This window comes from Eretmochelys imbricata, chromosome 7 (genome assembly GCF_965152235.1).
Source record: "Eretmochelys imbricata isolate rEreImb1 chromosome 7, rEreImb1.hap1, whole genome shotgun sequence".
Classification (NCBI taxonomy): domain Eukaryota; kingdom Metazoa; phylum Chordata; order Testudines; family Cheloniidae; genus Eretmochelys; species Eretmochelys imbricata.
This window is the reverse complement of record NC_135578.1, coordinates 72,285,460-72,573,817: the sequence shown is the minus strand read 5'-3', so window position 1 is coordinate 72,573,817 and position 288,358 is coordinate 72,285,460. Positions and strand designations below refer to the sequence as shown.

Genomic DNA, 288,358 nt, shown 5'->3' with positions numbered 1-288,358 from the left:
GGGGAGAGAGAGAAGGGTATGTGATAAAAATCTGATTTAAAATGCATTTTGAAAAATGATTTGGAAATAGGTTTTACTCCACAAATGTATTTCAGGGCAATGTTCTGAAGCACATCAGCAAGCAACTTGATAACTAGAACATGTGGAATCTTTAGGTGAGTTTCAGGACTATTTTTCAGGGGTTCCTGGTACCTCTCAGATGAGCCTCTCCACCATGGTTTTACTGCAATGGCATCTCCATTTCAGGAATTGACTTTCAGTTGGTGATCAATGTTTGCTCTTCCCTGTTTGGTCCTGATCATTAGCAACAATTCCTGTGCTCTTACCACCTAAAATGCTTCAATCAATATAGAATTTCAGGTTAGGAGCAACTATCACATAGAGCTACACCAGATTTAACTATACAACCATTCATTCTGCACATAGCTTTCATAATTTTTCTTAGCATGCTTGTTAGTTACTACATCTATTTGTGTTTATCCAAGATCTTCCTTCCTCCCAGACTACCTTGCACCTGTAGTGAGGACATAATGTTCCATAATCATAATCAGAAGTACTTGATTAGTTCTTCAGCATTGGGTGTAACCTAGAACAGTGATTTGGAATCCCCTTGGAACTGGGTAAGATCTATGATGAAACATCTCACTTTGGCCACTTTTTTTACTCCTCGGACTGGGAAACCATCACTACAGGCCAATATGAGGTGTGTGTCTCACCACCCACAGAGGCAAACCTCTGCCTAAGAGGTTGTCTGCATGGGAAAATTGATCAGAGTAGCTATTGTGGAATAAGCTGTTCCATATTACCTCCCTCAATTCTGTGGATAAAAAGTCACTTTATTCCAGAATAATGAGTGTGCTTACGAAGTGCACTTATTATTCCACAATAAAGTATCTACATGGGGCACTATTCTGGGCTTTGTAACTATTTTGGGCTTTTCCCTGTGTAGAAAAGTTCTTAAATTAATTTTTCTTACTACACTTTCCCCTTCTTTGCCTTGTGCAAGGAAACAAGAAAACGGATTTTCAAAATACTTGTGTTAATTAATCCATTTAAGTCTCAAACTCAGTATATAATTGTGGTTATAAACATGAATGGTTTAAACATTAAAAAAAGGGAGAGCCTTTAAAAAAACTCAGAAACCGGGAATGGTCTTAAAGAGCATTTGTTGCTACAGAAACCTATGTTCTGGCTTTAGATGTCTGCACGTAGACTGAATAATTGAAGAGAATTTTATGTTCATCAGGAGGGATGGAGCATTAACAGAATAAATATTCATTAGATATTGATTTCCAAGCCTGGAAAACACTGCCTTGTTCTTTCTGTCTTATGATCAAGCAGCATGCGTGCACACACTCCGGATGCAATGACTGCTAGAAATGGGTAAACTGTTAACCTGTGCAGGTGGGCACCTACAGAGAACAACATGAGGAGTGCAACTTCTTTACTGCTCAGAGTGGGGACATAATCTTCCAGCAAGTCTTGCAGCACAGGAAACCATGAAATTGCAAATTCCTTAAGCTGCATTCTCACTTTGGTTTTATTGCTGAATTTCTCGTACAAATTTTGGAGGAAAGGTAGCATGAAGATCAATGAATGTTGCACTAACAATATTTTACTACTTGCAGGTATGCCCTATATACTGCATAGTAGCTGGACCATTTATTATTTATTGCATGGGGAAAAAGAACTGATTTATTAATTAACTATGCAAAAAGCACATCAAATTTTAAACTGATTGTTAAGAGGTCCAATAGGATTCTTTCCCATGTAGATATGACCATTATGCAGCTCTGTCCCACTTTTTCTCTAAGGTCTCTAGAATTGACTGCATCAGAGACAGGATCTCAGCTTATGCAGATCAATGGTATGATCCACTATGACAAAACCTATACTCTATTTATAAAAAGCCGCCTGGCCAAATGACATTTGTCAGCCACAAATGCCTGTGATTCTTTTTCCATGCCCATTCTTCAAACAAAATGTCACACACCATTGAACTATTTAGACACATCGTGACAAAAGAGATTTCACAGTAAAATACCACCCCATTGTTGGGTCTCTGTCACTCAATGCACCTTTGAACTGCAGAAGAGCCAGCCAGAAATGAAGATTATTTACAGTAACTGGAGGTTCTTTGAGATGTGTGGTCCCTATCAGTATTCCACAAGTGGGTAGGCATGCGTACCATGTGCATGAGTCTGGAAATTCTTCCAAGCAGTGTCCGTTGACCGATACATGTACAGTATCTTCCCTCATACTTCAGTCCAGGGGTATAAGGGGCGGAGTGGGTCGGTGCCTCTCCAGTTCCTCATCTTACTGAGATGCAATAGGGTCCAAAGCAGAAGGGAAGGTGGGCAGGTAGTGGAATACAGATGGGGACCTCCAAGAGCTTCCAGTTACAGTAAGTAATCGTCATTTCTTCTTTAAGTGCTGGTCCCCATGTGTATTCCACATGTGGGTGACTCTCAAGCAGTGTTCAGTCTGGAGAAGCGTGTGAGGAAGTTGGCAGCAGTGATGCTTTTTATTGCTGTTCCCACTGCTGCATCTGCAACAGCTGCTTGAGTCAGGGTGTAGTGTGTTGTAAATGTGCAGACAGAGGTCAAGTTGCCGCTTTGCAAATGTCCTGCAATGGGACGTCCAATCAGGATGCCGTGGAGACTGCTTGTGCTCATAAGGAGTGGGCTGTAACACCTCCAGGAGAGGGAAGCTTTGCTCTTTTGTAGCATTCTAATATGCATCCCAAGACCCACTTAAAAATTCTCTCTGTGGCTTGTCTCCGTGACCCAGCTGTTGTGGCGACAAAGAGTCTCGGAGATTTGCTACTGGGTTTTCTTCTGTGCAGATAGAACACCAGGGCATGTCTGATATCGACGGAGTACAGAATCTTGTCTTCAGGGGAAGTGTGAGGCTTCAGAAAAAATACAGGTAAGTGAATTGAATGGTTGATATGGAATTCTGAAACAAGCTTGGGGAGGAATGTGGGGGGTAACCGAAGGCCTTCTCCAGTGGAATACTGTGTAAAAATCATCTGCCATCATGGCAGCTAGCTCACTGACTCTTCTGGCTGACATGATGGCCACTAAGAAAGGCACTTTCATGGAGAGGTAGGTCATGGCACATGTTGCCATAGGTTCAAAAGACGGGCAGGTGTTTGTGATTATGGTTCCATTGAGATGCAGGTTTGATGATTGTTGGGAAGGTCTTGATCGAGCCTTCATAAGTTGCACCACAGCATAAAGGTAGAACACTGCTCCACTGGAGGAAGGAATGTGCCAATCGCTGGTGTGATCGGGGTCCCATGGGGGTGTGGGCACACTGAGGTTACTCAGTTAGGGCAAACTGCAAAGAATAGGGTAGTCAATCCCAAAAGCTGATGGATATTCCAACACTTAGATTTACCAAGCCAGCACAAAACACTTCTATAATACCTTGCTGGTTTGCACAGAAGCCAAAACACAGTTCCCTTATAGCAACCCAGTCTTGGGTTTCTACCCGGACATGCAAGTCAAATATAATGAGGATTACTGAAAATCTTATTCATCGTATAAGAAAGATGGACAAATTACCTCCCAAGTTAATGGATATTTCAGATCTTACCCAAATACACGCTTACAGCCAATTCTTATTAACTTATTCTTATTAAGCTAAAATTTATTAAGAAAGAAAAGAGAGTATTGGTTAAAAGATAGGTATACACCAGGCATGAGAACAGTTCTGAGATCAGTTTCATAGTAGAGATAGTGAGCTTTGGAATTGCAGAGTTCTTAGAATTAGTCCATAGGTTATAGTCTAGTGTTAATATCCAGGGTGATCCAGGTGGAACTGGAGATCTGAGTCGTACAACTTAAGCTTCCCCTGCATAAAGCATCAAGCAGATCTGAGATAAAGGGATCAGGTCCCAAGAGTCTTTTATATAGTTTTCTAACAGCCTCTTGACCATACAGTCCTAGGTGAACAATAGGCTTTTGAGGTAACCTTCTGTTTCCCAGACATCACAGGTAATTGACTACATGGATTAACATAAGGTCATTTATCCATTAAGCAGTTTATCACAAACTTTAAAAAGACATGTAGACAATGACAGTATTTCACCCAAGGTTCATCTAAATGTTAATAATCTCTTTTGATCTCTGAATCAATAGCTATAGTAATAGACAGGAACTGTCTGTTTATATGGCTAACATCTAACAAGATATAAGTAAACACATACAATTAGTATCACCTCTAGTTCTCTAACAATACAGGTTTGCATTTCAAAGTTCTAGCCTATCTAACATGGAATGACTCTAATTACCATTTAAGTACTTTTCTAACATGTCTCTTAAGACTGAGTCTGGGTCAATTAGCCTGAGAGCTGCTTAACCCTTTTTGGCCATGTGTCACAGCTGGTATGTGTACTCGCAGTGAATTAAGATCTAGACCTGATGTCTTCAAGGCGCAGAGGTAGTCGAAGTTAACCCGAATGCCCACTGCATTGAGGCAATGTTGGTGGTGTTGCACCCAAGCTGAAAAGCAGCACCATTTAGCCTGGTAGCAGGCTCTCATAGAATCTTTCCTACTTTGAGAATTCCTGGACAGGGGCAGAGCATGAGCATTCTATCTTCAATACCCATCCAAATACCAGGCCATGAGGTAGAGCAGAGGTGGGCAAACTACAGGCCACACCCAGCCTGCGGGACTGTCCTGCCTGGCCCTTGAGCTCCTAGCTGGGGAGGCTAGCCCCCAACCCATCCCCTGCTGTCCTCCCTCCCCCACAGCCTCAGCTCGCCATGCTGCCAGCGCTCTGGGCAGCAGGGCTGCGAGCTGGCTCCGGCTGGGCAGCGCAGCTGGCAGTCCTGCTGTTCTGAGCAGCATGGTAAGGGGGCAGAAAGCGGGGGGGTTGGATAAGGGGCAGGAGGTTCAGGGGCGCAGTCAGGGGACAGGGAGCAGGGAGTGGTTGGATAGGCGTGGGAGTCACAGGGGGCCTGTCGGTGTGTGGATAGGGGTCAGGGAACAGGGAGCAGGGGGCAGTTGGATAGTCATCAGAGTCCCGGGGAGCCTGTCAGGGGGTGTGGATAGGGGTTGGGACAGTCAGGGGACAGGGAGCAGGGGCTGTTTGATGTGTCGGGCATTCTGAGGGGGGCATTTAGGGGGCAGGAAGTGGGAGGGGGTGGATAGGGGGTGGGGGCCAGGCTGTTTGGGGAGGAACCTCCATACAGTTTTGGAACCCCGATGTGGCCCTCAGGCCAAAAACTTTGCCCACCCCTGAGGTAGAGTGAGTCCAGGTTTGGGTTCTTGAGTTTCCCACTGTCTCAGGTTAAGAGATCTGGAAATGGGCAGCTCCTGGTGGGCAGGCATGCGGACATCCTTTGGAGGTCCGTGAACCAAAACTTTCTGGACCAGGAGGGTGCTAGGAGGATGATGGTGGCTCTGTCCATGTAACCTGTGGTATGAGGGGAATAGGGGAAATACATAGCTGAGGCTGTCTGTCCAGGGGAGTAGGAGAGCATCGCCTGGGTAGTCTCTGTCTGTCTATGGGTCCCCTGGAGCAATACATGGGAAGCTATCTGTTTGTCTGGGATGAAAAGAGGTCCCATCGGGGAGTATCCCACTGAGCAAAGATGTTGGGTCGAACTGTGTCGTGTGTTTCGTGGTCTATGGAGAAGCTTCTGCTCAGTCTGTCTGCCAGGGAGTTCCGAATGCCTAGAAGGTATATGGCCTGTATGGTGGTCTGATTCCTGATATACCAATTCCACAGTCTGACTAGATATTTATAGACTCTGATCATGTCATTCCTTAACTTTCTCTTTGTTAAACTAAATAGATGTAGCTCCTTGAATGTATCATTATGAGGCATGTTTTCCAACTCTTTAATCACTGCTATGGCTCTTTTCTGAACCCTCTCCAATTTGTCAACATCCTTCTTGAATTGTGGACACTAGGAATGGACATAGTGTTCCAGGGGCAGTTGTACCAGTGCCAAATACAGAAGTAATATAACCTCTCTACTCCTACTTGAGGTGATCCATAATCTGGGCAAAGGATCACATTAGCCCATTTGGCCACAGGATCACACTGGGACTCCACATTCAGCTGATTATCCAACATGGCCACCACATCTTTTTCAGAGTCATTGCTTCCCACAATACAGTAAGCAAATTGTTTTGTTGCTTGTGCCCAGATTACCAAGCAATCCAGTTCACTTTGTGTCGGTGACCTGTCCTTTTCATTATTTACCACTGACCCAATTTTTGTCATCTGAAAATTTATCAGTGATTAATTTGTTTTCTTCCAAGTCATTGATAAAATGTTAAATAGCATAGGGCTAAGAACCAGTCTCTGCGGGGTCCCCATTGGAGAAACACCCGCTCAAAGATGATTCCCCATTTGCAGTTACATTTTGGGACCTGTCAGTTTTCAATACATTTAATGTGTGCCATGATGACTGTGTATCATGCAAGTTTTTTAATCAGATGTTGTGCAGTCCAAAATCAAATGCCTTGCAGAAACCTAAGTATATCGCATCAACATTATTAGGTTGAGGAGTTTTTAGGTGTACAGGTCACCTATTAGATGCTGTCTTGAGGCCAGAACTTCTCTGAAAGGATTTTTGAGTAAAACACCACCAAAGTGAGCTGTTTACAATCTATAGATGTAAATATCAGTTGGAAAAAATTAACCAGTTAAACGATTAAAATTATATAGTTAACCAAGGTAGCTCCGGTGGGCCTGGCATGGCAGGAGCTGGGGCCTGCTCCAGGTCAGCCGGGGATGCTCCGGCGCAGCCGAGGCCCAGGTACTGCCGGTCGGTGCGGTGCAGCTGGGGCTGGGGCCGCTTCGGCGTGGCTGGGGCTGTGGTCCCTCTGACCAGCGAGCCCAATGCGGCCAGGGCTGCTCTGGCAGGTGTGGCTGGAGTCCCTCACCCGTGCAGGGCTGCTAGGGTTAAAGGTTAAGGTTGGTTAACTGGTAAACCTAATGCTTACTGGTTAACCTTTTACAACCCTATTACAATTTTGGGGATGATCCAACAGAATTTAAATGTCTCTGCTGAGTTCCCTCTGAAGGTCATCTGGAGAGCAGAGTGCAGGAAAAGAAATACCCCCTTAAAGCAAGGGCCAGCTGAAAACTGGTGACTACTGAGTTTCATTATCAATTCCAGTGTGGGTCGATAGTTCATTTATTTATTTTGATTTTTAACAATATGAAATTAATACAGGGCCTGCCAATTATTTAAAATTACAAAATCAAAACACACTTCTCATCAGGGTTACCATATTTTAGGTTCCCAAAAAGAGGACGCTGGGGAGGTGGGGCACTGAGGCAGAAGTGGAAGGGGTACAGTTTGGGGTACTAGAGGGGGGTATTTGGGGGTGCTGGAGGGGTGTGTGTGTGTGTGTGTGTACTGGGGAGGTACAGGAGGGGTGTGTGTGTGTGCTGGGAGGAGTACCTGGGGGTGCAGAAGGAGATACGTGTGTTTGTGTGTGTACCTACACGTACTGGGAGGTGTACCCGGGGGGGGTGCTGGAGGTGTTTGTGTACTGGGAGGGGTACTTGGGGGGTGCTGGAGGGCATACCTGGTGTGTGTCTGCAGGAGGGGGTTGTGTGTACTGGGAGGGGTTACCTGGGGGTGTGCACTGGGAGTGTGTACTGGGAGGGGCTGGGGGTGTGCCAAAGGGGTGTGTGTGTACTGGGGGGGCAGAACCTGGAGGTGCTGGAGGGGATATCTGGGGGGACATGAGAGGGGGGTGTACTGGGAAGGAAGGGTACCTGGGGAGAGCTGGAGGGGATAACTGCACTGGGGGTACTCACTGGAGGGGGGGGTAGTGTCACTCCCTGTGATGCTGGCAGGGCGGCTTGCACAAGCCCAGGACCCAGCATCAGCCATCAGTTAGTGCAAGATCCCCTCTCAGGGCTGCAGGGGAATGGCCCAATCAGCTAAGGATGCAAGGGAGGGACCAATCAGGAAGTGGATCCCTGGGGGTTCTTTCTGAGCTGCTGAATCTGCCCTGCAAAAACCCCAGACTGACTTTTTTTCAAAAATCCTCTTGGGTGGAGAGCAGACTACCAAAAAAAGAGGTCATGTCAAGGAAAACCTGGATGTATAGTAACTCTATTCTCATTCAGCCTCCCCAGTCTACAAAGCAGCAGCTCTTCATGAAAAACATTAGCACCCCAACACACCCTCCACTAAGACTCCTCAAAGGCCTGCTGGAAAAATGGTCCCTGCAACATTCCCTAGAGATTGGCAAATGAGGCTATTTGAGACTGGAGTAACAGCAATCCACAGGGCTGCTCTGCTTCTCCCTCCCCTCCCCACAAAGCACTCGGCCATCAGCCTCCTCTCTACTTACTATACCTAGCAAGAAGAAAAGGAGTACTTGTGGCACCTTAGAGACTAACAAATTTATTTGAGCATAAGCTTTTGTGAGCCACAGCTCACTTCATCAGATGCATTCAGTGGAAAATACAATGGGGAGATTTATATACACAGAGAACATGAAACAATGGGTGTTACCATACACACTGTAACAAGAGTGATCAAGTAAGGTGAGCTATTACCAGCAGGAGCGGGTGGGGGGGAACCTTTTGTAGTGATAATCAAGGTGGGCCATTTCCAGCAGTTGACAAGAACGTCTGAGAAACAGTGGGGGGTGGGAGGGAATAAACATGGGGAAATAGTTTTACTTTGTGTAATGACCCATCCACTCCCAGTCTTTATTCAAGCCTCAATTAATTGTATCCAGTTTGCAAATTAATTCCAATTCAGCAGTCTCTCATTGGAGTCTGTTTTTGAAGTTTTTTTTGTTGAAGAATTGCTACTTTTAGGTCTGTAATCGAGTGACCAAAGAGATTGAAGTGTTCTCCGACTGGTTTTTGAATGTTCTAATTCTTGACGTCTGATTTGTGTCCATTTATTCTTTTACGAAGAGACTGTCCAGTTTGGCCAATATACATGGCAGAGGGGCATTGCTGGCACATGATGGCATATATCACATTGGTAGATGTGCAGGTGAACGAGCCTCTGATAGTGTGGCTGATGTGATTATGCCCTATGATGGTGTTTCCTGAATAGATATGTGGACACACTTGGCAACGGGCTTTGTTGCAAGGATAGGTTCCTGCGTTAGTGGTTCTGTTGTGTGGTGTGTGGTTGCTGGTGAGTATTTGCTTCAGGTTGCAAACTGGACACAATTAACTTAGGCTTGAATAAGACTGGGAGTGGATGGGTTATTACACAAAGTAAAACTATTTCCCCATTTTTATTCCTCCCCACCCCCATCCCCGGTTCCTTAGATGTTCTTGTCAACTGCTGGAAATGGCCCACCTTGATTATCACTACAAAAGGTTTCTTCCCCTCCCACCCCCTCTCCGCTCTCCTGTTAAAGTGGGACAATTCTCTCTAATGACATACATACAACACTCATGTTAATACACCCCAGAACAATACTAGCCTTTTTTTGAAACTGCATCATGCTGTTGGTTCATGCTCAGTTTGTGATCCACTATAACCCCAGATCCTTTTCTGCAGTATTTCTGGATAGCCAGTTATTCCCCATTTGTAGTTGTGCATTTGATTTTTTTTCTTTGTAAGTCAAGTACTTTGCACTTGTCTATTGAATTTAATCTGTTTGAATTCAGACCAATTCTTCAATTTGTTAAGGCCATTCTGAATTCTAACCCCATCCTCCAAAGAGCCAGCAACCCCTCCCAGCTTGGTATCATCTGCAAATTGTATAAGCATACTCTCCACTTGACATATATTACTTTATGAAGTACAGTGATTCCCTTGACCTCCCATCCTTTGCTTTCCTAACAACTGCAGGCCTTACTGGACTGAAGTGATTTTTTCCAGAAGTGCAGACTCTGCATGTTGAGGGGATTGGACACATGCAAATAACTTTGGGCTATGATCAGTCAAAGGAGATTCTGAAAGTTTGAAGAAGAGTCTATATTCACTTTGATCTCTGGCATTGGTGTCCACATCAATCAAAGCTTCAATAAGATCTGTGTCATTAATATATACATTTCCACCCTTACTATATCTCTGCAAGCTGGAGTCCGTGGTTTTGGACAGTCTTCCTTTGAGTCTCTTGGTTATTTTTTCTCTTTTTTTATTGAACAATAGTTTGACTATTCATAAATTCACAATCTGTCAGAGGTTTGAATCCTATGAATGCATATGGAAATTGTATTTCATATATCATAGGGAAAGATTAAAAGTGCCTGTGTATTGTTTTTCAGATCAATATTCTTTTCAACCTCTTCCCTGTGAAAAGGGAAAAAACAATGCAGCAGTCTAGCTGTAAGAGAGAATTATCTGTGTTGTTTGTCTGTGATTTTGTGTCTGTCAAGATTTAGCTGTAGAGTCCCTCTACAGTCATTCTATATCTAAACCTTCCACATTGAGACTATGGTATGAGTGACTTATAGACCATTACAACTCATAAGATTGCAGTGTATTCTTTCCTTAACATAGCTAGGTCTCTCAATTTAGCATTCACTCTGTCTGATTTTAAAGAGCCGATGTAGCCAGCAGCACTAAATATTCAGGGAATAATATTTTATAACATTTTATTTCCCGTGTAACATAATAGCAGAATAATAAATATGATTTGGCACTCAGCTTCCATGAGAGCAGCTACTCAACACTTTTGATTGGGCTAGAAAATGGTATAAGAGTTGCTGTCAAAACTAGTTTCTTTGAATTATGATTTGTCAGTGAGACAATAGCTAACGTGGGTCACTCAGCACATACAGCCCGATTCAGCAAAGCACTTAAACGTGTACCTAGCTTTAAGCACATGAGTAGCCCCATTTCAACTCAGTGGGATTACTCACACACTTAAAATTAAGCACATGCTTTAGGGTTTTGCTGAACTGAGCCTTAATTTTGGAGGGGCTTCCTATGTAGCCTAAAAGTTTTCCACGATCCAATGTCAGATCAAAGGTTTGATTTCCCCAACAGTCCTCACTACGCACACATTTGATATAGGTAATGATGCCTGTGTAAAAATGTTGTATCATTCTGCAGCAGCTGAGCAGAGCTGTGTATACAGCAACAAGAAGAGGTGAGTAGAAAACGTGTACGTCCACCCGCTACCCAACAAGGGTGTCTGTGAGTTTTCAGAAGTGAATAATTGTAAGCTGATGTGCAGCCAAACATAAATCACATAGCATGCCTTGTGGGGCTAACTTCAAACTCCACAAATACAACCAGTGGACATTCATCTGCTTTTTAACTGGGAATTAAGCTTTTGTAAATGGATTTTGTTTTCTCTTTCCACTGGTGATGGCTACATAGGGATGTTTGTGGTACCCCTTTATTAGGGATGAGTTCTGGTAACTGCTAGCAAAAGACACCTGACCTTGTTTGTTTTGTTAGGAATACCAGCTATATCTATTTTTCAGCTTTGAGGAGCCTGCACTAGTTCCCATTTGCTCTCTCCACCATATCCTCAGAGATTTATGCTTTTAAAACACCAATTCCCTGACGCTTGGTTGCTAAAAACCTCCCTCTCCAAATGAGAGCATCTGCAGAGTGTCCTTGAGTGAGAGCACTGCAGCGGATCTTAAAAGCTTTAATAATCTGGACATATTCCAAAAAGTCCCTCAACCTACCACCTCCTTTTCCCTCCCATCTTTCTTCTTATCCAAAACCTTGCCATGAAGATCTGTGTCATTAATATTTCAGCATCAGCTATTCACAGGCATTGGCTACACTGCAGTGCATCTCATCAATAAGAGCTGGCAAAGGCTGTGTAGTTTACCACACTGCCTTCATCCAGCAGAGGAATAAGAGCAAAAGATAGCGAGAGATTAAGACACAGAGAGACACTGAACAGCCACAGAAGGGTAAGATTGCGTAGTGAGGTCAGTGTGCACTGAGGTGCTTTTCACCATCATCTTTGAATCAGATCCTGCAGCTAGTACCAAAGCAAGCAATCAAAAATGGATGTCTTTAAGAAAGGTTTCTCCATTGCTAAAGAAGGTGTGGTGGCTGCAGCAGAAAAGACCAAACAGGGAGTGACTGAGGCTGCAGAGAAGACCAAAGAGGGTGTGATGTATGTAGGTAAGAGACAACTATTTTTAATATACAATTGAGCCTGAAATGTAACATAAATTATCTTCCAGAAAGCAAGAAGTACTGGATAGTGATTAAAACATGGGACTGAAAGGCAGGAGATCTGCATCCCATCTCCACCTCTGCCACAGTCTCACTGTGTAATCTTGGGGTGTCCAAACCTTCCATGCCTCAGTTTCCCCATCTGTAAAACAGAGATACTTACCTACTTCCCAGGGTGGGGGGAGGGAGGCAGGCAGGATTGCTACATATGAATTAATGCAATGTTCAGAAAGCACTTTGAGATCCTCTGATGGAAGGTGCATATTACAATTATTATTCCCTCTTTGCTTTCAGGGTAGGTCACTTACTCTCCAAACATTTGGCTACTGGCAATCTCTCTTTCACCTCCAAAGGTGCAGTGACTGAGGTTATTAAGGGCATACAGAGTGATTCTGTTTATTAAGTTAGGCTAGTACAAATCACCTGTTTCCCCACTCTCATGTCATTTTATTCTGAGATCCTCCTCCTTATGCTCTATAACCCTTTACATTCTCCATGCAAAAATCCTTTACTTGGTTTGCAAAGAGACAGTTATCAGTGTTGATTTGGGCATAACCTTTCATGGGTAAAAACCCCACTTCTTCAGATGCCTGGAGTGAAAATTACAGATGCAGGCATAAGTATATATTGGCACATGAAGAGAAGGGACTTACCTTACCTTACCTCACTTGTAAGGTAACTCCCTTCTCTTCAAGTGCCAATATATACTTATGCCTGCATCTGTAATTTTCACTCCAGGCATCTGAAGAAGTGGGATTTTTACCCACGAAATCTTATGCCTAAATAAATCTGTTAGTCTTTAAGGTGCCACCGGACTCCTCATTATTTTTGTGGATACAGACTAACACGGATATCCCTCTGATACTAGTTATCAGTGTTGTCCAATGGCTAGGTGCTGGATCATGACACAAGTTGTGCCCTTCCTGGAAACATCCATTGTATAATGAATTCTCTCCATTTCCATAAACCCTACAGTAATCATTTCAAAGCTGCCTTTGAAACCTGGTATCTGCACTGTCTGATGGAGGTGCATGTATGATACTGGTGGACAAAACCAGTGGGTTGGTATAACACTCTGTGTGTAGTCTTACATTCTTACATTATCCCATTGTCCTCAGAAGGGAGGATTGCTATTGTATGTGCTGGCTGTGGGTAAGCTGTAATTTTTAAATAGAAAAGGCTCTTGATTCCATTATCACTGCCTTATACATAGAGTATCACCACTTTAAAAACCTTACTGTAGTTACAGAGCTGCATTTTCAAAATTCAGTGGAATCAGAAACCACATTTGTAGCAAATCTTCATCCCCAGATTTAGACAATTACTGATGTAGTACAGAAAGAAAAGGAGTACTTGTGGCACCTTAGAGGCTAACCAATTTATTTGAGCATAAGCTTTCGTGAGCTACAGCCCTGCCATTATCTAGCAATATATAACCAATTCACATTTTAATCTGAAGCTGAACCACAAGCAAAAGTTTAACATTACAGGATCTCTAAAAATAAGTAAGTAAAAATGACAAATACAACATGACACCCAGCTGTCAAATGTGGGGATTGCTATTGTACCCAATTCCTTCTTTCTAGGTGATCAGAGCAAGGTCAGACCAGAATACTTAGCATTTTTATAAATATTTTCCCAAATATCATACCAGGCCTTGGATTTGCTTTGCATTTTTTGCACAGTCATGAGACAAAGTGCGGAATGTTCTGCCATCATCTTATGTATTTAACCATTTCAAAAACTTTTTGAAAGCCTTCTTTTAAACCTAAAAAGCTGAATGAAGAGTCCATTAGAGCCTGACTTTGAGGAGCATGGATAATTTTTTAACTATATCAGGCAAATAAACATTTTTGTCAGTAGAGCATCACACAATGCATTATAAAATGCTCTCCATCTTTTTTATGATGCATTGTGTGATGCTTTGCTCATTAAGGGCCTGATCCTCCATGGTGGTGAGTGCATACTGCATGCCAGAGCATGATTAGCCCTTTTCAGGGTACCCAGGATTTCACAGAATGGGGATGCTAAAATCCAGATAATTAAGATCTCTCAGAATTTGGTTTAAATGAGCAAAAGAGGTGGATGCCAGTTATGTGCATGTGTACCACCCATTATCATTGCAGTGGCCAGAACCTGTTTGCTGCCCTACGCTCCCTAGCTATATGCCCATGAAAGGCTAATCAAAATGCCCAATTACATTAAAATGCTCGATCAGTACTTTTCCCTCTTTCCATAACCTACTACAGTTAGGTTGCTGTTAAGACACTGCATGAAGGAATTTGAACTCTGACTCTGAATCTGCTGTGTAGTTGGAACCACTCAGAGATGTGAAAGTCTTTTCTGGATGTCAGAAAAAGGATAGTAGTGGGTGGGGTGGATGTCTTGTTTTGAGTCAACTTCTTACATAACTCTGCTAATGAATCAAAAGCCAGCATTTCATTGCACTGATGGGATCTCTGAGTCCTCCTGAGGATTACAGTTGACCAGACATCAGTACCAGTATTGATGAGTCACTGCAGCTTGAGATAAAATGGCTAGTTCTGTGACATCTACTGCAGCATACGGCTTCCTGAAGCCTATAGGGTCATAATAGTTCTGCTGGTATCTTCACTCTGATCTCTGGGCCAGAAAGTTTCAATTCACAACCCATATCAATGCCTGGGGGTGGGGGTTCCACTACCCTGTGCTAACACTGCAATGCAGTTTGAGGTTGTGGGGTCTGCATTGGTAAGAGATGCTGCCATTACAGTCAGTCATTCAAATGGGGTCCTCTCTGCCTATGGATGTGGTTACCCAGGTGGGAAAGAAAGATCTCATGGCACTTTGTTCATGGCACTGGGTTTCTTTTCAAATTCCCTCACTCAATAAAAACAAGATCTCCTGTCCATGCTACTGCTGTCACTGAGACCATAATAGTTGCAGTGGATTCCTGCAGTTGCTGCATTATCAGCAGCAACACTGGGACAAATTCTTAGTTGGTGTAAATAGGTATAAACTCCAGTGAAGTCAATGGAACTATATCAATTTACACTAGCAGAGAATCTGATGCAATATTGGGTTGTAAGGCACACAGGACAACAAGCAATAGAGAAAGATCACAATCATAAACACAAAATTATATTCAGTATTACGTAAATACTAGAAATACTAGATAATCCAATCCAGTAGCTCTCAATAAAGAATGCAGTTCTGGCATGCCCAAAATATCTGGTCTCATGCATCAGTCACAAGATACCCAACGCATTGACCTTTACAGATGAAAAGACCAGATCTAATACCTCGTACAGGAGCTGTACACCCCCTGTCATGTGTTATTCCTGTCTGAATACATGCCTGTCCTTAGTGCACAGTGCTTCACTATCACTACAGTGTACCTATTTAAAATACAAAACTTCTTATTGGGGTCTCATTTCCCAATGGTAGATTTTCTATACAGTATTCATTTCTTATTCCTTTTTGGCAGGGAAGGTATGAACGTGTGACTGTATGCAAACAAGCTGCAAGCAAAGGTTCAAAAGTAACTGCAACTTGACAGCTTCAATGGAATGCTTTTCAGTTCAACAGATACCCTTGCCAGCAAGTGACATGTGCTGGAAGATTAGATTTCATAGAGTGCGTTATGAGAGCTGAAGTCTGAGTCATTGGGTGTGGTCTTGAGTGCATTGAAAAAAAAATGAAAAGAACCTAACAAGCTGTGTACGAGCTGCAGTGCCGAGGGGCTTTTTTGCTGCTGTTGCTTCTGCTTCGGTCTTTAATTGCATTCAGATATTTTTGTTTTCCCAGGTTCCCTCTTCTTAGGAATTATTTTCTATTAGAAAAAAGAAGAAAAACCATAGCTATTTGTGAAGAGTCCTGGCAAAAAACAAATGTAATGATTGAGATAAGAGTAACTCATTACAATTCTTGGTTTTGTTTGTTTGTTCATTGAAGTAATGCAAAGATAACGAATACATGAATTCAGCTAATTAAACCAGCTGATTTCCGGATATTTAAGAACTTACATTTTTATAAGCATTAAAGCAGAGCTATGTTTGAATGGCTGTCACTGGTGCATTGTAGGACAAATAAGCATTAAGCAGTGCTCTTTTGGAATGGTACAGCTTGATGCATTGGGTATTTGTAGGAATAATGAACATTAAAGCAAGACTATATTAGAATAGAATTTGGTGCACTGGGCACATACCAGCGCCTCATTAATTATTGTGAGCGTTTATGCAATGCAGACCTGTTCTGCTCACTGTTGTTTGATGTTACATGATTATAGAGAGTATTACAACCACAGTGCCATATTCTCTGGCTTTCGGATACTGGCATATCATGCATAGTCCTGTTAATCCATTCTGCTACATTAATCAAAAATTTATTCTCCTCTACATGACTGTACAGTCATTTAAGGGTGAAGTAGAATGTTAGGTTGTTAAGTAGTAAGGCATCTTCCTTATATTCGAGTCTAGATGACCTTAACAAACATTACAAAAATGATCTGTTGTTTGTATGTAGTGCTATAACCGTGTCAGTCCCAGGATATTAGAGAGACAAGGTAGGAGAGGTAATATCTTATATTAGACCAACTTCTGTTGGTGAGACGAGCTTTTGAGCTACACAGAGCTCTGTTATGTTTAACAGTACATTACAAATGTCAATCAGACAGGAGAGAACTGGGCTGGGTTAGTTGTTATCACAGCAGTACACTTGTTCTGCCTTCCTTCTAGGCTTGTCATGAGTGCTGGGCATCGTCTGCAATTCATTTTCCCCACCTCACCCACCCACAATTATTGAATCAGTGCTGCTGTAGCTAATGATCTGGGTGCTTCTGCATCACTATTTACAGTGTTTTGTAATTTGGCCATAAAAACTGTCCATTTTTATGACATGAGTGTGAAAAAGTAAAGAGAAGATTTGTGGATTTAAATGATTTTTAATAAGATGAAAAACGGTTTTTAGGGAAAATTCATTATTAAAGTCAATGGAGTTACAATAGGGATGGTTTTTAACATGAAACCGAATCTAGCTATTGCAGAGGCTTCCAGCCACTAGGGCAGTGGGTTTCAACCTGTGGTCTGCGGACCCCTGAGGGTCTGCAGGCTACGTCTAAGATTTCCAAAGGGGTCTGCACCTTCATTTGAAATTTTGAAAAAAGGTTGAAAATCTCAGCACTAGGGGATGTCTACACTGCAGCTGGGAGCATGCTGCCCAGCCCAGGCAGGCAGACACATGCCAGCTCTGCTCAAGCTAGTGCACTAAAAATAGCAGTGTGGACATTGCTGCATAGACGGCAGATGGGGTTCGCACCCCAAACTCATAACTAGGGGCTGGGCAGGCTTGTACACAGCCCTGCCATGTTGCAACGGCCACACTACTATTTTTAGTGCACTAGGTTGAGCAGAGGTAGCGCGTTTGCTTACCCAGGCTAAGAGGCACGCTCCAAGCTGCAGTGTAAACATACTGTAAGTGATCATAGAATATCAGGGTTGACAGGGACCTCAGGAGGTCATCTAGTCCAACCCCCTGCTCAAAGCAGGACCAATCCCCAACTAAATCATCCCAGCCAGGGCTTTGTCAAGCCTGACCTTAAAAATATCTAAGGAAGGAGATTCCACCACCTCCCTAGGTAATGCATTCCAGTGCTTCACCACCCTCCTAGTGAAAAAGTTTTTCCTAATACCCAACCTAAACCTCCCCCACTGCAATTTGAGACCATTACTCCTTGTTCTGTCATCAGCTACCACTGAGAACAGTCTAGATCCATCCTCTTTGGAACCACCTCTCAGGTAGTTGAAAGCAGCTATCAAATCCCCCTTCATTCTTCCCTTCTGCAGAATAAACAATCCCAGTTCCCTCAGCCTCTCCTCATAAGTCATGTGTTCCAGTCTCCTAGTGATCTGAGGTACTGAGCATGCTGCAGTACACCAATACAATGAGGTCTGTTGAGCAAGTAGTTTCAGGCTTAAAGGAAAACCGCAATTATTTGTTGTTGTTCCTTAGGAGCCAGTCCCCTCAACTCCCATTGACTTCAATACCTCACAGCATTGGGCTGCTAAATACATTATATATTCTTTACTGTGAAAATAAATAAATATTTTTTAGAAATACCTGCGCTGTCATCATCACCATGACAGTGACTGGCAACCTGTATCTCTCTGAGCCCAATCCTGTACTCCTTACATATTAAAAACTTCCACTGACTGTATGAAATCAGGGCCTTAACAAGTGCTGAGCCTGGATCTCCTGCTGGGAAGTAGGGGAAGAGACAGGAAATGTAGCTCAGTGTTTGAAAGCATGAAAAAAGTAAACTTCTGGCATTTCTTTATGGTAAGTTCTTTTTTGGTTTCTTTTGCATAATTAGTTAATCTAACATGGGTTTAACTGCACTGTTAAATCAACCAGTTTTTCATTGTAAAGATATTACTGAAATGTGTAAAAAGTGCAGGTTAATTGTCCAGGCACCTCCAGATAATACATATGCCAGTAAAACTAATTGGAGCTATCCAACTTCCAACGGAAAAGCTCCCATGGACTTCAGTGAGAGTAGGATTTGGCCCTTATTGAGAACTACTCAAGGACCCTGCAGTTTAGGACCACGCTCTATCAGAACTCAAGTGGTCTGCATGCAGAAACCAGAGAGGTCTTCCCATAGGGGATGATGTTGATGGAGCCTATGTTTCCTTTTCCAGGTACGAAAACCAAGGAGGGGGTTGTGCACGGCGTGAGTTCAGGTGAGAGTACAGTCCCTACAGATTTGTGTAAATCGATAGCTCACTGTTGTAAAAATGGATAAGAATATAATTCCGACTGACATGAAGCAAGAGGAGTTTTCTTTTACACTTTAGAAGCCCAAGTACCATGGTTCACAGAATGATTCTTTGGTGATGGAAATGCTCTGCATGCTGGGACTCCTAAAGCAAGTAACACAGGAAAGGCCTCACAGAGGCTTCAATATTCTGCTCAGCATGTCTGAGAGTAAGAGTGTTCTGCTGCTGGATGGGTCAAGGAGGCTTGTCATTGGGCAGTGTTGTAGGCTGGGGCAATTTTCAGTGCTGGAAGCAGACCGGAAGGGTTTCATCAGTAGATCTAGTCAGAAAAATTCCGACAAAACATTTTTCAACAGACTTTGCAGAATCACTGAAATCAAAATATTCTGTGAAGACAGTTTGATTTTGATAACATTAATTTGGAAACCTGCTTGGTTTTCTCCCAGCTCACCCACCCAACTCCTTGGCAGCCTGCCTGGCAGGCTGTCTTAGAGTTTATGACCCCACCACATCCAGGGTCCCTGGCTCCATGGCTGCTGACCAGATGGACTGCACTCTTGCTTTCAGTGCAAATTTTGAAATTTTTGGTTTTCATTCTAATTTGGAACAGAACCAAATTTTGAGAAATCTTCTGTGAAACAGAATCACCTTTCTTCAGCCAGCTCTGTTAATCCTCTAGAAGGGGCTTATAGGGAGGATTTAGCTAGATGGAAAGGGGTTACAGAAGGGCAGTCCAGTTTGACAGTCTACAATGGGCAAGATGACGTTTTTTTCTATTTTTGTGCTACTGCTTCTTGGAGTAGGTTTGTTTTGTGATCTGCCCCTTCTCTAAAGGTTGCCAGGTTGCAATACCCACCTATTCTTGAGGTAAGCAGCATGTGTGAGAATTAGCCCCAATGCACTTTAAAATTAAACGGTTTGGATGTATTCTACGTACAGAAAGTCCAAATAACAGATAGCACGGGGCAAAATATTGCTGTGTTACCCTGCTATGCTGTTATCCAGTTAAACAAAGACTGATTTTGAACTTAATTCACGGACTCTACTTTTTCTTGAACCTTTAGTTGCGGAGAAAACCAAAGAGCAGGCCAATGTGGTGGGTGAAGCTGTTGTGGCCAGCGTGAACACAGTGGCAAAACAGACTGTAGAAGGAGCAGAGAACATTGTAACCACTACTGGGATTGTAAAAAAGGTATGTTCGTTTTTTCAGAGACCTACAGGAAATAAGAGGCTTGTTTTGCATTATACTTCCTCGAACACCTGGGTAGGTTTCTGAGGCTCAGTTTATTATTTACAGTTGAGATCACCTATGTATTTACTCGGACAACCCTGCTGTGATATCAGATATAATGCTATATTTAATGTGATGATTTAATAGAGGTATAGTGAGTTAATACCACCTCATATTTTGCTATGTAATATAGGTTAGTACAGGCACAGTGTTCATCTGCGCATTGCTTAGAGACCTTATATTCTAGGCACCATGACCAAGATTTTCAAAACTGACTAGTGACGTTGGCTGCCTCAACTTTTGGATACTCAACTTGGGATACTTTAAAGGGGCCTGATTGTCACAAAGTGCTAAGCACCTACCCTCTAAAAATTGGGCCCCTTTAAAGCGTCCTCAGTTGGAGCTCCAAAAATTGAGGCAGCCAAAGTCATCAGTCACTTCTGAAAATCTTCATCTATATGCTTAGAGACTCAGGTGATCAATACTTAGCCATATCATTCTCCAGCATAGCGTATCTATTTTCTCATAAAACTATCTATATTTCTTTAGAGAGAAAGCTGAGGACTAAAGTTCTGATCATAGGATTGGGAGCCAGGAACTTCTGAGTTCTAACCCCAGGTTGTGATATCTGTTCCTGTTACAGCTTAATGCAAATCAGACAAGCTCTCTGCATTAATTTCCCCCCTTTTTTTAAAGTAGACGTAATAATAATATTTTCCAGTGTCACAAGGGTGTTTTGAGAATGAGTCAGTTCATATTTGTAAAAAATACAGGCCTTGGAACCAAATGTTCACTATACTCCAAACTGCTACAGGTTTTAGAATCATGAAAGGCCCTAAAGTTTGTTGTGTGTTGATTAAAGATTCCATAAAGTCAGAGTTCAGATTAAAATCTGAACCACCCCAAAGGGTGTTGGTATTCAGATCTAGAGATTATTTTAGCCAGCTAGAGATAAGAATTAGCTACAATATTTATACCCAGATCTGGACCCAGATATCAAGCTTCTACAGAATTTGGAGGAGGCATCCTTGGATCTAAGGCTTTGGTTCAGACCCTTTCCTGGTATTGAAGTTTATGTTTTAAAACTTTATTTTCATTGTTTTTTTAAAAAAATATAAAGACACCATGAAGCAAAACGTATGTAAATACATGCACAAGATAGAAATACCACATAAATAACAAAATTCAACATTCATTATTTGTAAAACTTGGAAAAAAACAAAAACAACGAAAGAAAAAACCTGAACCTCTAGCGGTGATGTAGGGCATCAGTTATTAAAGCAACTAAATAAGTGAGAACATAACTTATGAGGATTGGGGAATAATATATAATGCAAAAATGTCTGCAGTAGTTTCATGTGTGAGTAGACATCCTCATATTTTTTCCAAGCATTTCTATTAGACAGAGATTTTTTTTCCATGAATGCAGTAGTGTTTGAGGAAGGAACTGCAGATTTCCATTTTCTCAGAATAACTCTTTCAGCCACTAAAATAGTTATTTCAATCTATTTCTTAATGTTAACTGTTAATACCAACTCAACCCTAAAATACACAAGCTTGGAGAAGGAAAAATAGCAACACTTACAAGTTGTTGAGAGCACTGAATCGTCGGCGATCCCTTAAGGTCGAGGATGATCTTTCACAGGTTTTATTTTTCATGGGTCCTTCGGTGACTGAGAAATCCGATTCTTGAGCCACAGGCTCGTTGGCAGACATTACAGGTGGTGTTGGAAGACAGGGTTAGACCACAATTGCTGTGTGACAGTTGTCTTTCCTTTCTTTTCTGGCGTTTTCTGCGACCAGGGCAAGCCGATTTTCCTTAAAAGTAGACATTCCCTCTCTGACAAGTCTTCACCAATTGTCCCTATCCTGGGCTGCTGTCTCCCAGTGTGTGGTGTTGATGCTACATCTCCTGATGTTTATCTTGAGGGGGTCTTTAAAGCATTTCTTTTGGCCTCCCCATTTCCTTTCTCCTTTGGTGAGTTGGGCATATAGTTGTTGTTTTGGTAAGCGTACATTAGGCGTGCGCACACACTGCCCGCTCCACCTCAGCTGGTGCTGGATAATCAGGGCCTTGATACTGAAGATGTTGGCCTCTGTGAGGACACCGACGTTAGCGCGATGATCCTCCCACTTTATGTTGAGGATCTTCTGAAGAAAGTGCTGGTGCTGGCGTTCCAGGTTTTTCAGGTGTTTTCTGTAGGTAACCCAAGTCTCTCAGCTGTAGAGGAGAGTTGGGGTTACCACCACTTTATAAACTAACAGTCTAGTGTGTGTTCTGATGTTGTGGTTGTTGAACACCCGGCGAGACAGTCTGCCAAAGGCAAGGCTGGCACAGCAAATTCTGTGCTGAATCTCAACATCTGTGACTGCCCTCTGTGAGAGATGGCTGCCAAGACAGGCGAAGTATTATACATTTTCCAGTTCTTCTTTGTCGATATAGATCTTCCTTCCTCTGATGATTGACCAGGGACTGGTTGGTGGAGAACTTTTGTTTTGCCAATGTTCAGAACTAGCCCTAGGCTTTTATAAGCTTCAAAGAAGCAATTAAGGGCTGTTTGAAGATCCTCCTTTTGAGTGTGCAACAACAGCAAAATCATCTGCGTACTGAAGTTTGGTTATTGTGGTTGATATTACTTTAGTTCTGGCATGGAGATGAGAAATGTTGAAGAAGTTGCTGTTAATCCGATATTGGATGCCAATGCCCTGTGGTAGACAGTCTTGGGTTAATGTTTTCATAGCTACTAAGAAAATGGGGAAAAGAGTGGGGCCCAGTACTCAACCTTGTTTTATGCCAGTTTGGATGACAAAGGTCTCAGAGATAGAACCACTGCACAGGATGGAGGCAGTCATCTGGTCATGGAAGAGTCTTACAATGGTGACAAATTTGCTTGGGCAGCCAAACTTTGACATAATTTTCCACAGAGCCTCATGGTTGACAGAGTCAAAGGCTTTGGTCAGATCGATAAAGGACATATACAGCTCCTGGTGTTGTTCTTGACATTTTTCCTGGATCTGCCTGGCTGCGAAAATCATGTCGGTTGCGTCTCATGATGGTCTGAAGCCACACTGGGACTCTGGAAGTACTTCCTCTGCAAGAGGGAGCAGGCGATTCAATAAGATTCTAGCAAGAATCTTCCCAGCACTGGAGAGGAGGGCAATGCCTCGATAGTTGCCAGAGATGGCCCTGTCTCCCTTTTTGAAAATGGTGATGATCTTAGCATTAGGTAAATCAGCAGGAATTTCTTCAGTGTGCCAGATTTTTGAAGAGCAGCGAGTGAAGCTTGTTAGTCAGTGTTCCCCCCCACACACACACACACTTTCAGTACTTCAGCTGGTATGCCATCAGGACCTGGTGCTTTATTGTTCTTCATTGGTCTCATTGCTTTGCAGACCTCCTCAGGTGTTGATGAGTTGGCAAGAGTTTCCTAGATTAGGTGCTGAGGGATGGAGTCGATGGTATCGACAGTTACAGTTGATTCTCAATTTAGAAGCTTTTGGTAGTGTTCCTTCCAGTGCTCTTGGATGGATTCAATATCTTTAAAAAGGGTACTACCATCTTTGGATCTCAGAGGTGTAAGGCCACATGAGCTTGGTCCATACAGGGTCTTTGTCTCACACAAAAAGCTTTGCATATCATGTCTGTCAGCGAATGTTTGGATTTCTTTTGCTTTGTCCTTCCACCATTTATTTTTGATTTCTCGGATCCTCCTTTGAACTTCAGCTTTGAGCTGATGGCAAGAGCTCTGCTTCTGACTGGATAGTGGTTGGTTTTGCCAGTCGCAGAAAGCTTTTCTCTTCTGGTCCAAAAGGACTGTAATCTCAGTGTTGTTGCTGTCAAACTAGTCCTGATGGCAGCAGGTAGCAAGGCCAACGGATTCCTTGCAAACCTCATGAATGATCTGTTTTAGGACTTCCCAGTCTTCTGCGACACTTGTGCTGTCATTTTCAGATGTGCAGATAGCCAGTTTTTCACTGAGGAGATTGGAAGTTCTCTTGGTGCACTGAGTATTGAAGTCTTTGGATGTTGTATTGCCATCTGTATGATTTGGATTGCTTTCTATGTTTTGGTGCAATCCTGATGGATGTGACTGACCTCACCAGGTGGTGGTCAGTCCAGCAATTGTCGGCTCCTCTCATGATACAGGTGACTTGGACATCTCTTAGATCCTGTGTTCTTACAATGACATAGTCTAGGAGGTGCCACTGTTTTGAGAGGGAGTGTTGCCAAATTGTTTTGTACTTGTTGCTTTGTCTGAAGATTGTGTTTGTGATCACAAGGTCGTGCTCTGCACATTTCTGAGTAGAAAGATTCCACTGGAATTGGTCTTGTCCAAATTCATTGATATCGCTGAGTCAGTCTTTTTCATCTCTCTGCTCTCCTTTACTTAGTCTCCGCTAAGTAACGGTCAATAAATCTGTTACTTCTTTGTATTATTCAGGAGCTTTTCTAAATACAAAGTAAAAAAAAAAGGCATTATTTTTGGTGTGCAGGTCATGTTTAATGCAAAGCTTTTGTGAATGAGGCCTATCGATATTGTACATTACTCATCACTCCATTGGGTGGATTTCAGTGGTTTTTTTAGAAAGTTGACCTCCTCTAAGTAACCTTGTCTGAGAGCAGGGATGAACTTTTCATCTGCATGACTCTGCACAAAGCTTGCTGCATTGCAGACTCTCAGCATGTGATCAAAAGCAAGCAAGAATACACACACACATACATACTTGTTAAATGTCCCTCAGGGGTTGGAAGAATTTCCCAGTAGCTAATATTTTACTGTTGTTCTCCCCTCCCCATTTCATCCATTTTTCTTGTCAGGTGTGATATGGTCTAGTTGTCAGTTCGAGGCTCTGTGATTTTAAAGTGGTCTTGTTCTTCTTTTATGTCACTTCACAAATTATTCTGGTAATTTTCAATTCTTTGCAACCACTCTGCATTTAACTTACTGTTGGATCCCATAATTATTTTATCTGTTTGAGCTAACACATCCGTATTCTACTGATTCATTAGACATTTCCTTTCTTAAAGCTTGCACATTTTGAAAAAGGAATAGGGAGGAGAATCAGAAATACTTCACATAAATGGGCCAAAATCTGCTCCCCAAAACAACTCTCATTGTCATTAATGGGGTTCCACTGGGAGAATTAAGAGCAGAATATCTGTTTGCTAAGTGTATTCAGTTAGGGTGAAATTCAACCATCATAAAAGCATATAAGAATCTATAGAAGGCCTCTGATGTGGTGGAACTACTGTCTGCATCAGGGGCATGTTATGGGGAAGGACATGGAACTTAAAGATATCACAATTAGATTGAATGCACAACTGGAACCGGTTCCCCTTTGTATATGTGCTTTATGATAGACTAAGGATTTATCTCATGCTATTTCTCAATATGGCATGGAAAATTAAGATTGTACTAAAATTAAAATAAGCTTTAACTGGGAGAGATTGCACATATATAGTATTTTCTTTGTCTCATTCTTATTAAATGTCTGGTTTAATAAATTATAGATTCATAGATACTAAGGTCAGAAAGGACTACCATGATCATCTAGTCTGACCTCCTGCACAACGCAGGCCACAGAATTTCACCTACCCACTCTTGCGAAAAACCTCTCACCTATGTCTGAGCTACTGAAGTCCTCAAATCGTGGTTTAAAGACTTCAAGGAGCAGAGAATCCTCCAGGAAGTGACCCGTGCCCCATGCTACAGAGGAAGGTGAAAAACCTCCAGGGCCCCTTCCAATCTGCCCTGGAGGAAAATTCCTTCCTGACCCCAAATATGGCGATCAGCTTAAACCCTGAGCATATGAGCATGATTCACCAGCCAGATACTACAGAAAATTCTTCCCTGGGTAACTCAGATCCCACCCCATCTAACATCCCATCACAGGCCATTAGGCCTATTTACCATGAATATTTAATTACCAAAATCATGTTATCCCATCATACCATCTCCTCCATAAACTTATCAAATTTAATCTTAAAGCCAGATAGATCTTTTGCCCCCACTGCTTCCCTTGGAAGGCTATTCCAAAACTTCACTCCTTTGATGGTTAGAAACCTTCGTCTAATTTCAAGTCTAAACTTCCTGGTGGCCAATTTATATCCATTTGTTCTTGTGTCCACACTGGTACTGAGCTTAAATAATTCCTCTCCCTCTCCGGTATTTATCCCTCTGATATATTTATAGAGAGCAATCATATCTCCCCTCAACCTTCTTTTAGTTAGGCTAAACAAGCCATGAGTCTCCTTTCATAAGACAAGTTTTCCATTCCTCGGATCATCCTAGTAGCCCTTCTCTGTACCTGTTCCAGTTTGAATTCATCCTTCTAAAACATGGGACACCAGAACTGCACACAGTATTCCAGGTGAGGTCTCACCAGTTATACTTGTATAACGGTATTAAAACCTCCTTATCTCTACTGGAAATACCTCTCCTGATGCATCCCAAGACCACATTAGCTTTTTTCACGGCCATATCACATTGGCGGCTCATAGTCATCCTATGATCGACCAATACTCCGAGGCCTTCTCCTCCTCTGTTACTTCTAAATGATGCGTCCCCAGCTTATAACTAAAATTCTTGTTATTAATCCCTAAATGCATAACCTTACACCAGTTTACAAGGTCATCCAGATCCTCCTGTATGATATCCCGGTCCTTCTCTAAGTTGGCAATACCTCCCAGCTTTGTATCATCCGCAAACTTTATTAGAACACTCCCACACCCAAAAAATGGGAGTGGGCAAATTAATGTCTTATCATCCCATAAACCGCATAAGATGTACACGATGTGCAACGTGGCTGAGTGAAACTGGTGAAACTTTAATTTTGCACGTTAAATGGTAATACTCTGAGAAATCACATGAGAAAAGATTGCATCATAGGAACCCATTTGGCAGTCCTTATTCATAAGAGCAGTCCCACTGAAGCCAATGGGAGTTTGTCTGGCTGCAGAGTGAATGAAAACTGAGTAAGCACATCAAGAGTTGATCCTATAAAAGTAAACTGCATATTAAAAGGTAGAAAAGCCATGCACTGTAATCTGTGCACGGTATGCAGGTGTTTTCTGCTAATGTCTGGCTCTGATTGCTCTTTCCGTCAGAAATGTTGGCATCATTTAGGGCGCATTCAGCCTGAACCATTCCAACTGAATAAGTCTGCAGAATTTATCAACATATCTAACCTCTAAAATCATGAGCGGAGGAGTTCTCTCCAAGAAGTATCACCTGTGCTTCAGAATCTGAAGACATTAACTCCATAGTGTGCTGAGTCTCTGCCTACCCCCTGGCAAGCTGGTGTACCCTTATCATTTATTAACCTTGTAGCAGACCAGGTCACCAATGTACCTCTTCAGGTTCACAGCTTTAAACAAAAATAAAACAAAACAATCCTGCTTTCCACTGAATTTGCTGCCTTTCCAGCTACAGAAAGCAATGCATCATCAATTATCATTCGATGAAGTGAGCTGTAGCTCACGAAAGTTTATGCTCAAATAAATTGGTTAGTCTCTAAGGTGCCACAAGTCCTCCTTTTCTTTTTGCGAATACAGACTAACACGGCTGCTACTCTGAAACCTATCAATTATTATTAAGGCTCAGGAAGGTGTCTGGTATTATGGAGGGGATAGTGTCACCATTTAAAATTTTTAAACTAGTATGGCATTAAAAACCCAATTTTTCTCCAATTCCAACAAATGCCATTTTGTATGAGTGATCTCTAGCCAGAGGAGAATTTAGGGAAAATGTTGATGTCTGAAAAGAGGTGTTTAAAATGGTAATTTAAAATAAAGGTATCAATTTTAAGACTTAGTCACTTTCTCAGGCAGAGTTCCATTTCAGAGGGATTTCAAATGGTCAGCACCTCTCAGGATTGGGCCCATAGTGGAATGAACCATAAAGACAGCAGGAAATTCTTATTGTATCTGAATCATACTACAGAGACTTTAGCCCCTTTGCTGTCTAAAGGACATTTGACATACAAATATCAAAATGACCTGGGTATGCCCCTAATGCTTGAATGTACATTCTGAGATTTTAAGAATATTCAGTAGGTACCTGAAAATCCATGTCCCCTGAATTACACCTGCTATGGTCCCTGGGGAGTTAAAAACCAGGTCTTCTCCCTAGCTGAAGTGAATTGACCAAAGAGATTTGATTCAAAAGCCAGGAAGTGTTCCACCTACCAATCAAAGCCATTATAAGGTAGCATAAACCTTTTGTGCCTTTATTACTTTACTTATAACCTGTAGTCCACCACAGATCCCACCACTCTATGGCACAAGCATTACTATAAAGAACTTTGATGTAGCAAAGTCTAAACACAAAATAAATAACATTAAACTCACCTGTAAAATAAATGCCATGTATAAAAATGTCAAATTTTAAAATGTAACAGATGACCTCCATTAAAATGAATGTAAGCATTTTTTTTTACTTCTCTGGAGAAATAGGGAAACACAAAGAGAAAATCTTTGGACTTTATTATTTGCCAGTTGAGCCAAACTGATGATTCAATTAATGGAAAAACCTTCTGGTAATGCATGAGAAAATCTGTCACTTTACCAGTCACAATGAAATGTAAATGATATGGACAAGAGTAAATTAATCATTTTCAACATTTTCTGTACGCCCTTAAGCAAGGTCTGCAAGAGATGTATATTCTCCCTTTAAACATCCCCTGGTGAATATGCCTAAAAGATAGAGAGGTTTCATTAACTTTTCTGTGGCGTCTCCTCAATGTTGTGGAATCCCTCTTTTTGGAGGCCCGAGAGCCTCTCTGCATCTTGACTCCATTGGAGCTGCATTGCCAGGGAGCCAGAGATGTAGACATGAAAGGCCTATTGAGGGTATTGGAGCCAATCTAGAGCTGCAACGCCTTCATTCAATTAGCCCTGTTCTCTGGGAGATCCTCTCTCTCACTCTCTTGAGAGAAAAGGAATACTTGTGGCACCTTAGAGACTAACAAATTTAAGTCTCTAAAGTGCCACAAGTACTCCTTTTCTTTTTGCCAATACAGACTAACACGGCTGCTACTCTGAAATCTCTCTTGAGAGAGAATATAACAGTAAAACATATATACAAAGCCCATATTGTATGGGGGAAAGGACAGTCTTATGGCCAAAAAGCAGAGGACTAAGAGTTGGGAGATTTTGGTTCTTTTCCCAGGTCAGCCACAGACTTGCTCTATGATCTTGTACAAGTCTGTGTGCCTCAATTTTCCCATTTCTTATGTCACAGGAGTGAGATTTACTTTGTTAATATTTATAAAGGGCTCTGAAATCCTGAGAGGAAAGTTCCATATTAGTACAAAGTATATGACAATTTAAAATACATTAAAACCCCCCTGTGCTTAACATTTAAGATACAGTGTGCCGTACAAATATTAGTTAATTAATCACTGTAACACTATTGTGCAGTAGGGATATATTATTATCCTGATTTTAACACAGCGTGAAATCCTGGCTGCATTGAAATCAATGGCAAAATTCTCATTGACTTTAATAGAGGCAGGATTTTACCCTATACATCTTCCCCAATGTCACACAGCAAATGTGTGGTACAGCTGGGATTGGTACCCACCAGTTGCTAGCTCTTTGTTCTGTATGCAGACCTCTGTAGATCATATTGCCTACTTTTAAAAAAGCCTTAAATTAGGTTTATCAGCTAGCAGCCTTAACTCCCAGCCAACAAATGCCAGATTGCAGACTGCAGCCCTGTCTCATCCAATATTCTCTATCCTGGACAGGCAAACTGGAGGGAAGTAAGTGGGGAAAAAGACGGTGAGGTGAAAACCTTAACACAACCTGTCACTTCTTTATCTTGTAATTGTGTTGGTTCCTGCCATGTTGGTTTAGAAAAATTCTCAAGACACTTGTTTCCTGTCCCTTCTAGAAACAGATTGATGAGGCAGTTACATTATTCTTTAATGGAGTCTTAGCTAAAAGCACATTTTAGAGGACCAGTAACTAGTAAAATGGATGAATATGGATTCTTACATCCACTGTCACGCTCAGACACTGTTTCCTGTGAATGACCCCAAAGCAGGAATTCCTTTTTAAAAAAAAAAAAAACATTATCTGTAGAGTCAAAAAAGCTGCAACCCTCTTCATGAGAAGAGCAGAGCAGTCCTCTACAAGAGAGGTTTCTGACTGCAGTAAGTTGCCCTTTCTGCTTGTTCACACACTCACACAAATGGCCTCTGTTTGTTTCTCTGACAGTAGGCGCTAGGTTTAACTCCCAGGCTGTCTCCAGAGCCATTATTTCACCTCCACAAATCAGCATGGATTCTGTAAACCCATTGAAGGCCACACATGGGGAGACTGGACTACTGCTGAACCAATTGCAACTGATTTTGTGTAATAAAAAGAAAAGTAACAATCTGTATGAATTAAGTAAGGCACATGAGGCAACTAAAAAATAGGCAAGAAAGAAAGAAAATACTGGTCCTAAACAAGTTTAAAATAATATGAAACACTTTGAAAATACAGTTTCAGGCTATTTATACTTTTTGTACATTGTTCAGTTATAAAATGTACTGCTGTTTATTTTTTATATGGCGCCAAAGGCATGCCAATTACTTTACAAACACAGATCCCAATCCTGCAATCAGATCTGCCTGTGTGCATCCAATTGTAGGGTTGGCGTCATAAGTTTGGCCTCTATCTGACACTTTACAAATACTGAGGGTCAGATCCTCAGCTGATGCTCATGCTTTTTACGTTGCAAAATGTTATAGTAAGTTATGGACATATCCCTGGCAGGTGTCAGAGGACTTAATGACTTCAATACTTAGCACTTTACATATAAGCTCTAATTAAGTTTCAGAACAAGAATGCCCCTGTGTGTGACACAGTTTAGTACTATAATCCTCATTTTTACAGATGAGCAGAGAGATTAAATGAATAGCCCAAGGCTATAGTGGGAATCATTATTGGAGCTGAGACTAGTGGTTAGGAGTTCCTAATTTTTAGTCCTGTACGTGGACCACACTTCTTTCATAATGGGCTGATTATTTATGGCAACTCTGATTTTACTGTGAGATTTCCATCTGAACTCACCAGGATAGCAGCATAACCAATGGAGGAGAAACAGGCTGAAGGGCTGCTATTTCTCAATTCTATTCTATACTGGTTTTTATACTGTGCTCATCACCACGGTATCTGAGCGCTTTCCAGTAGTGCATTAAGCAATGTGACTCCTCGACTGTCACAGGTTGTTTGTTCCTTATCCTCTCCCCAGAGGGCATGGTCATAAATATAAAGGGAAGAGTAACCACCTTTCTATATACCGTGCTATAAAATCCCTCCTGGCCAGAGGCAAAACCCTTTCACCTCTAAAGGGTTAAGAAGCTAAGATAACCTCACTGGCACCTGACCCAAAATGACCAATGAGGGGACAAGATACTTTCAAATCTGGAGGGGGGGGGACAAAGGGTTCTGTCTGTCTGTGTGATGCTTTTGCCGGGAACAGATCAGAAATGCAAGCCTTCCAACTCCTATTAAGTTAGTAAGTAATCTAGCTAGAAAATGCATTAGGTTTTCTTTTGTTTAATGGCTGGTAAAATAAGCTGTGCTGGATGGAATGTACATTCCTGTTTTTGTGTCTTTTTGCAACTTAAGGTTTTTCCTAGAGGGATTCTCTATGTTTTGAATCTGATTACTCTGTAAGGTATTTACCATCCTGATTTTACAGAGGTGATTCTTTTACCTTTTCTTTAATTAAAATTCTTCTTTTAAGAACCTGAGTCATTAGAGCACTCACCTGGGACATAGGAGACCTGGGATCCAATCCCCCTGCTCCTCTGACTTTAATGATTTATCCAGAGTGCAAGTACAAGCTTCACCAGGAAAGACTGAGGGGAGCCCCACATCAGACTATCCTATAGCCCAATGATTAGAACGCTCACTTGAGAGGTGGGAGAGCCCTGTTCAAACCCCTCCTCCTGCTCAGGAGAAGGGAGAACTTGAACTGGGGGTCTCACACATCTCATGTGAGAACCTAGATGCTGAGCTAAAAGTTACAAGGGAGTTGCTGCTTCCTCCCTGCACCTGGCTGTTTTATATGAACTTGCTTGAGGGGCCTGATCCAATCACGCCTACTGAATTGAGCCCCACATGTAACTTAGGCAGAGGAATGCTATCTTCCCCTGGTTTGTGAACTGCTCTGGGTGTAGTGTCCAGCTGCCTAGAGTGAAGGAGAAGTGTGTGTGCTCAGAGGCAGAAACATAGGTGCCAAATGAGTTGAGGAACCTGCAGGGTTCAGTGTTTGACATATTCCTTTACCTCTCACCTCCATAAATAGGTGCTACTCGCACACTGCAGGGACAATGCTACCCACTAAAAGAATGAGCATAAAGGAGGAGTGAGCCTCATAACAAATATATAGCTTGATTTTCCATTTCCTCACTGAAGTCTTGCACCAACTTTGAAATGGATTCTGGCAGTAAAATGAGAATTGATAATATTTAATCCTTTGTCAAATAGATACATAGATGTGAATTTCTTCATATGAAGCCACTTGAGCATTTTGGGAGCTATCAGATGAACATTATCCTCCTTATGGAATGAGTGGCTAGTGTGAGGTAGATAATCTGGGGAAAATCAGTGTAGAATCTCCCTTCCTGCAAGTGAAAATGAAATTCATCTGTACCTGCTATGTTTCCCACGTTCAAAGAGCCAATGTTCCATTTTAGATTAAAGAAAACTACTTAACAAAAAAAGACAGTCTCCAAGAAGGAGAAAGTAGGGTGTCTCTCATTCTGTAAGAACTTCTAGTTCAAATCCTTTCACAGCCCTGCTCCCGAACAGACAGACAGACTTAAAACACTTCAAGGTGCTGTGACAGACCCAGACCAGTGGGGTACAGGAGTCTGGTAAAAGGCAAATATACTGGCCACTGGATGAATAGTTTTCTGTTCCCTGAGTGACCAGAGCAGGGGCCGCAGTAGAGCAATCAGGAACCTGCTAGAACCAATTAAGACAGGCAAGCTAATTAAGACACCTGTAGCCAATTAAGAACATACTAGAATCGGTTATGGCAGGCAGACTAATCAGGACACCTGGTTTAAAAAGGAAATCCCATTAGTTAGTAGGGGGATGGGGGAGGGCATGCAAGGAACAGGGAGTGAGAAGGCGTGCTGCTGGAGGACTGAGGAGTACAAGTGTGATCAGACTTCAGGAGGAAGATCCTGCAGTGAGGATAAAGAAGGTGCTTGGGGGAGGCCATAGGGAAGTAGCCCAGGGAGTTGTAGCTGTCATGCAGCTGATACAGGGGATACTGTAGACAGCTGCTATCCACAGGGCCCTGGACTGGAAGCCAGTGTAGAGGGTGGGCCTGGGTTCCCCCATCCCCTGATTGGACACGGGAGGAGCTGACCTGGTCTGTAAGCAACACGAGAAGGGAAGGTCTTATTTGGAAAGGGATCTGGCCTGTCCCCGACCCACTAGGTGGGACAATAGACACTGCAGATTGTTCTCCGTTTCCCCCATGCTGGCCAGTGATGAGGTTAGCTGAGTGAATGGCAGGTTTGAGCCTCTAGTAGAAGAGGCCAAACTGAGGGTTGCCGTGAACCTCTGAGGTGAGCAAATCCGCCAAAAAGTGCAAGACCCACCAAGGCAGAGGAGGAACTTTGTCACAGTGCAAATACAGAAAACTGAATCAGAGCTGTATATGCCATAGGGCAAACCTGTTGTTTTCTCCACATATGAAATATTTGACTCCATTTTGCAAAGTCTGTTTGAATAGCCTCTTTAAAATTAACTGGCCAATACACCATGCTGCAATAAGGGTAATTGTATTGTGTATATCCTGCAGGATGAGTTATCTCACCCAGAGCACCCTACAGAACCAGCTGATGCAGAAGAGCCCCCAGCAGAAGCCATAAAAGCCAGTGGAGAGGTAAAGTCCAGACACAAACCAACTAACCCTAGAATCCTTAGCTGGTCCAGGGTTTTTCTCACCATCTATCATATGTATATTTTATGTACCTTTTTGTTCTCATGAAAATGAAAGACGAACATAGTCTTTAGCTAAGCATAGGTAAGCAAGTCATGTGCAAGGCTCTTTAAAAAAGTCTCCTGATGCACTTTTAAGCTTTACCTGCACCACCGTCGGAGTTATATTTCTGGATCTTCCCCACACCCACCATTCTATCAGTGCACCTCCATGCTGCTGCACAAAGGACCCTATACTCTAGTCCTGGGTCTCTCTGGCTCAATGCTGCATGATTCAGTGGTTTTATGACAAACTTAAATGGAGATTAGGCTAAGAATCACCAAACTAAATTTCACTAGGAAGTTGAGCTAGAATAGGAATGTGTATGATTCTTAAAGGGGAAAGGATAACTCACTAACCTTCTGTATCACCTATAGTCCCTATCGTCTTATGTCCTATTTTTAATGTGAGGATCAACTTTGGTAATCTGTGTTTTCCTGTTATATACAATCTGTTTGAAATTAGTCCATTTTCTTGTCTTGTTTCTCTTATAGGGTGAAAATGAAGCCAATTAATCAATTTCAGGACTACTAGTGTGAACGTGAGAATTCCAGGAGTACACACTGAAACGTTAGTAGACACCATAGTAGGGAAATCCTCCTTCCCATAGGCTAACTACTTTCAGCACTATATCCTTTCACTTGCCTCGCTAACATATCATACAATATATGTATGTCAGACTCTTGATTCTATGTATATGGCAACTGTTCACTGTGGTCTGTCTCTCTCTAAGCATCTCTGTATCCTTTGTGGCTTTTTACCTTCCCATCTTTGAGTCTTCTGACTGTCTGGTTTGTTAGCAAATAACATGTTGTGGTTAAAATCACTGGCCAATGTCTTATCTCCTTTTGCATCAGCACTTGGAATCCCTAGCTATGATAATGATTTTTTTTAAACTACAAAATAAAAGTGTTTGAACTACTTTTTTCTTTGTCTTGTCAGTCTCTTTTATATGTAAAAGTTCTTCTAAGCGTTAATGTCTTGAGTTGAGTTTCAAAGCTGAAAACCTTTCCAGAAGTGCGCACGTGGTGCTCTAAGAATTAACTGTCAAAAGGAGAAATAATCCAGTACTCTGCTCCACATGTCACCAATGAAATGAGGGGGGAGGGTCTGAAATCCTTAGAAGTACCTCTGACATGGGCAAGGGTGCAAGGACTGAAATCATTAAGGGGAAAATCCCTTCAAATGGGAAAGGAGAAGAGCCCTTGAGATCCTCAGCAGGAATCACAGCTTGAAATGTGGACCAGTGTGGTCTGAAATGTTCAGGGAGAAATTCTTCTGGGAATGGAGGATGGGGAGTGTTGAAAATTTCAGAGGCGTTTCGTTCCAGAATAATACACAAATAATTAATAATACTGGTCTCTTAGATAGAGCTTTTCATCTGTAGATCTCAAAGCACTTTACAAAGGTGGTCAGTAACAGAGGGTCTGAAATCCTCAGAGAGGGTAAATGTTTCTGAAACTCACTCTAATAAGCACAAAATACAACATAAAAGTAACAACAGATAAGCACAGCACATGGATGCAGTAGGCATTCTTTTATAGGTATGAAACCTCCATGCATCCAGTCAAATAATATTTGGATACTTCATTTCTACTGGAATGATGCTGGAATACATGCTAACTCTGGAAATGTGAGCTATTTACTCTACATAGCCCACAGGCTCTTTTTGAGCTGTTACTATTTAACAGTACAGCGCTGCATTTGTCTTATTTTTTGAACCAATAACTGAGCCTTTGGAGTCATTCTGGTCTCGCCCTTCTTTGTGGCTGAACTATGGTTGTCATTATCACCACCTTCACTAGCCCCAAAGACTGTAATGGCCTAATATTACACCAGAGCACTTGCTACATTAATGAAGAATGGCACAACCTCTTCCTTATGGGTAATGATGCAGATAGGTGGGGATTTTCCCTTGTGAATATACCCTTGCTATAGCTCAATGTAAGACCAACTTGGAGGAGAGAGGGTTCAGACAGAAATAGCAAAAAGCATGTTGAACCTACTTCTGTATTCAAACCCTTTGTTGTTTATTCCACCACCAACATAACCTGAACATTTTAGCTTGATCTAATAGGTTTGTCTGTATATAATGGACAGATAGAATAAAATTAAGTAACTGATATCCACCAACCCACTGGATTAAAAACTGCTCTGCTGTTGTCATAAATAGGCAGGATTATTGTAAACTGAGTCGTCTGATGATAAATGTCCAAGGAGCGTCATAAACACATTAAGGAGAACTACTAGTGAAATGAGAACACATAGGCAAGTATGTGTTACAACAGAAAGTCAGTCATTGGATAGCAAATGCTATTGAATGAAAATGGTAAAAGGAGGAGAGAGTCCTTTTGTCTTCATACGCACAGGATGACTGCAAATTGTTGATCGTCAAAGTAGATTCCCAGGTGGGATTATGTTAGAAAACCAATATTGTAAACAAGGGAGAATCAAAAGTCTTATTATGTGCCTCACCCTAGTATATATTATGTGTCATCTGAAATGGTGTTTTCCATTCAATTACATCCTGAGCACTCTCAAACCCCAATGAAGTCAGTGGGCGCTGTAGGTACTCAAACCATTTGAAAAATCAGGCTATTAATCTCTGCCAAAACTCGTACAGATGATGACTGCTGAAAGTATTAAAGAATAACTAAAAAAGCATAGGTACTGCCTCCATGGGTGCTCGGGGCTCAAGCACTCACAGAGGAAAATAGGGGGTGCTCAGCACCCATGGGGCTGGCCTGGGCTGCTGCTCTGATGGCCCTGGGGCTGGCTGCTAATCAGCTTTTCAGCCACCGGCCCTGCGCCCACATCAGCTCTTCAGCAGATCAGCTGTTGAATGGGGCTGCCCCGCCACTCACTCTTCTCTGCCCCTGTCAAGGTTCCTCCCCCACTCTGAACTCTAGGGTACAGATGTGGGGACCTGCATGAAAAACCTCCTAAGCTTATCTTTACCAGCTTAGGTCAAAACTTCCCCAAGGTACAAAATATTCCACCCTTTGTCCTTGGATTGGCCGCTACCACCACCAAACTAATACTGGTTACTGGGGAAGAGCTGTTTGGACACGTCTTTCCCCCCAAAATACTTCCCAAAACCTTGCACCCCACTTCCTGGACAAGGTTTGGTAAAAAGCCTCACCAATTTGCCTAGGTGACTACAGACCCAGACCCTTGGATCTTAAGAACAATGAACAATCCTCCCAACACTTGCACCCCCCCTTTCCTGGGAAATGTTGGATAAAAAGCCTCACCAATTTGCATAGGTGACCACAGACCCAAACCCTTGGATCTGAGAACAATGAAAAAGCATTCAGTTTTCTTACAAGAAGACTTTTAATAAAAATAGAAGTAAATAGAAATAAAGAAATCCCCCCTGTAAAATCAGGATGGTAGATACCTTACAGGGTAATTAGATTCAAAACATAGAGAACCCCTCTAGGCAAAACCTTAAGTTACAAAAAAGATACACAGACAGAAATAGTTATTCTATTCAGCACAGTTCTTTCTCAGCCATTTAAAGAAACCATAATCTAACACATACCTAGCTAGATTACTTACTAAAAGTTCTAAGACTCCATTCCTGGTCTATCCCCGGTAGAAACCAGCATATAGACAGACCCACAGACCCTTTGTTTCTCTCCCTCCTCCCAGCTTTTGAAAGTATCTTGTCTCCTCATTGGTCATTTTGGTCAGGTGCCAGCGAGGTTACCTTTAGCTTCTTAACCCTTTACATGTGAGGGGAGCTTTCCTCTGGCCAGGAGGGATTTCAAAGGGGTTTACCCTTCCCTTTATATTTATGACAGCCCCCTCCTCCCCTCACTGCCCTTAAGGCAGGAGAGGGCAGAAAGGAGCAAACGGTGGGCAGGAGGCGGTCGGGGAGGGGTCTTGATGGAGAGGGTGGAGTGGGGGCAGGAAGAGGTGGAATGTGGGTGGGACCTCAGGTGAGCGGGCGGAGACAGTGTGGGGCACCCACCAGCAAACCCCAAAGTCAGCACCTATGCTAAAAAGTGAAAACAAAAATAGTTCTCAGTCTCTCTCATATAATAAAAACACATGTACAAGGCTTTGCCCTCCAGAACCCACGAAGTTCCCAGAGGTTATAAAACATGGGATGTATGTAGATAGAAATAAAAGCATACTTCAAGAGGAACAGGGAGAGGGACCTTCAGGTACTTGCTGAGGGAGAGATTGGTGCCTTCCTTCAGGGCCTGCAAGGTAGAGGTCCCTCCTTTTGCCTGGTCTGCCCACAAGTCCTCGTCCAGTCTGTGTACCCCCTGCAGGTGTGTTTTGAATCCTTTTTTATCCAAGCTTCTCTTTAACTCCTTGGAAGGCGACTTTAGACGATGCTTCGTGCAGCAGGCATTCTTTTGCCCTGTGTCGTTTGGGCTTTTCTGTTGCTGGATTTGGGAGGAGGGTTGGTGAGAATCCATTCTGCTGCCTGCAGAATGTTGCATTCTAACCAAAATGGTTTGGGTCCTGATTTCCCTCTGTTCCTGGAAGGTGATGTTTGGAAGTTTTTCATGGAGCATGAAACAAAGTCAGAGTCAGTATTGGTAAATGTCCCCAAAGCACGACTTCAGCCTACCCTGCATCAGCCAGATCCAGCCTCTTAATTGCTTTGGTATTGATTTAAAGTAAAATCGGTGTTACTCACACACCTGCATATGGTGTGCGTGTGTCAATTCTCCAAGGGCAGAAGTGAGATGGAGTGTACATGAGAATTTATGAGTGATATCGAAGCAGTCCACAATGTTGGAAATCATGGCCTTGTGGTCAGACAGAAAGCAAAGTGGGGGATTCTTTCTCCCTCCTTCCTTGGCAATACGCCCTCTGTTTCATTCCATTGGAAGGCACTTCTACACCTGCTGGGTCAAGCCTGCTGCCTGGGACTGCGGGTGCTACAAGTGGCCAGCAGTGGGCCAGAAGGAGGAGGACCATGCAGGAGCTTTTGGAGACAGGGGCAAGGAGGAACAAGGAGCACGTTGCTTTCAAAAGAGCCAAGGAGGAAAGGGACACGGTCCATGAAGAGAGACTGCTCCAGGGGTTCCAGGAAGACGAGAGAAAGAGGAGGGAGCAGGACCGATTGCTCAGGGAGGGAATGCTGGATATGGGGGCCAGCAGGGTGGTTCATCCAGCTCGTGTCACAGCGCCAGCACCCATGCGTGTGCCAGCAGGTCCATGTAACTGTGACAGTGGAAGGGTGTTCCTGGTCCTGGTTCCCAATGGCTGGAGGCTGGAGTTTGTGGCAGGGCCAGTGAGCAAAATTACTGATGGGGTTTCTGTTCCCAACTATTGACAGTTGTGTGTCTCAGAGAAAGATCCTCCAACCCCTCACTCCAAGAGATGTACCCTTGTCTCCAAAACCAGTGAGGTGGCAGAGCGCATACTGGTTTATGCCATATACCACACATTTTCTGGCCAGCCTTGAACTCTCCAATTCCCTGATGACTGTTCTTCTGATACTTCATGGCTTTTATATTTTTGTTCTAGTGATTATTCAGATCAGCCCAATCGGCCAGGTCCCGCTTCCACATGGTGCCTCACTTTTCACCTCTCTGAAATGGGGATAACCCTAACTGACAATTAGACGGTGTTTGATCTCAGATCTTGCTTCCTAAATCCCTCCTTGCCCAACAATGGCCTCTTTCCCATTTCTCCAAACTGCCATGCCTATGTTAGTCCCTGTCTCATCCTCCTACTGCAAAGTCTCACACACAGTTGCCTTCCAGCAAGCTGAAGCTGCCCCTGGCTCTGGAGCTGGAATCTCATGTCCTGAGAGCTTCCCTTGCATGGTGTATTCACCGTGGGCATAAGAAAGGACAACAGCCATATGCAGGTAGAATGTCAACCTCCACCTCTGTTCCAGCAGCAGGATGGCCTCCGGTCCTTGCTCCCTCGGACACCTGGAGCTACTGAGAGATGGGGTTGGCAGAGTATGAGAACCGCCCATGAGGTTAAGAAATGGCACGGAGAGCCTCTTCCCTCCATGGGACATTACGTTGTCCCTCCGTAAGCAGTCCTTTCTTTCTGCAGGCTGTGCTTTGGTTCCTGGATTCTGCCCAGAAGCACAGCTACCATTCCTAGCAGCTTGGCTGTTCCATGCCCTGCTGTGCACCAGGCCCTCTGCAGAGAGCTGCTCTGGGCAAGGACTGCAGAGCAAGCTAGCAGGTGTAGCCCCAGGTTCTGTAACTCTGACCCATGGTCTCCCTCCGCTGGCAGGCTCTGAGCAAGGCCTGCCCAGAGAACATGGATGACGAGTGCTAGATCCTGCTGACAGCACCCCCGAGCACAGATAAACTCCAGCACATCTTGGAGGTGAGCAGAATGGGGAGGGGCAGCAGGGGGTGGGGTTTATCTTAGCCCTGGGGACTCCTAGAAAGAAGAGACTGGAAAATCCATGTTTCTATTAGATCCTTCCGAGTATGCATTTGTGATGTAAACTCACTGGATGACCTTGGGGCTAACTCATTTCCCCATTATGGCATCAGTCTTCTCCACTGTCACATCTACCCTGGGGAAGAAGGACATAAGCCCTGACAATCACCTTCACCTGTGGGTGTCTGGCCCTGGGAGCCTAAACCAACTGGACTATCTGCCCCATCACCCAAACTGCCCTGTCTTTCCCTTCTAGGGCCTTGTCCTTAGTGCTCTGCCTGGCTTGTCCCTGACCTTTAAAGGGATCTCCAAGCCCCTGCCATGCCTGCTCCCCTTGGGGTCTCTCTCCTGGCTGAGCACAGGCTGCCCTTATATCTCTCAGCAGGCCTGGGTCCTAGTCACATGCTGCTTCTTGTCACGAGACCCCCCCCCCCCACACACACACACACTTACTCCCTTCACCCTAGGGAGCTGCATAACCTGGGCTAGGTGCAGTTGAGCTCCAAACCCTTTCCTGGCCATCTCACCCTGTGACAGGTTGAAACTGGAAACCGGGGGACGAACAGTAACTGTTTGCTCTCAAAGGTGCTGAAGACACAATGGAAGAGGAAATCCTTTGACCTGGATTTAAATTATTCCAACTGAAAGTGAATGAGAGAAAATAGGTCCAGAGTTATCTTCCTAGCAGCAGAAAATGTATAGACTGATAGATGTTAAGGTCAGAAAGGACCATTATGTACATCTAGTCGCACCTCCTGTATAACTCAGGTTCTGTTCCTTCAGCCAACCATAACATGTGACTGAGAGAGAGCATGTCTTTTGGAACGACATCCACATGCATTAGAACCAGCTGGCGAAGAGAAAATCTTTCTTCTGCAGTGACGTGGGTTTAAGGGACATGAAGGAAAAGACATGGAGGCTGTGACTAAAGTTAGAGCAATGAGGCCAGGATAACCGGGGCTAGGTCCCAGGACTGGCTATTAGAAGACCTGCTGTTTTCTATTCCTGGCTTTGGGACCATGAGCACTGGTTGCCTTGGTTTCCCCAACTATCAAATAGAGCGAATCAAGGTTTTGTTTGTTCTCCCCATTTTACAGGGTGGGAAACCAAGACACAGTTGGGAACCAGTCTACGCTACAGGTCTGTAGTGCATTTGTAAGCTGCTGATCCCCACATATTGTTCAGAGCCTATGGACAACACAGCTCCTAAACCTGTTTGTTCTGTGCTTATCCCCTGTGTACCAGTAGGGCTGGACGGCCTTTTCTCACTGTACTGTGGGGAGCAGGTCCTGGGTACTAAGGGTCTGAAGAAGCTCTCAAGGACTAATTTTTTATCAGTGAATTGGGAGAAAACATACAATCACTGCTGCTAAGATTGGTGGGTGAGAATACTGGCAGAGTGGTAATTACTGATGAGGAGAGGGCAGTGATACAGAGCAATGTGGCTCGTTCGGCAAGTTGAGCCCATTCAAAGAAAACAAGTTTGACCAGAGCCAAAGGCAAGGTCCTATACCTAGCAAAAAGACATGCCAGCCACACCTACAGAATGGGGAAGTGTATCCAGGAAAGCAGTGACTCTGAAAAGGATTTAGGGGCTATAGTGGAGAAGCCACTCAACGTGAGATCCCAGTGTGATGCTGTGGTGAACAGGGCTAAAGCCATCATTAGACGTATGAGCAGAGCCGTGAGTAGGATAGGGAGGTGACACAGCATCAGTGTGACGGATATTGGAATACTGCCTCCAGTTTTGGTGTCCTCATTTGAAAAAGATGTTGAGAAATTGGAGCTGGGGCAGCAAAGAGCCACCAAATGTTCTGAGGGCTGGAGAAAAATGCCTTCGAGGGAGCGACTGAAAGAGCCTGTTTAGCTGATCAAAAGCAGATTGAAAGGTGACTTCACTGAAGTGTTGAAATGCCTTAATGGAGAGAAACTATTGGGTATTAAAGGGTTCTTTAATCTAGCAGAGAAAGGCATAACAAGACCCAATGGCCGGAAGGTGAAAAGAGACACATTCATAAAACAAATAAGGCACAAATATTCAACAACGAGGCTGATTCACCACAGGAACAAGCTACCAAGAGAAGTGGCGGATTCTCCATCTCCTGATGTCATTTAATGAAGACTAGCTGCCTTTCTGGAATGTGTTTGCCCAAACAGTAGCTATTGTGGTATACAGGAGGCCTGTGATATGCAGGGGGTCAGATTAGATGCTTTAATGATCTCTTCTGGCCATAAAGTCTACTAATTTCTGAAAAACTGAGTGTAGCATTGGGAGCAGCCTCCGATGTTTTACTGTCTAGCCTGCTTGCTTCCTAGAATGAACTTGAGTGGGGTGATCCACAGAGAGTAGCTCAAACCTCCAAAGTGTCTGGCCAGCGGCAGGACATTAGCACTGCAGGGGAGGGGTGGGTGTGGCAGTGACATTACAAAGGCCTTTTGCAGGACCTCAGCCTATTGGTCAAAGGAGGTGGGGAGGTGGTGACCTCACAGAGAGATGATGATCTCAGCCAGGCAGGACAGGGGCACAGGGCCAGGGAAACCTCGCAGACCCCTGTGGCATTGCTTCAGCAAGTCTCCTTCTCGAGGTCTCTCTTTGAGGACTGAGAGAGTATTAGGGTTCACGTACGTGAGCGCAAGGAGGAAACTCTTTTGAGTTTTCTCCTTCCTTTTACTGATTTTACTAGAAAACAGACGTTCCTGTTTAGAAGGTAAGAGCCCCTGAGAGGTTTGGAACCTGTTCAGTCTGATACATCTAGTGCCAGCTGAATTCTAGGCATGGAAAACACTAGCATACGGTGTTAGAATTTTTTTCCCCACCTAGGATTTTTGTCCCTCAGAATCACTGGGGACATTAGGGTTTGTCCTTTTTATTTGACCTTTTCCTCCATCCCTCCCTCCTTTCTCTTCATCTCTTACTTCTTTTGTCCTTTCCCCTGGTCCCCTCCCACCACTAGGAGGGGTGTGTGTGTGTGTATCCTTTCTCAGCCTGAGCCTCTCCCTCTTTAAAGTAGGGGTAACAATCTGCCCCTACCTACCTCACGGTGTGTGGAGGATGGGGATCCACTGGAGAGCGTCACTAGGAGCAGTGCATAATATGAGGTGTCCTATCACGTTTACTCAGATCAGATTATGACACAATAGAATAGCTGAAATATTCTATTTTATTTGTATTTTATTATTTTGAAAATTGTTAAGAGCAGCAACTACTAAGCTCAGACTGAAGCATCTTATCTAATTTTTGAGACCTAAGGGTCTCCTCTTTGTGTGCGATGAGACAATTTAACAGGAGATGCTTTTGTTTTGCAACAAAATATTTTTGCAAAGAATTTTCATCCCACTTGTTATGATTTCAAGAAACAAACTGGTTTAGTCTGAATGGGATTTTCTGACAGAAACAGTTTCAATGAAATTTCCCTGCCATCTCGATTCCTGGGCTCTATCCCTGCCTCTGGGGGGTTTGTTATCTGTTAGAATAGGAATCAGGACTGGTGACTTGTCTTTCTGGCTCTGCCACCGCCTTGCTGTGTAGGCCTTGGGTAGGTCACTTCCCCTCTCTGTACCTCAGGCTCCCCATCTGTCCAATGGGAACAGGGACAATTCTTGAACTCTGAGCAGTGAGCCTGGGTGAGATAAGGGGCGTTAAAGCCCTCAAGTGAAGAGGAAAGGGGAGTTTCAAGGTGTTGAGCACCAAGGAATTCTAAACTTTGCTAAAATGTCTAGTCTGCGGAAACAAGAAATGGTCAGGGCCAAATTTTAACCATTGTCTTTTTTAAAGCCCATTCAGGGATGTGAGTCCCACTCTTTTAGGTACCTGGGGTTTTTTGCCAGTAGGAGAGAAGAGATTCCTGCCTCCATTTTTGTGGCCTTAACAAACCAGGAGCTGTGCCCCAGTTCTCGTCTGAGATCCCCGAAAAAAAACATCTTCCCATCCATTAACAAGACAGTACCTATCTTGAAAAGGGGAACAAAAAGAACCCGGGGACTTACAGACTAGCTAGCCTCACTTCCCTACCTGGAAAGATACTGGAACACATTATTAAATGATCAGTTTGTCAGCACCTACAGGATAATTTGGTTCTTAGGACTAGTAAGCATGGATTTGTCAAGAACAAATCATTCCAAACCAATCCTATTTCCTTCTTTGACAGGGTTACGGGCCTAGTGGAGGTGGGTAAACAGTAGATGTGATCTATCTTGGTGGTAATACTGCTTTTGACACAGTCCCATAGGACATTCTCACAAGCAAACTAGGGAAATGTGGTCTAGATGCAATTAGTATAATGTGGGTGCACAGCTGGTTGAAAGCCCATACTCCAAGAGTCCTTCTCCACATTTGGCTGTCCAACTGAGAGGGTGTACCTAGGGGGTCCAGCAGGGATCAGTCCGGGGTCCAGTTCTATTCAATATTTTCATTAATGATTTGGAAAATGGAGTGGAGAGTATGCTTCTAAAATTTGCAGATGACACCAAGCACTTTGGAGCACAGGATTGGAGTTCAAAACACCTTAACAAATTGGAGAATTGGTGTTCTTGAGCCAAGCGCCATGGCTGGGCCCCTCTTTATAGACGGGGCTGAAGTGAAACCCCAGAGCCAAACACTCCTCCTCCTGGGCAGCGCACTCTGTCCTTTAATGGTCAGAGCAGCTTTTGCTGGGGGATTCTCCCAGCACTTCCCAATAGTGGGAAAGTATTAAATCCCCATTTGACTGCTGGGGATAGAGCCATAGAGGGGGGAGCAACTTGCCCAACATCCCACAGGTCAATAGGAAAACCAACAATGGAACCCAGGAGTCCTGACTCCCAATCCCCTGGTCCAGTCACTACAGCAGAGCACACTCCCTCTCAAAGGCAGGGGGACTGGACATGAGGGCCTGGTTGTAATTGCCAGCTGTGGGAGGGAGTGTGCAGCAGTGGTTAGTCAAGGGACCTGGAAATAAGGACTGCTGGGTCCCATCCATGGCTCGTACACTTGGTATGACCCTGAGCCAGTAGCTTCTGCTTCCCCAGGCCTGTTTCTCATCAGTAGGGTTGGGGTCACAGTCCCTACAGCCCAGGGGAGTTGGGACACTCCAGGAAGGTACGTAAATTGCCGGGATGTCAGGAGCTGGGAGGCGCTGTCACCCCTGCACTAGGGCAGCGTTCTGCACCCCCTGCTGCTGGCTGAGTTTCTCAATAAGACAGACTCTTGTTTTCACAGCCAGTCGATTGCTCGGTGGCATCACTCTGCCTGCTGGCTGGATAGGGTAACTCCTCAGGTCACCATCCTCTCCAGCCTGCTTTGGGCTTGGAGACTGAGGAGGAGGGCGAGACAGCTGGTGACCCTGAACATCCAGCATCCATTGCTCTATCACCTAGAGCAAGTGAGTGGCATTAGGGTTCCTCTGTGGCGTCCCCTGTCTGTCTGGGGAGAGACAGAAAGAGGGGGAGAGAATCTCTCCCAAAGGAGATTGGATTTGCAAACCGCCCCTAGGAGCCCCTTGCTCTCAGACCAGAGAGGGGTTTCTCCAGAGCTGTCTCCAGTGTGTTTGAAAAGGGCCCAGCAATGGGGCTCCCAGCCCTTCCCTTGTGGGAAACTGTTCCCCAGGCTGAGAGTCTCTGAGCTGGGCCAGACCCTGTGAGCTGCTGAGCATGGAAATCAATGGGAAACAAGGGGGGCCTGGGCTTGCTATGCCTAGGGACTTTGACGTGGGGTGTAACGATGCTGGTTCTGGTGGGACCCAACTGAGAGTGCCAATTCAGGACAAATTGCTTAAAGCAGGGCAGTTATAGCCCAAGGCTGGAGTTTCTATGCACACCAAGGCAAACCAAACCAGCCAGACAGAGAGGACTTTGGTTTTACCCCACGGGCTAACCACAAGTCACACAAGCAATTCCCATAGACACTCCAGTTTCCCAGTATCACCACCAGTGCCACTCGTTATGGGAACAAATGGTTATGAAAACCAATACTCCAGTAAAAGAAAAAAGGTTCTCCCGATCCCAAAGGACCAAGCCCCAGACCCACATCAATATACAAATCAGATCTTACCCACAAATCATGCTGTTGCTAATTCTTTAGAATCTAAAATCTAAAGGTTTATTCATAAAAGGAAAAAAAAACAGATGAGAGCTAGAATCAGTTAAATGGAATCAATTACATACAGTAATGGCAAAGTTCTTGGTTCAGGCTTGCAGCAGTGATAGAATAAACTGCAGGTTCAAATCAAGTCTCTGGAGTACATCCACAGCTGGGACGGGTCTTCCAGTCCTTGGTTCAAGGATTCAGTGTTGCAAAGTTCCTCCAGAGGCATGAAGCAGGACTGAAGACAAGATGGAGGAGCTGCAGCAGCTTTTTATATTCTCTTGCCATGTGGTCTTTCTTTCTTTGTTCCAGAGACAAGCATTCCATCACATGGCCTGGAAAAACCTCAGAGTTCTGTCCATAGGCATGTCCCTGCATGCCTTGCTGAGTCACAAGGTTGCAAAGACTACCCTGAAAATTTTTCTCTTCAGGAATCTTTCTAAGCACCAAGTCACCTTTACCTTGCTCCATAGAAGCATTGCTCTGCTGATCCACTACTAACTCCGGAGTTTCACTTACATCCAGAATCACCTTTGGCCCATCAGGCGGATTCCTACACAATCCCCTTTCAGGCAAACTGCTATATTTCATAGTCAAAAGGTCAGAAGCACACAAGTTCAGGAATCTTTTCCTCCTTGCTGCAGGTTTTCAAACTGCCAGTAGGTAACACAATCAAATCATCTTTAGGTTTTCCTTATGTCCCAGCTAGGGTATCACGCTGATTGGACAGAGTTGCTACACCCTTTCCCAGGAACACATTAGCAACAGGCAAAACACAAGCACCAGAATTGTCCAGTCTCTGGGATTTTGCTAGGACACTAACTGGATGGAACCTCATTGCAGTGCCAGTCTCCCTAGCAGACACAAACTTAGGACCATTCCCTTTCTGGGCTTTAGCTGTATCCAGAACCAACTCTGGGACCACTGATAAATTGTCAAGTAGCATAAACTGAGAAGCACTTTCTGTCTGCTTCACAGACAAAGAAGAGCTGGAGAAGCATTCCCCTTTAACAGACACACAGCTTGGGATCTCATTTCCCTTGTCCCAGCACACAGGGCTGTTCACAGACAACTGCTTGGAGATTGGGGTAGCTCCCTCCATAGGCAAGTCAATACCCCTAACAGACACAGGCACATTTCCTTGACTGTCACGATTCTCCACATAGGTAACAGGTAAGGTATAGGGACACATCTTCCACTATCCTTGCCTTCCCAGACTGCTGACTAGACAAAGCCATCAGCTCACAAGGCTGCCTAGGCTCATCCAAACTTTCCCTGCCTTCCTTGTCCTCCTCTCCCTTGTCCCAGCACACAGGGCTGGTTACAGACAAATACCAGGAGACTGGGGCAGCTTCCTTACCAGGTAAACTTCTGTTCTCCACACTACACTGAGCTACTTCCAGCAAATCACAGTCACCTTTTTCAGGTTTACTTTTATAAACTGTATTAGCCAACAATCCACCACCCATCAAAAATCTACCCTGTCCTTCCTCAGCTAGGGCTTTAACCTGACCATCCACTTTAATCTGCTCCTGAGAAACTTTTTCCTGACCAATGAGTTCTTTCTGTACTTGATCTAGTTCCAGATTCACTTCTGAGATATTAGACAGACATTCATAAACTTCATTCACAAACAGCTATTTGCCACCTTTCCCAGGTTAGAGTCACCCTCTCCCTGGCCATAGCAAAACTGGTTAAACACAGACAACTGTTCAGAGTAATACAACATGCCAACATTGTTATAAACTGGACTTTCAAGATGATACAGTCTCTGCTGTTCTTCCATTGTTTTTTTGACTTGGAGCTTCTGGCAGTTTCTTGTTGCATCTGGTGAACCCACTCCTCAGCAGCCAGCAGTTCCATATGCCCCCTACAAGCACCTTTCTCTCTTTCAGCAGCTTCCTTCTGTCTTTCAGCAGCTTTTTTTTTTCCAGCTGGACCAAGGCTTGCTTCTCTCTCATTCAAATTTTGGCCAGTTTTTGATTGTGTTCAAACTGCAGGCTCTCTCTCAGGGCTTGCAGTTTCACTGCTTCTGCTGATGCTTTCTGGCTCATGGTCACTGACCTTTAACCCAACAAAACTCTCAATACCAAAATTCCACTTTGGATAGCATGGGGTTCTGATCCAAAGCTTAATTGACCTGGTTCTGTGGATCCTGGCACGATTACGCCACTGTAACGATGCGGCCTCTGGTGGGACTCTTACTGAGAGTATCAATTCAGAACTAATCGCTTGGAGAAGGGCAGTCACAGTCCAAGGCTGGGTGTCCTTTACTATTAAGGCACGCCAAATCAGCCAAACAGAGAGGACTTCAATTTTATCCCATTGGCTAACCAGAAGTCATACAAGCAATTCCCTCAGATATTCCAGTTCCCTTGTATCACCACCAGCACCACTCCTTATGGGGATGAATGGTTATGAAAACCAATACCCCAGTAAAAGAAAAAGGTTCTCCCAAACCCAAAGGACCAAGCCCAAGACCCAGGTCAATAGACAAGTCAGATTTTACCCACAAATCATGCTGTTGCTAATCCTTTTGTCTAAAATCTAAGGTTTATTCATAAAAAAAAAAGAAATATAGATGAGAGTTAAAATTGTTAAAGGAATCAATTACATACAGCAATGGCAAAGTTTTTGGTTCAGGCTTGTAGCAGTGATGGAACAAACTGCAGGCACAAATCAAGTCTCTGGAGTACATCCACAGATTTGGATGGGTTATTCAGTCCATTGTTCAGCGCTTCAGTTTGTAGCAAAGTTCCTCCAGAGGTAAGAAGCAGGATTGAAGACAAAATGGAAGGGTTTTCAGGGCCTTTTATATCCTCTGCCACGTGGAAGGACCCCTTTGTTCTTACTGTGGAAAATCACAGCAGTAAGGTGGAGTTTGGAGTCACATGGGCAAATCACATGTCCATGCATGACTCAGTTCTTTAAGGGTAGAGCAGCCACTGCTCACATGCTACCTTGAACATTCCCAGGAGGGCTTCTCATATGTGGATTGGAGTCTCCCAAGGTCCATTGTCAGTTAAGTGTTTCTTGATTGGGTGCATCATCTGAAAATTCCTTTCTCAAGAAGCTGACCAAATGCTTCACTAATGCTACTTAGAATCAAACACATTGAGATACAAGTACATAGCCAATACTCATAACTTCAAATACAAAAATGATACACACATACAAACAGCATAATCATAACGAGCAAATTACAACCTTTTCATAGACACTTTACTTGACCTCCTTTGTACAAGATTTGGTGCAACTATAGGACCTTGGTTGCAATAATGATCTATATGGTCACAGTTCATGTCAATAACATTATACCCCCAATGCAAAATTGATGCAGAAAGGGATGACACAACCATCCCAATGACTGCATCCCCATTCTTTGTTCGATCTTACTACAGCTAGTATGGGGTTAGAAGCCATATCAGTGTATTTATCAAATGATTTATCAAAGTCATGTTCAATAACATGATTGAATCTTTTCACAAACTCAAGGTAAAACTTGGCTAGCACAATAGTGGATTGGATCTGCTCTTGCAGCATGGTTCCTGTATGTCTCATGTGATCTTGCCAAGAGCTAATGAAAATAACTACATTTTCCATACAAGCTCTGGCAAATGTCTGGAACCCAATTAATATCAAGACAATGTAGATATTAATGTTGTCCCTAGTATAGGAATCTTGGCATTTAGCCGTGAAAGCAATATGGTAGTGTGCCTCAGTTTCCCTTTTCATACAGCACATCAGGTTTGGAATGTCTTTTCTCCTGTGAAAAGTTTCAAGACTGTTTACAGGCACTAACTATGAAACATCCATGTCACAAGGTCTTTTAACATAAAGTGTGTTCTTATGTATCACTCTTAACATATTCAAGGGTTTTCCCAAAGATTAGGCTGCTGCCCAGCCCTGAAGGCAGCACCGCCGCCTGCAGCAGTAGGGAAGTAAGGGTAACAGTACCACAACCCCCATTCAGTAACCTTGTGACCCCCCACACACACAACTCCTTTTTGGGTCAGGATCCCTACAATCACAACACCGTGAAATTTCAGATTTAAATAGCTGAAATCATGAAATTAACGTTTTAAAAAAAATCCTATGACCGTGAAATTGACCAAAATGGACTGTGAATTTGGTAGGGCCCTACCAATAATGAATCAGAATGCTACAGCTTGCCAAAGTGTAAGTCCATGTTTTGGACTTGTATTGTACAACACTGTAGTATGTTTTTATTACAGCATTGCAAGCTTCCTTTCTATGCCACCTCAGAAGTATTTTTTCCAGCAAGGAAATTATATGGCTTTCCCATGCATTTTTTCCCTCTCCCTTAACTCAAGCTCTGAAAAACACATTTGCTGCCCAGTTGGGTGGTTATATATGAACAGCATGATCAGGTAGCTGTGGCTCTAAAGCAATATATACATTACTCCTGGGGAAATTCTGTGTCACTGCATGTGTGCAGCATTCATGTCCCCCGCAGATTTCTTTGCTTCCCTACAGAAAAATGACTTCTGATGGGGAATCAAAGGAAAGCCGCAAGAGTGGTCACGTGTCCCTCCTGGGAGCACAGGCAGGTCGGTTTGCTGGAGCAGCTGTAGAAACGTAAATCACCGCCGGGGTGATTTATGAATTATGAATTATTCAAATGGCCTCTGTGTGTGATATCTATCTAGTTAGAGCAATGGCCCTTTTCAAATTAGAACAAGGCACTGGGACCAATTCGATAGTACATTCAGTTCCTGGGGAAACTGAGGCCATTGACCTCTCAATTCAACTTCCAGAAACTATTTCTCTTTTTTTGACCAGACCTATCCAGTCTAACAAAACATGGAAACAATCATTTTCAAATTGGTCTCATCACAGCAATGCAAATGGCCAACAAAAGGTTGAAAATTATTTTTGTTCACGTTAAAGCAGCAAAACATACTGAATTATTAAAAACTATAAACAGCTGCACTTAAACTTGATACTGTGCCAATTCTAATGGTTCCATTATATTCATGGCATTTTTCAAGCACCCCTCCCCACTTGAGGTGACAGACGAATCACCTACAATTTAAAATTTAAAATCTTAAGCTAATGAGTCAGTAACCTGGAGAACAAACGGTCAGATTGATGTGAGTTAGGTACCTAAGTAGGGATTGGTGAAGAGGATATGGAACCTTTTCATATTTCAATTCTGGTAGGTCAGTAGTTCCCCAAAGTTACCATGTGATAGCTCCTGGTGACCTCTGAAATGCATTTGGGTACTAATCTTCTGATAGTTTCAGCAGAGAGGCCAAGGGCTGAATGACCAGTCCAAACTAACCTCTTGCCCAAGTGGTCGGTTAATGTCGGGGTTAAGGCACATTAAAAGCTACAGTCAAATATTATTAGAAATTCATTGAAAAAGGGGTGGTGTGCAGAGGAGTAGAATGGAGAAGTTTAGACATAACGGACATAAGAAATCTGAAGTTTCTGTGTAACATTTCAGGGCAAGATAGAGACTGTGAGCATACTGGGTATAGGGCTTCAAGCTGTCCTGGCCTTGCACAGATTTAGAAATGTCCCACCCATCACAAATATGTCTTCTCATCAAAAAAACATGGTTATATTCAGTACTGACAATAGCAAAACAAATAATCCTATATTACCTGAGGGACATGCCTATCATTGAGGGACACGCCTATCAATGAATGATAGGCGTGTCCCTCAGGTAATGTAGGATTATTTGTTTTGCTATTGTCAGTACTAAATGTAACTATTTTTTTTTATGAGAAGAAATATTTGTGATGGGTGGGTCGTTTCTCTCACGCAGGCAGCAGACTATGAAAAAGTATAGAAGTGACAAACTGAAGACCAACTCCTGTGAGGAATGGAGTTTTTCAGACCTCATTCAGCATCTATAGTGAGGGCAAGATTTGCAGAAGAATACAGTTCCCAATTAGGCACCAAAATTAGGGTCCATATTTCAAAAGAGCTCAACACATTGGGAGCTGAGCTTCTTGAAAAACTGGCCATAGGAGTTAACAGAAAGAAATGGTGGATGCTGAGCACTTTTGAAAATCTGGCTTTTATGTAGTTGCCTAAATGGGAGCCAAGCAATTTTGAAAATCTGGTCCCAAGGGCCAACTCTGAAGTCAACGTGAGCTGCAGGTGCTCAGTTTGTCATACAAGGTGTTCAGGCCTTTACTGTGACACTTTAAAGAATGTATAGCATATTGAATATACTGATAGAACCGGAGGACAAAAATTTCCCTCATTAGCATGCTAATACAATTCAAATACTGATAAAAAATGGGGACTAATAGTACAACAAAAAACCTCAGACAAATAATGTTGATACTTGTTAAATATTGCATGGAATATAGGGCCTACTGAAATTCATTTGTATGTTTTCCTCTAATGTGGTTTATTTTCCTTTTTTATGATAATCATATTTGCACGTATAAATCAAAATTTCTTAAAACTATGCACTTGAGAGATCTATTGTAACTTTCTTTAAAACACAGACATTAAAACAAAGTTTTTTAAAAGGACAAAACATGAATATGCCAAAATATGCTTTTAACTGGTATTACTGGTTTCATAATTTCAGCATCTTCAACGATAAAAGCTGGACAGCAGACAGTGGAACAAACTAAAACTGGTCAGTATGTTAGATTGTTATTCAAAATGAACGGCCATTATATGGAAGGAATCCTATGGAAATATATGTTAATTATCTATTTAAAAAAATTAGGATAACAAGCTATTCAGCGAATTACTTTAGGTATGTGTTGTGCAGACAAGAAAATGGTTAGAGTGCTAATTTGAGACTTGCAAGACCTGGGTTCAATTCCTTATGCTGTATGACCTTCGGCAAATCAAACAATTTTTCTGTGCCTCAGTACTCTACCTTCCCTATCTCACAGGAGTGTTGTGAGGCTAAATACACTGAAGACTGTGAGGCATTCAGATACTGTGGTAACAGGGGTTACACAAGTGCCTAAGATAGATAAGTTTCAGAGTAGCAGCCGTGTTAGTCTGTATCCACAAAAAGAAAAGGAGTACCTGTGGCACCTTAGAGACTAACAAATTTATTAGAGCATAAGCTTTCGTGGGCTACAGCCCACTTCATCAGATGCACAGAATGGAACATATAGTAAGAAGATATATCTATACACACTGAAAAGGTGGAAGTTGCCATACAAACTGAAAGAGGCTAATTAATTAAGATGAGCTATTATCAGCAGGAGAAAAAAACTTTTGTAGTGATAATCAAGATGGCCCATTTAGACAGTTGACAAGAAGGTGTGAGGATACTTAACATGGGGAAATAGATTCAATATGTGTAATGAGATAGATAATTAACTGATAGGGCCTGATTCTAAGCCCACTGACATCAATGGAAAGATAATAATTCACTTCAGGGGGCTTTGCATGAGGCACAAAGTGCTCCCATCATTGTTTAATTGGAGGGATTTTTGCGGGCTTGTGGGGAGTAGGACAGCACACAGTATAGCTCTTTATTCCCCTCCCATACTGAGCATTTGTTCAACTCTTCAGTCTTATACCAGCACTAAGGCTATGTCTACACTACACAGCTTTTAGAGACAGGGCTGTGTTGCTACGGCTGTGTCGCTAAAAGGCGCGCAGTGTAGCTGCTGCTTGTTGGCTCTCCTGCCGACAAAAAGCTTCCACCCCCAACGAATGGTGTTAGCTTGGTTGGCAGGAGAGCTGTTCACACCAGCACTTGTCGTCAGCAAAACTTTTGCCTTGCGGGGGGGGGGGGGGGAAGAGGGGTTTAACACTCTGAAAGACAAAAGTTTTATCGTTCAGTTGCCAGTGTAGACATAGCCTTACACTCTGATAACAAATTGCAGAAATAGATATTACTCCAGGACTAACAGGCAACTGGGCTTATTTCTGCATTTCTTCCTCAGGCAAAGCTCTGACTGATGTCAGTGGGAGTTTTGTCTGAGTAAGGAATGCACGATGAGTTCCCTTGTGGTTTAATGAATGTGATTTAATTTAGTCTTTCCCAACACTTTTTTCCCAGAAAAGTTAAACCAAACAAGGTCCAATTTACTGACTTTGGATTTAACACTTATGTTTCCTTTTCTTTTTCAGCTATTAATCAGGCCTGCAACACTGCTCAAGCCTGACAAGGCAACAAGACAAGCAACAGATGTGGTGTCCAGGCTCATAAAGACGCTTGGACTTTAATGAAGTTTTAAAATTTTATGGCCTACAATTGCCTCTTTTTTGCCATCTGTTGTATAAAAATGGAAGCTTTGTGTCAATTCTTACCCTTCTCCTTAATTTGAATATCTATATTAAGAACATTTGCTTTTACTTTTGCTTTCAAATAAGAGGATGTCTTGATGAAAAAAATAATGTCCTCCATTTTGGATCTTTGTCATTGTATCCCACCTATAGACTATGGAAAGAAGAGAGATATGGCTATGTCTAAACCGGCAGAGTTTTTTCACTGAGCGCTTCATTGCTGGTAAAAAGGCGATTAAAGAAAACTGCTGTTGTGTGTTCACATTGCCTTCCATTGGTGGCATAGGATGTTTAAACTCGCAGCACTTACATCACCAATAAGAGCAGTGCACTGTGGGGTAACTATCCCACAGTGCAGATCTCCCCCTTCTGCTGCTAGGTCTTGTGGGAAGATGAAGGTCTGGGCTCAATGCCCCGGGATGCACTGCTTTCCATCCCAGCATTCCATGTACTTCCGTCTTCAGTTCGTGGCATTTTTCAACGTTCCTTGTTTTCTGCTTTCCCCGCCACATCTATCTGTAGGAATGGATCTCGCACTGCTCTCCACTGCTCTGCTAGTGGAATTATTCTTGAAGTTATAAAGGCAATGGCAGTCACAGTTGCCTGATGTGGTGTCCAACATGGAAAGCAGCAATATTATACTGCTTTTGGCATTCACAGAGGAGGTAAACACAGTCGAACATTGCTTTGGAGCTCGGGAAACTAGCACAGAGTGGTGGGATTGCATTGTTATGTAAGTCTGGGATGACGAGTAGTGGCTGCAGAACTTTCAGATGCAGAAAGCCAACTTCCTGGAACTGTGTGCTGAGCTCACCCCAGTCTTGCAGCACAAGGACACCCAATTGAGAGCTGCCCTCTCAGTAGAGAAGCATGTGGCAATCGCAGTGTGGAAATTGGTGACTCCAGACTCTTACTGGTCGGTTGCAAACCAGTTTGGAGTGGGGAAGTCAACTGTTGGGGCTGTGTTAATGTAAGAGTGCAAGGCCATTAATCACATCCTGCTGCAAAAGACCATGACTCTTGGCAACGTGCGTGAAATTGTAGATGGCTTTGCAGAAATGGGTTTCCATAACTGTAGAGGGGCGATAGATGGCATGCATATTCCAATTCTGGTACCGGACCACCTTGCGACCGAATACATCAATCGGAAGGGGTACTTCTCCATGGTTTTGCAGGCGCTTGTGGATCATCGTGGGCATTTCACTGACATTAACGTGGGGTGGTCCGGAAAGGTGCATGTATCTTTAGGAACACTGGCCTGTACAGAAAGCCGCAAGCAGGGACTTTCTTTCCAGACCAGAAGATCACTGTAGGGGAAGTCAAAATGCCCATAATGATCCTGGGAGACCTGGTGTACCCCTTAATGCCATGGCTCCTGAAGCCATACACGGGGAACCTAGATAGCAGTAAGGAGTGGTTCAACAACAGGGTGAGTAGGTGCAGAATTGACCATTGAAAGTGCAAAAAGAAAAGGAGGACTTGTGGCACCTTAAAGACTAACAAATTTATTTGAACATAAGCTTTCGTGAGCTACAGCTCACTTCAACGAAAGTGCGTTTGGCCGAATAAAGGTGTGCTGGAGATGCCTATATGGCAGGTTAGATGTGAATGAGGAAAATATTCCCATGGTTATAGCCACATGTTGTATGCTGCATAATATTTGTGAAGGAAAGGGCGAACGGTTTACTCACGGGTGGAGTGTCGAGGCAGAACGCCTGGCTGCTGATTTTGAGCAGCCAGATACCAGGGCTATTAAAGAGGTGCAATGTGGGGAAATAAGAATCAAGTATGCCTTGAGGCAACACTTCGAAGATAAAAACCAGTAATGTTTGTTGCTATGCTTGGGGACTGCAATGGTTAATTACATTTAGTATGCTAGGAAGCAGCTGTGATTATTAAGGCCTAGGATTCAATGTAAGGAACTAAAAAAAGTACCTGTTGATTTGCAGGTGACATCTGGTATCATACCTTGCATGGAAACAAATAAAGAGTGCTTATAATTAAAAAAAAAAAACTTTCCTTTTATTACCAAATAAACTACAACACCATACGGACACACATACACGTGAACACACACACGGGTGGTGGGGGTGGGGAGGCAATTTTCATAGCTGAGTATAGGTCCAGCTTTCATATGAAAAGCTGTCTGTGGAAAGTGCGAAGTGCCAGAAAGCAGAAAAAAATGCACAGGGGGTGTTTGGGGAGTGCATGGGAAAGAGTTCTGATTGTGCTGAAGGGGAGGGCGGGCACGCATCTGCTCAGTCTGGAGTGTTTTGAGAGTCTGGAGCATATTGGTTTGACACTCCAGAACTGTAATCAGCCTCTCTGTGGCATCCCTGTTGTAAGAATCCTTCTCTTGTCTTTCCTCCTTGTCGCTTTCCCTCCACTGCTTGTGTTCAGTGTTTTCTGCCTCTGACTGTGGCAGCACCACCTGGAACGTATCTTCCTTGGTCCGTCTCAGCCATTTCCTTATCTTGTGCAGAAGCGCTGCTGCTGTTGGGGGCTTGGTTCTCAAGATCAAGTCTGGCGAGGCATAATTAACCATCAGCAGAAGCACTATTGTCAGCTACACACAAAGCATTGAAACAGTAACATTAATACATTGCTGGGAACATACCTATCACTTTCTCAGTGATCCTAGGCAAGCACACATGAGGTGGAAGACCCCAAGAATGGTGAGTGAACCCAGGGGCAGGGGCCTTGTTTATTGCAGAAAAGCCATGTGAAAAAGTAGCGGGGCACACATGGGGGGCAACACACTAAACTTTACACCGTTTTCCACAGGTAGTGGTCACTATGGAAGATATCTCACTCCTAAGGGTAAGCAGGGAAGCAAGGGTGCATCTGCTAGATGCTTGCAGCTTCCATCCTGGTCCCAGTGTTGCTCACCTGCATGCAGCTTTGGTCCCTGCCCAAGTAATTGCAGATAGGCGTGGGAAAGTGTCTCTCAATGGAGGAAATGAACAAAGCAGCTCTGCCAAGGAACCTCTGGCAGAGGATTGCTGAGTACCTCCAGGAAAGTTTCCTAGAGATCTCTCTGGAGGATTCCCGTGAAATCTTGGAGCATCAACTCCCTGTTCTGCTGTCCTGCCTAGCTGTGCGGGGAAATGCCAAGCACACAGAAAAAGAGCCAGCCTTCTACATTTCTCTGCCCTGAACCCGCTTCAGAACTTTACAAAGCAAAACCACTTACCGGGGTCTCCTCTCCTGCTTCTGGCTCGCCAAAGAGCGAGTGCACAGACTGGCTAGACATCTCTGGAGTGGAGAACAGCTCCTGAATGGACGAATCACAGGGCTCTACATCTTCTTCAGCTTCCTGTGACATTATTGACATAATCTGGGACCGTATAGATCATTGTTGCAACCAAGGTCCTGTAGTGGCACCGAATCTTGTATAAAGGGAGTCAAATAAGGTGTCTAAGACAAGGCTACGGTTTGATGGTTATGATTATACTATCTATATGCATGTATCATTTTTGTATTTAAAGTTATAAGTATTGGCTCTATACTGTCTGTAGTTCAAACTTATGCTATGCTTCTGGGTGACACCCCAGACAAATCGGTGTCAGCTCTGCCTAGCCTGCTTGATGGCCCATTAAGGACCATCAGCTACACAACTGACCCATTGAGAGAAGGCAGACATGCTTTGCAACTCAGCAAGGTATGCAGGGACATGCCTATGGATAGAACTCTGAGGTTTTTCCAGGCCATGTGATGGAATGCTTATCTCTGGAACAAAGAAAGGAAGACCACATGGCAAGAGAATATAAAAAGCTGCTGCAGCTCCTCCATCTTGTCTTAGGTCCTGCTTTATACCTCTGGAGGAACTTTGCTACACTGAAGCTTTGAACGAAGGACTGAATGACCCGTCCCAGCTGTGGATGTACTCCGGAGACTGGATTTGAACCTGCAGTTTATTCTATCACTGCTGCAAGCCTGAACCAAGAACTTTGCCATGACTGTATGTAATTAATTCCATTTAACTGATTCCAGCTCTCATCTGTATCTTTTCCCTTTTATGAATAAACCTTTAGATTCTAAAGGATTGGCATCAGCGTGATTTGTGGGTAAGATCTGATCTGTATATTGACCTGGGTCTGGGGGTTGGTCCTTTGGGATTGAGAGAACCTTTTTTCTTTTACTGGGGTATTGGTTTTCATAACCATTTGTCCCCATAACGAGTGGCACTGGTGGTGATATTGGGAAACTGGAGTGTCTAAGGAAATTGCTTGTGTGACCTGTGGTTAGCCAGTGGGGTAAAACCAAAGTCCTCTCTGTCTGGCTGGTTTGGTTTGCCTTAGAGGTGGAAGAACCCCAGCCTTGGGCTGTAACTGCCCTGTTTTAAACAATTTGTCCTGAATCGGCACTCTCAGTTGGGTCCCACCAGAACCAGCATAGTTACACCTCCACTCTTCATCAATGACTTTCTCCTCTGGGTTAGGCCCACTTTCCACTGGCTCCAGACCCACTGAAGTATTCACAGTGCTCTTTGCATTGGAGGTGGGGTCACCACCTAGGATAGCATCCAACTCCTTATAAAAATGGCAGGACTAGGGTGCAGCTCCAGAGCAACGGTTTGCCCCCTTCGCCTTGTGGTACGCATTCCTCAGTTCCTTCACCTTTGCTCTGTACTGCAGCATATATCGGCCATATCCCTTTTTGTGCAAGCTGTGTGCAATCTGGCCTTCGGTATCGAAATTCCCACAGCTGGAGCGCAGCTGGGACTGGACAAACTCCTCTCCACAAACACTTATCAGATCCAGTAGTTCTGCAGTGGTCCAAGCAGATCCTTTTCTGCGTGGATCCACCATGGTCAGCTGGGAACATATGATGTGAACTCTGCACGCCGAGCAAACAGGAAAGGGAATTTCAAAATTCTCAGGGCTTTAAAGGCGGGGGGCAATGCAGCAGAGTTGAAACCGCAGACCAGAGTGGTCAGGATGGGCATTGTGGGACACCATCCAGAGGCCAATAACAGCACTAAAATGAAGCACAATGTCTACACTGGCACTATGGCGCTCAAGTCTTGGTGCAAAAAACCTGCTGACTCTCGTCAGTGTGGTTTTATTACAGTGCTGCAACTGAGGAGCTTCGGCGCAAAAAGTGGCTTTGCAGTGTGTACACCTCTGCTGTTTCATCGCCAAAAGCTGCCTTTTGGCAAAAAAACTTAGCAGTGTAGCCCAGACCTTATGTTTCATGCCAGTGCTAGGCCAGGGATAAACTACTGAACAACGTACCAGGCACCTTATCCAGTGCTGCTGCATGTACTGGGGAATTTTTGATATTTCATTCACACACTCCAAGAGACAGCTTGCAAAATTCAGAGAAAGGTCAGTCCCAGACCACTAGTATAAATCAAACAATAGAATCTTTTAGACAAGGAATCTCTCCTCCTCACTACATCCTAAAAGGGTTAAAAAAATCCCCAAACTCAACAAATGCAAAGTGCACACTATTAATAACAACAGAGGGCAAGAAGGGTGGCCTTATTTCAAGATATCAGACTGGGGTATCGAAGATCAGAGTTCTATTCCCAGCTTGGTCCCAGACTCTCTGCGCCACTGGGGCAAGTCACCTAACCTTTTGTCATAAATATAAAGGGAAGGGTAAACCCCTTTAAAATCCCTCCTGGCCAGAGGAAAAATCCTCTCACTTGTAAAGGGTTAAGAAGCTAAAGGTAACCTCGTTGGCACCTGACCAAAATGACCAATGAGGACAAGATACTTTCAAAAGCTGGGAGGAGGGAGAAAAAACAAAGGGTCTGTGTCTGTCTGTATGCTGCTTTTGCCGGGGATAGAACAGGAATGGAGTCTTAGAACTTTTAGTAAGTAATCTAGCTAGGTATGTGTTAGATTACGATTTCTTTAAATGGCTGAGAAAAGAACTGTGCTGAATAGAATGACTATTCCTGTCTGTGTGTCTTTTTTGTAACTTAAGGTTTTGCCTAGAGGGATTCTCTATGTTTTGAATCTAATTACCCTGTAAGGTATCTACCATCCTGATTTTACAGAGGTGATTCCTTTACTTCTATTAAAAGTCTTCTTGTAAGATAACTGAATGCTTTTTCATTGTTCTAAGATCCAAGGGTTTGGGTCTGTGGTCACCTATGCAAATTGATGAGGATTTTTACCAAACCTTCCCCAGGAAGTGGGGTGCAAGGGTTGGGAGGATTTTGGGGGGAAAGACGTGTCCAAACTACGTTTCCCAGGAAACCCAGTTAAAGTTTGGTGGTGGCAGTGGAAATTCCAAGGGCAAAGGATAAAATTAATTTGTACCTTGGGGAAGTTTTAACCTAAGCTGGTAAAAGTAAGCTTAGGAGGTTTTCATGCAGGTCCCCACATCTGTACCATAGAGTTCAGAGTGGGGGAGGAACCATGACACATTTCTGTGCCTCACTTTCCCCATTTGCTTTTTAAAAAAATGATGTATAGTTAGATAATTCAATTTTCTTCCCCTCAGTCAATCTCATTCAGGAAACCTTCTGCATCTATTCCTCTGGGTTTTTCCACTTTGAAGATCAGCTCATACCTAAACAACTAAACTTTGTGTGTGTTCAAAATGCAAATCTAGTATCAATCCACATTCTGCAAGTAGCCCATATAAATAACAGACCACAGACCCAAATAGCCATGAACATTAGGAAGTTTGAAATCCAGATTTACATTTTACTTCTTAAAACTAAGCCATTCATTTTTATTTCTGAAAATGTCTCATTTTACAGTGGCTATAGTTCTGTCAGTTTAAAATGTTTTTTAAAGGGTTTGATAAAAATTTTCAAGCAGCGAGTCAAAATTACATAATGAATCCCATTTGTTTTCCCTGCTGCATTTTGGCTTTGTATTATAATTTTATCAGACTGACAAATATGAGGATTTTTTTTTCTCATCCTAGAAATGTATATGGCCCTTGACGGTTCTTCTTTCTCCACTATATGTATTATAGAAAAACACAATGTTTATTTGCTGGTCCCAGATGATAGTTTGTTTTCTTTCTTTTTTAAGTCAAGAGACAGTTACATTAATGGCAGGGACAGTGTTACATTACATTTTGAGAGAAATACACATTACTGGATAGTACAATTTTCACAATATCATTCCTAAAGTCAATACTTTTAATGTTGTGAATTGAAGCTAAAATAAGCATTGACATAAAACAGAGGCTTCCCAGGTTGCGTTAGAGGAACCTGAGCAGAGATTTCAACCCAACCCCAGAGTGGGGATGATGTACGTGGCCATCAGGACACCACTGGAATTATAGGTTTCAGAGTAGCAGCCGTGTTAGTCTGTATTCGCAAAAAGAAAAGGACTGTTTGTGGTACCTTAGAGACTAACAAATTTATTTGAGCAGAAGCTTTCGTGAGCTACAGCTCACCACTGAATGCATCCGATGAAGTGAGCTGTAGCTCATGAAAGCTTATGCGCAAATAAATTGGTTAGTCTCTAAGGTGCCACAAGTCCTCCTTTTCTTTTTACTGGAATTATAGTTGCTTTTGTGATAAATATTCTATATTTTCTATATTCTATAAATAATAATTATCATAAAAACTGGTGTGCTTAATATTCAGTCTAAAGGAGATTGATAGCTCACCAACAGTCTTAAATGGCCTGGGAGCTACCCAGGAGAGACCACACTGCCACAGCTCAAATCAGCAAAGGCACCTGAGCTGAAGGCCCACTCCTATGAGAAAGAGGGAACAACTGGCAGGGTTTCTCCATTAGGGCTCCAGTCCTTTAGAACTTATTTCCTCCCCAGGTCTATAACACTGTGAGTTTGTTAACCTCTGAAGTCAATTGCACAGCTCCACTTTTCTCCCTTGCCCAGGAGATGAGAGCTGGGCAATGGTAGTGTGGAACTCTACTAAGGATTGTACAAGGAGGCTGATTACTTGTTATGTCTATGTTGTTGCTGGATTATTTGATTTGATTGTAGTACCTGATGATTCTGTTTATTTATTATGTATTTTTAAAAAGATTGTCAAGGGACCCAGAGCATTCAATGTGTACTCGTTTATTGGAGTATGTAAAATCCAAATAACTAAATCATTGAGAAAAATAAAACCAGCCAGAAACTAGAAAAACTACCTAGGGGAGAAAATAATTAAAATGCTAATAGCCCTGACTGGGAGAAAGGATGGCTGCTGTCTGAAATGAAAATGAGTGGTGCCAAGAGTTCACAAGTTCAAAACAGTTCTTTGAAATGACCAAATAGGCTGAAGGAAACTGAAAAGGAGACTTATCTTCCTTAAGGGCCTAATTCTGAAACCCTTAATCATCTTGAGTACTAACCTTACTATGCCATTGAGCGCACTCATCGAAGTGGGACTACTCTTAGAGTAAGGTGCTATTCAATGTGCATCAAGGTATCGAAATCTAGAGCGAAGTGTTTTGTGAACTGGAAAGTACTCTGGTGATAAAGATGATCCCATGTTCCACAATGCTAAATGGACCACAAATACCTGACTCTTCCAAGAAAACAGTAGTTTATATGGATAAATGTTCTCTGCACACAGGATTAGTGGTGGAACAAAAGTTTTAAAGGTTAACAGAAAGCCATGGAACACAGGAGACTAAGGCCAGGTCTACACTAGAAACTTTTGCCCATACAGTAATGTCAGTTAGAGGTGTGGATTTTTTTTATGACATTTCTATACCAGCAAAAGTCCTAGTCTAGATGCAGTTATATCAGAAAAAATGCTTTTGACAGGATAGATTTTTTCATTCAGAGAACTGGTATAATCTATATCAAAAAAAGCACCCTTTTGCCAATATAAATTGAGTCTACACTAGGACTATATAGCTAGTTATACTGGTGAATATCTTCCAGTGTAGACAAAGCCTTAAATAAACCATAATGAAGAGGTTACTTAACATATAGTAACTGGAGGTTCTTTGAGATGTGTGGTCCTTATCTGTACTCTCTGTGTCCAGAATCAGAAGATTCTTGCAAGCAGCATCCGTTGGTCCATGCATGTGTCCTTGCCTTCCTCATGCTTCCAGCTGATGGCATAAAGGGTGGAGCAGACTCACCCACTTTCCAGTTCCTTTTCTACCACAATCTAATAAAGATCCAAAGCAGAGGGGAAGGAGGGTGGGTAGTAGAATACAGATAAAGGCCACACATTTCAAACATCCAGTTACAATAAGGTAAGTAACCTCCTTTTTTTCTTCAGGTGCTGACCCCTATGTGCATTCCATTGTGGATGACTGACAAGCAGTACTCAAGCAGGAGGTGGGTGCGAGAATGCAGATGGCGGAGCTATCTGGAGAACCACTGTCCTAAAGGAAGAGTCTGTGGAGTTCTGCACTGGACCATAATGTCTCGCAAACATATGTTTTGTCCCTTGCAGGTAAAAGGCAAGCGTGTGACATACATTGAGGGAGTGAAGTCTCTCTTCTTCAGAAGCATGCGGTTTCAGAAAAAACACAGGTAAGTCCTTCAGCCCCCAACTAAAACCTCTCCAACACATCATCAAGGATCTACAACCTATCCTGAAGGACGACCCATCTCTCTCACAGATCTTGGGAGACAGGCCAGTTCTTGCTTACAGACAGCCCCCCAACCTGAAGCAAATACTCACCAGCAACCACACACCACACAACAGAACCACTAAACCAGGAACCTATCCTTGCAACAAAGCCCGTTGCCAACTGTGTCCACATATCTATTCAGGAAACACCATCATAGGGCATAATCACATCAGGCACACCATCAGAGGCTCATTCACCTGCACATCTACCAATGTGATATATGCCATCATGTGCCAGCAATGTCCCTCTGCCATGTACATTGGTCAAACTGGACAGTCTCTACGCAAAAGAATAAATGGACACAAATCAGACGTCAAGAATTATAACATTCAAAAACCAGTCGGAAAACACTTCAATCTCTTTGGTCACTCAATTACAGACCTAAAAGTTGCAATTCTTCAACAAAAAACTTCAAAAACAGACTCCAACGAGAGACTGCTGAATTGGAATTAATTTGCAAACTGGATACAAGTAACTTAGGCTTGAATAGAGACTGGGAGTGGATGGGTCATTACACAAAGTAAAACTATTTCTCCATGTTTATTTCTTCCCTCACCCCCACTGTTCCTCAGACGTTCTTGTCAACTGCTGGAAATGGCCCACCTTGATTATCACTACAAAAGGTATTTCCCCCCCAGCTCTCCTGCTGGTATTAGCTCACCTTAAGTGATCACTCTCGTTACAGTGTGTATGGTAACACCCATTGTTTCATGTTCTCTCTGTATATAAATCTCCCCACTGTATTTTCCACTGAATGCATCTGATGAAGTGAGCTGTAGCTCACGAAAGCTTATGCTCAAATAAATTTGTTAGTCTCTAAGCTGCCACAAGTCCTCCTTTTCTTTTTGCGCATACAGACTAACACGGCTGCTACTCTGAAACCAGTCCCCACAATGGGGCTCCAGCTGTCATTCCCCCTTCCCCAGCCTTTTCTCCCCAGTTATTTTTAGTAAAAGTCTCTGACAGGTAACAGCTCCCATGAATTTTTGTTTATTGTCTGCAATCTGTCAGAGACTTTTACTAAAAATAAACATGACAAAATCTTAACCATACTCATGGGTATGGCCAGGGAAAGAGTAGCAGATATTACACCTAGCCACAACATGTGCCTCCTTGAGACAGTATAAACTGTTATGGTGGTTGTCCCTGACCGGGAAAGAGCAGGAAACACAGTTTTTTGAAGACTGGAGTTCTGGGCATAGTCCAAAACCTGTATGGGTACGGGGGTGAAGTGTTTCCCCAAGGCTGGGAATCTATTTAACTAGAAAACTCTGCTAAAAATTATAAAACTATTAAAAACTTACTAACTATACAGAACTATATACAAAAGGCACCAAGGCAAACTTTGAAATATTTGCTGATTGAAGAAATCGAAGGAAAGCTCTGGACACTGGAGGTTCTAACCCAGGACACGTAGCAGTAAGAAGGAGCGTGAGAAGCAGTCAGTTCGTTCCACCCTTTATACCTTCGTTGGAAGCACACAAAAGGCAAGGGTGCACGTGTGGACCCATGGATGCTGCTTGTAAGAATTCTCCGATTCTAGGAGTGTGGAGCATACACTCACATCCACAGTGGAATACGCATAGGGACCAGCACTCAAAGAACCACAGGCATCTGGAGGATATTATGGAGACACAAACTCTGCCTTTGAAATCCAACTAGATACACAACCAGATTGTTAGTTTCACTTCAGGGCCTATGTCCATTAGAATTCTCATCTTGTAAGGATATTCTAAGGGATTTATAACAGCCAAATATGGGGCTAAGGTAACAAAGTGCTTCAAACTGTAACATCACTTATAAGGACATTTTCTTGGTGTTTTTAGCCTACTCCCAACAGGTAGACGTTAACCACAGCACTTACAGCATGAAAGAAAAAAAAAATAAGGGGAAAAAAGACACTCATTGGAATAAAAACCCAGCCTTCCAAAAATCCATTCTAAAGCTTACTTCAGTAATTTTCAGTGTCCTTCCATTGCACTTTTATGTTTTGCTGAGAAACTTCAATTTTTTTGTTTAGAAATGTTTATAAAAAACAAAGGTGATGAAAGAATTAATTCCTGTGATGCAGAAAACCCTAGATAGATACACCCTCTCTTTGGGAAAAGTAAATAATTCACAATTCCACTGCACACTGTCAGTTCTCATTCATTAGACTCAAACTCTATGTCTTCCAGCAGCTCCACCCATTGAAACAATTTGCCCAGTGGGCATCTGGAGGAGCCTTGGCACATATATAAAATCAGCACAAGTTAGAGGAACCCTGGCATAGCGTATAGCAAATTGCTTTGCTTTTTTTAAACTGAAGCAGAAGATTTTGAAAGCTTTTAAAAGCAACCATGTCCGGTAAGGGCTTCCAGGATTTTAAACAACATGCAGAAGGGGAGATCCAGGATGCTGGTAAGAAACATTAAACATAATTTCTCTGTTCGTTGTTTTGAAAAAAGCAAAGCCTAGTTTCTGCTCTCACTTACACCAGTTGAAATCTAGAATTACTCCACTGACTTCAGTAGAATTACTTTGGACTTAAACTGGTATAAATGAGAGCAGAATATGGTCCTGGATCTATTTTTGTTTGTCCGGAGGCTGGGTTTGTAATTTTGTCAATCTCAACAGCATAATATTTTGATGTTTTATTTGATAGTACAGTGAGAATCCAATCACTTTATAGATGGGATTAGCCAATCAATGTCCATTATTATTTGAGACTGATTTTTTACTACTTCTAAAGGGAAAAAAATACTGATTTTACTGCTCACAAGAAGACTCATACTGACAGTACGGGAGACTAGTGTCTTCTGTTCACAGACAAAATAACTGGAAGATAGAGTTTAGTCCTGTTGCACTGAAGCAATGGTTTTGCCACTGACTTCAGTGAACACAGAACCAGAACCATGGCCTCTAGTTAGAAAAGCTTCCTGGTTAAAGAGCCTTAGCCATGATTTGGAAAACACCACCTTCAGAATTAAGAACCCAACCCTGGAATGAGCTCCACGTGGACAGCCCCCCTCACCTGCATGGAATTTACTGCAGGATAGGGTTCTAAGAAGATGTTCTGTCTTTATGCCAGTTGAATAACAACTTATTTTAAAATTTCATATTTTGCAAGCAACTAATTACTTTTTATTCTGAACCCTTACAAATACTCCAGTGTTTTTTTGTTTGTTTTTTTAAATGGTTACTGCCTATGAGCAGTGTGTAACCTTTTTCATACACTGATCTCTAAACTGACCTCTGTAGAAGAAATTAGATTTAACCCGTGGTGGGTGTGTTTGAAACCTGGAGTGAATAACAATGCTTTACAGAAATCAATTTTAATATCTATACTGACTAAAAATATAGACTATTTATAATAAATAGAATATAATACTTTGATTTTACTCTCTACTATGAGCTTTCAGATTTCTCTAGCTTTAAACAAAAACCTTTATACTTTTTAATCACAGAGGATGTTTGATGTATTGCAATAACTATAACTATATTATGACTATTATTGTGCATCAGAGGTTTATATTTCAACTTAACATACAACAATTTTCTTTGTAAACTAATATATCCAGTCTCTATATGGCTTATTATACCATAAAATATGTTTGCTGTAGATTTATTTACCCTCTGCTGAAGGTTCTACAGTTTGTCATGAAGTCATATGACCTCCTTAGCCAAGAGCAGATCTTCAGCAGGTAGAGACCGCGCTTTTTGATACAATCCAAGGCTCTAAACCTGCGAATACTTATGTGTGTAGTTGAAGCATCTGAGTAATCCTACTGACTTTAAAGAAATCATTCTTGTGCTTAAAGTTAAGCATATCTGTAAGTGTTTGCATAGCTGCGGACAAATTTTAATATACAAACAAAACCCAGGTTATTTTGGTATCTACAGGTTTTATATTTCCATACTTGGGGAGTCCAGTTTCCAGAGATGCTGATTTTGAACATCTCACTTCAGGTGCTGCTCCAACCACACTCAAAAATGTGTAAAATTAACATATCCCAACCTCTTTAATTGCTCAGTTGCTAGCAATCCAGTTAAACAGCATCAGTTTAAGCCATCGTTCAAATATTACTTCCAAATTCATTCTAGAATCCAGGCTGTGATGCTCAGTTTCTTTCTTAATATATTTGATACTCCTTTTATGGCTTGAAAACAGGTACAGAAACAGGGTATATAAACTGAAGTTGTCCTTCATGGCATAAATACCTTCTCTTGCATTGTTACTCTCATTCTTCTTTCCTTACTCCATCTGTCTGTGTTAAACCAAATGTGCAGATGACTGATAATTGGATTTTGGGCTTGTCTACACAAGGGAAGTTAGTACAAAATAGCTAGGGTGTGAATTTAAAGGCACAGTGCCTTTTTGCAGATTAGGTTATTCCATTTCCAAAGTGGATTATCCCAAACCGCCCATAGACATTTAGTGTGGAATAAGAGTATCCACACAAAAAGTTAGTGCAGAATAGGTATTCCACAATCGCTATTCTGAGCTTTTTCTGTGTGTAGATGAGCCCTTAGACATATGCGTGCTGAACTTCAACCTCAGCCCAGCCCAGCCCGAGCTTCTGACTTTCAGATTTAGGAATCCTACACAAATCTCTGTCCCACCAAGCCCACCCCCCAAGTTTTAGTCAAGGGTATATAGTAAAAGTCATGGATAGGTCACGGGCTGTGAATTTTTGTTTACTGTCCATGACCTGTCCATGACTTTTACTAAAAATACCCTTGAGTAAAATGTAGCCTTAATCATGATACACTGACCAGAATTTTCCAATACAATTTAACTCCAAATCAGTGTGGATCAAAGAGAGGTGCAGGGCACTTCAGCTGGAGATTTCTATTGCTGTCTGTATAGATGTTCAGCACAGAAGAGATTAGGAAGTAAATGTCATTTAATGTTAATGTTTAATGCTAACCTTACAAACTCTTCTCAATGTGGTATATGCACTCCTGTAACATAAGGTTTTTAAAAACAAAACGTACTTAGCTATGTTTCTAAATGCCACATATTTTCAGTAAATTCTTGTCATTGATAAGGTAGGTCACAGATAGTCACCCAAATGCTGTGAAAGTGAGACTGTACTTTCATAAATTGCTTATATCTTTGATGTGAAATGACTTTTAGAGGGACATACCACATCATTTCTCATTATTGTTTGGTGTTCTTCAGTTGATCCATTATATTTTTACCTCTTGTTTCTCTAGCTGTTCCTTGTAAACATACCCCTTTCCCTGCCGCGGTCTGTCATGTCTCCATCCTTCTTCCCTTCCTGAAACCACACTCCTTCCAAAAAGTCTCCAAAGACTACTTTACCCTTTGAGGAAATGTTAACCACCCAGATGTCAAAACATCTTCAACACAAGAAATGTAAATACATAAATAAAAAAACAGCATCATGGAATTAGCAATATGCAGCTAAACGCTGCTGCTAATCACATAATTCTCCCTCTCTCTCTTCCTACATTGTCGTCTTATTTATCACTAACATGCCCAGAACACTGTTGTTGCTATATAATGGCATAGCACACTTCCCTGGTAGCATGCTTATGTACCTCATACAGACACCCATCAGCAATCTGCATAGCCTCAGCCTATTCTCTATTATTAATCTTCTGATATACTCCCACCATGGTCTGCAGCCCGTTAAACATGTACCAGAGCCAATGGTCGTAAGCACTTCATGGGCTGTGGTGTGGAGAGTATGGGAAGAGAGAAGAGGAGAACATAATCTTTAACAGGTTACATGCATTGTTTTTCCTAATTACAGCAAATGCGCTGGGAAAGTCTGCACAGCAGGTAGTGAACCAGGCTACAGATGCGGGCCAGAAAGGTATGAGAAATTATATTACATTCAATGAAGGCAAAACTGGGCACGAAGGGAAAGCTAGCAAAAGACACAGCCATCTTAAAAAATAATTAAAAAAAAATAAAAAGAGAGTACAATGAACCCAGGGCCAAATCCTAATGTTCTTACTCAGTTTTTACTTGGTGTTTTCTCGTGCAAAACTCCCATTGATTTTAGTGAGAGTTTGACCTTACAAACGGATTTCCTAAAATGTGGGTAAGGATTTCAGGATTTGTTAATTAGTGGATGTGTTTGTATTTACTCTTGTTGTAGCCGTGCCAGTCCCAGGATATTAGAGAGGCAAGGTGGGAGAGGTATTATCTTTTATTGGACCAATTTCTGTTGGTGAGAGAGACCTGAAGAACAGCTCTGCGTAAGCTTGAAAGCTTCTCTCTCTCTCACAAACAGAAGTTGGTCCAATAGAAGATATCACCTCTCCCACCTTGTCTCTTTGCGTATTTACTAGCAGATTCACTACAATTTCCCATTGATTCTCTATTTCTATGGCTCACGCAGTACATTTTGCATTGTGTTCAAAGTTCATCATTGATCACAGTGAGAGCTCTGGCAGTAGTGCAGTCAAAACTTTGTCCCTCTTTCCTAGAGGCTAAGTAAGCATGTGGTGTATCTTGATTTTTCCAGCTCTAAGGGCAGGAGGCCATAATGATCCCAAGCCCAGGTCCACTATGTGGCAGTTCAAGGAGCTGCAGAGCCAGCAATTATGTCAATAATTAAATGGTGCTGGCAGCCCTATGGTTGTTGTGAGGAGAGTATTTGCGTTTCCTTTCCGGTGATGAGAATTGCCAAAACCAAAAAAGGTCACTAAATCAGTTTCTAAGAATGATGGAAGCATTAGCAACTTTGGAGTCTAAATGTGCACTTATTTGAAAACCAGAAGCTAACGGTAATATCATATTCTCTCCCTCTAGAGCAGGGCCTCTCACATTGGTGGTTGTGACACCAAGGAAGGTCACCAGGGAGTGGATTTGTAGCAAAATTGCCAAACTATGGTAGCTGCTAGGACCCAGGCAAGAGAACTAAAGGGACACCAGAAGCTCTACCCCTCCTTGCTGCTGCCATTCCCTTCCCTGCCATTCCAGCTCCACTGCAGTTTTCCATTCCTCTCATTTCCCCTCACTACCCACAACATTTATTTGCTCCAGGGAAACACTGCTTAAAAATGGTGAAAAACCAGCTATTTTGTTCCTGCAGCCTTTCTCAGCGTGCAGCTCCTTGCATAACTAAACAGTGATTTCCTGAATTTATGCAAGCTAGGGAAGGAAGGGGCCAGGAAGAAGCACCTCCCTGCATGTCTTACCCCACTGACGAACACCTCTCTCCCTTTCACCAGTACCCATCATCCAGCCATACCTTCAGTAGCCACTAAAACACCTATCGTCCCACAAAGTAGCATCCACCCACTCAGCCAGACAGCACCTCCACTATTCTTAACCAGCAGCCCCCCAACATCCATCAGTTCCAGCACCAGCCTCCCCAACCAGCATGCCCTATTATCCCACCTAATAGTTCCCCAAACCCACAGACATCTGCCCAGCAGCACCCAGCCTGTGTACCAACACTTAATATATCCCACCACCACCACACCAACTTGCACTAGCATAGAGAAGCTCGTCTTTAGGAAATGTAAGTAGCTGGTATCTGGTGTAGTGAACATGAGTTATATGCTGTAATGAATAAGTACACAGTTTGGTGTAACAACAATAGGGATACTTGAGTCTGTTTCTCACTTCCCCATTCCACGATAAATATGAAACAACATACATTTGAATGTATTGACTTTGCTTTTATGTTAGCTTCTTCTCTATCCTTCTCAGCTATTGATCAGGCTTGCAAGACTGCTCAAGAAGGTGTCGAGAAAACAACTGGACAAGCATCAGAAGCCGTGTCTGGCCTTGGGAAAAAAATTGGATTTAAGAAATGATGATAATTTAAACAAAAGAGTATGAGATGTAAAATCAATGTTTGCACTGCAATTCAGTAATCATTTGTGTAGAAATATGAAAGCTGTTTGAGATTTGGATCATTTACTGTGCTTAGCTTTATGCCATATGCAGAATGCTCACCTACCAAATAGTTTAAAAAAAAAATCTTGCATGATCTAGTCATAATCTCCCATTCAACACAAATCACAAAAGTTTCAGCATTGGCTAAGGTATTGTCTGTCTCATACAGTGATGTAAAGATTGTTGATACATTAGTTCAATGTACCTAAGAATTTAAATGATGAAACTATTAATACTCCTGCCATCACATAGGTAATAAACAGCAGAAGGTTTACCTATGACATGCATGTTTTTTTTTCCCAGCCAGAGCTAGGTTGTTGTTACATTTCAAGCCAAATGTTCATTTATTCTAACATTTTAAAATAATGGAAAAGGGAATAAGAAAAACATATGATAAAATTTCTTTCACAAAGGAAAAATAACATATCACCCATAAGTACACTGGTTAATTATACAGCGCTCTTCACCAAAGGATCTCAAAATGTTTTACAAACCTCTCTGACCCTGATCCAAAATCCACTGAGCGGGCTAAGTATCAAACTGAGTCCCACAGAGGCTGAATTGTCTAAGGCCACAGAGGAACTCAGCGGAAAGGTCTAGAACAGAATAGAAGAGTCTTGGTACCTAGTTCTCTGTTCTAACACTGCCTGCCTCATTTATTGTTATATTGTGCATCTGTCATAGCGCCTGGTCCTATGCCATTGGATTCTCCCCCAATTTCTGCAAATGCCACCATGCTCTGCTCAGCCTGCCGAGGGTGAGGGGAATCTGTCCTTCCCATGCTGCGGGCCCCCCCGCCAGCATGTTTCCTGCCTGCTCAGCCCCTCTCCCTGGCAGCCAGGCCCAGACGGGGAGCAGAGGGATGAGAGAGAGCTGCTTCTCCTGCTGATGGTAGCCACTCTAGGTTGCTCTCTTTGCAGCTGGACACCGCCTCCTGCCAGGTCCTAGTGACTGTTGCCCTTGCCTTCAAAGGTGCCTGCATGGCCACTATCTGGTTTCCTGTATAAGAGTGAGTACCTGTGGCGGGGGAGGAGGAAAGGGGATGGGGCAGTGGGGAAGGGAATGGGAAGGGGATAGGGGACTGGTGCGGGGGGAGTGGGGGAAGCAGGAGCCTGGCAAGCAACGTGCCCTTGGCAGCAGCTGTAGCAGCACCGCAAGGCACCAGAGCGGCAGCATGGCCACAGCTCCTGTGCTCAGGTCACCACAGAGGAAAGCAGCAGCAGCTGGGGCTCCCCTGTTAAGCCAGCCCAGAGCAAACCCCTCTCCCGCAGCATCAGCAGCCTTGGGACCACTCCAGGCAGGGAGGAGAAAGCCAGTGAGCTAGAGGAACTGGCTTCACCGCACGCATGCACTCTTGCCCATCCCCCCCCACCCCCCCAGTATAACAGTCAAACTAGGTCTATCATGACAACTACAGACTTCATATACTTCACCACAGAGGGACCACATGCCTCATTATGAACTCTGGAACCCCAAATCGTAACCCCCACAACACGACACAATATCCCAGACCAGAGAGGAACTGACTGGGTACCTCTCACCCTAGACTCCAGTGCTCTGCACCACTATGTGTTGTGATTAATGTTTTATTCCTAGTTATCTTAGAGCCCAAACTCTTTGACTCTTGACTACAGAGCCCCTTACACATTCCTTCCCCTACTGAAAGCAGTAGCGTAAGTTAGTTTGCCCTGTGAATTTGGGAGAGAATCCAATAAAACAAACTCATCTCTGTCTCTGCCTGCCCTGCTCTTTCCAACCTAATGCAGCCCCTACCCTCCAAAGTCCTCACAAAAGGGAAAGTGAGGAAAATGCAATGGAGGTGGCATTTCCCCTTTCCCACATAATCTAGGGGAGAGTCACCTTTGTGCATGAATCTCTGGGGTAATATCTAACCCATGATTTTAAGTTTCAAAGTATCAGAAGTGAGTCTGAGCAGTTCTTTTTAGTATCTCGCTTTCTAAAAAGTCACCCCAAATTCTTCATGTCAGCTAAGGGAGGCTTAGAATATTAAGTAACGCAGTTTTTTATATGCAATAAAAACATATATATTTTTAAAAACAGCTTTCCAGCTTCAAAACAAAAACAAATCCACAAAGTTACATTCCTGCACTCGTCACAATTATTTGTCATCTTGTAGTTTCTGTTTCCAGCCACAGAGCGGAGCAACTGTCTGTGAATGCAACTATGTGGTTTCTTCATTTATGTGGTTGGTAACTGTTACTCAGGTTTCCTCTGTAATTACAGCACCGTGTTTTGTGCAAACACAAAGTAACATGAAATAAAATGAAAAACATTAAATGAAAAATATCCCCTTTTCAATTACTGTTCTCCCTCACTTTATCCCCCCTGGTCCCCATGAGAGGTAAGTGTGAAGACGCATTCTACATGAGTGGTGACATGATTGTGGAGTGGAAGCATGTGGGTGCACCTAGAGGAGGGTGGGTGGCAACAGTACCAGTTGCTGGGCTAGGTGAGGGGGGTGCAGCTAGTGAGCTAGACAGCCAGGCACAGACTCCACCCCTCAGAGCCAGAAAGAGAAGCTAATAGGGGCTGGGGTTCTGTTGAGGAGGGGGAAGACACAAGGGGGGATGGGTGCCTGAGACTAATGAAGAAGCTGAGGTTCAATGGGAAAGGGTCATCTGAGGAATTTTATTCATGTAAATATAATAAAAACAAAACATTTTAAGGATAAAACAGTAACATTAAATTCTGCCCAAAATAAAACAATTATAAAAAATAAAAATGTCACAGGGCTCTAGCTGTAATTTGTAATTTTTGATCACAAAACACACTGGGTTTGTTTGGCATGTACAGTGACATTGCATCACATTGTGTGATTGGATAGGATATAGGAAAGAGAATGGGAGCAAGTAAATAAATGTGTCTGAAAAGAATCAGTGTCTCCAGAGAGACCTATGGCCAGTCTAACCAAAGAGAGAGAGAGAGAGAGAGAGAGTGTGTACACGTGCACCTCTTCCAACACATACACAATAGGGAACTGTACTTTTCCTCTCTACTATGACTCCTACCCCCCACCCCTAATGCAGAGCTAATAGAAGACAGGGCACCATGTCAAAATTTGTTTTGGGGCTCCCTGTGCCCTTTTTGCTACTCAGCATGTCCAAACTTCTCTGAATATATCTGGTGAGCATATGGAGTATGGCTGCATATGTGCACTGATATGGCTTGGTGAGGCCACAGCCTTTACCCTGCTATTGGCCCTCAGTTAAATAATTGCCAGGTTTTCCTAGTATTGCTACCTCTTGCAATTTTAGCACAAGTCTCACATTTTTCAATGTTTTATTACAAGTCCAGGTGCTGGCTGCACGTGCCTGCTCCAAGGGTGATGGAAAGCGGGCAGGCAGAGGCGTTGGTGCGACTGCTCCACGCCTGTCGGATACCAGCCGCATGTGGCAAGTCTGAGGCGAGCAATAGAAACGGCTAGTGCTGCAGGCAGTCTTGTCATCAGGTGAGCAGCTTCGTGATTGGCTACTTGCCCCGCCCTCCTGCCTCCTGGAGCGGAATAACCAGTCAGAGCTGCTAAGCGTAGAGCTCTCTCCACCCCCTTTCTCAAGAGCTGAGGGAGCTAAAGAGCTAAGCTGCTGTGTTCCCACCTTCCTTGCTGTGATCAACCGGGATGGTACCTGTACCCCTCCCCCCCGCAACACCTGATCTGGGCAGGGGTGAGGAGCCCTTGGAGCTGTCGCCAGCCAGAGAGAGACTGAAGAGCCCCAGGAGAAGCAGAGGTGAGGGCAGTGGGCAGAACTAAGGGGTGAGCACTGAAGGAGGGGGGTCAGTGTTCATTGTGGGGCAGGGGATGGGCAGAGGTGGGGGAGGAGAGCTCTTTCAGCACAGGTCTCAATCACCTTATCCAATAAATCTGGGGGGGGGCATGGGCAACACTAATTGCCACACACCTGAGGGTGGACAGGGAGACATTCAGAAATCAAAAGACAGATAAAAGAAAACTAATGATTTTTAATTATTTAACAGGGCTCAATTTATGACTTTTGATCTTTTGAGGTTGGTATTGAGGGTGCATAGGACAAACGTGGACTGCCACATCATCCTACTCTAGAAGGGAAGCTGGAGTCACATGTTGTCCATTCTTCCTTGATTGCCATTCAGAGTAATCACTGGGTGGGCAAAGTCATCTGTGGAGTTATAGCAGGAAGCTTAATAAGATCTTGCTAGTCTAAATGAGCCTGTTCATTTGGCTGTATTATGGAAGCATGTTAGTGACTCCCTAGTGAAGGCTGTGTCAAGTTTTTGCATTTGATGGGATATAAATACCTCTTGTCATTCAAACTGACTGATGTTTTAAAAACAGAAAGTGGAAGCTACTTTTTGAGGACTTGGATGAATTTTTAAAGCCATTCTGGGCAATGACAAATACTACTTGGTAAGGATATAAATATGCCAAACTCTCCCACTTCTAAAACTGAGCTAAGTGTTGCTCCACTATTTTTTATCTATTGTCTGAACAAATCTACTGTGTACATTCACACCAAACTTGAAATAGAATTGGAATTTAATTTGCGTATGTAATGCAAATATGGCCATTTTCTCAATAGTCTGGCGAAACTGGAGTTATGGAGGAAAGGTTTTTAACCTGTACAGAGCTAGGCCAAGAAATGCAGGTAAAAATCTGGAGTTTCAGCACATCCTTCTACTTCTCCTGCCACAAACCTGACCACTGTAGAGGAGAATGGGAGGCAGGGAGCGAGAGTCAACATGTGGAGGGAAACAGTTGCAGGTGTGGGGAGGGCAAGGCACACAATTCCTCCCCTGTTGCTTCCCATTTTCATTGACCCCCATAGCTGGAGAGGGTCAGCCTCCCCAGTAGTGCTCCCACTTCAAACTTGCAAAGTTCATCAGAGCATGTGGGCTTTTGTGAAAGCATTGGAAATGGTATGGTTGGAGCAGGCAGGGATATGGGGAGAATCGCAAGCTTGGTAGCAGAACTCTTCCAATAATAAAGCTTCAATGTACAATGTGTCTTTTGTGCAACAGCTTCTTATCAACCTCAGCACCCTTACAGTTGAACAGCTGTTCAGAGGAAAAGAGAATGAGTGGCTAACTCTGGGAATGAACTGAGACTTGTGGAATCTCTTTTTGGTATCTCCAGGGGGTAGAGTTTAGGATAATATGTAGTGTACAGGAACAAGATAGTATTGTTTTAAATTGTTTAAATCTCTAATAGCTCACTGGCTTTTATGTTTGAGAAGCTGCCAGAACCCAACCAGACCAACAGTGCGTAAAAGTAGTTAGGCCATGCATGTTGTCTACATTCTACAAATATGGTAATTTGGTAGGCCCTGCCATGCTGTGTGATTGTTTCATATTATATTTCTTGTGTGCATAGGAAAAGACACAACAGAATAGTATCACTTCTTTTTCTCCCATTTGACCTTTGCTCCACATAATAGGCTAGAAGTAGATGTGCTATAAAAAATAACACATGAAACAATCTGCTACTGTTTACAGTCCAGCTCACATTTTAAAAATCCATTTTTCCCATTTCAGAACAACTTCAACTGCGAGGGCTTTAAAAGCAGCAGAAACTATGGCACAGGCTGCAACCAAGTGCTAGTTTAAATCCATAATAGAGATTTAAAGATCCTGGTGCCTTTAGAACACTTTGAATGGAAAACAATGTAAAAAAAATGTTTGTAAGAAACATACTTATACCTGTTAGATTTGTTTAAATTTCTTAGTTATTTTTCTTAATGTTGAAAATTCTCATTTTGTGAGTGTAATAACAGATGCTATGTCATACTGGCATATCTGTCTTTGGCTTTATACTTTGCTATATACTTGCAGTGTGCCAGTCCTCACAAATCCTGCTGTTATCACATATACATATAGGCCCAGATCTTCAAAGGTGTATAAATAGTTAGGCAACTATATACCTTTTAGTATCTAAGCCTATAATTATTTATATATATATATATATATATAGTGTGTATAACACACACATACACACAAAATGTGTAATGGGTTATATAATAGCCATTAAAGAGTTAATAGATGGATCAGTTAAGTCTCCAGCAGCAGCTACAAAGTGGCTAGCTACAGCTTAGGTAGAGAAGGGTGATTGCTAGAGAGTCACCTCAAAAAAAGGCCCCAGCAACAGACAGGGAGAAACCTGCCAGAGGGGTAAGACTTCCAGGTAGAGAGAGTCAGAGAGTAGAACTCTGTGAAAGATGCCCGCAAGCAGGTATGAGGTAGGAAGCAGCAGTGGATTTTAAGAAACAGTCCTTTGCTGCCTAAACACAGGGTCGCTGGGCTGGAACCCAGATGAAAGGGTGGGCTTGGGTTCACTTACTACCACCTGAACAATGTGGAGGTGCAATTCTCTGAGCATAAAGGGACAAGGACTACTGAGTTCCATGTTAGAGATGAAGACCTAATTTAAGGTCATTGGACATTTGGTTCTGTCTGAACTTTGGTTACACCAGAAAGGGCAAGACTATGAGCAAACCGGCCCGAGGGCTGATTCTCCAGAAGGGGTAGATCACTGCAGCCATTGAGAGCATTTCCAGGAGGCACCTGATGCAGAGGTGCTGCTTTCTGCGACAAGGAGGTGCACTGACCAGTGAATGACCCTGCAACATTACAGAATTTGAATTATGGGATTTCAAAGTACAGTTTTCCAGATAATCTGCAAAATATCAGCTGAGTAGCAGGGAAAACAGCCTCATTACTATTAGACCTGTTGTACCATGTGAGATAGTCACTCAAGAACAGTAGTGAACATTTGTTTGATGGAGACATTTTAAAAGCTATACTTATTGAAGCACTAGAAAATAAACTATAAGGAACAGTCCTTCACTGGCCATTGGGGAATGGAATATAAAGCAGATTATCTATTTGGACTTTTCTATTTCTGGATTCTATTAAAGTAGTTCATTACTTACTGTTAACATTCTGGTTGGCAAGTTTTGGCACTTGTTTGTTTCATTGGTCAGTTATGAACAGGAACTGGAGCAGCAGCAGCCTAGGACATGGAAATTGTTATTTCCTGAAACCATTGCCAATTATCCCTGGTTAGATTATTTGGAAGGAACTGTAGACACATTTTTTCCACTGTCTTAATGTGAACTGAATCCACAAGGGTCAAAGTTTGCTCTTGGTTATACCAGAGTAAATCCAGATGTAGCCTTATCTGTAGTTATGTGTTACTTTAACCAATTACCCACCCCAAAATGAGGGTTTACACCTACTTTAATCTGTGCAAATTCAGTCCCAAAATTGACTACTGTAGAGAGGTTATCAATAGAAGGGGGACCCCATAGTGCACAACAGGGACAACATGGTGCTTTTTTTATAAAAATTACTTTTATTAGCTAACCAAACAACAGTAATTACACTCTGTAGTCTGGTAAAGAAGAGAGAGAGAGATCACTACAGAATGCATAGTATTTGCACTACTCACATCATGCCTTGCAAAAAACCTCAAGTGTTAGTCATCTTCCTCCTCACCAGTGTTTGTTATCCTGGCATCTCCCTGAAAGCACACAGGCCGGGATACAGTTTTTATAATGTTATACTGATGTCCACTGGGATTCATACATATTTATGAAAGCTTTTAAAAAACCCTTTTCCTTATTTGAATTTACACATCCCACTATTTTTGGGGAGCCCTGTTTTTCAGAGGCTAACTCATTAGTTCCCCTTCTACTCAACATTTACATCACCTTATCAACATAGTAAAAAATGGTTACCTATCTCTCGTAACTGTTGTTCTTCGAGATGTGTTGTTCATGTCCATTCCAATAGGTGTGGGTGCGCGCTGCATGCATGATAGGCTGAAGGTATTTCCCCCAGCGGTACCCATCGGGTCGGCTGTGGAGACCCCTGCAGTGGCACCTTTATGGAGGTGTATATAGGTCCCTGCCGACCCGCCGCCTACTCAGTTCCTTCTTGCCAGAATACTCCGACAGAGGGGAGAAGGGCGGGATCTGGAATGGACACAAGCAACACATCTCAAAGAACAACAGTTATGAGAGGTAGGTAACTCTTTTTTCTTTTTTGTTTCCAATAGGTGACTTCCAAGCAGTTTCTCTGCGGGAGGAGTCGGAGTTCACCTGGTTGCTGAGTGCAGGACTGCCCTGCCAAAGGCTGCATCATCCCTTGCCTGCTGGGTAATGGCATAGTGTGATGTGAAGGTGTGGATGGAAGACCATGTTACTGCCTTGCAAATGTCCTGGATAGGGACCTGCGCCAGGAATGCTGCGGGCAATGCCTGTGCGACAACACTCTGGTGGAGTGCGCCGTAAGCGGAGGGGCTGGAATTTTAGCTAGGTCGTAACAAGTCCTGATACTGGAAGTGATCCATGATGAAATGCGCTGGGACAAGATCAGGAGTCCCCTCATCCTTTCTGCGATTGCAAGAAATGGCTTTGTGCACTCAGTGTAGAATGCTAGGGCACGCCTAATGTCCAGGGAATGGAAAATGCGCTCCCTGTTACTGGCATGGGGTTTAGGGAAGAACACAGGTAAAAATGTCTTGGTTCACATGAAACTGGAAAACAACCTTAGGCAGAAACGCAGGATGAGGGCGTAGCTGCACCTTCTCTTTATAAAAGACTGTATAGGGTGGTTTGGAAGTCAGCGCTCTGAGCTTGGATACCCTTCTGGCTGAGGTTATGGCCACCAGAAAGGCCACCTTCCAAGAGAGGTAGGACAGAGGGCACGTTGCCATGGGCTTGAAAGAGGGCCCCATGAGTGTGGACAGGACAAGACTGAGGTCCCACTGGGGAACGGGCCATTGCACCTGGGGATAAAGTCCGTCTAAGCCCTTGAGAAACCTGCCCACCATGGGATTACCGACCACTGACCCACCTACTGTCCCTGGGTGAAAGGCCGAGATGGCAGCAAGGTGTACCCTGAAAGATGATATTTCTAACCCTTGCTGCTTGATCGTCCAAAATAAGGGGAATTGGCACTATCTGTGATTCGGTTGCCCTTTGCCGAGACCAAATGGAAAAACACTTCCACTTTGCCATGTACGTGGCATGAGTGGAGGGTTTCCTACTTCACAGCAGGACCTCCCTCACTGGGTCCGAACACTGAAGCTCAAGAGGGTTCAGCCATGGAGTTTCCACACCATAAGGTGGAGGGACTCGAGACTGGGGTGTTGCAGACGGCCGTGGTCCTGTGTGATTAGGGTCTGACAGACAGAGAGTGCCACTATTCTGTCCACTGGGGTTCAACAGCATGGTGAACTAGTGCTGGCGGGCGCTATGAGGATCAAGGAAGCCCTGTCCCAGCGAGTCTTGAGGAGGACTCTGTGTATGAGAGGGAAGGGTGGAAATGCGTACAGCCTATCCATGAAAGGCTTCCACGATGGAGCCTGGGCTGTGGTTCAGGAAGGAGCAGAACCCCTGAGACTTCCTGTTGCTCCGAACAAGTCTATGTGGGCAGAGCCCCACTTCTGGAAAATCGCGTGCGCAATGTCCAGCCGGAGAGACCATTCGTGGCTGTGAAACAAGAGGCTGAGGCGGTCAACTAGCTAGTTTTTCGCCCCCAGAAGGTGCGACACCTCTAGGTGTATCGAGTGGGCAATGCAAAAATCCCACAGCTCAAGGGCTTCCTGGCACAGGGGAGAGGAGCGAGTACCACCCTGTTTGTTTATATAGAACATCACTGCAGTGTTGCCCCTCAGCACCGACACACGTGTGCCCTGCAGGCAGGCCTGGAATGCTTGGCATGCCAGACGAACCACCCTCAGCTCCCTTACATTGATATGCAGTGATAGTTCTGTGTGGGGTCCTGATATTGCCCAGGTGCGCTCCCCAACCGAGTGCTGAGGTGTCCATGACTAGAGATAGGATAGGATGGGGTTCGGCAAAGGGTACTCCCGCACAAACAACTTGTGGTTGGAGCCACCAGTGGAGAGACTCGAGGATGCGATGGGGGGAGGGTAACTATCTTGTCCAGCAGGTCCCTGCCTAACCTGTGCACCCATGTCAACCATGCTTGGAGGGGCCGAAGGCGTAACCTGGTGTGCTGGACCACATATGTGCCATATGCCCCAATAGTTTCATGCAATTTCTGGCAGTGGGAAACCATCGAAGGTTCTCGATAATGTCCGTGCCTGTGTGGAGTCCAAGAGAGCCCCTATGAATCCTATTCTCTGCGTTGGGGCCAGTGTGGATTTGGGCATGTTCAATATGAGGCCCAGCCTGTGGAATGTGGCCCAGGCCACAACCGCCATACACTTGGTGAATACGCGGAGGGCCACCGAGAGCCTGAATGGGAGCACTCTGAACTGACAGTGCTGGCCACTGACCACGAATCTCAGGAATCGTCTGTGGGCCGGGATAATAGATATATGGAAGTACACATCTTTCAAGTCAAAGGTGGTGTACCAGTCCCTCGGATCCAGGGAAGGAATGATGGTGGCCAGAGATATCATGCGAAACTTCACCTTCCTTATGAATGTGTTGAGATCTCGCAGGTCTAGGATAGGCCGGAGCCCACCTTTGGCCCTGAGGATGAGGAAATAGCGGAAGTAGTACCCCTTGCCCCTGAATTCCTGAGGAACCTCCTCTATCGCCCCTAGGGCGAGGAGTGATTGCACCTCCTGCAAGAGGAGTTGCTCATGAGAAGGGTCCCTGAAGAGGGACGGGGAAGCAGGGTGGGAGGGAACAGAATTGGATAGAATATCCTGCCCCTACCTTGCTGAGCACCCGACGATCTGACGTGATCTGGGACCAAGAACGGTAGAAGTGGGAAAGTAGATTCACAAAGGATCCGAGACTGAAACTGATGCTCCGTCCTCGGGCGCATCTTCAAAAGTTTTGCTTCGGGCCAGGGGGCTGTTTGGCCAAACCCTGGCCTTGGCCTGAGGAGGACTGTGGTGGGTGCCTCCTATTATTTTTGCCCCGTCTCCTTGATGAGTCTCGCCTAGAAGGCCCAAAGTAGAAGTGGGACGGGGCTGAGTCTTAAAAGGCTTTCTTTGAGGTGCCATGGTGTGGATCCCCAAAGACTTCAAAGCTGCCCACGAGTCCTTAAGGCTATGCAGGCGAGAGTCCATATTTTGGGCGAACAGGCCCGCACAGTCAAAGGGGAGGTCCTGTATGTGTTCTGGACCTCAGGTGGTATCCCTGAGACCTGAAGCCACGCACTCATTGTGATGGTGATGGCCATGGTCCAAGCTGCTGAGTCTGCTGCGTCCAGCGTGGCCTGGAGGGAAGTTCTAGAGACCACTCTGCCGTCCTTAAGGAGGGCACTAAACTCCTTGTGCGAGTCAGCTGGGAGTAACTCCTGGAACTTTGCCAATGAGCTCCAAGAGTTGAAAGCATAGCAGCTGAGTACCGCTTGCTGGTTGGCCGCTCGAAGCTGGAGCCCCCCAGTCGAGTAGTCTTTTAGGCCAAAAAGGTCCAGCTTCTTAGCGTCCCGTGACTTAGGCATGGGACCCAGTTGTCCTTGCTGCTCTTTGTAGTTTGCCGCATTGACCACCAGCGTCCCCGGCTGGGAGTGGGTGAAAAGGTGTTCGTACCCTTTCTGTGGCACAAAATATCATCTTTCCACCCCTTTAGCGGTGGGCGGTATAGAGGCCAGAGTCTGCCAAAGCACCTTCTTGGTGTTTTGGATCGTTCTTATGAGGGGAAAGGCCACCCTAGAAGGACCCTCAGGGGTAAGGATGTTTACCATCAGGTCAGACTCCTCCATGACCTCCTCCGCCTGGAGATTAAGGTTTAGGGCCACACTCCAAAGGGGGTCCTGGTGACCCTTAGTGTCCATTGCTGGCAGGGTGTGGTGGTGGTGCCCGCCGCCACCTCATCTGGTGAGGAGGAGGCTCACGGGACAGGGTGCTGCGCCTGAGCATGACCGTGCAAGGTCCCTGTCTCCTACGGGATCCTCAGGAGCCCTGGGGGTATAGTGAGCCAGCGACATTGCTGGGGGCATGGGATGCAGATGTCACTGATGCCAGCCTGGAATCCTGAGCCTGGCGGTTGGCCCAAGGAGTCTAAAAGGGCTATTGGACTGGGCCCTGCCACTGGGGTGGCCATCTGACAGCTGGTACCGATGAGTCCACTGATCTGCGGTGCTGGGACTGGGAGCAGTAGTGGCTGTGTTGAGAGACGGAAGATTCAGCGTCTGACTCAGATGAGTAGTCTGTGCCTGACCACGTGGAGGGGAGCAGAGCCGGATGGTGCTGGGGAGTGGTACCAGGGAGATAGTGGCGCCATAACATCATAGGCTTGCTATGATGATGAACCAGAGGCAGTACCGCCATCGGGGATGGAGCCCCTCTCGCACACCTTAAAACCCTGCATGCCCCGGTACCTGGGGAAACTAGGACGGGGGGAAGCCCCCTGAAGTAAGTCCAACTAATATAAAATGAACTAACAACTATATACAACTAAGAAAAGGGAACCACTAGGTAGGCACTTGTGAATGCAAGAGACTGAGCTGCTCCAACGACCATCACTGGCAGTAAGAAGGAACTGAGCAGGCGGCAGGTTGGCAGGGACCTATATACACCGCCATAAAGGCGCCACTGCAGGGAACTGCACAGTCAACCTGATGGGTACAGCTAGGGGAAAAGCCTTCCAATGATTGTGCACGGGCCGTGCACACGCACCCCTGGAATGCACATGAGTAATCATTCGAAGAAGAACAGGTGGTTACCTTAAGGAAGTCTCTAACACTACATCCCAGCTACCAAGAGTTCTTCCATGGTGTCTGCTGATCTCTCATGGATATTATTATCCAAACTAAGTAGTTATTTTCAAAACCTCAGCATAGCACAAACATAAACACAAGCTCAACAAGTTTATTAATTTACTTATGCTAACTTACTTATCCTGGGTCCTAAAGCCTAATTTGGCTAAGCTAAATATCTAACAAGCATGAGGCCTGTAAGCCACATGTTACAACATTAATTAACATTTATATTTTACCTCAATATCCTAAATATAACAGCCTGTGTAGCCAAGAATAAAAGATAATTCCTCCATAGTTAATGGACAGATAACCCTGGTAACTGCAGGCAAAATTTAGCCCTGAGTCTGTAAATGAAGAGTAGACCAGAGTGGTTTATTTTAACTTTGAAACCTAGACCTCTTATGGACTTAATTCTAGGTGTGTCTCATTTAAAATAAAGACAGACAACCAAGATGTTAGTTTTGAAAACAAACAAACAAACCCACAATATATTGTGCTCAGTAGTTGGTTTTACATGTGGTATGCACTCCCTTAGAAATTCACTGATGAGAGTTGAAGGTAATTTGGTGTGGAATATAACAAAATATTTTTAAAATAGAATTTTGCAGTCACTAATAAACTTCAGTGACTGGAAGAAAAGGCGAGAAAAGAGATTAAGGGACAAATGATGCAGTGTATGTCTGGTTTGGTTTTGGGGGACTTGGGGGGAGAGACATAGGGAACCCCTGCCTCCTCTAATCCACCTTTAGGATAGCAGGGTGAAGGATATTTAGTACTTCAGTGAATGCAAAAGGTGGGAATGGCTGCCCTGGCCGTTAGCACTTCAAGACTCGAAATAGGCATAATCTGCTGTCTGTGGGTGTGACCAGTTCCCCAGCCAGCTAGCTCATATACCTTGGCTCGTGTGATATCCTTCCTGTTCAGGACACTCAGAACTGTACTGTGTTACCACTCTGCTTCTGTTAGAGTTAGCTTTACTACTGTTAAACTGTGTGTCAGTTCCCTGACGCAACAGCGTGTTTGCCTTCCAGCAAGCTCTTCATAGAATATATCAGGGTTGCAAGGGACCTCAGAAGGTCATCTACTCCAACCCCCTGCTCAAAGCAGGACCAATCCCCAATTTTTGTCCCAGATCCCTAAATGGCCCCGTCAAGGATTGAACTCACAATCCTGGGTTTAGAGGGCACTACCAACCCAAACCTTGTCTTGTAGGTAACAATCAGTGAACCCCAATTCCTGAGTTCCCCAGAGTCTCTTTGTCGTGTGCAGTCCCTCTCACTGGACGCTCACAGAAGTTACTGAGTTTGCTGCAGACAAAGAGGCAGTATACACACCAGCCTGTTAGGTTAGCTGAGGGTTCGCCCTATGCTGTTAATACACTGCATTGAGATGACTGTGTAATAAAACAAGAATTAGTTTATTAATAAAGAACAGAGATTTAAGTGACACTAAGCAAGAATAAAAGACAGGTGTGGTTACAAACAAAAACGAACATGCTTTCTGCTGACTAAAGCTGGTGTAGCTAGCCATGCATGCTTCATCCTTACCCAGGTGGGGTGTGGGTCAGGAGCATGTAAAGGGTGGGCAGGGTTCAGGATGGAGCTAATGCATTCTGTTCAATCCTTGACTAGTGTACCAGCCTCTATGAGATCACTGCAACTGGCATACTTAAAACAGTCCTTAGGCTGCTCTAAAATATGCTATGGACCATTTTGCGCTTACACACCCTAGGCTCTTCCCCCACCACTCCTTTATTGTGCAGTTTGAGCTTGATGCAGCTCAGAACTGAGCCCAGAGCTCGGGAGTTGGAGGGGGAGGGTTGAAATTGGTTTTAATCAACAGCTTAATTAAATTAGTATGATAGAACTGAGTTACTTGGCTCCAGAATAGATATCTTCTCTCAAATGAGATTATCCATATATGACCATTTGGTTAATAAAATTGTGTTTTATGTTTTCTTACACAGAATTTGTCATATTTACAATGCCTTAGCTGGATAGGGAAAAATCCTTTGTAAGTGAACCCTTTTCCAAATCAGCCTTTGAAACGCCTGTCTGAGTGTTGGGCCAATGTTTATTTAGTTTTTTAGCTCTATATTCTTGAGCCTTCTTTTTTTTAAGCATGTTCTGCTGTTACTGTGTAGCCTCAGAGGCATTGCGCCTGCTTCAGGCTCCTCCAGCAACCTTCACTTGGAAAATGTTTTATAAGACCAGCTGTGGAATGTATTTTGTCTACTAGCTTCACACTGGGAAGCAAAGCTTTTATTCTAGGGCTATTCTGGATTAAATCCACACCTGCTCCTTGGGGAGAGGAAAACAATAATTCTAAACATCCTTGCCCTTTGATGTCTTAGGTATTAGTCACTCAGTGAAGTCTTGGGCCTCATGTGTTGCAGCTGTGCAGTTTGCCCTGTGGCTAGTGGGAGGAGCTCTGCTTTGTCTATTAAAAAAACAAAATCCAGCACATTTGAGAACAGTGTAACAGAATCAAATTTAGAGCTTTCACTCTCCCATCCTTTTATTGAGGGAAAAGACACACTGACCATTGTTTGGGATTGGAAAGAACCTTGCCAGCATAGATGCCGACTCAGTGGGTGCTCCAGGGCTGGCGCACCTACGGGGAAAAATTGGTGGGTGCTCTGCACCCACTGGCAGCCCCCCACCCCAGCTCGCCTCTACCTCCTCCCCTGAGTGCACCTCCCCTGAGCGCGTCCCGCTTCTCCCCTCTCCCTCCCAGCGCTTGTGCTGCGGAACAGCTGTCACTACCCGCGGCAGCACTTTAATGTGGGCTGCGTATGGGCCAGTGCAGGTTCTTACCGGTACACCATACCGACCCATACTGGCTCACTTCCACCCCTGCTTATGAGGTTTGCAGGTAAGTGTATTGGCTGATTGAGATGGAAGGTGGACGCCACCTTGGGAAGAAATTTGGGGTGGGGTCGCATTGTAATCTTGTTTTTGAAGAAAGTTATGTAGGGAGGGTAGGCCATTCGTTCGCTTATTTCCCCTACCCTTCTTGCCGACGTTATGGCGACCAAGAAAGCTACTTTCATGGACATGTGTAGTGTGGAGGAGGTAGCCAGTGGTTCAAAGGGAGGTTTCATAAGACCCCAGAGAACTAGGTTCAGATTCCAGGTAGCTGCGGGTAGATGAATCTCAGAGTAAAGGTTTTGAAGGCCCGCGAGGAAGTGTTTTATGGTGGGGTGGGTGAAAACTGAAAACCCCTCCAGCGTGTCATGGAAGGTATTAACTGCTGTGAGGTGTACTCTGAAAGAGCTGAGCGATAGTCCATCTGTTTTTTTTAGCTGTAAGAAGTAGGCCAAGATATCAGAGAGAGGCACGGTATGGGGTGGCAAGTTTCATATGGAGAACCGTTTCCACTTTTGCAGATAAGTCTTGCGAGTGGAATCTTGTCGACTGTGCAGGAGGACGTGTTGGACCTGCTCTGAACAAGCTAGTTCGTGTGTTTGGAACTATGAAGGAACCATGCCGTCAGATAGAGCTTCTGCAATTGAGGATGGAGAATCTGACCGTTGCCTGGGAGAGCAGATCCGGTGTGTTGGGAAGAGTTCTTGGAAAGTGGATGGACATGCACAGCAGGTAAGGATACCATGTCTGTCTGGGCCAGGCTGGAGCAGTAAGTATGACCCTGGCCTTGTCCTCTTTGATCTTGCGTAAGACTCTGTGTATCAGTGGGACGGGCGGAAAAGCATACACGAGTGTCTTGTTCCATGGAATGAGGAATGCGTCTCAGAGGGATGCGGTCCGGAGTCCCGCTCTGGAGCAGAATAGATGGCATTTACGGTTTTGTGTTGTGGCAAACAGGTCTACCGACGGGGTGCCCCATCGGCAGAAGATCTGTCACACTATCGTGGGGTGCAATTCCCATTCGTGTTCTTGTGAGAAGTGTCTGCTGAGTGTGTCGGCGATATGTTCTGACACCCATGAGGTAGGAAGCAGTGATCTCTGTGATGTTGTATGCACCAATTCCATAGATTGATGGCTTCTGCGCATAGGGAGTGCGATCACGACCCCGCCCCCGTGCTTCCCCCATCTGTTGATGTAGCACATGCATGCTATACTGTCTGTCAAGAACCAGAATAGATTTGCTCCTTATGATTGGGAGAAAGTGGAGGCAGGGATATCTGACTGCTCTGAGCTCTAGAAGATTTATGTGCAGACACGTCTCTGACTGGGACCACAGGCCATGTGTTGTGTGAGCTTCCCAGCCTATCAGGGAAGCATCTGTTGTGAGCATGAGCACAGGGGAATTTTTGATGGAAGGGATGCCCATGCATACGTTTCCAGGTTTTGTCCACCATTGTAGGGAGACTAATACCTTTGCTGGAGGCTGTGCCTCCTGGGTTTGTATATGGAGCTGAGCCAACCCTGAAGGCACCTCCTATGTAGTCTGGTGTATTTGACCACGAAAGTGGAGGCCACCATGTGACCAAGAGGCTGCAGGCATGTTCTTGCCTCTACTCTGGGGCAAACGGATAATGTGTGTATGAGATGTGTGATGGTGAGGAATCTAGTGTGTGGGAGTGAGGCTCTGGTCAAAATTGAGTCCAGAGGAGCCCCGATGAACTTTATTTGTGTGTGTATCAGGGTGGATTTTTGGAAGTTTGTTTGCAGGCCTAGACTGTGGAAGAGGGACATGGTAAAACGAGTAGCCTCTAATGTCTCATCATATGAATGGCCTTTGATAAGGCAGTCATCTATGTAGGGGAAAAGTATAATTCCGTGTTTGCGTAGGTGGGCCACCACTATTGCGAGAGTCTTGGAGAACACTCTCAGTGCTGTGGAGAGTCCGAATGGTAGCACTCTATATAAGAACTGTTCGTGCCCTACTGTGAATCGCAGAAAGCATCTGTGTGCTGGGTGAATAGATATATGAAAACAGGCATCTTGTAGGTCAAGGGCTGAGAACCAGTCCCCTTGTTCCAGTGTGGGTATTATTGTGCCCAGTGTGACCATCTTGAATTTCTGTATGCGTACAAATTTGTTCAGTCTGTGTATGTCTAGTATAGGTCGCCATTCTCCGCTTTTCTTCCGGGTCGGAAAATAGCGAGAGTAAAACCCTTTCCTCCAATGTTGTGGTGGTACAGGTTCCACTGCACTGAGCTATAGAAGATGAGTCGCCTCTGCTAGAAGTAGGTGCTCATGAGAGGAGTCCCTGAAGAGGGATGGGGAAGGGTGGGTGGGCATGAAGTAGCCTGATTGTACTATTTCCAGGACCCAGCAGTCCTGTGTGACCTGTTGCCAGCTATAGTGGAAAAACTGGAGGCGATGGCCAAATGGGCAAGTAAGCGGTGGTGCCAAGGGATGTTCGTGGAGACCCCCAACCAAGGCTTCAAAATTGTTGTTTCTTTCCTGATGTGTGGGATATAGTTGGTTGCGCTGGGTTTTGTCTGCGCCTAGGAGGTCTGTTGTGTTTCTTCCCATTATCATATGGTCTCAACTGGGGTTGGTGATATTGTTGTGCGCAGGGCCTCTAATAAGGTTGATGTCATTGCCTCGTGGGGAGGGACAGGTATATCCCCAGTGTGTGCAGAGTGGCCCTGGAGTCTTTCATAGTGTGAAGGACTTCATCGGATTTTTTGGAAAAAAGTTTATCATTATCAAAGGGAAGGTCCTCTACTTTGGTCTGCAGATCTTTAGGGATGCCAGCTGCAGACCGCCAGGAAGACCTGTACATCACTACCGCAGTGGTGGTAGTACAGGATGCTGTGTCCACCATGTCCAGGGATGCTTGTAGCGCCGTCCTAGACACCAGTTGACCTTTGACAAGGACTGATTTAAAATCTGATCTCCTGTCCTCTGGGATATGGGAGGTAAATTTAAATAACTTGTTGTAATTGTCATAGTCGTAGCTTGCGAGGAGGGCGGAGTAATTTGCAGTTCTGAATTGCAGAGTGGCCCAGGAGGTCAAGTCTTTTGAGGTCCTTAGCTTGCAGAGTGGGCCGATATTGTGGTTGCTTTGTTCTATGCGTCGCTGCCTCAATCACAAGACAGTTGGGCTGTGGGTGGGAAAATAAGAAGTCTATGTCCTTAGGTGGTACATAATATTTATGTTCAGCCCTTTTACATGCTGGTGGGATGGAGGCAGGGGTCTGCCATATAGTGTCAGCGGGTTCCAGTTGGGCCTCGTTTATGGGTAGTGCGATCTTTGATGGCGCAGAGGGTTGGAGGATTTTCAGGAGTCTGTGCTGTGTTTCCTGTACTTCCTCTAATGGAATGTCCTGACTGATTGCCACTCTCTTAAAAAGTTCCTGGAATTGCTTAAAATCATCCATGTTCTGTGGTGGTGGTGGCGGCGGCATGAGAACTTCATCTGCAGCTGATGGAGAATTATGATCAGATGATTCAGGGGAAGATTCGTATCCCACTTTTTCAAGGGGGGGCTCAGGAGCTCTGGATGTAGATGGAACTGGAGATTAGAGGTGCAGAGCAGGTCTGCAGTCTGACGGAGGGTCTGTGAGAAGGATTGGCATCATGGGCAGACCAAGGGTACCACTGTGGCCACTGTATAGGGTATGAAAAGTAGGGCCCTGCCCATTGGGGGACAAAGCAGGGAAATTGAGGCTGGTTCTTGTGGGGTGCCATGCCTTGAAATAGGTATGGTTCCAGAGTGTTGCTAACAATACTGAATCCAATTTCTCTCTCTCTCTCTCTCTCTCTCTCTCTCTCTATATATATATTTTTAAAAAATCAATATCTTAGCCAAAACCAGAAAATTAAGTTGTTGACAATTATTTGTGACAAGTTTGGTTTGGGGCAGGGAGTGGGCAAGTTTTCATCAGAGAAACAAAAAATGTTGACTGGCTTTCCTATAGCCCTGTTACTGCTAAACAGAGCCCTCCAACAATTGTAATATGCCCATCTCCTTACTAGTGTATAGAGTGATCATATGTTGTACTAAGATTCTCTTGGGTTTTTTTTTTCCCAGTGAGTCAGTATAGTTTTTGCCAGCCCAGAGGTTGGGCAGCCAATGTCTTATGTTTTCACAATGTTTTGTCTAACTTTCATAAAGTAAATACATGGTTAATATGAGTTAAAAAGGCCAGTGACACTTCCTTCTGAAGAATCTGTGCAGCAGATCATGCTAGAGCTGTGAAAATCTCAGTTTTTGATGGAACTTTAGAGGCAGTGATTTATCATGTATTTCTGGCAGTGTCCAAAATGTGCTGCTTTTGCTAACGTCTTTCCAAACAAAAATGAGGCACAACAGGACTTCTGTAACATTTCTGTCCTACCTTAATCTAGATGAGATGATTCTGTGCTGACTTCATTTTGGTCACTTTGTGCTTTATCTAGCAATAAAACTAGGGTTCTATTTTCCTGCTGCTTGGAAACCCAGCTTATTAAACTGGATAATGCCAGTGATCTATTTACAGTATAAGGTTGATATAGAGTTGTAACTAACATTAAGACTCATGTCCACTATACATTTAAAACTAAAAAGTGACTTTGTAAAAATGACATGGGTTTCCAACTCTACTGTGTCTCAGTCAGGGTGGAGCGCCTTGTGAGGGGTCTTCACACTAGCTCAAGGTCACAGACTCACAGCTATCCTACATGAGTTACTTTAAATAATAATTCTGATAATCTGACAATAATTTAAACAGTTATTTCTTTAAAAAACAGCCTTATAAGTTATGTCATATTGAAAACAACTTTCTGGGTCACAAAAAAGAAAATGGAAAGATGAAATAGGATTAGCTATACAAGCACAGAAGGGTTCTGTACTTAAGTTTGTACGTCATGAAAATAACGAAGTTGATCAAGATCATCAAGTAACTGCCGAAGAAAATTTTTATGTAGACGAAGCTCAAGAAATGCAACACCACACGGAGCAATCATTTGAAACAGATGCAGACACAAAACAAGAAATTACAACAGTTGAAACTATACTAGCATGGGATATAGATGACATTGGTGCATGGCTGCAGTCTTTAAACAACGAAGTACCTGCCATTATACTTGAGAAAGGTCCTGTGAGAATAAAAGGTCTTGAATAGCCTAAAGACATTAGAGGTAGGAAATTCACAGAAAACAATTACTACAAAAGACCTTCTAATAGTGAAATTGTCAACAGACAGTGGCTTGTGTATTCTAAATGCAAGGATACTGTATTTTGTTTCCCATGCAAGATTTTCAACAGTTGCCATTTTAAGATGGCAACCATGGGTATTAATGATTGGCAAAATCTTAGTCACACATTACCACAACATGAAAAGGCACAACACCACACTGAAAGTATGCACAAATGGTGTGAACTGAGTATAAGGTTTTAAAAAAATCACACAACTCTTGGTGCCCAAAATCAAAAGATTGCTGAAGTCAGAGAAGCAGCTTTGGCGTTGTGTTCTTGAAAGTCTATTATCTATTGTTCAATATCTATCAACAAACAATCTTGCTTTTCGAGGAAGCGTTAAGAAATTATTCCAACCCAAAAATGGCAATTTTTTGGGCCTTGTACAACTGCTGAGAAAACCTGACATAGTGATGAGTGAACATCTCCTAAGAGTAACTGAAAATGAAATACATGACCACTCTTTGGGACCAAGAATTTAAAATGAACTGATCATGCTAATGAGTGATAAAGTGAAAGGCAAAATTATTTCATTGGTTACTTTGGCAAAATATTTTGCCGTAATTCTAGATTGCACTCCAGATATAAGTCATCAAGAACAGATGTCGTTAGTAGTGAGATTTGTCGACAGTGATTCAGCACAAATTACAGTTAAGGAATAGTTTATCACATTTTTAGAAGTAGAGGCCATTACAGGTTTTGGACTTCTTGAAGCTCTCCTTGGTGAACTAAAACAAATGGGATTGTCTGAAATGAACATTAGAGGACAAGGCTACGATAATGGCGCCAATATGAGAGGATGCATTTCTGGTGTGCAAGCTAGATTGCTGGCAGAAAATCCACGAGCCTTTTTTGTTCAGTGTGCATGCCACAGCCTTAATTTGATTTTGTGTGATATGGCCAAGTCTTCTGTAGAAGCTATTACTTTTTTTGGTTTGCTGCAACACATTTACGTGCTCTTTTCAGCTTCCACTCAATGATGGCAAATATTCAAAGCACATGTCAATGGTATTACCGTTGGGATAGCAGAGTAGAAAGTGCAGAAACATTGAGATATCAATCTGAGGAAGTTTACGAAGCACTGGTTGCTATTTCAGAAGAAGCCAGAAATCCAAAAGCTAAAAGTGAAGCACAGTCATTGGCCTCTGAAATATCCAGCTTCAAGTTTCTAACATCTGTCGTAATCTGGTATGACATTCTTGTTAAAAATCTCAAGTGTAAGCAAAATAATGCAGAGTCCAATGATGCAACTTGATTCAACACTTATCTTACTAAACAACACACAAGACTTTGTAGGAAAATACAGAGAAAATGCATTCAAAGAAGCACAGGTTACAGCAAGAGAGCTTTCACAGGCACTTGGTGTAGAATCAAAATTTCCATGTCCGAATGGGACACAAGTTTCAAGGAAAAAATGGCAAGCAGGATATGAAGGAGCAGATGAGCCCACAGAAGATCCAGAAAAGAAATTTGAGGTTGAATTTTTTAATGTTATGATGGATAAAGCAATATCTGCCATTGATGAAAAGTTTAATACTTTACGAGTACACCATGAACAGTTTGGATTTTTGTATCACATAACTAAATTCAACAAAATAGGAAAACAAGAGCAGCTAATGACGAAGTGCAAGAACCTATTGAGCCTCCTGAAGCACGGTGATAGTTTTGATATAAATGGACTTTAACTGTATGAAGAATTGAGTCATCAATGTTGCCACATGCAAAATCAGTGATGGACATTGTAGTTTATTCATACCAGCAAACTTGTTGACATATCCTAATGTGTACATTGCCACTCATATTCTACTGACAATTCCTGTAATAGTAGCATCAGAAGAATGGAGTTTCTCAAAACTAAAGCTCATTAAAAACTATCTCCGTTCTACAATGAGTCAGGAATGCTTGACTGGCCTTTCTATTCTTGCAATCGAACAAGACATCACTTTGTCTTTGTCATATGATGATATTATTACTGATTTTGCAGTCAAAAAAGCCAGAAAGATTGCTTTTAAGTAAAAACAAATCCTTGTTTCGATACCTCTTCATAGAAATTTCCAATAAAATGTTGACAAATTAAAAAAATATTATTTGCATCATTCTGTCAATAAATCAGAATTTTTTCTATAGCGCTGCTACTTTAGTGCAAGTATAGTCCATCAGCATTACAGTGTGCTTAATTAGTTTAAACTGTTTTTAATAAAGTGCACGTGGCAAGTTTTCCAATACTGTAAGCTTATGTTTGTGTTGCTAAGAGCAAGTTGGGCACCATAAATCCTAAGGATGGTCCTGCCGAGTCTGTTCATGGTGCCGGCAGGTTCGGTGCCGAGGAAAGCTGCATGCTGTGGGGGGTCGAGTCCTTGTTTCTGTGTTGCGTGTGAACCGTGTTTGAGGTGCTGGGACGGTCGGCTGTGCCGGTTTTTGGTGCTGTCAGGACCAGGGGAAGTGACTTTGCCAGAGACCTTTCTCGTTTCTGTAGGTCTCTGAGTGGAGAGGTTGGGGCTTCCTGCCTCTTTGCATGAGAGGGTGAAGCTGCGCTCCTGGTCAGTTCCGACCTGGAAGGGGAGCGTGAGGGAGCGGGTTTACTTGTGCCCATCTCTGCTGGTGGCTACAGGGATTTCTCCATAAGGACCATTTTCAGTCACAGGTCTCTGTCGCGATGAGCCCTGGTTTTCAGGCTATTACAATGGACACACTTTGCAGGGATATGTGTCTTGCTGAGACACTTCACACACAGTGAGTGTCCATCAGACCACAGCATAGACTCATTGCAGGAGCCTCATTTTTTGAATCCAGGGGACCCTGGCATCATGAAACTGATTGCCTGGGGAGAAAGTCTCAGCGGGAGACAAACATGAGATGATTTTTTTTTAAACTAACAAACAATGAATAACTATTTTAAAGGAAGGGAAAGAACTGCGATATTTCTAGCTAACTATTCCTGCTTGTTTCCTTCAGTGACCAGGGAAGAGGTTCAGCACGGTCCCTGAGTCCCGTCTTCAGCCAAGGATGGTTGAGAAGGAACTGAGTGGGTGCGAGACACGCGCACACAGACAGACCCTAATGATGCCGTGAGACAACAGCTGGGCACATGCGTCCCAACCAGGCACTGCTACCGAAGATCTCTGATCAATGGCACCACGACGCACCATCACCTGGAGTGGAGCACCCTCAGGGACAGCACTCGAAGAAGAAGCCTCAGTTGTTCATCCGTAAAGTGGGGATAGTAATGCATACCTGCTCACAGGAGTGTGATGAAGCTAAATTCATTATTGTTTATAGTTACTAGACTTAGATATTAAGTATCATTATAACCAGTAATAGAACTCCACTAATAGGTTAGGGTGGAGGAAACAGTGAGGAATATGCAAGTGTTAAAATGCAGGAAGAAGTTAGGAAGCTGTGTCCCTTTCCATCCCCAGAGTGGTAGCACATAGATGCTGAGGCAGCCTTAGTGAAATTACTTCATTGTTTATGTATCAGAGGAGTAGCCGTGTTGGTCTGTATCCACAAAAACAACGAGGAGTCTGGGGGCACCTTAAAGGCTAACAGATTTATTGGGGCATAAGCTTTTGTAGGCATCTGAAGAAGTAGGTTTTTTACCCACAAAAGCTTATGCCCCAATAAATCTGTTAGTCTTTAAGGTGCTACCAAACTCCTCGTTGTTCACTGTTTATAGAGCCTTTCAATCTAAGGCAGAAGAGCTTTAAAGTTTTAGATACTCCAAATCACTCATTTTTTTTCTCCTGGAATTATTTTAGTCTTTTATATACAACAGTCACACCCTTTTTTGTTTATGATGCATGTACCTGGTGATTTAGATCTTTTTGACACCCCATGTCAGTGTCTTTAATTGCATAGAGTACATAGTTCATCACATCATAAGATATGTAATAACTGTGGTGGTTAACAAAACAGAAACATGGGTCTCAGTACCAGGTTTGCTCACCATCTTCCTACTCACTCTGCCCTCCTGGGACTGAGATCTCACTGACATAAAATGCCCATAACCAGAGGCTGATCACAGGTATGCTGACACCCAAATTCCCATTAGTATGTGCTATGCTGCAGTTGCTTATTACATGCTTTCCCACTGATGCTGCCCCATTTCACATATACATATATCTTTCTACAGAAGATCTCTTCCCTCCCCTCCCCACAATGTGAAACTACAGTGCTCTATGCAGATCTTTTTGAACAAGCAAAACACTGCTTTGGGCTGCAAAAGGAAAAATATTACAGACTAGGGGCTGCATTCTTTGATCCATGTTCACATTGTGCTGCTGCCACAACAAAGTGAACTTAAAGTAGCTGGAGGAAGAAGCTCCACAGACATAAAACTGGCAGAGGTTGCTCTAAGGCCTTCAGTACTAGAGCCTGATTGGCCCAATGTAAATGGGAGGGAGAGGCATATTGGAGATGGCGAGCAGGCGTGATGGAACAACACACTGCTTCACTCGATTCTCCAATAGGGTGGGGACCCAGAGGGATCTTATATTGGTGGCACAAGCTAAAAGCCTCCCTAGCCTTAACTTGCACCAGTGACACCCAGCTGAGAATCAGGGAGCTGACACCACCAGCTTCTCTTCCACACTCTACCTGCACATCATTCCCCAAGAAAACATTCATTTGACCTCACAGTTGCTACCACATTAGACAGACTGATCCAAATACTATTAGAAATTCCTTAGGGGAACAGCTTTAACATTAAGGGGTGGGAGATATAAAGCAGGTTTATCTCGCATATTGGTTTTTTGTCCTAATTCCAGTTAACTCAGCAGACCAGACTGTGCAGCAGGTAGTGGACCAGGCCCGAGGATGCAGGTCAGAAAAGTGTGATTAAATTACCTTATGCAAATAAGCAAAGGTAATCAATGAAATACCAGACAAATACGAGAGGGGCTACTGAGTGATGCACTTTGGTAAACCATTAATTTTTTTTCCCCAGCCAATGGGAGTACGGAGCCAGTGCATGGGGCATGGGCAGCATGTGGAGCCCTGTGGCCCCCACCCCCTGCCGAGAAGCCAGACCTGCTGCTGGCAAGTCCCGGGGCACAGCACTGTGTCGGAACAGATAGGAACTAGCCTACCTTAGATGGGCAGCACCACTGGGACTTTTAAAAGCCTGGTCAGTGGTGCTGACCGGAGCTGCCATGACCCAGTGCCTTACATTCCACGACCCAGTACTGGGTCACGACCTGCTGTTTGAAAACCACTGCACTAGAACCCATAACCATGCACTACTCTGCTGTCAGAGCATAAGGCCAGTACTGTTCAGAGAAGCCAGTCTTGTAAGGGCATCTAGCCCCCCCCTTCCCAGCGCAGGATTGCTCCCAAGAATGTAGTACACTATTTAATTTTAATCCTCACAACAGTAAATTTTCCTGACATACCATTACTCCTAGTTGTGTCCTCATTATCTACCTTAAATAATAAATCTTTCCTTGAGATTTATTCTTAAATTGTCCTTACCCATTAAATACATTAACTGCCTATGGGACTGCAGTTGGATTAACTTTCAATATAGATCTTCTAGTAATGATGCTTGTGAAGGAGACAGTGAGAACTGAAGTAAAAACTACATAACTGAGTCATAGTAAATTCTGAAGAAAGAGTCTGAAGTGGTAAAGTCTCCCCCCCCCAAATGTCTGATTTGATAAGAATCTTCATATTCGTCTTGCCTCAATAATGAATACTGGCTTCCCATGACATTTACCCCAATTTGTATTTCTTTCATAAGCTACACATGAAGTAGCTATCAATTTAGAGCAATCAGGACAGAATCAGGTGGGTATAATGGTTATAGGTCACTTGCTTCAGTTTCTCCCATGCTTTCCCCTGTCTCTAGTGGGAAAAGTAACAGACATTTGATTTGCCCACATGACCCTAAATTTACCTTCCACCCCACCCCATTTTGAAAGTGGCTAACATGTGCAAAGCTGCTCAGGAAGCTGGTGACAATGCTGTACAGAGTATACCAAATCTAGGCAATGTTAATTGCTTATTTGATATCCTGGATGAAGTCACACCAGGAAGTATCATTGTTCCATAGCAGTACTTCTGGAAGTTGCAGCAGTGAAAGCTGATTGGGCCTTAATAGTTGTTCATTCCTGAGGTTGTTTTCAAAGGTGGTACTCATTACTGAAACTATGATCAAAACTTCTCGATTTAAACAAAACCCCTATCATTAACCTAGGTAGCTGTAGGAGAAAATGCAGGCAGAAGCCCAGCAGAGGAGTAGGGGCAATCCTGTTTATTGCACTCAGTGTAGCATGTATGATTACCTGCCCTGTGGGCGGGTGGCGTATGTGTGCATTCAATGCAAGGAGCTCCTGGCCCTCAGAGACAGTGTACGGGCTTTGGAGGCCAGGGTGGCAGAACTGGAGGAGCTAAGGGAGGCAGAGAGGTATGTTGATAAAGCTTTCCGGGACACTGTAGATTTGTCCCGCCTCTGGTCAGACAGCCCCTGTGCCATCAAGGAGGATGATAGGCCCAGAGAAGGAGAGCAGAGGGAAACCTTCCCACAGTTGGGACCCTCCTTCCAGATGATGATGTTGTATCCTCTCGCACTGAGGTTACCTCTCCGGGGGAGGGAACTCCAGTCATTAGGAAAAGGCAGGAGTTAGTAATGGGAGATTTGATCATTAGAAACATAGTTAGCTGGGTTTGTGATCACCGGGAGAACCGTATGGTGACTTGCCTGCCTGGTGCGAAGGTTGCGGATCTCTCGAGGCATTTAGACAGACTTATGTGTAGTGCTGGGGAGGAGCTGGTGGTCATGGTACATGTAGGTACCAATGACGCAGGGAAGGATAGGAGAGACGTCCTGGAGGCCAAATTTAGGCTGCTAGGAAAGAGACTGAAATCCAGGACCTCTACGCTGGCATTCTCAGAAATGCTTTCAGTTCCACGCACAGGGCCAGGTAATCAGGCAGAGCTTCAGAGTCTCAATGCAAGGATGAGACGATGGTGTAGGGAGGAGGGGTTTAGATTTATTAGGAACTGGGAAACTTTTGGGATAGGGGGAGCCTATATAGGAAGGGTGGGCTCCACCTAAACCAAAGTGGATCCTGACTGCTGGCACTTAACATTAAAAAGGTTGCAGAGCAGTTTTTAAACAAAGATAGGGGAAAGCCGATTGCTGCAGAGATGCACGTGGATCAGACAGTGACTTCTTTTAGAGTCTATTGATAGAGATTCTCTAGGTTTTAGTCAGGAGGAGGGGATGGAAGAGGATAAAGTATGGGCCAGATCAGATGAGAAACATTCACATAAAGAATCTGACCCATCAGAAAAGGGCAGACAAATAAACAGTGACAAGTTTTTAAAGTGCTTGTACACAAAAGCTAAAGTCTAAATAATAAGATGGGTGAACTAGAGTGACTTTTGTTAAAGGAGGATATTGGTATAATAGGCATCACAGAAACCTGGTGGAGCAAGGACAATCAATGGGACACAATCATTCCAGGGTTCAAAATATATCGGAGGACAGAACAGGTCGGGCGGGGGGGTACTTATAAGTGAAAGAAAATGTAGAATCAAATGAAATAATCTTAAATGAATCTACATGTTCCATAGAATCTCTATGGATAGTGATTCCATGCTCTAATAAGAATATAACAGTAGGGATCTATTATCGACCACCTGACCAGGACAGTGATAGTGACGACGAAATGCTAAGGAAGATTAAGATTAGAGAGGCTAACAAAATAAAAAAACTCAATAATAGTGGGGGATTTCAATTATCCCCATATTGACTGCGTACATGTCACCTCAGGATGAAATGCAAAGACAAAATTTCTCGATACTTTAAATGACTGCTTCTTGGAGCAGCTGGTACAGGAACCCACAAGGAGAGAGGCAACTCTCGATCTAGTCCTAAGTGGAGCGCAGGATCTGGTCCAAGAGGTAACTATAACAGGACAGCTTGGAAATAGTGACCATAATATAATAACATTTAACATTCCTGTGGTGGGACAAACACCTCAACAGCCCAACACTGTGGCATTTAATTTCAGAAAGGGGAACTATGCAAAAATGAAGAGGTTAGTTAAACAGAAATTAAAAAGGTACAGTGACCACAGTGAAATTCCTGCAAGCTGCATGGACACTTTTCAAAGATACCATAATAGAGGCTCAACTTAAATGTATATCCCAAATTAAAAAAAACAGTAAAAGAACTAAAAGAGAGCCACCATGGCTTAACAAGCATGTAAAAGAAGCAGTGAGAGATAAAAAGGCATCTTTTAAAAAGTGGAAGTCAGATCCTAGTGAGGTAAATAGAAAGGAGCATAAACACTGCCAAATTAAATGTAAAAATGTAATAAGAAAAGCCAAAAAAGAGTATGAAGAACAATTAGCCAAAAACTCAAAAGGTAATAAAATGTTTAAATAGATCAGAAGCAGGAAGCCTGCTAAACAACCAGTGGGGCCTTTGGATGATCGAGATACAAAAGGAGCACTTAAAGACGATGAAGTCATCGCAGAGAAACTAAATGAATTCTTTGCTTTAGTCTTCACAGCTGAGGATGTTAGGGAGATCCCAAACCTGAGCTGTCTTTTGTAGGTGACAAATCTGAGGAATTGTCACAAACTGAAGTGTCACTAGAGGAGCTTTTGGAATTAATTGAGAAACTTAACAGAAACTTAACCAGATGGCATTCACCCAAGAGTTCTCAAAGAACTCAAATGTGAAATTGTGGAACTATTAACTATGGTTTGTAACCTGTCCTTTAAATCACTGTACCCAATGACAGGGAGATAGATAACTAATGTAATGCCAATATTTAAGAAGGGCTCTAGAGGTGATCCTGGCAATTACAGACCAGTAAGTCTAACATCAGTAGCGGGCAAATTAGTTGAAACAATAGTAAAGAATAAAATTGTCAGACACGTAGAAGAACCTAAATTGTTGCACAAAAGTCAACATGGTTTCTGTAAAGGGAGATCATGTCTTACTAATCTATTAGAGTTCTCTGAGGGGGTCAACAAACATGTGGACAAGGGGAATCCAGTGGACATAGTGTACTTAGATTTCCAGAAAGCCTTTGACAAGGTCCCTCACCAAAGGCTCTTACATAAATTAAGTTGTCATGGGATATGAGGGAAGATACTTTCATGGATTGAGAACTGGTTAAAAGACAGGGAACAAAGGGTAGGAATAAATGGTAAATTTTCAGAATGGAGAGGGGTAACTAGTGGTGTTCCCCAAGGGTCAGTCCTAGGACCAATCCTATTCAACTTACTCATAAATGATCTGGAGAAAGGGGTAAACAGTGAGGTTGCAAACTTTGCAGATGATACTAAACTGCTCAAGATAGTTAAGACCAAAGCAGACTGTGAAGAACTTTAAAAAAAATAATATGCTAGGGGCTAATTTAGCTACAACTAATCAGGAGAAGGATCTTGGCGTCATCATGGATAATTCTCTGAAGACGTCCAAGCAGTGTGCAGCAGCAATCAAAAAGGCCAACAGGATGTTAGGAATCATTAAAAAAGGGATAGAGAATAAGACAGAGAATATTTTATTGCCCTTATATAAATCCATGGTATGCCCACGTCTTGAATACTGTGTACAGATGCGATCCCCTCATCTCAAAAAAGATATACTGGCATTAGAAAAGGTTCAGAAAAGGGCAACTAAAATGATTAGCAGTTTGGAACGGGTCCCATATGAGGACAGATTAAAGAGGCTAGGACTTTTCAGCTTGGAAAAGAGGAGACTAAGGGGGGATATGATAGAGGTATATAAAATCATGAGTGGTATGGAGAAAGTGAATAAGGAAAAGTTATTTACTTGTTCCCATAATATAAGAACTAGGGGCCACCAAATGAAATTAATGGGTAGCAGATTTAAAACAAATAAAAGGAAGTTCTTCACTCAGCGCACAGTCAACCTGTGGAACTCCTTGTTCTTTGGTAAGCTTCTTACAGCTACTCACCCTGTAGGAAGGCAGTATCAGTTTCAATGAGTAGCATTAGATAGCTTTCTGTAATTCAAGGAGAAGCTAGGTATTTGCCTAAAGCACATGACATTGTAGCCTATTAGTCTAATAAATCTGAATTTGTTATGCAGGTAATAGCTGTAGAAGGTAGTTTTGATTAGATAATACTTCAGGTTAAGCCCTATGCATGAAGGATGTCTTTATACTGTACCTAGGAAAAGGCCCAATTCTACTGTGCTTTACTGTAGCAGGGCTTTTTTGTGTATGTAATATTTAGGGGCTGAGTACTGGCAGCCTCACATCTACATTGCAGACTCAACCCCAGTCTGCACTGGTAGCCAAATTATAGTCTGACACTGGTGCCCTCAGGCTACTTCCCAGAAGACAGGTGTCCAACATTACAAATATTACTCATTATAGGCTCAGGATATAGGGCAAGAATTGAAAAAGCATGAAGAATGTGGTCCCAGCAGGATAAAATAGATTCCTCACAAAGATGTGCTTCTTACATGTGTCATAACTTGGGGCATATTTGGTGTGGAGTTCAAGTAGAATTTCAAGCTGCAGGGTTGTCATTCCAGGGTCTTTTACAAGAATATTTCAACGGGTCACGCTGCCTTTTGAATGGCTGGTCATTTAAAAATGCTGGAATGTTACAAGATCAAGGTTTAAAAGTTCCTCTACAGCCCTAGCTGCAAGACATCTTCCAGCAGGTATTATTGCAAGTCACTATTTGTTTGGCTCTGGGATTGACTGCTCTGTCTGTGTGCAAGAAGAGGAACAGTGGCTACCTTAGTCACCTCTACCTCAACATGCTCTTATATGCTTAACTGCTTCTCCCTAATGCCTCATCTTCAAACACAGTCTACACATTTGACAACGTAGCAGAGTCTTTCTTTCTGAAGCACTCAGTGATGTTGGCTAGGTATATCAGTCTGAACAGAGTTCATATAACTGTTAAATTTATATTTAAATAACCAATCACTGCCATGGTGGAACTGAGATTAGGCGTGACCTGTGGAAGACAAAACATCCTATATGTAGAGTGCAAGTGGCTGACAGCAACTTAGGGAAATTTTAGGAAGAGACTGTCTCAGTACAGCTTACTGCCTAGCTTCCAATGCATGTTACCTTCAAGAGCATGGACAATGCCATGAACAGCCTGGTTATATATGATTTTCCAAAACAAGAGGCTAGGTGTGAGTTCAGCAACAGCGGATAGTGGCAGGAGTTCAAAACCCAGCCAGTCTATGCCCTGCTGCTGACACCACCCTTGGGCTGAACTGTTCCTGATCTAATTAAGCTGGAAAGAATGATGGGTGCCTGAGCAACTGACAAGTCTGCCAGAGGCAGTCAGAACTCACTGTTGCTCAGAACAGTACAGCTGAGTGACTTGCCTATTACTTTGGAGACAAGAAATACTCTTGGGTTAGACCCAAGTATACCTGTAAATCCATACAGCTACCCAAGAGTGTGCCCAACTGCTCTGACTGCATAACGTCACAGGAGTCTTCCTCTCAAGCTGTTTATTTCCCATAAGTTTTTTGTAAGCCAACTAGACTAGTTTAAAAACAAACCTATATTCTTAAATTGATAGCCAGTCTGTTCTTCTCTACATTTATCATAATTCAGAGTATGCGTACCACAAAAAAGCTTCTTTGCCACAGATATCAGTCAAAATATAATTTCAGCATATCTTACAATTTTATGTAAGCCTCCAACTCAAATGCTATTATTAATCATAGTACATAATCCATCTGTTAAATATACATCAAGTTGGCTACAACTGAACCCAACTGGTCTAATTTCAGGGCTAGATCCTTGGGTCCAATCAAGCTATACTCAATGCAAGCCCTGAAGAGGGGACAGAGATGGCATAGTGCTATTATTCCACTCACCCAATAGCTGGGGATTGCTGGAATATGAGGTACTCTGAGCAAGACCCTAGGAGCAGATGGTATAGAACCAACAGCAGCAGCTTTTGCCATCCAGGGACTCCTTTATGTGAGACAAATTCCCAACTGGCAGCTAAGGCCTTGTCTACACACGGGAATAGCTCAGAATAGCTATTCCACAGTGACTCCTTGTGTGGACAATTATTCCGCACTCAGAGTAACTTTGGGTGGTTTAGCTTAATCCACTTTGGAAGTGGAGTAGTGCAGAATCGCTATTGTTTTCAATTCACTCCCATCTTATTTTGCAATAGCTGCCCTGTATGGACAAGCCCGATGCCAGATTTCCATTACCTTTGTGCATGGCTCCAACAGTGCAAGAGCACATGACCCAGGCTCTGGCTCTATCTTCAGTAGATAGCAGCAGTGCCAGGGTATAACAAAGACAAGGAAGATATTAGTAATTTGCCCCAGGAAAGCACTAAGGAATTTTAAGCACAAGTACCCAAATCTCCTTACTGTTCCTTTTTTACATTATCTAGGCCATAAAAGATTCTGAACCCACTACAATTAGAACTGATAAGGTTTCAAAAAGTGACACCCACCCATTTTCAACGTAACTGATAAGACTAAGGTTACTATTATTGATGTTGCAAACTTGTTTAGAGATTGATGCCACTTAAAATTTGTAAGGAGTAGATGACCTTAGACAAGGTCTTATTTTAGCACTTCATGGAGATTTACATAAAAAGCTGTATTGAAAAGTAACCTCCCAGAAGTTCATTTTTGTTCTCTAGCTTTTGGATCTAGACTTGAGACATCAATACAGACTTACCTAACTTTTACTTTAGGTCTCTAAATAAATAAATAAAAAAATGCTCTGAGCACTTCTTCAACAATCCAGTATCAATAAGCTATGCTGGCATGTGCATTATTTAGCTACTACTGCACTTCTTGGACAGCTGAAAACTCTATTCTGGCTTTCGGCCTCACCACACATGAAGGGGTAAGACACTAAGTACCTCACCATGTTGTAGTTTATTGCTTCATATTTCTTCTATGAAGAAGGAGAATGCTAATTTCTTCTCAGAACTCTAGAAGACATGGAAAACAAAAGGCTGAGATGATTAACAAAGTTTCAAAAGTTATGTTGGGTAAATAAGTAATTTGTTTGGGGGTGGAGGTGAGGAAAGGTATAAAAATATTTTTATTTGTCCTGGGAATCAGAATGACTAGGGACTTACCACTAGTGATGAGTTGAATAAATGTGGAATTGTGTGACATTTCAGAGATTTCACTGTTTAGCAACTGCTACACAACAAAGCTATTCCCATGTAAAGTGATTGTTGAAACAGTAATACACCAGTATAGTAGGTTTGGAAAGGTCAACTTTTTAATAACTGCTTTTCTCACCCTGTTATGTCACGCAGTTACAAAGTACTTAGAAAAAACATGAGTTCCGCAGAGGGATTAGGTTTGGTTGTTTTTTAAAAAAATTCTTATTCATTACATAAATAACATCTGGCACTTCAATGGGACTCCACTGGACTAAGGCCTTGACAAAAACTCAAAAAGCTATGTTTGATCTAATACTATATCAAGGTCCGTTTTGTTACAATTGAATATGTTCAGAATATGCAAGCTTTCCCAATAAAGAAAAAAAAATAGAAAGTCAATGTGTGTTAAGACATTGCATAAGGTCTACAGCAGCAGTCTAGCTCCTTTGTAGTTAGCCCAACAGTTTCAGGGTTAGACTCCACTTCTAATTGTTCATTGAGGCAACTTAATGTTCAGAAAAAAGCCTCTAGAAATAAGATGACTGAAAAGAATTAACGTTAAAAAAAGTTAGGGTTTGCTGGACTACATATATATATGATTATACACATCAACTTCAGATAATCTTAAAAAAACCTATAATTGAGTGGTTATGTACAGCGACTTGATTAAAACATAACCAGATATATGTTTGCTGGATATTTGTACACAATGATACTGTTTCACCTTATAAAAATTCTAGCTCCTGTCACCTCTCTAATGTATCTCACAATGCTTGAGTCAAGTTCAGGTTCAATTAGTGATTAAAGGCAGTCCTATAGGAGACGCACAGTTTATAAAAGAGAAAAAACATTGCCTAAAAAAACCCCAGGCCTGGAGTTCTGCAACAAGTAGAAGTTAGAGAGTTCTATCAAAGTTACTCCCTGCAGGAGGCCCATTCTGCCTTGGACAATGCCACAGCATTGATCATACAAGGCCTTACTGAAAGTGCCAAAGCCAAAATTACATCATTAAACAAAAGTGCATGAAGTAATAGGATGAACTAACTGCTCATCTAGTACAGTATGTTATGAAATTTGATAGGTTGTCCATGTAACATGACTGTTTATCCATTCAAGAAGTGTACCTTTTTATTTTAAAGGTGAAATACCCAGAATGGCCCCCACAAGTGCAGATGAACTGGTTATCTTTAGATACATATTTGTATTCAATACCTAATCCATGGATTTTTCTTTATTATTTTTAAAAAATATATATATATATATTTGGACTGTAACTAATTCAGAATAGTACCCACTATAATGTCAGAGGAAAGAGGAATTTTGTGGTTACATATAAACTTGCGATAAGCTTCCCAAGAAGAGGGTACACAATGGCAGGAAAAGTAAGGGTATCAATAAGGATAGGTAATGACCCGTTTATGTAAAGGTCAAACCAGCCTCATTGTACACCTTGAAGACTTTCTCAATTGCATTGACGTAGGCAGCTGTTCTCAGGTCCAGACCCAGGTTGTACTTCATGGCAGTGCGCATGATTTGCTGAAGAGAAATGAAAGAAGGAAGTTTTTTATGATTGCTTGAAAAGCCTTTCCATGTACACTGTTTTCAAGGAATTTCAGAGAGGGGCTAAGGCTCAGTACAGAGGGATCCTAGTATTCAGATTACAGCCCAGCATCCATAAGGCTTAAGTCTTTCCTAGATTTCCATGGTGCCACTTCTAATCATCAAAGACTCTATCCCCTCCATGTTTGTAAAATCTTCACAAAAGCCATGGAGTATCCAGTGGACTTCATGCCCCCTTCTGCAGTATTTTCCATTGGAGGGACAGTATGGTCTACATATATGTGGTGATATTAAATATAGCTTTGAAAATATTTTTGCCCCAAGAGATTTCTATAACATAAAAAGATAAATGATGGGGCTCTCCAATGGGTAAACTTTTTATCAAAAAATACGCTTGCTAAATCCACACAAGTTGACTTTAACTTTGTTTTCAGTTTCTGGATGGCCTACAACATCCAATTAAAGGTATCCACACAAACATCTATTCAAAGGAGCGTTATATGTGCAGTGACTACTACTATTGTCCATAGCGGTCTTCTATTTTAAGTGCAAGGAAATAGTGCTGTCCATTGATATCACTACATGCTGACTTAGTTTGCTTTTGTGACGGTTATGTTTATGTCCCCTTGCTACAACTCTGCATGTTAATGCAATACTTACTCTGGCGGAACGCTCCATGGTGTAAGCCAATCCAGAGTGGACGATGTCTTTCTCAGATGCACCCTGAAAGGGAATGAATGCAATCCGGGTTCAATAGGACATGAATAAATATGCAATATTATTGACTTTCTCTTAGTACATCAGACTAACACGCTGGGTTCCGATAATTAGTCAGCCTGCTTTCACGGTAGATTTCTTCAAATTTTTAATATTTTTTTTTTTAATACCTGGTGAAAGGAGACTAATATGTGAACACTGCTAATTCAGTGGGTGATCTTACAGACAGTAAGCCCTAGCATATGGTATGTGAAATGTTTAGAGGTTCAATAAAAAGGGAAGATAGATTCTAGATATCAAGCCCGCAGTGAATAAAATGCTCAGTAGTGGCACTCTGACTTTAATGTTTCTACAGAGAACTACAATTTCTTACTTTTACATTTATAAATTCAATGAAGATGTATTCTGGAATAAGAAAGATTCCTTTTACAAAACACTTCTAGGATAAAATGTTGCTCTACTGAATGAGTTGGTCAGGACTTATGCAAGAATGAACAAGCTATTTGGTCCCGGTTTCTCAATACATTTCTTATGCAGAATACAGGAATACTTAAAAAATCCTGAAGTGAGATGACTAACACAAACCTCAATCTTTAATATTTTTATTCCTAAGGCAGCCACAAGACTGGTAAATTAGGACTGGATATCATTCTAAGAGAATTTCTGTTTGAGATACAGCATATATGATCTTGACGCAACAGTTACAGTCTGAAGATCTACGGCCTGTGTTGTGAAAGTGTTCAGAACACATCACCCCACTGGTCCCTTCTGGCCTTAAACTCTACGAAATCAGTGTACTAGGCTTCTGACTCAGTCTAACATGTGACCTTTCATGAATATTTAGCTCACTATTGAGAAACTCTCTGCCTCTGAAGTACCTATTTGCAATTCCTCTTCCTTTCAAAATGATATAAAACAATAACATATTAATTGTCTATTGCCCCCCCTCAAAAATCCCTTAACTATATTTTCATATAGTTATGTATGTGTATGAAAGGAAGAGTGTTTTTTAGAATACTGGAGTTGGTGATCACTTCATATAAACAAGCAACAATTCTGAGTAACGTTTTTGGAACATATCATCTGAAGAATAAGAGGTAGGCACATGAGAAACATGTTCAGTAAATCAACCTATGTATATAGTGTTACTGTAGAAGAGACTAAATACAGTTTAGATTTTGTAACTCTGCAAAAGGAGGCAGGTTTTTGCACTCTAAACAGTGAGTGGTATTACAAAGCAACCGTCTGATTAACAATGTAAGACCAAATGACTTGTATGTACACACTAAATTTCAGCTTTAGAAGAACTTTAGAGCTAAAAATGTTCTGTGGAGTCAGGTGCAAGATACCAACTGGACATAGCTAGCCTGCTTGCCATACTACTGGGCATTTCAGATCATCCTATTCGATCATGTAACTAACCACACATTAATGCCTCATGGCAAAAACATATGCCCAACAGAAAAATAATGGATTTTATTTACAATTATAATACCAGAATACAACTGGAGTAACAAAGATTAAAAGCATCACAGCAGCTACTTACTGATATCCTATCCTGGAATTCTGCTGTAGGCACAACTGGAATAGTTCCACCATGTTTCCCAAACTTTCTTTCCAAGCTTTCCTGGACAGACACTGGAAGGGGAAGGAAAACAAGGCAAGTTAAATTTCAGCAGCGAGAGAATAACTTTCCAGTGAGAGTATTTTTAAAGAGTTTCAGCACTCATTACTTCAACCAGTAGCATAAACTGAGCTGTGCTAGGTAACCTTTTAAAGAACTGCAACAAAGTTTGAGTCCGATTACTTTGATATACAAAGGCTTCAAATTAGAAACCTCAAGGTCCCAAGTACTCTCTTTGCTGCAAGACAATTTGGAAGACTGGGATGGCGAAGTAGAGATGGAGGTGGAAGAGCTGCAGCCTAAACTCAACCAGCTAATAGGTCACCATCTCAGTCCTCTATAAATGACCGCCTGAAGAGTATAGACCAATACTTCTAATGTAGAAACTTCAGGCATGGAGTTTCAGAGAGTAAAGTGAACAACCATTTCTCCTTTTTAGCTTATATTTAAGAAGGACAGCACTAACTAACAATAAAGCTTAAGAAGTTTTAAAAGCTTTCTAAGTTCCAAAGGAATTTAAAATGTCTGCACATAAGACACTATCTCTTATGCAAGTTTTTGCATTTATATTGGTAGAGTTTCCTAACCAACTCTAACCTAACCATGTTTCAGATAAATGCAATTTTAAGGCATTGTTCTAATGCTAGGAAGGACCCTCTACTACTTGAGCAATGCCAGAGCAGATGGGGTACACTATGTGAAGAGGCTATGTTTAAAAAAGATTCCTTATCTAAATTTTGTCGACTCCATTAAGTTCTGAGAAACTAAGGCATTTGTTACTGCTATTTCGTTTTGCGATGAAGTGTTACTTAAACCTGGTGACAAGTCTTACAGTTCTTCTACTCCATGAAGCTTATTTTTTTCATAAAATCAGCATTCTGGTCAGGAAATGGGAAGCCCAAACAATGGCCTCCAAGTCAGGAGCCAAGAGGGCCAGAAGCCACATTTCAAGAATAGCCATATCAGTTACATTATTGCACTTCACAGAAATCCTACTGTGCTGTATACCTGCTCAGTGTCATAATGCAGGGATCTTCAAAGCTGTAATTTGTTGATTATATTGCCAAATACACAGTTGAAGGTTTTTGGATTTTGTTTTTACACTGAAGAGAGCTAATATTTTCTTTCATAAGAGATTTGAATTAGTATTTGTAAGGCATTTTGACAATGTCAAAAGCTAAGTATCACTTCATGAAGACACTGTTAGTTTTCTACAATGTTTTCCTACGTATTACTCAATACATTAGTTAATCTTCACACTAGGTGTATTTGTAAGCTTTCCCACATACACTAGGAGCAGATTTAAAGAGAAGTTAAATTTAGAACATCTTTGTATTTGATTTCTTCCATGTTTGGCATAGAAAGATGTCAAATGTAACCTTGGTTAACTACGTAGTTGGTTAGAGTTCCTTTCTAGTTCAATTTATTTGTTGAAGAGTGAATAAAAGTAGAAGTAAGGCTTACTCAACAAGTGGTAGTTTGAATCCCTTTCGTATTTAAAAGTCAAGCGGCCATAGCTGACGTGGTTCAGGTTTTTCAGCCACTCAAAATAAGACACAGTTACACCACCAGCATTTAAATAGAGATCCTGCACGGAAACAACATTAACAGAAAGCTTTCTGAATGATAAACCTATAAGACACGACAACTTAGTTGTATTTTTAGAAGGCAAATTAAAATGCAAAAACATGAAAATCCTGTTTAAACATCACAGGCAGCACAGAGAATAATTCAGTCATTAATTCCCCTCAGGAGAGCACTGAAGTGATCAGGATTACAAGTTTTATTAATTTAAAAATGTATGAATTTAAAAAGCCTCAAATACAACTACACACGATTAACTGTTATTTTCCCCTCTCTCCACCTGTAAGTTTTTGGCAAGAAAATAAAAAAGCATGCATCAGAGTAGCCAAATGAGCAAGATTCAAAATAAATCACTTGGCAGCAACATCACTTTCTTTAGAGATAGCATTCCCCTTCCCCAAAACGGACCTTGCTGTCCTAGATAAGGTTTCTTTCAAGTAATCAGTGCAGCATGCAACCTTTTGTTATGGCTATACATTCCAGATTCATCTGTAGCACAAAGCTCTATCAAAACACCCATGTTCAGGTTTATTTCTAGAGCACAGAAGACAATGGCCAAACTTTTCCCTACTTGGCTGCCTAACTTTAGGTACCCAGATAGGCAGCTCTGAGTTTCAAAAACCCTCCCACTGACTTCAATAAAAGTTAGACATCCAAGTATGAAAAATTCAGCCACTGCATTTAGACTCTCCCTCCCTACTCCACTCACTGGACTGGGCAGTTAATGAAGTGTCAATTCCCAGAAAGGAAAACCAAGGTTTTAGGGATTTGTGTCAGTCTTTGATAGGAATAACTGTAAATTGTTTTTCTTTTGAAAATGTCGCTCCCATGCAATAGATGAATTTAAGTAAGTGAACATGGCTGTAATGAGAGATCTGGGATTTGAGGATAGTTACCTCACAAGTCTTGAGTGAAGTTAGAACACCAATTTTCAAGGTGAGAGGCACAGAAGGGAGGGCATTGTAGGAATGGTTTTCATAGGAAAATTATTCTGAACACGTAAGTGATTCTTAAAGAATATTAATTCTAAGGTTGATCCTGTGATCAGGAGAAAGAATGCATTTGCAGACAGACCCAGTCTACTTTCCATTAGTGTTGGCAAAATAATCTTACAGGAATGACCATGATATTCCGCTCCAAAAAGATTTTATCGGCCTCTGGGGTTGTAGGTCCATTGGCACCTTCAGCAATAATCTAGGGAAAGAACCATGACACAATAATTATTGACACACAGAGGCATATATTTATATTCACACCAATAGCTGGAGTAAATATGGAGAAAGACATTTGCCATACTGTTTCTTGTTTTAATATTTAGTTTAACTCTTCTCCTTACTTTTGCTTTGACCTTGTGAGCATTGGATTTAGTCAACTGTTTCTCACTGGCAGCAGGGATGAGAATGTCACAGTCTGATTCCAAGATGTTGCCATCATATGGTTGTGCCTTGGGGAAGCCGACAATTGTCCCATGTTGCTGTTTGAGGGGAAGAGAAGTGTGACTATCGGTTATTTTCAGTATCACTATTGCACAACATAATCTTCACTTACTCTTTTATATTAAAATGGGAAAGATCATTGCTTTGACAGCCATGCATCCTTCTTTGAAGAATGTCTTTGCATGTGTCTGTACAACACTTTCCACAGCATGTCTACTGCACTATGTTTTTAAAACTAACACAAATGCCCTCCTTCCCCTCCTACAGCTACTACTACCGCAAGTACCATAAAAAAAATCCATATACCATCAAATTTTCAATTAAACCTTAAATACTTCTAAACAGACACTGTACAATTCTATTAGGTTTGTATAAGCACTTTACTCCATTCGAGGCAGGTGAAACACTTCATTTACTTGCACTTTAGAGAAACAGAATGTAAGTTTACCATACTAGAAGAGTGAGAAAAAAGGGGCCTGCTTCCTTGCTTGTTCCCCAATCTTGAATTAAAAACAATGTCAATTCAAACACCTACTAATCCATCTCAGTAAGTAAAAGAGATATAAGGAACAGCATGTTCAAAAAGACAGTATAAAATGTGATTGCCATTCCTATTTACATGGGCAGCCAAGGATCATCCCACTAAGGCTGTTGGATAAAAAGTTGAGACTTAATACAGTTCACATTAAAATTAAATCCAGATCAGCCAGTGTCAATTAATTTAAATGCCTGAAATACATTCATATTGGTTAGATTCTACAATCTGTTTACAGTGCATCTGTGGGATAAGAATGAAAATTAAGAGTATGCTCACCCTTATCTCAAAAATACACTCTAAAAACAGAGGTGAATCTCATGCAGCATCCATGGAAGATCCTTACATATATTTTCAAAATATCAGTCTAGATCAGGGGTAGGCAACCTTTCAGAAGTGGTGTGCCAAGTCTTCATTTATTGACTCTAATTTAAGGTTTCATGTGCTGGTAATACATTTTAACATTTTTAGAAGGTCTCTAAGTCTATATATTATATAACTAAACTACTGTTGTATGTAAAGTAAACAAGGTTTTTAAAATGTTAAAGAAGCTTCATTTAAAATTAAATTAAAATGTAGATCTTATCAGTTTAGTGCAGTGGCTCTTAACCTGGGGTGCACGCACTCCCTGGGGGTGCGAGACGCCCTTTCTGGGGATGCGAGACATGCAAGATTTTTTTTAAGGTAGATCATCAAAAACAAATTAAGCACAGGCACATAAGTACAACTACACCTCTACCCCGATATAACGTGAATTTGGATATAATGCAGTAAAGCAGCGCTCCGGGGAGCAGGGCTGCTTTACCACGTTATATCCGACTTCATGTTACAGCAAGTGGTTCCTCTGCGCCCGCCCTCCCCACCCCCCCGAGCATGCTGCAGCTCCGCAGCAAGCCTGGGAGGGGGGAGAAGCGGAGCTGTGGCATGTTCGTGGGAAGCAGCGGAGCGGAGGTGAGCTGGGATGGGGAGGGCCCACAGCAAGTAAGGGGGGGGGCCATGCAGAGGAATCACTCCCTGCCCCAGCTCACCTCCGCTCCGCCTCTGCCTCCTTCCCTGAGCGTGCTGCTGCCACTCTACTTCTCCCCCCTCCCTCGCTTCCAGGCTTCCCGCACCAAACAGCTGATTGGCATGATAAGCCTGGAAGGGAGGGAGAAGCAGAGCAGTGGTGGTGCGTTCTGGGGAGGAGGCAGAGGCGGAGCGAAGGTGAACTGGGGCGGGGAGCGGTTCCTTTCCCTACCCAGATATAACGCGGTCTCACCTATAAGACAGTAAGATTTTTTTGGTTCCCAAGGACCACGTTATATCGGTGTAGAGATAGATGTACTTTGCTTCATCAAATCTATGTATTTATTAATATTATACATTTTTTAACCATTACTGTAATATACTAAGTTTTTAAGCTAATTGTAGTGTAATTTTTGATAAGGGCTAGGCCAGGAGCAGAGCCCTAGGCTGGCTGCAGGTACTCCAAGCCAGCAGGAGGGCTGAACAGGGCCGGAGGCCTCAACCCCAGTTAGCGGGGGGGCTGGGAAGCTGGAACCCCAGACCAGCAGCGATGTGAGCGGGGCCGGCGGCCAGTATCCCAGGCTGGCAGCAGGCTGAGCTGGGTGGCGGACAGAACCCCAGACCAGCAGTGACTCACCTGCTTCCGGTCTGGAGTTCCGTCTGCTCCTGCCAGCCGGGGTCCCGGCTGCCGGCCCCGCTCAGCCCACTGCCGGCCGGGGGTTCTGTTCATTCAGGCCATCAGCAGGCTTAGCGGGGCCAGCAGCCAGGACCCCGGCTGGCAGCAGCATGCCAGTAAAAATCGGCTCATGTGCCGCCTTTGGCACGCATGCCGCAGGTTGCCGACCCCTGGTCTAGATTTTAAGTATATCAGAACATCTACAAATAATCACTACTGCTGCAGTACACAAATTACTATTTTATATTAAGATAGAAAAGGCACTTTCATTTTAAGCACTACATCTCTTGACTCTAATATATGCCTGGGGGAATTCTGCACCACTATGCACACCCAGAATTCATGCCCTCTGCAGATTTTTTTTCCTCCACAGAAAATAGATTCTGTCAGGGAGGTGCTGCAATTACAACTTTGCCCACCAGAGCCTGCTGTGGTGCTAGAAGAGAGGGAAGCGGGCTCAGGGCCAGAGCAGCCAGCTGCAGAGAGGGGGCAGTGGCTACCTTCCTCACAGTGCCCTGTCTGTGAGGCCAGGTGAAGAGACACTCGATATTAAGGGGGGGGGGGGGGGGGACAAAACGGGACACATTGGCTGCTTGGGAGGTCATAGATTGGGGCTCAGAAGGGCTAGTGGGAGGGACAGACTGGGGCAGGAGCACAGGAGCTAGTGGGAGGACACCAATGAGCCAGGTGCTGAATGGGAGTGGGGGTGCAGGGACAAGGGCAGATGTGCCTGACTGAATGGGAGAGACTAGGGGTCAGCCAGGGTTTGCATGGGGGAGGCTCCACAAACTCCCTAACAATCCCTCTTCCCCAACAAAAATACCTGTTCTGTACTTCTCCCCACCACACCCAACACCTCTCCAGGTTCACTCCCAGTCTCCTTCCCAGCAATTACTTCCCTCTCCCTCAGCTCCTTCACTACCCCTCACTCCCACAAGCCTTTGTACTGCTTCTGAGGGGTGCAGAAAATACATTTCTGTATTATAGTTTAAATGAATTATTACTCAAAATTCTGTATTAATATGCCTAGCAAGGAATCTATTTGTCAAAAAATATTTCCTGAATCTTCATCTGTATTGTTAGACATGCTTGCTGAAAGGTATTTTGAAATAAGCGACCAAAATAATTGAAATCGGCGTATTTATATTGTGTAATTTTGGCAAATAAAATATGCTGACTTTTGCAGCATTTTAAAATATTGTGCACAAATTTTTTTTTTTCTTTAGATGCAAAATTCCCCAAGAGTACTAATAAGACTAATCAAGAGCTCTTCCTGGGAGCACGATAAAAGCCTAAAGCAAATGGTTAAATGCTAAGGATCCTAGTCTATTAAAAAAAAATGTAAGGAGTTTAGTTAAACATGAAGTAATATTTTACGCCTAAATGGACAGACAGTGCTTCTTTAAATGTCTACTCAACATTGCTATATTTGGAAGCTAGCAAGTTAAAGCCACAATTTACAAGACCATATTCAATTTCCTCAAAATGAACTTCATCTCTTTTCTTGAGCATGGAAGTTGCTCAAAAAACTTCTATCTGTCCATATAACAGATGGCACAGAGGCTGCAGCTATGCAAGCTCGCCCGTAGTACTACACTAGGAAGTCTAAATGAGAAGTTCTCATCCTGTTCCAAACCAGGACCCTTTCCTTCCCACCTTCTGCAATCTAGCTGGGACACTGCTGCTATTTAGCAACATGGGGGGGAGTGGGGGGATTGTGACACCCCCCCACGCACACACATTAAGAATTATCTAAACCAGGGTAATTTAGTCTGTTTGGATGCAATCCTTTACCTTTTTGCAGAGACTCCGATCCGCAACTGTGCCTATCTGGGTGGCGATGGGCAATGTAGGGAAATGAACAGACTAGCACCACTCAGGCTATCAAAGCCATGAAACCAATTAGTATTAATCAATTTGGTCTGCATTCAAGCTAGTGAAAATGATATACTAAAAACACAGTTGCCAATCCTGAACATTGTCTGATGAGCAATTTATAGAGCACTGCTGATCATAATTTGCAAATATTCCGCATGATTAACACCAGCCTCTAGTCATCTCCAGTATTTTCAGAGTTTACACACGGAGCAATACGTAAGTCTCATACCAATTTGTAATCTTCTAGTTCTTTTGGGTCAATCCCATCAGGATTCCAGATATTACCATCAATCTCTCCAATACCAACACATTTAGCACCAAAACGATGAAGGTATCTCATAGAATGCAAGCCCACATTACCGAATCCCTGTAAATAAAAATGGGGAGAATAGAAGGAAGAGCAGTTAAATCATGTGAAATGAGCCCACAAGTCTTAAAACATTTGATCCTTATAAGCATATATCTGCTTTTCACCTTTTTGTGTCATATGTTGGTATGGATATGGGATGGGGACATATTTGTGTACATTAACCACATTGGCCTGATGTTCTAGAGAGAGAATTACTGTTATAATGTACTTTGCAAGATCAGTGACAGAACTTACACATCATTCCAATATTTTTCTTCTAAAAAGTAGCATGCAAGTTTCCACTGAGATTCATTCAAGCTGCATACACTTGCAAAGATGCTACCAGTTACGTGATATGAAGAAGGTATTTATTTTGTGAGAGAAAAACTAGCCAAGATGAAGCCCTCTCCTATTCCTAAATTCTGCTTTTCCATGTTTTTTTTTTTTTGCTTCCAGTTCCTGAACTATGTAGCAGAGTGCTCATGGTAATTTTGGGGATCATAAAATTTCAAAGACTAAAACTTCAGTTGAAATTTGTCATCAGTTACTTTTAATTTTTACTGTATTAATGTACTTGTAAGTTTTCTTGAGGCTAGATGAACAGCTTTAAAGCTATTAATGCAGTCAATGTAATGTTTCATAACTACATTTGCCTTAATCACATTTTCTGAATGTGCACATAACCGAATGTTGTATAGGATTCTTTGGACTTTTAAATGACAATTCCAGAATTTGCTTGACACTTGTGTTCCTCTGGTCACTATAGATATGGGATGCCTGCAAAATTTAAAGCCTCTAAGAGTGGCTCAAGTTCATTTTATTTATTAAAATACAACTGAATTATTTTCTCATGTTGACTCTTTAATAGAGCCCTGTTCTTCTGATAATCCATTTTATTGTCTCTAAAGCAGTCTTCCACAAAAACTATCGTTTTAAAGGATATGATCTTCTACTCTGCACTTCAATAGTAGCCTCTATCCATACATCAGACTGCTTTACAAATGTAAATTAAACCTTAACTCCCTGGGATGTTATGCAGGTTTCTATATTTTACAGGTATGGAAGCAGGGATTAAGTGGCTTGCCCACGGTCACCCAGGAAGTCTTTGGCAGAGCTGGAAATAAGATTAACTCCAGGGAAGAGTGAATATGAAACTCCTCAATTTATTGCTTTCAAAGTATTTTGCATAGTTCCCCTTTTACATTAGAAGCAAGCTTTGATACAAGAATTAAGTTCTATTTATGTATGGAGTTTATCTTCAGTGCTGTGTCCTCATTTTTTCTTGATTAGTCTTCAGCTGTTTTGCCAAGTTTTCAGTTTGCTTGTTCAGTTTGCTTGTTCAGTTTTAGACTCTTATATTTAGGCACTGCCAATATGTGAATTCCAAAGAGCGGGGATGTTGATGTGCTATTGTGTTTCTACATAGGGTACAGGATGTTTGTCTCAGGTCACTGGTTAACTGGCACAGGACAGTAGGTTGCAATTAGGTGATGTTGTGGATTCATTACTAAAAATGTAGCAATCAGTCCTCTGCCATTTCTAACACTAGCCACATTGATATGAGAACAGTTCCAAATAAAGCATTCTAGACCATCATCCAGATTCCGCATTTAATTTAATAGCTCACTAATTATGTATTTATCCAACCTGATAAACAGGACAAATTTCAAAAAACCCTTGAAGGATATAATTATGCATGTTAAGTAGTATTAGAAATCCATTTCTCAGTGTAGTCTCTTTCTTCTCACCCAATATTCATGTCCTAAAACATGTAGCAGCATAGTTTGAATTAAGGGTCTTTTGAGGTCTCACAAAAGCCAAAATAATTCAGAACTAAAACTGAAAATCTAGGTCATTATGTTGTCCTAAATACATCTCATTGTTTATCTCATAATACCACAGATCAGATCATATTCAAATTTTTCTGAGCTCTGCATTTTTTTCTTTAGGATCCAAAAATAAGGTAACTAAAGGGCTCGTGTTTCCATTATATGGAAGTAATTACAGAATATAATTTTGCAAAAAGTGGGGTTACATTACACATGAAATGTGTAATATCCCTTAGTTTAAAATCTCCAAGAACTTGGAAAAGATGTCTAGAGCTGTAAGAGTATGTCTCCATAGCAAAGAAAAACCTGCAGCTGGCCCGTGCCAACCGACTCGAGCTCATGGGGCTCGGGTTGTGAGGCACTATCACTGCCTTGTAGACTTCCAGGCTCAGGCTGGAGCCCTAGCTTTGGGAACCTCCTACCCTACGGTGTTTAGAGCCCAAGCTCCAGCCCAAGCCCAGAAGTCTACACAGCAACAGAATCATAGGAAGGGACCTCAAGAGGTCTTCTAGTCCAGTCCCCTACACTCAAGACAGGACTATGTCTTATCTAGACCATCCCTGACAAGTGTCCCTTTGCTCTTAAAAATCTCCATTGATGGAGATTTCACAACCACCCTGGGCAATTTATTCCAGTGCTTAACTACCCTGACAGTATAAAACTTATGTCCCCTGAGTCTTCTCTTCTGCAGACTACACAAAGCCCAATTTTTTCAATCTTCCCTCATAGGTCATGTTTTCTAGACCTTTACTCATTTTTGTTGCTCTTCTCTGGATTTTCTCCAATTTATCCACACCTTTCCTGAACTGTGGTGCCCAGAAGTGGACATAATACTCCAGTTTAAGCCTAATCAGTATGGAGTAGAGCAGAATTACTTGTGTCTTACTTATAACACTCCTGCTAATACATCCCAGAATGATGTTTTCTTTTTTTTTTGCAACAGCGCTAGACTGTTGACTCATATTTAGTTTGCGACCCTTTATGACCCCCAGACCCCCTTCCGCAGTACTCCTTCCTAGGCAGTCATTTCCCATTTTGTAAGTGTGCAACTGATTGTTCCTTCCGAAGTGAAGTACTTTGCATTTATCGTTATTAAATTTCATCCTAGTTATTTCAGACCATTCCTCCAGTTTGTCCAGATCATTTTGAATTTTAATCCTATCCTCCAGAGCAATGGTTCTCAACCATGGGTACACGTGCCCCTGGGGATACGTAGAGGTCTTCCAGAGGGTACATCAACTCGTTTAGATATTTTCCTAGTTTTACAACAGGCTACATAAAAAGCACTCGCCAAGTCAGCACAAACTAAAATTTCATACAGACAATAACTTGCTTATACTGCTCTACATGCTATACACTGAAATGTAAGTACAATATTTATGTTCCAGTTGATTTATTTTATAATTATATGGTAAAAATAAGAAAGTAAGCAATATTTCAGTAATATCATGCTGTGACACTTTTGTATTTTTATGTCTGATTTTGTAAGCAAGTAGTTTAAGTGAGGAGTAACTTGAGGGTACACAAGACCACTCCTGAGCTGGCGGGCATGGGCCAGCCACGAGTTTTCCTTTGCTGTACAGACATACTCAGTCTATGAATACAATGTTGTTCTTAGAAAATGGCTGGAGTTTTGGCTGCGTGCCTATGTATATAATTTTTTTTAAAATGCAAAATAAAGGATGACTCTTGTCTGGAAAGTGCTTCTGAAGTTTAAATTGATTGCAAGACTAATCTCTACAGTTATAAAACCTTACCAGGTCTACCATTTTAATAGTGATTTTAAAAGCAGCTACATTTCCAATTTTCTTCACCAAAACAATTGCATTTCTAGACAAATTACCTGGACTACGAATGTCTTATCCCCAAATCCTGGAGTCATTCCCAGAAGGCTCATATATGAAGCTTCATTGATGAAGTTTTCAATTCCATGGAAGAGACCACGACCAGTGGCAGAGATACGTCCGTGGATACCACCTTGGCTGATAGGTTTACCAGTGACACAAGCATGGGCATTAATATCCTGCAAGACAGTTTAGAATTCTATAAACTGCATCTCTTTTCAAGAAAAGGATCAGTCAAACAACAGCTGAGGTATAATGTGTAGGTGAGCTTCAAACACATTAACAGATTTCTTTTCATGATGTACTTACATTATAGCTTTTACTGACAGCAATAATGAAGATATGAACCACCTTTTTAAGCTTACCTCTCCAAACTCCCTTGCTCAGCTTACCATAAGCATCCTAGAAAAATTCTACCCTGCCATACAATGTAGCGTAATTACCTAACCACAGTACTTGAGATACTGTGCAATTTTCTGAAGTGTTGTGATTTGCACAATTCAGCTCTATGCTTACATTAATTTACAGTGGTCTGTTTATTTATAGTGATGTTGTAAGGATGAAGGGCCCAGAGAGAAGCTGCCATCTGACTAGCCACAGAAAGGCAGTGAGCTGTATGACTACAATTGTGATAACCATCATTGTTCTTGACAAATTAATCCTTTAAAACAACATAAAAAGTTTAGACATATCTATGAGCAGTTTAAAGATGATTAAACAGTTTTAGCTGCAAACAGTCACAACAGGAAACAAATATTATTATCTGAAAGCACGCAGTACAGGCATACTAACAACTTTAGAAGTGAATACACACTGATCTGGCTGAGATGCTATCGTAAGAAATTTACCCCCAAGTAACAGGTTTTACCCACACGTTATGAACTAGTCTTTCCTACTGTCTGAGAAGAGGGGCCACAGTTGACCTCAAGACGATAGCCTACAGTGCAAAGTCATCTGGAAAAACAGTAGATAAGTATCTTTTCCCACATGGAGAGGCACTCACATGCCACCAAACCCCCATCTTTTACACAGTCTCAAACGAAATAAACCTTCTACCTAGTTGCCTTACATGTGCTTGATACCCAGAGTAAACCCTACTCCTTAAAACTCTGACAAAGATTAACATATAGGAGTCTCATTATCCTTCATTTTCCAACAGTGAGGTCCATCTTATTAAAAACTTTATTCCAAAATCTAAATTTAAAGTGTTTCCTTCAGAAAGTATTCAGAGTAGCAGCCATATTAGTCTGTATCCGCAAAAAGAAAAGGAGTACTGCTCCCTCTGGTGGTAAGTCAGCTGTAACCACTTACCAGGGGTACAACCATCTTGGCCAATCCACAAAGTATTACCAAGTTTCCAATCAGTTACATTTTAAAAAAATCTAAACAGAAGAAATGAGTAGCCTATAAGCACATAGCTGATGAACACAGCTTCTTTCCACAATTCCCTCCATCAGAGAGGCCAATGCCTTAGAAAATACAAGGGAATGGGAAAAGAAAGCAAAGAGTTGTACTAGTGCACTAATGTGAATTTCAGAGCTGAGAAGTTTAGTCATATTTCTTCATTCAGTGATCAAGAAACTTACTGTGGGTTTTCTGGACAACTTAATATGGTACCCATTAAAGATGTAATTGGTTTGGCAGGAAAGGGCCACTATTCTTAAAGCCATCCACATTCAGATAGCAATGTTGTATATGCCTCTGAGCCCATCTGTAGCATGGCTGAGAACTTGGATGAAGAAGACGTTGAACAGTACAGGGGCAAGGACACAGCCTTGTTTGACTCCATTTGAAATGGGAAAGGAGTCAGTGAGATCTCCATTAAAAAGTACCTGACCTTGCATCCCCTCATGAAATAAACAAATGATCTTTACCAGTTTTGGTGGGCAACCAAGTTTGCTGAGGATCATCCATAATCCTTCTCTATTGACTGTATCAAATGCTTTTGTCAGATCGATGAAAACACTGAACAGATTCATGTTTTGTTTGATACATTTTTCTTGTATTTGCCGGATACTGAAAATCATGTCTATGGTGCTACGACCAGGTCTGAATCCTCACTGAGTCTCAGCTCTGGTCTACACTACGGGATTAGGTCAAATTTAGCCGCATTAGGTCAATTTTAAAATGAATGCATCCACACAACCAACCCCGTTCCATCGACTTAAAGGGCTCTTAAAATCGACTTCTGTACTCCTTCCCAGCTATAAAATCGACCTTGCTGGGTCGAATTTGGGGTAGTACGGACACAAATACTGGCCTCCGGGACTGGCCTCCGGGAACTATCCCAGAGTGCTCCATTGTGACCGCTCTGGACAGCGCTTTGAACTCTGATGCACTAGCCAGATACACAGGAAAAGCTCCAGAAACTTGAATTTCATTTCCCGTTTGGTCAGCATGGTGAACTCAGCAGCACAGGTGACCATGCAGCCCCCCAGAATCGCAAATGAGCTCCAGCACGGACTGAAAGGGAGACACTGGATCTGACTGCTGTATGGGGAAAAGCATCTGTGCAGACAGAACTCTGATCAAAAAGAAGAAATGTGAATATATTTGCCAAAATCTCACAGGGTATGTTGGAGAGAGGCTACAATAGGGACACACAGCAGTGCCACATGAAAGTTAAGGAGCTGAGGCAAGCCTACCAAAAGAAAAAGGAGGCAAACAGTCGCTCCAGATCACAGCCCCATACATGCCCCGCTTCTATGATCAGCTGCATGCCATTCTAGGAGGGGACACTACCACTTCCCCACCACTGTCTGTGGACACCTGCAAGGGGGAAGTCTCACGCAACAGGGAAGAGGATTTTGTGGAAGAGGAGGAGGAGGAGAACGGACAGCAGGAAAGCAGTGAATCTGGGCATCCAGCCACTCCACTCCAGAGGATGGCCCAAGCAACAGAAGGCTGTCATTCGAACAGTTTGATTTGTAGTATGGCTAAAATAAGCCATGTGGCCTTGTCCTTCCCTCCTCCCTCAGCCCACCCGGGCTACCTTGTCAGTTATCTCCCCTTTTTTTTTTTAAAATTAATAAAGAAAGAATGAACGGTTTCAAAACAATAGTTACTTCATTTTGAAAGGGGGAGGGTGGTTGGCTTACAGGGAATTAAAAATCAACAACAGGGGCGGGTTTGTATCAAGGACAAATACACACAACTGTCACACCGAAGCCTGGCCACTCACGAAACTGGTTTTCAAAGCCTCTCTGATGCGCAGTGTGCCTTGCGGTGCTCTTCTAATTGCCCTGGTGTCTTGCTGCTCAAAATCGGATGCCAGATGATTTGCCTCAACCTCCCACCCTGCCATAAATGTCTCCCCCTTACTCTCACAGATATTATCGAGCACACAGCAAGCAGCAATAACAATGGGAATGTTGGTTGTGCTGAGGTCTGACCTAGTTAGCAAATAGCACTAGCGAGCTTTTAAATGTCCAAAGGCACATTCTACCACCATTCTGCACTTGCTCAGCCTATAGTTGAACTGCTCCTCACTACTGTCCAGGCTGCCTGTGTATGGCTTCATGAGCCTTGGGAGCAAGGGGTAGGCTAGATCCCCAAGCATAATTATTGGCATTTCAACATCCCCAACGGTAATTTTCTGGTCTGGGAAGTAAGTCCCTTCTTGCACTTGCTCAAACAGCCCGGAGTTCCTAAAGATGTGAGCGTCATGCACCTTTCCCGGCCATCCCATGTTGATGTCAGTGAAACGTCCCTTGTGATCCACCAGTGCTTACAGCACCATTGAGAAGTACCCCCTGTGGTTTACGTACTGGTTGGCAAAGTGCCAAGATAGGGATATGTGTTCTGTCTATCGCCCCAGCACAGTTAGGGAAACCCACGGCAGCAAAGCCATCCACTATGACCTGCACATTTCCCAGAGTCACTACCCTTGATAACAGAACGTCAATGATTGCATTAGCTACTTGGATCACAGCAGCCCCTACAGTAGATTTATCCACTCCAAATTGTTTCCCGACTGACCAGTAGCAGGCAGGCATAGCAAGCTTCCACAGGGCTATCACCAATCGCTTCTCAACTGCTAGGGCAGCTCTCATCTTGGTATTCCTGCGCTTCAGGGCAGGGGGGAAAGCAACTCACAGAGTTCAAGGGAAGTGGCCTTATGCATGCGCAAGTTTCGCAGCCACTGTGAATCGTCCCATACCTGCAACACTATGGGATCCCACCAGTCTGTGCTTGTTTGCAGGGCCCAGAATTGGCATTCTACTGTATCAACCAGCCCCACTGCCACCATGATGTCCCAATTGCCACAGCCTGTGCTTTCAGGAACGTCTGTGTCCATGTCCTCATTAAAATCATCTTTGTGCTGGCGTCTCTTAGCCTGGTTCTGCATATACTCCAGCATAATGCGTGAGGTGTTTATAACGCTCACAAGAGCAGCGGTGAGCTGAGTAGGCTCCATGCTTGCCATGGTATGGCGTCTGCAGGAGAGCAGAGTTACAGTGGAAGCAGTGGACGACGACAGATGCCACGAGAATAGATATTTATACAGAACGATGAGAGGACCTGCGAGGTGGATTCATGGCACCAGGAGAGGAGTAGCGCAGAGCTGCAGCGGAAGCAGTGGAGGACGACAACATGGAGAAATTTGCTATTGAGACTGAGTTCATTTACAAGAGCAGGAGAGCAGAGTTGCAGCAGAAGCAGTGGATGACTATGGTTAGCAGTCGTCCTGCACCATCTGCTGACAGCAGCACCCAGAACACAACAGCAGCGGTGACAGTGAGCTGAGCGGGCTCCACTTGCCGTGGTATGGCATCTGCACAGAAAAAAGGCGCAAAACGATTGTCTGCCGTTGCTTTCACAGACGGAGGGGCGACTGACGACGAACCCAAAACCACCCGCGACAATGTTTTTTTCCCCTTCAGGCATTGGGAGCCTGAATTCCAATGAGCGGCAGAAACTGTGGAATAGTTACCCACAGTGCACCACTCCGTAAAGTCGATGCTAGCCGTGGTAGCGAGGACGCATTCTGCCGACTTAATGCGCTTCGTGTGGACATACGCATTTGACTGTATAAAAACAATTTCTAAAAATCAACTTCTATAAAATCGACCTAATTTCGTAGTGTAGACATACCCTCAAGTAGATTGGCTTCTGAGACAGATGAAATTGTTCGGGTTCAGGAGGACATGAGCAAAGATTTTTCCAGCGACAGATAACCATGTAATATTTCTCCTACTATCACAGGATATGTTGCTGCTTTTATTTTTAAATAAAGGAATAATTGTGGCATCTTTGAAGTCTTGTGGCATTTCTTCACTGTCCCAGATGTCAGTAAGGATCTTCTGGAGTGTTATCATCACTTTTGGACCAGCAGATTTATATATTTACCAACAGTAAAAAGCGTATCTTCCAACTTTAGTGACCAAAACTTAATGCAAAGTAGGTCTGAGTAAGAAGGTGCCATTGTTACATGCTTAGAACTAAATGTTTTAGTTATTGGTTTTTGCTTTCAACTTTAAATTCATCTTACTAAAGTTTGTCTGTGTATAGCTTACACCTCCGCAGAACCTGGCAAAACAAGTTGGGTTTATGGAGTGGGAAAAGGAAGCAGGAAAACTCTCAGTGCTGTAGAGTTTACTATTTTCCTGTGCAGTGGTTCAGCTCTTTTTAATAAATGTTTAGTTTTCCATTTAAGAATTACAAAGAAGATACTACAAGAACCTTCCATAAATGGACAGATAGTATTGAAAAGTATGGAGAAAGTTCATTTTTACAGCACACAAGTCTTAGGTCCCTGCCTTGAGTTCTCAGCAGCACATAACGGACAGGTTGTTGGGTTATAATGAAATATGTATTTTTGTATTTTAAGGATGTTTTACTGTGCTGGCGGTATACTATTTATAGTGTCTAGCTTTTAGTTTCCTTAAGGACTTCAATTTTGTAATTCATGACAGGGCAATATATTAGCACTATATTAACAAGTATGGTCAGAGTTACCAGGGGCTAATGACAGATCTCACTGAAAATTTGTTTGTGGGTCTTTATTTTTAAATACTGCTGTGAAAAGACGATGACATTGGACAAATGGTTTAATGCAGTTTGAATAGGACCATACTATTTGTTCCATTATATGCAACACACGAACACATATCAAATGATTGCTGAAGCAGCTTCTTTTTTTGAAAATGGTCATATCAACTGAACTTTTACATTGTGATGTCTGAAGAGGAGGTCTTCATGCTCTTTTTTCATATACATGACCTAAAACCCCACCATTGAAGTGCTATAGTTACATGCACAATTAAATAAAATTAGAGGACTAGTTAACAAGGCAATAAATCTCTGGCATAATGTTGGCTGGGTTTCTGCAAAGAGCAAGGAAGCTCTTCTACTTTGAAGCATTTGCTCAGAACTTACATAGTGTCCTATGGTATTGGCGTAGGTATCTGCAATCCAGGACATCTCCCGCTCACCTGTGCTCATATCAGGGGCAGGCACATCAATACCAGGCCCTATTAGCAAGAGTAAAAACAAGTCTCAAGGATTAAATACAAATATTTATCTTCAAATTCTCTCTCTCTCTCTCTCTCCTCCCCTTGGTGTGACAGCTGAGATTGGTTAAAATGACCTACTTTCATATTTAAACCTCAGTTATTCAAGGAAGAACAGACCATACTTTTAACAACTGTGGATTTTAGACACCACATCTTGTTTTAGTAACCTGGCAAAACCCCTTTAAGCTATCAAAATCATTGGCTATCTGGTCCACATTTTATTTAATCAAAAATGTAGTTAGTGTTAAGATAACACATCAAGAGCGTGTTTGTGCTTTTGCTTTATTTATCTAATATATTTCATGTGGACCATTGTAGAAAGGAAGGAGAGAAAAAGCTACACACATATACAACTTATACTTAGCATAACTACACTTGGTTTTAAATGTAAAAGCCGTATACTTGAGTTTCATTCTTCTTTACATCAACGTTCTCAGTTTGAGTAAATTTTCTTGCTTGCAAATATTTGCTATGCTGTTCTAGATATTGCAGTCTAGTTTATTGATAACAGTTTTTCCTCTACTCATTTCTTATTCACTGTATCAGAGGTAACCTCTTAAGAATGGGAGAGGCAAGGCGTCTTTCATGAAGAACATTCCTGGAGGCATCTCCATGTAACCCCTACCAGTAATTACATGTACTCTTCTGGGTAACTGCTTACGGACTGTGCTAAGCCAAACTATTTGAAATAAACAAGGTCTAGATGTCCTTGGCAAGAATTTAAACAAATCAAGCCCCCTTTTAATTTTCCATAATTTCAAACAAATTACACAGAATCTCATAAAAAAAAAATCAATGAAGACATTCTATCTAACCATTTCAGTTGACAATGCATCTTAGCTACCACTAAGTACAATACACAAATCATTTATCATTTTGATAAATATATTTGTATCGACACTGACAGACTCTCATGCATTCTAGAAAACAGATACTTCTGCCCATGTAGACAGCAATAAAATGGAAGATACATGAATATGCTTGTTGGGACAGCTATAGGGACTTTGTTTTCTTAAGAGGTCAGGAATGAAAGAAAAACCTTGCCTTATTCCTCTGCTGCTCCTATGAAACTAAGAGCTCTTTGCCTGCAAGTGTTCCAGCAAGTTCAACTAGGAACTCTTCAAGTAGATAGGCTTAGGTGTTCAAAGAGATTGAATGAAATGTATCACCTATAAATGTGCCACACAGGCTATGGGTTCATTTCATTGCCTGTGTTTCTTTTGAAACCATCTCTTGGTTGCTATGGGGTTGATCTTCTATTTCCTTCCTCTGATATCAGCCAAAAACCTTGATTTTGAGACTACAGGAAACAGGGTAGTAGTGAACAGTTCAATCTAAAAAGACCGTACATAACCAACCATATTTCAAGTGTGACAAATTAAGTGTTCTGAGCTAACCATAAATTAAGCATAGTGCTACACTTATCACCTAAACTATTTTAAACTTTCATAGAAAATTTACTGCAACTTGAGAGTATGTAGGGAATTTAATTCTTTCTAAATGGGAATGTCATTACCTTAATATGTACACTGCAGAATTGGCATAAATCCTTTATTGCTAGGTACTCAGCAATTTGACATTAGCTGAAGCATGTTTGCATCACAGAGCCTACATCATACTAAAGATACCAAACACCTTCTTAAAAGCAGAAATCCAAATGATGTGCATCAATCTCACATTAGACCAGAACGGGTTAATGAAAGCCTGTGAGCTTAATTTGCCTTACCCTGCTACACTTGCAGAAGATGTCAAGCATGGAGGGAGAAGTTAAAAGGGTGGGACCCAGCTCAGTTGGGAGCTGACCAGGAAGGAGAGCAATGGCCGGCTGTCACTCAGTGAGAGAATTCTACAGCAAGAGAACTGATTTGGACTGTGGGCCGGCAGCACCTCCCTGAAGGTAGGCCTGTCACAGGGATCTCAAGACAGTTGGGAAGGTAAGTGGGAGCAAGTGAGTCCCCCCAGAATTCTCTATTCTGCAAAAGGGGCTGCAGGAAGACTCCTGCAAGGTCATGGACTGCCCTGTCAGGGAACCAGAGAGAACTCCTACAGCAGAACCAGGTGGGTGGTAGAAAGCATGAAGAATCTCTGCAGTGAGCCTATGGAAGAGGCTTAGAGAAAGAGGCACTGATACACTATGAACCCAGGAAGAGGCTATGGCAAAGACTCAAGACAGGTGCAGGGATACAGCAAGGGATCTGTGTAGTCAGGCTCTGATTGCTTAGGAGAGTCCCTGAACCAGAATCCAGTGGAGAGGGAGGACCATAGTTCCCCCCATCCACTGAGGAAGGTGTAACAGAAACCCCCTAACCAGGGGTAAAGACTATTGAAAACCCCTAATATCCAGAGTAAAGATTAACAAATCCTGAGTTGGACTGAAGGCCGAATGTGAGATTGATGAAGTACTGTCTCACTCTGCAAGGCAGGGGCACTATATCTGAACCCATCAGAGGGCCAAGTTGCAAGACGTATCACAACAGGCTGCAGCAGCTTAGCAGCAGCGGTGGTAATGGAGGAGAGCCTGCTATGCTACACCCAGCCACCAGGGGTGTACTGACTGGGGTGAGTCACATGTTTACAGGATACTATCTAGTCTACATTGCTAACACACATGAAATTAGATTCCCAAGTTTACTAGTATCAGGGGCATAGACACAGGTGGGCCAAGGCCCACCCACTTAACATCCAGACCCACCCAAATCTGAGCAGGGATGTAGTGCTGCCACAGCGGCCCGGAGCATCACTTACGCACCTGAAATTCAGGATGGAGCTATGCACCCGCCCTTCAGAAAGCTACGCTCCGGCAGCTCTGCCTTGCTATTTTCTGAGCCGCCTCATGCACGCGCCCAGCTCGGCAGGTGAAGCCCTGTGTCTGGGGGCACCAGTGCTAGGAAGAGGGCATGACATCGTGGGAGAAGCTGAGCTAGCACAGTGTCATTGCTCGTCCACCCAAAAGTCAGGGCCCACCCAAATTTCCATTCCTAGCTATGCCACTGACTAGTATTAGTCACTGTACTTACATACCAATAAATCCCTTCTTTGCCAGCTCCATAGTAAATCTTCTTGTGATCTTTTCCAATTCATTATCCTATTAAGAAAATATAGTAAGTGCCACAGGAGTCACTAAGATTTGGTATAAATGTTCAAAGTTGGCCTAAAATTTCCCACAAAGTTTTTTTTTAAATAAAAAGCCGTTGATGCATTTACGCATCAATTTCCATATTGTCTGCCTGGTAACTCCCTTTTTTGTAAGGTCAGTATAGTAGGTGAATTGCTTAGGGAGATCTTATTTTCTTTATGTATATTTTCAATTATTCAAAAGAAATCATGAATGCATCAGGGAAACAAAGGTAAGGACACTGTTTGGTCAAATATTTCAGTGTTGAAGACAACTTGTAAAACAACCATTATCCTAGCAAACAAATGGAATATAAATTAGATACATAGTAGATGAAAGCAATCAGTTCTGATTATTGCATAATTAACTCAAAGCTTCAGTAATTCATACAAATATTAAGTTTATTTGAACTTTGACATTTCATGTAGTGGCTTTTCTAGTTCTATAACATCTGATTACTGGAAAACGTGGCTGCAATTGGCCCTCTTTAAAAATCAGTAAGCTAATCACCCATGTTATATAATACTTGGACTTTAAAAATATGTCAACCTTATTGCTAGAGAAAGTTTATGGTACACTAAGTGCAAAATTATTCTGAGAAGAAAGGTAATGTTTGGGATTAAGCTTTCTGCATGAATAGCATCATTTGAAACAAAAATCTAGGCTGCAGACTAGTTGAACTGCCTTTAAGTTTCAGAAAAAGACTTAGCAAATTAAATGATATGATGTAAAAGAATATTTGACCTTTTACACTGGGAGTTCTTAAATATCAAAGTGTTTTTGATACATCTTTGCCTGCCAGTTGTACACACTGTACTCCTGGGGGAATTCTGCACCAAAATATTAAAAATTCTCCTAAATTCTGAAATGTTGTCAAAACAACACAATATAATCACTCCAGTTTAAATTATTCTGGTAATTTATTTGAAAATACCTGTCAACAAGTATGTCAACAATACACACAAAAACAAAAAAGAGTTCCCCAGGCACAGACAGTTAAAGAAACCCCTATAACAACCCAGTTCCAGTTGGGGGGTGTTGGAAGGGGCTGTGTGGGGGCCCCCAGAGCCCACTCCTCCCTCCAAGTCCAGGCACAGGGCATCTCCCTTCCCCAGAGCCCAGCCACAGAGCACCCCCTGGCCCAGACACCTACACACCTCCAGAACCTTTACTCTCCCCCACTTCTTTACTGTCCGACCAGGGGAGGTGGTGCGGTGCAGCTCTGCCCTTCCTCACCCTTTGCCAGAGCTGGGTCTCCAGGCCCTCTCCTGTTCCCAGGAGAATGAGGATCGGGCCTGGCAGCCAGAGTGTGCAGCCTCCATCCTCACTGGGCTGGCCATGCTGCTCATTGCCAGCAGGGCACTGCAGAGTCCAGCAGCCCCTAGTGGCAGCCAGCAGCCCCAGTTCAGTGGGAGAAAACATGGAATTCTGTGCAAAATTCTCCCAGGAGTAACACCAAGACTTCATTTAATCCAGGGGTGGGAAATCTTTTTGGCCCGATGGCCACATCTGGGTGGGGAAATTGCATGCAGCGCCATGAACAGGAAGGAAGAATCCCATGCACTGCTACAGGCTGGGGACCAACTGGGTAAGCAGCAGTTCCACTGTAATCCCCAGGTTCTTTTCTGCAGACTAGAAGCTGGATGAGTCAGCAGTGTGCCCTTGTTGCCAAGAAGGCCAACGGCATATTGGGCTGTATTAGTAGAAGCATTGCCAGCAGATCAAGGGAAGCGATTATTCCCCTCTATTCAGCACTGGTGAGGCCACACCTGGAGTATTGCATCCAGTTTTGGGCCCCCCACTACAGAAAGGATGGGGAGGAGTACAGAGAGTCCAGCAGAGGGCAATGAAAATGATTAGGGGGGTGGGGCACATGACTTATCAGGAGAGGCTGAGGGAACTGGGGTTATGTAGTCTGCAGAAGAGAAGAGTGAGTGGGGATTTGATAGCAGCCTTCAACTACCTGAAGGAGGGTTCCAAAGACGATGGAGCTCGGCTGTTCTCAGTGGTGGCAGATGACAGAACAAGAAGCAATGGTCTCAAGTTACAGCGGGGGAAGTGTAGGTTGGATATTAGGAAACACTATTTCACTAGGACGGTGGTGAAGAAGTGGAATGGGTTACCTAGGGAGGAGGTGGAATCTCCATCCTTAGAGGTTTTTAAGGCCCGGCTTGACAAAGCCCTGGCTGGGATGATTTAGTCGGTGTTCTTGCTTTGAGCAGGGGATTGGGCTAGATGACCTGCTGAGGTCTCTTCCAACCTTAATATTCTATGATTCTATGATAATGTAGGGCTGGGGCATGGGGTAGGAGTGCGGGAGGAAGTGCAGTGTGCAGGAAGGGGCACAGGGCAGGGGGCTGGGTGCAGGAGGGGGTGCAGAGTGCAGGAGGGGGCTCAAGGCAGGGGGTTGGGGGCTCAGCACAGGGGGCTGGGGTGCAGGAGGGGACTCAGGGCAGGGGATTGGAGTGCAGGAGGGGTTTGGGGTGTGGGCTCCAGCCCAGTGCCACTTACCTTGAGCGGCTCCAGAGTGGCAGCGGCATGCAGCAGGGCTAAGGCAGGCTCTCTGCCTGTTTGCCCTGGCCTCTGTGGGGGGAGGGCATAGGGCACCTCGTGCTGCCCTCACCTGTGGTACCTCCCCCAAAGCTCCCATTGGCCACTGTTCCCTGTTCCCAGCCAATGGGAGCTGCAGAGGGGCAGTGCCTGCAGGCAAGAGCAGCTTGTGGAGCCCTCTGCCCACCCCCTCTCCCCCAGGAGCAGTGTGGGGCCAGGCAGGCAGGGAACCTGCCTTAGCCCCGCTGCGCCATGGGGCTGGCAATCCCGCAGGTCGGATCCAAAGCCCTGATGGGCCAGATCCAGCCCATGGGCTGTAGTTTGCCCACCCCTGATTTAATCTCTTCAAAGGAAGAAATAATAGGTGGATTTCTACTGAGCTTTTTGTTTTGTCTTGTCCTACAAAACAGCTTCCAGTTAACACAATACATGTATATAATTTAGACTTACAGTATAGTTCTTAGTATTGATCTTAACACCAGCCTTTGCACCACCAAATGGCACATCTGAAAAAAAATGTAAAGGAGAAGAGTTTCATTTTTCAAGATAAAGGTAGAACAGAAATGACAAGATCTTTAAATTATGCAAAAAAGGGTAGCTTCTATAAGTTTGTGTAAACATAAGTATTTGAAACTTATCAGTCACTAAACCCTCACTGTCAACTGCAAAGCTGACTCTGCCGCATCCACAGCACAATTTCACTAATATGGTCACTAAAAATCTACATTCTGTTCATAAAAGGGGCAGTCTTTTCAGATCAACTGGAAGAGGATCTTCTAAACACAGGAAGTGTAAGATCTACTTGAATCTATTTCTTTCAAGTTTTGCTGTTTACTAAGGACACTTTTGTTAAAATACAATCTTAGACCTTCCTTACAGCCCCATCTACTCAATCCTGAAATAAGTCCTTACGGTCAAGTGGGATGTTTCCATGTGATACTAACATATTAAGCATGGGATCATTTTACTGAGAGGAAGCACAGTAGAAGAGCTGAATGCAGAGAACAAAGTACTGTTCAAAAACATGTAGCTTCAATAATAGCAAAGGAAATACAGCACTACAGTTACTGGGTAAGCATTCAAAATCACTTGTTGCAGATTTTAACAGGTCAGATTTTAGTAAAAGGAAATTAGTATCTAAAAATAACTAAATTCAGTCCTTCAGCTATTTCACAGTGACTTAAATCAATGCTAATTCAAATGACAATTAGAATCTGTACTTGACAAACTGGTATCACTTACCAACCACAGCACATTTGTATGTCATTAGAGAGGCCAAAGCTTTCACCTCATCCACGCTAACATCTGTGCTGTAACGAATACCTGAAAAACAGAGGAAAACAAACAAGCATAAAGTGAGTTTGCAATTAGTATTTGCAAATTGAAAACAGCAACTCTAGGACACCAGCCCACTACATGCAAGTGGGCAAACTCTCTCTCAGCTTGTCAAGATTGAAGTAAGAGATGATGTACACCAGCCTCAAAATAACAAAAGCAGAGTAGGAAATAAAATGCAAATCATTAACCTCAAGTTAGCAGTTTCTGGTAGTTTTCAATGGTAGAAATGAGAGGGGCACTTAATGTATACCATATAGTTAACTTGGGACAAATGATGTACCTTCAAATGAGGGGCAGTTGAGAGGTATTATAGGAGTGGGACAGCTTTCCTGTAGTTAAGGTTAAGACCAGCTTTCTGTTCAAAGCTTGACTGTTCTAAGTGCTCTAAAATACATAAGGTTAATCAGATGGCCTTGAAATTTGGTGTGTGTCATGGAGGTACAGGGTAGAGTCAGTGTTCCAAATTTGGGTCCATTTGACTACGGGGTTCTAGAAATACAGCCCCCAGAAAGAGAACAGCTTTTCTTTATGTTGATGTATTCTGGCACCTTTTTTTTTCCCCTCATGGATAGATATCAACTTGCACAGGATACCACCAAAAGCTATTCTTTCCCCTACCTACCATTAAATCCACAGACTGTTCTCATATCCCACCTCACAACTGAAAATACCCAGAGGGAGAAGACCTCAGTGCCCTGCTACTGACACAACCTACACAATTCTGTACTGTAATGATGCAGACTGGAACCTCAAGGTATACATCCACCTCTTTCCTTTAATAAAAGCACGTAGGTGAATCCGATCCAGATTTCAGTGAATCATAATCACAACTCTACAATGCTCCTCAAACTAATCCCCAGATCTCATCACAAACACAACTCTTCCCAAGCTGTTCCAATTTACTCTACCATTCTATACAACTAGGACAGTGAATGCAGCTTGAGTGCATGCAGATAATTCCCAATGGCTATTGCTAGCTTGGGGGAGAAGGCAGAGCTAAGTACTCTGTACTTCCTGGTGTTCAGAAGCTGAACTCGACATTCTGGAAGGATATAAGCGATCACTGGGCAACCTGAACTCTGTGTTAACAAAGCTTGCCATTTAAGAATCAGTAGCTTCCAAAATGAATCATTCAGCAACATAATGCTAAAGCTTGCCAGCATTCCTCTAACCCAAAGCTTTGCAACTCATTCACTTGATACAAAATGAAGTGATTTGTCACTGGACATGGAGACCTTTACAATAAAAGATCTTTAGTATGACCTTGCAGGTAGGGTAATACGAAACAGCTTTTGTAAAATTTGAAGGGCTTGTAATATTTTGTACCTTTTTGACTTGGAGGCAGTTCAAAACAAACTGGAAGCTAATTTCACAAGGATTGGGATTACAAATTGTGTCTAAGAACTTTTATCTTTTTCTGATTACTGAAGCTGAAGACAGTGTGTCATGTGTCAGAAATTGGTTTTTAAATCTTTTTATATTTAATTTTCATGGCAGCGTCATACTACATTACCTAGTTACAGCTGCAAAGTAGATAAATTTTTTTAGTCAACCCTATCTGGGTACATCAATAGAGCTTTAGATGCTCAGACTTGCAGTTTAGAATGTGAACTTAGTGCCCACAAAAGCCAGGGGATAACAGCACAAGGTTGCAATCAAAAGTAGCTACTATGCAAGTTTCTCCCACAGCTCTACAGAGTCTAAATTCTAACCTACAATGATTCTCTACCCTAGTCCTATAATTCTTGAGCACAGGCTGTAAATTGTGCCAAACTTCGGGGGTGCGGGGGGAAGTAGTTGTAGCAGGGACAGAGTGTACACTGGAAACTAGAAAAAGACTCCACAGATTTCCTATTATCCAAAGAAGAGCACAAATCCAGGTCCTCAAACTTGAAAAGCAGTAGCCAAAGTAAACTCCTGAGCTCCTATGAAAGCCATTCCTGAATGCACTGGAAACGATCCCAAGTCTACAAAGAAACTGAGTGCAGCTCAAAAGTTTGCAGCCAAATTTCTGCCCTCCTACGTGAACACACTTTTCAATAAGTCTAACAAGAGTTATAGGGCTGAATGCTTCCCTCAGAACAGGCATATGATTTTAGTTTTTGACTGACAGTGAATTAAAAAAGACTTAAATTTTTCATTGTAAATTCATTACATAAATGGCTACTGTTGAGACTAGAAATAGCACAAACCATTAAAGGAAATTTTAAGTTTTAAAAAAGGTACAGTGCATTAGAATAGTAATGTTTAACCTCTGAAATGCAGTTTACATGTTCTCCCCACTCTTGCTCTAATAACTCAGAGGAAGCGGAATTAACTAAGTTCCTGAAAATACTTCATCTGGAACGTACACTACATAGGGCACAGCTTGTTCCGACTGACTACAACATTCAATCTTTGTTCAGTTTTTCTGACACACCCATTTTTCTAGAACATGCTTGCCACTCAGTGTCAAACTAGAAGAGGTTGAAGCACCATCTACACCAGGGGTGGGCAAATTTTTTGGCCCGAGGGCCAATCAAGGTTGCAAAACTATATGGAGGGCCGGGTTGGGGAGGCACAGCCTTCCCTAACAGCATGGCCCCCACTCCACCCCCTCCCACTTCTCGCCCCCTGACTGCCCCCCGTCAGAATCCCTGACCCATCCAACCCCCCTGCTCCTTGACCTCTGACTGCCCCCTCTTGGGACCCCCACCCCTAACTGCCCCCCAGAACCCCACCCCCATCCAACCTCCCCCCCCCCCCCCCCCCGAATGCCCCAACCCCTATCCACATCTCCGACCCCTGACAGGCCCCCTGGGACTCCCGTGCCCTATCCAACCTCCCCGTTCCTCATCCCCTAACCGCCGCCCCCCCAACCTCTGCCTCATCCAACCCCTCCCCCCCCATCCCTGCCTACCCCCACCAAACCCCTGACCCATCCAACCACCCCCTGCTCCCTGTCCCGATTGCCACCCCGCACCCTTACCAGGCCGGAGCCCGCCACGCCACCTGGCAAGAGCGGTGAGTCAGACCACTAGCAGTGCGGTGTGGCGCGCTCAGGCTGCGGGGGAGGGACGGGGGGGAGACAGTGGGGGAGGGGCCAGGGGCAAGCCTCCCTGGCCGGGAGCTCAGGGGCCAGGCAGGATGGTCCCGCGGGCCGGATATGGCCTGCAGGCCGTAGTTTGCCCACCTCTGATCTATACTAAGTAGAAGCCAGCTTTTCTGTAACCAGGTTATGATATGCTTATTTGACTTAGTTACAGACATGGTTGTCTGTCCACACAGCAGCTGTTTCAACTATATGTCTGTCAGGGTTCCTTTCCCACTCCTAACTCTAGGGTACAGATGTGGGGACCCGCATGAAAGACCCCCTAAGCTTATTCTTACCAGCTTAGGTTAAAAACTTCCCCAAGGTACAAACTTTGCCTTGGCCTTGAACAGTATGCTGCCACCACCAAGCGTTTTAAACAAAGAACAGAGAAAAAGACCACTTGGAGACGTCTTTCCCCAAAATAACCCCCAAGCCCTACACCCCCTTTCCTGGGGAAGGCTTGATAATAATCCTCACCAATTTGTACAAGTGAACACAGACCCAAACCCTTCATTTTAAGAACAATGAAAAGCAATCAGGTTCTTAAAAGAAGAATTTTAATTAAAGAAAAGGTAAAAGAATCACTTCCGTAAAATCAGGATGGAAAAGGCTTTACAGGGTATTCAGATTCAAAACACAGGGGATCCCGCTCTGGGCAAAACCTTAAAGTTACAGAAAACAGGAATAAACCTCCCTCTTAAAGCGGAAAATTCACATAAAACAAAAGATAAACTAATCCACCTTGCCTGGCTTACTTATACTGGTTGCAACATTGGAGACTTGGATTAGGATGGTTGGAGAAGATGGATTTCTGTCTGGACTCTCTCAGTCCCAAGAGAGACCAAACATGCAAACAAAGAGCACAAACAAAAGCCTTTCTCCCTCTCCCCCCCCCAAGATTTGAATGTATCTTGTTCCCTCATTGGTCCTTTGAAAGCCAGGTTAGCTGAGCTTCTTAACCCTTTACAGGTAGCACTGTATACAGAAAGATGGTTACCCTTCCCTTTATATTTATGACAATGTCAAACAACATTTCCACAGAGATGTAGACTACCAGTCCAAGTCTATTTGGCCAGGCAGCAGAAGACCAACTTTGATGTAGTGAATAGACCCAGTCTTTTTTTTTTAAATGGATGTATCCAAAATTTAAAAAGACACATTATATGCTTGCTGAACTTCCTGGACACTGATGCAATTATTTTTCTCAGTTTAAACAGGGTTTAAGCCAGTATTTACCAGTGTCCTGTCCTAAACTATTTTTTCCTGGGAAATTGCCAGCATTTGCAGGAGGATACACAAAGATAAGACTTAATTTCTACTGTACTAAGGACTTCAGTGAAATCTAGTTTGACAACTTCCTAGTTTAGCAAAAGACTCAGTCCAAATTAGATTGGAAAACAGCATTGCTATGCATCTGGAAATCCCTTCTGCACTGTGTTCCCACCAGAAAACTTGTGCATATTTTTCACATTAGAAGAAAGAACAAAGCTTGAAGCAATCCAACATTTTATGACACCCCAAAACATTTAAGAAACACAATGAAGACTATCACATACAAGCTGCACACCAAAATTAACATTTTAAAAATCCTAGCATGGTCCACACAATGTCTCTTGAACCAGTAACTTTTAAAGAGACAGTTAGACAAAGTTATCTTTTGTAATGAAAGCCTTAAGCTACAGTATGACTCACAGCCATGGAACATACTTTCCACTGGAAAAGACCCAGAAAGTCTTGTTTATAAGTGAAGGATTTTCTTTCCCCACCACACCCAAAAAAAGTTAAGCGAAGCTACAATACAGTAAGTTATTAGTTTCTTGTTCCTTTTCTTTACATTGTTTAAATTGCTTCAAATTCCAACCTACTTTTCTATTTAATTGCTGAGGAATAGGGAAAGACGTTCACATTGCAGGATCTCAGCTTTTAAACCCAGACACATACAACTTTCATTACTGATCAGTAGTACATTAGAAGAATAAAGGACTGATTTCCCCAACCTGTGACTCTGCTGTAGAGACAGATGCCAGAGGCAAACCAGACAGCTGAATCACCTTTAGTCTGAATTGTCAGAGGTTAAAAATTAGTTCATACCAGAAATATTTAACTGTATAGTATATCAGGAAAAGTCCATACCAGCAGAAGGAAAGGAAAAAGTAGTAAAAATCATAAGTAGAACGTTGCCAAATACAATAATTCACTAAATATCACCTACCTCACCAGTCTGCCATTCTAGAATTTTTTTTAGACAGAAGAATAAAATGCAGGAGGTTTCAATAGTTAAGTATATTGATGCAATAAGTTAATTCCACAGGATAGTGTGTAAAAGAGTACGATCACTACAGTTAACCATCTAAAGCAGGGGTGGGCAAACTACGGCCCGTGGACTGGATCTGGCCCTTCAAGGCTTTGGATCTGGCCCGTGGGATTGCCACCCCATGGTCCCCTGGGGCCAAGGCAGGCTCCCTGCATGCCCTGACCCTGTGCGGCTCCCGGAAGCAGCCACCACCATGTCACTGTGGCCCCTGGGGGCCAGAGGGCTCCACATGCTGCCCTTGCCTGCAGGCACCACCTCCCACAGCTCCCATTGCCGTGGTTCCCCGTTCCCAGCCAAATGGGAGCTTTGGGGGAGGTACCTGCAGGCAAGAGCAGCGCGCGGAGACCTCCCCCCTCCCACAGGGGCCACCAGGCCCTGACTCCCCCACACTCTGTGACAACTCAAAGGTGTCACCTGGCCCCAACCCCCCCTCCTGGGTTCAAGTTACATGCTCAGGTATCATCCCTCAAGTGAAGTCACACCCTGATATCCCCATCACCAATGCAGACAGTCCCAGTAAAACTCCCACACAACATTCCCAGGTCAATCCGCCTCACTCCCTACTCCCTCACAGCCGGATGTTTCTGGGAGTGGTGTGGGGCCATGGAGCCTGCCTTAGACCTGCTGCGTGCCACTGCCACCCTGGAGCCGCTCAAGGTAAGCGGCGCCGGGCCGGAGCCCACACCCCAAACGCCTCCTGCACCTTGCACCCCCTGCCCTGAGCTCCCTGCTGCACCCCTTCTGCACCTGCACCCCCTGCCCTGAACCCCCTGCTGCACCACGCACGCCTCCTGCACCTCAACCCCCTTCCGCACCCTGCACCCCAACCCCCTGCCCTGAGTCCCTTCCTGCACACCGCACCCTCTCTCACACCCCAACCCCCTGCTCCAGCCTTACATGCAATTTCCCCACCCAGATGTGGCCCTCGGGCCAAAAAGTTTGCCCACCCCTGATCTAAAGCCACCAAAGTTGAATGTGTACTCAACGATTACCCCTCCAACATATAACAGGACTGAAGTTCAATAATTTTTGGATCGGAAAGAGTAAGTGGAGGGTTTTTTTTCTCATGTATTCAAAAAAGGAAGCCAGAGAAACCTTCACTACTGGATATCCTAAGGCCTAAATCAGATCACACTCTGGCAGATCCCTAGAACATATTTTTAATGTCTGACAAACTCAGATTTCAAAACAGACTTGCACATTTCTCACTGTGTCCAAGTATCACCCTCTAAGGGTCATCGATGATTCAGTCACAGATACTAAAGCCACAAGGGATCATTAGATCACCTAGTCTGATCTCCTATAGATTGCAGACCATTAAAAATTTCACCCAGTTACCTCTGTACTAAGTTCAAAAGCTTTTGTTTGACTGCAGCACAGCTTCCAGAAAGGATGCTTGGACACCAACAAACAGTATTGCAAGATGAAATGGAAACTTTAGATCTGAATTTCTTCTCTTTACAAGTCCTGAATCAGTTTAGATGAGATTTTTGTTAAAGGACATGTCAAAGTAGAAGCTACTTATTAGCATAAGAACATCTTTTGGATTCTATAGGATACCTAATGTCAATGGAGTCTGCAATGGTGCTCTTATCTACAAATCATACTCCAGATGTACAGCAGGAGTATTCAGCCTAACCAGTTTAAATAGGAATTACAGAAATGAAGAGAACTGTCATAAAGTAGCCATCAGGAACCCCATGAAAGACCTTGATTTTTTAAGTGAAAAAATAAAATCAACCTGGCTTCTCATCCAAGACTTGAATGTGTACAAGTTTTAATGTGAGGCATATTAATATGCTAAAAGAAAAGGAGTACTTGTGGCACCTTAGAGACTAACCAATTTATTTGAGCATGAGCTTTCGTGAGCTGTAGCTCATGAAAGCTCATGCTCAAATAAATTGGTTAGTCTTTAAGGTGCCACAAGTACTCCTTTTCTTTTTGCGAATACAGACTAACACGGCTGTTACTCTGAAACCTGATATTAATATGCTGTGGCTTCTGAAAGAAACTGACAGTATGTTACTTTTAGACACTACAGAATAACCAAGTAAGTTTCAAATGCAAATTAGATTTCCAGGCATACTGAGAACCTACTGATGCTTAATAAAATGTACCCATTTGCAAGTGGATAGATTCAGAATGTTTCTAGACCCTTTTAGTTTAGTTATTTCACAGCATGATCTCTACATTAAATACTCTAACATCTACAGAATATAAAGTATTCCTTCCATTTAAGGAGCAAATAAAGGTTCTCTAGTCACCATAGTAACACTCATAGCAAAACATCCCAGTCCACTACTCCCACTGAATTAAGCCTCTTACAGAACTCGGCAAGTTTGAATAAGAGTTCATCACAATTTGGAAGCGTCCTTGCATCTGCTGGTTTGAATCCACTCATGTAAAGTTTAGGGTTTTGTTTTCTACTTTGAATTTCATCTGTTAAAAAACAAAAACAAAAAACACCACGCATACAACACCCCCAAAAGAGAATCAAGATTGGAAGAGGATACCATACTCAGGCATTTTTAAAGATCACAATTTACCACCCACACCCTTTTTTTTTTTTTTTTTTTTTTTTAAGTGCACAAAATATATTTGTTCTGTACACCTCTCTATATGCAAAACGTATAGGTATCAGAAAATAAGCTTTTTCATGGCAGGGACTATCCTACCCTGATTGTACAGCACTTACCACAATGGGGTCCCAGATCTCAACTGGGACTTATAAGAGCTACAGCAAACAGATATTAATTGTAATCCCACATTAGCAACAGCTCTTTCGATGCTGCAATGATCAGTTTAAATAAACTTTCATTGATATAAAGTAATTCTGCTATAGATTCTCATTTTAGACATGTGATCTCCTGGTAACATTTTCACATAGGGTAAGTCTGGGAAGACTACAAGGGAAGAGGTTAGTTGGTTTTTGTACTGAAGGATTAGTCCATATTATGGATTTATTAACATTCAATTGTATATATAAAAGTACCACAACCACCAGCTTTCATATGTGACACTAGGAATAGAACTCTTAACTGCCTGCTCCTGGACACTACAGTGCTAATAAACAATGGTCACATAAACACCACCCTATACCGGAAACCTACTGACCGCTATTCCTACCTACATTCCTCCAGCTTTCACCCTGACCACACCACACGATCCATCGTCTACAGCCAAGCTCTGCGATACAACCGCATTTGCTCCAACCCCTCAGACAGAGACAAACACCTACAAGATCTCTATCAAGCTTTCTTACAACTTCAATACCCACCTGCAGAAGTGAAGAAACAGATTGACAGAGCCAGAAGAGTTCCCAGAAGTCACCTACTACAGGACAGGCCTAACAAAGAAAATAACAGAACGCCACTAGCCGTCACCTTCAGCCCCCAACTAAAACCCCTCCAACGCATTATTAAGGATCTACAACCTATCCTGAAGGATGACCCAACACTCTCACAAATCTTGGGAGACAGGCCAGTCCTTGCCTACAGACAGCCCCCCAACCTGAAGCAAATACTCACCAACAACCACATACCACACAACAGAACCACTAGCACAGGAACCTATCCTTGCAACAACGCCCGTTGCCAACTGTGCCCACATATCTATTCAGGGGACACCATCACAGGGCATAATAACATCAGCCACACTATCAGAGGCTCGTTCACCTGCACATCCACCAATGTGATATATGCCATCATGTGCCAGCAATGCCCCTCTGCCATGTACATTGGTCAAACTGGACAGTCTCTACGTAAAAGAATAAATGGACACAAATCAGATGTCAAGAATTATAACATTCATAAACCAGTCGGAGAACACTTCAATCTCTCTGGTCACGCAATCACCGACATGAAGGTCACTATCTTACAACAAAAAAACTTCAAATCCAGACTCCAGCGAGAAACTGCTGAATTGGAATTCATTTGCAAATTGGATACTATTAATTTAGGCTTAAATAGAGCCTGGGAGTGGCTAAGTCATTATGCAAGGTAACCTATTTCCCCTTGCTTTTTCCTACCCCTCCCCCCCCAGACGTTCTGGTTAAACTTGGATTTAAACTTGGAGAGTGGTCAGTTTGGATGAGCTATTGCCAGCAGGAGAGAGAGTTTATGTGTGTGTGTGTGTGTTTTCCCGGGGGGGGGGGGGTGTGTGTGAGAAAGCCTGGATCTGTGCTGGAAATGACCCACCTTGATTACTATGCACATTGTAGGGAGAGTGGTCACTTTGGATGAGCTATTACCAGCAGGAGAGTGAGTTTGTGTGTGTATGGGGGGGTGGGGGGGTGAGAAAACCTGGATTTATGCTGGAAATGGCCCACCTTGATTATCATGCACATTGTAGGGAGAGTGGTCACTTTGGATAAGCTATTACCAGCAGGAGATTGAGTTTGTGTGAGTGGTTTTTGGAGGGGGGTCAGGGGGTGAGAGAACCTGGATTTGTGCAGGAAATGGCCCACCTTGATTATCATACACATTGTGAAGAGAGTGGTCACTTTGGATGGGCTATTACCAGCAGAAGAGTGAGCTTGTGTGGGGGGGGGGGGGCGCGGAGGGTGAGAAAACCTGGATTTGTGCTGGAAATGGCCCAACTTGATGATCACTTTAGATAAGCTATTACCAGCAGGACAGTGGGGTGGGAGGAGGTATTGTTTCATGGTCTCTGTGTGTATATAATGTCTTCTCCAGTTTCCACGGTATGCATCCGATGAAGTGAGCTGTAGCTCACAAAAGCTCATGCTCAAATAAATTGGTTAGTCTCTAAGGTGCCACAAGTACCCCTTTTCTTTTTGCAAAGACAGACTAACACGGCTGTTACTCTGAAACCTGCTCCAACATGATTCACAGGCCTCTTCAGAATGCATGGTCATTTTTCCACATGTGAAAGTTAACCAAGAGGTGCGCCAAGGGTTCCATACCAGGACTTGTGTTTAATGTTTATTAATCAGCTGGAAATGGGGGTGAACAGTAAAGTGGCAAACTTGCAGATGGAAAAAAATAGGTTAAAAAATAGGTTAAAAATAGGTTAAAAAAATAGGATAAGCTATTACCAGCAGGAGATTGAGTTTGTGTGAGTGGTTTTTGGAGGGGGGTCAGGGGGTGAGAGAACCTGGATTTGTGCAGGAAATGGCCCACCTTGATTATCATACACATTGTGAAGAGAGTGGTCACTTTGGATGGGCTATTACCAGCAGAAGAGTGAGCTTGTGTGGGGGGGGGGGGGCGCGGAGGGTGAGAAAACCTGGATTTGTGCTGGAAATGGCCCAACTTGATGATCACTTTAGATAAGCTATTACCAGCAGGACAGTGGGGTGGGAGGAGGTATTGTTTCATGGTCTCTGTGTGTATATAATGTCTTCTCCAGTTTCCACGGTATGCATCCGATGAAGTGAGCTGTAGCTCACAAAAGCTCATGCTCAAATAAATTGGTTAGTCTCTAAGGTGCCACAAGTACCCCTTTTCTTTTTGCAAAGACAGACTAACACGGCTGTTACTCTGAAACCTGCTCCAACATGATTCACAGGCCTCTTCAGAATGCATGGTCATTTTTCCACATGTGAAAGTTAACCAAGAGGTGCGCCAAGGGTTCCATACCAGGACTTGTGTTTAATGTTTATTAATCAGCTGGAAATGGGGGTGAACAGTAAAGTGGCAAACTTGCAGATGGAAAAAAATAGGTTATTTTAGTGAAACTCTAGAGGGACCTAACAAAACTAGGTGAGTGGGTAACACAATGCAGGATAATATTCGTTGTTGACAAATGCAAAGTAACTTACATTGGAATAAAGAAATTTAACTACTCATGCTCATTCCTGGGTTCTAAATTAACCATGCAGGAAACTACATTAAACAGTGATTAAAAAAGGAATAAAATCCCTGCTATTCCCAGGGATTAGCCAACCACTAAACTAAAAAGTGGTTAGTTAGGGTTAGGAAAAAACCCTCTCTGTGGGTAGATTAGCCTACAGTTGTCTGTAATAGTGATTCTTCCATTTTACTTTGACACTAAAGACATTGTTAGAGCAGATACCAACTATGTGGACCACCAGTTTATTTCACTATGACAATTCCTGTGTTCCTAGCAGAAACAGCTCGACTACTTCAGACCTACTTAGCTGCATGTACATTCCCTCTTTGGATGGCTTATTTCTTGCAGGAGAGGGGTGAAACAAGACTGTTTGTTTATTAATGCCCTACAAAGATTCATTTTAATAAGCAGTGCTTGTCGTCCAAGTGCACAGAACATTAAGTAAATCATTCCCTACCAGCAACAAGAGAAGTCAACAGTAGCTCTTCAAATCTGATATTTAAATATATACTCACAATTACATCTATTCTAGCATGCCTAGTTTCAACTAAAGGGGAATGCTAAACCTAAATGAAAAGGAGTATTTGTGGCACCTTAGAGACTAACCAATTTATTTGAGCATAAGCTTTTGTGAGCTACAGCTCACTTCATTGGATGCATACGGTGGAAAATACAAAAGATGTTTGTTTTTATACACACCAATCATGAAAAAATGGGTATTTATCACTACAAAAGGTTTTCTCTCCCGCCACCCCACTCTCCTGCTGGTAATAGCTTATGTAAAGTGATCACTCTCCTTACAATGTGTATGATAATCAAGGTGGGCCATTTCCAGCACAAATCCAGGTTTTCTCCCCCCACACACACACACACACACACAAACCCACTCTCCTGTTGATAATAGCTTACTAAAGTGATCACTCTCCTTACAATGACAGGTTTCAGAGTAACAGCCGTGTTAGTCTGTATTCACAAAAAGAAAAGGAGTACTTGTGGCACCTTAGAGACTAACCAATTTATCTGAGCATAAGCTTTCGTGAGCTACAGCTCACTTCATCTGATGTATGATGTATGCATCCGATGAAGTGAGCTGTAGCTCACGAAAGCTTATACTCAAATAAATTGGTTAGTCTCTAAGGTGCCACAAGTACTCCTTTTCTTTCTCCTTACAATGTGTATGATAATCAAGGTGGGCCACTTCCAGCACAAATCCAGGGTTTAACAAGAACGTCTGCGTGGGTGGGGGGGTGGTTAGGAAAACAAGGGGAAATAGTTACCTTGCATAATGACTTAGCCACTCCCAGGCTCTATTCAAGCCTAAGTTAATTGTATCCAATTTGCAAATGAATTCAAATTCAGCCGTCTCTCGCTGGAGTCTGGATTTGAAGTTTTTCTGTTATAATATCGCAACTTTCATGTCTGTAATCACGTGACCAGAGAGATTGAAGTGTCCTCCGACTGGTTTATGAATGTTATAATTCTTGACATCTGATTTGTGTCCATTTATTCTTTTACGTAGAGACTGTCCAGTTTGACCAATGTACATGGCAGAGGGGCATTGCTGGCACATGATGGCATATATCACATTGGTAGATGTGCAGGTGAACGAGCCTCTGACAGTGTGGCTGATGTTATTACGCCCTGTGATGGTGTCCCCTGAATAGATATGTGGGCACAGCTGGCAACGGGCTTTGTCGCAAGGATAGGTTCCTGGGTTAGTGGTTCTGTTGTGTGGTATGTGGTTGCTGGTGAGTATTCGCTTCAGGTTGGGGGGCTGTCTGTAGGCAAGGACTGGCCTATCTCCCAAGATTTGTGAGAGTGTTGGGACATCCTTCAGGATAGGTTATAGATCCTTGATAATGCGTTGGAGGGGTTTTAGTTGGGGGCTGAAGGTGACGGCTAGTGGTAATGCTAAGACCCAATATTAAAATGTGGTAATGCTAAGACCTAATGTTAAAATAAGGAGCTGTTATGTAAAATATACACACAAATTTAACTATTGGTAGAAGTGGTATCATCATAACAAGGCTCATTTCCATAAATGTTTTCCATCCAAGTATCCATAATTTGAAAATTAAGTTTTATTAGCTTTCAGGGTTCATTTTAGGTTGCAAGAGTCATACGGCACGCAAAATCCCCTCTGATGTATGGCCCCCTGTGACAGCTAGTAGCGTGAGCTGCACTAGAACTGGTTGACAATTTTAAGGTCCCTGTGGTAAGGTCCTGTAACTTTTTAAGGTCTAGTCTATATAGTTTTTGCACTGATATAATTATTTGAGTTGGGGGGTTATTTAAAAGAAAAAAAAAATAGTTATACCAGTACAACCCCTCTTTCTACTGACATAAAGACGTCTTAGATCAGTACAACTTATTCCCCTTCCCATACATGAATAAGATATGCTGGTAGAGGCACCTTTTATATCAATATAACGGGGGATGGGCTTGTACACTCAAACTATATGGGTACAGTTAAAGTAGTACAATGTGTATATTCATAGATAAGGCCAGAAGGGACCACTGTGATTATCTAGTCTGACCTTCTGTACACCATAGGACTTTCCTGAGTTACAGCATCTCTCCAGGAAAAGCATCCACCTGAGTGACATAGCTTACATCTCCCACCAACTTACCTTCTGCATCTCAGCGAGGTCGAGTACTGAAGTCAACGGGAGAGCACTCTGCCATCAACTTATCGCATCTTCACCAGACCCAGTAAATCGACGCTGCTGCATCAATCACAGTGGCACTGATTTAGTGTGCCAGCGTAGACAAGCCCTTAGAGAAATCAGGTCTTGTCTAAAAAAAGCCTGTATAATAGAGCACTGCCAGCAGCAGAGAGCCAATATTAGCAAACATCTAGTGTCCGATCGTAGAACCCCTGTTGGGGGAAGAGGATAACAGCAGAATGGGGAAGATAACCATAGAGGAATGAGTTATTAGGGTAAGAAACACACTCACATGCAGATACAGGACAGGAGAGAAGGTGAAATCTACTAGCCAGAAGAGAACAGAAAACAGAAGAGATAGAGACTAGAAAGTTTCTCAGCAGAAGTAAGTTCCCCTTGGCAGTCAGTCAAGCTAAGCTGCTCCACAAAGAAATGCAGATTCATCATCCACAGGCTGCAGGAGCAATAATTTAAGGCAGTCATCTGTCTCTAAAATAAGGAATAAGGACTGGGCCATGAATATTTGACCACTGTCTTGTGACATTCCATTTCAAGTTTATTGAAAATCCCTAACATCACAGGACTGCGAACGGTCTGACCAGAGATGCAAAATGTGTATGGAAACCAGAACCCTTAACTCTCAGCTACACTGGAACTAAAATATATGCTTGTTGCATCAGTTTTACACTATTTAAGGTAGCCAATGTGGACAGGGGCCAACCTGTTTCAGACCACATGGTCAATTTGGAGTAATTGACAGTGGATTCCTAAACAGTTAGCATAAACAAGCTTTAAGCTGTTTTTAAAAAGTGTACAATGTAAGCCCCAGTGTAAATGGGGCTCTACAAACATCAGTGAATCCATTCCTTACTACCAAGTAGCTGAGAACCCCACAGCAGACGTTAATATAAAAGAATGCCTTCACTGTCCTTAAGCTTTCAAGCCCCATTAACTCTAGGAAACCGACCTGTTTAACAATTGTTCTCAACTGGATCATGCGAAAAAGGCTTAATTAAACAACTTTGTCCCAACTATGCTATCAGTTACACAATTTTTAGACTGTTAAATAAGGTTATAGATTTTAGTTAGAAAACAACTAGTCTAGGTCTACTTTGCCTTAAAGTCAGTTGTGTTCTGCTGACTCCCATTTCCTGTACCCTATTTGGATTGGTTTAGTTCTCTAGGCAGCTGTCGCTATGATGAGCAACAGCAGCTGTGGTTTCCTGTTAACTCCAGCTCTTAGCACGCAGGTCACCATGTAAGCAAAGGAAGGAAAAATTATTCTTAGTAGCATTTTAGCTACCACTAAGCATCTCTACAGCTTTAGAAAAAGATGAATTTAGGGTAACAAGTAATTAACGTAATAAGCTGCAAAAGTTACACCACAAAAAAAGGGAGAAAAGAAGGACCCTTACTTCTCAGAATTTGTAGAAGTCTTATTCTTCCTTGTGGTCATAGAAACTGGCATGTGTAAGATTTATAAAAGAATGATCTAGGCTGTCTCAAACAGAATATTTCAAGGGACAGCTAACTTGATAAATTAATGGCAGTTTTTGAAGTGTTCCTAGAGTTTATAGAGGAGAGGCACCAAAATGTAAAGAAAGAAAGATTTATGCTGCTGGGTTCCATGTTTGAAACCCCCAAAGTATATAATTAGTATCCTCTTGACTACTTAATCTCTTATAATAGAAGTGCCATGAATGCTTGAGCAAAAATGTCATTTGAGATGCTCTTTAATGGTTTCTGATGGCGAGTGCTTTTAATGATAAATTGCCTGTTTTTCCGAAGGCGCTCAAAACACTTCCCTTCATGTACCACTGAAATGAAGCAGCTGCTCCTTCCCTGAACTATTATTGTGTAGAGTGTACTATTCGTAGTGAATTATGGTACTCAAACGGATCAGATCCATTTTTGTTTTTAAGCCTTTAAAAAAAGGGCCACCAAACAAGTTCTTATCTATATTACCAACACCTTAGACTACTGAATCTAGAAGTATTAAAAAACTTATTTAACTATTTATGCTGCTTATGCCTTACATTTAATTGATTGGACAGCCAAGTCAGTTTCACTTTTGGGTGAAAGACTCAGCACTAGTGTTTGAGTTGCAAATACTGCAGGGATATGTGAGCAAAGCCCACTTCCCACTGGAATACCAAATTATGAAAAGATTTCTATTTGTCTTAGATTTTGTAAATGCATATTTATAAATTTTAAACTTTGAGGTAACTCAAAGTTTGACAGGGTTATTGCAGAACTACTGAATCCAACAGATATCTAGAATATTCTACTTTTAATTTAGGTAACTGTATTAAAGTAAACTGACCCAAGTATGACATTTTAAACCAAAATACATAAGGCATTAAAGACAGTAAATCACCATAAATGAATTAAGGAACTTATATGAAGGAGATGGCAACAAGTGCAAAAGTACCCTGATCTAACGGAATAACATGTACCTAAGATCTTAGAGCCTTTGGTCTATAATCTTCAGACAATATTTAATCCTGATCCTTTTAAATAGCAGCTCTTATCTTTCAGCTTAGTACCTAGTATGACCTGGATTTTCCTCAGTTACACTTAAAATAAAGATGTAAACCCAAATTAGATTACTGTAAGTATTTGCTGAAGCGCACAAATAACCCAATGATACTGGAGTTTAATGTACAATCCTTATGCTAATTATTGATGCCCATGTACTTACTAACAGTACTTTGCATAGAGGTCCAAGACACCTGTTCAAGCATGTTTATTTGGAGATACATTTGGTAAAGCTTGAAATAGGAAAGATTCCTATTTTGCCCCACAGTGAAACCCTTCCTTTCACCAGTGCTCAAAATTTGGGTTCACCAGCTGCAAGTGAAAAGTCTGTTTTGGTGATCGAACAGATCTATGAGCTGTGTGTGTCAGCTAGTACCATTAAAGCCTTCCCAAGAGCACTACTTGCCACGTCTCTCCTTGCAACAACAACTTCTGTTGCAGAGGCCTTAATTTCCCTACCTGGTTCTTGCTGCTTCTGACCATGGTCCAGACTATCTTCTGGCCTCCATAGCCTGGAAAAACCATAGCTAGCAATTTTCATATTTGACAAACAGTTTGCAGTACTAATTTTTGAGCTCTGCTTTCATACACTTAGCTTTTGACTCCAATTTAGTTTATGCAGACATCTAAATGTATAATAAAAGAACCAAGTGTTTTAAACACACAGGCAAGTCCTTAAAAATTAACTTACTGGAATAAGAAAACTTCTCTGGTACTAGAAGGGCCTAAGTCATCAATTTCTGCAGAATGCACGTTTCCTGATCACAAGTATAACTTCCCAAATGTTTATCCAATACAGTACAGTATCTTCCTGAAGCTCCAGACAGTTTCAAAGCTTCTATTGCTACTCAGAATTTTGCTGAGCAGCAGCATATTAGCAAGACTTTGGTTAGACTCACTGCTGCTATGAGCAGCAACAAACAGTAAAGAATCATGTCCATTTCACTACACTGCTGCATGTGAAAGCCAGAAGCAGCAAAAGAGGCAGAGACTGGAGGACTCACAACGTGGAGTATTGGAGACCTGCCATCTCGTCAGGGCAACAAGGCAGCTCTGAGTGAAACTGAGTGAGAAAGGAGAAACGGAAAATTCCTTCATCTTTCTAGCAGTAAAGTGATGGTGCTTGAAGTTTAAGAGATATACTAGACAGAAGCTCACAAAAGTTGAAGCACTCGAAGAAGGGTCATGGGGTAGCACCAATGCAGAAATATCAGCATCATCCCATTCTTTTTCTACAACTCTCAGGAAATGGATTTTTTACCAGGGTTTCTTTCTACCCTTAGCCCTTGCTGGTGCAGATTTCCCCCCCCCCCCCGTCTATCATAGCTACCTGCATAGCGGGTTTAGTCCTCCAGCTACCTGATGCACAGCAATTGTACAAGTCTCATCTTTATCATCTGTTTAAATATGATTTCAGGTACTTGAAGTCATCTGATGAACTATCAATTCCCTGTTACTGTATGCTATTAATTTGGTCTCCCAATAGGTAAATTACCAGTGTTCAGCCTAGATCAAATATGAAACATCCTATACCGCATAAATTAGATTTGTATTACATTAATCTTCAGGTAACAGCTCTCTTCCCTCCCACAAACCCATCTCCTGTTATTCGAACATTGAACAACATGTTCAGAGGTGGGCCACTGACACCAGAAGGGATGGAATGTTGGAACCTGAAAGTTCCACAGCAATTGGAAGTGACAGCTGAAGAGAGGATCTAAAGAAAGTAGAACACTTGCCCCACTGGGGAGAAAAGAGATGGGAAAGTGCACAGGAACCATGAGAGCAACAATGTTGGGAATGGGACAGGAAGGAGGAAGAAAATAAATGAAGAAACCAAGGCAGACAGGAAAGAGACTGAGAAAGACCCTTGGTCTCACTGAACTGAGGGGAATGAGGAGTTTCAACTATCTGGTCCACTGGGAGTAATGGAAATGCTCCAGAGTAAAATGTTTGTGTAAGGCACTGAGTTGAAAAATAAAATAAAATGGGTTTAAGACCTGACAGAATTACAATCAGAACTCAGATATTTAATGGTAAAGAACAGGGGTGGACAAACTTTGTGGCCCGAGGGCCACATCTGGGTATGGAAATTGTATGGCGGACCATGAATGCTCACAAAATTAAGGTTGGGGTGCAGGAGGGGGTGAAGGCTCTGCTGGGGATGCAGGCTCTGGGGTGGGGCCAGAAATGAGGAGTTCAGGGCACGGGAGTGGGCTCCGGGATGGGTCAAGAGGTTGGGGTGTGGGAGGGGGTGAGGGCTCTGGCTGGAGATGCAGGTTCTGGGGTGGGGCTGGGGATAAGGGGTTTGGAATGTAGTAGGGGGGATCCAGGCTGGGACCGAGGCGTTCGGGAGGAGGCTTCAGGCTGGGGCAGGGGACGGGGCATGGAGGTGTGTGACGGCTCCAGCTGGGGGTGCATGCTCTGGCTGGGGCTGAGGGGTTTGGGGTGCAGGAGAGTGTTCTGGGCTGGGATTCGTGGGCAGCAGGGGGATCAGGACTGGGGTAGGGGGCTGGGGCGTGGGAGGGGCTATGGGGTGTAGGCTCCAAGAGGCGCTTACCTCAAGCAGCTCCCGGATGCAGCAGCATGTCCCCCCTCCAGCTTCTAGGTGGAGGCGTGACCAGGCGGCTCTGTGTGCCGCCCAGTCCGCAGGTGCTGCCCCTTCAGCTCCCATTGGCTACAGTTCCTGGCCAATGGGCACTGAGGGGGCAGCATTTGAGACAGGGGCAGTGTGCTGAGCCCCTGGCTGTCCCTATGCATAGGAACTGGAGGGGGGACACGCTGCTGCTTCTGGGAGGTGTGGCATGCGCGTATGGAGCGACCCCCAACCCCGCTCCCCAGCTGGAGCGCAGCAAGCCCCAGACCCCACTCCCCAGCAGGAGCTTGAGGGCCAAATTAAATCAGCTGGCGGGCCGGATGTGGCCCACAGGCCATAGTTTGCCCACCCCTGGTGTAGAAGGTTCAGGCTAAAAAGGTCAATTACCATAGTATGAGACATCCCAACAACCAACCCTCATTACATTTACTTGCAGAGTAAATTGCTACAGAACATTATTAACATTGATGTTAAAGACATTTTCTGGATAATACTGCTAATGGGTTTACAGTAAAAAATCATTATGTTCATAATAACAGCATTTAATAAGTCATGCAGTTTTTTAGGTGAATCTGAAACTGGACTAGCAAAAATTAAATGTTAACATGATGAGTGCAGAGATGTGGCTCTGACCAACAACAGCGGTAACACAAAGAATGGCTTTCTGCACAACTGCAGTATGTTGGATAAGGTAACTTACAGAGCAGGAAAGACAGAGAAGCTATTACCAGAGAAAGCAGCATACTGCCATCTGTACTGCAGGGGAAATCTACACTACAAAATTAAGTCGACCTAAGTTACGTCAATGTACAGTCACTGAACTAATTACATCACTTTTGCATGTCCACACTACACCCCTTGTATCGGTGGTGTCCATCCCCTCCAGGAGTGCTTGCACCGATTTAACTGTCAGTGTGGGGCATTGTGGGACAGCTTCTGAAAGGCATCAACAGTCAATATAAGCAATGCAGTGTCTACACTGACACTGCGTCAGCCTAAAAGTGCTATGCCTCTTGCAGAGGTGGAGTTATTAAGTTGGTGTAGTCGGAGCTACATTTTAGAGTAGATACACCTCTATCCCGATATAACGCACCCCGATATAACAGGGGTTCACATACAACGCAGTAAAGCTCCGACACACTGCTCTGATCAGCGTGTTAAGGGGACCAGGCCGGGCCGGGGCTGAGGGGTTGGATAAGGAGCAGAGAGTCTCGGGGGTGGTCAGGGGCTCCTCCTCCCCCAGAGTCTGGGAGGCAGAAGTGGGGCGGGCACTTTTGGGGGCCCCACAGTGCCAGAGTGGCCTGGGGGATTAACAGGGGGGCCGGGATCAGCCCGCTCCGCTTCCCTCGCCCTGGCCCCAGCCGTGTTGCTCAGGGGAGAGGGCTTGGGGGAAGGGATCCCCCCTGCACCCACCGGTAGCGGCGGAAGCAGAGCAGCCCAGCCCCAGACCGCTCCACTCCGCCACCTCCCAGCCGCGGTGCTCCGCTTCCCACCGCAGGTGAATACGGGAAGCATCCTTTCCCCAACATCCCCGCACTCACTGGCGGCAGGAAGCGGAGCGCCATGGCTGGGAGGTGGCGGAGTGGAGCGGTCTGGGGCCGGGCTGCTCCGCTTCCCGCCGCTGCCAGTGAGTGCCTCTCAGGCGGTGGCGGGAGGGTGGACAGGGGTCGGAGCAGTCAGGGAGCAAGGGGGGCTGGGTAGGGGGTGGGGTCCTGGTGGTGATTAGGGACGGGGGTCTCTGGAGGGGCGGTCAGGGAACAAGGAATGGGGGAGCGGTCCAAAGCAAATTTGATATAACGCGGTCTCACCTATAACGCGGTGAGATTTTTTGTCTCCCTAGGACCGTGTTATATCAGAGTAGAGGTGTACTTACAGAGTTAGGTCAACAAAAGTTGTCTTATGTCGACCTAACTCTGTAGTGTAGGCCAGTGAAGTGGCCCATTAACCCCTTTGCAAACATAGGCAAAAGAGGTGTTAATGAGTTACACACTGTTGTAAGGTTTCAGAGTAACAGCCGTGTTAGTCTGTATTCGCAAAAAGAAAAGGAGTCCTTGTGGCACCTTAGAGACTAACCAATTTATTTGAGCATGAGCTTTCGTGAGCTACAGCTCACTTCACTGTTGTAAGAAGACACAAATCCAGTGTCTTTATTAAGACCAGATTTTAGTGTCCAGCAAAATTATGAATTTAAGCGCCCATGCACATCTTTTGACGTTGTTGTGCACACTTCCTTTGAGGGAGAGGACTGGGTGGGTCCCCATGACTGGGCTCCAGCCCAAGCCTGAATGTCTACACCATAAGTAAAGTGCCCTGTAGCCTAAGCTGTGTGAGCCCAAGTCAGCAGACACATGGGTGCTAAACTGCAGCTAGGGTGACCAGACAGCAAATGTGAAAAATCAGGACAGGGTTGGGGGGGTAATAGAAGCCTATACAAGAAAAAGACCCCAAAATTGGTACTGTCCCTATAAAATCGGGACATCTGATCACCCTAACTGCAGCACTGATATAAAGTTAAAAACTACGCAAACAGTCCAACTTGCAGAGCAAAAAAAAAAACCTCTAAAGTAGATTATCTGTACCAAAAAACAGAAGAAAACTTCCTCTTGAAAGACTGAGGCACTTAAGGAATCCAAATCCTAAGCATAATTCCAATAGTAATACCTAGACACCACCTATACTTAATGATTTATGAGTAAGTGTTCTTAACACTCCCCCAATCTTTTTCTAGCAACTATAGAGATGAGGTCCATTATGACAACATGCAGGGGTGTGTTCTGTACAGTTACAATTTCAGATGTCCGGCAAAGGTAAGGTGTTTAGTTTGAAGTCCTATACACGCCTGTCATGATCTCAGAGTGACTGTTTTGAAAAATTAAGCAGCTAACAGAGTGCACAGTGCTGACTGATCCAGGCCGGAAGCCAGGGTGTCTATCTTTCAAGGGGATATAGTACTGGTTGAGTCCTTAATGGTAGTTGGGAGTCTTGCTTCACAGACTCACAGCCCTGGAGGTATTAGGGATGCATGGTTGTCCATACTGGGTCTTGGGGTGGGACAATCTTTTCAATTCCCTTATAAAAGGTGTGACGTTCTTTTCCTAGAAGACCACTAGTTTTTGGCTTTTTCTGTACATCTACCTAGAAACTTGACCAATTGTCTATTTTCCTGTTCTGGGCTGGAGGGGGATTTTGTATTAAATCAAAGTATGTATTAGCAACAGCCCTTACATTATAATGTTTTCAAGTTATTTATTGTTTTTCCCCAACTTTTCAATTCATAATTAAACAATGCAAGTGTACATAGTTCCTCAAATTTCACAATTCAAGTTGTGAAAGTTTGAGATTTGCTGAGAACTTGGGCTGTTTTGGATCCCTGACGTTAGTATATAACTTTGGGATGTCACGATCAGATCTCCTAAACACACTAGAAAAGTTGTTAAAAGCACCTTAGCATTTTAGGGGTTAAGCGACCATTTAAATATTAACAAGAAATGAAATCCCTCTACTTCCCACCTTCTTTGTAAGCACAGAAATATTGAAAATATGGGAAATAAGGTACTAAAATTATTTTCCCTTGTAGAAGGTGCTTATCAAGCTCTAAGTGCCCCACAGATGTAAGCCAAGTTCCTCCTCTTCTACAAATTGAAGTTTTGTTACAATGCAAGCTGAAAACAGGAAAGTATGTGCTTCAAATGACTTGCAGTTGAATTTATGTAAATACACGTATATTTACACTCTACTGCTAATTGGCAGGCATGTGGCTAGGTTGGGACAGAGATAGGAGTTGACCTCTCTTGCAGAGAATGCATGGACGGATGTAGGGGGTCAGTGGCAAGGAGCTCCCCACCAGCCTTGGAGGGGCTGCAGGGCTATGGATATGCAGTATTGGGAACATGGACTCCTTTTTGGGGTTCAATGTTGGCTATATACGTGTTTCCTAGCTTTCGCAGGGAGCCAACACTAGCTGAGAAACAGAAAAAAGACTCTCATACTCCTTTCACAAGGTACAGTTCCAGCTGTGAAGTATAGGAGGGAATCTCATTACTCTTACAGGTTTCAGAGTGGTAGCCCTGTTAGTCAATATTTTTCACGTTCTCGGTGTATATATATCTTCCTATTGTATTTTCCACTGCATGCATACGATGAAGTGGGTTTTAGCCCACAAAAGCTTATGCCCAAATAAATTTGTTAGTTTCTAAGGTGCCACAATTACTCTTACAGTGGATATATTGCTAGCTGTGTTTGGAACAGGTGATAACTAAGGGGGAATTATAGCTCCTACTCTGCTGAAAGCAGATGGGAGCTCTCCCTATTTGTGGGTCTGGGTAAGCAGTGATTCCCCAATAACTGCCCTTCCCTCCTTGGCTGGTGCAGCAAAAGCTCTCACTCCTGTTTCGCTCTACTTTGATCACTTGTTTGTTGGGTGTAGCGCTGGCTCTGCATGCATGGGACATAAAGAGATTCTCTCCTGCTTTGCAGAAAGTTGGAGGCTACCTATGTATATATGGAAAATGAAGTGTTATCCATCCATGGGGCTAGGGTGTCCCCTTTCCCGCAGGTAGTGCAGTACTGGCAGCGCATATGAGGAGGTCTCACCAACCTTGCAGGGGTTACCCCGGGTATGTATGGCTCTGTCTATGCGTGATCTCATGCGTGGATCTCACTTTGCAGGTTGGCGGGGTGCTAGATGTCTGTATACCAGGGTAGCGGGGCTCGCCCCTCCCTTGCAGCAGGTGCAGGGCCGGCTGCATGAATGGTGAGGGGGGTGCGGAGCCGGCTGTGTGTAGGGTGGAGGCGCAGGGGGCGCGGTGCTGGCTGTGTGTGTGCGCGCACGGAGGTACGGAGCTCACCTCCCTTGCAGGGGGTGCGGTGCTGGCTGTGCTGCGCCCGGTAACCCTCGATCACCTCCCACTCGCCGTTGTCGCGTTTGATGGGGAAGGAGACGCTGAGCACGTGGTTGCAGGGCTTGATGATGCGCAGGATGCCGCGGACGCGGTGGCGCCGCTCCTCGGGGCTCTCCCGCGAGCGCAGCCCCTCCACCAGCTTGTCCTCCACGATGCCGGCGCCGCGGTCGAAGAAGCCCTCCACCATCTTGAAGAAGTTGGGGTCGTCCTCCCGCTCCGCCTCGCTGTAGCGCCGCCGCTGCGGGAGCCCCCCGCTGGGGCCTCCCCACAGGGCTGCCCCTACCGCCGCGCCGGGCTCCGTGCCCGCCAGCACCGAGCCGGCCCCGGCGCGGGACGCCAGCAGTTCCCCGAGGTAACGGTACATGGCGGCAGCTACAGCGGGGCTGGAGGCCGAGCCGGTGCTGACAGCTCTAGCCCTGCGCGGCCCGATGGCACAATAGAGGCGGCCTGCCGCCGCCGCCGCCGCCTTTAAATGGCCCCGGGGGGCGAGGCCGGAGGGGGGCTCGGGGTCACACGCCACCGCCCTGCCGCGCTTGCGCACACGCCTCGCCCGGAACTCCTCCCCTCTCTTGGCTCCGCCGTGAGGAGCTGGGCGCGGTGCCAGGCTTCAGCCCGTCTGCCGGAAGGCCCGAGGTGGGTGTGTGGTGCGCATGCGTGTCGGGATCTAGCCTCGGTCCGTCGTGGCTCTCCGTTCTGGGCGCTGGTGCGGGAGCGCGAACCTAAAGCGCTTCCGCCCGGGCAGGGGGTGCGGAGCGGTCGTTTCTCCCGCTTGCGGGCGCGGGGAGCCCCGCGGTAGGTGGCTGGGGGGGCCCGCGCCTGCGCCGCGTACAGGAGACCCGTCATCCTTCCCCTTCCGCTGCGGGGAGCGGCAGAGCCCCTGACTTCCCCGGGCCCCGCGGGCACTGCCGCCCGCCCCGCTGCACCCACCTTTCCTGTTCCAGCTCCCCGCCCGCCTCCGAGCCATGGCCACGCTGGCTATCCCGGCTGAGCGAGCTGTAGCCCAGTGGCTCTCAACCTTTCTAGACTAGCGTATCCCTTCCAGGAGTCTGATTTGGCTTGCGTACCCAGGTTTACCTCACTTAAAAACTACTTGCTTACAAAATCAGACATAAAAACAAACGTGTCATAGCCCACTATTACTAAAAATTGCTTACGTTCTAATTTTTTACCATATAATCTTGAAATAAATCAATTGAAATATAAATATTGTACTTTTCGGTGTATAGGATATAGAGCAGTATAAACAAGTCATTGTTGAAGTTTTAGTTTGTACTGACTTGGCTAGTCCTTTTAAGTAGGTCTCAGAGTAGCAGCTGTGTTAGTCTGTATTCGCCAAAAGAAAAGGAGTACTAGTGGCACCTTAGACTAACCAATTTATTTGAGCATAAGCTTTCATGAGCTACAGCTTGAAGTGAGCTGTAGCTCACGAAAGCTTATGCTCAAATAAATTGGTTAGTCTCTAAGGTGCCACTAGTACTCCTTTTCTTTTTGCTTTTAAGTAGCCTGTTTTAAAACTAGGCAACTATCTAGAAAAGCAATGATTTTCAACGTACCCCTGGTTGAAAATCATTGCTTTAACCTACAGTGCTGATGGGCTCTGCTGCGTCGCATATCTGGGGTACAGGGACCTTCTACCCTAGGTAACACAGGGCTCAATATGCCACCATTTGTGTCTTAGCTTTGGGCATTCCCTGTTCTGCCTGCCAGGCCTGTCACAAGGTGACACAGAGAGCCTTGTTCTCTGACCCTCTCAGAGCAACGTTCTTGTACGTTTCGATGGGAGCCAAGATTAGAGCAGACATGCATAGCCAGGGAGGAGAGCTGCACAAGTAATCTATTGGTCAGTAAAAAGAAAAGGAGTACTAGTGGCACCTTAGAGACTAACCTACTCTCTAAGGTGCCACTAGTACTCCTTTTCTTTTTGCGAATACAGACTAACACGACTGTTACTCTGAAACCTATTGGTCAGTGTGTGTTGTGTCCCCTTCTGGGCCCAACCCACAGAGGATGTGAATATGATTGTGGTGAAAAACAGTGCACTAACTTCCTTGACAGAGTTAGACAATAGCAGTCTCTTTATCTGTTATTCAAGGATGTCATTTCAGGGGAAAAACTGCTGGTGTATAGAATATATGTGATAAAATTATATCCTGCAAAGTCTTGAGGTGGCAGGGAAGGAAGTAGAGCATATAGATTTATGAAAACTTCACCGAGGGGGGCAACAACTGCCCCCCTGGCCCATAGCAAATGATGCCACTGGTTTTCTGAAAGACTCATTTTTTGTGGGAAAATATTCTTCCTAAATAGGAGCAAGGAGGGAAAGCATAAGTGGAAATATTTATTGTTGAATACAATTTCAGGCTTCCTAACCTGGATGGGATATTTTTTCATTTGTTCTCTAGTTACAGATGAATAAAAGTACTGTTTAGTACAAATCTGGCTAATTTTGGCCAGAGCATACAACCCCCTTGCCAAGCAAACATGCTGCTCTCCAGACAGTGGAAACAGAGACATCTGTCTATCTAGGGTGGATTGGTCTATCTAGATAGATATGCTAATCTCAAAATTCTTCAGGCATGTACAAGATATATGTTGTACATGAATCAAGCCACGATCCCGGGGGGGCTTGAAAAAAATGGGCCAACTGAAGTAAAATAAACCTACCTTTTGACAGGAAGAGAGTTTGACGTCCCCTATATGGGAAACAAATTTCAGGACACAGTCAGAAATAAGATTATTTCCTGGAGGCCAAATCCAAGCACTAATGCTTTGCAAACTGTGTGGACAGACCATCTAGTGCAGGGGTTCTCAGACTGGGGATCGGGAACTTTCGGGGGGTTGTGAGGTTATTACATGGGGGGTCGGGAACTGTCAGCCTCCACCCCAAACCCTGCTTTCCCTCCAGCATTTATAATAGTGTTAAATATATTAAAAAGTGTTTTTAATTTATAAGGGGGGGGTTGCACTCAGAGGCTTCCTATGTGAAAGGGGTCACCACTGATCTAGCTGCTGTGCAGATGTCTGTGATGGAAATACCTCAGGGCTTGTCATCCTTGCAGTTAAATTGAGTTTTTCCCTAATTTGAGTCACATCCCTCAGAGGTCATGTTTTCTAGACCTTTAATCATTTTGTGTGGAAGATTGAAAAAATTGGGTTTGTTTAGTCTGGAACAGAGAAGACTGAGAGGGGACATGATAAGTTTTCAAGTACATAAAAGGTTGTTACAAGGAGGAGTGAGAAAAATTATTGTTCTTAACCCCTGAGGATAGGACAAAAAGCAATGGGCTTAAATTGCAGCAAGGGAGGTTCAGGTTAGACATTAGGAAAAACTTCCTAACTGTCGGGGTGATTAAGCACTGGAATAAATTGCCTAGGGAGGTTGTGGAATCTCCATCATTGGAGATTTTTAAGAGCTTGTTAGACCTGTCAGGGATGGTCTAGATCAGGGTGGGCAAACTTTTTGGCCCAAGGGCCACATCGGGGTTGCGAAACTGTATGAAGGACAGGGTAGGGAAGGCAGTGCCTCCCCAAACAACCAGGCCCCTGCCCCCTCCCACTTCCCACCCTGACTGCCCCCCCCACGCCAGAACCTCTGACCCATCCAACCCCCACCTGCTACTTGTCCCCTGACCGCACCCTCCCGGGATTCCCCACTCCTAACTGCCCCCCTCGGAAGCCCACCCTCTATCCAGGCCCCCCTGCTCCCTGTCCTGGGACTGCCCCGACCCCTATCCACACCCCCACCCCCTGACAGGCCCCCCGGGACTCCCATGCCTATCCAACACACCCTGCTCCCTGTCCCCTGACTGCCCCCCCCCCGGGATCTTCTGCCCCTTATCCAACCGGTCCCTGACTGCTCCAACCCCTACCCACACCCCTGCCCCCTGACAGGGCCCCTGGGACTCCCACGCTTATCCACCTCGCCCCCATCCCCTGACTGCCCCCCCCAGCCCAGAACCTCCGCCTCATCCAACTGCTCCATGTCCCCTGACTGCCCCTTATCCAACCCCCCCCCCCCCCCCGACTCCCCGCTCCCTAATCATGTTTCTCAGAGTGGCAGGACTGGCTTATTGGAAACCCGGGGAGGTGGGCGGGCGGGCACAAGCTGTGCTGCCTGCACAGCGGCGTGGCTGTGGGGGAGGGGGCTAGCCTCCCCGGCTGGGAGCTCAAGGGCCAGGCAGGACAGTCCTGCGAGCCGTAGTTTGCCCACCTTTGGTCTAGATAGTACTTAGTTCTGCCATGAGTGCAGGGGGCTGGACTAGATAACCTCTTGAGGTCCCTTCCATTTCTATGATTCTAAAACTCCTTATTTTTAGTGTGGGGTGTGCTTTTAACTTTAGTTGGCCCATCAGGGGTATAGATAAAGCTCAAGTTAGCATGATTTGCTACCTGCTAACACAACCAGTTTGTGCAGCTCAAAGTGTTTTGTGGTGGGGCAGCTTTTGCTCAAAATAAGGTAACTCGAGAGGAGTTAGGTATAGATAACTTGATTGAACTTGAAACTGTACGCTAAGGCAGTCTGTGGTGGCTACAGTGTCCCAGTTTGAAGAAACTTTGAGGAGGTCATCTAATTTCAGATTAACCAGATCATAGCAACATGAGGAGCAATCAGACATCAGTTTAGTTCTCTGGGTTGCAGCATTTTCCAGTGAGTTGGTTTCAAAAGAAAAACCGACTTATCTTTCTCCCTGGAGCTAATGACTGCTTTACTGATAAGAATTTACTCAATGGGTGGAGTTATTTCCATTATTTTTGTTTTTAATAGATGTTTACTATAAAAGACAAAGGTACATAATGGAAGTATAAAAAGTAGCGGTTAGCAGGTAAGCACTACACAATTTGCGCTGGATGATAAATGCTCTTCCTCGCAGTTCTGTGGGGCCTTTGCTGGTTTCAAGAATGTGCCAAGTTCTCTGGGAAGCTCCCTGGCCCCTTATTATGAAACAAACCCTGTAATTCATTCTATCATGTCAGGCAGGAGCTCAAACCTCTCAGTGCAGTGAAACTCAAGAGTCTTACATTAATGGGGCTTTTCAAACTGCCAGGAAACCTTTAGGTTCTGACATTTCAACCTTTCTCTGTGAGAGGTATTACCCAGAACATGTTTGCTGTAAGAATTGCAGGAGAGACCGAAAGAATGGCTCTCCCCTATGTATCCTGTTGTGTGGACATCCTTATGCCTGCTTTTCAAGTGTTGTATTTAGGAACATCTGGGCCCAATTTTGCCTTCAGATAAATACATGTAACTTTCATTGAAGTAAATTAAAGTTGTGTGTGCTAATCAGAAGTCAGAATTGGGCTCGGAGTGTGTGGCTGCCCAATACTGCAGTTGGTGAAGATATCATTTGTTAACGTCAGAAGCAGGAGGTAATATCACAGGAGCAGGAGGTGCCGGTCTATATGGACACTTAATTTGCAGCAAACCAGAGTGTAAATCTACCTTGTGTTAGCCTGCACTAAGTGCCCATATGGATCTGCTGCTGCACACAAGAGTTCTGTAGTGCTCTTTGCTCTACCTCGCTTTGAAACAGACAATTAAAGCACACTAGAAGTTGCAGTGCATGGCAGCAGGGTCCACACAGGTGCTTAGTGCAAGGTAGATTTATGCCCCAATTTGCTACAAACTAAGCGGTCACCTAGACAAGCCTTAAGTGACAAGCTGAACTAAAGAACAGTCATGAAAAAGGAATTTCAAAAAAATACACAAAACCTCCTGTGTACTCGTCTCAAGAAGTGATATGGGTAACCTGCAGTTAGTGAACATCAGTATATTTGATGCATTTTATTGTGGGGTCAAAGACAGAAAGGTCTTTGCAAAAGTCAATCTTTTTTTGTTAATTTTTGCAGTTTTGAACGGGAAAGAATGTTGTACGTGAAGTGGGAAAAAGTCCAAATTATATGGAACAAAAGTACTATGTACAAGTGCAGTCCCACATCACACAGTATACACTTATGCAACAGTATTGCAAGTATTTTTTACAAAGGGGTTTTTACATGTACACAATAGATCAGCGTTTCTCAAAATGGGGTCCGTGAGGGTACTCCAGGGGGTCCATGGGCCCTGCTAATCATCTTCTCCCACTCCCTCCCAGTGCCTCCTGTAGGTCATGGAACAGCTGTTCAGCAGTGTACAGGAGGTGCTGGGAGGGAGAGGGAGGAGCGGGGACAGGGCGTGCTTGGGGGTGGGGCGGGAAGAGGTGGGGTGGGAGTGGGGCCTTGGGGAAAGGAGTGGGGTGGACCCTGGGGCTGAGCAAGGGACTTGGAGGGTCTGTGAAATTTTTTTAAATCAAATTGGGGGTCCTCCGGTTGTTAAAATTTGAGAATTGCTGTAATAGATCAATGAATAAAGGAAATAGAATAGATAGAATCCCAGTCTCTGTTTTATATTGTATCTTCATAATAAATACCCCTAATTGTCAGTGATAAGAAGTAGGGAAGACCACTGAAGAGAGAATGGCAGCTCCTGCTCACCTTCAGGATTTGTGTGGTATATCATTATGTATTATTAATCATGTTTATTACGGTAGTTCTTAAAGGCCAACCAAGAATGGGACCTGTTACACTAGGTGCTGTGCACTCGGGACTGCCCCGACCCCTATCCACACCCCCACCCCCTGACAGGCCCCCCGGGACTCCCATGCCTATCCAACATGCCCTGCTCCCTGTCCCCTGACTGCCCCCTCGGGAGTCAGGGCAGTCAGAGAAGTACATAGTCCATGCACTGAAGAGCTTACAATCTAAATAGACAAGACAGGCACAGGATTTGGGAATGGGTATAACACACAAGCACAGTGAACGATATGATGGCAGCAAATTACGTTAGTTCTATGATTTTTTTTTTTTTTTTGGCTTAGGGGCTTACTTAGGAGGTGATAAACTAAAGGGGAAGGGGAGGAGACAGCAGGGGTTATAATTATCATGTCCAGAGTCTGAAGATGCCTGTTAGTAAAACACAGGGAAGCAAAAGCAAGAAATGTTTCTTTTTAGGGAGAACTGCTTATGTAGGTATTGTCAAGCCTGCTTTAGAGACTCAGCCTTTCAGTATATTTACATTATTAGAATTGCTCAATTACTTCGATATATGAATATGGGGATAGGTACAGTCAAGGCTAATTCCCCATTCTGGCACTTTGAGTGAAGAAGGTGGGGGCCCACAAGGATTCAAAAAATTAATATTGGCCACTCCAGGCTGGTATTAAACTCCCAAGGTCACAGTTTCTCTCTGACCTTGGATGGGTAGATGCTGCCACCACCCATGTGCAAAAGAACCCCTTGAGAACCAGGAAGGCTCACTTGAGAATTCCTTCCTGCGGGGTACTCTCAAGCCCTTTCACACCCTCCATTCTGGGGAAGAGCTGAGAACGAAAACAAAGGAAATTTGCTGTTGCTCCCAGCTAATTAAACAACATATCCACAAACCTCTTAGGACACCAAAAATCCAGTCCTGTTCTTAAAAAAGGTAAATTTTATTAAAAACAAAAAGAAAGAGAATACATCTGAAAACTCAAGCTATTGCTAGATTTTAAAAGAAACGATTACAAAAATTAAGCATCAAGATAGCTCTCTTGAGGTTCAGCTTAAGCATCCGGGGTTAGCACAGAGGAGTCCATTAGCTGTAAGAAATAAACAGAAATAACCCTAATCACATCTTCCTAGTCATTACCTGGTTTACTTACATATTTGAGGTTTCAGATAAGTAGGATTGAGGTATGATTTGTTGCTTTTTCATACCTAGTTTTAAAGCTGCTTACAGCATTGCTGCTCTGTGTCGCTGCTCCCTGGAGAACAATAAAAGCAGACAGGGAAGTTTTTTTCCCCATTTTAAAAAGTTCTACCCTCCCATTGGCTCTTTTGGTCAGGTGCCCACTCCTTTCCTTTTACCTGTAGGCTTGTTAACCCTTTACAGGTAAAGCAAGTAGAGAGCAGCTACTAAGAGGAATTTTTTTAGCTGGCTGGCTGGATGTCCATAAAAGGGAGCTATTCCCCCCCCTTCATTTATCACAGGTACTAATGAGAATTTCATAATAGTGTCAGAGAAGTGAGGAAATGCAAAAGGAAATACACTGTCATTTCTGTGGCCTCAGTAGGGAAACATTTGGCTTCCATCATAAAGCACTGAAGCAATAGCTGCTCCACTGCTGAAACACTGAATTTAAAATGTGTGTGTAAAAGAATATGAACTAAGAAACAGGTATAGAGACAAGCACTAAGTGCTAATTATTATTATCAACCAATTCTCATAGACCCCTGAGGTATAGGAAATAGTATTCCGATATTACAGATAGGAAAACTGAGGCGGGGTTAAGTGGAAAATGTGACAATTATTTGACTTGTTCAAGAGCTCAGAAAGGCCTACATCAGAGTTAGAACCATAAAGTTCCTGGCTTCCAGTTCTGTACTCAGATCACTAGAATACACCTCTCTGAAAGTGTTCCTTACTTAGTTATCAGCTGCATGCATGGACCCAGATATGTTTGATACATTACTTCATATGTTAGGGATTCAGAATGGTAAAACACAATGCAAGAGTGAAAATGAATATTCTTTTCCACCAGTTTCACTAGCATGTCTTTCTATGAAATAACAGCATGAGCAGAGCCCGTCTGCTTTGATAAAGGTGAAAGTTCAGTATTACTGAATTCCTACAAAATATTCAAGTTACACTTGGAACTCTTCAGAAAAAGTAAATCAGAAATTATCTTTTATTTTTGTAATGTTTGAAGACAATCACATGTGAGAAGAATAATTGTGTATGTGTGTATAATATATATAAACACTTCACCAGCATAATTGACTTTCACTGCGCCCATGTGAGGTGGATAATGAGGTGAATGTAGAGGTTAAGTGACTTGCCCAATAACACAGAGCAGGTCTTGGGTAAGAGTTAAGATTAGAATTCAAGAGTTCTTGTGTCTTAGTTCCTATAAGCTAGGCCGCATTTCTTCTCTCTATTCCAGTCAAATATCTGTCTTTCTTGTGTTAAGGAGTAAGCAGTAATTAAGGGAGCTATTTCTCGTGGTCTCAGAACATTGCTCAGTATGCATATATGTCTGTTGTTAGTTTACTGTGACTTGTAGATATGAAAACAATAATTGTAATAATGAAAGATACACTGTATGATCTTTGTTTAGAGTAACACATGGAGGACATTGGAAGACTCTCCTTTCAGTTAAACTGGTAAAAGATCACTTGGATGGTTTTAAAGGTAATTTTTTATATTTTTTGTGTGCAACTAGAAATTGCAGTAAATTTCAGTTACTTTCATACTGAAATTGAATTATTTTTCTCCCAGTCATTTAAACACACAGAAGTACAATGGTAAACAAATGTATGTGCTGAAGGAAACTTATCTGCGTGGATGATGGACTTATTTAGCTCTAATTTATGGGACACGGTGATATACTTGTTCATTACAACCTAAGAATTGGGAAAACATTCTGAATTTGGAAAAAGTAGAACAGACAACTTTTCCTGTGCCAACTATTTTGAAAATAGCTTTTACTTCCAACTTTAAATATTATGGCTTATTTCATTTTAGATGTAATATAAACACCTTTGTTTTATTTATTTTGTGCTTACCTGAATTGAAAAGATCTATGTTTTTAAGATATGGATACTATTTTGGCAAGTTTCAGAGTAACAGCCGTGTTAGTCTGTATTCGCAAAAAGAAAAGGAGTACTTGTGGCACCTTAGAGACTAACCAATTTATTTTAGCATGAGCTTTCGTGAGCTACAGCTCACTTCATCAGATACATACCGTGGAAACTGCAGCAGACTTTATATATACACAGAGAATATGAAACAATACCTCCTCCCACCCCACTGTCCTGCTGGTAATAGCTTATCTAAAGTAATCGTCAGGTTAGGCCATTTCCAGCACAAATCCAGGTTTTCTCACCCTCCACCCCCCCCACACAAATTCACTCTCCTGCTGGTGATAGCCCATCCAAAGTGACAACTCTTTACACAATGTGCATGATAATGAAGTTAGGCCATTTCCTGCACAAATCCAGGTTCTCTCACTCCCTCACCCCCCTCCAAAAACCCACCCCCATACACACACAGACTCACTCTCCTGCTGGTAATAGCTCGTCCAAACTGACCACTCTCCAAGTTTAAATCCAAGTTAAACCAGAACATCTGGGGGGGGGGGGGGGGAGGAAAAAACAAAAGGAAATAGGCTACCTTGCACAATGACTCAGCCACTCCCAGTCTCCATTCAAGCCTAAATTAATAGTATCCAATTTGCAAATGAATTCCAATTCAGCAGTTTCTCGCTGGAGTCTGGATTTGAAGTTTTTTTGTTTTAAGATAGCGACCTTCATGTCTGTGATTGCGTGACCAGAGAGATTGAAGTGTTCTCCGACTGGTCCACGAATGTTATAATTCTTGACATCTGATTTGTGTCCATTTATTCAATCCAGACTCCAGCGAGAAACTGCTGAATTGGAATTCATTTGCAAATTGGATACTATTAATTTAGGCTTGAATGGAGACTGGGAGTGGCTGAGTCATTGTGCAAGGTAGCCTATTTCCTCTTGTTTCCCCCCCCCCCCCCCCAGATGGTCTGGTTTAACTTGGATTTAAACTTGGAGAGTGGTCAGTTTGGACGAGCTATTACCAGCAGGAGAGTGAGTCTGTGTGTGTATGGGGGTGGGTTTTTGGAGGGGGGTGAGGGAGTGAGAGAACCTGGATTTGTGCAGGAAATGGCCTAACTTCATTATCATGCACATTGTGTAAAGAGTTGTCACTTTGGATGGGCTATCACCAGCAGGAGAGTGAATTTGTGTGGGGGGGTGGAGGGTGAGAAAACCTGGATTTGTGCTGGAAATGGCCTAACCTGACGATTACTTTAGATAAGCTATTACCAGCAGGACAGTGGGGTGGGAGGAGGTATTGTTTCATATTCTCTGTGTATATATAAAGTCTGCTGCAGTTTCCACGGTATGTATCTGATGAAGTGAGCTGTAGCTCACGAAAGCTCATGCTAAAATAAATTGGTTAGTCTCTAAGGTGCCACAAGTACTCCTTTTCTTTTTGCGAATACAGACTAACACAGCTGTTACTCTGAAACCTGTCATTATGCAAGGCACTGCATTTAGCCGTATGGAGTGGAAATCTATCAACTGCATGAAAAAACTTGCACAGATACAGACAGACATCATCTTCCTTTCCAAATGCAAACAGATGGACATCGTACCAAAAGGACTGAAGGTAAAAAATCCATTACAATCTACATACCACACAGACTATGCTGACAGCTTGTGCCACACGCTCTCAAAGAAACTGCGAAATCACCTGATCAACATCCTCTACAGCAAACAGGGAAAGATTAAGAATGAGCTCTCAGAACTGGATACTCTCATAAAAAACCAACCTTCCACACAAACTTCCTCGTGGCTGGATTTTACTAAAACTAGACAAGCCATTTACAACGCACACTTTGCTTCTCTACAAAAGAAAAAGGACACTAAACTTTCTAAACTACTACATGCTACAAGGGGCCACAGCAATGGTTCCCTCAACCCACCTAGCAATATTGTTAACCTATCCAACTATACTCTCAGCCCAGCAGAAGCAGCTGTTCTATCTCGGGGCCTCTCCTTCTGCCCCTCCACCCCCATGAACATGATACAGTTCTGTGGTGACCTAGAATCCTATTTTCGACGTCTCCGACTCAAGGAATATTTCCAAAATACCTCTGAACAACATACTAATCCACAGAGGTCTCCCTACCAACACTACAGAAAGAAGGATTCTAGGTGGACTCCTCCTGAAGGTCGAAACAGCAGACTGGACTTCTACATAGAGTGCTTCCGCCGACGTGCACGGGCTGAAATTGTGGAAAAGCAGCATCACTTGCCCCATAACCTCAGCCATGCGGAACGCAATGCCATCCACAGCCTCAGAAACAACTCTGACATCATAATCAAAAAGGCTGACAAAGGAGGTGCTGTTGTCATCATGAATAGGTCGGAATATGAACAAGAGGCTGCTCGGCAGCTCTCCAACACGAGTTTCTACAAGCCATTACCCTATGATCCCACTGAGAGTTACCAAAAGCAACTACAGCATATGCTCAAGAAACTTCCTGAAAAAGCACAAGATCAAATCCGCACAGACACACCCCTGGAATCCCAACCTGGGATATTCTATCTACTACCCAAGATCCATAAACCTGGAACTCCTGGGCGCCCCATCATTTCGGGCGTTGGCACCCTGACAGCGGGATTGTCTGGCTATGTAGACTCCCTCCTCAGGCCCTACGCTACCAGCACTCCCAGCTACCTTCGAGACACCACTGACTTCCTGAGGAAACTTCAATCCATCGGTGATCTTCCTGATAACACCATCCTGGCCACTATGGATGTAGAAGCCCTCTACACCAACATTCCACACAAAGATGGACTACAAGCCGTCAGGAACACTATCCCCGATAATGTCACGGCTAACCTGGTGGCTGAACTTTGTGACTTTGTCCTTACCCATAGCTGTTTCACATTTGGGGACAATGTATACCTTCAGATCAGCGGCACTGCTGTGGGTGCCCGCATGGCCCCACAGTATGCCAACATTTTTGTGGCTGATTTGGAACAACGCTTCCTCAGCTCTCGTCCCCTAGAGCCCCTACTCTACTTGCGCTGTATTGATGACATCTTCATCATCTGGACCCATGGAAAGGAAGCCCTTGAGGAATTCCACCATGATTTCAACAATTTCCATCCCACCATCAACCTCAGCCTGGTCCAGTCCACACAAGAGATCCACTTCCTGGACACTACAGTGCTAATAAACAATGGTCACATAAACACCACCCTATACCGGAGACCTGCTGACCGCTGTTCCTGCCTGCATGCCTCCAGCTTTCACCCTGACCACACCACACGATCCATCGTCTACAGCCAAGCTCTGCGATACGACCGCATTTGCTCCAGCCCCTCGGACAGAGACAAACACCTACGGGATCTCTGTCAAGCTTTCTTACAACTACAATACCCACCTGCGGAAGTAAAGAGGCAGATTGATAGAGCCAGAGGAGTTCCCAGAGGTTACCTACTGCAGGACAGGCCTAACAAAGAAAATAACGGAACGCCACTGGCCGTCACCTTCAGCCCCCAACTAAAACCCCTCCAACGCATTATTAAGGATCTACAACCTATCCTAAAGGATGACCCAACACTCTCACAAATCTTGGGAGACGGGCCGGTCCTTGCCTACGGACAGCCCCGCAGCCTGAAGCAGGTGCTCGCCGACAACCACATACCACGCAGCAGAGCCACTGACCCAGGAGCTTATCCTTGCGACAGAGCCCGTTGCCAATTGTGCCCACGTGTCTATTCGGGGGACACCATCACGGGGCCTGATAGCATCGGCCGCGCTGTCGGAGGCTCGTTCACCTGCACATCCACCAATGTGATTTATGCCATCATGTGCCAGCAATGCCCCTCTGCCATGTACATTGGTCAAACTGGACAGTCTCTACGTAAAAGAATAAATGGACACAAATCAGATGTCAAGAATTATAACATTCGTGGACCAGTCGGAGAACACTTCAATCTCTCTGGTCACGCAATCACAGACATGAAGGTCGCTATCTTAAAACAAAAAAACTTCAAATCCAGACTCCAGCGAGAAACTGCTGAATTGGAATTCATTTGCAAATTGGATACTATTAATTTAGGCTTGAATGGAGACTGGGAGTGGCTGAGTCATTGTGCAAGGTAGCCTATTTCCTCTTGTTTCCCCCCCCCCCCCCAGATGTTCTGGTTTAACTTGGATTTAAACTTGGAGAGTGGTCAGTTTGGACGAGCTATTACCAGCAGGAGAGTGAGTCTGTGTGTGTATGGGGGTGGGTTTTTGGAGGGGGGTGAGGGAGTGAGAGAACCTGGATTTGTGCAGGAAATGGCCTAACTTCATTATCATGCACATTGTGTAAAGAGTTGTCACTTTGGATGGGCTATCACCAGCAGGAGAGTGAATTTGTGTGGGGGGGTGGAGGGTGAGAAAACCTGGATTTGTGCTGGAAATGGCCTAACCTGACGATTACTTTAGATAAGCTATTACCAGCAGGACAGTGGGGTGGGAGGAGGTATTGTTTCATATTCTCTGTGTATGTATAAAGTCTGCTGCAGTTTCCACGGTATGTATCTGATGAAGTGAGCTGTAGCTCACGAAAGCTCATGCTAAAATAAATTGGTTAGTCTCTAAGGTGCCACAAGTACTCCTTTTATTTTGGCAAATTTCATTACAAAAAAGTATATTGGCTAAAATTATTGTTCAAAGTGTACTAAGAAAATCAGAAAATCAAAGCCAGGAACCCAGTAGACTTTTGCATTTGCTTTGATGAGAGAGTATTAGTCAAAAGCTTATATAATTTTACTATCTGAAATTACACAGGAATGACCACTGGGTATCCTTGTTTGCTATTCCTGAAACTGTGATTTCTTCACGCAGAAGGAAAAAAATCCCTAATAATTTTACAGAGTTAAAACTAGAACTGGGCAGAAAAAAATTAGAAATATCTTTTTTCTTCAGAATTTGTTTATTTCATTGAAATCAACACATTCTGCAGGACTGTGTCAGTTTTGACAGAATTCCTCTAGAAGCTTGGGGGGGTTTCATCAGTTTTCTGCCAGTTTACCAACTTGATTCCTCTTCTGCCCACCTGCTAGGCTTCTAGGCAATCCTGGCTCCTCAGCAGCCCATTTTGTGGGCTGCCCCCAGCTCCGAGGCTTGTGGCTTCTGAACAGCCTTGGTTCCCAGGGCTTCTAGGCTTCCTGGCTGCAGGCGCTACCTTGGAATTGGAACACCCAACCAGGCAGACTGCCCTGGAGTCAGCACTCTAAGGGCTTCCAGGGTCCCTGGTTTTGTGGCAACCTACCAGGCAGACTCCCCCAGAACCCAGGCTCCTAGTAGAACTGGGTATAGAATGAGCATTCTAGTTTGCAGAAAATTTTCAAAATTTTGAATTGGATTGAAACCACTTTTTGGAATCTCAAAATTCTCCGCTGTTGGCAGTTCACATTGGCTGCTTAGAAGTAGGCCTGGTCTTTATTTGGATGGGAGACCTCCAAAGAAAATCCAACTACTGCAGAAGATCGTATTGATGATCTGTTAAGTGATGTTGTTTCTCCAAATCAATTCTAAATCAGTGCCAACAAGATATAAAACTGAGGTTTTGGCCAAATGTGGTCATTAAAGATCACATGATACTTTAAATAAGTGATGGGGGCATTACCCCCTTAACCTTTGTATTCTGTTCAGACTCCAGTCTGAGCAATTACATTCTGCCTACCTAAATTTCAGCTGCATTTTCAATCAGTTAAAGTATCTTTCTTTATTTCCTATCTTAACCTGTTGTGCAGAGTTCACTTAGGCATTTAATGCTTGTGGTAGGTGAAATGATACCTGTGTGTGTTTGTAAAGCACTTTTGCAATGTGCACAATTCTGATTGAGGTCAGTGGAAGTTCTGTGTTTGGAGCAAATGTGTGAAATAAATGAAGAATATACCATTGATATCTGCATCGTAGATAATAAATTTGCAGTGTGTATAGAAGGTAGCTATTTTGTGTATAACTTATACATTTTGAGGTCCTTGGGATGAAAAGTCCAGTCTAAACTTCAGTTGTAGCAGTCTTTATTTTTAAAAGAAGCAAGGAGGCTAGAAGGCAAAACATTGTTTTAGGATTTTGGGGGCAGGGTTTGAATGTATAAAACAAACAGCATCTTAGACATGCAAAACAGTCACAGAAAAAGTCAACCAGTAAGTATCTGAGCTAAATACATTGGTTATGTCAGACAAAATCAAATAAATCTATTATTGAAACCCTAGATATGTACATTTTTAGCTAAAAATATTGATTGCTGCCTCTGGATGTTTATATTATACAATCAGATAAATGGGCAGTTTTTTACTTGAGGACTATGATCTGTCTTAAGATGGAGTTTCTCTGTTGAACAAGAAAAAAAATCTTGTTTGCTATATTTAGCTGAATGTTGCAGCTGGTTCCCTTATGAGCCACTAAGCCTTATAAGCTCCAAGAATTCATTTTCTCTCATCAGTAATGCTCAGTGTATTAGAAGATCACTCCACCCAGTGTTCTTATCACTTAGTATTCTGATGGTGTGTTTATTCCGTAAGAATTTTTTCCCCAATCTCTCCCTCTTCCCCCACTCTTGTAATTCTACTGATTTTTTTTTTTTCCCCCGGTTACTCTGGGTTATTGAATATCAACTAATTCTACATCATATGATATTTTTCAAACTGAATTGGTGTCCAAATAACTGCTCTTTCCAGTGTAATAGCTCCAGAAAAGTGAACATTTGGAAGAATAATCAGATTTTTTTTTCACACTTATTGGCGGGAGGGGTAGCTCAGGGGTTTGATCATTGGGCTGCTTAAACCCAGGGTTGTGAGTTCAATCCTTGTGGGGGCCATTTAGGGATCTGGAGCAAAAACTGGGGATTGGTCCTGCTTTGAGCAGGGGGTTGGACTAGATGACCTCCTGAGGTCCTTTCCAACCCTGATATTCTATGATTCTAATACTTCTTGATACAGCCATTAATATGGGTACTAACCTATGTGACAGCAAATGCATTGGATTATATAAAGAGACAGCTGTCATTTTTTGCAGCTTCATGTGTTGACATTACATGCCAATTATTGAATGAACTAATTTTCATATTTGCAAATAATCTGCATATACGTCATCTTAAACCATTTTGGGAATTCGTGCTTATGAAAGGTATCCGCCTCAATTCAGCCTTGAGTGTCTAGGAATTAAGATTCAGTTTCATAGTATTTTCTCCCATATGGATCATCAACAGAGATTAAACCCAAGGTTTTCAGCTCAATAATACAAACCTTTTTTACTTGAGCTGCAGGATTAGTTGATGAAAGTTATTATCAGGATAGACTGATTCTATTTAAATCAAAACAATTTAAATCACTGATTTTAATTGTGATTTAAATCAGCAAGAAGGAAACATTGATTTAAATCATCCGTTTTAATTGTGTTTTTCAATAGTACTTTTTAATTATTTTCCCAAAAAAAGATTAATTCTTATCCATGTCCAGTAAAGCAGTGCTTTTCAAACTTTTTTTCTGGGGACCCAGTTGAAGAAAACTGTTGATGTCCGCAACCCAGCGGAGCTAGGGATGAGGGGTTTGGGGTGTGGGAGAGGCTCAGGGCTGGGGCAGAGGGTTGGGGTGCCGGGAATGAGGGGTTCAGGGTGTGGGAGGGGGCTCTGGGCTGGAGCAGAGGGTTGGGGTTTGGGGGGGTTAGGGTTCTGGGCTGGTAGTACAGACTCTGGAGTGGGGCCGGGAATGAGGGGTTTGGGGTGCAGGAGGGGCTCCGGGTTTGGGGAGGGGCTCAGGGCGGTGTCGAAACAGGTAGGCACTAGCCTACCTTAGCTGGGCAGCACCGCCGATGGGACTTTTAACGTCCCTGTCGGCAGTGCTGACCAGAGTGACCCAGTGTCTGTCATGCCGCAACCCTGTACTTGGTTGCGACCCAAAGTTTGAAAAATACTGTAGTAAAGCTTGTTGATTTGCAACTAAATATAGACTTTCCACTAATTTTGCTGCTTCCTTTTACTCACGAGGAGGATATACTCTATCTATATGTGTTTGTTTAAGCAATTATGTAGCATAACTTACATTTTTTTCAGATTCTTAATTTTTACGTATTTTATGTTAGAAAATGGTGACCAACTCATTTTATTTACTAGATGATTATTAATATTTTACTTGCAATTTGCATTAAGTTCTATTTGGATGAATATTCAAATACAGCACAATTTTAATTGTTTTATTAAATAAAACTACATTAAATGTACTGGCTAAATAAGAAAAAAAGTTAGCAAACGTGTCTTACTAATTTATTAAAAGGAAGTGTTATCTTTAGTTAGCAAACTGAATGATTGTTTCTGGTCAACATATCCTTCAAGGTTCTGGAACTATTAGATCTTATTCTCTCACACCTAGTTGTTGTTCCTAGAGTGGAAGAGGAAAACGAACTTTCCTGCTTTTTCAGCTCTCAGTTGGTTTCTTAACTTAGAATGAACTAGTCATTGAACTGAACTAGTTAAATAAACTGAAATGAAGAAAATATTCTCTCTGCACTTGGAGAAGAGGTTTCTGCTGTCAAAAGCTGGTTTAGCAAGTCCTCAAACTCTGCTCCAGGTGCTTAGCCAGTGTTTTCCACCAGTTCAGTAGTGTGATTTTCTTTAAAACTTGGCAGCAAACATGTGCTTAATATTTTTTTTTGTATTTAATTTAAATGATTTTAATAGATTATAAATTTAGGCCTTAACATAGGTTGCCAATTTCAAAATTAATTTACCATAGGTTAATTTAATAAATATGGATATCTGACTTAAATAATAAAAATAATTTTTTATTGTTTTTAAATCATCAATTTTTTTTATCCACCCTAGTTATTATCCTTGATAGGGACTGACCCATAGAGGGGACACAACACACATTTGACCAGTACACTGTACAATTAATTATACATGAGATAGCACTGAAATATCGGGGATCAGGATTCCCAGATTCTATTCCTGATTCTGGGAGCAGTGTGTGGTCTGTCGATTAGAGGTAAAATAGCTAAGGACATATTTTCGCATATTCATTCTGAAAGGTAATGTAGCTAAGTGGTAGAGCAGTGATCTGTCATCTTAGAGACCTCAGATTTGTTCCCAACTGTTCCTGAAGTAATCTTGCACAACTTCTCAGTCATGTAAAAATGGGTGAATGATAATTGCTTTCCCTAAGATGGCAACGTTACAGGTCTGTTTGAGGTCTCCCTGTTGGATACTCACCAGACTGGTGTGAGGGGATCCAAATGCAGAATCCCACATGCCCCTCACTTGCTGGGGCTGGGCACTCTTCCTGGCTTTGGCCTCTAGGCACACGCCATGGTATAGACCTCATATCTGATACCTCTTTTGGTAAAGCCTGGATTAACCACTGTGCACTCTGTACACTTGCACGGGGCCTCCATCTCAGGGGGGCCCTTGACCAGCAGAAAACAAAACAAATATATCCCATTCACCAGGTTGCAATGCCAGTCTCTCAGATTTGGCCCAATTGCTCCTCTGTCATGACAGAGGGGCAGCCAAGCCAAACCTGAGTGGTGTGGGGCTGTGTAAGTGAGGGGCACGCAATGAGAGTGAGTGGAACTGGACATCTGGCATCAGGAGGATCCACCCTAGCCTGGGACAGGAGCAGTGCCAGTGAGTGGCCCGGAATGTAAAGGGACTAGCGGTGAGTTGTTGGTGGGCTCTGAGGTGAGTGGGGACTCTTTGAGTGAGAGCTTGGGGATGAGTGGAAGATGTTGGAGGGAAGGACCAATGCAGCTGCGGTGTTGGGGGCTGCAGTGAGCCAGATGTATGTCAGGGCTACTGGGATGTGTGTAGGGATTGTCAGAATAAGTGAGGGCTCTGATGAAGAGTTACTGGCATATCTGTGGGGTGCGAGGGCCATTCAGGAGTCTACGTGAGGGGTGGGGAGAGGAGCATTTAGAGTGTGTGTGTGTGGGGGGGGTACGTATGGGGCAGGGGCACTTTAAGGAAGGTTGGTGAGGGGACAACTTCCACTGCACAGGGCCACAAAACTCATTAATCTGGGCCCCATCTTGGTAGTGGGGACCCTGCCCTTGGACACGCCCTGAAACTAGTGCCCTCTGTCCCAAGCAGCTCTTGCACATGCCCCAGAATTGCACCAAAGGGGTATGAAGAAGTCCGCAGGAATACTAACAGTGTAGGAGCTGGGACTAGTCCTCATGGTCTTCTGGTTTGAAGTCCAGTGCATGTTCCCCTAAGCTATTAGATATTTTGTGGTGAAGTCTCTAGCTCATTTTTCTTTGTCTTCCTCACCTACTCGCCATGAAAATGCATGACATTTTACTAGTTAATTTTTGTTTTTTCTCACTGTCTTCAGTACAATATGCTGTACCATATGGAACCTTCCATCTGTGGAAAGGAGAATATATAACAAATATATATACAATGCAGCAATATAGTTTGTCACAATTTTAAAAAAACACACATGAAACATTGCTTCAATATAAAGAGAATCTGCTTTGATTATAATTTTCATCCCAAACTTCCAGGTAAATCACAACTTTCCATTCATCAATTAGGTCAGCAGTTAAGGCTCACATTTCTGGGCTGCTTTGTGGCCTATTATGCCAATCCAGTTAGGGCATGTCAAGGTCAGGAGCAGTACTCTGGCTATTCTGGGCTGCCAAATGGCTCCACAGGGATCTATCACAGATGTTAATTTTTATTTGAGAAATATATGGTATTATGTTTGATATTTCTTTATATGCAGCATGGCCAATTTAACATTAGTGTGGGAACCTTCACCTAAAGGTACCCTGTAAAACTGTTCAGATTGAAGCTGGTGTAGAATGCAGAACTTTGTTTGAGTGCATCATCATCCTGGGAACATATGACACCAGTGCTGTTAGATCTGCTTTGGTTGCCCATTGAACTCCAAGTGGAGTTTTGAGATACTGTTTAGAATCCATAAAGCCCTAAATGGCTTGGGACAACGGGCCTAACAAATCATTTCTCTCCAGGTCCTTCTGCCACAGCTGTAGTCCCCAGAGGTTCCTGAGCTGGAAACTTCTCATTAAAAAAGACAGAGGAGCTAGCGAGCAAACCATTTCCTGTGAGGGCTTCCGAACTTGCTCCGTCCATTTCTGATCTGAAATAGCCCAAATCTGGCGACTGTCCAGACACACTGAAAAATACTTGCATGTATCTGGGCTTTGGAAGACAGCTGAGATGTGCTTTCCTCAACACTGAACGGCTGGAAAGGACCTTTTTGTAGGTGGCTGGCCGAAGTTCTGTGGAGATAACTTTAAAGCTCCTGGGATTTTATTGTATTGTAAATGATGTGTAAAGGCATGTAGAGTATTGGATAGGTGTCTTTTTTTTTTTTTAATGATATAAATACATTTTAAAACAGAATAAAATTAATATTTTCGTGAACATTGACCAATGGATTTTGCTCAGACTTAAAAATAAATCACTTTTGGTCTTAAATTGAACATGGGGAGCACTTTTTCAGAAAGTCATAAGCAACAATGGGAGTGTCAAATGGAGTTCCCTTTTGTTAGCTGAAATATTGCTGCCAACAACACTGATAAATTCAGCAAGTAAAATTAAGAAAAATGCTGACAGTAGTGTCATTAAATATTTATACTGTATAGTAACATTTGAAATATGGAAAATAAGTAGGTATAACAATATCTGTTTAGGACCTCACCCCGCGCTCATTAAAGTTAACAGTAAAACTCCAGTTGACTGCACTGGCGCAAGATTGTGCGGTGCCATATACTGCTATCAGTTTTTAAGATATTAGCAATTTAAATCAGTGGGGAGTTACTTATAAACGAATGGCATGATATGGCTGTTCTTTCAAAGTTTTGATTCCAATATGAACATCAGTTCCAGTTTTATATTCAGTATGTATTAAATGAAAGGATTCCAAAAGAATACAATACCTGGACTCTGTAACTCCTTCTTTGCAGAAGGATTTTTTTATGTGGTTCTCATAATCAATATATAATGTCTGGTGGAGCTTTGGGTTTCCAGGTAGCTTTTCTTTTTCTTTTTGCCATTAACATTGAGAATGAAGAAATGTTGTATAGGTCGCAACTAGGGCTGTCGATTAATCGCAGTTAACTCTCAAGATTAACTCAAAATTAATCGCAACGAATCACAGTTTTAATTGCACTGTTAAACAATAGAATCCAATTGAAATTTATTAAATATTTTGGATTTTTTCTGTATTTTCATATGTATTCTATTCTGTGTTATAATTTAAATCAAAGTATATATTTTTATTACAAATATTTGCACTGTAAAAATGGTAAAAGAAATAGTATTTTCATACAAGTACTGTAGTGTAATCTTGTTGTGAAAGTGCAATTTACAAATGTAGATTTTTTTTTTGTTACATAACTTCACTCAATAACAAAACAGTGTAAAACTTCAGAGCCTGCAAGTCCAATCAGTCCTACTTTTTGTTCAGCCAATCACTAAAACAAACAACGTTGTTTACATTTACAGGAGATAATGCTGCCCTCTTCTTATTTACAATATCACCAGAAAGTGAGAACAGGTATTTGCATGGCACTTTTGTAGCTGGCATTGCAAGGTATTTACGTGCCAGATATGCTAAACATTCATATGCCCCTTCATGCTTCAGCCACCATTCCAGCGGACATGCTGCCATGCTGATGACGCACATTCAAAAAATGTGTTAGTTAAATTTGTGACTGAACTCCCTCTCGGATGATGAAAATGAACATGCAGTCCGCACTGCTTTGGATTGTTATCGAGCAGAACCAGTCATCAGCATGGGCATGTGTCCCCTAGAATGGCGGTTGAAGCGTGAAGGGACATATAAATCTTTAGAACGTCTAGCACGTAAATATCTTGCGACACCAGCTACAACAGTGCCATGAGAATGCCTGTTTTCGCTTTCAGGTGACATTGTAAACAAGAAGCAGGCAGCATTATCGTCTGCAAATGTAAACAAACTTGTTTGTCTGAGCGATTGGCTGAACAAGAAGTAGGACTGAGTGGACTTGCGGGCTCTAAGATTTTTACATTGTTTTATTTTTGAATGCAGCTTTTTTGTACATAATTCTACATTTGTAAGTTCAACTTTCATGATTGCACTACAGTACTTGTTGGAAAGTACAGTACTATTTATTTTGTCTTTTTACAGTGCAAATACTTGTAATCAAAAATAAGGTGAGCACTGTACACTTCGTATTCTGTGTTGTAATTGAAATCAGTATATTTGAAAATGTAGAAAACTTCCAAAAAATTTAAATAAATGGTATTCTGTTATTGTTTAACAGTGCAATTAATCACAATTTTTTAATCGCTTGACAGCCCTAGTCTTAACTTATTTTTCACATTAAGTAATAGAGTTTTTGGGACACACAGGAATTCCTATGGTTTTTTTGGCATTATGAGCTAGAATTGTATCCCAGTAATTTGACAACTTTGGACCGGTCCAAAGCATCTGAAACAGGGTGCTAATCTTATTTTACATCTTTAGCAGCAGGGTGGCATGTTTGGCAAGATGCCAATTTGCATGGAGTAATTAATATCTTCTGTAAAAGACTGTAATATGACATGAAAATTTTGCACTAATTACAATGGTTCTTTTATTGCTACATATCTCTTGCTAGTGTGTTTCAGACCAAGTGTCTCTGATGGCAGTTTCCCATGCTTTTAAAATGTTACTTATTCTTCTGTGGGAGCCAAATAATACTGAATAGATTCTGATAACTGCCTTATGCATAAAAATCATCTTGATTGCACTGTGAAGCAGCGATGCTTATGTTTGTCTTTTGTCTCCATCTGTTTGCATTGTTGCTGGTCGTGATGACTTAAGACTGTCAACTGCTTACTTCATCTCTGTGATAGAACAGATATAAAACCGCCTCATGTGCACAGCAGATAGTCTGCAGACATGCAAAGACTGTATTCTAAGTTATGTTTAGGTACCTTGTTGCTCTGAGCCTTGGTCTACACTAGGACTTTAGGTCGAATTTAGCAACTTTAAATCGATGTAAACCTGCACATGACCACATAATGAAGCCCTTTATTTCAACTTAAAGGGCTCTTAAAATTTATTTCCTTACTCCACCCCTGACAAGTGGATTAGCGCTTAAATCGGCCTTGCCGGGTCGAATTTTGGGGTACTGTGGACACAATTTGACAGTATTGGCCTCCGGGAGCTATCCCAGAGTGCTCCATTGTGACTGCTCTAGACAGCACTCTCAACTCAGATGCATGATTGTTTGCCGTTGCTCTGACGCAGGGAGGGGCGACTGACGACACGGCTTACAGGGTTGGCTTACAGGGAGCTAAAATCAACAAAGGGGGTGGCTTTACATCAAGGAGTATTTCAGGCAGGACTTCACGGAGGGTTCCAATAAGAAATGATGCACCTAAGTTATTGTTCTTATTGGAACAAGGAGGTTAGTCTGGTCTCTGATTAATACATGGCTAGATTTACCTCTCTGCACCTTCTCTGTGAGTGACTGCAGTGTGACCTAGAGGAATGAGTCCCCTAAACGGGGGGGTGATCCGTATCACCTGCCTGCTCACCATAAGATGGTTCAATAGGACTGACTGCAGGACTAAAGAGAATGACTTGATCAAGTCACTCCAAATTTAGTCCCTGCGCCCATGTCTGACCAGGCGCCCCTGATCGACCTCACACAGGCGACCAGGAGCACCTCGGACATGACGATGACGGCTACCAGTCCTATTGCACTGTCTGCTGCCACAAGGCAATGGGTTGCTGCTGCTGTGTAGCAATGCAGTACCACGTCTGCCAGCACCCAAGAGACATACGGTGACAGTGAGCTGAGCGGGCTCCATGCTTGCCGTGGTATGGCATCTGCACAGGTAACTCAGGAAAAAAAGGCGCGAAACAGTTGTCTGTCCTTACTTTCACGGAGGGAGGGAGGGAACGGGAGCCTGACAATATGTACCCAGAACCACCTGCGACAATGTTTTAGCCCCATCAGGCATTGGGATCTCAACCAAGAATTCCAATGGGCAGGGGAGACTGCGGGAACTGTGGGATAGCTACCCACAGTGCAATGCTCTGGAAGTTGACTCTAGCCTCGGTACTGTGGAAGCACTCCGCCGAGTTAATGCACTTAGAGCATTTTCTGTGGGGGGACACACACTCAAATAGATAAAACCGATTTCTAATAAACCAACTTCTATAAATTCGACCTAATTTCGTAGTGTAGACATACCCTTAGTGTTACTAATAGGCCTCACGAGTTTATGCATTTGCAAAACAAAAGGCATCACAAAACAAGTATATTTACTTCCTACAAGTCCAGTATTGTTTTCAGATGAGTAGAACTTGAGAGGGCTTTCTGTGGAGTACACAGGCCTGATCCTATGCCCATCTGAGTCAATGGGAGTCTTTCCACTGTTTCAGTGGGCTTTGAATTAAGCTGTATCAGCACAGCCATGCACCAACCCAGAGATATTACGCAGCGCGAGAAGAGGACTCTCTTCCTTTCCCAGGGTTGCCAACTTTCTAATAGCAGAAAACTGAACATCCTTGCTTTGCCCCTTCTCTGAGACCCCACTCCCTGCTCACTCCATTCCCCCCACCCCATTGCTCGCACTCCCCCACCTCACACACTTTCTCATTTTCACTGAGGTGGGGCTGGGGATGAGGGGCTTGTGGTGCACGAGGGGGCTCTGGGCTGGGGTCATGGGGTTTGGAGTGTGGGAAGGGGCTCTGAGCTAGGTCGGAGCCCCCATGGCCATCACTCTGCCTAGGAGCCAGACATGAGGGCCACTTCCGGGAATTGTGGGGAGCCTGCTAGCCCTGCTCCGCCGGCAACTAAACTTTTAATAACCCAGTCGGCAGTGGTGACTGGAGCCACCAGGGTCCCTTTTCGACCGAGTGTTCCAGTCGAAAACTGGACACCTGGCAACCCTATTTTCCCCCTGGTCCAGGGACTCAGAGAGCTGCTGCTGCAATGTTTGTTGGACATGCTCGTGAAGCAGGAAAACGGACTGTGTCAACTCTTTGTCTTTGCAGAACACAATGAATCATAGAAGATTAGGGTTAGAAGAGACCTCAGGAGGTCATCTAATCCAACCCTCTCCTCAGAGAAGGACCAACCCCAACTAAATCATCCCAGCCAGCACTTTGTCAAGCCAGGCCTTAAAAACCTCTAAGGATGGAGATTCCACCACCTCCCTAAGTAACCCGTTCCAGTGCTTCACCACCCTTCCAGAGAAATAGTTTTTCCTAATATACAACTTAGACCCCTTCCCCCACTGAAACTTGAGACCATTGCTCCTTGTCCTGTCGTCTGCTACCACTGAGAACAGCCTAGCTCCATCCTCCTTGGACCCCCCCCTTCAGGTAGTTGAAGGCTGCTGTCAAATCCCCATTTCTTGCACAATTTTTGTTTCCAAAACTGTTTTTTTTGTTTGTTTTTTTTAAAATCCACTTGTTTTTTACTTTTAGAAATGTTGGCTATTGAATTCTGAGTTAAGCCTTCCAAAACTTTCTGGTAACATAAAGTAGACTACAGCTTTTAGTGATCTGTATGGAATGTCTTTGGAGGTTGAGGTCCAGATCCTAAAGAACAAGATATGCCTTTGAAAATCACCAGCACAACTGGCATTGATTGGCAGTTTCACCAGAGAGGCCAAGCATTAAACAGACCATTGAGTCCAAGGATTGAATTAGACCTCTCATCCCAGAAATGGTCCAGCCAGGGTGGGACAACAACATAGCAGTCCTGGGAAAATTGGTGCTTCTACTAACCAGGCTGTAGCTGTTTTCTGTATGGAAAAAATCTATAATTTTAAAACAGTAATACAGTACACCACAAATTCATTTTAAAAATATATTTTTACTTTGTAAAAAAGTAAAATAAAAGACTTCCTTCCATTTTGTAATTCAGAGTACACCGGGCTCTGGGAAAACAGTATGATACGTGTAATGCTTGATTAAAGGCCTCGTTTAGATCTGTGAAAATCCACTGATTTCCATAAATTTGCATGGATGTAACTGAGAACAGAATTTACCCTGAAAGATTTATTGTAGCTCTATTTAGATGCTCATATGTTGTTGTTGTCCCCCGCCCCTCCTTCCTTCCACTGTCCCCAAAGGAATCTGAGCATTTATTTACATGCATTTCTGTAAGTACTGGAGTTATTCCAAAATTGCACATATATCAGAAAATGAATGACTGTTTGGTTATTTCATTTACCAAAGGTAAATGAAGCAGATATTTATGAAGTCATTGGGAGGTAAATTATCTTCGGTTCAGCAGGTTAATCATTAATATTTGGAGGATTTTCTTGCCATGCTGTATTAGGAGGAGAACATCACCCGACAGACATTTAAATTGTTTTATTTAACTAAAACAACGATATGTATTCTGGATTTTTTTCTTCAACAGCAAACATATAATATTTTAACAAAACAAGCATTTGAATTTAGTTAAACATCCAATTTTTTTAAAATCAGGTTTGTTTTTCTTTGTTTAACTAAAAATAGTTAAATTAAATATTTTTTAAAAAATAGACTGTCAGCCAGGTCAACATGAGAAACTTAAAATATTGGCTTCTGCAGCTAACTCAGTTGTCTTCACCTTCATTTTCCTGTTTCTTCATAATCTGGGAAAGAAAAACAAGCTTTCCTGCTTTTTCAGGTCCCAAATGATTTCTCAGTTTGGAATGAATTAGTCCAAAGGAAGAAAATATTCTTTCTACAACGGCAGAAGAAGCTACTGCCGTTAAAAGTGAGATTATCACTTCAACAGACTCTGAATCCAAGGGCTTAAGTGACTTCCACCAATTCACTGGTGTGACTTTCTTTAAAACATTATCAGCAAACATATATTTCTTGAATGGTTCACCCTTAGCTCTGAAGTTTATTGTAGTTGCCATTGTGGAGGGATTATTGCTGGATGTCCATGTCATAACCAACTCCTTTTCTTCAGCAGTTAAGGTTTGACCTTGGTACTGAGTATTGAGACTATTTGCAAGAAAATGAGCTGGAGATAGTGCTTGTCCCATTTGTTTTTTAAAAGCTTGTAATTTAACTCTGTCATTGCATGTGTCTCTTTTTAAGATTTCCCTCAGTTCCTTGCAAATTTCAACAGCGTCAGCAGTAAAACAGCTATTTCCCTGCATTTTGTTCGAGGCTACAAAAATAGGCTTCAGGGTACTCAGCATGTGTTCAACGTTTCTCTTACGCCCAATGTTGAGAACTTTGGCTGTGACAGGGCCCTCTATTTTTTCACGATTTTGTTCACAAACTGTGATCAGATTAGGCCAGTTCTTGATATAGTGCCCAAAACAGTCCACTAGAGTTCCATCACACGTCTTGTGGGAGAGTTACCTTGGTTCCTCCCACTTTTTTCAAAGCACCTGCTGCAAAGTGGTTGTTATGGAAGTATTTTGCAATTTCAACAACATTAGCCTTTATTTCTGGAACACTGAAGTCTTTGGCTAGGAGGTGCATCAAATGAGCACTGCAGCTGTATATTATTAGCTTGGGACTCTCTCCTAAATAATTTCTTATCTTGGATACATTTGTAGCATTGTCTGTGACCAAGCTGCATACTAGACATTTAAATTTTGTTTTCCACAGTTCGGTATAGCTTTTACTGCTACTTTTTGTAAGTATTCTGCTGTGTGTGCATTTCCTCATGTATCAATTGTTTCTGTAAGGAAGACCTTCCCTTCTTCTGTTGTCACATGAGCACATACAGCAGGATCACTGGGGACATTGCTCCACCCATCAAGACTCAGGTTAGCAATTTTACCCTCTAGACCTTTTGTACACTGCTCAATTTCTCTTTCATACACTTTATCCAGCAATTTGCCTATGACATCTACTCTTTTGGGTGGACTGTATCCTGGTCTTAATGGCTGAACCATATTAATGAAGTGTGGGTTCTCAGTCATACAGAAAGGAGAGTTTGTTGCATAAACAAACCGGGCAAATTTTTCATCAATTACCTCTTTTTGTAATCTGCTGGTTCTTATCACAAATTTATCTATGGTTGTTTCTGGGTGATGAGGATTTTTTTTCTTTTTGCTACATGTGATATACTGTGGCTATGTGACATACATGATGTGGCTGAAACACTATCATTAGCAGATAACTCTGAAACTATAGAAAATGATGGTGATCTTGAAGGTGGATAGTCTTCAGAATCCTGTATGTTGTGGATGGATTCTCCTAAACAGAATAGGTCAATGCAGTTATTCAATTATTATTACCATACTGCTCATTTAGTATTACTCATTGCATTCACTGACACTCAGTACTACTTTAAAGGTGAAATTGAAAAGGAAGATCTGCCTATTTCAGCTATTTATTTTTTATCACAACTGCATCTGAAATGATAGTACCATTGAGCAAAAAATATAGCTGTTACTCTAACATGAGAATTCCAGAAGAATAGTCCAGAAGGAAGACAGGCAGTCCTTAAGAACGAAGTATGAAATAAAAAAAAGTTTACCAGCCTGAAGATTCTGCATTTTCAGACATATTCCTTTCATCGTCTTCAACATCTCATGATGTTGTTTCATTTAGGCAACCAGGCCTTGCATTTCATTGTTGTACTGTTTGCATTTTGCACGCATGCCTGTCTTACCCACAGTACAGGAACTTTATTAAAATATTCCTAAAAATATTCTTTTACAACTTGCTGCCATTATAGATTTTTCCTTCTAGTGAGAGAATGGTATGGTAGATCTCAAATCAATGAAGGCTACACTCAGAAGGACCTCAAGACTTCTGGAATATGCTGCTCAAACAGTTTAACTTTTGTTTCTACTGCCTGTCCCTCCTTTGTCACATTTATCTCCAGACTTCTTCTCCTTATCCAGATCTATTCCGCCCCCAACAATCTTCTATTCATTGAACTTTCTGAAACTTTGCACTTTTAGAGACAGGGAAGGAATTGACTCTATGTACACAAATTTGCAGAGGGACAATAGGGTTGAGGTCTGTTATTTGTCCCCTCTATATGTTGTTTGTTTATTTAAAAACATTTTTGCTCTTAACATGCTTGTTATCTCTGGAGACACAAATCCACACTTTGAGAAGTGCAAAACTAAGCATCTCTGATGGTATCTTCTAGACTGAGCACTGAGTCCCATTGGGTAGATAGAAAGATTAACCTAAATAATCTATACAGAAGCCCCTGGAACTCCATAAGATTGGATCCCTAATCCATGAACTATTGTAACTCATTTACAAAACTTTTCTTAAACATTACTTGAATATATTGTTTCATTCTATAGAAGTAGAATTTATAATCCCTATTCCATGATGAGATATCTTTGAGCTATAATGTATCTTAATTAAAACTATCTTTCAATAGGTTTGTTCCTCAAAAAGCATTTTATCAAAAAAACCAATTTTTATTTTTTTAAAAGCATTGATTTTTATCTACCCTGTTTATAACTGTATGGTAAAATGAGAAAGTAGGCAATTTTTCAGTAATAGTGGGCTCAGACACTTGTATTTTTGTGTCTGATTTTGTAAGCAAGTAATTTTAAAGTGAGATGAAACTTGGGAGTACACAAGCCAAATCAGGCTCCTGAAAGAGGTACAGGAGTCTGGAAAGAGAACCACTGTACTAGGTTGTTAATAGATTTCATTACTTTACTGGAAACAGTTTTATATAAAGATGGGTTTCCATTTTGTCACTGAAGCACTTGAGACTTTTTTATACACTATGGTTTATTGTGAGCAAAGAAAATTGATATGTATGTATATTATCCACATAGTACTGTAGCAAGTTAAACCAATAAAAGTTGCTTTTGTTCTACTGATAGCCTCTAGGCATCAGGGATTTCCAAACATCAGGATTATTTCTTGACATCGTGCTTGGCACTGTACAGAACATTGGAGAAAACAGTTTCTTAGAAGCAAATTTAAGATAACAGATCAGGTTTTTTTGTATAGGGTTTTTATAGGCTGTCCAGGGTCGAAGAATAGATATCTGGAGGTGGGGCCACTGAGTTCTGTAATCCTCAAGTGACCAAGCGTATTCCCTTTCGAGTGGGCAGCTAGAGAGGGACTTACCTCTTGTGCCCTATGAAGATGATGATCTATCATGGCTTTTGTGGTCATAAGAACGGCCATACTTGGTCAGACCAAAGGTCCATCTAGCCCAGTATCCTGTCTTCCGAAAGTGACCAATGCCAGGTACTTTAGAGGGAATGAACAGAACAGGTAATCCTCAAGTGACTCATCCCTTGTCACCCATTTTCCAGCTTCTGGTAAAACCGAGGCGAGGGACACCATCCCTTCCCATTCTGAGGCCTTTCAGAAACTGCTCAAGGAGGAAGAGATCAGTTAAAGGGTTTATCTGCACTAGAAAGGGTTTGGCAATATAGCTATACCAGCAAACTCTCCTAATGGGGAGACAGCTTATACCAGCAAAAGATATATTTTGTTGGTGTAATTTATACCAGTTCCCCCAAACAAAATAAGCTATGCTAGCAAATCGATACTTTTGACAGTATCGCTTCCACTACACTAGAGCTTTTGCTGGGATAACCATGTAAGATAGGGGTGTGATTTTTGTCAAACACCCAACTTTCCCAGGTGCCAGCAAAACTTTTAAGTGTGGACCAGGGCAAGATGTTAGCAGTCTGCAATTCATGAAGTTGACAAGCAGCTTGTTTCATTAACAGAGAGAAATATAATCAATCCATTGTGAGAACAAAATTAAGTGCATTTATTTCAATACGATTTATGTCTCTGCCTTAGAGCAGTGTTTCTGAACCACTGGTCCGGGGCCTCCTGGGGGGCCACGAGCAGGCTTCAGGGGGTCCACCAAGCAGGACCAGTGTTAGACTTGCTGGGGCCCAGAGCAGAAAGCCAAAGCCCCACTGCATGGGTCTGAAGCCTGGAGCCTTGAGCCCCCTCATCCAGGGTTGAAGTTGAAGCCTAAGCAATGTAGCTTCGTGGGGGGCCCCCTGTGGTGTGGGGTCCCAGCCAATTGCCCTATTGGCTAACCCCTAATGCTGGCCCTGGCTTTTGTATACAGAAAAAACAGTTGTGGCACACGTGGGCCATAGAGGTTTTTATAGCATGTTGAGAACCCCTGCCTTAGAGCACACAGTTTAGTTTAAAGGTAGAAGAAGAAGGAAAAGGAGTGGGGCAAACTACGTCTAAAATGTAAAAAAGCACCTTTGGTGCAGTCATGTATGTTTGATAGTTACTTAGGGCTTGACTACACTTACATTTTATAGCGCTCTAACTTGCTGGCTCAGGGGTGTGAAAAATCGCCCCCCTGAGCGCAGCAAGTCAGAGTGCTTTAAAGCACTAGTGTAAACAGGCTCCAAGCATGGCTCCCAGCGCTCGGAGCTAATCCCCTCATGGAGGTGGATTACCAGGAGCGCAACCACACTTGCTCTTCAAAGCACTGCCGCGGAGCACTTTGAAGTTTCCAGCGTAGCCATGCCCTCAGTCACCTGTTTTCTGTTAAAGCTTAACTAGTTTGCCGAACTAATATCTATCCATACAACTGAAAGCTAAAAGATCATGTATCTCCTATTCTGAAGGACACCAAAACTCCCTTCTTCAAAACTGAGGTTTTGGAAAATTGTGTCTCTCATCATAATGTGCACTTGCTGTGTGTGAGAAGAATACCTTGATACTTTTTTCTTGAAAACCTGATACCAAAGCAGTCAAAGACTTGAATAGTTCATCCTTTTTGTGTGTTTCAGTTGTTTTACCTGACTTTTTACCTTTTATCTCTCATTCTCTGAAAGGTCACTGTTCTAAAGGACTTTTAACTTCTGTTGGTTGTAATGGTCGCTGTATCCTCATGTCTCTAATTGTGTGTGCTGTATGTATTGCAAAACAAAAATCAATGTTTGTTCCTTTTCAAAAGGAAAAATCCTGCAAGTGATGCTACAAGAATCAGCAAAGGCAAAGTAACTGCTCCTTTTATTCTAATTTTTAAAGACAAAAGGACGGCATCTCAGTTGTCTGAATGTTGGAATATTCAAAACTCGCAGCCTTATTTCTATATTTCAGAGTAGCTATTCTGGAATACAAGTGACTTTACTTCAGTTATTCTGGTAACAAAAGTGTAGTATTTATTCTGGAACAGTGTCCACATGGGCAACATTCTATGAGGACAACTGTTGTGGAATAATTCCACAGTAGCTATGCTAATCAATCTCCCCACTTAGCCAATCCCTATGTCTATTATTTTCCTGTGAGGCTCTTCTTATAGCAAGGATGAAATTGGCTCCATGTAAATAGTATTTACACTTTTCATTGAAATTCAAATCTACATTAATGATGAATGGGAAAGCCATTTATTTTTAACAATATTAAAATCCTGCTCCCCCTCAAAATTATCTACTTAGTACAGGGGTGGGCAAACTATGGCCCACGGGCTGGATTTGGCCCATCAGGGCTTTGGATCCGGCCCATGGGATTGCCACCCTCATGGCGCTGTGAGCCCTGCACCGCTGCTGGAAGCAGTTGGTACCACATACCTGCAGCCCCTCGGGGCGGGGCAGGGGCAGAGGGCTCTGTGCACTGCTCTCACCTACAGGCACTGCCCCCCGCAGCTCCCATTGGCCAGGAGCGGGGAAATGTGACCAATGGGAACTTTGGGGGAGATACCCTCAGGCGAGGGCAGTGCGTGGAGCCCTCGCCACAGCCCCCGCCCCAGGGGCCACAGGGACATGGTGCCAGCCGTTTCCAGAAGCGTTGTGGGGCCAAGGCAGGCAGCCTGATTTGCGCCGCTGCACACTGCTGCCACCCTGGAGCCGCTGCCACCCTGGAGCCGCTACCTTACCCAAGTAAGCAGTGCCGGGCCGGAACCCACACCCCGAACCCTTCTTGAACCCCGCATCCCAACCCTCTGCTGCACCCCAACCCCCTGCCCTGAGCCTCCTGCCACACCACTCCTCGGCCTCAAGCCCCCTGCTGCACCCCGCACCCTCCTGCACCCCTGCCCTGACGCAGGGCTGGGCGTGCGGGTTCCAGGGTGAGGCCACAAATGAGAGGTTCAGGGTGCGGGAGGGGGCTCCAGGCTGGGGGTTCAGGTACAGGTGGGTTCGGGCTCTGGGGTGGGGCTGAGGATGAGGAATTTGGGGTGCAGGAGGGTGCTCCTGGCTGGAACCAAAGGCTTCTGAGGGCAGGAGGGGAATCAGGGCTGGGGGAGGGGGTTGGGGCACAGGAGGAGGTCAAGGGTGCAGGCTCTGGGTGGCGCTTACCCCAAGCAGCTCCCAGAGGCAACGGCATAGCCCCCTCTTCCAGCTCCTATGCAGAGGCATGGCCAGGCTGTTCTGTGCACTGCCTCATCCACAGGCGCCGTCCCCTCAGCTCCTGGAAGCAGCAGCATGTCCGCCCTCCAGCTCCTACGTGGAGGCGTGACCAGGCGGCTCTGCGCGCTGCCCTGGACCCAGGCGCCGCTGCTGCAGCTTCCATCGGCCCTTGTTCCTGGCCAATGGGAGCTGCGGGGGCGGCACTTGGGGCGGGGACAGCATGCGGAGCTCACTGTCTGTCCCTACACAGAGGAGCCGGAGTGGGGACTTACTGCTTCTTCCGGGAGCTGCATGGAGCCACAGCACACGCGGAGCAGGGCAAGCCCCTGACCCTGTTCCCTGGCAGGAGCTCAAGGGCTGGATGTAGCCCATGGGCCATAGTTCGCCCATTCCTGTTCTGAAAGAACAGTCAGTTCAGAAAACAGAGCCTAGAGTTTAAAGCTGACCTCACTGAGATACTCCTTTATTTCTTCTTCATAACCCCTTCATACAGTGATTCCATTACAATAGCTTACTGAATGGGAAGTAGTCCAATGTGACTACTCGAGTGCTTGAAGTTAAGCAAGTAAGTGTTTGCAGGATCAGGACCAGGAGTTTCTCAATTTCTGCTCTGTATTTTGTTTTTGCTTATAATGGGCTAATTGATTTTGTCTAGTTATTCCCTGAAAATAGACAGCTTACATTTGGGTATTTTCAGTTAGAGTTAAATATAATAGACACATTATTCATTTTAAAAGATGAAATGACACAGTGGCAATATAGATTAAGACTAAGTAGATAATTTTGAGGGGGAGCAGGATTTTAATATTGTTAAAAATAAATGGCTTTCCCATTCATCATTAATGTAGATTTGAATTTCAATGAAAAGTGTAAATACTATTTACATGGAGCCAATTTCATCCTTGCTATAAGAAGAGCCTCACAGGAAAATAATAGACATAGGGATTGGCTAAGTGGGGAGATTGATTAGCATAGCTACTGTGGAATCATTCCACAATAGTTGTCCTCATAGAATGTTGCCCATGTGGACACTGTTCCAGAATAAATACTACACTTTTGTTAGCAGAATAACTGAAGTAAAGTCACTTGTATTCCAGAATAGCTACTCTGAAATAACTCTACTAGCTGATTTTGCTAAGTAGTTAAAATCATAATCTCTATGCAAAGACTTATATTTAAGGTTTAGATGAGAGGCATTGTGTGCCGGTTACAAGCCATGACATTGGGATAAGGAAAAAAGGAGGATGAGGATGACAAAAAGAACTCATGCAGTTCTCTTGTGTGTGCAGATTTTTGATTTCTTGCCATCTTGCACTGTGACTGCTACTCCAACAGATCATCCAAAATCATCTTATTTTTCTGGACCCCCACTTAATGGTGGGACTGGATACTCTTCCAAGCTCTGCCCATATAAGAAATTACTTAGTATATTGTGCAGATGTTCAATATGATCACCTGTGTGATCTTACCTGGCTTTCCTTTCCTGATACGTGTATGTTCCTTTGGCATTCTTGTGCATGTCTCTCCATGGGAGGGCTCAGTGTCCCCACTGGGCTTTGCTAGGCTCGGTTTTTTACTGATTTGGGGGAGACAAAAAGTGGTGATAAACTCCCTAGCTTTCCTCACTTGTGGTGCCAACATGAGCGGTCATTGTAGATCTTCATAACCTGATCCTTCCTCTCCTTTCTTATTTGAATTAATGAGCAGTGACATGGTTACCAATGTTGATATTTAAAGGATTATCACTGAGCATCTGAATCCTTGTTGAGATGAATGGGGCAGATGTGACAGTCTGTGCAGAGTACATCTTTCAGCATTTCCCATGCTGGCAATGCAGGGAAAAGTCAGTACGTTGGTTAGACTTGTTTCACCATGTTTTGAGGCTATCTCAGAGGTCACAGCAGCTAGAGACTTACTTTAAAAAATAAATATATGCTGCTATTCTGGAGAACATGAAAAAGATGCCACTATGTCATGCAGCTGTGTACCAGTGCAATCCTAGCCCTGATCCGTAGCAATCTCTGACCCCTTCATTCCCACTGTGATATTCCTTGTAGCTGACACCTTACCTGACCAACCTTTCACCACAGGACAGATTATTTTTCACCACGGACTCTAAACCCTACTTTGAACTGAATTTGAATGTGAGATAAACGAGATTATTAGCAAGAAGACTTTTTTTTTAGTTCCTTTGCACTGCACGGCCAGTGGAACTTTAGTTCGGTCTTACCTTTGTTTAAACTGAAGATGGGAAAAGCCTGGAAGTAACAGTGAAATGAACAAAAAATAAAAGCACTGCCACTCTTTACAACTGCAGGGGAAATCCTAATTTATTTATAAGGCACTAAACATACAGGGCCAGATTCACAGCTGGGCTCAATCTGCATAGCTCCTTTTAAATATAATGGAACTACTCAAGTTAGTAACTATCATCCTGAGTAAAGGGGTTCACAATCTGGCCCTTACCTATTACCATCACAGAACACCAAATCAAAGGTTTAAGTGCAATAACATATTGGCATTTTCACAAAATGTATTGAATGAGAATAATTAAGCTTTATGCACTCCATGAATCTATTCCTATTGATCTTTTTTGGTACGTTTCTACCAGATTTTTTTAATTTACCAATTGAATGTATGAGCCGCCATACTGGGTAAGACCAAAGATCCATCTAGCCCAGTATCCTGTCTTCCAGCAGTGGCAAATGTCTGGTGCCCCAGAGGGAATGAACAAAACAGGTAATCATGAAGTGATCCATCCCCTGTCACCCATTCCCAGCTTCTGGCAAACAGAGGCTAGGGATATCATTCTGTGTTATAGATATATATTGAAACTATCGTCTGAGGTGGAACTGTAGTAATTTTTTTTCTAAATAGGGAAATAATCCTTCTGAATTAATACTGGAGCTGTGATATTTTTAATTTTTTTTTTCCAGAGATTTAAAGGGAGTTAGGCACCTTACTCGCATTACATTTCAGCTTGAGTCAGACCCCTTTAAAGGTTCCAATCTTATGTGTAACGATTAATGTACTAGCTTTAGAGGATGCAGAGACACATAATTAGGTAATGGAAATGGACTTGTAAATTCATTTAATGGTGTTAAGCATCTATCTGTTTAAAACTATAGACATTTAAAACTGCTTTGAATATTGTGTTAGGCAGGTCACAAATTTTTACAAATGCTAATAAATGATATTGGCATGGTGGCTTCAAAAGAGTTGTGTTAAAATCAGAATTTGTCTTATTGTGTAAGCTGGAGAAAAACGTATTAATGTGCTCTACCAGATTTTATATGATAGCAGTTTTAATGATTAGTTGCAGTGCATTGCAAATGCAAAACTTGCTGATGCAGCTAGTTGTGTTTTAATAGATCATTGACCCGTCAATCAGACTCTGACCACTTCAGAGATAAGAAGCTATGTTTCCATTGGTCTGAGTACAGCACCCTTCTGCAAATTGAGAAATGGTGTAATCATTAACAGGAGTAATGGATGTGGGCATTCAGGTTTCAGCTAGTATCTCTGAGTTTCAAGTCCTATTATCTTTAGTGTGATTAACTCTTTAACCTATGTGTGCATGACCAAATGTGTTGTAAATAGGCATTAGTTCTATGACAATGGTACATATGTCAGCAGGTACTCAGGTGGCTTTTTGATCATTTTAAAGGTCTGCAATCTTAATAAGAAATTCTGATTTGTTTCTTTTTTTCAGACTTGTTTCTTTGAGTGCAAAACATGTAAAGACAGAGAAAGCACTCCGGTAGTGAAACTTATTGAAGTAAATAAGTGATAGAACTACCTACCAAAGAGAGTTGTTTTAAAGTGCCATCAACACATTCAGATTTATAGAGATTTTTCCAGAACCTCATTAAAATATTACCTATTTTTCCATGTGAATACTGATTATGTAGAGCTATTTAATGTCGTCAAAGTTCAGTGCATTTGATGTAGTAAATCACTTGGGTATTGCCAAAGCATATTGCTTTATTGTGGCATCGCTAAATGAATCAGGGAGTAGACCAAAGGCTGATAATGCTTCTTCTTAATCTTCCAAAGTTCAAAAGAACTTAAGAAAAATCGCAGTGCAAAAAGCTTGAAATGAGGTGGAATTAATTTCTTTACCTTACTCAATAATTTCTGTAACCTCTCCTTCTTAATTGTGTGTTTGATGTAATTTATTTACTGCAGAAAAAGTGTGAGGATACAAGGTTCACATAGTATAGAGGTAGATGTTAGTGTAAATTGAGGCTAAAAAAGTTATGCTTTCAACTAGGAGAATACCTGAATTTACATGCAGATATTTTGCTTTATCAGCAAAGATGAGAGAAAAAGAAATGGAGAAGAAACGTGACAGTTTTAATGAGAAGTTGCTAAAACATTCCCTAACTGAGAGCTTGCCAGCTCATAGCGTAGATTTCTGATGTTTTGAAAACTGCTTTGTCATTTAATAAGAACCAGACATCTTTAAAGCAATGCTATATGTTTAAGTTGCGTACATTCTGCATAGAGCAAAATTTATTCCGAATAAGTTTTCAATTACCAAAAAATGTGTTTCAAAATAGATGACTTGCTAGAGTAAATGACATCTTCATGCAAGTAACGTTTTGTTTCTATATTAAAAGTTGACAAAAAATCATCAGATTGCAGTCTCATTTAATCCACTTCAGGGAAAGTATTTAATGTAATGTCACAAGGTGCCCCCAGGACTGTACGGTACATGTACGGTATTACACCTTGCCAACATTCTGAGTTTATTTCCCCATCTGCAGCTGGCAGGTCTTTCTCTGCTTGATAGCATTTTGGTATTTCAGTAAACAAGTCTTTTTGTTTATATAAGGCATGTGTATATTGCTAGATCATGAAATAGCTGAGGCATTAATGCAAAAACTGTTCTCTAAAGAAGAGAACATGTTAAAATGGCTTTGAAAATATTGTAGTCATGTATTTATATAGTGCCTCTTACCAAGGTGGATCCCAAAGCAGAGATCGGTCTTGGTCTGTATGTGTGTATACACGTACAGACACACGCATAGATGACTATCACTTTTCCCAGGCATACATATAGATGACTATCACTTTTCCCAGGCATACATATAGATGACTATCATTTTTCCCAGTTCTGAAATCCTCTGGGAGGAAATGAAGTAACTTTCATTATCAACCTGTCTTTCCTTCCCTCCATCTTCTTGTGCTCTGGTATACCCTACTTCCTTTACCATGTGTATACTTTACTGCTTTTATCTCATGTATCACAAGCCCTATACACACACACGTATGAACAGCAAGCACAATTACTTAAAACAAAACATAGAGCTATTTAACCCACAACGAACCAAAAAAGTACATAATCATAGTGTTATAAGCCTCGTCCTCCCTTCCCACTGTTTGTTTGTATCATTTGTTTTGTTATGTCTAAACTTAAATTGTAAGTTTTTGGGGGGCAAGAACCATGTCTTCTTTTTTCCCCTAAAGTTCTATGACAACACTGTGCAAAATGAAGAGAGAATGTTTCATCCAGTTGAATCTTCAAAGGAAATTTAGATAGGTAGAGTGTAATTACCTATGTTAGAATGTGGTAAAATCCATGCTATGGAACCTTTTAAAGACAGGTCTGCTGGGACCTCATGTCTGCCAGGACTTCAGTTTTACATCTAATCTAAAATACCAAATATATGCTGGGATAAATGGCCATAAATACTGTTCATGTTCTCATGCATTAACAGAAAGGAGCTAACTTTGGGCTTCTTTAGTTTTACCTTTTGCAGTTTTATTCTCATATGTTGATTCAGTTTTTCATGGAAACTAAAGATAGTAGTGCCTGGGGATTAAAAACAAATCTAGTTCCCATGTTTTTAATAATAGCCAAAATTACAAAATAAAAGAACTGCATATGTTTGAATGTAATTTTCCACCAATGTTTTTCCTTCAACAGTACAGTTAATCTATTAAGTCTGAGCACAGTCATCTTGCAGATAGAGTATGTATGAAACATGGTATTCAGCACACTGCTGGAAATAGTGTAAAACAACACCACATTTCTAACATATATTTCTTTTTCATATTTGAAATTAATGCTGAAATTATGTATTTATCCCTTTAATTAAAATGATTTTTCTGTGTCTCAGCTAAACACTGCAGGAAGCTGCTTTAGACTGCCATGTGAATCCCTGCATAGTATTTACAGAAAACAGCAGCTGGGTTTTCATTTTAACTATGACTGTACATTTTGGTGACGTTTTTAAATGCCAGTTTACCTTCAGATATGAATATGTGATGAGATATGTCTTGCAGTGTTGATTTGTAAACAAGTTACTCTCTAAGCACAGAACCTGATCTAATAATCCCATCTCTCCAGAGACCAGATTGTCCCACTGATGTCCTCGCCAAGACTTGCCAAGAACTGAATCACACCGTGGGCACACAATTGTTCTCTGGACTCTATCTCAAAATCACAATCCACCGGCCTCCTTTTTCCTAGAAGCTTATCCTGAGGGAGGGTGAAACAGATAAGAGAATTGAATAAGAGAACTTTGACTCATACGCATTTCATTCAATCTTTTTCTCTTGAGGTAGATGACAGTATTGGAACTACAGTCCTTTCACCAAACTTTCCAGAGGTATACAGTTTAGTTTCCACAGATATGACAGGAACATGTTTACATATTTCTACATACAAAAATTTTCAAAGATTTCAAAGATTTTGCCCTTCAGGGACATACATTTTTGAGGCACCGCCTTTCCTTCCTTCTGTCTGTGCCTTTGATCCCATAAGGATTTAAAGGTTGTTTTCATCCTAGTCTACAGGTATTAAATTTGTTATGTTTAGAAGTCATCCTACTTAATGCTGCATCCAAAGACTAGCTTATAATCAAAAGATAACTGATATCCCTTTTTATCTCCTTTAATGTTTCCTTTATCTCTTTCCCACGTAGACAATCTGTAAATTCAGAGTGAGTTATTCTGGAATAAGCTAGTAATAGTTATTCCGTGAAAACTTCTCCACATAGGCAAGCCCTATGTCTTTTTTTCAGGCTGCCCCATATGCTTGGAACAACCTCCCTTTTCCCATGTGACAAGCATCTGCACCTTCTCCCAGCCTTTCCTTGGAAACCCATTTTGTTAGGCTTCCTTTCCATTACCAATCACTTTTGATTATATTTGATCCCACCCTCTTGCCTTGTCCTTTAATTGTTTGTTTTGCAGCAGTACAATTTAGACTGAAAACTCTCAGAGAAAAGGACTTGTGTTATTATAAAGTATTCATCTCACCTATGACAATAAAGTAATTAATAAAATAAGAGAATTCTGGGGGATAAATAACACAGGAATAGCCTATACAAGAGCTGAAAAATTAAATTACTACTTAATTTTTTTCATACGGCTGTCTAGAGCCAAGGTACCTCAAGTGGAAATAAAAGTTCCAGGAAACGGTAGTTTCACTATCACATCTTTAAAAAAAAAAAAAAAAAAAAAAAAATTAAAATTTAAAAAAAAAAAAAAAAGGTATGCGGGTCTTAAATCACTGAAAATTCTAGGACCAGATGGGTTAAATACTAGAAAGGACCCTAGAAATGGAAGCCTAAAGAGATTGTTCATCCAGTATTAAATAATTTTAAGACATCCTTGGGGCCACTGAATGGAGTAAAGACATAACTCAATATTTAGGAGGCTGAGGAGGAGGTAGGACATTGTCAACAGAAAATCTGACCTCAGTGATAGATAAATTGATAGAGGTATTCCTAAGGAAAGTGATCTCATAACATTTGAAGAAATTACATGATCAAATAGAAATTAGCAAGGTTTTCTAAAGTATCTGACAAATCTGGTAGCTTTTTTGTGGGGGGGGCGGTTGGGCCTTAATCCTTTTGGGTTTTTAAAAGCATACTTGTCACTGCAAACCACACTGGCTGACATGCTTTTATATATAAAGGAAACAAGTACAGTAGAGAAGACCCAGATTTTGAGTGGGTCAGAAGCTGGTGAGGTGAGCTGAAGCTGATAATAAGTGCAAAACATTTGGGGTCAGCAAGGAGAAAAATAACAAGTGGAGTGCCACGTGAATCTATATTGGGAGTAGACGCGCTGCACACACAGTGCATGACCTATAGGGCATGATCTGGTATCTCAGATTGCAGACAGAACTAAACTGGGTAGACCAACTGATATACAGGAAAGCATCTGATCAAAGAAGACTTAGAGAGAGGACAATTATTGTAATTTTTACAGCAAGTGTGAGCTGTTCTACATTCCTAAATGGCTCCATTTCCTATCTCAAAGTGAGCATACTGTGAACTCCCCTATGGGCATCCAGGCACTGATATGCTACAGCTGTTTTTACAGATTCTAATGAATGTTTTTCCCCAGATCCTGTGTCCTAGGGATGCATGAGCTCATAGATAAGGTAAAGGGACTAGAGGCTTCATTTGCTTTCTAGTTGTGACAACACTTTTCATAACTGAGAAAGCAGGCACTGCTATTTGGCAAACAAACTTATCCTAAAGGAAATGGCTGGAAATATTATTTTCAACATGTCTAATTTGAAGTGTGGGAGGGAAGACCAGGTATGTATAGGGGGCTTGGAATATCCTACCCTAAGGAGTATCTGGACAATGTCTGCCATTCAGTGAAATCTAGCCCTGTCCAAAGGCAAAGCATCTGCTCTTCAGAAGTATTTTTATGAGACCCAAGGATAAGTTGTTTTTGTAAGGGATGATTTAGCAGAGCTCAAAGGAAAGAGCCTATTAGAAGCAGGAACATCATTTCAATCTCCCTTTCATTTTGGAGGTAGAATTTTAACAAGAGCCTCCTGGAAGTCCAAATACCTCTCTCTAGCTTATCTCTGCACCCTGGTGCCTTAGCTGGTACAGTATGATGCTAATACATCAGGACTCTTGCTATTTAGGTCAGGAACTGGGGGCATTGGAAAGCTAGTGCTTTCAATACTAAGGGGAAAGAATAACATTTGTCAACAGAAACACACCCTAGTAAATGGTTTTGGAAATAAAAATCATAAAAGAAGATGCTTGTCTTCATTTTGACAGGATAGGTACTGCAGAAGGGAGGTAGAGAGTGCTACGATATTTTAAAGAGGATTAAAAATGTGCAGGAAAAACTGCAACCTGCAACACAGACAGGTGAAAATAATTAAAAGGGCTAATACCTGGGAGGTAGTAGTCATGAACCACAAAAAGAGAATGAAGCTGTTACTCTGTGAACAAGCACTGTATTAATAGTGTCAATTGTCAATCACAGTTAATTCAAGCAATTAATGCAAAACAAATTAAAAAATTAGTCACAATTAATCACAATTTGAATCGCACTGTTAAACAATAGAATACCAATTTAAATTTATTATACGTTTGGATTTTTTCTACATTTTCAAATTGATTTCAATTACAAAAGAAGAATACAAAATGTACAGTGGTCACTTTATGCTATTATTTTTATTGCAAATATTTGCACTGTAAAAAAGATAAAAGAAATAGTATTTTTCAGTTCACCTCATACAAGTACTGTAATGCAATCTCTACCATGAAAGTGCAACTTACAAATGTAGAGTTAATTTTTTATATAACTGCACTCAAAAACAAGACAGTAAAACTTCAGAGCCTACATGTCCACTCAGTTCTTCTACTTGTTCAGCCAATTGCTAAGATAAACAAGTTTGTACATTTATAGGAGATAATGCTACCCGCTTCTTATTTACAATGTCACCTGAAAGTGAGAGCAGTCATTCGCATGGTACTGTTATAGCTGGTGTTGCCAGGAATTTACGTGCCAGATATGCTAAATATTTGTATGTTCCTTCAACCACCATTCCAGAGGACGTGCTTCCGTGCTGATAATGATCATTAAAAAATAATGTGTTAATTACATTTGTGACTGAACTCCTGGGAGGAGAATTGTATGCCTCCTGCTCTATGGCTTTACCCACATTCTGCCATATATTTCATGGTATGGTAGTCTCAGATGACACAGCATATGTTATTCGATTTAAGAACGCTTTCACTGCAGATTTGACAAAACACAAAAGGTACCAATATGCAATTTCTAAAGATAGCTGCAGCACTCGATCCAAGGTTTAAGAATCTGAAGTGCCTTCCAATGTCTGAGAGGGACGAGGTGTGGAACATGCTGACAGAAGTCTTAAGAGAGCAACACTCTTATGTGGAACTACAGAACCCAAACCATCAAAAAAGAAAATCAACTTTCTGTGGTGGCATCTGCCTCAGATGATGAAAATGAAGGTACGTTGGTCCTCACTGCTTTGGATCACTATCAAGTAGAACCCACCTGTTCTCAGTTTTAGGTGACATTGTAAATAAGCGGGCAGAATTATCTCTCAGAAATGTAAAAAAACTTGTGTCTTAGCGATTGGCTGAACAAGAAGTAAGACTGAGTGGACTTGTAGGCTCTAAAGTTTTACATTGTTTTATTTTTGAGTGCTGTTCCATTAAACTACAATCAGAGAACATTATTCAGGTTGCAAAGTCAAGCACTAAAAAGTTAGGAAAGTCCAGAATTGAAGTTGCATTTGCGTCCTTAATTCAGCCTATTTATGTGTATGCATTATAATAAAGTCTTTAACTACATAATCACATACTATTTTTTTCCAGCTTCTGAAATAGCACAAGTCTCTGTGTCACAGCACTATTATACTGCCTTTCTCTGGTTCCTTTTACGAGTTTTGTGAATGTGAAGTTTGTCATAGGGTTTGGCGACCCCTAATGGGCAGTTAAGAAACTGACTATTAAATAAATGAAACTGATAAAAAATATCGGTTTTTTTCATTGTGGTGTTTAAATGTTTTTCTCTCTTCTATCTGCAGCTGGATCAAATTTCTGAACTTCCTTCATGTGATTTTTTATGCTTGCAGCTTCAACAGGATTCACAGTTCCATGACTTCCAAAACATTTAGACAGAAATAAGCAGATGTCTACACTTTCCTGAAATTCCATATTAGGCAGCTATCTTTGGACAGTATCCAGATTAGGGTATTATTCCAACATACAGTTCAATTTGAAGACTCATAGCATCGATGAAAAATCTGAGAGTCCTTTTTTTTTTTTTTACAAACTGTTTGTTTAAGATGGACACACTGTTGTTAATTTGGAGAAGAGACTAGTAACTTCCTAGGCAGGGTGTCATTACTTACATGAATAACAGCTGCTGCTGAAGCAATTTCTCAGATATAGTATGGGCTTTTTAGTGTGTATTGAAAAAGTAATTAGAAATTCTGCAATAACATTACCTGCTTTGATAAAATAGTCCTATAATCAATGTCATTTTTATGTTAAAGTAGTAAGCTTTTCAATTTGAAAGTAATTTTTAAACCAGATTCAACCTTTTAAATTACTTATTATTTATTTGAGAATTTTCCCCCCCATAACATGAAAACAACTGGTAATCATGCAGTAAGAAATTTCTGATATAGTTATTTATTTCTGCCAATATAAAATGAAGATGTAAATAACTAGTTCATGTTAAATTGTTGTAGTAGATGATGATGATGATTGATGATATTTGAATCTTCACAGAAATAAAGGAGGTTTAGCTTCCCGGGAATTTGTTCAGGACTGTTCAGTTTTCCTTTGTTTGCACTGCAAATTTACATGTTTCATAGTGACTAGTATCAAAATGAAAAATGTAGCCTTATTATCACTGTAGTTCTATATACAGCTGTAGGGCAGACAAACTTGTTTCAATTTCTCTATATTATGAATCTGTGACTATTCAAAAATATAAAATGGTGGTATTTATAGCTTTAGCCAGTTAATGTATAAAACACATTTATCTGTATGAATTAATTATTTGAAAATTTAACATGACTGCCAGAAAAATAAGTTAATGATGTTTTGTGATATTTTATGTTAAAATTTGAAGTTTTGTATTTATTGCACAAAAATATATTTTCTCAAAAAAAAAAAAAATGTCTGGAAGACCCCAAATCCATATTTTTTTGGGAGCACCCATCATTCCAACCCCACTGGAGGTGTCAGAGGAACAGAGTTTTTCGGTAGCCGCTACTGAAACATGGAAAGAACTCCACCTTTCATCTGACAAACATGCCTTCCATCTTTTTGCTGGAAAATGCAAAAGCATGGATCATGTGGAACATCAGGCACCAGAGCCTAGAGACTCAGCTGTGTACACAAGAGATCATTTCTCTGTGAACTCTGAACAAGGGAGGTTTGGAGTGGCAGAGTATTTAACATCGTGTGTACCTGTAGGTGGAGGGATGAAAACTCATGGCAGTACATTGAAGAGGACTGGTGATGTAACTTCCTATTGTTCTCAAATATCCGGAGATAGAGACACATGCACAAATATGATTCAAGTTGCATATCAACAGCTTCCTCCTATATTTACAAAAACAGATGGACAGTATACAAGACCCTCAAATGACTGCCTTCCAAACCTCTCTGTAAAAGGTGTCAGACATCTGGAAGATAAGTGCTGTGATATTTCTGATTTGGTTTCCAGTACTAAACAGATCAGCATACATTTAAAGTCTATGGGAAAAGAAGATGTTCCATCAGACAATCATAGTGTCCATCATGAACATCTTAGTCAGTACCTGGAAATGTTTTTTCCCAAAATAGCAAAGGAGTCAAAAACGAAAAAAACACTGCGTGATTGTTCAGACTTTGCAATATCAACAGACACCGAATTTCTTAGTATAATGACGTCAAGTCAAGTTGCCATTCTTTCACAAAAGCCCTTTAAAGAACAGAATCAAATGCAGAGAGAAGCCATGAAACTAAAGGGAATAGAAGGAGGAAAAAAATATAGAGAAAATAAAGTATTAAATGAATCTTTCCAGACTAATTTTGTTGTTGGAGCATGTATTAATGTGCCTGAGAGTGACCACCAACAAGAGTCTGCAAACTCCCTTGAACTTTTTAGTTCGGAGACTGCTGGGAACATTATCTGTCTTGAGGCTACAAGAAGAGAAACAAGTTCTCAGGAGAATGCAGAGGACTCTCAAGAACTTGTCAGTTATGAACAACTGCTGAATGAGATCCGTATTGAACCATCGAGCGCAGGAATATTGTGCTCCCAAGAAGATAATTATTATAAAGGCTCTTCTAAAAGAACCCAAACATCTGAAGATGCCCTAAGTATTTCTTACTCTACACTTAAAACTCAGCAGAAATCAAAGAGAGCTAAATTGGTTTGTTCTCCAACCAGTCCTGAAACAAAAGTAGATCAAGAGATGTCAAGGTTTTTGAAACTTCAGAAGAATCCATTGCTACTTAAAAACTGCAGCTGCAAGAGCCAGAAGTACAGTGTTTTGGTCACAGTAGTACATCCTTGTCATGTCAAAGAAATACAGATAAAGTCAAGACCAAAATCTTCCTCTAAAGTTCCCATAGCAACTATTGTAGTTATTGATCAGTCAGATATCGAGAGGAAGGTTGTGCTGTGGCGGGCTGCTGCATTTTGGTCACTCACAGTGTTTCCTGGAGATATTGTACTACTCACAGGTAAAAACTCCATTTTTAATGCGTTTGCTCTTTAAAAATTTACCTTTTTAAAACGCTTTCTGACATAGAATAATTTATATAGAGAGACTTGTAATCATTAGTTTATTCACTGAAAATTATCTCAATTATACTGCCACTTAAAAAGCAACAAATTGTGATTTTGGGGAGCGGGAACTTTACATTATCATACAATATGTATTGATTCTTTGATCTCATGCATGCACCATGTAGAAGAGCAGTATATTGACCTTGAGATATTGCAGTAAGTCAAGTCAGGTATATTCTGTGTATGTAATCTATCTAGCCAATGAGCGTTTATAAAGCAGCTATCGTGGCATCTAGTTGCTGCACACACATCATAGAAAACATTGGGATCTCTCCAGAAGGAACAATGTGTTCAGTGTTTTGCATTTTGATTTAATAGTTCTGCTTTTGAGATCCGTATTTGGATTTCTTCTGTTATAGTTTATCATTGGTAGTCCTGTACCAGACCATTATAACTGTTGTGACAAATCCCAGAAGGAGAGGCAGTCCTTGTCAGCTTTGGCCTATGCCATTAAGGACTTTGTACATCAATATTAGAAACTTGAATTGAATATTCAGTGGATGGGGAGCCACTGTAGGTTGCAGAGCATTGGCATAAAATGCTCTATTTGGTTCATCCAGCTCAGGATAAGATAGTTAAGATTGATGACAGCTCCTTATTCTACTTGCTATCTCCTGGAACTCTTTTGATACACTTGGGATCAAATTCATCTCTGGTGTAAGAAGATGCAACCCAGGGAGAGCTACATCCGCTTAAGATATGGCTGGATTTGGCCAAAATAAAGCAAAAAAAGGGAGGAGGATGTGGAACTTTAGAACTGTCATCTTCTCCATCCAATCAACTCTACAATACATTTAAAAGAGATTCCAGGATGTATCTACCCAGCCTGTCCCATTTCATATGGTGTGATAACAGTTCTAAACTGTTTCTACACGTGAAAGTGGGAACGTAATTCAGAATCTTCCAAGGTCTGAACATAATCCTCACTGCTATAGGGTTTCATAATCTGACCATTTATTCCTTGAAGGTGATATAGGATTATTCCTATTATCAAATCCCACAAGCACTAATGCTGGGGAATTTTTATCTGGTTATCCCTACTTTTATGTAGACTCTTATACTGCGCCGAAGACTGATATCTGAACTTCTAAGAATTCAACGTGAGAAATAATTGTGATTCCCCTGCCCCCCCCCCCCCCGACATTCTAACTGAATTGTTTCTAATATGGATAGTTTACATTACCTCTTGCATGTTGTGACTTTTTCAGTCAGAGTTTTGAATGTTTGTTTAAATTTTAACTTTTTTACTCTTGCTTAGATACTGTGGTATTACATGTTCTAGAAAAACTGAAAGTAAAGATAGAGGAAAGGGGCAGGGGGGAAGCTTTTTGTTTGCCTTATCTCAGACTCCATCCGACCTATTTTTAAGCCAGCCTACCACTGCCTGCCTCAGTTAGGCTATATAAGTCAATAAGAAACTGTTAGTCTATCTGCCTTACTGTTTGGAAATCATACTTGATAAATGTAATTCCCTTGCACAATGTGTCTTTATGAGATACTTGGTGTTGGACTATTAAATATCATACAGTAGAGGATGCCTACCATTGAGAAGACTTGATAAAGCAATGCTTTTATTGGTTCTCTGTGAATTCTGAAAATTATTTGTTTTAAAATTAAGCTGTTGTAAAAAGATAGTCTCTTCTAAAAACACTCTTCAGTCACAAGTTAGTGCTCCATTCCTGCCAGCGGCTCTGCATAGGCCATGAAGAGTTCCAGTGAAGTAAACAGGGTTCTGCATATGCATAGAACAATTTTTCAGGCTCAGGTCCTAGGAATATATTTAAAGCCAAAGTAACAGCTTGGCTGCGTCTTTCAAGGTCAGCCCTAGATCACTGTTTAGATAGCACATAAAAGGAAGCCTACCTGAGTAGTGGAGAAGGCCACTGGCAAGACAGGAACAGCAGGTAGGCCATAATGCGTTGGAAAAGACCAAGGAAATAGATGGAACAACTTAAACATTAGAGGCGTGAAATAAAGGATTCCAAATTCAGATTCAGAGCTAAAGTCACTTTAAAGATTTCCAATGCTGAGGTAGGACCTGTATATATATCAACCATTAATGTGCTGTAGATTGATGTCTGCTTTTTTTTGTTGCAGATGTCACAGTGTTTGAGAACCATTGGTATGGAGAAATGATGCTGCAGTCAACATTTACCAGTCAGTTATTTAATCTGGGGAGCTGCTCAGCTATCGATCCCAAACAATGTGAGACTGCAATATGTGAATAAGAGAATCTTTATATTTTATCTAATTCTCAACTTCTCTAGATTCGAATTCAAAGAGAATTGTTTACAGATTAAATCACTTATTTTCCAGATTTTAGTTCAAAAGAAAATTGGCTATTTAAAAAATAATCTTGTTGTTTGGCTTTTCCTTGCTAGGGTAAACATCTAAAGTGCGCAGAACACTAGAAAGTGATCTGTAAAGAGCAATCCTGGACTGTTAGCCAGATGGACTATGTGACACAATTGAGCGTTCATCATACAAAGCAAACATTTGCAGAACTATCTGAGTTCCCTGTACTTAGAATAAGAAATAACTGCTATATTTCAGATACAGCTCTTTAGTAAATGCTGACTTTTTAATGAGGACCACTTTATATGATTCTATGCCAATGTAAGAGCTATTTTTGTTTTGTTACTAATTTTGGGTGCATTTAAAGCAACACACATGTTGTGCTGAAATTCTGTCAAATAATAAAGTATGGTTAGTTTGTTTTTTTTTAAAATGGCAAAAAAATATTTTAATGTCAAGTCTGAATCAAATGATAAACTGTTTATGATGATACTTCCAGGTGCTGTCCTGGTTCAGAATTATTTTTTCAATCCAAACACTCACTAATCAGATTATAATACATTTCTTGGCCAAAAAAAGAGAAGGGTCAGATGATTTTCTTTTTTTTCTCTCTTCTTTTTTTTAAGTTTCCCATGTTGTAGATGTTGATGGTCTCCAAGATTTATTGGCATATGTGTCTTCAAAATTTGCCTACTTGAAAGATCTCCCACACAGACAACCGCAGAAGTTGGATAGCATACAGCATGTCCAGCTAGACCAACTTCAGCCAGATACATTGGTGCATTCGGTACTAAAACTTGTCAGCATCACTCTACTAACAGGTAAGTGGACTTGCTAGACCTTAAGTGACACAAGTTCATGATTATGTTGCAAGCCCAGATACCTTGCCAATATGCTAAAAGGTAGTTAAATCCTGCTCCACAAATCAGCATTTTTAACTGACAGTAAATTTTAGAGAATTTTTTTCTAACTTCTTAAAAATCAGCACTTAAATTTTAGCTGATGTTTGCTCTTTCCCACCCCATACCTCCATATTCTGCTCTGGTCACCCCAGAGAGGCCAGGCTTTGCTTTCAGTCAGAACTGCGTTCCAGCACAAAAGATGATTGTTGTACCAATGAAAATTGTTTTCCCCTCTGACTTCAATTCAGCATGAAATCTCCAACAGCTGATTGTTGGGGTGGCCGGGGGGAGAACCTGAAAACTGCTGGTTGACTGGGAAGGGGGTATGACCCCAGGAGCCCATCGATGCCAACTGGCAGACGGCTCATCATACCATAACTCACATCAGGCCTGACACACTCATTGCCCGAACTCATTGTTGTCATAATCTGTATCTAAAAGGTGTCATGTAAGGTATCATATGCAAATTGGTAACATGCTGGTCATTAATATTACTGCATTACATATGTACAGGTGGTATATAACGAATTATAGATGTGTGCTTGAAACAGCCTTATAAAGGAGTTTGGCTGGTAGTGTATAAGCCCAGCCTGTCATAGACAAAAGAATGTTGTTTTGTCTGCTTGATTGTCTTTTCAATGTAAATTGAGCAAGATGCAACCAGAAACAATGGAAGTACATTTACGTAGAAGGGAAACAAAGCCATCAAACTGCAAGTAGGTGAGATGACCATTTAATGATCATGATAGGGGATGGAGGGTGCACCCTCAGGAAGCCGTCCTGGCTCTTGAAACAGAGACAGTGAAATTATGGAAATTATAAGCAGAAACAGAAAGCCATTTTGTCGTCATCACTAGAGAAACACAAGAGGCCAGAGCTCTTGAAATCTGAGAAAGGTGGATCTTTCAGCTAAGGGGGTTGAAGTCTCTGGAAATTGACTATAGGTGAGAAACCTGCTTGGACAAGGATTGTAACTTGCTGAAGTTAAGTTTTAGTCACTTGAAAGCATCTTTTGTTTGTAACCTTTTCAATCTTTTTCACTTTTACTTGAAATCATGTTGGATCATATTAAAGAAGTTCTGTAGTAAAATCACAAATGAATTTGATTCCCCATAGTTTAAATTCCAGGGTCTTACTAATTAAGAGGTCTCTTGGTTTTTGGTACTGTTTCTCTCCCTCTATGTGTGAAACTTGCAAGCTGCTAATTGTGTTAGTACATTCTAAGACAGAGTCTGTTCTCAAAGCAATTCTTCGTAACAACAACTACTCACACAGAGAGAGATTTCAAAGCAATACTTTGTAACAATAGAAACAGCACCTAGAGACTCCCTGCCCTTTTGTTGTATTCATCTTGCTTTGTTAACAATTGTGATTAAAATAGAGATAGAGGATGTATGTGGATGGATGCTTGGTATGGATAATAACCGAATGATCAGGGAGGTGCCAGCCTAAGAATCCAGTGTCCATCGGCTGAAGAAGGCGTCAAGTGGAAATAACCAGAGGACCCCCGGAGTGCAGACTGGAATCTACCCAACAGCCTCAAGAATGGAGAACCAAAGAACAAGATAACATCTAGCAGCACGGAGTCGTCAGGAATGTGCCATCTGCTGATTGATTCAGCAACAGCATGATAAAGCAATTCCCATAGACTGGCATAGGAAGAAATTCCTATAAAAATGGACTCTAGAAAGTGAGAACTTTGGGGGGGGTCTGATTCTGCAAACCAACTTCCAGGTTTGCGCATGAGCATCTGACAAGGCCCTTCTCCCTCCTCATGTCCAGGCCACCTGGCCAGTGGCTTGGCATGAGCAACTCTAAGGCTGGTAACTATGATAACAACCTTGCAGAACCTGTGTGTGTTTGTGTGTGTATGAATGAATGTGTGAATAAATATGAGATTGAATGGAATGTTATAACTATAACTAACTGCTTACTATGATTCTTTCTGTATTCACAATAAATGTGGTATTTTGCCTTTTCCCCTTTAATAAGATCCTACTGGTTTTTAATTTATTGGTACAACAATCACTCAAACCTGTGTTTTTTGTTAATAAACTTATTCCTGTTTCATTACAAAACCATCTCAGTGCTATGTAAGTGCTGTGTGCATTGAAGTGTAAGTCTTCTGTTAGGCTTTCTGTGCTCTGTCTCTTTGGAGACAGAGATCTTAATAACTTCGATGAAAGTCTAGTGGACATTGCAAGAAGCTGTCTCCAGGGAACCTGGAAAATAGTGTTCACTGATTGTTACCTGCAAGGCAGTATTTGGACTGGTAGAGTCCCAAGGAGTTTGCTGACCAGCTGCTGTGACAGGGAGCTAACACATAGCTTAGCAGCAACAAAGCTCACTCTTGCTGAGACAGAGCAGTAACGCAGTGGCTCACAGTACTGGGTGACCTGAGCAAGACATAACGGGGTCAAGTGTGAGCATGACTTGACAGAGGGAGAGGGAAGCTGATAGCTTTTTGCCTAGAGCAGAGAAGATAGCCTTTGGTTTCTCTAAGTGGTCCTAGACTGGGATCACTGGCATGAGCTGGCTCCTTCCTTCAGTGAAAGCGGTAATAGTCTCCCTTTTACCTGTTTCTTCTACTTCCCCACACTGTTATCTGTAACTGTCAATATTGTCTTTATTCTCCTACAGACTGAACTGTCTAAAGGTGCAATTCTCCATTATGTATGCTTGCATATACTGTACATACATCTCAACAGTTATATTTTGACCAGAATTTGCTATTGGAGAACTATGTTAAGTATTTGTGAGAAACACTGAATGTAGGTTTAAAGCCCTAAACTATCCCAGAATACTGAAAGAACTGGCACATGAGATTGCTAGTCTTATAGCAAGGATTTTTAATAATTCTCTCTGTTGGGAGGTAGTATCATATGACTGGGGAATAGCTAATGTCATACCTATATTTAAGAAAAGGAGTGGGGGGAAAGTGATCCCAGCACTTACAGATCTGTTAGTCTGAGCGAGGTAGTATGCAAGGCTTTAGAACAAATTGTGAGGGGAAAGGATAATTAAATTAATGGAGGTAAATGGTAAAGGAGATATAATCATAGGTAGGTAATGCCAGAACCATTGGCTCTTTTCCTTTGAGAAAACAACTGATTTTTTTTTTTAAAAAAGAGAAATGCAGTAGATCTAATAATGTACTTGGACTTCTGTAAAGCTCTTGACCCAGTACCGTATGAGAAATTATTAGTTAAGTCAGAGAAGGTGGGAATTAGTACAAGAATTGTAGGATGGATAAGGAACTGGCTAAAGGGGAGAAGGCAACAGGTTGTGGTAAAAGGTGAACTATTGGATTGGAGGGAGATTACTAGTAGAGCTCGCCAAGGATCAGTCTAGGGCCCAGTCTTACTCAGTATTTTATCAGTGACCTTGATATAAAAAAATGGGAATGTACTAATGAAATTTACTGATGATACAAAGTTTGGAGTGATCATCAAAACAGAGGAGGATCAGAATATTATACAGGAATATCTGGATGACCTTGAAGACTGGAGTGGCTGTAATGGGATGAAAGTCAATAGTACAAAGTGCAATGTCATGCAGTTAAGGTCTAATAAGAAGAATTTCTGCTACAAGTGTAGGCTGATCATCTGGAAGTGATGGAGGAGAATTATGTGTATCGGTTGATCACAGAATGACTGAGCCAGCAATGTGGTGCAGCCACAAAAACGGTAAATGCGGACCTAGGATGTATCAGGCAAGGTGTTTCCAGTAGAGAGAGAGAAATATTAATAAAAATTTTGTATAAGGCACTGGTAAGACCTCATTTTGAATACTCTGTACAATTCTGGTTGTCCATGTTCAAGAAAAATGCATTCAAACTTGAATAGCGCTGAGAAGCGCTATTAGGATGATTAGGGGAATGGAAGGCCTATCATATGAGAGGATACTAGATGAGTTTGGCTTGTTCAGCCTAGCAGAAAGAAGGGGAGTAAACAGCAGGGAGGGAGGGTGAAGATCTATTTAAGCTAAAGGACAGTGTTGACACAAGAACAAATGGGTTTAAACTGGCTCTGAACAAATTCAGTCTGGAAATTAGAAGGAGAACTATCAGGATTGAGGTTCTGGAAGAGCCTCCCTTAGGAGTTGTGGGGGAAAGCAACTTGCGTTTTGAGAGAGCTGGACGAATTTCTGAGTGTGATTGTATGACTAGTTTGTTTTGTGGTGGCTGGGGGCAGTGACAGCTCTGGGGCTCACTTCCAGTTTGTCTTCTGTTCCTAAAACCCCGTGCTTCAGGGCTTCAGCCAGCCACCTGCAGGGTTCCCCAGCCCCCTTCCTCCAGTATATTTTGTTTTTTTGTTTTGTTTTGTTCTCTTTAATCTGAAGTATTAGAGATGGAAATGGGCCACTGGAATAGGTGGGACCCGTGCTCTGATATGTTACCAGACATTCTCACCCTTATGTGCTTCAGTGCCTGGTTTTTGCTCAGATGCTCAGCATCTGATTGCCATATAAGGGGTTGGGAAGGAATTTTCCCCCAGGTCAGACTGACAGTGACATTGGGGGTTTCTGGCCTTCCTCTGCACTCTGTGTTGGGGCGGGCGGGCTGGTCATTTGCCAGGATTGTCTGGGTATATTTCACTTAATCAGTGCACTGCCATTACGGTGGCCTCTGGCACTGGTGCTCCTTGGTCCTTCCTATTCTCTTCCTGTGGCACATAATAGTTTAGTCTTCTGTGGACTGTAATATTTTGGTCATTGGGTTTAATGTGTGGGTGCTGGTTGGTGTTGATGATCTGTGATATCATGATCTGGTGATCCCTTCTGGCCTTAAACTCTGTGACTCTAAGTGACTTCAAGAATTAAGAGATGAACAGGACTCTTATAATTAATAAATTCAAGATTTACCACTATTATCCCTTTTAGTCTGTTTGTACACACTGCAATAATTCCTGTTTTGAGTGAATAGTAGTAGAAAAATATTTCTCTTTGAGAAAGCGGTTAAAATATTATGGCTTTTTTTTTTCTAGCTTTGACTTAGAGCTTCATCCTGAGACCTGCTGAATGCCCTCTTATCCCACTGACGTCAATCCGAGGGCGCTCGGATTGACGTCAAGATCATTGCCATAAATGTTTGGGGCAAGATTTTAAAAAGTCCCAGTACTCAGCACCTACCACTAAAGCACCATTAATAGTGGCGTTATTTTCAAAAGTGCATCTCCCCTGTTCTCAACGGAAGTCTCCTATTTCTCTGACCCACCCAGTGCTTGAGCCAGTGTCGCCACGAGTTGACTTCTTGACAAACTCCTGTGCACTGTGCTGCAGGAACAGACTTGCCGCATTCCAGGTCGCAACACCATTTGGCCCGGCCACCCCTCCATCTGGTCACAATGCCTCTCACTGAAATTTGGCCTGGTTGCAACTCCATCTGAACAGAGTTAGGTCCAGTTTCAGTGCCATTGTGACCAAAAAGCTGAAGCAATGCTCTATGTGCAATGATATAGTATGGGACCACTGCTTAAAAGTGGTCAGGCTGTATCCCCCACCCCCCATGGCTCTGACTTATGGAACTTGAGCAAGTGCAAAAATGTGGGAGTGAGGGGAAATATTTGCTGCCCCTCCCCACTCGTCCCTAACTGGCGCTGTGGGTTCACAGGTATTTTCATGTAAATTTTCAATAAGTTTTTTTGTAAAATCACAGTGATATCATTTAAAACCTTTTCAGAGTCTGTATACAGTTACAAAGGAGAAAAGCAAAGAAAAATTATTCTAACAGTGGAACAGATCCGAGATCAGCACCATCTGATGGTATTATGGGGAGCAGGGGCAACCTGGTGTCCTCAACTTCAAAGGAAAAAGGGTAAGTATAAATAAACACTTTGTATGTATTATCCAGGTGAATGATTAATATGTGTAATCTGCAGTCATAGTAAAGGTCAAGAGAAGAGTGAGAAAAGGTAGAATGAGAATATGTTTTGCATGATGCTGTTAATTGTGTTAAAACATTCATTTTGTAAATATTTTTATTCAATGGGTAAATATCCCTCAGTCCTATTGTGACAATGTACTTGAGGTTTTTAGATGTTTTAACAATTCCCACAGCTCTACGCTATCTTTTGTCATGCAAGTTGGCTCAGAAACTTCAGCTTGCTTCATCCACTTATTCTGGAACACCAATGAGAGTTTAAAATGGCTGTTTAAGGGTTTAGCAGTGATTTTGTAATGCTTTATCTATATTTTCATATATCAGAGTCTCACAGGGCTTTACAGATGTTAGTCTAGCTTTTACTTAGAGCTTGATCCTGAGAAATGCTGAATGCTCTCTTATCCCATTGATGTCAATCCGAGGGTGCTCAGTGCCTATCAAGATCATTACCATAAATGTTTGGGGCAAGATTTTAAAAAGACATCACTTTAGTGAGGTGCAATATTATATACATTTTTACAGATGGGGAAACTGAAATACATAAAGGTTAAGAAACTTGCCCAAGTAACATAGTGAATCTGTAGTTGAGCTGGAAATAGATCCTGGAAATTCTGACTACTACTTCTCCTGCCCTAACCTCTAGTCTAGAGCATACTCTCTTTCAGAACTCAAGTAGCTGCAGGTAGAACTAAAGCAATAAGACACAAAAAATAATAATGGGAAGAGAGTAGACTACCAGCAGAAGTTGAGCATTAAGATGATGAAACCTTCATGACCTTTATTTTTGGTATGTTGTAATAAGAAGGGAATAGGACATGTGAATACTGTCCAAGAGAAATAAGGAACTTATGGGAAAGTAACATGAGGTGAAATCCTGAACCCACTGGAGGCAATGACAAAACTCCAGTAAGTTCCTTATAGAACTGAGAAAGGTGAAGTATTAACTGTTAAATAATATGGGAGATCATTGAAAAGTTTCTTGACGCTACAGTATGTGCTGCAGCAAGTTAAATAGTCACAGCGGATAATCAAGCCATAAGCCATTATACTACAATAAAGGCTTTGTTGTTTGGTCCCTTCAATGGAAGACAACAGGAAATTTTAATAACATATAGACATGGATAGGATTATTATAATTGTTTTAACTGTGCCAGAGAGCTTGTAATTTATTCTCCAGTTAGTGTTCTATGAATCTAGCAATTCACATATTTTAATCATTAAAAGATGGTATCTAAAATACAAGATAAAGGACTGATTTCTCAACTGTCCAAATACCCATCACTGATAGACAAGCCATGAACATTTGATCCCAGCAAGACAGCCAAGAAAAGTCCACGTCATGCCAAACAAGTGTATAGGTCACAAGAACTAATTGGCATGGCTGGGTCACAAAAAGACAGCACATGATGGTCATTCTTGCCAGGAGACAAAAACAGCTAGGCATGTGATGGCCATGTGTACTAGAAGGTTAAACTTTACATAGTAGTCCTGATAAGTAGGGATGAGGAATTGCAGCTTTTTTCATACTTCCCTAGAAAGACAAAAGGATATTTAGCGATATTAATAACTCTACCTTGAAGCATCAAAGCAAATTTTTTTTAACAAACAGGTACAGTTATTTTCATCTGTCACTGAAGTTGTAAAGAAAACTCTCATACTCTGCCACTAAAAACTGTGCTGGTTCTATAGACTTTCTTTGTAATAGCATCAGGTAGTCAGACTCCGTTATCTATATTACTCTGATCTGGCTGAGATTACCAAACATGATGCCTTGAATAATGAAATACTTTTCTATAGTCAAACAGCCTTTGGAGAGCAGAGCAGGCCTAGTAACATGGGGTAAAATCCTGGACACATTGAAGTCAATGGCTAACTTCCATTAAGGACAGGATTTCACCCATGAAGATTTTACAACTAAAAAGTTTTTCCTTGTGTTCCTAAAAAATGAATTTGTGGAGCACACTAGGTAAGGTTAAGTGTCAAAATATTGCAGTCCTGACTAAGATATGTAAGTAGCTCGTCATGACTAAGTAGCAATATGCAGTTTATGTCAAAATTCTAGCACAAGTAGAGAATTTACTGCTGATACAAATTAAGCTTTTGTGAGACCAAAGAAATAAATGTACCATTAAAAAAAAAAAAGGCGGTAGTCTCTGCTGTCAAGTTGAATGAATGTCTTCCATGCTTTAAAGAAGGACACGAAAATTAACATCTGAGAGTAGTAGTTATTACAACAATTATTTTTATACTGCCCTGGAAAGAATACAGCAAGAGCTACTAGAATGATCCCAGCTTTTAAGAAAAGTGAAGCTCTCTCTATTAGAGAAAAGCCAATGTGGGTTAACTGAAGCAACAGAGAAAATTATTATGAAAGAGTTTGAAAAAGACGAATTCTCACACTAGTGAGGAGTATTAAAAACCATAGAGAACAATCTGAGAATTGAGAATACTGACGGAATTGTTTCCCCCAAAGAGTAGTAGTAGCAGCACTGGGGACTGGACAAGTTGCCAGATGAGGTCATAAAAGCAAATAGATTAAAAGATATTATAAGAGCTAGATAGACCAGGCTACAGTGACCAAGCACGCAGCGAATGGTGACATGAGCATGGCAGATATGATCGAAAGCCCATGGAAGTCTGTGGAAAATCTCTCATTAACTTTAATGGCCTTACAATCTTCTGTGCTTGTTGAGCCAGTAATGTATTTTCTCAACCATAGTAAGGTGATTTAAAAAATCAATTTAACATACGAAAATTGCTTTCTCTAGAAACGGCTTTTGAGATGATTTTCTGAAAAGAAATTAAATTATATGGCAGTCGTGTTTAGGATCCATGTGATATTTTTTTCAAGACACCTAAAATACAATTCCGCATAATTGTGGAATCTGCACTAACCTGCTCTAACCCAGTGTGCATAGTGACAAGGCAGGACTTTCTTCAGCTTGATGCAGAAAAAGAGCGAAAAGGCAAACAAAAAGTGGCTTGCTTCAGCCAGAGGAACATAGTCTTTAGTATTACTTCTGGGCAGTATAGTTTGTCTGAGGCCTTGTCTACACTACAGGGGAAATTTGATCTAAGCTATGCAATTTGAGTTACATGAATAGCATAACTCAAATTGATATAGCTTAGACCTACTTACCACAGGATCCACACTATTCGATGTCAATGGGAGACGCTTTCCCATTGACTCCCCCTCCTCTTCTCAATCCAGTGGAGTACAGGAGTCAACGGGAGAGTGATCTGGGGTTGATTTAGCAGGTCTAGTGAAGACCCACTAAATTGACTGCTGATGCATCGATCTCTGCTCCTCAATCCGCTGGTAAGTGTACACTAGCCCTGAGGGCCGGTCTACACTACACAGTTAGGTTGACAAAGGCAGCTTATGTCGACCTCATTATGTCAGTGTCTACACTACAGCCTTTGTCCTGCCAATGTAAGTGCCCTACTATGCCGACATCATAACTCCACCTTCACGAGAGGCATAAGGCTTATATCGGTGTAGTTAGAGTGGACGCAGTGCCTGTGTAGATGCTGTGTCCCTTACATCCGCTGTCTTGTCAGTTTCATGGCAGGAGCCATGAAATTGACAAGAAAACCCCCACTCCCCTTGTGTATCTTAGTCTGAGGTAACTACACTCTCTCACATGTTTCATATGTTATTGCATCCAAAAAGAGACACTACATAGTCTTCACATACTAAATAGTATGTGACTGTGATCATCCATAGGCAACCTTGATTGGCATTCTTAATTTTTTTGCATGACTTTACAACCTTAAGATTCTTTGATATCATCATTTTGTTTAATGTAGCTTCCTTCATTTTTAAAAAAAAATTTAAAAATTGAAAAAACAAAAATGTCATCTATAGAATCATATTGGCCTCTCACATGAATCATTAGCAGGGTTGGGACATTTAGATTCACAGTGTATGTGGTCCTCTACCGCTTGAGCTAACAGTGTAATGAGTAGCCGTAGAGAATGTTATCTTCTGTGTAAACCAGTCATTAGGGTGGGCTGGAGACAGACACTTTGCCCCTGGTTTTCATAGCTAATTGCTAGACAGCAAAGGAATTTTGAGATTCAGGAATAATGCGTTCAGTTTCAAAATCTGTAGGAGCGTATGCTCTAGCAGTGATCATAGACAATTCTGCTCCTGTCATCTCCTTTCCTCCCAGCTGTCCTGTGCCGCCTTCTGCTCCTATCCCACCTCTGCCCAACTCCTGCCCCTCCACTCTTACCCTCCTTTTTGACTCTTACCCCTACCTATCCTATCACCGTCTCCTGCCTCTGTCCCCCACCACTTTTACTTCTAATCTCTGACTTCCTGCTTTCATCTTGTAAGTAACTGAAAACAGGGTCTTTTAGTGGAAAGTGTCAGGCAAACTTAACTATAGGTGGCATTACAAGCACCACCGGTAATATAATTGTAATCCCCATATTGACACTTTTTTCCTCCTTTCTCCGAAAATAGGTGCTTCTCATCTAAGAAAACAAGTGAATAACTGAAGTTTGTAGGCTAAGCCATTTTGGAGATCTGATAAGCTGAAAAAATTTAGGAGAAGTCAATGCCAGGAAATTGTTAAAGAAATATAAAAACTTTTAAGCTCCTTTTCTGATTTTCCCCACTCCAGACTTTCCCTTGCATGAGATGTGTGAAATTTCACATGGGTTGGTTTCTTTTGAGAAGTTTGGGTCAAGGGTTGAAAATTGAGTTCATTATAACCCTCAAATGTGAGCTTCAGCCTCAACTATGGAGTGACTAGCACTGCTCCATAAAACAGTTAACATTTTAGGGGTTGTATTCTTCTCTCGATGGCATGCATTTCTCCCATAGAATAGAGGAGCAGATTTAAACCCCATTTGAATGAAATACCTACTCAAAAAGATAGTCACCCCATTGATTTAAATTTTGGTTGAAAAGTAGTGTAACGCTTAGAGGGTACTGAACTTCATATGAAGTTGAAGCTGGATATGAGTCGGCAGTGTGCCCTTGTTGCCAAGAAGGCCAATGGCATTTTGGGATGTATACGTAGGGGCATAGCGAGCAGATCGAGGGACGTGATCGTCCCCCTCTATTCGACATTGGTGAGGCCTCATCTGGAGTACTGTGTCCAGTTTTGGGCCCCACACTACAGGAAGGATGTGGATAAATTGGAGAGAGTCCAGCGAAGGGCAACAAAAATGATTAGGGGTCTAGAACACATGACTTATGAGGAGAGGCTGAGGGAGCTGGGATTGTTTAGCCTGCAGAAGAGAAGAATGAGGGGGGATTTGATAGCTGCTTTCAACTACCTGAAAGGGGGTTCCAAAGAGGATGGCTCTAGACTGTTCTCAATGGTAGCAGATGACAGAACGAGGAGTAATGGCTTCAAGTTGCAGTGGGGGAGGTTTAGATTGGATATTAGGAAAAACTTTTTCACTAAGAGGGTGGTGAAACACTGGAATGCGTTGCCTAGGGAGGTGGTGGAATCTCCTTCCTTGGAAGTTTTTAAGGTCAGGCTTGACAAAGCCCTGGCTGGGATGATTTAACTGGGAATTGGTCCTGCTTCGAGCAGGGGGTTGGACTAGATGACCTTCAGGGGTCCCTTCCAACCCTGATATTCTATGATTCTATGATTCATGCCTCAGTTATGCAATGGAGCTTCATCAAGTGATTGTGTTTCAAGAATATGCACAGGCATGTGGTTTAGTGACTCCTGAAGCAGATAGCAAATGACGAAGGCATTAAAATACAGAAATACTACACTATGTGTGATCTGTAATTGTGCAAATCGGTAAAATGAAATGTCCTGAACAAAGTACAGAGTTTTGGGAAGATGGATCAATGTTTGGACAATGGCAAAATGACACTTATCAGTGATACCCACTATAATTCTCCTACTAATATAATTTCCTTCTTCAAGTTCCAGGATTCAACTCCATAACCACATGCCAATAAACTAATTCTGGACAACAGTTGGGTTTAGCAGTGTGTATTGACAGTTGGGCCCTTTTTACAAGTCATAAAGGGAGAAAAAATCCACCTTTGAGCAGTTGCTTTATTGTAAGTTGAAGGATTGCTGTTGCATATTTACAGCTAAATTCACCACACCAAACCCCTTTCCCTCCCCCACAATTGATTTCTTCATGGCTGTTCTACTCTCCCAACATGCACTGAACTTCTTTCAATAGGAGTTCCAGGCATAAAGAGAAACCAGAATAGCTTTAAAGAGACCCATTTTGTGGACTGGAGAGGAGAATTTAGCTTAGTGGTTTTAAGTCCTCTTTCTCCTAATTAAACCTTTCAACATTTAGCACATTTTTCCCTTTGTTTTCCCAAACACAGGTAGGAACTTTTTTATAAAAAACAAAAATATAAAAAAAAATGTTTAGTTATTTTATAGGTAACGCCTAAGGAATAGTAGTATTAATAATACCAGGTGTTCTGAAAAAGAAATTTTACAAGAAATTATTACAATACTATTTCACTGCATTAGTTAAGAATGTTTTATAGTCTCATGACTGTCCTATGTCAGAGAGCAACAGCATTGCCAAAGACAAGCAGTCAGTATTATCAGCCAGCACCCCACCCCCAGTTATTAGATTGCCTTAAAAAAACATGAGATTTTAAAAGGATAAAATTGGGGTTCATTTTACTTTCTGGGTTTGCTTTTTGTGTACATTTGGATCATGTTTTCAAATTTTTATATGGAACCATGAATACTAAAAAGCTTAAATTTTTTAGTGAAACCTGAGAGTCTGGTGCAATCAGTTTGATCCAGGAACTGTTTTTAAGAAAAATTCCAGCTATCATGAAACTTACGATACAATCGCGATAGCAGACAACACTGAGCACATTATTTTGTTTTATTAAGGAATCTCATAGGTGTTTGCAGCTTTCTACAAGCATGGAAGTTAACTCAATTTCTTGGGTCTTTATTTGTTCTTGCTTTATTTTTCAGATCACATATGGGAATTTAAATATCTGCTTGCCCAGCGTAGTTCTATTTCAGGTGACATTGAACTGCACACAACTCCATGGTCATCCTGTGAGTGTCTATTTGATGATGATAAAAGGGCAGTTGAATTTAAAGAGAAATTTCAAAAAAGTGAAAAGTCTCTCATGAAAATGACAAATCTGTCAACACACCTGGAGGAAAAATGTTCAGGTGAGATTGTAATCCATAGCTCTTTGTTGACTACCTATTTAAGTGAGAGACACATTGCTAAGCAGGAAAGCTGACTATTTATGATAGTTAACAGTGTTTTCATTAAAACCAGACACACACAGCTAGCTGGAGGCCTGAAATTGTGTGTCTTGGAAGCAGTTGTTCAGTATCCCAGTAAAAGTGTGAATGCAGCCTTCATTCAGAAGGCATAGAGATGACCTGTGAGGGGGAGCAGAATAAAAACAGCTTGGATTAAATGTGTTCGTATTGCCATTTACTCTCCACTGTAACATTTCTTTTATTGTGAGGATAATTAAGCATTGGAACAGTTTACCAAGGAATGGGATAAATTCTCCATCACATGAAGTCTTTAAATCCAAGTTTGAAATCTGTCTAAAAGATATGCACTAGTTCAATAAAAGTTACTGGGGCAGGTGTAGGAACTACTAGATGAGGTTTTGTGGCCTTTATTATGCATTATGGTCCTTTTCACTTTAAAAACTATATAAACCCCTGGAGCAGAACAAAACAGACCTTTTCTCTCAGAGCATAGAATGGACACCTATGTCTGTGTATAGTCATTCAACAAAACTGTGCTGGAAGAACATTGTTGAGGATGCAAAGTCAAGTGTTCAGAAGATAGGAAATGAAAGAATTATAGTTTCCAGTGCACTCTTGTGTGTATGCATTATGATATAGCTTTTAATTATATTGCTATGTACTGTGTTTTCCGCAAGACCCCTCTCTGGTTCAGTGCACAGGCTGGACAAGGCACCTGTTCAATATTTTTTTTATCCAGATCAATAACCAGTTGTTTTCCATTGCTTGCAGTTCTGATCAGTTTGAACAGTACAGTCATTTTTGGGAATTTAAGTAATGAAAATAAGTAGTTTTGCTAGTATATTTTTTGTAATCCCATTTGGAACAAATCTAACGCCTTCAAAGTTTGAATCACAGACTTAAAATTTGGCAGGGGCATAGTCCTGAGGTTGGAGAGGTGTCTTTTGCTGTACCCATGAAAATCTGTCCAGATTTGGTTAAGTTATAAGCTGTGGAAAATCACCATTTACACGTACACAGTAGGACTTGTTTAACATTTATCCTTTTATTTTCTGAATGTTCCAGCTGCACTGCTCATGCTCCTCGGGCACACAGAGCTAGAACTCCAGGTGGAACAAAGGCAAAACAAATTCTCGTCCTGCTGCTGCTCCCCTCCATCAAACTGCCCTTTGATGCTATAAACTTTTGGTGTATCATAGCATCCTGTTTCCCCATTGTCTGTTGTTGTACCTGCCATAGAAAGTTTTATGTTTCCAGGTTTACTTACCAAGACACCTCTATATGTGAGAAATGTTTGAATAGTCTCTGGCATTGTTATAATCAGAGAACATCTAAATTATTATTATGTATTGCCTGTCTGATCTCAAAGTCTGTTTTTTAAAAAAATATAAGCATCTATCACAGTAATATTTAAGCACATAGGTCATTACTTTCAGATTTTTTTTATCATAATGATTTTATCACTGAGGAAATCATTCTTTGTAAAGCATGTCAATATGCAGTTCCAAAAAGATAAAGTAAATCTCAGGCTATTGTTATGTTATTTATACGCAGTGTTTTGAATCAGTTGAGCTATATCTTCTTGGTACTGCTTTCTATGATAATATTATAAAATTTGATATAATGGCACAAAATTTGATCTAATCCTTTTGTTTTTGTAGGAGTGATTCAATTGAAAGCCCATGTCTTAGACTTGAAGTTTACCATTGCTACTCCCCAGTACAGGCAACTCATCTTAGATGCTGACACTTCATTAGAATGTATTTTGGCTTCTCTTCCTATGATCATCTATTCAGGTTGTGCAAAATGTGGGTTGGAACTACAGACCGATGAGAACAAGATCTACAAGCAGTGCCTTAGCTGCTTACCATTTAACAAAGTGAGAAAGTTCTACAGGTAAATCAAATAAGAAAACTAAGATTAGTAAAACAACGTTTAGCATTAAAGAGAGATTTAAAATATATTGAATAACCATAATAAATTTCATGTAAATTTGGCTTCACGTACATTAACATTGTGAATGGAAATGTATTTTATTCTTTACTATATTGTATGTGTGCTCTTTAAGAAATAGCATTTTCTGGTAGTCAGAGCACATTTCTGGGACTCAGAAGGCAGTTCTGTTCCTGGCCTTGCCACTGACTTTTTGTGTGACATAGAGTGAGTCCTGTAACTTCATTTTGCCTTAGCTTCCCTACCAGCAAAATGAGGTGATAATACTTATCTTCTTCAAAAACAATATCAGGTTTACTACATTTGTGTTTGTAAAATACTTTGGATGGAAAAATTTACAGAATGCAAAGTATCCTTATGTGTTATATTATTTTTTATCATTACTTAAAGGTTATATTCCATCTTTAAATAAGCCATCATAATTTGTTGACTCCCATTTAATGTGATGAGGGGATAGTAGCGATGTTTGGGGTTACTGTAACGCTGGACTGGGATCAAGGAGGATCCTGGTTCTAGTGCTTATGTGAGAACCCAAGAAATCCATTTGACCATGTCATGCTTCCTCCTAGCTTTCAAATTTGGTGAAAGCAAAGCTTCATCCTAGAATGAGATACGCCATCTAATTTAAACTAAGGGGGACAAAAGGCAAAAAACCCTGCATCTTTCCAATTGATTGCGTACCTCCCATAATGACCAGCAGGTGGCAGCATGAGATAGGCTATGCAAACACTTGCATTTATAACAGGTTCAAGCAAACATAAGCCTCATGGTTTGATTTAACAACATAATTATTAAATGTAGAAATCGTTATTTGTTTTAAAGAATTTATTATTTCAAACACATATTTACCTTTACCTTGTTTGCAGCGTGGATTAAGCATAGCATGCATGTAGTACAGGTGAATTCTGAGGCAATGAGCATAAAGTCTGGCATATAATTTGTTTTTACATATAACTCCTTATTTTCCTAAGTTATCCTAACTTGCTTTATAATGGGATAGAACAGGGAGTGTGGTGATTGAGTACCAGCAAATAAAGCAGTCATTTCTCACTCTGTACTAGCTCACACAGTAATTAACATAGGAGTCCCTTTTATTGAATAAGGTAATATTGGCTTGGTCCTTGGAATTACCCCCCACTCAAAAATACCAGGGCATTAGTTTTTGTATTATTAGAGTATTATTAGTAATTATTGTTCTGTTGTTTTCTGAGTGCTGACAGCATGCTTAGGACTGTATTAAATTATCATAGATGACAACATGATCCCCTTCCCCAAAGAAAGCATACAACCAGAATTAGTCACGGACAATACAATGTGAACATACGTGGGTACAGTCCTGCCTACTACTGTGAATTACGTAAGTGGGGAATAGACACTGCACAGTATAACATATGGCTAGAGGGAGCTAGAGAGTCTAGCCAGTCCCAAACTTTCAGACTGTACTCCCTAGAACTGCAGTGTGCCAGCACCTGCAATTAGGTAGGTCCCTCCCGCAGCGCTCAAGAGAATGGTAGAACAGTACCCTGCTGCTTGGGTGCTGAAGTAGTAGGACATCATCTGTACCTTCTCTTTATGCAACACTGTGACAGCCTGCTGGAGGCCTCAGGGTCCAGCCACACACTATCCCAGAAAGGAGCAGAAGAGAAGTCCTTCCAGTGGCCTAGAGTTGTTGAAGGGAAGAAGCCAATGAGAGAGGCTTCAGGGAGCAGCAAATCAGGGCCATATAAAAGGAGCTGCAGAACAGAGCAGTAGTCAGTTGCTGTCCAGAGCTGGAGGAGAGAGGACTGTGTTCCTGGCTGGCTGAAAGAGCAACAGGACCATGGACAGCTGCGGGTGGGCAGGGACTAGGGGAGCTAAGAAGGAGCTCCTGGCTGACTGCTGGGACTGAGCCCAAGAGAATTACTGACAGGGACTGGGGGAACTAAGAAGGACCTCCTGGCTGGCTGCTGGGACTGAGTAAGGACTGAGGTCAGGGAGGGCTGCAAGAAGACCGTGTCTTCAGGGAGGAATCCCTGGGGTTACAGCTCCCATACCAGTGTCAGGACAAGGTAAACACTGTATACCCTGGAAAGGGTTTGTTCTGTTTCACCTACAGACAGTGTGTGTGACTCGGCCGGAGGGCTGAGTCACTGAAAAACCGCCTGAGAAACCACTAACAGGAGTCACCATAAACTGAAAGATTGCAGACATACTCAACCAGAAGGGGGCGCTTGCGGAAGGTGGGTGCTGCCCTGTTACAAATACAGATAAGGAGTTGGCATTATTTCTTTAACAGAAGGCATAACAAGAATACCGAACCCAAACTAGTCTAAACCTTTTGAGAAAAATACATAAATTACCAGCTGCATAAATTAAAATCCTTATGAAGTAGCCATCAGTCAGTCAGCCTACCTTATAATAAAGCCAAGCCTACCTGCCTACTGTAGATACAGAAGAAAACAAGTGTGCACATGACCAGTCCTGCAATAGGTCTGGAGCACATGGGAGGAGATTGCTTCTGTAAGATGTTAATAATGCTCATTTTGTTCTTGTACAGTTCCCTAGACCTTCAATTTGTATATATCAGAATTGTTAGTAGGGGATTTTTCGGAAGAGGCCCTTAACTCTGGAATTTGCTTCTCACCTTTGCTGTAACCCAGGCCAAATATTATGTCTTTCAGGGCACATTGCAAAGTTTATCTATTTACTCAGTCTTTTCTTATTAGCATGAATTAAATGGAAAAAGGTTTGGTTTTGTTCAGCAGGGAGAGATTTCTTTTAATAATGTTGACATTTTATCAGAGGAAATTTTTTTTATATTTGTTTTTCAACTTTTTGTAAGAGCATGAAAGAAATATGGTAGATTCACGATAGAAATAAAATAAGGTGCCCCTGCCACGGAAATTTTTAACTTTCTCTTTTCAAGATGAGCCTAAAGGACATCTGTGTAATCTCTCACCCAAGGCTGGCACAATGATGGTGAGACAATCTCCTAGAGTTGCATTGTATATCAGTTCCTGAAACTGAGCCTTTATGTGGACCTTGAACCCATAACTTTTATAAAGAGTAGTGTGTATCTAATGTTTTCACATTGACATTCTGGTCTTTGGTGTTCTAGTAAAACATCATGCACATCTTAATAGCAATTCCAAGTTGCGTGTTGTAAACTACTTAGTGCATGCTAACAAGAGAAGTCTCTTCCCCTGCTTCACCAGAGAAACATCTCATCTAAATGAATGAGATACAATTTATTAACAAAACATGTTGTTCTCCTCTATTTCTGTATTTTTGTAAGAGCATGAAATGTGAAAATTGGTTCAATTTAAAATAGTTAATATTCGTGATTGAGATCAAATAACATTTTTCTCCTTAGCCCACTGAATCATGTCCCCCATGACTTCTTCAGAAGGCTATTTAAATCTGTTTGCATGAGAGTGTTGTAAATTCAGCATGATTGGTGGTTTCAGAAACAGAATTGCTCCTTGAACTTTTTTTGCGAGTCAAATTTTTATAATCTGCATGTTGTTTGTACTTTGTTATATGAAGAGTTCTAATATGGATCATCTGTGACCTTTAAACAGGTCTCTTTTTAACTAATTCATATTCATAATCTTAAACACTTTCACTAATTTTTAGGGCATAATTAGGAATAAGATAATATCTCATAGTACATTTGCTTGTGTTTCTTCTGGTGTCTCACAAAGCAAGGGAAATGTCTAACATGAAATAGCATCTGATTTTGATTCAGTAGCAGCACAAGAAGCTGATAAGGTATTAAAACAGTTAGCTCAACAAATACATCATTATCCCTAGAATTATAAAATATTTTGACAGCCTGGGCTAGATTTTTTTTTTCCTTTTCAATGTTAATCTTTATTTATGAAATGCAAACATGATCTGCCCGTGCCCAGGTTTATTAACCTTCCAGCATGTTATAAAGCTCATATTTCCCCCCATTGACTTAGGCTGTACATGGCATGGGCTGAGGTGGCTATTACGGTGTTTATATATAAATGTTTGTTTAGATTTTTAATTTAAGGACCAAGAGCCCAGAGCACTGAATGGGTGCCTAAAGTTGTATTTTAAAAACTCAAATAAATAAATAATAAAAATAAACCACATTCCTTCTGGGCTATGATTACAATGGCCCAGAAAAAATATGGTCAACTAAGGGAGATTGTATGAAAAGTTTACTATTCTTTCTAATCATGTCTCTCTCCTGGATTTCAAGGGTCACAATGCTATTTCTTTTCTTCCTCTTTCCATGTTTTTATCCCAGATATATACCCTTTGCCTCCCCTCCTTCTACTTCCTTTATGGAGGATGATGATATAATAGTGTTTCCTTCAAGTCGCACACAGCCAGAAGATATTTTCTTTATCTATAGCTAACAGCACTTTGTTAGTTGGTTAGAACACAGTAGTGCCAGAAATAATGAGCAAACAGATTCCCAGTGCACAGGGAATTACACACACAATGCCTGTTTTAGTTCTAGGGGGTTATATGCTTTAGTCCTCAGGGGTTTCTTTAAATGGAGTACACATAGCATCAGACTGTTTTGGCCCAGAAAAGTTGTATATGTTGTATATTGCTGTGAAGAGCTGGAATTCTGGCAGCATTTAAGGATTAGAGAGTATTCTGATAACATGGAATGAAAATACTCAGTTTCCCAGTACCTGTCTATCTGTACCATTAGTGAATTTTAGGGGTATTTTTAGAGAGCATGTTTGACTTGACAGAGGTGGCTATATATACTCTCTCTCCATGGTCACCAAATTGTAGCTGGATATCTAGTTTGTAGTTGCTTAAAGTAGCCATATTAGAAAATATAGTACTTGTGCAAAAGAGATTAATTACAGATCAGTATTTTCTGTGGTATGTTACTGTAAATAAAAACTGACATAGGCTATGTCTACACTCCAAGCTAGGAGTGTGATTCCCCTGCTCGCATACACATACTTTCACTTATTCTCATTGAGCTGGTCATGCCAAGTACATAATCACCTAAAACCAGTGGGTATGAATTTGGTGTGACTACGCTGGTCCTCTGCCGCTACCTGTGCTGCTGTGACTACATTGCTATTTATATTTGCATTAGCTTTCATCGAGCTAGCTGAAGTATGTGTATGTGAGCAGGGGAATCCCACGCCTAGTTTATAGTCCTAGTCGTTGTGTCATGCACCAAACAGAAGGTTGATTTGAGAGTGACAGACATTTGAAAAAATTACTTCTAGGTATTACAACAAGATGTGGATTTTTATTAAACCATGTAAGACCCTGTAGCGGGGTGGTCACCCCACTCTGGCCCTGAAGGGGTTAAAGCAGCTGTGGGGAGGGCTGCAGCTGGGGAAAAGCTAGGCTGACTGGAGGAAGCAGCCACAGCTGGGGCCATGCCCCAATCAGGCCACAGCTGGCCCTTATAAGAAGGCTGTGGGCCAGAAGCTGGGAGGAGTCCACTCTAGCCCTGGAGTGGGAAGGGCTAGCTGCCAGGAAGCAAGGTACCTGAAACAGAGCAGTGCTGGGGAAGGGCAAAGGGAGCTGGAGAGCTCCAGCCTGGCAAACTCCCAGGCTGCAGGCCTTGGTAAAGGCCCAGAAAGGTACTGGGCTGTGGAGGGGCAGCCTGGGAATAGGCTGAGGCAGCTGGTCCTAACCCCTTGTCAATTATGAGTGGCCATTACACTGCAGTCTGCCCCAGTGAGCGGTGGCTAGATGATGACTGGCAATAGCCACTGTGGCAAGGTGGGTTTAGAGGGTTGGGGTTCCCCTGGGAGGGGAGACAGAGTGTGGGGGTACTGCTGGGGGCAGGATCCTGAGGTAAAGGGCACTGAGGTTCATGAGGGACACGGGGCCAGTGGCAGGCGAGTCACCAGCCTGCAGAGGGTACTCCGAAGGCTGAAAAGAGCTAATTCCCAGGACAACCAGCAGGAGGCGCTGCACCAGTGAGTCCTTGCCTCGCTACAGACTCTCAGTGAAGTTAAATGACATTGGGAAGAAAGTCTGAATTAAGAACCTGAGATAAGGCAGCATCCCAGAATAAGCAGAACCAAGTAAATGTAAATCTTTTCCAAATGCCTCATCTGATCCACTAAAGGCTTTTTCTGCAATCTATTTTGTACTGTGGATTGCAAAAGTTTTAAGTTTTGTCCAGAGCCAGTCTAAAAAAGAAATCTACCTAAGTTTGTTAACCCACTGCCCTGAGAATCCCAGAAATGATGAGGCAACAAGACTCACCCACAAAGTATTAAGGATACAATTTGTAAGAAAGATACCATGCAAAACACAATATTTTGCATTTCAGAAATCTAAAATGAAATCATTTCTGGCTTATCTCTGATGTAAAGATTTTTTGCAGTTAAGCAGTTTCTCCAGGAGATTATTTGAATTTATTAGGAAATCCAGTGGACAGTTACTTATTTCCATATTTTTGGAGAAAGTAAACTATATTGGATGAATGCCCACAATTTCATAGAAGATGAATAATCAAAGACTAAATCTTATACAGAACAGAATTCCCTCTTCTTTTTTTGGTTACTTTTGCCTTGGATAGTGCTTTACTTTCATTATCTTAAAAAGTATCCCCCAATTAGGTTTTTCTCATCTTTTGTGATTTAAAAAAAAATGGAAATAAATCCAGCTTCTCTACAGTCTTCTTAACCTCTTTGATTTTACCACTTTACATTGTCATGGTCCCACAGACCCTTGCTTCTTACTTTTGATGCACTAAAAGAATTTCTTGTTTATCTTTATATCTCTAGGTATTTATTCAAATTTTTTTCTTAATCGACATCTTCAATAAAGTTTGTTCCTTTCTTTTAGCTGATTATATGAACTTTCATTTCCTAACTCTTCCCTTCAGGCAATTTTAACTAACTTCCTCATTTTTAAAAAAGACCTGAAGCACGAGGTCTTGGTATGTTCCCCTGAAAAGGTATCTAAATTAATTATAGATTCGTAGATATTAAGGTCAGAAGGGACCATTATGATCATCTAGTCTGACCTCCTGCACAAGGCAAGCCACAGAATCTCACCCACCCACTCCTGCGAAAAACTTCTTACCTATGTCTGAGCTACTGAAGTCCTCAAATCGTGGTTTAAAGACTTCAAGGTGTGGTTTAAAGACTTATATTGCAGTCAAGGTGTGGGAGTGGCATTTCTGGAAGCCACTAATAATTACTTACACTTACATATGTCCAAGGATCACAAAGTGATCTCAACTATCTACACGGAAATGTAACCATCTCTTCTGAAGTAAAACATTGCATCTGTTCAACAACAATTCTCCGTAACAGCTTAGGGAATTGAGTATATAGCCTCCAGTTAAAACTACTGGGAGAATTTTGAGGAAGCAGAATAGCAGTACCCAAATTTAGAATTTAGCCAGGATACTATGGTTATTAAAAGTATCACCAGATCTTTGAAGACCACATGGTCAGGGCCTTGATTTTATTTAATCCAACAGATTTCAGCAGCACAGAGCTAATATCACCAACACCACTTTCTATAGCTCCTCACTAACTTCTTTGAGGTCTCCTATCTGAATTATTTACCAGGACTGTCCATGTTTAGATAATGAGATGTGGTTCAAAGAAATATGGCTATGCCCTAAGTGTTAAGGGGATAGCAGATGGTGTGTCAAAGAATTTGCCCATAGAGAAGATGTCACAGGCACAAGCAACTTAACTACCTGCTGCAGAAATGTTGAACGTTAAGCATTAAAAGGTAGTGCAGTTTGGTGCATTTTCTCCTTGTATTTCCTGCTCAATTATTATATAAATCCTGATAACAGCCAAACCTACCCCAAATAGGATGCAACACACTGGAGCTAAGGAAATCTGCCTTTCTTACATTGTACCTTATCTGTGGTTGCAGATCTTTTCTACTGAAGTGACTCCTTCCCTTTCTCCTGTCTCCCTCATGCCATCCTAGTGAGGTGGCCCCTGAGATGTGGGCATATCCATTGTAAAGACCCAGACTTGGAATGATTTTGTGCCTGCCTTTTATTTATTTATTGTATTTATTTATTTAGATTTAAAATGATTAAAAATACACTTATCCAAGGCTCTGGATACTTATCACAATTAATGATACAATACAGTGAAACTCCAGCAGCATTAAAATATTCATTCCAACAAGGAGTCAGACAGACACCTAAAAAACGTAGGGTTGAAGTTCAAATGATTATTGATTTGACTCTGAATTATCTACATTATCTTTCTAATATTTGCCTGAACAAAATAAGCTATATATATATTTCTTTGTTAGCATTATACTTATTAATATCTGCATGTGATAGCTGGTGTCATTATAGATTAATTATACCTTTGGCTATTTCTCAAGTGTCTTTTACAGTGAATCCTGCAATGTCCTTAGTTCTTGTCAGTGTTTGTTGGGAACTCTACTAAATATAAATGCAATTGGTCAGTCCTTGTGTAGTCTTATGGGCTCTGAGCTTGCTTATTAGAGTGATGAACTCTTAGTTTTGTTGTGAACACATGGACTTCCGAGAATCAATTTCTTGATGTTTATCCTGTTTACACTGGTAGGCTACATTGTGATGTCAGCACCAAAATAGGAGACATAATGTGAAGAAAAGATCCAAAATGTGAGCAATTAAAATATATTAGAAAAAGGAAAAAATCGATTTCATATGATTAATTGGGAGAGTGAGGATGAGTCTCTAAATGTGGGATTATTTTCTGTTTCTTTAGATCTGATGATAAAGCTTTCTGTGGCTGACATAATTAATTTAGTTTGTGAAAGTTAATAGAGAAATTTTTTTTAAAGATTTTTAAATTGTCATTGGCTCCAAGAGTAATATCAAAAACTGATAAAACTATAAATTAATTAAAACTTACTGTTCTATTTTCATTATTTATTAATTTTTATTTATTTCTGAAATAGAAACATCTGACTCTTTTTCTCTTTGATATTGCAATTTATTCTTAATTGATTAGAAGTTTCAGCAGGGAGTCTGAAACGACTGCTAAGCTGCCAACAGGTTCTGCTAGCTTAATTGCTTGCATACAGAGAGTACGCTGATTAGGCTGAATCACTGGTCAAGGGTCTGGAGTTAAAAGCAGAGAATGTCCTTGACTCCTGAAATGCCATAGCTTTAGGCACTTGACTATATTTGTTTTTGCTATAATTTAATTGTAAATTGTGGCAGGAATGGTAAGCACACTTGTGCACTCTTATGCTCTCTCTCTCTCTCATATATATATATACATACACACACACACACATCTGGGCATTAGAGAATGTAGCATTTCACCCTCTGTTAAAAATATCTACACTTTTTTTAACCTCCAGAAAACTTAGTTAAATAAAATGGTTATGACTATATCTTTGCCAACTTACTTTGGAAACAAATGCCCTTTCTGTTTGTGGAGGTCAGGCCAGATGTTACCATTACTAAGGTACAACTTTCCTTTACTGAATGGAAGTTGTGCCCGCTAAAGATGGCAGTTTTTGGCTCAGAGTGAATAACTCATGTTAATACATTTAATTGAAACAAAGTTGAATTGCCAAAGGCTGTAGTGCATTCTCTGAGTGATGAAGGGAAATAGTTATTTCCCACTGAATCACAGAACTATCAATTCTCCTGGCATCTTCTTAAGGAATCTTAATCTCAAGACTAAGGTTTTGAGCTTGAAGAATGTATCAGATACTCAGTCTGGTGCAAATCAGTAGAGCCCTACAAATCTGTGGATATTTGTTTTATATCCATGGATATCCAGAGACCATGATTGACCAGCATTCACCATGGATTGCGGGTTGGATGCAGACACAAATTTTGTATCCGTGCAGGGCTCTACAAATCAGCCTAGCTCCACAGCTTCATCATCTGAGGGTCTGGCCCTAAACGTGTTGTATGGTGAAATTTCATTTTCTTTCAATCTAAAGCACAGATTATGAAAAGCATAAATCTATCCCTATTTTCTAAAATCCCAGCTTGGTTGATAATTCTATGGCATCATCATGCACAGCCATTAGAGAAGCCATTAGACTGCCAGGTTGGCAGAAATCAAGAGCATAAGAGATTTACCAGATGAAAATATTAGGTAAATAAAGGCAATATTATATTTAATTACCTTGACCATAAATTTTGTTTCTGTTGCAAAAATAAAACCATTTCAAATACAAGCATGTATGGGAATCTGTTTTCTGATTTAGACCAGCCCTGATGACTGCAGAAGACAAAGGATGTGAGATTTGCATTCAAGTGGTGTCAGAGTTGATGGAGAAAATCTTCCTGAATATTCCTGCAGACTGGTTGAACAGATTCATAGGTACTGTACCATACATCATTTGTTAGAAGAACAATCAACTGCAACACAAAACCAGAAACACTAAACTGAAACAAAGTTATAGTTACTGCCCACACACACCAGAGGCCAGGACATTGATCTGGTTTGGTATGATCTTTCTGAGGTTTTATGTAACATTTAGCTTTAAAAGAATTGCATATGTTTCACTGTGGATTTGTCAGACATTTATACTTAATTCCAGACTAATAATGTTTGGGAATTAAGTTTATAAACATTGATCAGTTGTTCAGAATCCTGAAGGCAAATATTGTAGTTGTCACAAAAGACAAATGTGAGAGATCTAGGAAGTTCAGAATAGAATTTAGGTAACAGGAGGTATTGTGAGATAATTATTTATAACTAGGACTATGTTTTAGTCATGGATATTTTTAGTAAAAGTCACGGACAGATCATGGGCAGCAAACAAAAATTCACGGCCTGTGACCGATCTGTGACTTTTACTAAAAATACCAGTGAATAAAACTTGGCTGCGGGGGTGGGGGGGAGGACTGCCGGGGGCCCCGTGAGTGCTGAGGGAGGGCGGCCTGGTTGCTTGGGGGGAGCGAGCAGTACCGCATGGTCCAGGCCCTGTGCTAGTGCTGGAGGGTTCCTGGCCAATGGGAGTTGCAAAGCCTGCGCTCTGGGCAGAGGCAGCCCACAGAGCTGCCTGCCCACACCTCTGTCTAGCAGCTGAGCAAGAGGGATATTGCTGCTTCCGGGAAGTCCCCCAGGTAAGCACCGCCCAGAGCCCACCTCACTCCGTCTAGTGCCCCAACCCCTTGCCCCCTCCCACACCCAAACACTGCTGCTGGGGTGGCGGGCATGGAGGCCCAAAACTGCCCCAGCAGCGGACAATGCGTCTGGTGCAGGGGCTGCTTGAACTGCACCTAAGCTAGACGTGCTGGCTGCTGCAGAAGTCACAGAATGTCACGGAATCCATGACTTCCATGACCTCCGTGACAAACTCACAACCTTAATTATAACATAGCTGAATACAGTTACGAGCTGAGAGAGAGAGAGAGTGTGTGTGTGTATATACATTCGTGTATATATATGTATATAAATTTAAAATATATAATATGGATTTTCATCTCAATTTTTAAAAATAACTGCCATAGTTTCAGAATGTATATAACTGCAAATGTTGTTGGTGTCTTGCTGAGAACTCCCGTGTTGCTGACACATCCTCAAAGTAGACCTCCTGCTTGGGAGCTGCTATAGGGTAAGTCACAGGAATTGTAGTTTAGCTTATGAATGACAGGCTCAGCAAATCAGAAGCTGTGCAAAACTCTTCTAAGAAAAGGTATACTTTTTTTAATTACTAAATTAATTATTCAGTGTTGTTGAAATGCTGAGCGGTTTTTCCTGTGTTTTATCTCTTCCAAGGAGGAGATCTAATCGGAGGATGTGACATTACAATGGCAGCTCTTTGGGGCTTGGGGGAAGAACTTAAGTGTAGATGTTAGCATGATAACAATGAAGCATAACTGTCTGGTTCACTGTCTTTTTCAGTGCCTCCCTCAGATACTACCTATGGCATGATAGTGGCAGACCTGTGCCACTCCCTACTAGCAGACACTGAAGCATCCTACCTGTTGGACATTAGGAGCCATTTTGTGCTGGATGAAAACAGCTATCCTTTGCAACAGGATTTCTTTCTGCTGGATTTCCATCCTGATCTCTGAAGCCTTGTCCTCCACAGTGACTGATTAACAGAGACCTTATGAACAAGCAGATTGCGCAAAAAAAGAGAGAGAGAAGAAAAATTAATTATCTCATGGAAGGAAGTTGTAAAAAAGCACAGTGAAAAAGGGCTTTATCTTTACTTTGTACCAAAAGCTAAAAAACTAAAAATGAAAATCCACCAATTGTATATATTGCTTCTGTAGTATTTTATGAATTGTCATATAGTAGTCATATAGGTTGTATATGCTGTTCTTAAAGATTTTTCATATATCTTTATTTTAAAAATGATTTCACCAGTGTTTTCTCCTCGTCTTCCTCTTTTCTCAGCCCCTTCAGAAAAGTCTTCTGATGTTGATAGACAGTGAAGTTTTATGAACATTGGTAGAGGAGAGGGAAGCCACTATTCTGTAGTATGGTCTTAGTTGTTAGAGACAATGTTTTCGTTATTTCTTATGTCTTTGCTTTGGTTCCCCTCCTCTCTCCTTCAGATAGCAGAGTCTTCTTCATTCCTAACAATATAGTCTTGCCTCCCTCCCACCAGAACACTTTCTCATTCAAGAATCCCAGTTTCTGAGCCCACCATACAAATTGGGACTGGTCTTCACACACAAGTCACAGTAGGGACTGGTCTTCGCACACAAGTCACACTGGTTTAACTAAAACTGATATTAAAAACTTGTTGAGTTAAATTGCTGCAAACTCCTTTGTGGACCCTCTTAAATTAATTTAACCCTGGTATATATTGATTTATCTTAAGCTGTCAAGAAATTGATTGAAGCCAAATCAATATAAGCCAAATTTCTATCTCATTAACAGTGTCCATGCAGCGTTTTTCACCAATTTAAATGGATTTAAAAACACATCTTCAGTTACATTTTGGCTCACCTTTGCACGCAGACTGGGCCTAAAGCCAATGGGTAGCAAATATACAGAAATCATGAGTTGACTCCCATCTGGTCCACAGTTTCACTGCTGGAGGGGCTAATAGAGCCAGTCCGTGTGTGGATAGTTCTGTGTCTAGCCTTAACAATTTTCCCATGTTTAGTATTTAAGAGAAATCTTGTCTGAGCACAGGATTGGTACCGAACAACTCCTGAGTTGTAATTCTGGCTTTGTCATTTGCTATTTCTGTTTTCTTGGACCAGTCATTTAACCCTCTATCATTTTTGTACCTCCTGCTCTAAAATGGGATGACCTCTCAGGAATGTCATGAAGATCAGTTAATGCTGGTAAACCACTGAGAGAGCAAAAAGTGCTGCCCAGCACTTTCCAATCTTATCTAAGTATAGACCTTTTCCATCTTTGTTTTGCTGTAGTCCTCTCCCCTCTATATCAAGCCCATTTTAGTTGTTTCTTATCTCATTGTGTTATTGTGTTCATACTGAGTTTGAAAACTTTACCTTGCAAATAAACTATAAAGCATCTTATGATACAAAAGTAGGCTGAAATTCTAATAATTCCTTTCCTGAAGAACCTCTCATCTGGTGCTTGCAGACCTGCCCATCATAGTTTTAACTGCTAATTCAACATCTATTACCACAAATCAAATAAATTCCTTTACGCTCAACTATATATGCATGCCAGTTTATCGGTTATTTCATCTTACTTCCTGGATATGCATGAGGGTGGCTCTGCAGAGCAAAAACATATGTCTATCTCTTGGATAGTAACATGGTTTTAACAAACTAGGGAAAAAAGATTGTTATACTAAAACTGTAATATTTAATAAATGAAAATCAAGAGTTCTGGTAAACTTAAACAGATACACAAAACAACAATCTGCTTATTAAGCCATATTTCTTGGCAGAGCACATCCCGTCGGTGCTCTGCATTGCTGCCTATACAGTTGCCTGTAATAACCTGGATCTGCTGACCTTCAGGGCATACTACAAGGTGTAACCATTGGCTTTTCTGTGAAGGGAGCAATGTAAAGGGAGCTAATGGGTTGGGGGAGGAGTTCTGTTGTGAACTGAATTTTTAGGGAGCAGTTGAAGTGGTTAGCTGCTTGTTTCAGCTTTTATTATTTTATTTTATTTTATTAAGACCAAGGTGTGCAAAGTGCTAGATAAGTGCTTTTTTGAGTACTTTTTATACATCAAAATAAACTATGCTTTCCTCTTTGCTGATTTTTATTGCCAATACATGCTTGTCATATCTTGTTCTGGGTTAGTTTTTCATGGCAGTTAAACAATTGTCACCTTGTGCCACTGATAAAAAAACAAATTAGCATGTAAATGAAAGGTTTCAGAGTAACAGCCGTGTTAGTCTGTATTCGCAAAAAGAAAAGGAGTACTTGTGGCACCTTAGAGACTAACCAATTTATTTGAGCATGAGCTTTCGTGAGCTGAAGATCATTAGTTAACATGTACCATCCTATGTTTCCTTAACAGTTAAGGAGGGAGTTGGTGGGCAGGAGGGATATTTTCTGCTCTCATTGTCTAAAGACCTCAGATGTAGGCTGGAGTGAGAAGTAAATGTTTGTATTATAACGTGTTTACTCTTAGACTTGGTCTGTACACAGTATTTTTACCCGTATAACTATTTCTGTCATGGGCCTGATTTTTTTTACCAAGATAGCTACATCAGTACAAAATCTAGGGGACGCTTTTATCACTATAAAGATGACTTATACTGGATGTAGCTTATTCTCCTTCCCCTGTGGGACTAGGTATGCTGGTATAAATCCCCTTCTCATCAATGTAACTGGATGTAGGTTAGGCAGAGTCTTTTTGTGACCAAAAAGATTTTGTATCATATAAGACACTGGTTCTCAACAGGGGTCTGTGGTCCCCTGGGGATTCATGAGCAGGTTTCAGAGGGTCTGCCAATGACTGGACTTCAGCCCCAGGCAGTGGAGCTCAGGCTCAGTTCAAGCCCTGGGCAGCGGGGCTTGGGGAAGGAGCGTCACCTCCATCCCCTGACTCACCTCAGTGGGCCACCCGGCCTGTCTGGGTTAGGGGGAACATAACAAAAAAGTGCAGTGTCATTGAAGGAGAGAGCTCTCCCTGCTATCAGAAGGTGTTGCCTTATAGCCATTGACTCTGTGAGCAGTCAGCAGCTAGCCAAGAAGACACACCACTGCTCTTCCCTGCTACATCAGCTCTTCAGGGAGCAGGGCCAAATGGAAGGCAGAAATCTGGGGTGGGGAGAGCATGTGGCATGGGCCAGCTGCAGGTTTTTAATTGCAGTGTAGAAATACCCTTAGTCTCTAGCATCTGCAAGCCTTCGAGGTCTTCAAGTCCATGGTCATGCCCTTTTTTCATCGTAAGTACTTCCTTGCCCATACTTCAGTGCATTGCCACTTGTCCTTTCGCTCTGTGACACAATTTTTTTTAGTAATTCCCAAATCAAGGAGATTCTGGGATTTGTAGTCCAAGGACCATTGGAGTTGTAGGGCCTCAGAGCAAGCAAGGCCTGCTGGAAAAGGAAATGGAAGAAAGGCAAGCCACTTTTCTCAGGATGAGGAGAGATCTGGGGAGAGTCAGAGCTGCTGGCAGGTATCTCCAGTGACTGGTGTGTTCAAGAACTGTGGTGGGGCTTCTGCTGAGAAGGAGTTGGAGAAAGCGCAGGAAAGGCTGTGCTGAAGACACCTGTGGAAAGGCAGAGTTGGAGGCCCAAGAAGCAAGTAAGCACAGGAATAACATGGAGGGGAGAGTGAAATGAACATTTTGAGGCTGACGAGGACATTTGCTTCAGAGTTTAGGGCCTCAAGAATGGAGACTATGGTAGAAGAGAGAGGATGGGTTCCCCACATCTTAGTAGTCCACCTTGAAGTGTTGTGCTGAGACTCCTCCAAACAAAGAGGCAAGGACTGTTTGTGACAGCAAGAAGGGTGAACTCCTGATACAACAGAAGAAGTTTGTGCTCTCACAGATTTGGAGAGTGCTGTAGCCCAGGAAGGTGTTTGTGGAACCTTTCCTGAATGGTGGCAGTTTGGACTTATATTCTAAACTTTTGTTTTATCCCAGAAGAGGATGACATTTTGGTTTAGTTTTGAAGGCTACAAGCAGAGTGAAACAGAGGCATAGAAGGGGAAAATGAGTCAGTGATGGCCATACCATGACATGTATATTAGTAAGGGCTGGTAGTTTCTTCAAGTGTAAGGTGAATCTGGCAATGTTGGGAGTGAGAGAAGCTACAACACAAAAATATAATTTGACTTGTTCTCTCTCTCTGTCTTTGCAGGTCTTATCTCATTTATCATCAATCTCCCTCCTGGTAAGCATGACTCCACTGAGCTCCCATGGACTGTTGTGGAATTGGTTGGACCTTTTAAACCTCTCAACACTGTTTCCAGGAAAAATTAATTTCCTAATGAGTCAAACTGTCAGCTGCAATAGAGAAAATGTTTATAATCTAGTGATACAATTGAGCTGAGACGATACTGAACAGACACAATTTTCTTTGCTGTCTGATGTAAATAGTTGCTTACAAATGAGAAGCACACTGTTCTTCAAGTGTCTGTTGCTTGGACCTTGAGCATGCAACACTAGAGGGTTTTTTATTTAATACAAGTATCTGTAGGGGCCACATGTATGCCCTGTACTTCCTCTTGCTCCCATATGAGAGCATAAAGGGCAGCAAGAGTCCAACCCCCTAGGTCTTAACTTAGGCTAAACCTTTTTAAAATCTTCCATATTCTTCAGTTCCACTTCTGATTATTATATCTGACTACATGAACTGATCCAAACTGTCTGTCTGGCCCAAACTGGATCAGATGCTTCTTGCAACCACACCCCTGTACAGGATTCCTTATCCTGCTAGACTCAAAGGTTTCAAGCCTTGTCCATCCTGTGATGGACTAATTCCCCTGAAGATGGACACAGCAGGTGTCTCTTTTGCCTTGGGGGACTCATGTATTCTGAGTAGATGCTGTTTGCTTGTCCTTCTCTGCTGGAACATGGAAGCTGTGAGACAAGGCTAAAACTCCATTTTCTGGAAAAATCCCTGAAAGTCTCATCAGACCCTAATTAAACGAGCTTCAGAATCCTATTAGTGGATAAAATCTCTTAATCCAGCAGGCAACACCTAAGACAGCACCTAGGAAAGATTTGGTACTGACTGCAGCACCAAGCTGGTACTGACTGCAGCATTGACACCTCCAATATTGAAGCTAGGCACTGAGGCTGCTCTAAATATCAAGAAGTCTGAGAAAGGGGCTCAGTGTCATCCCATAAATTCAAACACAGCAAAGCCTCTGGAAAGGACTCTGCGAAGCCTAATGTGGTGTCAAGGACTGGGGAGAAGGAGGAGTCTGTGACACAGCAGTCTCTGCTGGCACCATTCCTGGCTCCAGTGATGCACCCCTCAGTGTCTACCCCTCGGTGGAGGGGAGTAGGCCTGAATATGAGTCACCATTGGTACCAAGATACCTAGTGGCACTGGTACAGACTTCAGCACCAAGAGTGCCTTATGTGTTGACACCACCCGAGAAGAGGTTTGCTCCTCACTGTCACCAGAGCATACATTTTCCCCATCATCAAATAGAGAATCCTGTCCCCCGAGATCTGTGATCGCACAACCAAGACCAACTTCATCTCTACCATCCTGTCAAGACTGGCACCAGACTGGCCAACCCTCATTAAATCAAATTGTACTCCTATAGCATGTCACCGTGGCCCTATTGGGTAGTGAACGTCCACCATCACAGGCATCAAGAAGCTGGTCTCCATTGCCATCAATGCCCCACTGAAGGCTCTCTCCTCTTTGTCACTGGATGAGGCAGTATACTTTGCACCGATATTAGCACTGGATGACTTTTAAAGTATTCCAAGAGCTCTTTGTGATGATAAGATTAACTCAGGACTGAGATGTTTGTCATACTGAAGAAATCCCACAAGCCGTTCAACATCCTGTCAACTTCTGGTGTAGCCAGGATTGCCCTCCCCATTGATGAGACTCCTTGACCCAGTCAAAGCTCTGTGACAAACGCCAGTCACAGTAACACCAACAGCAAAGCAAGTGGAAAAAGAAGCACCAGGTTCCCTCTATGGGTTTTGAGTACTTCTGCACTTAACCCAACCCGGGCTCCTTGGTCATGTCTGCCATACAAGAGAAGTCGACTTTGAACAAAAGAACAGCCAAGGATTCTAAAAGACTTGGAAGGAAGGGTTGCATTCTGCTTTACTGCAACAGCATTTGGCAAACCGCCAGGTTGTGCTGTCCAACTACGATGTTCACCCTGTCCCATGTGAGACACCTTTCCTCATAACAGCAGAGAGAAGCTTAAGGGTATAATTAAGGATGGTCAGTGGATGGCCAAAATAGACTTGCTGGTGGTGATTGATGCCTCAGACATTGCAGAGAGGTTATGACCACCACAGTGACCATGCATAGAGCATTGTAGCTGCAAGCATTAGGCATACTGAGAGAGGTACAGGCCACAATTGAGGATTTGTTCTTTGAAGTCTCAGAGCTCTATAGTGTGAAAGGAAAGATGGCACACTGCACTCACTGAAGGACTCTGATCACATTTCCTGTTCCATACCACAAGTTGTCCCGTCTTCAGCAATACCTGTGAGATTTCACAACATCCTACCATAGAATATCACACCAAGAAGAGCTCAAGTCACAGCAGAGGGCAGCAGCCTTCCTCTTACTGTGGAACACACCCTGCTCCTTCAACACGGCAGCAGATTTTACAAGACCATCAAGAGCTACATCAGACCCAATCTACAGAGCATAATGTTCAGAAGCTACCTTTTCCCATTCCACTATGTGACATCTGCCATTACATCAGACAGGTGGATACTAGAGATTATTGCCCAAGGCTACCTCATCCCTCTTTAGGGAATCTTCTTACAAGAGCCTGCTACAAACAGAATTGTTCTTGTTACTTTGTTTAGAAGCCATTGAGGAGTTCCCAGTAGAGTTAAGGAAAAGAGGCTTCCATTCCCAGGATTTTTTTCCTCATTCCAGAGAAGAAAGTGTGTCTTCATTCTATCCTAGGCCTGATCATTCTCAATAAATATATATGCCATCTCAGGTTCAGGATAACAACACTTGCCTCCATCATTCCATGTCTCCAAGCTCAAGACAGGTTTGTGGCGCTGGCTCTTGACTTTCAGGATGCATACTTCCACATAGCCATCCACCTGGCCCACAGGAAGTACCTAAAATTCACAGTGTGGCCCAACCACTATAGAGCTCTATCATTCAGACTTTCAGCAGTATTCAGTGTATTCATGAAATGATGGCAATAGTGTCAATGTGTTTAAGAAGACAGGGAATCCACATCTACCCATACCTGGACACCTGGCTGATTAGAGAGGGTCCCAACAGGAGACTGCAAGAGCCTTGCAATACATCCTTTCCCTGTTTTCTCGATTAGGACTCCTGGTGTACTATGAGAAGGGGTGCCATTCTTGGTCCCTTTGCTGATGATAACTCTTACCATGAATGTTTGAAGGACAGATTGGGGTGCCCACCTGAACTATCAACAGATGCAAAGACATGTCTCAGGACAACCTGGAACCTCAAATGACAGTCTTAGCTCCAGGATGTTCATACTGGGCTGCATAATATTCCTTCCAGTTCTATGTAACTTCATGGTGCAAATCCTGATGGACACGCATCTGCAATGCGCTCTGTAAACAAGCAAGGAGCTGCTCAATCATCCCTTCTTTGCCATCAAGCTGTAGATATGCGGTTATCAACCGGGGGTAGCCCCACTAGCTCTACATGTTCCATGGTTACCAACAACCTAGCAAACTTCTTGAGTAGACAATGATGACCAACCACAAGTGTCACTGCAGAAATCTATCTTAGACCCAATATTTTGTCATTGGGGACCTCCATCATAGACTTATTTATCACAGAGGTCAACACCAAGTGTGTTTGTACTTCTGCTCCAGAGGACACATGAGCCTAGGCTCCCTACCAGACACCCTTCTCCTTCGATAATCTCAAGGATCCCTTTCCCTCCAAGTCCCCAGATCCCCAGGATAATATCCAAGATCAGACAAGACAAGGCTTTAGTCATCATGATAGTCCCATACTGGCCAAGTCAGTTTTGGCTTGTTAGAGTGTTATAGATGTGCAGGTGGCCTTCCACTCATCTCTAATCTTGTCCAGACATAATTTCTCAGAATCAAGATCAGATACCACACCTAGGCCTACAGTCGTTGCACCTGATGTCAGCTGGTTCAGCTCCCTACAGGTTAAGGAGATTCTTACACAAATCAGGAGTTCTTCCACCGGGAAGATTAGTTCTCAAAATGGAAGGGAGTCTCCATATGGTCAACTCAGAATAAGGTTGATCCAATGGAGACTCTGATACTGAAGATTCAGGAGTACATCCTGCTCCTTAAACGCACAGGGTTAGCACAACTGTCTCAAGGTTCACTTTGCTGCATATCTGCATGTCACACTCTGGTACAGTCATACTCAGTATTCTCATGCCCTATGTTATTAAAATTCCTCAAGGGCCTCCTTCACGCTTGCCCTCCAGTCAGAGACCCAACTCCCACATGGGACCTGAACATCGTCCTCCTGAAGCGTAAGGAGACACTGTTTTATCCACTGTCAGAGCGCTTAATACACCACCTTGCCATCAAAATGGTCTTTCTCATGGCCATTACCTCAGCATGGAGAGTGAGTTTGAACTCCAAGCATTTATGACTGGACCACCTTTACATATCCTTCCATAGGGACAAGGTGTAATCACACTCCAAGTTCATTTCTAAGGTAGTCTCAGAATTCCACTTAAACCAATCAGTTACTTTAGCAGTCTTTTCCCTGAAGCCACACTCAACATTAGGAGAGCACAAACTGCATATTTTGGACATCGCCAGAGCTTTGCCCTTATTACCTCATGTGACATATGGTCAGAAAGTGTTAAACATCCTGCAAAATAAATAACCCACAAAAGACATGTGAGGAGATAATGTTTGTGTTTTTGTGTATTTACATATATATGAGTAGGGTCAAGGATGTAATCAACAGTCCCTGTCTATGCTGTATTCTGATAGTTCAGAGATCAAAAGAACATCCTAGCATTTAAATGAATTGTAAACACGGGATATCTTTGTATTCATATCTCTTTGAAATGTACTGTGAATGGTGGAAGAACAAGCAAATTGCCTCATGTTAATTCATATAGCTAAGTATCAGTGATGGACCTCTTTCAAAGTCATCCTAATTACCTTTTGTTCCCTGAGGAACTCCCAACTTGTCAAAGAGGACAATGAAATTTGTATAAAAGATCCTTGGGTCCTGATTCTGTCATCTCACATCTGCTTAAGCTTCATCAGAGAAGTTTGAGTCGCAAGAATCTTCATATTTGACTTAGGTATCTGGATGGGGGCCTGAGGCTGGATCATTTTAAGGGAACTGTGTTTGGACTTCTGAGTAACCAGTAAGGTAATTAAGATGCTTTCAGGCTGTCTCCCCACTTCCTTGTGTACATTGAGAGGCCAAAGTTTCTCATTGTAGCAACTCTCTAAGTGGATCACACTGTGTGTTTCCACCTGCTGTCAAATAGCTGGTGAGCCTCTTCCTCTGAATGTCAAGGCCCTCTCAACAGGGACACGAGCTGCATTCTCTCCTGCTTCAGAAACATGCCAGTCTCTGAGATCTGCAGGGCAGCTACATGAAGCATGACCTTTGGTAAACATTATGCACTTGACATGGCAGCAAGGTCAGATGCCAAATTAGGCAGTGTAGTACTTCAGTCACTGTTTGTTTGATACAGGTGAAACTCGTCATGCCTGCCATCCAAAGAAGATACTGTTTGCTGGTCCCCTACAGTGCGATCTACACTGACATATATACTCAAAGAAGAACAAATAATTAGTGTGGCTCTTTGAGGTGCTGTAGTCAGTGTTGACTCCATGACCCACCTTCTGTCCCTGTTTTTGGAGACCTCAGCAACATGGGCTTTGAACTGCAAGGAACCTGAGGGAGGGTCGTGGCTGCCCCATCCTTTGTGCTCTCACATGGAGGAGGCAGAGAGTGGATGTGCAGCCCCAAACGACACTACTATTAAAGAACCTCCAGCCTTGCACTCATGAGGTTCATGTACACCTACAGTGGTATCCACACCTATTACATCTCAAAGAACCACACTCTCTGTAAGGTAAGTAACACTCACGTGTTACGCTTAAGGCAATGGAGTTAATCCACATTTACACTGCTATGAAATCAGACTCAGGCGCTCGTAGAACAATAAGCTTTAGACTACGCCGGGAGAATAGGATTTGCCTGTCTGCAAAGCCTCACATGGAATTCTTTTCAGACATCTTTTGCTGCTGTTTTCTTTTGCTGTATTAAATTTGAAGTACTTTCTGTCTCAATCTCTTCTGTTCATAAAGCCTGAATATGGATCTATTAGGACCTTAGCAAACTTCAGTGTCTGTTCCTTCTGCACTGAGATGAGAATATAATGTTGTGTGCAGGAACTGGTCATCAGAGACAAGTGAAACAGCACTATTCTAAGCTTTGCATACACAATCACCATAACTCACTGTTACAAAAGAAACAGTTACTGAGAAATGACTGTGTTGTGTTTCAGCTCTGGCCTCTGGGGCACTCGTAGGTACACATCTGACTCTAAAAACTCTCAACTGTCCTTTCCCTCAGAACCTATGCTTCTTGGCTATGCTTCTTGGCAATGCTTCACATTGCAAGGTGAATGTTGCAGAGGGCTTTGAGCCCTGCCACTACCTCAGTTTCTTCCCCTTGAGCTCCTCAGTTACTGCACTTAGGCTCTCATTTGTCAAACAGTACCCCTTGTGGTCCAGTTTATTAACACATCACAGTTCAATGTAAATTTAAATAAAAAACAGCCTTTTTTCAGCACAACAGTTCTTAAAGCCCCTTGCTGGAGTCAATGGTTCCTGAGCCCTGCTCTACACTAGGAGTTGAAGTCAAATTTAGCAGCATTAAATCGATTTAACCCTGCACCCGTCCACACGACGAAGCCCTTTTTTTCGACTTAAAGGGCTCTTAAAATCAATTTCCTTACTCCACCCCTGACAAGGGGATTAGCGCTGAAATCGGCCTTGCTGGGTCGAATTTGGGGTACTGTGGACACAATTAGACGGTATTGGCCTCTGTGAGCTATCCTAGAGTGCTCCATTGTGACCGCTCTGGACAGCACTCTCAACTCAGATGCACTGGCCAGGTAGACAGGAAAAGGCCTGCGAACTTTTGAATTTCAATTTCCTGTTTCGCCAGCGTGGCAAGCTGCAGGTGACCATGCAGAGGTCATCAGCAGAGGTGACCATGATGCAGTCACAGAATCGCAAAAGAGCTCCAGCATGGACTGAACGGGAGGTACGGGATCTGATCGCTGTATGGGGAGAGGAATCCGTGCTATCAGAACTCTGTTCCAGTTTTCGAAATGCCAAAACATTTGTCAAAATCTCCCAGGACATGAAGGACAGAGGCCATAACAGGGACCCGAAGCAGTGCCGCGTGAAACTTAAGGAGCTGAGGCAAGCCTACCAGAGAGGTGAACGGCCACTCCAGGTCAGAGCCCAAAACATGCCACCTCTATGATGAGCTGCATGCCATTTTAGGGGGTTCAGCCACCACTACCCCAGCCTTGTTGTTTGACTCCTTCAATGCAGATGGAGGCAACACGGAAGCAGGTTTTGGGGACGAGGAAGATAGCTCACAGCAAGCAAGCAGAGAAACCGGTTTTCCCGACAGTCAGGAACTGTTTCTCACCCTGGACCTGGAGCCAGTACCCCCTGAACCCACCCAAGGCTGCCTCCCGGACCCGCCAGGCAGAGAAGGGACCTCTGGTGGGTGTATCTTTTTAAAATACTATACATGTTTAAAAGCAAGCATGTTTAATGATTAATTTTCCCTGGCATTTGCAGCTCTCCTGGATGTACTCCCAAAGCCTTTGCAAAAGGTTTCTGGGGAGGGCAGCCTTATTCCATCCACCATGGTAGGACACTTTACCAGTCCAGGCCAGTAGCACGTACTCGGGAATCACTGTAGAACAAAACATTGCAGTGTATGTTTGCTGGCGTTCAAACAACATCCGTTCTTTATCTCTCTGTGTTATCCTCAGGAGAGTGATATCATTCATGGTCACCTGGTTGAAATAGGGTGCTTTTCTTAAGGGGGCATTCAGAGGTGCCCGTTCCTGCTGGGCTGTTTGCCTGTAGCTGAACAGAAATGTTCCCTGCTGTTAGCCACGGGGAGGGGCTAGCCACGTGCTGGAGGAGGCAAAATGCGACCTTGGAATGAAAGCACATGTGCTATGTATGTAATGTTAACAGCAAGGTTTACTGTGAAAGAGAGTACCCATTGTTCTATAAAATGTGTCTTTTTAAATACCACTGTCCCTTTTTTTCTCCACCAGCTGCATGTGTTTCAAGAATCACAGGATCTTCTCCTTCCCAGAGGCTAGCGAAGATCAGAAGGCGAAAAAATGCACTCGCAATTAAATGTTCTCTGAGCTCATGCTGTCCTCCCACACTGACAGAGCACAGATGAATGCGTGGAGGCAGACAGTGTCAGAGTGCAGGAAAGCACAAAATGACCGGGAGGAGAGGTGGCAGGCTGAAGAGAGTAAGTGGTGGGCTGAAGAGAGGGCTGAAGCTGAAAGGTCGCGGCAGCGTGATGAGAGGAGGCAGTACTCAATGCTGAGGCTGTTGGAGGATCAAAGTAATATGCTGCAGCGTATGGTTGAGCTGCAGGAAGGGTAGCAGGAGCACAGACCAACCGCCCTCCTCCCCAAGTTCCATAGCCTCCTTACCCAGATGCCCAAGAATGCGGTGGGGGCGGGCCTCCGGCCACCAGCCACTCCACCCCAGAGGATTGCCCAAGCAACAGAAGACTGGCATTCAATAAGTTTTAAAGTTTTAAACTTTTAAAGTGCTGTGTGGCCTTGTCCTTCCCTCCTCCATCACCCCTTCTGGTGCTTCTCTCCTCCACCACCTCTCCTGGGCTACCTTGGTAGTTATCCCCCTATTTGTGTGATGAATTAATAAAGAATGCATGAATGTGAAGCAACAATGACTTTATTGCCTCTGCAAGTGGTGATCGAAGGGAGGAGGGGAGGGTGGTTAACTTAGAGGGAAGCAGAGTGAACCAAGGGGCAGGGGGTTTCATCAAGGAGAAACAAACAGAACTTTCACACCGTAGCCTGGCCAGTCATGAAACTGGTTTTCAAAGCTTCTCTGATGCGCACTGTGCCCTCCTGTGCTCTTCTAACTGCCCTGGTGTCTGGCTGTGCGTAACCAGCAGCCAGGTGATTTGCCTCAACCTCCCACCCCGCCATAAACATTTCCCCCTTACTCTCACAGATATTGTGGAGCACACAGCAAACAGTAATAACAGTGGGAATATTGGTTTCACTGAGGTCTAACCGAGTCAGTAAACTGCGCCAGTGCACTTTTAAACGTCCAAATGCACATTCTACCACCATTCTGCACTTGCTCTGCCTGTAGTTGAACAGCTCCTGACTACTGTCCAGGCTGCCTGTGTATGGCTTCATGAGCCATGGCATTAAGGGGTAGGCTGGGTCCCCAAGGATAACTATAGGCATTTCAACATCCCCAAAGGTTATTTTCTGGTCTGGGAATAAAGTCCCTTCCTGCAGCTTTTGAAACAGACCAGAGTTCCTGAAGATGCAAGCGTCATGTACCTTTCCTGGCCATCCTACGTTGATGTTGGTGAAACATCCCTTGTGATCCACCAGTGCTTGCAGCACTATTGAAAAGTAGCCCTTGTGGTTTATGTACTCGCCGGCTTGGTGCTCTGGTGCCAAGATAGGGATATGGGTTCCGTCTATGGCCCCACCACAGTTAGGGAATCCCATTGCAGCAAATCCATCCACTATGATCTGCACATTTCCAGGGTCACTACAGATATCAGCAGATCTTTGATTGTGTTGGCTACTTGCATCACAGCAGCCCCCACAGTAGATTTGCCCACTCCAAATTGATTCCCGACTGACCGGTAGATGTCTGGCGTTGCAAGCTTCCACAGAGCTATTGCCACTCACTTCTCAACTGTGAGAGCTGCTCTCATCTTGGTATTCTTGCGCCTCAGGACAGGGGAAAGCAAGTCACAAAGTTCCATGAAAGTGCCCTTACGCATGCGAAAGTTTCGCAGCCACTGGGAATCGTCCCAGACCCGCAACACTATGCGGTCCCACCAGTCTGTGCTTGTTTCCCAAGCCCAGAATCGGCGTTCCACCACATGAACCTTCCCCATTAGCAGCATGACGCCCACGTTGCCAGGGCCCGTGCTTTGAGAGAAGTCTGTGTCCATGTCCTCATCACTCTCGTCACCATGCTGACATCGCCTACTCGCCCGGTTTCGCTTTGCCAGGTTCTGGTGTTGCGTATACTGCTGGATAATGCGTGTGGTGTTTAATGTGCTCCTAATTGCCAAAGTGATCTGAGCGGGCTTCATGCTTGCTGTGGTATGGTGTCTGCACAGAGAAAAGGCGTGGAACGATAGTCTACCATTGCCTTGACAGAGGGAGGGGCGACTGACGACATGGCTTACAGGGAATTAAAATCAACAAAGGGCGTGGCTTTGCAAGAAACTGAATGGCCCCCTCAAGGATAGAACTCAAACCTCAAAGATAGAACTCAAAACTGGGTTTAGCAGGCCATTGATTTCATGGAGGGAGGGAGGAGAAAATGAATACAAAACAAATCTGATCTATTTCTTGTTTTGATCCACTTCATCTATCTTTATACATCTTGCTGGCAGCAGACTGTGCAGTATGACCGCTAGCCATCATCATCTCCTGGGTGCTCGGCAGAAGATGGTGTAGTATGACTACTCGCTATTGTCTTCTGCTGGCTGCTGATTAAAAGACAGCACACTGCCGGTAGGACTGAATTGCCACGAGACGAAACAAGGGAAATGACCTGGCTGAGTCACTCCCATGTATGCCCAGGCGCCCGATTAAAAGAGCACCCAGGACTACGTCGATGATGGCTACCAGTCATACTGCACTGTCTGCTGCCAAAAGGCAATTAACTGCTGTTGTGTAGCAATGCAGTACTGCGTCTGCCAGCACCCAGGAGACATACGGTGATGGTTAGCTGAGCGGGCTCCATGCTTGCCATGGTATGGCGTTTGCACAGGTAAGTCAAGAAAAAAGGCACAAAACGATTGTCTGCCCTTGCTTTCATGGAAGGAGGGAGGGAAGGGAGGGGCCTGATGATATGTACCCAGAACCACCCGTGACAATGTTTTAGCCCCATTAGGCACTGGGATTTTTACCCAGAATTCAAATGGGCGGCGGAGACTGCGGGAACTGTGGGATAGTTACCCATAGTGCAACGCTCCGGAAGTCGATGGTTGCCTCGGTACTGTGGACACGCTCCACCGACTGCATGCACTTAGAGCATTTGTGTGGGGACACACACAATTGACTGTATAAAAACGCTTTCTACAAAACCGACTTCTATAAATTTGACCTAATTTCATAGTGTAGACATACCCTAAGACTTTTCTCCCTGTCCCTCAAAGCAAGAAGCTCCAGCCAGGCCTTTCCATCTGGTTGATGTGGAAAGACCCATCCCAGGGCCTTCCTAGCTCTGGGTCTCCTGCAGGAGCCTTCCTGCTCCTTGCAGGTCTCTTGTCCACTGGTTGATAAGGCCCCTCTTATGAGAAGCATCACCTTTTATCTGAGGATCAGGTGACCTCCAAGCAAACACCTAATGCCTAGCTTCAAAAAATCCATCATCTGGGAAGGCAGTTTAGACCTGGTATGGATGAGTGTAAGCACCAAATCCCTTAAAGGGCTACCTCATCCTATGACATATGTAATTTACATTGTGGAGCTGTGTTGACATGGCTAAAGAATGACTCAGAGAAGTACACATCTCTACATGCTAACTGCAGAACAACTGTTGAATAAGCAATTCTCATTTGGGGGGATAGTGATAGGAAATACTGTGAAAGATGCTGCATCTTATACAAACTTACAGCTTCTGTTTCTTCTTTTCTATCTACTTTTAGGATCTGGACTAATTGAATCCAGGAATTGAATGATTGCTTACATTCAACTTTGAATATTTGTGCTTTCCATATTTAGGAAGTGAGGAGATGCCAGCTAGGAAAGTGATTGAGGACCGGTAAGTATTACAGTTCATTCCTCATCTTCATAGACCTCTCTCAAGGACAATAAAAGACCCATGGGCTAAACATCAGCTGGTGTGACTTGCCATTGCACCACTGACTTCAAGTCAATGGAGTTATGGCATTTTACACGAGCTAAGGATCTGCCCCCAGTTCTGTCATGCGTCTTTTTTGTGGTTTTGTATTGGAGCAACAGCATTCTCTAGTGAGGAATCAGATGTGACCTTTCCAACTTCTGTTAGTCAGATTAGCCTTGAACAGCAATTCCAACACCCATGACAACAGCCCAGGTGCAAGGTTATTGATGAGTATCCTTTAATCCCTTCAGATCCATTTCTCCATCACTTCATTTAGAATCGATGAATAGCAAACCTTCCGTTGTCACAGTACTTGTCATTCTGTAATGTATAACAAGCATGGATAAAGGAGACCGCATTGGTGCAATGTACTGGGTTTTTTTTAATTACATACAGGATACTGTGCAGCGAGACAGAGATGGATTTGCTATCAACTTGAAAAGTGCAAGCAAAGAAACAAAAATCCTTTGTTTCCTAGCCTAGCAGCATTTATATTAACAGATATAGTACGTTACAAATTTAAACTACATAAACACACACATCATCTAGTAAAACCTAACTAACTGAAACACATTATTGTTTACCTTCATTTACAGCCAAATTAGTTAGGTTTTACTACCTTAAGCGGGGGATGCACAAAGAGTAATTTTAGTGTCCATTACAATTTTACTATAACAATATAGTTAGCACACTGTCGTATATTGTTTTCCTCCTCAAATCAGACTTGCTTGATATTAGACTGTTTTTAAACAGCTTTTGGGGAATAGAATTGGGAAACCAGATCTATTCAAAGTTTCGGGGACTTAACAGTATTGATTCAAGACAGACGTAGTGTGTCCAGGTATTTTACAAGTTTCTTCACATAACCACTCCAATATGTCTTCACCTGATTCACCAATATTGGACCTCTCTTGTACCATATTCATAACAAACTATGAGATATGAGGATCCCACATGCCTTCTCCCAATTAGATTGAAGCCCCCAAAATATTTCACTTGGCAGCTCAGGCAGATTTGAACCTACTGTACTATTGCCCATTTCAGACATATTCCAATTCATGCTACCACCTTCAGACAGCAGCAATGTTTTCAAAAGGAAAAGTGCTCTGGTTCTCAAGAGAGCTCTACTTTTAACATATTAGGTTAATTAACACTGTATCCGGTTTTAAAGGAAGTCTGTTTTATCTCAACTGCAAAGATTACAATGCTGATTGAAACATATTATACTAAATGCTGCATTAGAAGGCAGTTTGGTGGTCTGGTTTATGAATTTAGGTTAGGATGTAGAAAGTACTGTGTTCAAGTCCTAGGTGAGCCATCAAGAAGTGACAGCTGTCCTGTTGCTTTTATTCTAATTAAAATATAGTTGATCCACTTTACTTAATAAAGAAATGAAGGAATCACCACTACCACCACCACAACAGTTCATTCTGCCAGAGTTTAAGCTAATAACAAGGCTGTAATATGATCAGAATTTTAGCCACCATTTTCAATACTTTTACCTTGTCTTCAGTGTCACCACAAGGTGTGTTATATTTTGGAGTCAATAGCAGACATTCAACTAAACTGTTGATAGAAGTACAGTGTTATGTTGAGATTCACAGAAATGTGTTATGGCTGCTGGGTCATTATAAACCAGATTCAGATTTACACTAGATTTGAAATATAAAGTAGTTGTCCTGGATAATTCAAGTATTTCTTGTGCTTACTGTATTCAGCTGACATATTTTGAGCCTGATTGGCCCCATTATGTTAGTCCAGTTCTATGCCTTTGGCACTTGATTAATTTCAGTAAAGCTACACTCGTCTAGAACTGAAATAGTGTAGTGGTGAATCAGGCCCAGTATCCTTGAGGACCATTTGTAGCTTGTTTGGGGTTCAGTCCAAATGAGGAAATTAGTGACCAAGGGCCAAGATTAGCAGCTCAAATAACTGGTCACGGGATTAGAGCACTCTTGGTTTCTTTCTGCTTTGTGTGATCTATTGTATGTTGATCAAACAGTACTGGAAAAACATTTTGGAGGAAGAGAGAAGACTCTGTTTCAGCCAAGGAGAGACTGAGTTTTCTGTATGTTTAGTGGAGTATAAATGTTAAGTTGTTGGCTGGTTGCAGAGGTTAATGGTGGAAAAGTTTTCTGTGCGTGTCTTTGGATTCAGAAAAAATATGAGTGTGTCTACATTTTAAAGGAGTCCTTTGTCTTTCAGGTGCTGTTCAGAGAGAGTGATGCTGCTCAATTAGGTGTTGCGGCACAGAGCATGCCATCGTTTAACCAGCTCCTTGGGCTTGCTGATCATTTCATTCCAGTGTTCCAGCTCTTTGCCCCTCGTGTACATGAAGGGCCCAACCACTACACGACCCAGCAGGTGGGTTTCTGAATAGAAAAAAAGAGTGTGGTTAGTGGCCAGCACCCTTACTATGTTCTGGTTAGATTCTTACCTCGGGGTGGAACAACAGCATTTCTTTTACTCTCTGTATAATGAGAGAATATTTTTTAAATCAAAATTTCCAATCAAAGTGTGTGCTATAGATCTGAGGATATAGTGTTCTCTCAGCGTACACACACATTAAAGATGATCACCCCTACCACGGCAGAGTTCCCACCAGTGACTCGGCTATTGGGAGCTTTCGCAGGCGGCGCACACCCAGTCAGATCAGCTTCAGCCTGTTCCATCACTTACAGTGTACTGCCAGTCAGAGCTACAGTTCTGGGCAGACCAATCTTTATCTCCTCAAATCCTTCCACCTAGAGATGTATTTCAAAGATGTGCCCTGCTGTGGTCACCACCAGGTTGGCTAGGATTCAGACCAATGTTGGAAGGTGAAAGGCTTTTGGCTCATGGAGGAAGCATATTTAGTTAGTGGAGCATCTGACTGGGAGTCAGAAGATCTGGGTTCTGTTTCTGGCTCTGCCAATGACTCTGAGACAGTGGACAAATCACTTAACTGTTCCAAGCCTCAATTACCCATATGTAAAATGGGGATGTCATCTGAACCTGTCTCACAGAGAAGTGTTAGTGTGTGTAAAGCACTTTAAGATCCTCACATAAAAACGGTTATACGTTTACATCTTAATTACAATGTAGGCCATTACCAATCCCCCAAAGCCAGTCCATTCACCTAAACATTTTATATGGTAACCCCATGAAAGCTTTTGTGTTTCAATACTGAATTCATGCTTGGGCTAGAGAGAGAGCAGAATGCAGCTGCTACTATACAGAAATTGACTAGATTGTAGCAGTTCTGGTGCTGATTTAAAGTTTCAGTTAATCTCAAATCTTTGGAACAGGTTCCCTCTTTCCCAACCCAAATTTCAAATGACAAACTGTTGTCTGTCTAGATTACTTCTTTACTGATGTTGCTGTAAAGCAAGTATTGGATTTATGAGTATATGTGTGGAGAATTTCCAAATGTCATTCTAATATCATATTAGATATCTAATATCAAAGAACATTCCAGATATATCCAATCTCTGAAAAATATGTAAGGAACATACCCAAACAGACTAGTGAATGGCTCTAAAATGATTGTTTTTCATTTTCCTCACTGTGAGACTCAAAAATGTACATGATTAGAATGCTATAGAATGAATTTCAGCTAATATGAATTGTATTTAAAACCATTTTTTAAATGCCAGCTCTTTTAAGCTTTCTTCTGGTGGTTTAGTCATCTAAACAACTGCTTCTGAAATACCTGGCTGTCCATTAGCTCCTGATGGTTATGCAGGTTACTGTGACTCTCCTGTGTTTAGAATTATCAAGAGTAAACCTTGCCTTTCTGCAAATGTACAAGAACCTAGGAAGAGCTTTAGTATATCTCAGATATAGTAAATTCTGTTTTCTTACTGTCTCCCTCAGCACTCTGGAGCACAGAGAGGCTCAGGCTTGCTGTATCCAGCTCCGTCTGGTCTGCCTTGAAGCTGAAGGTTTCGTTATAGACTGGATTGGGAGATCCCAGAACAGCTGTTGTCTTTTTACATTTAATGAATTTATTGTGGTTCATTAGGGACACTTTGATATACACACCTGAGGTGAAAAAAAATTCCAAGAAGAAGAAAACAACATGTCAGGGGCACTTGAGAGGAAAAAGATAAAGATAATTCAAAACAATTTCATGATTTCAGAAACTATATTTAAAACAAATTAGGTCATAAAACTAATCAGATGAAAGCCTAATGATACATGCAGAAGGATGGCAATATGCAATGACATTATCTAGTGAGTACACTAACTATTTAGACCCTCATTCAGGAAGGCAGAATCCCTGTTCAAGACTGCACTTAAGCAGATAGTTGCGTCTCATTGACTTTTTATCCTCCCTTGAGTGGATGGGTAAATTTGCAGAAGGTATTGGCAGTTGGGAAATAAAGAGGTGTCTGGTGGTTGTTTAAAATTGTCTCTTTGGTTGGTTGATTATTTCTTCTACAGACAGTGGTTCTCAAACTAGGGCTGCCCCTAGTTCAGGAAAAGCCCCTGACGGGACGGGCTGGTTTGTTTACCTGCCGCATCCGCAGGTTTGGCCGATCACGCCGCCCACTAGCCGCGGTTCACCGCTCCAGGCCAATGGGGGCTGCGGGAAGTGGCGCGGGCCAAGGAATGTGCTGGCCGCCCTTCCTGCAGCCCCCATTGGCCTGGAGCGGCGAACCACGGCCAGTGGGAGCCGCAATCGGCCGAACCTGTGGACGTGGCAGGTAAACAAACCAGCCTGGCCTGTCAGGGGCATTCCCTGAACAAGCGGCGGTCCTAGTTTGAGAACCACTGTTCTAAGAGACCGTGCAAAATAGAAAAAGAAGGGTGGGGTGGGGAAAGAATAGCAAGAAAAAGTCTTCCTTGCTTTCTGTCTGGACTGACCCTGCTCCTCAGTGGTGTTCAGCCAACATTTGAAAATAAGAGCCAAAGCAGCCTCTAAATGATTCCATTTTCCCTCTTCAGCTTCAGTATTCACTGGCAAGCATAGAAGAAGGTTGATCTTGGTGGCTAAACAATAATGTTTTCCTGAGGGAGAAATAAGAGCTCCTCTGCTGCAATTGTTTATTACTCCCTGCAATCCCAGGCACACCATCATTTCCAGTCTTTATTGCAAAACTAATTAAAAATATGCTAAGGCTGGTCCTGAACAGTCTGATTCACTGGGGAATGGTATGGGGAGCCCAATCATCTTCAGAGTAAGAACATAACCCCACTTTCAATTAGTAGTTTTTGAAGATAAAGTTTAGAAATTACCATTTTGAGTCAAACTCAAAGTCCGTGTAGTCCAGTATCCAGTCTCTGAGGGAAAGGGGCAAAAACGCAGCAATAGGCAAATGTAAGATAATTCCCTTCCAGACTCACCCAGCATGGATCTCCTCCTGGTCTCTGTGGTCAGGGATTGACTTAAACCCTGAAGCAGATGATTTAATATCCCTTCCAAAATGTTGTTATAATTCATTATGATAACTGGATACATAATAATTGGATATTCTTGATTTCCATATAAATATCCAGTCTCTTTTTTAATCTTGCTAAATTGGTTTTGAGTGATGTAATTTCTCAATTCCTTTTAGCTCATATCTTGGTTTTGCACGAATAATGGTCTTTGATCAGAAGAACAATTGTTTTGGTATCATTGTGGATTATCCTTATAGCTAGAGAACCATCTTTTGAAGGGACATTTGGAAGTTCAAGTAAATTATAGATGATGTTTTAGATGCTCTGTGACCCACTGTAGATAGTACATAAGATTTTCATCTATAGGGACCTGAGTTCAACTTAAATCTCAGGTGACTTATTGATCCTGCTCCCCTTCAAATCAATGGAAATCAGTGGGTCCAAACAAGAGTTTGGAGATTAACATTTTAGTCCTGGTTTATCCACATCACAAACTTAGTTAGTCAGCAGTTTCTCCTCAAGAGAGACCATGGGTTTTTCAGAGTAGGTGGCTTTTCACCCAATGACTGAGGTATGTCGATTGTGGTAGGCCTTGGCTTAAAGAAGTTAGCCCATAAACTGCCTGTACTAAGCCTGGCTCAAGCTACTCCTCATTTACACAAGCACTAAAGTCACTCAAGTTTTAATCAACTAGTAAACATTCCCTTATTGGCCTATACCTTGCTATAGAATTCAAAGCCCTTGCTCTCAAGATCAGCTTTTTGGGGAAGGGACCTTTTCTTTGTTCTGTGTTTGTACAGCACTTAGCACACTGGGGCCCTGGTCCATGATTGAGGATCCTAAGGGCTATAGTAATACACATAATCATAATTAACAACAATCAGTATGGAAACAGACAGCCTATAAACTGTAAGAGCCTTCTCAATCAAGTTCTTCCCTTTAGGATTTGCCAGAGAATCTGCAGTCACTAAGTCAGCTGTAGCAGTGGGCATTATCAAAGGAAATAAGGGCTGTTTGTTTAAAGGTCTTTAAATTTTAGCCATTTATCCTGAGGAATTGCTTATTGACAGCATTTCCTTCCTTCCTTCCTCCTGGAGAGCTTCCACAGCCCTGTCAGTGCACTGATTACTGTAATAATGTGCAAGAGCCTGGCATCAAATTAACACAGTAGCTCAATGGCCGATGTGTTGAAAGAAGCAAATTTAATCTGACTTTTACTGCTGCAAAATTTAAAATCCTGCACTTTGGGCCAGAGCAGAGATGAGCTGTGAGAGGAACGCTCTCGTGTGTGTGTGTGTGTGTGTGTGTACGCACGCACACACAGAGTTCACACACACACAGTTCACACACGTTGCAGAACCCCTGCCTTAGCCTCTTCCAATCTCAGGACCCTACATTCACCTCATTTGCAATTCATCTCCCGGAAGTCAGTTTTATAAACATCCTTATCTTAGCTAGCTGTTCGCTGTCTAGTGCCCATTTATAATAGTTGTTCTCTGCCTGTCCATTATTTACCTCTTACTGCAGAGGCATTGCCTATTAGGTCATGACTTTGCTTACTAGAAATATGGGTATTTTCAGTGCTGCTCCTACTGTACAACTCCTCTTACAACATTCCTGGCCTAAACAAGGCAAATTCATCTCTAGTAATGTTATAAAAAATTTTGAGAGAGCATTCATTCTGGGGTTAATAGCATGAGTCCCACTGCCTGGATCTTTATAGATATCTTGTACAAAGACCATTTATCTCCATCAATGAGACTGTCACTCTACGCACTTTACAAATACAGCTACTGAAGATCTCTGTAGAGAAAATTAAACTGTACTCAACTGTAAGAGAAAATCTTTTACATTGATATGGCTCCTTTTATCTCCAATCACTTCACAAATCACTAGAGACGGACACTGTTGGATTCAGAGAGGTATTTGAATATCCACCAGTTCAGGATGTTTGGATCTGCGGGGTTTTGGACCATTCTCTACATACATCAACTCTGAAATGCAGCCCCCGTCTCCACTTTCCCCCCAGCCTGAAGGACAGCAATCAGCTGATATTCACTACATAAAAGGATGTTGGGAGAACAAAGGTTGGCCAAGGACACCAGGCCAAACCATTTGCATCCACAGTTAATTGCAGGCACAATCCCACACGCCTCCTTATTTGCAGACACAATATTATGCCCCACAAAAATGGCGGCCCGGTTGAGACCTATTTCAAGGACAGGCCCTACTTATCAAGATGTGCCAAACAGAAGCTTTGATTCACATTGGATCTACATACTGGAAAAAAGCCTGACTGTGCACTCATATATGGCCATCTTTAATTAAAGAGCCTGTGTGGTTTTAGCACTTGGAGATTTCAAATTATTAAAAAGAACAGATATGATCAGACCTAAAACTAAGGGAATGTCAGTGTCTTGCTAGCTATTACCTGAGCAGCAAACATCTACTAACAGACTATATTAGTGCTGTTACAGATATATATGCATTTTAAACCTATATACATTTTTCATGCTTTGAAAGTTCAGTGGTAACTGTATACTTGTCCAAAGCCATGTTTCCTGCCTCCTCTATCTGCTGTGCTTTTTCTTGCCATCAATCTTTGTCTTGAGCAACGGACATGTTCAACAGATTTCCGTGCCCATTGAGCCCTAGTCTGCCTTCAGTCCACATGCTGAAATCCCAGGGACATCTCCAAAATGGCCCAACAGACCTTCCAAAAATCATTTGCTTCTGGGCTGAACACTAACTTCAGAAATACAGGGTTTGTCCTGGACATGCTCTCTCAACTGTAACAGCAGATTCACCGGTGCAATGCTCTACCCGCAGCTTCCTTAGGTTGTAATAGAGGCAAAGCAGGACACAACAGGATTTGCTAAGTGTCTTGCCTTCCTTTCATTTCCCTCCTCTCTGCAAACCACTTTCCCACCCAATGAATACGCAAACAGCAAATATCCAAATCTAGTTAGCACCGGAACACAACACAGTTTGCTTCTGTGCAGAAATTAAATCTCCCTGGTGTTTGGCCGGTCAGTGGAGTCACTTAACGTAAGCACTGGGAAGATGGGCCAGGAAGAAGCAAACCAGAACAGGAATCCAGGGGTAGTAACAGAGGAAGGTAATACTCACTGGCAATCTCTCTCTCATCCTGGAATTTTAATCCCTTCGCTCTCAGCACCACTACAGTGAGACGGCTCAGGTAGTCATTGTAGCTGAGAGAAAACTGGATATCGCCGTACTCTGAAGGAGGCTTTGGAAGCGGAAGGTCACTATTAAAATGCATCTAAAAGGCTTTCTTTTCAGTCAGATATATTGGAAAACAGTGATTTCTGCAACTTTAGGAATGGGACATGAATTCTAGCATCTCTGAATTTCACTGTTAGAGGTATTTGAAAGGAACAATCCAACACTGGTATAATTGCCTACATAGTGATTATTGCTCTATGGTTCTTTGCAGGAGATTCTGACTTTATCCCTTCCCACTGAAACCTGCTTGCCCTTATTCACATAAATAGTTATTTACATCAGTGAACAGGATTTGACCCTTCTTTCTGGATCCCAGTCTTCGCTGTGCCTCTTATCCACCCAGTGCTATCAAGGTGTCATTTCCCACCCTCCACCCTTATACACACTCACTCTCTCTCTCTCTCCCCCCCCCCGCACCCCCACCCCCCAAGGCAGGAAACCATCTTCTCCTCCTCCCAGTTCCCCAGCACCAGCAGGAGTAACCCTGCACTGTTCAGTATGAGGTAGTCTTAGAATTGTCACTAACCAAGCTTCTGGCTTTACATAAATGGTGGTCAAACCGTCTTGATGTGTTAGGAAAGTGTTACCCACTGAGTCATATTAACACACACGAAAAACTTTCCCTGAGGGCTTGCCAGCAGCTTTCCTGCATTCCTATCCCTCCTCCTAATTTGGGATACAGCATCGTTCATCCTGCTTTGTCCTGGGCCTTTCTTGTGTCCTCATTCATTCATAACAGAAGCAAACAGCAGCAGGTGTTTTTTCATTTGGCTTTTACGCCTCATCCTAGCTGTTGGGGAGATAGCTGTGTACAAATGCAGCCATTTCACTCCTGTGCTAAACACTGTGATGAGAAACATTAAAGTGCTATAGTGCGGCATGTGACACCGCCTCCTCCCCATCCTCCTGTTAGGACCCCTGGTAAATACTAAACCCCATCTTTTAACAAAAACAATCCCATATTTGATCTTGCCTTCCTCTACCCCATCTGAGTCCATGTGCGGATATTACATATATGTTCTGTAGAACTCCCTAGTCTCCCCAGTAAGCCCATCACAATGGGAAAGCTCAAAAATACAAAACAGAGTGGTATTTGCCTAATGAGTGTACTCTTTAGTTAGTTGCCTACCTCCAAGTTTTCTGCTTCTAAATCTCTCCAAATTACTAGTTTGCTGTCACCAGTTAATGTCTCATTTTTCAAAGGAAAAATCACTTGGCCTAGGAGATGGTGCTTTTTCTGCTTATCGACATGGTAGAGTGAGAACTTCAGAGTCCGTTGACACAATGTCTTACTAGAAACCTGTACAAAAATAGGCAGAACATTTCAATATAACAATGTAATTTATTACATAGCCCTGCAATTTATCATTACCACACGTGTGATGCATATATCTCTGAAATATTTTAAGGCATGTAGTTTCTGTATTTAAAATAGGATATATATTTATATTTCTTACAAGCAAAATAGCTATGATAATCTACATCCAAGTATGCCCACTGCTTCTTCTGGGTTTTGAGGTTGTATTTTGATTTGTATAAATGCACGGAGAACTATGATAAACGTAATATATTATAAAAAAATCAGAAATTAAGATGCCAGTATCTACGCTACTTGAGGCAAAATGGTGTAAACTAAATGGTGGAGATGAAATATCAAATGAGATTTGTTTGACTTAGCTTGTAAGTTTGTTGGGGTATGGGACCATCTCTTTTTTGTGTTTTTTACAGTGCCTAACATAAACACACACCCTTGCCTGGCCCTGGCAGTGCAAATAATAATAATAAACTGCCTCACAGCCAGAGAGCATTGTGACAATGTATGTGCCGGGAAAGGTTCGCCATGAGATGACACAGACCTCCTGGCTCCACAGCCTAGTGATCTTGTTTCCCTGACATCCAGAGTGACACATCAGATGTACCATTCCAGTTAAAAGGCAAGTACCTGAAAAATAAAATTTTCATCAAACTGAGGGTTGAGGGTTTTGCGTTTGGTTTTGGACTGAAGGTAACGCCTTTCATCAGGCAGCAGATAAATTTTCACAAAGGGACTGCAGGAATCTGTAGGAGGCTGCAGTTTTCTAGCTTTTATCAAGGAGACGAGAAGCCTTTCAGCCTCTTGCTCATATTCCACTGAGAACCAAAGACGGCCAATGTTGCACTCAGGGAAGTCTGTCTCGCTCTTGTCTTCAGGGAACTTGTACAGCTCTGGGTTGATAGACCCTATGACATAAGCTCCAGCTTTGCAAAATAAAAAACAAAACCAAGCAAGTTAACCTCAGACTACAGCAGTATTTCTTACAGCTACTGCCTCTTTAGGGAAACCATGTAAAGCTTTTATTTATTCACAGTCTTTCTCTGTTTATAAATTCTGCCTTTGAATTCCCTTTCCCCTAAAGGTTGAGGAGAGTGTGTACACTCGTCTCTTTTCTTCTTAATATTGTTATGGAGGCTTCTGTAGTGACTCTGCCTTGAACAACTACTGGGGGAATGTAGCTGCTCTTTGTTCCAGCCCTCCAGAGTGCAGCACGTGCTCCCTTCTGCAACTGGCCACGCCTGCCCCTTGTGGGAGATGCTAGCACTGACTGGACACTAGCCCCCAGCAGCTTTTGTGTTGTCCCTATATTGAAGGGACTTGCAAGGAAAGACTTGCTTCTTGTGCTCTACCCTCTCCCTTGTACAGCAGTGTAAGGGGTGGCCCCACTCTGGCCCAATTCCTATCTAAACGTACAGTACAGTGTTCGGGACTATTACTGTAGAATACTGTAGTGTAGCTACACTTTGTGATTTTTATATATATATATATATATAAAATCAATATCACTCCAGAGTGTGGACAGATAACAATTGGAGTGTAAAATATTTGCATAGCAAATGTGTTGCACAGTACTCAAGCTTCCTTTCCAATAATCTGTCCCACCTTTGCAGTGTCGTCATACCCAAGGAGTGAAAAGAACACCGGGGCCCAGACTCCGGAGTCACGTAGGGGTCACTGTCCTTCTGAACCTGCTCTCCATTTGTCAGGTTAATCCAGTCTCGCCCATGAAATTTTGGTGGAATGATGAACGGAACGCTTCTAGTTCTGCTCAGAACAACAACAAACAGCTCTTCCAGTTTAACTAAGGAAACCAAACTCAATCAGAGAATAATACATTTAGTTGTAGTTCCATAGTTCTGCAGAAATCGTTTGTAGCTGCATTAGTCCTTAGGTGGATGTGATTGATAATGCAAAACCCCTTGTTTAGCCCATATAAAAATCATAGAAAGTTATTTATTTGTATGAAGGTAGCACCTAAAGGTCCCAGTCAGGGATTTGTGGCCCTCATTATGGCGGGCACCTTACATACAAGTAAACGTTCAGTCAGATCCCCTCTCCTTATCTTTAATTAATGCTTCAAAGAAAAAAAGAATCAATTGAACTTTTTTGTTTTAGAGATTGAGATTGAGCAGATCAGTAGCTCTCCAACTTTTTCAGTCGACTACTTCATTAGCTCATTAGTTACCTTCCCCCATGTCCAAAATTCCCACTGCTTGGTTCTTAAAATGTTTCATTCTAAGGACCACCAGGAAGGGCTCTGGGCCATGGATCAGAGTTTGAGAACCAACAAAGTTATCCATGTTCCAAGTCAATTTGGTTTCCCCACCTTTTTTATTGTTAAATTATATTACATTATATACATCGGAAATAAAGAATTACTGAACTGAGGTTATAGTAACAGTCACTTACCCTAAAGGCATGAATCCCACAGCATTTTACCTTTCCTACATGACTGATTTCTCCCCCTCCCCACATCATTTTGGGTTCCTGTCATACATTGTCCCACATTTGGGCCTTTGGCAGGTAGAGAGGTACGTAACTTGATAAACAGTAGCCCATAAGAAGAAGGAGACGTCTATTCACCTTATGCTTTTTGGTTGAATTGCCGAAGATTGCTGGCTTAAAGTCTGATCCTCCAGACTGGCATCTGGATGTGTTGGTGTGACTGAATTGGGGAGTTCCTCATAGGAAGGTAGGAGGCATATCTTCTTCCAAAGCAGATACACTACTATTCCAATAAGGATCAATAAAAGGATTGCTCCTATTACACCTCCAGCCACAGCAGCTACCTGTTCTGGTTACAGGAAAGCATACAAAGTGGGATCATCAATACATATAGGGTTTTTTGGACAGGAATATTTAAATTTAAGAAAATGCTCCTAAGACTAAGAGCTTACAGTTTTTTGGTTTGCTGAAAGATTTATGAGAATGGATTTGCTTATTTCACTGTCAATTATACTGGCTGAAACTTTGGAAATAGAATTTGACCCTCAAGAGTTTTCTTGGGGGTCCAGTCTGAGACTGGAATGAATTCCTTCAGAACCTAGTGGCCGTCACAAACCCTCACCATCTTCCACTCCAGCTGCAAAGCACATTTCTTTGACCTGCTTTCTCTAACACAAATATATAGCAACATATAGTTAACAAAAACCTACCAAAACAAAACACTCCCGTGGGTAGAGGATGGGAGAACCAAACACCTGATAGATATTAGTTACATCTCTTAATACTCTACTGGAAGGCGATCAGATACTTTGATGATGAGCATGGAATAAGAACCTGCATGGAATATAAGTAAATGCCAAAGCTTTCTTATTTTTATTCCAATTATCATGAGAGATCTTGTAGTACTCCCATTACAGGAAAAACAGGCTAGACAATAGAGGGTGAAATACCAGGCATCACATTATACCATTACTTTGATTTGTTTCCTTTTTCTTCAATGTTCAGTTGAGACAGTGTGTCCAAATGAAGAAAAAAGCAAAACATAGTTTAAAAATGAAACAAAGCAAAGAATCTTTAGTACAAAGGAGGTTTAGAAACACAACAAAACAGAATTAGAGGATACGTATGTTTCCTGATCTGAAAAGATCAGCTCAGGCACGTCATCTAAAAGTTGTATCCTGAATCCTGATTTCTTAAGATAAAAATGAAACCCTGAAAGAGCAGTTTTGTAGCCAGCAAAAATGAAGATAATTTATCAAAATATCAAAGATGCTTTAATTTAAGATGAATATGCAGAGATTCCTTGATGAGGATCTCTTATTCAGTAAAGAACAAAAGTTGGATGTTGATAATGGACTCAATTCATTGGTATCCCAGGGCTACTTTATGCTATCTCTGCTGGAATACAGAAGCCATAAAGAGACCATAAGGCCCCACCACCACACAGACCAGGAACTCCATTGGAAATCAGAGCCACCATAGCCAGTGCTATGCCACCCCAAGCAGGAGTCTTTGGTGCAAGTGGCATGCCACATAGATTCCTAGTGGGGAGAGATGCATTCCTATCCAGGGAACCTGGCTGTTCCTAGCTGCTGGAACAGTCTAGGGCATTGGGGGCATTGCGAAGTAACCCCTCAGGCGGCTGTAACCTGAGCTGGGGACTAAAATGTCAACCCTCAGCCCCAGAATAGAGGGAGGCGCTGAGGTGGTGTAAAGCCACTTCCTTCAGTGTGGCCTCTCAATCTTCTTACACATAGGAACAAGAGCCCCCTAAATCTTTTAGTGAGCATAGTCAATGGGGCCCCTCATTACTTCCCTTGTATAGCATTCCAAGGGCATAAAAGAGGGAGTCGCCACAACAGTTCTGCAATTCCTTCTGATTGCTGAAAGTGTGGTGAGCTCTGAATGTGCTTGGTGTCCTCTATGAGGTTTCCTTGCATTTCCTTTTCTTATGCCTCACTTTTTGTAAGTGATTAATTTTACCGACAGAATCACTTCCCTCCTAACTGCATCTGTTGCGTTCTCCTGCTCCAGGCCTCCCCTTAGGCTTTTAACTCTCTCTTCTTTTGAAGGCTCCAGACAACCTCCTTCTATTGCTTTAAACCCCTTCCTTAAAACACATTTTTTTTCTGCAAAGACTTTTAATGCTGATCATTGCAAAATTTCTCAAGTTCATGCTATCCCCCGGTGATATGTTTTGGGGTCACATGGGCCGGAGCCACAAAGTCTAGATCTGGAGCTGAACTTTCCCAGAGTTTGGTGTTATTTGAAACCAGGCTTCTCTCTGATTTCTGAATTGTTCTGGCTGTATTTGAAGTTCTGAACGAGATTATAAACTCTTTTTGTGATGGAAGAGGAATCCTGTCTTATTTGTACAACATCAAGCACAGTCTGCTTTCAGTAAATAATACTAGATAAAATATTTGTTCAGATTTTGAAGTGACCAAATAGTACAAAGTGTGTAAATGGTTCTCTGGTAGCGATACTTCCAATTATACTTCACACATACATGTTATTTCTGAATTCCCTGCTCTTCTTTATCTCCTCCTGAGGTGTGGTAGAGGTGCTGTATTTAATCAGCAGCTCGCATGGCAACACAAGCAAAAACTATTCATTCAAAGATTTTTAGGGCCAGAAAGGACCATTAGATGATCTAGTCTGATCTCTGTGTGATTAAATAGAAGTTGTGATCATACTTCTTTTTTGTTTATTTTTTAATCTGCTTTTATATCTTCCCCTGCCTCTCAACCAACATATGGACTTTTCAGAACAATGAATGTCATCTTTTTCTTTTCTCTTGTAATCTGAAGAGAGTGTGTCTAGAAACCAAAACATATCCAACCTATGATTGTAATAATTGCTTTGGGAGACAGGAAACTCATTTGCCTGTTTGCTGTGGGTTGAAAGTCTGGATGTGCTAAACTGGCAACCTAATTTCTTAACTGTTGCATAACTTTGAAGTTTGGGGAAACTGGCAACTCGGAAATTCGCTCTTGACCAAAGAACTTCTGTAGATGCACATTACCTGTTAGTCTTTGAGAGCATACTCATAAATTTCCACTGAAACCGTCATGTAGGTAAAACTGGCAAATGTACAAATTTTTATCCATTGCTTTTTGAAGAGCAGAGTGAGAAGTGTCTGATGAAGGTAAGTCTTCTAGCTAAATTCCATGATAAAATGAACACTGGTAAAAATGAAATAGTTCCACAGGTGTAATATCTGCACTGCAAATGTTTGTATGGTTCATGGTTTTATTCTCCACTCTGATGTATGTATATTAAAGAAAGGCAAGCATTTCAAGGGCCATAAAAGCTTAACCCACTTATCTTCTTTGCTATTTCTCTGTTTTCAATATATTTCCTTCTCTCCATTTCTGAGCACTTACTCCTTTTCCAACTATCCTGTGTTCTGCTTAGGTAGCCTGCCCATGCAGCCTTATTCACACAACCATCAGTGACAATAAACCAATAGGTGTTGTGGTGTAACTACAACAGCCATCCATGGAATGCAATGAAGTAAATCCAAAGAGAATGAGCTCTTAACATTTGCACAAATTCAGTGAGATTAATTTGTTCACTGTTTAATCATGTCATTAAACATTTCTGACCCACTTGCCCCACCCACTGACAGCACATTAATCTTTTATTCATATTTGGGTAAATCCACAGGAATTTTACTGGATTCAACAGACCTGCTTAGAATTCACCTGTTTATCTAAAGCAGAATTTGGCTTATTGTCTTTTTTTAAGCGGTTTGCCTTATCTGGTTAAACCAACAGCAGTAGCCAACAGATTAGGAGGATACAGTGTGGCATAAATCAGAAAGACAGCTATTAAAATAGGTGTGATTGGTTGTGTATAAGAAGAAAAATGTTTGTATGATTAAATAACTACCTATGTTCATGAGAAATTGGTGTACTGTATGTATGATATAGAGCATAGAAGTTAGAGATGGAAAGAACCAGTTAGAACATTCAGTTAATCTCCTCCAACCTCTTGCTCTGTAAGGATGAGCTATCAACATATGTAAGATATTATCCTTGATTTTAGCACACACAATATTTTGATGGGTGGACTTTCTGTCTCCCTCAGGCTTATAGTCTCGTTTATTATTTGCAAAAATAGCTGGGCATATAAGCTTTCTCCTCCTACCACTCCCCATCCTTCCCACCGTTCTCTGGTAAATCTGCAGCCTGAGAAATGACCATACCGATACCATACCAAATAAATTGTATTGTGGTTATATAGTCAGGCAGCAATGCTTCACATATTAATTCATACTCAAGTCTCAGATCTGCAATGTATTTTCTCTTCATTCTCATTATAGTTTACACATTTGCCTTAGCACAAATCTTTATGACAGAAAAGTGCAGTGTTTTCTGAAAAATCTATCTGCTTTTACATTTCCTTCTTGGCTTGCTCTCTCTGCCTTACATGCATTATATACAACAGAATCTAAGCAATTATTTGATAGGAAAGCAATCACCAAGGGCATATAATAAAATCAAGTGGGAGACCTGAGAATTAGGGGGACGGTGCTTCATAGCTGGAGTTCTGGAGGAGAGGTGAATAACTGTATAGTAGTTCATGTTCACAATTGTTACTAGAGATGGGTTGAAGGAAGCTGCAAAGTTCTGCTTTGGATCCATAACTAAGCTTTTTTGAAGAGTTTATTATTCTATTTATTTAAGGAGCATAATTAGCAGGATGGAGCAGGGCAGTCCCCCAGCACAGAAGCAATCTGGAGATTTCAGCAACTCAGGAACCTTAGAAAATCGTTTGCCCGAGGAGCAGTGTGGACAGGGGCTGGATTTCTGAAGAGGAGGGAAATTTCAGTTCAGATTGGGTTCACAGGAACCTATATCAGAGAAGAGCAAGGATGAGATTGATGCAGGCATGGGGTGCTGGAGGCGACCTAGCCTGGTACTGACATGCCCCCTTTCCTAGGTGATGAATAGCTGGTAATGGTTTGGTATCCAGGCCCCTGAGACATTGGGGAGGTGAAAGGGGGAGAATAGCTGTGCCTGTGTGGCCCCTGCATACCAGGCATCGCCCTCTTCTCGGTGCTTGGGCAGCTAAGTGTCCAGCCCCAGCCCTGACCTCTCCAGGACAAGGGGTACTGGGGGTGCTGTTGCATCCTTTGGCTTGAAGTGGTTTCCAACATATGCAGGGTTTAGAGTGTAGTTCAATGGCTCAGCACCCCCACTGTGGGGGTTTAGTTCAATGGCTCAGCACCCCCACATTGTTCCAAGGACACTGGCCCAGGTGTGGGGCGGGCAGAGATCTGAGCCCCAAGTTACACCTGACTAGCTCCCCTTCGATTGCGCCCCACAACCCCCTGGCCGGGGGATGGCCGGGGGATGCCCTGGGTCCCTACAGGCCAACTCCGGCACTTACCAGACATGGGTCCTGGGGCCTCAGCTGCTGGGCTGGATCCTTCGTCCCTCAAATTCACAGGCTCAGCCCCATCTCCTCCAGTCCCCGGCAGGGCGATCAGCTCCTTGCCTGCCCTTCCCCCGGCGGGCGGCTGGGTGCACGAGCTCCCTGCCCCCCACCAGCACTCGCACGGCCCCAGCTGCCAGCTGGTGATTTTTCCCCACGTGCGTCTGGTGTTCCCGGGCAGCAGCCGGAGATCAGGGAGCGGGAGGCAGCGAGTCCTTGGCCAGCTGGCCGCTGCTACCCTCGCTCCTGCGGCCCAGCCTGCTCCTCCTCTAGTCACAGATGAGCTGCTCGGTATTTAAGGGCTGCAGGGACCATGAAGCAGGCTCTGCAGTCAGCCCCTGCCGCCCACCCCTGGGGTTTGTAGCATCCGTACAATAAAAGCACCAACACCAAGCCGCTTCCTCTGTTGGCTTCCTGGTCCTTCAAGCTGCGCTCTTCGGCGGGAGGGGAGGCGCCTGGTTCCTGCCTGCTGCTGGAAAAGTCACGCCGGGCTTTATCGGGGCGATGTTTGTTCAGCTAAGAAAACCGCCCGAGTCCGAGTGCATTTAAGTGTACAGATATCTAGGGTTGTGAGAGCATGTTATTAAAAAGGAGTTTTCTGCTCGCAGAGCGATGCCCTCTGCACTGGAAGACCTTGAAGGGCCCATTCTAAGCGGAGCTGAGTTGAATAGGGCTCAAACTTCAGGGCAGGGCCTGTGGCAAGCCTGACATTCGAACCAAGGTTTTAGCTGGGAGGCAGGCTGCAGCGGTTACAGGGGAGTGGGATTTTGCCACTGACTTGCTGTGGGCATAGCGCTTCACCCCTTTGCTTCAGTTTCCTCCTTGTTAAAGGGGGAGTTAATGATTCCTACCCTCCTTTTCAAAGATCCTTGTGCCTTAGTGCTATAGACGTGCAAAGCCGTATGCAAGAATGATCAACTATTTATGCATTTCTTAGTGTAAACCTTGATAGGCTGGTTCACTTGTTTTAAGCCCCATAAAGAACAATTAATCTATTGTTTTTATTGCAGTGCATTTCACAAAGTTGAAAGGTGAATTAAGTCTTCTCCTTATCCACTGGGCAGGCAAAGACAGCAGGAAAGCAAACTTTCTCATGATGCCCCACCTATATACCTCAGACAGGTCCTGAAGGGGCTCCCTGCAGGCAGAGTTCTGTTCTCATTTAACACCTTTATAAATGGGCTAGAAGAGAGAGAGAGTAAACTGCATAGTAATGAAATCTACAGCTGACACTAAATCTGGAGGAGTTCTGAATACCCCTGGGGACAAAGAAATAATACAAAGGGGATAGATTGGAAGCATGGGCATAAATTAAAAAAAAATAGGATTCATGTTGGAAAAAAGTAAAGTCCCTCATCTAGAGGAAAACTAACTGAAACACAGGGTATTAATTGGGGAGGGAGATAAAGGTGGAAAGCAGCAAAGCTGAAAGAAATCCAGGGGTGATCAGAGATGTCAAATAAGACTCAGGCCACCAATTAATTTCACATAGATGAAAGAGCCTAGCTTTCCTACAACTGACACTGGTTTTGGACTGGCAACTTCTACCCCCTTATTAAAGGTGAACTCAATGGTGTAGTGATTAAAATAAAGAAGTAGGTAAACTATATTTTCCATTGGAGAAGTGGGTAAACACTATTTACCTGTGATTACCATCAACTATACTACTGGGTGAAATGTAATGGTTTATAGATTGTAAGCTCTTCAGGGCAGGGAATGTGAGTGGGATATTCAAAAGAATCTAAATGAGGAGTATAAGTCCCACTAAAAGTCAATGAGACTTGTGCTCCCAATTCACTTAGGCACTTTTGAAAATCCCACGCCATGCCGTCATATTTGTTTGTGCAGTGACTAGCACAATGGTGAAGAAAGCAACCCTGACTGGGGTTTCTGGGCACCACTATAATTTTCATAATGACGATTGTAGGCAGGGCTGGTAGCACCATCTATTATTAAGGTTTCCTCTTATAAGACCCCATTTTCAGTTGTTTATATCTTTGTCAACCGTTAATCATTTGGGCTGAAATTTTTCAGGCTAGGCGTCTTCCACGGCCAAAATGGTCCAGCTGTTTCGAGTAACAAGGCTATGGAAAAACACATTGTTTTGCCATGTCAGAAACTTCCGGCAACCTTTTCTTTTGAAATGCTTTTTAATCACTACACCATTGAGTTCACCTTTTCTTTTGAAGTGCCCCAAGCTTTGGAACAGGAACTTGAAATTTAGCAGCTGGGGAGGGCTCTCTGTCAGGCCTTTTTTCATCTCTGAAAATCCACCCAAATTTGACCAAGTTATAAGTTTTGGTAAAGTTATAAGTTTTGGTAAAATTGCAGATTGTTCATGCTCAGTAGAGACTTTTTAGCTTTTAGCAGCTAAAATCTCTGAAGATTCCTGTGGGAAAATAGTATGTTATCATATATTTTAAATATTGTATCATAATGCATATACACGCAGGGGAGGATTAAGGTAACACAGGTAACCTTAACTCTGGGATTTCCTAACTTTTTTGTGTCTTGACTTTGCAGCTTTATTACTGTTCTTTTCATGTTGATTTTGGGTATAATAAATATACACAGACTCCAATTAATTAACAAAATATATGTGTGAACTTAAAAACGATAAAGGAGTATATTTGAAAACAAAATTGTTCAGTTTTCAATTCTTCTTTCACTTACCTGCCAAGACATAGAATTCAGGATTCTATCTTTCTCCTACAGCAGCAGATGCCATTACTAATAAAACCTTAAGCGCTGTAAGGAATGCAGCTCCCTGCTTTCTTACATCTTTGAGTGACATTGGCTGTTTTAGAAGAGCTCCTGAACTTAGACTATGGTAACTACCAAGACTTTCAGTGTAATTTTAGACTGATTTATACTTTTTGGATGTGTCCTGTTCATAACTTGGGCTCTGTGATGGGTGTGCATACTCCACACCAGGCAGGAAAGGGTTAATCACACACCATGGGTGGAGGAAGTCCCGCCCCTCAGATCCTGCTGGGCAGGCTCCAACTGCTGCGTTAATATAAAGGAAAGGAGAGCAGCCCAGCCCACTTTGGGGCTGACCACTAAGGAAGAAGGATGCTTGGTGAAGGCTCCAGCCTAGGAGCCATTATAGCCCTTCCCTTGCTAGAGATCCCGAGACACAGATTGAAGACCTGTTGCTTACAACTGACTGGCTAGAGTCAGAGTCCCAGGGAGTTAGTTACCTGTGCTGAGGAGACCCTGATGTCATATGGACTGCAGCTTCAGGAAGCCCGGTAGAAAAGGGAGGTGGAGTGAGTGGTGTCTCCCACCTGTGTAAGGTCAGTGTTGCAGTTGGATTCCCTGCTGATGCAGTGGCTGGCCACTCTGCCACTGTTAGGGCCCTCGGTTGGGACCTGATGGAGTCAGTTGGACCTAGTTTCCCCTACCCTGGCTGCCACCCCTTTTGGTGACTGCCACTCAATCTGGCCATTAGGCTGTGCTGCCCTGCACTCAAGGGTTGCCATATTGACCCTGGCCACTTAGCCACACTGCCCTGCCCTCAAGGACTGCTATATAAACTCTGTCTGCTAGACCACACAGCCCTGCACTTGAGGGCTGCTCTAGTGACTCTGGCCACTAGGTGACACTGCGCAGCGTCTCGAGCCATTAGGCCATGCAGCCCAGAACCCAAGGGCTGCTGCTTTGACTCTAGCCATTGGGTCGCACTGTTATGAGGTCCATGATAGTCTGGTAGGTTGTAACCGCTATATCAGTGCACCCATGATCCACCCCAAATGGGGATGGGGTGTACATACACTACCACATGCTCTCATATACTTTAAAAAAAAAAATTCTTCTTAATGCTTATAGAAGTTAATAGGGGATGAAACCAATAAGGGTCTAATGAAATTAAATCAGATTCAATAAAATTTACTTTAAAATCCTTTCTATAGAATATTTGAATCCATCTTCATAACACTTAAAATTTCCTGCTATAACTTTTAGCTAGATTGGCTTAATACTCTAATTACTTTGTATAGGACTTTTCCAGCAGGGAGATAGCATTTCAGGTTACCTTTAAATATAAAGCCATTTATCTCTCATGTATATTTAATTTCCACCTTCTCACATGTTGCTAGTTCCTGAATGTATTTATTTCCCAACTGATTTTTTCTCTGTCAGTTGCTTCTGCTATATTTATTTCTACAATGGATTCATAATAATTCAGGATTTGGGCTAGACACCCACCCCGCCCCCCGTGCTCCCCTCCCTGAGCAGACTTCTTGCTCCTTACCTAGAAGGCATGTGGAATGCCATCACCACAGTATCATGCCCCTTTCCTTGTACACTTGTAGAAGCCTTTCTGCTGAGCACTGCAGGGTTGAGACTCCTCAATGTTTGGAATTGTGTGGAGACTGCAGAGGACTGACAGCTTTCCATGCTACTGTCCCCTCCACAGCCAACAGAAATATTAGCTGATATCCTAATGGGAGTGACTGCTTCATGGACTCTACTCAGTCTACTCATGGACTGCTACAATGCTCCATGGACTGCTACTCAGCAGTTACAGGGATACCAGTCAGTGCAACTTGGTTCCTGCTGGAACCATGCTGCCAGTGTGGGGATTACCTGGGGATGGACAGTCATCCATGTGTACATCTCCTGCTTTCATGGAGTGGGTTCTTTCTCTGCATATCTTGCTATATTAGTAGGTTTAATTCCCTACAAACTTTGTGGCCATCTCATACCTTTCTGTCTGATTTTACTTTTTTTTTCTCTTTTCATTTTACCTTTTAGCAAATAACCATTACCAAAACAACTTGTCATCCAGAGCAGGTATGAGTGTTTTTGCTATATTTTTGTATCCTTGATTGCTATATATTTGTATTTGTGTACACACTGTAGTCTTGGGGCAAAAAACCAAAAAACCCCAAACCAATTGCAATTTGTATTCATAAAACAAGATCCAGGTGATGTCAGCAAATCTGATATATCAGTGGAGTGATATCAATTTTTCTTCCTAACAGAAAAAGGGATTCTGGTTTATTAGGAACTGGAGAATCTTTTGGTAAAGGAGGAGTCTATACAGGATGGATGGTCTCCACCTAAACCAAGATGAAACCAGATTGTTGGCATGTAAAATTTGCCAACAGATGTGGAGGAGAACACACTTCAGACAGAGACATCATGTAGGGGAGGATTAATTAAAGAGGATACACTATATCCTAGAAAAGAGAAGTTGATAAAGTACATTAAGAACTGAAAATGAGAGTCCCATTCAATAACATCACATGACCACAAACAACTGAATATTGACAAATTTTATAAGTGCTTGAATACGGATGCTAGAAGTCTAAATACTAAGATGACTGAACTTAAGTGCCTGGTATTAAAACGAAAATATTGATATAATAGGCATCACAGAAACTTGGTGGAAGGACAAAAAAATCAGTGGGACACAGTAAAAGCAGGTTACAAAATATATAGAAGTCCAAAGCAGACTGCGAAGACTTACAAAGGGATCTCACCAACCTGGGTAACTTGGCAACAAAATGGCAGAAATTCAGTGTTGATAAATGCAAAGTAATGCACATTGGAAAACATAATCTCAACTATACATATAAAATTATTGGGTCTAAATTAGCTGTTACCACTCAAGAAAGAGATCTTGGAGTCCTTGTGACTAGTTCTCTGAAAACATCTGCTCAATGTGCAGCAGCAGTAAAAACAAAAAGCTAACAGACTGTTAGAAACCATTAGGAAAGGGATAGATAATAAAACAGAAAATATCATATTGCTATAGTTCAAATCCATGGTACACCCACACCTTGAGTACTGCATGTTGTTCTGGTTGCCCCATCTCAAAAAAGGTGTATTAGAATTGGAAAAGGTACAGAGAAGAGCAACAAAAATGATTAACGTATGGAACAGCTTCCATATGAGGAGAGATTAAAAAGCCTGGGATTTCTCAGGTTGGAAAAGAGACAACTAAGAGGGGATATGACGGAGGTCTATAAAATCATGAATGGTGTGAAGAAGAAAGTGGTGGTCTTTGCCCCTTCACATAACACATGAACTAGGGATCACCTAATTAAACTAATAGTCAGCAGATTAAAACAAACATAAGGAAGTACTACTTCATGATGTTCCATGGCAATGAGTTCCACAGGTTATGACTGTGCATTGTGTGAAGGCCAAAAGTATAACTGAGTTCAAAAAAGAATTAGAAAAGTTCATGGAGGATATAGGGTTATTAGTCAAGATGGTCAGGGATGCAATCCCATGCTCTGGGCATCCATAAACTTCTGACTGCCACAAGTTGGCACTGGATGGCAGGGGATGGATCTTTTTTCCATAATTGCCCTCTTCTGTTCACTCCCTCTGAAGCCACTAGCACTGGCCACTGTCAGAAGACAGGATACCAGCCTAGATGGACCATTGGTCTGACCCAGTATGGCCATTCTAACGTTCTTAATTAACCACACCATATATATCCTCCTCAATATGCAGCATCACAAAATGCTTTTCATAGAAAGCTGTTGCTTTCAGGCTGCAGAGGAAAAGGAAGTTTTAAAGCGAGCAAGTGGCTAGGAATGAGAGAAACTGATGGATGGTCATTTGAAGGAATGACTCCACTTTCACTATGGAGACTCGGAGGAAGAAAAGAACAGTGGGAGGCTCCAGGAGATAGGATGCTAGCCTGGGGTTTGAGAGACCCAGGTTCAGTTCTCTGCTCCACTGCAGACTTCCTGTGTGACACTGGATAAGTCACTGAGTCTCTCAGTGCCTCAGTTCCCCCCAATAAAATGGGGATAATAATACTTCCCTACCTCACAAGGGTATTGTGAGCATATATAAATGAGGATTGTAAGATGCTCAGATACTACAGTAATGGGGGCCATATAAGTACCATAGGTAGTTTCTTCTCACTCAGCAGATCTGCTCCCTATGTGTATTCAAATAGCACAGGGAATGATGATGGCTCAATTTTGTAATTATTTTATTCTCCACCCCCCAACCCCAAAATCAAGTGACTGAGGATGCATTTCCATTTTAAGCCTCTCCTCTTCAGCCTTAACTATATAGTGTCTACTATGAGGCTATAATACTATGGGAAACAATATAAACAACCAATTGCTTGTGGGAATAAGCTTATTTAAAACCCTTACCACCTCATCCAATCTTTATCAGAAAGGAGTCCATTTATGCCAACAATTACATTTTGGAAAGCAATTTAATATATCCTTGTTCCTCACTTCACCCTTCCTTATGGATCACTATAATACTAGTAAGCCTTCCCTTACATATTTAGAATAAGAGGTGTTTACTGCTATTTTTCATACCACTACTTCTGATCTATATGATCACTTGTTATGTAATAGCATTCACAAACATCATAAATATAGATGTAGAATTATTGACTCTGGATCCGTATATCATCTGTGAAGGAAAGGGGTGTGGTCACAGCCACACAGATGATGTTGAACTGCCAGTGATTGAGTCTCATGTTCCTATGCCACCTGAGGTATGCATGAAAATATCCCCACGTTCACTTCTTTCAGCTGTTACCTCTTGAATGAGTTCATCCTAAGGAATGATTCTAAACACTTCTTGGTGTGATGTCTTCTCTAATCAACATGAATTATACCACTGAGAAATTATGCAGGCAGTGGGCACAGTCCCATAGATAAGGTTGAGTTGAATTCTCTAGATACTATAGATCAGTGTGATGTGTAATTTAGGATTCTATAGACCCCACATGGTATAAATGTAACTTTAGTACATTACCTTCCTCGCTACCCTAGCTTCACCTTGTAGGTAGAGACCCCTCACCACATCTTTCAAACCAGCCAAGCCATCTAAGCACACTCCAACCTCCCAAGGCTAGAACTTCAAGAAAAATTTGCGACAATACCCAGGACTCTGCAATGTTCACCACATTGGCTGTTTCTTTGCAAACTGTAATATTAAAGGCTTTATACAACTTCTTGTAGGAAGCAGACTGTTAACTCCCTTCTGTCTTGGCCAAATTACAATTTGGGTAATTGCACTCGGCTTCCTTTAATTGGTTCTGTTTCAATTAAGTAAAGTAGTTTTCTTCAATTCCTGTTGTAATCAGTCCTTGGGGTATTGCATTAAATAGCTACTGAAATCCACATCTGAGGAAGTTGCAATTTAGTCCACCTGTGTGTGTGTGTGAAGCCTTTTGTGAACGTTCAGGATGAAAAGCACTAGAATATTTTAGCATAAGTTTACTTTTCTGTTACAGTATATACAGCTTCCTATACTTATGCAGCTTATACATTACAAAGCAGAAGACCTCAGCCAGTCAATATGGTGAATTTTAACTAATCCCATGTTTCTCCAGGATTTTAAGACAAGGTAGGACTGGCCAAAATTTGGTTGTTTGAGAAATTTTCTTGACCTTCAAAATGTGAAAATGTAAATTCTCACAATTAAATGAGAAGAACTTCAACAGTACTGTGTACTTGTATTGTTATTTGTTTGTATTTTGGTAACACTCAGAGCCTAGTTAGGACCTCATTGCACTAGGCACTCTACACAAACAGAATAGAAGATGGTTCCCATTCTAATGACCTTGGTAATCTAAAAATCAAACAGATAAGTAGCAAAAAGGTAAGTCTCAAAATTTTCAGCACAGTGTCCCGCACTTTCCACTCACATAGAAACTCCTTCCTGCCCTCCTGTCTAGCCAGCTGACAATCAAATTCCTTCACAGCCCTTATTTACCACAAAGGCCCTGCTCTTACCCTGTACAGCCTGTAGTAAAACATTTGGCCTCACTGTGCTTGGAGAAGGTAAATTAAACAATTCAACACACATACTGCCTGCCAAAAGCATCTGGAGGTTTGTTCCGGGACACTTCCACCTCCTGGCAGAAGAGGGCCCCATTACCACTCCATGGGAAAGGGGGCAGATGTCCATGGGGTTACTTTCTGCCCCCTATCCTCTGTGTCTGGCTGCAGCCCTAACTACTTCCACCTAGAATCTGGAATTTATTTTTCTCTGTCTTAAAGCATAGCCTTGGGTTTAACTACAGGAAACTGCCATCCGCTCCTTTTCACACTTGCACAGAAATTTGTTAGCATGCAGGGAAACTAGAAATGCCTCCGGGGAGAGTTCAATACAGAGGGCTAAATTCTGCCTCTCAAACAGGCAGACAACCCCCATTTAATTCCATTGGAGTAATACGTGTGTGTCAAAGGTAGAATTTGGCCCTTTTGTTTCTCTCTAGTTGGCTGATTTTGAACATTCTTCTGGGAAAAAAATCAGGATTAAAGTTGCCAGTGCTCTTTGTTTCCAAATTCATGCTGGAGTATTTACTCACTTGCATTGATGATCTATGGTAGGATGAGAAATAGACATTTGACATGAAGTTTCTCTCTCTCTCTCTCTCTCTCCCTAAAAACAGAGCGAATTGTAATTCTAATTATTACCCTTGGAAGATGTTGGGGGCAGGCATAGTGTTTTGTAGATGTTCTGTAGGGTTCCTAGCACATTCTTAGGTGCTGTAAAAATAATAAATATTTCTGCTGTAAAGATCAAGATTTAGTTTCTAATAGCAAAATCTAAGAGTTTAAAGGCACAGCATCCATGTGAAAATCTCATTTTCATCTCCAAATGGCTGTACCTGCTGTTGTTATTCAAGGTAACAATTGAAATGACTTTTGTTATAGCAAATTGAGGGGGTGGGGGAAACAAATTTTTCTCCATTTTTTTTCCCATGGCGTTTACATTCAAAAATTGTCAGAGCCCAGAAGATTAAAAAAAAAAAAACTTTGAGGGTTTGGTTTTTTTTGTTTGCGTTCTGGTATTTGAAACTTCCTTTTAAACTCGGTCATTTTTTCAAAAATGAGGGTTAGAAACATTCCCTGCAACATTTAACAAAAAAAGAAAAAGTTGTGATTCTAATGAAATAACATGACCCCAGGAGCTGAGGAAATACCAGTTATCGCAAGACTCACTAAATTGTGAGAGTTGACAACACAGTGGTGACTTCATGCAACTGACACTGCTTCATATATAGGCACTGTCAGGGTTTTGTTAATGGGGTGTTGCTCTTCCTGTCTCAGGCCCTAGAATGAGGACATCACTCTAGTGCTGCTCAGGTGCAGGCTCACCTACAACAGCTGCCGCAAAGAAGGCGGCAGACATGTACACAGAGAAATGTGGTAGGAGAGAGCTTGGACATGTTTGAGGCAAGTCTGAGACCAAGACCACCAAAGATCATTTTAAACATCAGTAGGGGAGCTGGAAAAGGATTAGAATTATTTAAGGATTTTTTTTAAGAAATCAAAACATGCTATTTAAAGGGCACTCCATTAGAAAAGTTTTCTTAAACAAGTCAGTTTAAAAAAGACCCTTCAACTTGTCAATGTCCCTGTAAAGGGACACCATCAACGTAGGTTACACTTCTGTCTGAATAGCTTTGCCTATATTGTTGTTACAATTTACACTAAAGAGAAAATTATCTATTTTGTTTTTCAGTTTCTGCTTCATGCTTGTGCTTTCAGTTCAGCTTTGTGTATTTGACGTTGTGTTTATATTCAGACTCTGTTTCTCCTGTATAATCACTTTTTCATGTTGTGCCGTCACAGCAATAGGGGGGAGAGACCTATTTTTAAAATATAGGGTTGTAAAAAACACAACATTGGTAGAAGGATCTAAGGGACACAAGTAGTATCTAAAAATACCTTTATAATTGATTAGCTTTCAAGTTGACAGTGTCTAAAATCTAACACCTACTGTATTTCACTTATAATTTTAGAATTATTACTGACACCTTTACAAGAAATGCCACTCTCAGTAAAAACTGGTATCAACCAGAGAATAAATACAAACCACAGGAGTTACTGAAATAGCAAAGTATTTTAATATACTTCCTCTTCTCCTGCCTCCCACGGTTCATGAGTTTTGACTTTCACATAATTAGCGCACTGAGCTAAAATAATGAGCTCAAGAAAGAGGTAGATTTTTTCCAATTAAAAATGGTACTGACTAAGAGACAGGTTTTGTTGAAGTTGGTGAATCAGCCAGAGAGTTGTCCAATTAACAGGATCTGGAGTATATTCGTGTAACTGAGATTGAAATTTCAATCTGCTACTGAAATTATATTGGCATTTACAACTTAAACTTCACTAGACTTCAGATACTTGAATGTACTAGAAAAGAAAGTTTGAGACAAAGACCGAGCTTTGCAAAATATTCCTCATTGGAACTTATTCCAGGAAGCAGCAGCTCCTCATGCTTCAAAATGAAGGCTGATAAATAGGGAAAGCAGGAAAATCCTAATGGGGATGAGCCTGTCAGACTTGTTTTTTGCCAGTTTTATTGCTGAATTTGACTTACCTCTAAGTATTCGTAAGCCTCTCAGATCTGAATCCAGAACACACTCCAAACAAAATTACACAGAGGGACAAATCCTGCCGATAGTGACAGAAGGGAAGAAAGAGGCATGAACAAGGTGGATGAAAGAAAAAGCACTCTGATAGTTCAGTGATAGGCACCAATATAAGAGCGACCTAGACAGACAGAAAGAATAAGAAGACAGAAAAGGGGGAGAGCATAAGGCTGCAAGAGGAAGGATTGGAGGCACGGGGCCCTGCTTTGACATCTTGTCTGAAGCCCTGGGAATGCTAGCTGTGGCAGGCTGGTAGAATGTTTTGTCCACCTGCAGAGGCCCTGGCACTTGGCTGTATCAGTCCCTGTCAGTCGTCTTCTGCAGGAGTGCACAGATATTGCCACAGCTGGCACAGAGAGTGAATGTGTTTGTTTTTTATATTCCATTTCTATCTGAGCACTAGTATGCCCCCCCCCACCTGCCGAGTCCCTCACAGATAGTAATTCATTTATTGTCTCTACTTAGACCCCTCTAGAGCTTGATTGCCAACCTTTTCAGTGTAACTGTAATGTGCCTCCTGATAAGAAAGACTAACTCATTGGAGTGACAGGTTTCAGAGTAGCAGCCATGTTAGTCTGTATGTGCAAAAAGAAAAGGTGGACTTGTGGCACCTTCGAGACTAACACATTTATTTGAGCATAAGCTTTCGTGAGCTACAGCTCACTTCATCGGATGCATTCAGTGGAAAATACAGTGGGGAGATTTTATACACACAGAGAACATGAAACAATGGGTGTTACCATACACACTGTAACGAGAGTGATTAGGTAAGGTGAGCTATTACCAGCAGGAGAGAGAGAGAGAAAAAAACCTTTTGTAGTGATGATCAAGGTGGGCCATTTCCAGCAGTTGACAAGAACGTCTGAGGAACAGTTTGGGGGGGGGGGGGGGGAGAGAGAAATAAACTTGGGGAAATAGTTTTACTTTGTTTAATGATACATCCACTCCCAGTCTTTATTCAAGCCTAATGTAATGATGTCCAGTTTGCAAATTAATTCCAATTCAGCAGTCTCTCGTTGGAGTCTGTTTTTGAACTTTTTTTTGTTGGAGAATTGCCACTTTTAGGTCTGTAATCGAGTGACCAAAGAGATTGAAGTGTTCTCCGACTGATTTTTGAATGTTATAATTCTTGATGTCTGATTTGTGTCCATTTATTCTTTTGCGTAGAGACTGTCCGGTTTGGCCAATGTACATGGCAAAGGGGCATTGCTAGCACATGATGGCATATCACATTGGTAGATGTGCGGGTGAATGAGCCCCGATGGCGTGGCTGATGTGATTAGGCCCTATGATGGTGTCCCCTGAATAGATATGTGGGCACAATTGGCAACGGGCGTTGTTGCAAGGATAGGATCCTGGGTTAGTGTTTTTGTTGTGTGGTTGCTGGTGAGTATTTGCTTCAGGTTGGGGGGCTGTCTGTAAGCAAGGACTGGCCTGTCTCCCAAGATCTGTGAGAGTGATGGGTCGTCCTTCAGGATAGGTTGTAGATCCTTGATGGTGCGTTGGAGACGTTTTAGTTGGGGGCTGAAGGTGATGGCTAGTGGTGTTCTGTTATTTTCCTTGTTGGGCCTGTCCTGTAGTAGGTGACTTCTGGGTACTCTTGAAGTGGTTGATGTAAAATGGGGGTAGAATTTGGCCCATAGGTCATCGCTGCTGCTGACTTGAGACTTTTTTTAATCTCTTCACCTTTCTTATATATAGTCTTATCATAAAACTTACAGGAACAATAGTAACAAGGAGTCTGGTGGCACCTTAAAGAAGCTTATGCCCAAATAAATGTTAGTCTTTAAGGTGCCACTGGACTCCTCTCAGAGTAACAGCCGTATTAGTGTGTATTCGCAAAAAGAAAAGGAGTATTTGTGGCACCTTAGAGACTAACCAATTTATTTGAGCATAAGCTTTCGTGAGCTACAGCTCACTTCATCGGATGTTTTTGTAGATACAGACTAACATGGCTGCTCCTCTGATACTAGGAACAATAGTGCCACCTACTGGCAGCCTCTAATATTGCTCAAATTAATGCAGTAAACCGTTCTCAAAGATGACCCACGCTATATATTTATAAAAACTTGAGCCTGGGACTTTTATTTTGGGTTGTATGATGTACAGAGAAGCCTGAAAAGAATTTTTGAAATTCCTTTGTTTTTTAAATTGGAAGTTTCAGAGATGTCAACCCTAGTTATGCTGGAGGATTTGTTGGGTTTGAAACATTATTCAGGTGCGTCTCTGGTCAGCTGAGATTGTATTAATGAAGAACTCCAGCAGTTGCTGCTATCTTTAGTAGAGCTGTGCAAAATATTGGGTTTTTTTAAAAAGTTTAATTACAAGCCCCAAAATCAGGGAAGATGTCACGAGCATTGCAGATATTTGCAAGCGCAGGGTGAGCGTTGTGAACTGAAGTAGTGTATGCTTATTTATAAGGTTGGGTGTGGGTACCATCAAAATTATTTTTATAAATTTCATCACTTCAGAAAACAGCTGGTGCTTGGTTTGGCTGAGTGAAGTGAGAGATTTCTGAACTGGCTTTCACATTTTTCCTGTAAGCTGACAACTGGCTTGCAAGTAATGAAGCTGAGTATTCAGGCAATCATGGCTGAAATCATGACTATACCACTTCTTAGGTATAAAGAAGTAAAAAATGTTGGTACTGTTTAATATGTTCAATTAGTTGTTTTAATGTATTTTTGAAGTAATGTTAAGTGAATCACTGGCTTTAATAGAATCTAATATGAAGTATATGAACTATGACCCTTGGACTCCATCTTTGTAAGCAAACCTGTTTACAACTTAGACACTGGAGTCCTCTGGCTCAAACCAACTTTTCCTGCCAGAGCAAACCCCCAACATTCTAGTCCCTCAAAACTTTTCCCATCTTAGAGATTATATAAGATCTTGCTCAGCGCCTGCGTGGTGCAGGCCATTTCAGCAGCAGCGAGTGCATGGTCGGGTCTTCCTAACACTCCAAAGCTAGAGAGAAAAGTACCATCTATCCCGCAACAAGGTTGAGGAAGGAGAGACTTATCATCACTATCCCCGTCACAGCGAATCGAATCCATCTTACCAGGGAGGGTCCTGCTTTCCTGGTGTCCAACATCCCACAGGGTCTCCCCACCTGCGACAAAATTCAGCAGTTGTCAGGACTCCCCCGTGGTCCTCCTCAAAGACTTCCACTTAGCCGGAGAGTAGAAAGTCCTGGGCCTCACGTCCATGCATAGTGTTCACTAGGCCTAAATCATAGAAAAGGTTTCTGTATTTGGGTTTCATTAATTGTTTTTCTGAAGGCCAAAGGAGGTTTTCTGGGTCTCAGCTTCAAGCTCTGAAAGCCAGTCACTAAATCACTGTATGGTCAAGTTTTGTGTTTCTTCTCTCCCCCCCCCCCCCCATTTTTCTGTATTTTTGCCCTTAATACACTTACCTTTGTTTGCACCATATTACCTTGTCTTTTCTTCATTTTTATTACATCGCACAGGGAGGGGGAGAGACCCTTATTGTAAGCTAAATCCACCGATGACAGATACGGAAGGGAGTAGAGTCTGTCCTTCTGAGAAAAGGCGATTTCCTTTTATCTCCCCTCTAACATTTCTAAAGTTTTCTTTTCTAAAGCGTTGCCTTATTCCCCTTGAGGTAACACACTGAAGGACATCTTGAACTTGCATTTATGTTGTTTGGAATAATTATGAGAGTGTCAATGTTAGGATATAGATATTCAGGCCTGTCTGTAAAGGCCTGTACTTTAAGAATTTAGGCGTATTTTTATTACTTGGCTAGTTAAAGGTATAAACGAAAGAATCAAAATCACTGTCTGCCAATGTAAGGTCCTTCTCTTACTGTGACAGTCTGGGGCCCTGTTCTTAGGCTAAGGCCTTTGGCTAAGCGACAGAGGCAGCCATAAGCTGAAAAGCGACCGGTCACATCCTCACATTCCAAAGTAGTCACATGGAAAGAAGGTGCTATTGGGCTGTTAGGAATACAATCCTGTCCTGATAGTGCCTATCAGCTCCAGAAAAAGGGAAGTGCCTAGAAAATGTAAAAGAAAACTTAGTTTGATAGCATCCTGTCTGGCAAGAACTCACTTATCAATACTGGGATGTGAAATCCTCACTTCTGTATTGTCTTGCCATTATAGTTCCCACTTTGCTATTGTTTGTCTGTATAATCTCTGTCTGGTTCTGTGATTGTTCCTGTCTGCTGTATAATTAATTTTGCTGGGTGTAAACTAATTCAGGTGGTGGAATATAATTGGTTACATAATCATGTTACAATATGTTAGGATTGGTTAGTTAAATTTTAGTAGAATGATTGGTTAAGGTATAGCTAAGAATATTACTATATAAATTAGGGGCAAACAGGAAGTAAGTTGGGATTCGGAAATAAGGAAAAGGAACTTGTATTTAAGCTTGCTGGAAGTTCACCCCAATAAACATCGAATTGTTTGCACCTTCAAACTTCGGGTATTGTTGCTCTCTGTTCATGTAAAAAGGACCAGTGAAGGAATAAGCTCTCTAACAGTCAAGGTTTTGAATAATTTTGTAGCTTCTCTGTTCAAATCTTGATTGAATACTGGACATTTTAAAATCAATTACTTTGAAGTAGATGTTGTGACAAAGTTCCTCCTCTGCCTTGGTAGGTCCTGTGCTTATTGGCGGATTTGTTCGCCTCAGAGGTTCACGGTAGCCCTCAGTTTGGCCACTTTTGTGGCTCAAATCTGCAATTCACTCAGTTAGCCTCATCAGTGGCCAGCACGGGGAAAAGGAAGAAGAACAATCCCTGCAGTCTCTGCTGATCCACCTAGTGGATCGGGGAACAGGCCAGAGACCTTCCCCTCTGGTGGAACCCACAGTCCAGGTCAACTCCTCCAGTACCAAGCAGGGAGTTGGAGGGAACCTGAGCCCGCCCTCTACTCCGGGTTCCAGCCCAGAGCCCTGTGGACTGAAGCTGTCTACAGTGGCTCCTGTAACAGCTGCGTGACAGCTACAACTCCCATGGGGAAGTAGCCCAGGCCTCCTCCCAACACCTACTGTATTCTCACCACAGGACCTTTCTCCTGGTGTCGGATAATGCTTGTACTCCTCAGTTCTCCAGCAATATGCCTTCTCACACTCAGCTTCTTGCACCTCTAGCTTCCAGCTCCTCGCACGCACACCACAAACTGAAGTGAGCTCCTTTTTAAACCCAGGTGCCCTGATGAGCCTGCCTGTCTTAATTGATTCTGGCAGCTTCTTGATTGGCTGCAGGTGTTCTAATCAGCCTGTCTGCCATAATTGTTTCCAGAAAGTTCCTGATTTGTTCTGGAACCTTCCCTGTTACCTTACCCAGGGAAAAGGGACCTACTTAACCTGGAGCTAATATATCTGCCTTCTCCTGTAGCCATCTGGCCTGACCCTGTCACAATATATTCATAAAATTCCTTTGCTGAATTTGGGTAGCTGGTTTCACCTGTCCCCATTTGTATTTTCTTGGGACTTTTTCTCTTCCTTGGAAGCTCAGGCATACTGACTATCTCCAACTTTAAATTTTTCTGATGCGTTTGTTTCCAGAACACCCACCCACTGTACAGCTTGCCCAGAATCCCAGGATTCAAGATCTGCATGGCCTGCCTTTGGCTTTTCTGGTCAGTGACAACCACGGCATGTGCCTCTATTATATCAGGGAAGCTCATATCCTCTCTAAGTGCAATATCTGCTGGTCTTTTCCTAGCCAAACCCATCAAGCCCATGAGCACAGGCTTAGAAGATTCCTGATGGACTGTGCAATGAGGCCTCAGTCTGATCCTGGCCTATCAGACCAACCTGTACGATGGGCAGAGGCACCAAGAAGCTCACCTCCCAGCATGGTGGTCTCTGGCCTGGGGACTAAAGACTCTTCCAGACAAAAACCATGAGGAAGGTGAGAGTAAACATTCTCACAAGAAACATGAGAAATGCCCCTCCACGTCCTCATCTAGAAGAAGCCATCCTCTCCCACACACTCTAACTTGGGTGGACTCTGGTACAAGAGTGTCCAGAGCTTACAATGAGCACAGTACCAGTTTCCTGGCACTGAAAGGCAGGAGTGCCCTGAAACCATCCCTAGCCAAAGACATGGCACCATCCTTGGTACTGGCGAGAGACAGAATGTGGCAGATGCCTCCTACACTAATCAGTACCAACACAGCAAGAGAAGGAGTCATTGGTTCTGAAGCCATTAGCTCTGGCACCACCCAGGGACAGAAAATCCCAGTCCACTCTCCAGTATCAGGGCCTAGATACACTGCCCTGGAGGACATTACTACACAGATCTGGAATCAATGTGGTTGGATCCAGTCCTAACCAGGCATGTCCCTAGACCATTAGCCTTGACTGAGCCCTCAGGCAATTTGTTTAACCGGTCTCATCCTCTTGGTTGACAGGACCTTATGTATCTGTGTGACACTTTTTTTTTTCAGGAAATTTTCCCTTCTATGGCTACAGGCTTAATTAAGGACAGTCAACATGCCAAACAAGCAAACTCTGGACAAACTGATCTCCCCTTCTCCCCCCAAGAGTTCTGAGTTCTCTCTCCTGGTGGGATAACAGGGAGATGGGGTGTGTGTGTGTGTTTCCTTTGTCCCTTCCCCACCCACATAAAGACCGAATATAGATGTCTCCCTACTAGGGAGGGGAGCCCATCAGGACAAACATGTAGCTCAGGGTACCTGGACTCATCAAGCATCCCAATTGTACATAAACCTGTCTGGAGCTGCATGCAGCATACAAAGCCTACAAATGATTTTGGACTTTGCATGCTCAAGTCATGTTGGACAACATGACAACGATTTACTATATTAACAAATGGGGGGAGCGGGGGGCAAGGGCCACCCCTCCTTGCAGAGGTTGCCAATCT

General features: G+C 42.5%; 5 protein-coding genes across 13 annotated transcripts; 3 read left to right on the top strand and 2 right to left on the bottom strand.

Annotated features, from left to right (window-relative positions):
• Positions 1–11,931: 11,931 nt before the first annotated feature.
• On the top strand, positions 11,932–34,604 carry SNCG (synuclein gamma). Its single transcript, XM_077822839.1, has 5 exons — positions 11,932–12,052; positions 18,784–18,825; positions 19,926–20,053; positions 33,910–33,993; positions 34,584–34,604. The coding sequence occupies exons 1-5, from the start codon at positions 11,932–11,934 to the stop codon at positions 34,602–34,604; spliced, it is 396 nt and encodes a 131-aa protein (XP_077678965.1).
• A 32,034-nt stretch (positions 34,605–66,638) lies between these two features.
• Positions 66,639–72,081, top strand: ADIRF (adipogenesis regulatory factor). Its single transcript, XM_077821311.1, has 3 exons — positions 66,639–66,699; positions 70,062–70,124; positions 71,975–72,081. The coding sequence occupies exons 1-3, from the start codon at positions 66,639–66,641 to the stop codon at positions 72,079–72,081; spliced, it is 231 nt and encodes a 76-aa protein (XP_077677437.1).
• Positions 72,082–106,142: 34,061 nt separating this feature from the next.
• Positions 106,143–158,869, bottom strand: GLUD1 (glutamate dehydrogenase 1). 2 transcript variants are annotated; one of them, XM_077821407.1, is made up of 13 exons: positions 158,452–158,869; positions 134,508–134,588; positions 133,716–133,771; positions 130,622–130,685; positions 127,464–127,558; positions 121,085–121,264; positions 117,293–117,430; positions 112,870–113,007; positions 112,647–112,727; positions 111,414–111,537; positions 109,872–109,963; positions 108,269–108,331; positions 106,143–107,584 (listed from the first exon to the last, which is right to left on the bottom strand). In XM_077821407.1, exons 1-13 carry the CDS (start codon positions 158,867–158,869, stop codon positions 107,465–107,467), a joined length of 1,650 nt encoding a protein of 549 aa, XP_077677533.1. In that variant the 3' UTR covers positions 106,143–107,464. The 2 variants fall into 2 exon arrangements, with proteins under 2 accessions (XP_077677533.1, XP_077677534.1); XM_077821408.1 differs by lacking the exon at positions 158,452–158,869 and adding an exon at positions 148,435–148,452.
• SHLD2 (shieldin complex subunit 2) lies at positions 158,725–236,462 on the top strand. Of its 8 annotated transcripts, none has more exons than XR_013346618.1 (10): positions 159,257–159,297; positions 167,637–167,710; positions 203,188–205,846; positions 208,050–208,157; positions 208,874–209,068; positions 214,830–214,964; positions 221,972–222,178; positions 223,900–224,134; positions 226,264–226,410; positions 234,344–234,440. XR_013346618.1 is itself a non-coding variant. In XM_077821403.1 (10 exons), exons 3-10 carry the CDS (start codon positions 204,289–204,291, stop codon positions 236,160–236,162), a joined length of 2,592 nt encoding a protein of 863 aa, XP_077677529.1. In that variant the 5' UTR covers positions 159,257–159,297; positions 167,637–167,710; positions 203,188–204,288; the 3' UTR covers positions 236,163–236,462. The 8 variants fall into 8 exon arrangements, 7 of the variants coding, with proteins under 7 accessions (XP_077677528.1, XP_077677532.1, XP_077677529.1 ...); XM_077821403.1 differs by lacking the exon at positions 226,264–226,410 and adding an exon at positions 235,990–236,462 and having other exon boundaries at positions 224,035–224,134; positions 234,344–234,459; XM_077821399.1 differs by lacking the exon at positions 226,264–226,410 and adding an exon at positions 235,990–236,462 and having other exon boundaries at positions 234,344–234,459.
• A 16,217-nt stretch (positions 236,463–252,679) lies between these two features.
• Positions 252,680–270,270, bottom strand: LOC144267505 (synaptotagmin-15-like). The gene is made up of 8 exons (XM_077821519.1): positions 270,070–270,270; positions 264,811–265,021; positions 263,849–263,991; positions 262,855–263,150; positions 262,042–262,212; positions 260,796–260,916; positions 256,146–256,325; positions 252,680–254,674 (listed from the first exon to the last, which is right to left on the bottom strand). Exons 1-8 carry the CDS (start codon positions 270,074–270,076, stop codon positions 254,538–254,540), a joined length of 1,266 nt encoding a protein of 421 aa, XP_077677645.1. The 5' UTR covers positions 270,077–270,270; the 3' UTR covers positions 252,680–254,537.
• Positions 270,271–288,358: the final 18,088 nt, after the last annotated feature.

Coding starts and splice junctions, on each gene's coding strand:
- SNCG (XM_077822839.1), top strand. CDS start 11,932: ATGGATGTCTTTAAGAAAGGTTTCTCCATTGCTAAAGAAGGTGTGGTG. Junction 18,826..19,925: donor TGTGCACGGCGTGAGTTCAG/GTGAGAGTACAG, acceptor TTGAACCTTTAG/TTGCGGAGAAAACCAAAGAG. Junction 20,054..33,909: donor CTACTGGGATTGTAAAAAAG/GTATGTTCGTTT, acceptor TATATCCTGCAG/GATGAGTTATCTCACCCAGA.
- ADIRF (XM_077821311.1), top strand. CDS start 66,639: ATGTCCGGTAAGGGCTTCCAGGATTTTAAACAACATGCAGAAGGGGAG. Junction 66,700..70,061: donor AGGGGAGATCCAGGATGCTG/GTAAGAAACATT, acceptor TCCTAATTACAG/CAAATGCGCTGGGAAAGTCT. Junction 70,125..71,974: donor TACAGATGCGGGCCAGAAAG/GTATGAGAAATT, acceptor TATCCTTCTCAG/CTATTGATCAGGCTTGCAAG.
- GLUD1 (XM_077821407.1), bottom strand. CDS start 158,869: ATGTACCGTTACCTCGGGGAACTGCTGGCGTCCCGCGCCGGGGCCGGC. Junction 130,686..133,715: donor TCAATACTAAGAACTATACT/GTAAGTCTAAAT, acceptor TTTTCTTAATAG/GATAATGAATTGGAAAAGAT. Junction 108,332..109,871: donor AATTCCAGGATAGGATATCA/GTAAGTAGCTGC, acceptor ATTCCCTTTCAG/GGTGCATCTGAGAAAGACAT.
- SHLD2 (XM_077821402.1), top strand. CDS start 204,289: ATGTCTGGAAGACCCCAAATCCATATTTTTTTGGGAGCACCCATCATT. Junction 208,158..208,873: donor AGCTATCGATCCCAAACAAT/GTGAGACTGCAA, acceptor CTTTTTTTTAAG/TTTCCCATGTTGTAGATGTT. Junction 234,460..235,989: donor CTGGTTGAACAGATTCATAG/GTACTGTACCAT, acceptor TGTCTTTTTCAG/TGCCTCCCTCAGATACTACC.
- LOC144267505 (XM_077821519.1), bottom strand. Junction 260,917..262,041: donor TAGAAGCAGAAAACTTGGAG/GTAGGCAACTAA, acceptor CCGCTTCCAAAG/CCTCCTTCAGAGTACGGCGA. Junction 254,675..256,145: donor CCAGAGTGCTGAGGGAGACA/GTAAGAAAACAG, acceptor TTTTCTATTCAG/AAACCCACCTGCTGGGTCGT.